The sequence below is a fragment of the Haemaphysalis longicornis genome, unplaced genomic scaffold (assembly GCF_048455015.1).
Source record: "Haemaphysalis longicornis isolate Haplotype H1 unplaced genomic scaffold, Haemaphysalis longicornis Haplotype H1 scaffold_9, whole genome shotgun sequence".
In the NCBI taxonomy this organism is placed as follows: Eukaryota; Metazoa; Arthropoda; class Arachnida; order Ixodida; family Ixodidae; genus Haemaphysalis; species Haemaphysalis longicornis.
This window is the reverse complement of record NW_027526460.1, coordinates 118,291,199-118,536,129: the sequence shown is the minus strand read 5'-3', so window position 1 is coordinate 118,536,129 and position 244,931 is coordinate 118,291,199. Positions and strand designations below refer to the sequence as shown.

At 46.0% G+C, this 244,931-nt stretch overlaps 3 protein-coding genes and 3 long non-coding RNA genes across 8 annotated transcripts; 3 read left to right on the top strand and 3 right to left on the bottom strand.

Moving 5' to 3' along the window:
• The first annotated feature begins 14,027 nt into the window (after positions 1-14,027).
• Positions 14,028-64,937, top strand: LOC144153387 (sodium/iodide cotransporter-like). Its single transcript, XM_077685037.1, has 9 exons — positions 14,028-14,346; positions 15,706-16,124; positions 20,870-20,935; positions 27,101-27,152; positions 28,103-28,170; positions 35,040-35,197; positions 50,188-50,328; positions 57,285-57,414; positions 64,845-64,937. Exons 2-9 carry the CDS (start codon positions 15,783-15,785, stop codon positions 64,935-64,937), a joined length of 1,050 nt encoding a protein of 349 aa, XP_077541163.1. The 5' UTR covers positions 14,028-14,346; positions 15,706-15,782.
• On the bottom strand, positions 58,125-61,060 carry LOC144151824 (uncharacterized). The gene is made up of 2 exons (XR_013318982.1): positions 60,719-61,060; positions 58,125-58,221 (listed from the first exon to the last, which is right to left on the bottom strand). It is a non-coding gene; the product is annotated as an uncharacterized LOC144151824 (long non-coding RNA).
• Positions 64,938-66,524: 1,587 nt separating the features above from the next.
• On the top strand, positions 66,525-68,587 carry LOC144151624 (uncharacterized). Its single transcript, XR_013318920.1, has 3 exons — positions 66,525-66,637; positions 67,859-67,926; positions 68,462-68,587. It is a non-coding gene; the product is annotated as an uncharacterized LOC144151624 (long non-coding RNA).
• A 5,611-nt stretch (positions 68,588-74,198) lies between these two features.
• On the top strand, positions 74,199-77,143 carry LOC144151623 (uncharacterized). Of its 2 annotated transcripts, none has more exons than XR_013318919.1 (3): positions 74,199-74,390; positions 76,810-76,910; positions 76,978-77,143. It is a non-coding gene; the product is annotated as an uncharacterized LOC144151623 (long non-coding RNA). The 2 variants fall into 2 exon arrangements; XR_013318918.1 differs by lacking the exon at positions 74,199-74,390 and adding an exon at positions 74,864-74,966.
• Positions 77,144-92,113: 14,970 nt separating this feature from the next.
• On the bottom strand, positions 92,114-153,616 carry LOC144151828 (sodium-coupled monocarboxylate transporter 2-like). Of its 2 annotated transcripts, XM_077682973.1 has the most exons (16): positions 153,429-153,615; positions 151,512-151,921; positions 149,704-149,769; positions 131,554-131,605; positions 128,196-128,263; positions 126,818-126,975; positions 118,600-118,740; positions 115,780-115,909; positions 112,854-112,942; positions 104,829-104,938; positions 100,441-100,508; positions 99,692-99,778; positions 95,558-95,739; positions 94,967-95,070; positions 92,379-92,479; positions 92,114-92,311 (listed from the first exon to the last, which is right to left on the bottom strand). In XM_077682973.1, the coding sequence occupies exons 2-16, from the start codon at positions 151,851-151,853 to the stop codon at positions 92,219-92,221; spliced, it is 1,791 nt and encodes a 596-aa protein (XP_077539099.1). In that variant the 5' UTR covers positions 151,854-151,921; positions 153,429-153,615; the 3' UTR covers positions 92,114-92,218. The 2 variants fall into 2 exon arrangements, with proteins under 2 accessions (XP_077539099.1, XP_077539100.1); XM_077682974.1 differs by lacking the exon at positions 118,600-118,740 and having other exon boundaries at positions 153,429-153,616.
• Positions 153,617-175,617: 22,001 nt separating this feature from the next.
• Positions 175,618-240,528, bottom strand: LOC144151827 (sodium-coupled monocarboxylate transporter 2-like). The gene is made up of 16 exons (XM_077682972.1): positions 240,354-240,528; positions 227,403-227,812; positions 219,958-220,023; positions 216,111-216,162; positions 209,100-209,167; positions 198,136-198,293; positions 196,877-197,017; positions 191,520-191,649; positions 186,237-186,325; positions 184,297-184,406; positions 183,345-183,412; positions 182,203-182,289; positions 180,286-180,467; positions 179,687-179,790; positions 175,878-175,978; positions 175,618-175,810 (listed from the first exon to the last, which is right to left on the bottom strand). Exons 2-16 carry the CDS (start codon positions 227,742-227,744, stop codon positions 175,718-175,720), a joined length of 1,791 nt encoding a protein of 596 aa, XP_077539098.1. The 5' UTR covers positions 227,745-227,812; positions 240,354-240,528; the 3' UTR covers positions 175,618-175,717.
• Between the last annotated feature and the right edge of the window lie 4,403 nt (positions 240,529-244,931).

Genomic DNA, 244,931 nt, shown 5'->3' with positions numbered 1-244,931 from the left:
GCTCATGTAGACATCAGTACATGTCTCTATCAGTACATGTCTATCTATCAGAAGCGACCTTCTGCACTTCTAAGCCGAAGGTCGCCAAGCATTGTCTAGGTCTACCTTTATACTCTCCCCTGACACTGGACATGTCCACGTTGGCATTGCCAAGCAAAGCTCAAATTTGATGACGATGATGATGATGATGGTTGGGTTTTTATGGCGCAAGGCCGACTAAGGGCAAAGAGCGCTAGAGAAAAGGTTATTTAATGAAGTGAAGTGGTTACCACAAAAAGGTAGGTAAAAAAATGCGTCAACCGAACATAGTAAAATCAGTTAAAGATAATGGTGATGGCTGGTGTATGGGGCCAGATTTGATTATGCGTGATAGGAAATGAGGTTTAAAAACTGAACGTCTGACAAATACACAAACACACGTTTCACGGAAACCATGGCATCGTCACCAAGAAACAGCGATGGATGCAGGGGGATATGTTGTCTGTAGAGTTCTCTGAAGTGTTTGTGTCGTGTTGTGTAAAGTGCCTTGCATGTGATTAGTGTGTGCACTACGGATAGGGCCTCTCCGCACCTGCTGCACTGGGGTCTAGAAGATCCTGTCAGCAGATACGAGTGCGTTGCATGGGTGTGCCCTATCCGCAGCCTACCCAAGGCGACTTCCGTGTGTCTGTTGCGTGAGTCAGCTGTGTACCGTCCCAAGTGTGGCTTTATTACATGTAGTTTGTTGTCTGTCTGTTCATCCCAGTGTGTTTGCCATGTTCTGCGCAGGTGTTGTCTTATGTGTGGCTTGAAGTCTGTATTTGGTACAGTTATGTCCACAGTGTTCCTGAGTGCAGCAGCAGCGGCCCTCTCGTCTGCCAACTCGTTCCCAGCGATCCCAGCGTGTCCTGGGACCCAGCTGAGGACCAGCGGATGCTTGTGTGCATACACAGACATGATGGTGTTGAATACAAGATTAACTATGTGGTTTTTCGGGGGCTTGTGCGATGACAGTGCGCGAACAACACTCAAAGAATCTGTATAGATAACGGAATTGGGAATTTGATTTTCAAGAATGTGTCGTACAATCAGTAAAATTCCATATGCTTCTGCTGAAAAAATTGTTGTGTGCACACTCATAGTTCCGGCTGCATTGAAATTTGGACCATGAGCAGCGCACGACACCATCGTGGAGGTTTTAGAAGCGTCACTATAAAATTCTGGACATGTGTATTTAAACTGCAAAGACAGAAAGTGCTGCAGTATTGCAGCTCGTGGTAGCCGATTTTTGTCAAGTTTTATAAAAGAAAGGTCGCACGACACAGGAAGAACTTGCCAAGGAGGTAAAATGTTTGAAAAGGATGACCTGTACACATCTAAAAACGAAGCACTCAGATCCGAGGCGAGCTCTGTCACTCTAAGTGAAAAGGGCAGAGGAACGGATGGGCGATTTACAAAGAGCAGAGATGTTGATGTATCGTTAAAAACAGGATAAAAAGATGGTTATTCAGTGATAAAATCTTAAAAGCATAAAGCAAATTCATGTACGTTCGTCGATTCTGAAGACTCCACTTATTACACTCTACATACAGACTCTCAACAGGGCTAGTGCGAAAAGCACCCCAGGCGAGACGAAGCCCCAAGTGTAGCACTGGGTCAAGAATTCGCAACGCTGTTTTACTCGCCGACCCATATACCACACTGCCATAGTCCAAACGAGACCCAACCAAAGCAGTATAGAGCCGTAGTAGGAGTTCTTTGTCGGAACCATACGATTGGTGGGAGAGAACCTTCAGAATATTCATTGTTTTCAGACGTTTACGTTTACGTTCCTTGATGTATGGAATGAATGTGAGTTTCTGGTCAAACACCACACCTAAAAACTTGTGCTCCTTGTTCACAGGAAGCGACACGCCATTAAGAGTAATGTCTGGGTCCATATGGACCTCGCGCTTCCTGGAGAACACAACGCAAGAGCTTTTTACAGGATTCAATTTAAAACCATTCTTGTCTGCCCAGCCGGCAAGTTTTTTGACGCCGAGGTGGACTTGACGTTCGCATATTGACATATTACATGATTTTAAAGATAGTTGCACGTCGTCTACATACATAGAATAAGAGATTGTTGGTGGCAGTGCCTTCCAAGAGAGTTCATCGTTACTATGAAGACAGTGGAACTCAACGCGCCACCTTGCGGCACGCCATTTTCTTGGACGTGAACCTTTGAAAGTGCACAACCAACTCTTACTCTGAACGTTCTCTCTGACAAATAACTAACAAGGATATTCAACATGTTACCCGAAACACCGAATGATTTGTGGTCACTTAGGATCCCATAACGCCAAGCGGTGTCGTAGGCCTTCTCGAGGTCGAAAAAGAGAGTTAAACACTACTGCTTATGCACGAAGGCATCCTTGATGTATGAGTCAAGTGCAACCAGTAGATCGTACGTCGATCGCCCCACCCTAAAGCCTGCCTGTCAGCTCTCGAGAAGACCATTGTACTCGAGGAAGTACATGAGCCTGCGATTGATTATCTTCTCGAAGAGCTTGCACAGGCAATCGTCAGGGCTATTGGACGGTAACTTGAGGGGGACGATGGGTCCTTTCCCTCCTTCAAGAAAGCCACTACAATGGCCTCCCTCCAAGAGTGTGGAATGTGCCCCGAAAGCCATATTTTATTATATAGATGTAGAAGTGTTTCAAGTGTCTGCGTGTAAGTGTTGTAACATTGTATATGTGATGTTGTCTGGGACTGGAGCTGAGGGTTTACACGTACTTAAAGCAGCCCTCAGCTCATGTAGTGAAAGCAGGGAGTTGTAAAAAGTCTGTGATTTGTTGTTGTCGCGTATGGACTTCTTTTCACAAGAGGCTTTATGTTTCAAGAAAGTGTTTGTGTAGTGTGGAGAGCTGGACACGTGTTGGAAGTGTTGTGCCAGTGTGTCAGCCTGGTCTTCCAGTGTGTCCCCTGTTGTACTGACCAGGGGCAGGCTGTGTGTCTGTTGTTCTTTGAGTTTGCGTATACGTGTCCATACCTTGCGTGTGTCTGTGTATGAGTTTAGAGATGTCATGAATGAGCGCCAACTATCTCTTTTTGCCTCACGGCGCACACGTTTTCCGTATGCCTTGGCCCGTTTGAACAAGAGGAGGTTTTCCGACGTGGGGTACCGACGGAGGATACCCCACGCCTTGTTCTGAGCCTCTCGCGCCCGCCTACAGTCCTAAAGATTGAATTTAGCTGGAAGGTTCGTCACTACGCGCCTAATTGGTACTTGTGAAAGTAGCGTGCTAAAATATACATGTCAAAGCAGGAGGACGAGGAAACACACGTATCTAACGTGCGTATTGAAGTCGGAGGCCACAACGCCTCCACTTGGTTTACCTGCTTCAGCCAGCGATGTTCACCGAGCAGGGGTGGTGTCGGGGTGCAATACTTTTGAGCAGGATAACTTGCGTTTTAGGTATTGTTACCGCCAACCTGTCACCCTCGACTCACTTGGTATTGACCGAAATTCACATGATTTGGTAACTTTCGGCCCCCATCTATCCTAATACACATGTCGACATATACTCTCTCAACAGCTACGCTCCGTTTATTATAGCTAAATTCGAATTAAAAAGCGACCTCACACGAGTGATGTATCGTGCTACGGCCTACTAAGCACGTCGAATTGTATGTCATATCGGGATCGTCGCAGGTCTACAACAAATCCTGTGAAGGCCGATAATTCCCTCCCCAACAATAAGACCTCAACCTACTTCCCCCTCTCCCGTCTTCCCCATATGGCGCAGATGCACCGTGTTTGTGACTAATTTGTAAATGAAGGTCTTACAAAAAATTCAGGGAAGCTTGCATTCATGCGCAAGAAGTGAATGCCGGAACTGTTGTAGGTGACAATTGCCGGACGCATAGTTAAGTTTCAAAACATTGTTTATTTGCATAGATGCGGTGCCAGTAATCGTCGTCATATGCATAGAAAAGATCGTCGTCGCCTTTTTACCGGCGAGTGGTGGATGTAAAGTCACCCCCAGCATTGTAGCCTTCCACAAGCTCTTCGTTATCGACTCGAGGCAGCGGTGGCGGGATCTGCAAGTCGTCTCGGGAAGAGCTGGAACACTCGTACCATGTCTCCGGTTATCCACAATGGCTTCTAGAAAATGCGGTGGCCGCGGGGACCTCTGGAAAGCAAGGTGTCTTTTTATCCTTAGCATTAGGGCTGCAGCTTGTTGTACATGCGAGGTAACACTTGACAACAGCGCTGGAGCTTTTTTGTTAAAGCAACTGCGTGATCCGGGGACTCGGCGGTCGCCTCGAGGCACGAGCTCATGAGCGGTCGCAATTTTCTCGCTCTTCGAGGTTTTTGCCAGTTTTTTCTACTACAGCCACTGCGCGTACCGAGGACGCTCGGCTGGGCAGTCGCCGGCTGGCCCCGAGGCACGCGCTCATGATCGCTCGGCATTTTCTTGGTATTTTTCCTCCAACAGCGCACTTACGGCTTGTACAAAAAACTTTCTCCCTATTTACTCAGCGGATATCCGTCGCAACTCCTGAAACCCGCGACGCATTCACAATCACCTCTTGATCGGGCTCTCTCGTCTCTTTGACCTGCCAAAATCTAGTATGAAGAGCTTTTCGGCGGAAACGGCATTGCAAGGTAGGTGATCAGGTTTTCTTGAACCTAGATGGAAAATGATACCAGTAGTAGTCGAAGATACGCTGTTACTGCCTTTAATATTACTGATGCTTCTGTATCAGTTGCAGGTGCAGAGGTTTGTACAGATTTACGCAAAGTTAGCACTCCATTCAGTGAACCAACATAGGTGCAAATGACGTTCTGGTAAAGCCTTCTGGCACCTACATGTTCACGTTTCGGTTGGTGGCATTTGGCATCACGTCTAGTCCGCAGTCCTCTTCCCCTGCGCTCATGGTATTATTGTAGAATGGCACTTAGTTTGCTTGCCGCATGCTTCAAAACCTGCAATCAACCGCTAATTCACATGTAAGCCACACTGTACTCAACCGTTGAGGAGACACCGCAACCTCACTTTGCTACCAGTGTTGATGCTCTCATCGTCCCAGGACAAGCTAAAATCTTCGCGGTTCGTAGCGACACCACCTGTGAAGGGGATGTTCTCACCAGTCCTTTCGCCAGCTTTCTTCTCAAGATGGTCATCACCCCGATCTGCCTGGTCCGCTGTTTCTCGCACCGGAGTGTGCTACTGGATGCAACGAACAGTACTGCCGAGGCCATCCTGATACCCAAAGGTGCCATTGAAGCAACTGCGGCAGACGCGGCCGCTGCCTCTTTTGTCTCAGACTCCAGTGTACCGCCTGTTAATTGTTCTAATAATTGGGCATCCCCTCTCGATGCACTTGCAGTCACAACCAGCACAGATGTATCACCTGGTGGAAAAAGTTATTCCTTGGTTTGTTGAGCAAGCATGGATCATGATTGGATTGCGATTACACCGGACTGGGAAATTGGACTTATGCCACGACCGACCAAAAAGAAACGAATGGAAGCCGTGTGTCTCGCCGTCATCCTTACCGCAGATAACGTGGCTACACAACGCCAATTTATCAGCGAATGGGTTGGGGACATGCCTACGCGCAATAAAATCTGGTTATAATATAGTCTATGGTGTTCAATTGTCACCTTAGTGCGAAAAAAAGCTAGTCAGAGCGTTCCTTTGTGTAGTGCAAAGCGCTGAGTACGAAAACCCGTAAAGAAGTCTACCCATGCCCCTCACTGAGGACGATTTGGACATTTTTCCAGGAGAGAAGTATTTTTGCAGCAAAGATTTCCGCGGCGTGTATTGGCAAATTACAATGCACGAAGAGGACAAAGAGAAGACAGCATTTGCAATACCTCATCGTAAGTTCTGAGCTTGAGCACCACTGGGATTCCTGGCAGGTGCGGGAGTATTCAGCCACAGGCTCACCCTCCAGGCTACACAGCCTTAGCTGCGGGCTTCTTTTTGCGGGATCTCAATAGAATGGCGCCCACAGTTACATCACATGTTACGAGGACGCGCTGTACAACGAAGCTTTGGGAAACACGCCACCCAGCTTGCATCCACTGACCGCGAACCCACCGGGATATTGCCCGCAAAAAAGCGTCCACAGAAGCTAATCATGCGTTCAATCACCTTCCATACGTTTGATAGCGAGCGTACATTAGAAAGAATAAATCACAAAAATTATTGTTCGTGTTTTGTTCTATATCTTGAATCAGACAAAATAAAAAAAGAAGCACTTGGCGTGCGCTGTTTTACCGTGCGCTGTTTTACATTGGCTTACCGTGCGTTATCGGGTGAGTATAACAAAAAACATAAAAATGAGCCCGCAGTCTTGGTGGTGGCTTTTGTGGAGATAGTGTCGCAGCAGCATAGATAGTAGTTCTGGAAAAAGTTGCTGCAGCGAGTCTGATGTTAAGGCTGTAGGCAACTGTGGACATCGGGAGAAGCTCGGCGACAAATCTAGCCAAAAGCAACTCTTTCGCGAAAAAATGTAGTCAAGATAATGTGCAAATTTTTGCATCGCACCGTCCATGAACATGTAGCACGCAATGGTATATTGTTGCGCACAGCAGAGCAAGACCGGAAGCAGCACGGTTAAGACAATTTATTTTCACCAGATTTCCATCGCTTCGGCACGGTGGCAGTAGCTTGAAAAATATCCCCAAGATAACTTCGGTTCTTACCGCTGGCATTGACCGGGATGGCTGTCGTACCCAACTTTGCCATTTGTTGGGCTCGTAAACCACCCCGAGGAAGCTATAACTAGGGTGACTCAGTTATAGCGAGAAAGCCGCAGCCGTTGAAGAAGTTGGTGTCGATTAGTGCTTTTTTCGCTGGAAAAACATACTGTTTTCGTGTTAGAATGACAACGCTTCAACGAATAAAATGGTCCTGTTGGAGCTGCTTGAAGCAAATTTAATCCTTTCCTGTCAACGTTTGTATGTGCAAAGACAGGCTTAACGTGAAAGCAAGACGTTAAGAGGAGGTAGATAAAGTTTTGGACTGTTGGAATGAACATTCGAAAACTTTATCTTCGAAAGAATGCTAGACCAGCACGCCGGTATGGTACTGATGTGTTTTACTACTGTACATTGAAGTTTCAAGCTTAGAAGCGGGATGATCGGAGTATCACATAGGGGCACAAAACGATCTTCCTGGTTCAGGGAGGAAACTAGGGTGCATGAAATCACAGTTGTAACAGAGTAAAAAAAATGGACCTTGGCCGGCCATGAAGTTAGACGACACAACCAGTGGACCACCAGGGAACTAGAGGGGATACCGAGGTACGAATCTATAGGAAGGAGAAGGCAAGCAACTAGATGGATGAAAGAAATAAGGAACTTGGGGGCAAAGAGTGGACTCGAACAGCGCAGGACAGGATTGGTTGGAGGTCAATGGGAGCCGCCTTCGCCCTGCAGTTTACCTAGCTATTCTGATGATGATGATGACAATGACGGTAATAACGGTGGTAAGCCTGTATTAGAGGTACTAATCGGTTCGGTGCAATCTGTTTTGATTGGTACGACTGCGACACTTTATGCGAGCAGTGGCAGGTGGCATTGCGAATGAATCTGCGCTGGCGAGGTTGGCGATTGAATTTAGCAGAACCCACCCGCCGCGGTGGCTCAGTGGCTAAGGCGTTGCGCTGCTGAGCACGAGGTCGCGGGTTCGATTCCCGGCTGATTTTGGCCGTCACCCGTGCTAGCCGCCAGGTGGCCGCGCCGGACTTGCCTCTGAAATCTGCCCGTGTCTTTAGTCACGGCCCGTCCGATCACTCCCGCTCGCTCCGCACCCTGTCTTCGTGTTTTATTTCTTTACATAGTTGGACGAATCTCCTCCCTTGTTTCGTTTCTTTTTTATTATTGTCAATTTTGTGGTTTTTTAAGTACTTTATTGTGCCAATTCTTGTATTCTGGCTGTTTATTTTTGTTGGTTTTGTTTGTCTTCTCAGTTATTTTCTTGAAGGCCTAAGTTAAACAAATTCTTGATATAGGTTTCTGCAAATTCTGACCACGGAGTTTCTCGGTGAGCCTTCAATGGCCAATCCCCGTGAGAGGGTATGAGCCATTCTTTTGACACCACCAATGCCACCTGGTCGTCTGCATAAATTCAATGTAATGCACTTAGGGCTGCTTAATGCTCCTGTCCCGTTCGAGCGAGCGATGGACAGCGCCTTCCGTGGTCTCAAATATTGAGATGCTTGTGAAACCCGACGGCATTGCCATTTTTTCTTGCAGTTTTCTGGACACCTGCAGTGCCTCGACCAAGTCCATTATATCTTGCTATGACGAGCCTGCAGCTAAACACGAACAAATGCGGTTTCACTTGCAGAAGTATGGAAGTTTTAGGGCCCCTTGTAAAGACGTACAGTATGCGGCTCGACCCAGACAAGACTGCTGCGGGTAACTACCATCGCCGTTTAAATTCGAAGGACCTACCAAGTTAAAGTGGTTTGTTGAGTTTAAAAAAATTTTGCATAACGCCGATATGCAGACGATGGTCCCAAAGCCACAATGCTCAAAAGGGACCCTCGGTCGTTTATAACTTAAGTATAATTCAATCGCAGAGAAAATAGAACAATAGAAAATAGAAATAGAAAAATAAATCCGCCACTTCAAGAATAGGCAATTTGAAAAATTCAGTTTGACAAATCTATGAAGTTAATGTACAATACCTTTGACACCTTAACAACTACTATAAACCATTTTATTATTCCAGCATAAGTATTGTATCGTGTATTTTTTACTTTACACCAAAGGACAAAGTTCGAGCAAATACACAGGTTAGAAATAATAACAAAAACACCTAAGTTGGCCCAAGAGAAATACCTGTAGTGCTGTTTTAAGTTCAAATAACCATATCGATGATTTTGGTTCAACTAACCATATCGACGAGGCTGTTCCAGAGTGGAATAGTGGTGAAACGGGTACATTTTTTCCCATAATTTATAAGAACAATCGGAAGTCCAAAATTATTACGAGAGGAAAAACTTGCGGGGTTCATATTGCGCGCAGAATGAACACCTATGAACTGAAAAGAATGTTGATTGTTTAGAAGCCTAAATAACATTATTGCAAGACTGTACCTAAATAAGTGATCAATTGATAAGACGCCTCACTGGGGACGTAGTAACAAAATATCACTACTAAAATGTCTGATGGTAAGGATACATATCGCTTGGTGTCGAAAGTGTTGAACAGATTTTAGGGGCATTTATAAGTGTTTCACCACGAGATGTTGCCTTAGTATTGTGACTCTGTATAAAAGAGAACTAGAGGGATAACAGTGCGGCAGACGAAACGAAATGCCGGGCTTTCATGAGCGTGCGCATTCCAAACGCAATTGTTTTCTTTAGCTGGCTAATATGACGAAGGAACTTACGGTGAGGATCAAGATGTACACACGCAAATGTTGCGGAAGCGGAAGCAGATATTGATTGTTCACCAAATATTAAGGAATGAAGCTGGGGTACGAAATCCTGACTAACTGAAAATAATGATATTAGATTTGTCAGGATTTATTACCAGTTAGTGGTTTTTGGACCAATCTAAAACATTACAGAGAGCGAGATGAAGTTTTGATGTTAAAGAGAATGTCCACCTGTCGGATGTTGAGGTAGTGATGTCATCCGCATACAAGACGCAAATGACTGACTGCAAGGTGTGGGAAAGGTCATTTATATAATTCAAGACTAGTAGGGGGCCTAAATCGACCCATGGGGCACCCTTGTTAATTTGCCATAGTTTCTTCGGTTTGCTTTATTATAAAACGTGTTTGGTCGAAATTCGCACTAAAGTGGCATGGCGTATTGTGACGCGGAAAAAGTTTGGTTTAGAGGGAAGTTAAGAGTTTCTTTGACAGTCCCTTTTATTTGAAATGTAAACATGGTTTTTCTGAGATGATAACAGTAAGGCGGGAAAGGTGCCAGGGGCCTCAAAACCTGCCCCTTGCCCGAGCCAGGGGAGTGGGGGTTGCGGCATGCATAAAAGAACCCGCAGTACTACGCACGTTCCTAAGTAGTTGTAGGCTGACACACCAAAACAACATTAGTTATAAAATCTACTCTTCTTGAGGTACATTTAAAGGCGATAACTTTTAATCATTGGTTCATAAGCTAAGAACAAGTCACGTAAAATATCTTTTGAGCAAGCAGCGCAAGGACGCGGACGACAGAATGGAAAAAAGACAGTACAAGCGCCGAACTTACTGGGAAATGCACATTAAAGGATTGGTGTATCGGGCACCGTTCCTCTGTTCCGTCTTCCCAATCCTCCAATGTGCATCTTGAAGTTAGTTCAGCGCTTGTACTGTCTTTTCTCCGTACTGTCGTCCGCGTCCTTGCGTTGTTTGTTCAAACAATGTAAAGCCCGCTAGCCCAAGCCCAAGCCTAAATAAATTCACGTCAAATATGCTAAGAATAATGTGAGCCGGAAATATATGTTTGATTGTCATGTTTGCAGCTTTACACATCATAGGCAGTGCGAACAAACATTACAAATAGAACTTGAATGGCCCAAAATATAGAAATTGTTATTTTAAATCAATATTAGAAGCTAAAGAAGCAAAGCCAAGGAGTAGCACAAGACAAACAGGTGCCTACAATGTGCAATTGAATTTAAATAGATTTTAAATGAAGAAATGAAGAGAATGAAGCGATTTTAAATATTCAGGGAAATCTCCACTGCGAGGGCTATTCGGCACAAATGTAGTAAGCTAACATGAAATAAAGTTCTTTTTTGAAAAGCAGGGAGCCTTTCAAAACACACACCCTTATGCATCGAAGCAGTACTTTGTAGTAGATAACTCCAGTCTAGAGCACCTTCAAGGAACACGTAGCCACGCAGTGGTACCCGAATATTGAACATGCATCAAAAATTTACATGCACGTCTCCACAAGTCTTTGACAGTCCGCAAAGGGCACATGGGGGACACTGTACATAGATGGACTGTAGATAAAATTTTTGCAAGCACTGTCTGACAAGCACCATTTCCTGGGCCTATTCAGCCACAATTTAACCACTCAAGTAATTACATGATGAGAAGTGTAACTATCAATTTTATAGCGGGTACGCCTGCAAAGTCTGCCAGTAATTAAAAAAAAACTGCGATGCCTAATATATGTAAAATGAATGCACAGTTTTTCTGTTCAACATGCGTAATTGCGACAGACCGGTAGCTTCAGAATCGATAAGGAAGAATTGGTGTATGTAATTGAAAAAAAAAACACTTGACGTAATGCACTTATTAGTATTTAATAAAGAGCCTGGAACTTTACGTTTTGCTGTCACACTGCTTATATTTCCCCTCGTAAGGTGTCTTCCAAGCAAAAAATTTGTGATTAGCCAAGACGACTTTACAGGGGCCCGCCGCGCCAGCCACTTGTCTGATGGAGACGAAAAGCGAAAACGCACTTGTGTTAAAGATTTTGGCGCACGTTAAAGATCCCCAGGCGGTCGAAATTAATGCGGAGCCCTCCACAACGGCGCACCTCGTCGCTTGTGTTGCGTCGGCGCGTTAAAACGCGTAATAAATCAAACTACAGGGGCTTGATTTAAAGGGATCATGTTGATAAAACACAAGTTTCGCTCATTTGAAAGATTGTCTTGTTAGAATAATACTGACACCACTTTTAGGGTAAACTTCGCTCGAATTAGCGATATAATTAAGAAGAAAAGGAATGGCCATGCGACTGCCTAGCTCATTTCCAGCACTAGAACCTACGGCGTAATATGCACCGCTGTGCGATTGAATGAGGCCGGAAAAAGCAAACGCAAGTTAGACTGCGCTTATAAGTTTGGAGAACGAGCTATTTTCGTGTGTACGCAATGCAGATTCTTTTTATAGCAGTAAGAATGGTAAGCTAAACAACGGAAGTTACGAATGCACCCGTACACACGGTGCGTACGCTGTTGGTACGTGGGCACTATGCTAGTTACATCTGCACAACAGTCTGGTGCTTTGGGGTTGTCTCAAACGACACAGGCCGGTTGCAGTAAGCGATATTGTCCTACGTGACCCTGTTTGTCGAGCATACCGCATGCTTCCCGAAATGATGACTACGTATCGTAACAAGAACAATCCAGGTGCAAATACAGCCGGAAACACAGCAAAAGCAGACAAATGCCCTGCGCAGCATGGGGGCGCCATCTAGGAGGACTAACGGTAAAAAAAGCGTTCCGGAGTACCCCGCGGAGTAAACAACGCACTAACATCCGCCTAAAGACCTGTCCTTGTTACGTAATCACAGATGAAACGAAACACACAATTGGGGGGGAATCGAAATTTTAACTTAACTTCATCATTTCTTAGAGAATAAAGCATTGTTTTCTGCCTGACAAGTTCTGGGGCACTATAAAACACCAGGCCCTTGAATAAAACGAACCTGTATTTTGTCTCCATGGCTCCTTTACATCGCTTCACTGCGATGTAACGAACAACAGAACAACTGTTTTACGTAGTTGCTTATCCATAAAATAAAATCAGCGAAGCTCATTGGGCTAGCCCAGATACAGAAACCGGAAATTAATATTAGTCAATAGCTCAATTAAGGTCCACTGTCCACATGCTGACCTTTTGGGTACAGCTCAGAGCAACTCCATCACGAAAGCACTGCAGCTGCTCACGCGGGCCCGTCTTCGTCCAGAATAGTCAACGTCACGCACGGGAACGCTCACTTCACACCTCTACCCTATAAAAAAAGCATTTCCAGAAGCTAACAATGTAGCGCACAAATTTTGAGGAGTCACGAAGCACTGATCAGTATTTGGCTTTTCAAAACTGTCATTTACATAATAGATGCTCACCCATCAGCAGTAATTTGGCACAGCTTTGACGTTACATTAAAATTCGCCGACAGCTTGGTACACAGTTACAAAACAGCAACACAAGACATCTGAAGCAACAAACATTAGAACGGCGCAGCAGACACCACCGCAGCCATGCCACCGCAGCCGAAAGCATTGTAGATGGCATGTTAACAAACGCAAGCCGGCGTTCCGTAAAAAAACAAAGGCATGTTATTAGAAACTCTAAGCAATATAACAAAAGCACAAAACCACCTTCACGACTAGAAAATTGTAAAAGGTATTTAAAATAAACAAGTTTGTTACAGGAATATACAGAAAAGCCGGCGCTTGCAAAATCTCTTACTTTAGACAGGAGGGCAAACCTACGCGGTATTTGCAGTCCTCAGGGTATTGTAAAAGGCGTTATTGAACGTATTTAATGATAACATAATCAGTGTTAACCTAGTACGCTTGATTAGCTTGAGATGAAAAGCCTTTATTGTTGCTTGCAGTGCGGATACAAGAACACAGTGCCGAGGCAAACACCAACAGATAACCGGCGATGCGTTTGGGCAAACAAAACTAGTTCTCTCAGGTGTCGAAAACACGGTAATATATAAATAAAAATTAAAAAAGAAGTTTGGAAACTTTGGCTGGGAATGTCGCACGCTTCATCAGCACCTCTCACAATGGTAGCAACGGCTAATGAAGCACAATGCGCAATTTCGTCACAGTCACCACCACCCACCGAACCCAGCGAGTAGTTATGGGCTTTCGCGGTTGCACGGCTCGGAGAAGAAGCTCTAGAGCAGAGCTGGTAAACTGCGGGGCATTTTTCTTCGCCCAGCGCATGGAGGATCGGCTAGGATAGAGCGTGAATCGCAATGGATGCTGGCTCGAGCTAGAAATATTTCGACGCCTAACAAAATTGACTCCACAGCACGTACTTCACTGAGGATTAATTTGAAGTTGTAGAGGTAACTTACAAAGTTTATTTGGGACAGCCCCGTTGCTGCCACTGCTACTGAAAAGCCTGAAGCAGATGTCACAGCAGCGCAACGTAGATGTCAGAGACGTCAGAGGCCCCGAAGGCGATGTCCCCGTTGTGGAGGATACGAAAGGATATAACGCGGCTGGGTACCACCTGTTTTTCTGTGATACTGGCACGTGTTCCTCTCTGCGCTGCGCTCCGGGAGGCTTTTGTTTTCTTTTGTTCGGGATTGTAAATGGGAAATTCCAACCAACGAGAGTACTACAGCTTTTCTCTGCAAACAAAGTATAATTTAGCCGAGCACGATTGTACAGATAGTACGGCGCAAATAGAGGTACGTGAAGGTGCAGACACACAAATATTTTTTACTTTGCATTTTTCTACCTTTGTGTACAACTTGGTCCGCAAAATGGAAAGAAGTTGGTGTAAAAGTTCGTTATTGGTGAAGGAATAACTGCTGTTACTGTTATTCATTCTTGCTTTCACATATACGGTGACAACATTCAGTGGAATTGCTGCGACCTGAAAATGCGCCAAACCGGATAGACAACGAATATTAGGCACTTTTAAGGTAAGTCCTACTCTTTCTCATTGAGTGCTACTTAAACTTGGAAGTCACTGAACTTTTTATGATCACTAAACGAAGCGAAAGTTTGGTTGCAACTGAACGAGTACGTCACTTGCGTACTTGCGAAGAGTTTGAAAAAGTGTACCTACCTTTTGAGAATGCAACTGTTCTAGCATTTGTGTCCTTTGTAGTATTCTAGAATTTCTGGTGGACGTAGGCTATACCATAACACGCGGTTTAAAAGAAGTGGTTATTTACCTTGCCAGGTTCGTGTTCTGCTCTGGGCTCTATGCACCCCAATCGCTATTGCAGCATTTTAAACAGGACAGCCCATATGCTTCCGTTGTGCGAGGACCCGAAAGGATGGCCCCTTTGCTGTGTTTATAATTGTTAACTTTTTATATGGACTTTTAACGCTTAAGGAGATGTATTTGTTGTGTATACACAGTGAGTGAGTGAGTCAGTGAGTGAATTGTTGGCAGAGGGACGGATCTTGCCTCACTAAGCGTACCGGCAATTGCTTCGTCCGAGTGGCATTTTTTAAAACTATTCGCGGCCAATTTGGAGCATCCCCGAATGTTTACGATTCCGGGAAAAATTTCAGGACAAGCCGCAAGATGTCTAGGCGGGTGATCCAGTGTATTTACGGGATAGTATCTCCTCAAAAAAGAATGCGCGTGACTCTTCTTCGAAGTTCTTTAAATAAAGCTGAGCGCATCGTCGCCGTCACATGCAGAGGGAAGCCGATGAAAATATGTCTGACGTCCCCAAGCGCAACACACGTTGGACAAAGCGGCAAGGAGGTGACATCCAGCTTGTAAAGCCAGGTGTTCGGGCTGCATTTGCCCAGATGCGGAACACTAACGACAAAGTTGCCGTTTTTAATCTTTCAGTAATACATGGTCGGTACCGTGGGCTCCGAAAGAATTTGAAAATGTTCGGTAATCGCCTGTCGTACAATGAGCCCTTGCTCTTGTAGCACTCTCAACGATCAAATATATTAAAGAGTTTCCCGGGCAACCTTATCAGTAGCTTTGTTTTCTCGCACACCTAGGTGAGAGCGGAGGAATTGAATGGGAACACTAAGGCTATTTTCCACGGGCTAGTGGACAAGACTTAAGGACCGTTGGCATGTTTTGTCTAAGCGAACTTCAGGCATAAAAATTTGTGGGGCTACTTTAGAGTGTGCCCATTTCACTTTTAATGAATCGCCGAAATTAGCTGGGCTGGACTATTTACCAACTCGTGTGTGTACTTACTGGAGGTCCCGGCCTCCTTTCGTATATTCACCTATTTTATTAATATCTGTACATAAACCATATTCTTATTCTTATTTTTATTCTTTCCTTCCTCCCATATCAGCGCAATACTGCTGACACAGACACACTGCGCTAGTAAACAACTGCACCGCCGTAAGCGTGACCAACCTGTCAATCAGGATGGTAGAAGCCATGGAGTACGTGGTCTTCGGGATTGCGGTGGTCGCCAATCTGTCTTTAGGCCTGTACTTTTCTTTCCGGAGGGTTTCTCTTTCTACCGGCACCGTGTCGACGGAGGTGGAAGTGTTTCTTAGTAGCCGAGCACTGAGGGTCTTGCCATTGGCCGCTTCTTCTGTGGCATCATTGCTGTCATCGACGGGACTCATCGCCTTCCCAGCTCACTTCTACGCCTACGGAATGCACATAGCATGGACGTGGCTGACGCCAGTATTATATCTACCACTGGTGACGCACGTGGTTGTTCCTGTCATATACAAGGTTCGCGTCACATCAATATTTGAGGTGGGTGAGAAGGATGTACTGCCGTCACCTTTGTGGCACGGCGCTTGGCAACTTAGGGACTGAAAGCAACGTCTGTTATAATTTAAACATCTATTATCGTAATGCATGCGCTATCACTTCGAAGGCCGAGCACTTGTTCCTTTGAGTGAGTGCTTTGCCGTGTCAGTGATCTTTGTTAATTTCTTACACGTTTTTTTACGGTCCCACTTTAGGCAGCGAGATATAATTTGCTCCTTGTGTAACATATACTACTCTGTAATACGTCATCACTAGCGCAGTTTGCAACCGAAGACCCATTTTTGCAAAGGCAGAATGTTTACCTCTAAAATGCTCACGTACACATATTTCTGAACATCTGTGCGTTGGTAGTCTTGGCGTTTGTTTTTGGCGCTGCTGTGCAGCTGGTTTGTTAAATACAAGAAAGCGAATGAATTCAGGTGTGATACTTTAGTGCGAGTCATCGGCGGCTGTACACTGGGCAGCTAACTGTAGTGTGCATTAAAACGGCTGGAGATGTCAATATATTGCGTACAAGTGGCGGTCAGTAGGACAGTCATGTCGGACGGGAGCCATTTACCGGTATTCTGGTAGCAAGTAAAAATACATATAAAATGGTCTACGGCTGAAATTCAGTACGAACCCCTTCATTTTCCTCTAATGCATTTACCTCTTCCAAAGCCTTACCCTGCAAAGTCGGGGATTTTTGGGTTATACAACAGGGGAAACTAAGCTGTCGAGACAAGAGCCAAAGGACGGATCAAGCTTTACGTAAACACCAAGAAATCGACAACAGCACAGTCGGGGAGTACACTAAGGCGGTTGGCGTGTGTTTTCACTTATGCGGTTCATCTCTGTTTAATGTCGGCTTTTATGACACAATGAGTGTTCTTCACTCTCCATATCCGCAGTTGTTTACAGTAGTAATGCCACATTAAAGTTACCGAAGCGTTAAGCACATCCCCCACCCCTGCTGAAGTAACACTCACATCCTTTGTCATTCGTAGAGGCTTGAAAACACGGCTGCCGAATAAAAATAAAGGTTCCTGAAAGGCTGCTAGTAAAGCCCACAACTGATAGTAAAGTCGAGAACATCAATCCTAAAAATATGTGGTACCGTTAGTTCCCGCTTCGGGCACCGGCCGCAGCTGATTCCATTGGGGCTACGTAAGTTATGTATCATAATGTATTTGGGGTTATTGATTTATAAAAATGTTTTTGCCTTTTCTGTTTGCACACTCAAAGTAACTGTTGCTGCGGCGCCAATGTCACTTGTTATTGTCTATTTTGTCCACAAAACCTTAAGGACCTGTGGCTAATTTCCAGTGAATAACAACGATATCATCTGTAAAGTCCCGTACCGAAGTGGTCCATATGCTTTCGACTGTAGAGGTGTGGGTGGCGACTGCTGTATCAAACGGTAATAAGCCTTCTGATTTGAGGAGGCGCATTAGCGATCCGTAAGAAAGAGAATGAGGATGTAAGAGACACTACACATATCCTGATATCACGTGTATGAAGCAGTTGAACCATATCTCCGAAGTCCTGCATGCTCGGTTTGCCTTTTAAGAACATTGCTGCTGATTTACTTGGCGCCGCGCACGCATCACCGCGTAGTCTCTAGCTTAGCGATGGCACAGCTCCTTTTAAATCAACTGAAAGAGATTTCGCTGTGTATTGTGCATTCAAAAATAACTCATAGTACACCTTGAAAATACAACTTGTCTCCATCAAATGCCCGGCGAGTACAGGTTACTCCATCATAGATTTCGGAGCTCAACATTTTATTGTATAGAAAGACCCGTATCACTCGCAAAAGAGCGGGTATGTCTTGTGGACTTTTGTTCCACAACCTAAATGCACCAGTTAGGGGTAGAGTGGTTGGAGGAAAAGATAAGTTGAAAAAACAAAAAACAAAACACCAGTATCGAGCGTCAGGTTTCTAGCGACAGTTCTGCAGGTTGGTGAGAGTTTTGTAGAAAATGCCTGAAACACCCTTTCCGAATATCTGTTTCACAAAGCTCGTATGGTCAAATATTGTTTCGCGTAAATATCAGAAACGTTGATGTCTAAATGAAGCAGGTAGCTGGAACTGGAAGTGGAAATTGTGATTTCATAAATACAATGAGCATTTGAAGGATTCTGCGGCACACCGAGAACGCTGAGCATCAGGGACAAAAGTTTCTCCAGTGGATAACAGATAGCATATTACTCTATATTGCACCTAGAAGCGTTTGCCCGCAATCACCACTATGTAGAGGAAAACGAAAGAAGACATTTTTGCTGTTTTGGCTTAAAGGGACATCCCCATCCCCAGAAAACGAATATATTAGTCTCTGAGGCTGTACCCTCAAAATAATCTCGGAAATATTAAAAAAATGAAGCTATCGGTGGCCCAGCAGGGATGACGTGAACGGCGACTGAACGAACGTTCCAAGAGTCAGTGGACGAACAACAGAACGAGAAGCATGCACACAAGCTCTCTAAGAAGCACGTAAAATCTGTGTCTGTACGTGAAGTCTCATAAGTCATAAACAAGTATTATTGTACATGTATAATTAAAGCTGCGCCGACATTCGCAAGTTGCCAAGCCGCGGCACCGGTTGCGGTTGCGATGGTAATTGCAGGTGCGGGGTAGTCACATGCTTGTTATCTCCATGTTTACGTCACGGCGGCAAGTATCGCGTCGGTCTTCCACGGTTTCGGTTTCTTGTGGACAGTAATCCGTGTCTGATAGAACAAGTTCTCGGTCCGTCGCGTAGCGCTCTCTGCTCGAACGAAGTTTTGCAGCCAGGCTGGCGGCCGAAGCTGTGTGCGTGTCGTCGTCGCGTTCGCTTCGCGATGAAAGCGGCGACGTGCTCCTGCGGGTGGACTGTGCCTACTATGTTAGAGTTATCACTAGCGACACTTAAACCCCGCACCGGGTACGTAGAGTGGGCACGATTTTTAAAAACCTTCTTGGCTAGCGCCGGAGTGCAATAACTTCTTTGCTCCCGTAAATCACAAGAAGCGAGTGCTACGCTTACGAAGGCAGCAATCAATCGCCTGTTAAGTTTTCGCTCTTCAGCCTCAAAGGGCATGCCGTGACGATGTGTTTGTTCGACACCCTTCTTTATTGTCCTAAAGTTTAATAAAATGTGTGCGTCAAACTGGGTGTTTTGAGTCACGGCGTGGTGTGCTGCTATGCTTCGACTACGGTGGACACTTAAGGAAAATTGATATTGGTATTATGTTATGCCCGTTTTGCATTCCATACTGGAACCAAGGGTTTTTTAGTGGTTGTTTTGGGCGCTCGCAAAAGCCCTGGGCACATTTCTGGCAGATGGGCTAATAGGCACCTTTTTTCGCGTAACATTGAAAAACTGGCGCCACAAGCGTTGCCTTACCTGTACGGAACACTGACGAAACGTTCTACCACAACTCACGTAGCAGTGCCGACGTAGCGGGCCGTAAAACGTTAGCGTTGCACGCTGTTACAAGTTGAACAGATGGCGGCGCGTTATTAGGCCAAGGGCATCGAAGCGACTAAAACCCGACTATTCATACCGAGAATGCAAACCAAAAGAGCGCCCCTCTCGCCATTCTACTGTGATTATTCTGTCTGCTATACGTTTTGTACGTAAGCTTAAAAGCCGCGGGGCACATTCACATTGTTTAACCACCATCTCACATCCCATAAAGCACGAAGATTGACGCACACGAACTGGCAGGTAATAAACGTGTACGGCGCCCATGTTGTTTCGTCGTATCCGCCCAATGCGTTACCAGTGGCTTCTGCGGCCGCGATGGTTCGTGCAGTAGGTTTTAGTTTTCCTGCTATACCACATCGATGTCTTACTTGCTGGCGGCATTCGTTTACCGTAATTAAATATCGCGACGGATGAAATGCGTTTTTAAATTGCTAATTTTCCCGCAATTAAGGCATCTTTCACCGAAGAATAAACGCTGAAGGGGTTCTGACAGTGGAAGTTTCATCTGAGCCCAACTTGCTAGTTTGGTTCAGCGTCCCTTTAAGATTTGGCCGCAAGGGTGTACAGTTGAGGGGTGTTGCTGAATTTGTGCGAGAATGGGAGTTTTATTGCTGTTCTGTAGGTTATATTATGCTTCACAAATATAGACCGAAAAAAACCAAGACATGAAGAGATATTTTCAGGATTATTTGGCATTGCAATGGGAACGATGCATGAACCAAGGAGCAACCTTTAAATGTTTGACGCTTTCTCAAATCTTGTAGGAATTGAAGGACGTGATTATCAACAGGTGTATCACTACTTACACGTCATTACGCCTACAAAATAGAATAACCATCTGGCCGTACATCACGCTAATGTGTTCAGGCTTGTGGTTAGTTTTTGTGCCGTGATATTTAGACATGACGTAAGTACGGTATCGTGTTTTTCCCGATAATAGAACATGCTTGTTGACTTCTGCGTCAATGTTATGCCTTATGACGCAGTAGAGGCGTAATAAACCTACACGAGAATTCCCTAGAAAATACCTTCGTGCTTTGCAAATACCTTGTTTTCAAAAACGAGATCGTGCCGTTTTACTAAAACCTCTTCAGAATATGTGCAATTTATTACATCGTCGCTCAGATCCGAAAGGAAACAGCTCGAAGGGGCTACATATTTCGAAAAAGAAAATTAATATTATATGAACATTTTAGGAACATAGTAATTTCCTGTAATGAGCGACTTTTTGATTAGGTTTTTATTTACATAATTTCTATTTTTGCGTCTTATTTACAGTACCTTCGACTGCGTTTCAACAGTGCCATTTCCTTAACGGCTTGCGCAATATACATCTTGCTAACCGTAAGTAAACAATGAAATGCATCTTGTTCTGTTTTCGAGAGCCTATATAAAAGGGCCATAAAGAGAAAATGTAAGTTTGTTTATCGGAAAGATTTGGTGTTTTGTAGCGCCCACGGAGCTTTTCCGGCAGCATAGGATGCCTTATTCACTGAAGAATTAGAAAATGAAACCGAAATTGTAATTCTGCCACTGCACAGTGTGTTTTGTGACATCAGCGATAACGTATCCGTGGTATGCACCTAAAGCTAATGTTAGTGTGTTGACTAAGGCTCAGCGAACGGCGAAATGGCGGATGGTGCTAGTATACCGCTGAGGACTGCTGTCTGCACTCGCTTTGTTTTTGACAGGATCTGTACGTGCCTTATTTTTGCAACGGTCGATGGTCATCGTTTCGTAAAATATTGAGTATGCTCTACAAACCGGGTCAAGAAAGATAAGGTCGCTTATGCCAATTTACCAGTACCGTGTCAGGCAAGCCCAACGGGCCGGACGGCTGGGCAGCTATGGTCGGCACTGTGCCCGCAATGCGAACTGGTGCTTCTACGTTTCGGTGTTCGTTCGCAGCTTCCAATGTTTACCCTACCATTCTTATAGCTATAAAGAGAATGTGTAATAAATTTAACCGGAAATTGCGCATTCTGCGAGAATAGAATTTTTGTTTATTTAACTTGGATTATGTCAGCCTCACGCAATCGCAACAAGCTGCCCATAAGACACCATAAGTTTAGTGCGGGAAAGTTGGTAGGGTGTAGCATTCTTATCCTCTGCTTTTTAATCATACAGCTTATCTGAGCAAAGTTTGCTGCGTTGAAACTGGTGTCAGTGGTATTCTAACGAGTCATTCTTTCGTATGAACAAAGCTTGGATTGATGTCGTCATGGCCCCTCTAAGGGTTGATTCACAGTATACGGAATCCTGGTTAGTTTTTGAAGCGACGCCTTCTACCTGCACCCCCTAAGGGTTCTGTTGCGACTGCTGGTGTCAACAAAAAGCTCCCGCGAACAAATAAAAGAAGTTACTGGCACCATTAGGAATCGAACCTGGAACAAATAGAGAAACGGAGCCAGAGCCCGTTGTCTTACCGATTGAGCTACGAGCCCACGCAGAGACGGGGGAGACAGACGGTGCACTCCCCGAGCACTTCTGCGGGTTTATCCCCTGCGTTCTGGCTGAATGACACGTGATAGCGTCGCCCGAACTCTCGCGCCGCTGTGCGCTCCACCCAGGGCATGTGTAGCGGTGGTGTGCGCGCCTTGTGGATGTGGTAGTAGTTAGTAACAATTAATTGAAGCTGACACAAATGCATGGCATCTCACGTCTCCTCCGCTTTGCCGCCAATCTCGTCGCCACCGTCGGTGCCGGCAGAGGGGGAGGAGAAGTGAGATCGTCTAACGCCGAATGCTTCCTTTGCGTTTACAAAAAAATAGTTACCATTCATGTGCTTCCCCAATACAACCCAACGAACCTCCATTCGTGGATCATGCAATGATGTGACCTTACAAATGAATGTTTCTTTGACGTAATAAAGGGCGTGGTTAAGTGTATTTCACTTGACTTTAGTTTCACTCTTTATAGAGCCACGTGTACGAATTGAAGTCACTTCGCATGGATAATCGTTGCGGGTATAGTTCACAGCTTTGGTTTCCAACCTCATTCACAGGGTGAATTGGCGCGCCTTGTTTTACAAGCCTGAACGTTTTGCAAATGTCGAGGTAAATAAAAGCCCTTAAAAATGATTGGGCTTTATTACGCGATACTACAAAATGCTCGCATTCAGATACTACTGCTCGAATTCAGCTTATAACCAGGAAAAGATTCTATTTGTTACAAACAAATGCAGTAGGTACGTTTGTCTTTTTCCTGGATCGTATTTAAGCCCGGCACATGGACACACTTTATATAAAAATGCATACGTAAAATTAAAAGAAAAACACGCCGGCGTAAAAAAGCTATTTGTAATTTTATCCGCAGATACTATTCCGCTATAGATTAATGTGTATTTATGTCTACGTTGTGATTCACCAATAGTTTGTTATAACAAGGCACGGGCACTATTTAATGGATGCCGCACACATGCAGCACAGTTTGTGAACAAGTAACGACAATAAAAGTACTGAAAATGATTAAAAAAGCGAATACATAAAAATTTTTTGGGAGTTTCAGAGAACGTTTCTTTATTTGGTAACAATTTTTAGCCTTGATAAATGTGCGTGTTCTATAAGAATGATCCTGCAGTGGTGTGAGCATGAATGCGAAACTAAAACGCTGGCTACCTGAAGATCGCACAATGATTCATCATTTGCAAAGGCCTGTTAAACGCAAAATTTCGCATTCAGCTTTTTACCTCAAAATTTCGACTGCAGAGGCGCTAAATACATTAACTGGAGAAAAACTATCTTTCGTGTTCTGCAAGGAGGTGACTGAAATATGAACGTCATAAAAATAATTTTATGAAACGTAAATAGTTTTTGTATAAGCCGCTTTCATTTATTTATGGCAGTTTGCATACCTGGGAAACATGGTAAGGTAATATGCTAAACTTAGAACTCGCCACAAAAAAACATCTGGCCATGAATATTACGTTGGAAAAATTATTTGAGTTTCGCGAAATAACTACAAATTAATTATTTCTGAGACAACGGCGAGGAAGAGGAAAGCTGGATACAGCCCAGACTTTAAAGACGGCCGCTGAACAAAAGCGTCGCAGTGTTGTCGGTGCAGAAATTACGAAAAAATGACCCGCGGAAACGATAGTAAAATTATTCACGCAATGGATATTTTCTTCCCTGTATTTTGGAATGCATGCCTGTGAAAGTTTCTCACTAAGTTCAAATTGTTTGTTCATTAAATTTGCAGAGTCTCTTGACAAAAAGGTTGCAGCTTTGGCCGTCGTTAAGTACGCGTTCTGGCAAAGTTCTTTAGGGCAGCCAACAGAGATTGCATGGCTGGAGTCAGAAAACTTTGCAATGTGAACATTGCATGGCAACTACATCAATGTCAGCACAACTGCTCAACTAGGCTAATATTTACCAAATCTGCAAACTTTTACAAATTTAAACTGTTATTCGAAGCTTGTAATGCAATGTATGTGTTGGTAACTCTGCCTGGTGCAGTGTAGTTCAGATGCTTCATAGGCTACATTTCTGCTTAAAACTTGTCAGGCGTCACTCCCACATGACCCTGTTTTTTAGAGCCAGGAAAAGAGTCTAGTAATTTTTTTCTGTTTTCCTTTGTGGGAGGCAGGTGGCCTGTTTCCGCCGAGGCGCCTATCTGTCGAACATGTTTCCTAGCACGTAAAAAATACCCTTAGAGCAACTGGAAAAAATAGGGTACTATCATCATACCTAGAAATACGAACAACGGAGTGCGTGGCTTTTGGTACATGCCGCTAATCATGGTGACGGGCCGCGTATGCGCAGCAGAAACAAGTTACAAGAGTTATTGTCCAAAATTGTTATGAAAGAACGTAGTTCGTCGTGTGAGCATTTTGGTTTGTCTTCCCGCCACGCTGGGTGACCGCTCACGCGAGCATTATCTAACTTCATCGCTGCGTTGAGTGAAAAAGGCGCATGCAGCTATGTGTCGTTATTTTTTATTTCGTACTTAGTGCTCAACAGACAACGGAAAGGCCATGGTCTTTGCATAAGAAGGTTGGTCACGAACTATCGTAACTTGTTCGCACTGCGCATACGCGGCCCGTCGCCAAGATTCGCGGCATGTACTGAAACCCACGGGCTCCATTGTTTGCGGATTTCAATTTCTCACGATAGTACTTCTCAGTCAAGGCAGAAATTGAGGATCCCATAAAGCTCGTGGCCTGTCGAGCACTGATCCATTGAATTTTATTTACGTGCATGATGGAGGGGCTTGGTTTTTCTTTCCCTTACCTAAAAACAGCCCAACGCGAATTCTTAAATAAAGAAACGCGTGTACGCTTGCCTGCATACTTACGTTTTGCCTGAATCGTGGCTGAGGTGTTCGTTCTTTACACTGTACTAGGTAGACTTGTGCGATCGATGCCAGCAGTTTTAAGAGCTTCAAACGGTCCTGCCTATGTATGCAGTGCGGTCGAGTATTCTTTTGCTTTGGGCCTGCCTTGAACGTAGTAAAACACAGACCAAAAGGTGGACACAAGAACGAAACGTTTTGTGTTCAGTTACCTCACGAAGGACAATCGCCTTAAAAGCGGGTTCGTAATGGCAACAAATACGATAGAATGAAAAGTAAGCACGCCCCCCCCCCCTCCTCTCCGTCCGAAATGAGGACACAAGGCGTAAACACGACATGGAGCCCCAGATGTTTTAAAGTGGTCAAGATTACCACGTTGTGTCAAGCCACGGCTTCGCCACCACGGGAGTCGGCATGATTGGCGGAACTTTGAAATAACACTCGTGCCATCTCTAAGATAGCGGGCAGGTTTTGGAGCCCAGCTATTGAGCGCCTGGTGCTGTGGTTTCACAGCGTCCCTCGCCGTAAGCCCTTGCTGTAACGGATAGAACCAGGAGGGCACCGAAGACATAGCGAGGAATAAAGCGGAGAGGAGTATGCGAAAGTGTGAGGAGGAAAGCGATATGCCGAGGGTGCCGCGCTAGACATGCCCCGTTACTGCGACCCGCAAGGTGAGATACCACCAAAGTAGCGCGCGCAGCCGTGTATTCGCCGAGGACGTGATCACTTCCTGAAACAAAGGAAGTGCTCCATCTGCCGCCGCAGCTAAACGAGCTGCCCGAGCAGAGGCGCAGCGCCGGCGACGCCTAAGTTCACAGGTGCGGGCCGCCTAAGCAGCAGCTGTGCGCTGTCGCTAAAGACTCTGCAATTCGCGCCGCCGACGGAGAGGACTATGGTCGCCGCCCATACTTAAATAACTTTCAGAATTTCTCCGCCTCGACACATTTTGCGAAGTCGGAGCTGCACTCAAATTTCGCATTAGGGAATAATGAAATTGTCAGGCAATTTTTACAGCGAAGGTTTTCACCTCTACCCCCAAAGGGTTCTGTCGCGACCGTTGGTGCAAAAGACAACTCCCGCGTACAAAGAACAGAAGTTACTGGCACCACCAGTAATAAAACCTCGAGTGAATAGAGAAACAGCGATAACCTGTCGCCTTACTGATTGAGCTACAAGCCCACGCGGAGACGGGGAGACAGACGGTGTGCTCACCGAGCAGATCTGCGGGTTTACCCCCAGCGTTCTCTCTGAATGCCAGGTGAAAGTGTCATGCGACCTCTCGCGCTACTGTGCGCTCCACCAAGGGCACGTGCAGCGGCCGTGTGCGCACCTTTAGAGTTATAAAAATTAAAGGAAGTTCACACCAATGCATGGCATCTGACTTACCCTGCGTCTCTGCCGGCGGTCTCGTCGCCTCCGTGGGCGGCAGCAGAGACGGAGGAGAAGTGAGATCGTCGAGCACCAGGTTTGAGCTTCCTTTATTTTTATAAAAAGAGTGTACACTCATGTGCTTCACCAACACAACTCAAGCGACCACCGTTCGTGAATCACGCAATAATTTAACCTTAGCGAGAATATCTCTTTGAAGTAATAAATGCTGTGATTAAGTGCATTTCACTTGTCTTGGCTTCCACTCTTTGTAGGTAGAGCCACGTGTGTGACTTCAAGTGACGTCTTATGGGCAATAGTTGGGGGTGTCGTTTAAAGCTTCGCTCTCAAACAACCTTCAAAAGATGGATTGGCGCCATTTTTTTGTGTTAGTAGAATAAAAATAAAGCAGGTGTGATGTAAATAAAACTCCTTACGGAGTATTTTGCTTGTCGGTGATTCTGCAGACCTGCAAGCAAAAAAAGGAACAGCCTAAAAAGAAAGGCGACGAAGTCGAACAAACTATGAGTGTTCTGGTCTATATTGGCAAGTAGTAGAAAACGACGCAAGGTTTATTTAGTAATAAAGTTTGATTAAAGTAAACTAGACCTTCAGACCAAACTAGACCAAACTGACTAAACTAGACCAAACTGACAATTGCAAAACCGGCATCAAGGTCTTGTGCATTTTGTATGAAGTACGTCAAAAAGGTGAGGCAACTGAGTTCTTAATGCTGTAATTTTAAATATCCAGATGGGATGACCGAACAATACATATCCAGATCATCAAGTACTCTGCTCACAATACCCTCTTGTGAATTCTCAAAACTTTTTCCTTTGTTCTTTGCAGCAAAGCATTGGGGCAATTTCTATCTTTGCAGCATCACTTACACTTTTCACTGGTATGGCAAAAATCATTTCATTTGCTATATGTATGGTTTCTGAAATATACAGACAGTTTTTTAGTACTCAAAAAAGCGGTGGTGTGAGTACAGCGAAATGGACAACGTGAAATATTGCGACAAGTCTTGGAACCTAATCATAAGCAAAGCAAGTGCGACACAGCTAAAAGGTAATATATTATAGTACGATAGCAGATTCAGGCAGACTTGGAGGAGGTGGCGTAGGTTAAGGGTTAAAAGTAATAGGGTTGAAGTATTATGCTGGTATCATTTTCAACAACCTCCTCGTCATGGTTGACGATGAGCCGTGGCAGTGGCTGTTGCTACATGTAAGTGGCCGGACGGATAATCTTCCAACTGAATGTAGCAAAACGTAGCTTCGAAAGTTTCTAAGGCGTTGCGCTGCTGAGCACGAGGTCGCGGGTTCGATTCCCGGCCGCGGCGGCCGCTTTTCTGATGGAGGCGAAAAGCAAAAACGCCCGTGTGTTCGAGATTTCGGCGCACGTTAAAGATCCCCAGGTGGTCAAAATTAATCCGGAGCCCTCCACTACGGCGCGCCTCATCGCCAGCGTTGCATCGGCGCGTTAAACCCTACAATCAATCAAATCAATCAAAGCTTCGAAAGTTTGTTCCTCGCTTTTCTGATGGAGGCGAAAAGCAAAAACGCCCGTGTGTACGAGATTTCGGCGCATGTTAAAGATCCCCAGGTGGTCAAAATTAATCCGGAGCCCTCCACTACGGCGCGCCTCATCGCCTGCGTTGCGTCGGCGCGTTAAACCCTACAATCAATCAATCAAAGTTTGTTCCCCATAAGCATACATTTTGTCCGTGGTACTTGTATTTTGAGACGGCTGTGTGTTTCCTTTCCTGTATTTTTGTGAACATAATATACTTCCTGCTTTATTTTGTAATTGTAACCACATCATTTACGTCTTCTCACACCCGTGCAGTGTTTAAAACGCCCGTTTTTTGGTGCAACTTGTGCATCGGATTATGCGGAACCTTCTACACAGCATTGGTGAGTGTGGTGAGCTTTGCCGATAACGCTTACTTAAAACACACGCACAAGCTACTTGTATTCTGGGTTTGTTAAAGTGCCTTCAACTTATTTGCTTATTTTGAGGTTGCTTCTATGTTTATTTATGCCGATGTATCTTAAGCTTTCTGTGATCAGCTTATTTTTAAACCAACCACTAAACCCAAATGCTACGGAAGGTCTAGTGATAACGTAACATAGAAGCTTTTACAGTGAAGTCTACACGACCCAAAATATACTTTGGTAAAAACGCACTGTCGGTAAATAATTTTGTTGCTAGTAAATAAACAATAAACATTCGGATAAGCAAATTGACAGGTGTTTCTACGAACAATTGTATTCCAAGAATGGAGCTTTTGAAACATGTTTATTCAAACTTCTGGAATATCAGTCCAAGCATACATCAAATTAAATGTAATTAACGCGGCGCCCAATGCGCGGAGTACTTCGTTCGGTATGTAAGTACTATTGCGAAAGGAAATACAAATGCTGGAGCGGCAGCCCTTCCAATGTAGGCTAAGAAAAAACTGAGTATTTCTGCATACTGTGTTCGACGGCAAAAAATTAGGGCTGATGCCAAAGTTTGCCTTTGTTAGCGGCGCACAATTAACTCAGCTAACATCATGAAGGAACGATCAGCAACGAAAGATAGCTGGTGAGTGTGGTGCATGTGCCTGCTTCATTAGTCTGAATGAACGTGTGTAGTCGGTCACTTCCTGGACAGGAACAACTCACCTCGCCAAATACGCTTCAGAGACTACAGCGCGGGCACCGCCAAATCAAACCTTGCCTACAATCTAACACCGACCTGTGTGGCCTGCCCTGTAGCAAGATAGCGTTTATACAGTCAGTTGTCTAAGCAGGCACCAGCGAAAAGGTTATGTTTTAGCAAGGGAGTATAAATGCATGCCAACTTCTGCTTCAGGGGCAAGGACATCTTACGGACTCCTCTGTGCTTCATGCCCCGCGCCTCTTTTAGATGCGGAGCATCTTATAGCGGTGGCCTGTCCCGCGTCGGCGTCGGCGTCGTCGGCGTCCGCACTCACACTGCGCATGCGCAACTCTCCTCCTTACACCCACAGCTCCGCGATACTACACTATAAAAAAAAAAGAAATAGTTAGCGGCGCCCGGTTTCGATCACACGACTCTCTGGCCGCAACGGGAGGTACGCGGTGCTCTTCCCACTACGCTACAAATCCGGGGCAGGAGCAAGTGCTACGAACGCCCCTTATGTCCTTGACTCATTCAAACCAAGTCAAGAAGCAACTGATACAACGAAGGCACGCGAAGCTGAACGTCAACGGAAACGACGAACTGAAAACTTTAGAGGAGGATGTTAATTTCCCGCGGGAAAGCTGTGGCGGGAAGCACCACGCGCCTTGCAGCTCCCCCAGCCCCGTCCGCAGCGCCTCTGATGCTGATTGTGGCAGGATGCCTCTAGGGATTGGCCAACCAAAGAATCCATCACGAGATATGTTCGCGTTCAACCACCGTCGTCATCTTCCCGTAGGGGAACCACCGAAGAAGAAGAAGGAGAAGACAAAGCTGCGAAGAAAAGGGCGTGTACATTGCTCTCAGCCGGTGCACCAATGTCAACAACCTTTACCTCACCAACGCTGACGGAGACTACCGATTCTACCACAGAGACAACATCGACAAGAACATGATGGACGAGTTTCGGCGCCTCGAGAACCACCGCCTACTCACCGTAACACAACAGTACTTGCGTGCCTTTGCCACCGGTGTGGACCCAGACGCGGAATTCCTTCTGGCGCTAGTAAAAACCAGATCAATCAACATAACGGCAACACAATGGAACCACACGGAACCGCCACGATGCTTCGCATCCTCATCAGGGTTCCCCACGGGAAGTTGGTGTAATTTTATGAAAGATGGCGTCCGCCGCACGGCAAAACGCAATACAGAGAAGCCAAGTTTACACAAACGCCTCAAGAAAAATACGCGTCCCGTTGTCGGAGTCGAACCTGGGTTTACCGCGTTATGCAGCCCACGTATATCCTACTAGCGGTACTACCCGGCGCTGCCCGGGTGGGCCATTGTATTAAGGACAGCAATTGGTATTTGTAAGTCGCCATATTAGGCTACTTCATTGGGAAGTGTCAGTACATAGGCTCCTACTGCAGGCGCGTCGTGGTAATGTGAAACGACTGGTACTCATGTCTTACTCGAACTCTCGCTAAACAAATTGCACCAAGATGGCGCGTTTGAGCGAATGAGTCAGTGAGTGAAAAAGGTTTTATTGAGCCGGCGAAGTGGGAGTGGTTCCCAATTTCAGAAAGCCATGTGATGTGTGGGCAGCCTTCGCTGTGGAGGAAGTATTGTCTGGACATACAAATCCCTGTTAGTCACCAGGTTCTCCCACATCTCAAGGTTTGGAAAAGTGGATGGAAGAAGGAGGAGCTTGGTTTGCTTGCACTCTTAATATGTTATGAGGATTGAGGAAGAGTGCCAGGTTGCAACCACAACTTGAATTCGGCAGGAGATTGCGCTGGGAACACATGATGGAGGCAGGCTGGGTGAGGGGTATTCTTGCTCGTAGGAAGTGCTATTTCAGAAGATATGAACGATGCTCATCGGTACAGTTATATCATAAGTAACATGGGCTCCCTACGGGAGGCGCGAGGTTGCAGGAAGTCCCAGCAGATGCCGAGGGCTAACCTTTGCGCTTTTTACTGGTACATCTCTCTTACATTTATGATATATGACACCTGCTCCTACGGGAGACGCATAGTTGCCGAAGGTGTCAGCAGAAGGCGATCGCTAAGCGATCGCCGGAAAACTCAACTGAATTTTACGTCCAAAAAGATGCAGAATAAAAAATCTCGCTGGCCTTCTAATCCGCATGTTAGGAAAAAATCCTGAAAGTGGTTTTCGGGCAATTAAATGGGCAGCATTTTCAAGAAAAAACGAATGGAAGATATCAACTGGCTAGGTGGTTATTTGCGAAAGTGTAAAAACTTAGTGTTTTCCCGAAATCCCGTTTGCCTCTATTGGGAGGCTGTCATTGAAAAATGTTGTATAACAGTGTTGAGATAAGTGAGTAAGTTGTCTATCTCAACAAAAACTAGTTCGATATCTCAGATGGCGGGCGGTAAAAAAATTAATATGTGAAAAACAATTTTACCGCTTTTCACTCTCTGCATGGTGGAATTTTAAAAATTTTAAGAAATATTGACCTCCAACACCGTAATCAGAACGTGCCCTTGCAATCTGTAGCCGTTTGAAAGAGCAGTTTGGCTACACGTGTACATAACCTGTCAGGCCTTTGTGGCACATCAGCCGTGTCATTTGTAAAACAATTTGACCCTTTTAGCGGCGTCGCAGAGCGAAATCCTTAAAAACGGTTCTGTGAATTTGTATGAGTAACCTATTCTAGCAAAAATCAGCTGGATTACTGAATCGGTGAAAGATTTATTTGAGAATCTTTAGGAACACCATTTTAGTTCCGGAATGCGGAATCACGTCGCTGGTGTAGGTTAGGGCAAAATCCAGAAACTACTTTTTTGGTATTCTTAAGGGCTACTTATATCAGCAAAAAGCGCTTCGATATGTGAATGGGTGACCGAGAAAATCACGAATTCGTGAAACTACAATTTCGCCCTTTACTTCGGTTAGGAGAGCAATTTCTGAAAAACCCGCCTTAGTGAGCACCTACTCAATGACGCAAATAAACTCGCGAAATTTCAAGTCCCTTGGTCTAACAGTTTTCGCTGGGCTTTGATGAGTCAGTCAGTCAGTCAGTCGGGCATTTCTTTTTATAGGCATAGATTGCGCCAGTCCAACACAGTCGAAGCAGTTTGTATTTGAGTCATGTTGATTAGGAGAAGGCTTCGTGTTTTAATTTTCTTTCTTAAGAAAGAGGCTTTGATATTTACCAGTCCTCTAGTTCGGCCAGAACAGATAAAAAGCCGCATGAATCTGGCACATCCCACAAATTCTGGCGTCTGATTTTGTAGCAAATTAGCCCTGCGCATTTAATTATCATTTTGGAGTGTTGCCTGGACTGATAAAGGCTTAGTGGGAGTTAGAAAATATGCTTCATGGTTGAGATTTGCATGTGTGTATTGTTTGGCTGTGCGTCAGAGAAGCTCACCGCTGAAATTACTTGTGAATTGGTAATGCGACGAGCGACGCAGGTGAACTTTTTGATTTCGCAAAGTACTGCTGAGAAACGCTCAGCCTCCATACCATGCGCTTCATCTACGCATTGTGAGCCACCGGAGTGACATTTGCATTATGCTTGTTTTTCGTCGGTCAAATCCTTGGTTGTCAAACTGTGTAGACAACCTGGGGCAGAATGTGGCAAACTTGGCAAGACAAAGATAAGAGCACACGAAAACAGAAATCGGTCGTAACGAATGGTACTGTGAGCGTCGGTCCAAGGACAATGAATTAGTAAACAAATTCATTAAAAGGGAGCGTGCTACGGCATTGCGCCTAAAGAATTGCTGTTAATTTAGGGGGAAGAATTGGGTAGAGGGCTTTCCGGCTGAAAGGGTTCCTGGTGCACAATGCAGAAAATAACACTGAGGCATCCGTCATAAAATACGGCGCCCTTTAGTTTAGCAGGTAAAGTTCTGCTCATAAATGTCTACAGTGTTAACAGAAAACATTTGACGTCTCTTTTATCTGTAATCCTGTCTAGCTAGACAACCTTTAGGCGGTTTGTAGCGCTGTGTCAGCGCCTAGAATCTCGTCACGTCCCTGTGGAGCTGTCATGAATTCAGTTCGTCGTTCTCACACAGTATGTATAGCGTTGGTGGAGGGGTTTTTCGATGCTACTACCTAGAAGTATCTCGCTGAAGAATGGGTACCACGGCTGCTCATCCTGCAAGGATTGTGTGACAGCCTAGACAGCTCGTGAGCCAAGCAATTTCGCCATTTCCTCTCTGAGTGTGGTGGCTCAAACAAGCTGGTTACTTCAGTTTTTGATGAGGTGCTCGGAAGAGCCTTCCTTCACTGCAAAGAGCTATCATGATGGCACCTATTCTATTAGTCATTCAAAATGATTAGTACGTTTGCTTCATTTGTCAGCCACCGCAGTTTACCTCGTTTGTACTAAGAATTTATGTGAAGACTACTTGTTTCCTGTTGTGGCTTGGCTAAAAGGAACTCAGGCAATGGCGCTCAGTACATGGAAGTATGCCCTGCATTGCCTTATCATTTCATAATATAGAGTAGTTTCCACCAACACACCGTCCTGCCAAAAACAAAATAAATATTGATTTTCTGTATATTTTTATATTATTTTTCCTTTTTTGTATTAAAATATGTTGGTTTGCTGAACTTGATATTTTCAGCAAATGTATGCAACGTCGCCATTTCGTTTGAGACCAGCTGCCTTTGTTTGCATTCCATATTTGCATCAGAACACATATTTGCATCTATTGCACCTGCATATATTTGCGTGATAACGCAATCGCAGCTGCTAATGTATGGGTTCCTGAAGTCCCGCATGAAGGCAACGAATAATACATAACGTTGTTGTTTCCATAAGACTATCCTTCATTACAAGTACAATGTCAGTTCTCTGTACATTAAAAAAACTGGAAGGGTGCGTAATCACTTTGTGTGACCTGGTGAATGCGACGGCAACAGTGCGTCCCCTGTTCACATCCAATTGCAGCAGAAGTGAGCGCCAAGCCCGCAGGGAATGCGGTGGTGGACCACGCTGAAACCCTTTCTCGCCCATAACTGTTGCGCCTTTAGATGAGTTAGCAACGCGAGTTTCACGTTAATTTAGGCGGTACGTGATATGCAAACATGACGCGGGGGCTTCTGTTCCTGACGCACCAGTAATGAAAGACGTCACAGGAAATTGACTGTATACTTTTCTTTGCGTTGTTTCGGATGGAAGCGGGACAAAACAGGCCCACTGCCAATAGTATCTATTTTTTTTAGAGACGATAGTCTTTCTTGGTCTACTTAAACCCCAAAATATTGGTCTGTCTGTCTGTCTGTCTGTCTGTCTGTCTGTCTGTCTGTCTGTCTGTCTGTCTGTCTGCCTGTCTGTCTGTCTGTCTGTCTGTCTGTCTGTGTCTGTCTGTCTGTCTGTCTGTCAATTGATTCAGCCATCCGACAGACTACTTGGTTGAGCAGTTAATGCAGGCAAAACGTTTCGAAAGCACTAAATCTGGAGACACACTTCACACTTGCCAGCACTGTTTAGGAGAAAGGAAAGCACCCGGCATGTTGGGGGCAAAACACCAATACATAAAGGGGAATGGCAGTGTTCTTATAATTAAAAATTGATCTATGCTTGATATTCGTGATAGCAAATAGAAATATGCTTAGAAAACATTGTTTCGTCCTAAAAATACGCAAACCGCTCTCGCAAAAGCGTGGAACTCGTGGTTGCATTAAAAATACAACGGCAGTGTGACGTTGCATTAGATGAGGCCCAAGCAGTAGAACACGAGGAAATTGAATGATTTGAGAAAACCTCAAATGTACTTGTTTTTGTGAGCGAGACGGTAGCAGAAGGGCATAAAGATGCTCGCTGGGGAGAGAAGTATTTACACGTGAAGGGCTATCGTCTTTCGATCAGCGAAGTGAGGAGATACGCAGCCAATTTTTAAAAAAATTTCTGAGGCCAGCGCGCACGTAACGTATCCTATCCAATAAGAATTTATTTCTTGCGTTTCTTGGACGCCGGTGTTTTTGCTCAATGAGGCACCCAATGGTTTCGCTAGAATAGGATGATCCCTTTTTGTGTTGAAACTAGCTGCACTGAAACAAGCAAGCGTAATGAGTGCTATATTTGCAGTAATATATGGAAAGTGTGCTAGGCGTCATCAGGCGTCATCATAAAAAATGTTTTTCTCGACAGGGCGGCCTGCGAGGTGTTGTCTGGATGGACTGCATGCAATTGATAATCATTTTATTCGCCCCAACGGTACTGGTAGTAAACATCCTGGTGGATTCTTTATTTGAAAGCTCGAGAATAGAACCACTGACTCTTTACGACGTCAAGAAATACATTGGCAAGTAAGTATAATAATCGAATCGGCTTCTTGCTACCCAGTTTATGACGCAATGACAAAAATTTGGTATTTTCTCTGCTCGATACAGGCTACGCCTAAATCTTTTTGAAATATAGAATAATTTAGTTAGAATAGAACACAGTAGTTGATTAGCACTGAAGCGTGGTATTTAAGATGGATGTTCGAAGGTTGAACAAGCCCACATTGGCGGGTAATAAATATTCGGTCGGCCTAACATTTACCATGTATTATGCACTTGTAATAGCGGACCTCTCACTCGGTTGGGGTGGGGGGGATACGGGAAGGTAACTCGAAGAGGCGGCTCACGAAGCATTAAAAATATTACGGGATAAACCAAGCACAAAAAACGTACTTTAATCCAACAAAATGTTCCTCTCTGCTGACTTCAAAGGAGAACGCGGAGCAACACGACAACCTACAGTGAAGCTTCTTGGTCCCTCATTGCATTATGGACCTGAACTTTGGAACCAAAACTTTGTATTGTTTTGGAGAATGATTTAACATTTGTCACACACACGAACTATCTTAGAATCGTCCTCGAAAACCTTGCGGCGTCAATAATGCGCATCAGCCGCATGCAGGCCACCGTAAACCGAGGGCAGCTTCCCTTGTGTTGCCAGACATTTGCAGCTCCAGCGTGGTGGTACACAGGACTTCTTATGCATAATTTAAAGGTACGTTCTCTTCCCTTTATGTCCATCGCAGTCACAGGGGTACTAAAGTGAACAACTGCTGCTTTACAGGTAATAGACAATAACTTATCTCTGGACATACATATGGGCATTCAACTCAATATCTTCACCTTTTTACTGTGCGACGATCCACCTTGTCCAACTCTATGTAGGCCTTCCTGTTGACACAATCGCTACCGCAGGAACAGTGTTTCGAAATTGACTTGAAAGGCTCATTTAAAGATGAGTCGCGTACCCCTAGATGAGTTGCGCAGGTGCAGCTGGTTTTCTTTTCGTGTCTGCTACTAATTCCATTACAATTCCCATTGCTACGCTACGCGTTCCTCGCCCAAATTTCTTCATTTAACGCGGAGGCAATAGCTCCGGTCAGACTACTGCAGTTCTTACTTGACGACTGACTTTCTCCGGTTCATATTTACAGCGACAGCCTCTCCATTCTAAGATCTCTCTATAACCCGTTAAATCAATACTAATTAGTCAAGCAACTGAAACTCAACGTCGTTCCGCTTGCAAACAGCGTACCTGTTCATCTATATCATGTTTACCAGAACGCTAATGGGTTTAGGGAACGAGGTGACAAATATGATAGCGAGGAGTGCGGCTACGAGAGGGAGAGATTCTCATGGCGAGGTATCCAAGCGCATGATAAGATCGAGGTTAACGACAGGGTCATCTGCAATGGCAACGAAGATGGTCTAGGGATAATACAAAGGCAGAACTTTACAAATAGGCGGAAAATATATTGAATATACCCTCCTTCTTTCCCCCACGAAAAAATAATCATTTCATTACTAGGCATGGCCGTTTCGGCATTGTTTCTGAAGAAAGCTGACGACAATATGCCATTACATCTGTGGCCGGAACGCAACCCAATTTCTCACTACTCACGAGATTGTACAAAAACATATGCTTGTATTCGTCGAATTCACACGCAAATAACGCAATCTCTGGAAATGCCGCACCTACGGGTCATATTGAATAACAGCATGACCCTTAAAATACTGACTCAACTCGCAGACTACCTCGAAGACAATGCCTGGAGTGTGACATTAAATCAGCACATGCCGCCCCAGAGCTGTATTACTTGGTGTGTTGCGTCTATACACGTTTTCTCGTGGATTCTGGTAATATGTTTATTGCGTAACTGTTTGTGTGAGCAGTTTTTATTCACAGTAGGCAGGGAAGTAGATTGCGGAAGTAGATTGCGGAGTGTACAGTGTGCGGTGCGACAGAACCCTAGGATGAGCACACAGTTGTGACTAAGTACGACGGAGTTGCAATTCCTTATGGCGTATACAAGGGGAGCTTGCTGGGATTTTGTTACGCGGAATTCAGGCTTGCAGAGGTATGTTGCTACTACTTGTGTCTCAGACACTGCGTAACGGTTCCAAAAATGAATCAGAGCTAGCATAACTGTTGAACTGCGAAAAAAGTGTAATTCTGCCGTGTTGTCGCTTCGGTATGCCGTGCGCGGAGCATCCTTAGTTAGCCCGAAAATACTCATTTGTGTTTTTTTTGCAGTGTGCCTTTTACTATTGATATTTATTTTTCTGCTAGTAATCGGCTCTACACATGTTCTCCATCACCATGCTTCCCCAGATGTACAAAGTTGAGTGAGGTTGTTTCATTTTTATATACAAATTAGTTTTTTTTTGCAAAAATACATTTGTGCTCCTGCCCCATTTTATCTATGTTATGTCGGCTTTACACCTACCACGCCTGAACTGGAGCAGGTTTTGTTCCCCATTTTAAGTGCAATGCACTTCTTAAGCGACCCTGAACCTGCGTCCACCGGCGATGTCCGCGCACATGGAGATGGGCGCGCGCAGCCTGGCCGCTGACATAGCACATACTCACGTGGGGGATTGGCCAGGAATCTCCTCATCTTCCTTGGCAACGGGGGGAGATGGGCGCGCGCTGCCTGGCCGCTGACATGGCACATACCAACGTGGGGGATTGGCCAAGAATAGGGCGTGAGAAGGGCTAATGCACCTGCTTAAAGGAGTACTGACACGAAATTTCAAAGCTGAGATCCGCTCTAGCAATCAAGTACAACGACAACACAAATAGGTGTCTGTGAATAAATGCATCTTTCTTTCTTTGTAGTTGTGTGTGTGTGTGTGTGATCTCTCTTTCGCGAACATTACCGAACCGCGCAAATTCAACTCGTGCATTCGCACTTTCACATTCTTCCCCTCGGGGAAATGCGGGGAATTTTTTTACATGTCCACGGAGAACACGAAATAAATAAAGAAGTAAAGGCTGCACCTACATTTTTTTAGAATGCACAATAATGTAGATAGGATAAGAACACAGCAGTTGAATAACACGGAAACGTGGTATTCGGCATGCATTTTCGGGATAACGGGTCACTGACTCGGGTGGAAGTGCCTTAGTCGCAAAATTGCTGCGCTCCGAGCAAGAGTACTGGGGATGAGGTCGCCGTCGCGGCAGCCGTTTTTTTATCAGGTGGAGGAACTGCGCAGCGATACTTACAAAGTAGTGATTGCGAAAAGATTAGTGTCAACTTGTCGAACATATATGGCGCCATTCCGCTCTTGGGCCGTCGGTGACAACTGCGGTTCTGGGAGAGGGAAGCGAATTGAGGGGTACTTTCCCCCCCATGAATGGGAGCACTTCCTGAACTCACTTGTTCTCTCACGATAAATTATCACCTTGGCTATTTCCCCCTCCCGTCACTATTACTGGTAACCTTGGAATCCTACTCGTATATTAAATTTCACATTGATGCGTTAGAAAAAAATCAGGAAAGGGCAGTTCGTTTCTTTTATTCTCTCAATGAGCCAGTAGCTCTGTCACTAACATTATGCTGTCTAATTGTATTAAAACTTTGCAGTCACGACGCAGAGTCTTGCGCCTAAAGGTTTCGTACCTGCTTTTAAACCGCAAGCTTGCTCTGAGCCCGGACCCCTACTTCACACCAATAAGAACACGTCAAACCCGGCATTCACACGCACTCTCTTTAACAGCGTATTTGGCTCGTACTAACTTCTTTAATTGGCGTATTCATGGGAGGTTGTGGCCGTTACTACACCAAGGTGGCCAATCCTGCTCTAGTGAGGGAGTGCATTACCAGCAATGGCCGCACCCCAAGCCCCCTTGTGCAATTCCATCAATACGCGGATTTTTTTTAATTCGGTGGAAATTGTCCGGCACCGGGATTTGAACCACGGTCCTTGTGCACGCGAGGTGGATGCTCTACCTCTACGCCATCGCTGGTCAATAAGGGTAACAGAATGGATCCCTAGAGAAGGCAAGTGTTGCGGGGGGCGGCAGAAAGTTAGATGGGCAGATGAGATCAAGAATTTTGCGGGGATAAATTGGTCACAGTTGGCACAGGACCGAGGTAATTGGAGAATAATGGTAGAGGCCTTTGCCCTGCAGTGGGCGTAGATAGGCTGGTGATGATGATGATAATGAGCTTCTTCAAATTTTCTTTTTTCCCTCACACCATAGCGTGGGACAGTTTGCCTGCTAGCAGTTGACAATCTACTGAGCTCATTCACGCGGAAATGTGAAATTGGGTTCTAACTTTTACAACTATTGCGTGTTTCCCTCCCCAATCTTTCCTCTCGTTGCTTTTGTATGACATTGTTCCCCTTTCCGCTTTTTTTCTTTCGTTGCTGCTGTTTCAAAATGTTGTGTATGGCAGCTGTATTTTGTGTCCCTCCTGCTTCAGCCTCTGCCCAGCAGTATGTGTAAATAATAAATAAATAAGTAGATAAATAAAATTAAAGCCATATGCCTAGCATGCCTAGTAACGCCGAGCTAGCAAAGCGAATTTAAGAACTTGAAAATGATTTTAACGAGAGAGTAACCAAAGTGGTTGACGATATTTTAGTAAACCTGAAATTGAAACTTGAAGCGGACTCTGCCTGTGACAAAGAAAACAGCTGATGATGAACTGAATGAACTCCGACGCAGCCTTACTTTCCTGAATGAAACGATAGAAGAAATGACAACAGAGCGGGAACAGCTCAAAGCAGCAAACAAAACCTTGGTCGCACGTAACCAGGAACTGGAGAGTAGGGTTGCTGACATGGAGCAGTACTCGAGAAAGAACAACGTTGAGAATAAAGGCGTTCCAACAACTAAAGGTGAAGACTGCGTGAAAATTATGCAAGCCATTGGAAACAAGATCGAATGCCCGGTGTCAGAGTCCGATTTTGATGTTGTACATCGTGTACCATCCAAAGGAAACACAAAGAATTTGATTGCTCGTTTTCTTTCGCGCGCAAAAAAGAATGAGTTTGTGAAGAAGGCACGAAAGGCCCGCCTAGAAGCAAAAGAGATTGGGTTCCATGGAATGGAAACAAAAACAACTTTACGTCAATGATCACTTGACTGTGAGCAACAAAAACTGTTTGCAAAGGCCTTGGAACTCAAAAATGAAAAAGAATGGAAATTTCTGTGGACAGTGGACTGCTAGATTTTGGCCAGAAAAACTGATAGCCGAGCAATCCGCATCAAGGACGAGTCTGACCTTTCTATCTTTCGCTAACTGGTCTTGAGCTGTTTTAGAAATCGTAATAATGGCGTACATCAAAGCTAAATACGTACAATCATTCTTCACTGGTTCCTATCACTCTGTGGTTCACTTCAACTCCCGCAGCCTTATAAAACACTATGGTGAATTTCAAGCTTTCGTATCGTTAGCAAAACATCCTTTTTCGATCATCTGTGTCTCAGAAACCTGGCTAGGCGATGCCGATAAGAATCTATACTGTTTTCCCTCATACAGTTCAGAGTACTCCCATCGTATGACGTCGAGTCATGGTGGCGCAGCCATATTTCTTTTATCCTGCATCAACTACCGACGGCGATCTGATCTACGCCTGAACGTAGTTGACTGTGAATCAGTGTGGATTGAAGTTACTGACCCCGATTTTGCTATTGACAGTAAAAATGTTATCATTGGTACCATTTACCGATCCCCTAATTCAGCGGTTGGTAACTTTTGCCTGGAACTTGAGAATTTATTACATTCCCGCTCTCACGAAAACAAATCTGTTATTATAGTTGGAGACGTCAACATTAACCTTTTAGCTCACGGGACCTCCCAGCATACCGATTACACCAATTGCTTCCATGGCTATGGTTTTGAATCTTTGCTTCATCTACCTACCCGTTGCCCTACTACTGATTCAGGCACTTTAATTGATTATGTTTTAATGAATGCGCTGATCCCACCGGAAGCCTTTATCATTCAGGTTGACATCACCGACCACTTCCCAATTGCCCTCCGCTTTCCCTGCCCCAACCCCAAACGCTTATCGCATCATACCAAATCTACTTTCAACAAAGCGAAATTTATTAATTTAGCGAGCAATTCAGATTGGTCCAGAGTCACATCTCTAAAAGATGCCAGTCATGTTACACTGAATTCGCAACCATTATAAATCACTGCATACTATCTTCAACATCGGTTATGTCTTGCCAACAAAAGCAATCGTCTCCGCAAAAACGATGGCTAACAGTTGGTCTGCTCAAAAGTCTACGAAAAAAGGATAACCTTTATCGGAAGACTAAAAAGCAGCCATTCAACAGCGCACTAAAGCAACGGTACAAGAAATATTGTACTGTACTTACGTCAATACTAAAGAAAGCGAAAAGAGTTTACTACGAAAACCAAATCTCTGTGTCTGGCAGCAACATCTGAAAGCAATGGCGTTTGTTGAATGAGTTTATGCATAACAACATAGGCCGGAATCTGATAGCGGAAATAAATCATGATGGCAATACCCTCACCCTGCCCGATGATATAGCAAATGCTTTCAGTATCTTTTTTTCTGCCCCACCGAGCTCAGCTGACCCGCCTACTTTAGATTGTCCGCGACTCGTGCCCCAGTCATTTTTTTTATTACCTACTACTCCCAGTGAAGTACGTTCCACGATTCTTAATCTTAAAAATACGAGTGCGGGCCTTGATAATATGCATGCAAGCTACATTAAAGCCATTGTCGACATCATTTCTGATACTTTTGCGCATATCGTTAACCTTATATTTGAGACGGGCATTTTCCCAAAGGAACTGAAAAAAAGCAAAATAATCCCTGTGTTTAAAAAGGGTGACAGAACCTTGATTTCAAACTACCGACCGATCTCAATTCTTCCATTTTTCAGTAAAGTTGTTGAAAAATTATTCGAACAGCGTTTATCTAATTACCTTGAACAAAAGAATATAGTAACTAAAAGGCAATTCGGTTTTCGTCATGGCTTATCAACCAACCTTGCTCTAATAGCCGTAACTGACAAATTTAAAAAAGAAATCGACCAGGGAAAAATTGTAGGGTCTGTGTTCATAGACTTTACCAAAGCCTTTGACACGATTACCCATAACATACTTTTCCGTAAGCTTGCTTCATATGGAATAATTGGGCCCCCCCTTAAACTGATTTAAAGCTATCTACTTAACCGTGAACAAATTGTCTCTTTATCTGATGTGCTGTCAGATACAAAAATAATTAATATTGGGGTTCCTCAGGGTTCCATTCTTGGGCCGATTTTATTCTTGTTATATATTAACGATCTACCGCACTACCTTAGCCGGGAAATGGAATGCCTATTGTATGCTGATGACACCACAATTTTTACGTCCCATACAAGTACTGAAGCCATAACTGAGAGATTAAACTCTCACCTCCGAAACCTTAACTTGTGGTGTCAAAAAAAATAATTTAAAAATTAATCCGGCGAAAACTCAATTTATGATATTTGGCTCCAGGGTCCAGCACACTGATAGTATTACTATTATGATTAACTCGCACCCCATAACAAGTACTGCTCAGAGCTCTTTCCTTGGTGTTCAACTAGACAGGCACCTCAAGTTTAATTTACGTATTTCTTCCTTAGTAAAAAAAACAGCCTGTGGAATTCGGGTACTGGTGAAAGCTCGGCGTTGTTTCAGCTTGCCCACGTTAATTACTCTTTATAATGCTTTCATCCACAGTCACATAAATTACTGCATAACATCTTGGGGGAACACTTACCCGTCTCACCTTGCGTCACTGCAGCATATTCAAAACCAAGCAGCCCGAATAATCACCTTTAGCCCTAGATACACCCATGTAAGCCCTCTTTTGCGATCACTCAACCTTCTCCCAATCAGTGAGCTCGTTTTGTACAACTTAGGAATTACCACTTATAACTTACTCAGCCACTCTCACCTTCTTTATGTAATAGGACGAACAAGTATTACCAACAACAACACGCGTTTTGCAATGCGAAATAATATCTTGCTTCCTCCAGTCCGCGCGAACTACGGGAAACAGTCGGTTAATTCAACATGATAAAATTGTGGAACAACCTGCCGGTAGCCTTAAAAAGTCGAAAGCCATTATCATCCTTTAAGAGATCACTTAAATGTTTTGTTTCTAAATAGTCCTTCATTCACTCTCACCCTATAAATCGAAGGAAAGCGTATATAATCCGGGAAAATGTATGTCTCCAGTTCACTGACGTTGATTTCTGTGTTGCAATTTTTTTTAATCCACCCCAATGAAAGCATGTTGCCTGATTGATCCCCGTAATGCGTTTATTGTGTAATATTATTTTACAATAATTCTGTTTTCATGCTCTGTTTTATTTGTGAAGGCTGAACAAATCAGCCTAGGCTGTTTTGTCACAATTAAACTGTTTTGTTCTATATTTCGACACTCGATGTCCAGTGAAGCGTCATTTTTTTTTACCTCCGCTCTGAAATTTTGGCCTAATCAGTAATGAACGATCATCGCAATTGTTCACTATACCGTTATACCGTGTCCATTTGGTTTGTGTATAAATCTACATTATATTTCTGCTGATCTCTTCTGACTGCTCTTGTTTTACCGTTTTTTATGTATTTTTTAACAAGAGGTCCCCCCACAGTGATAAACTATGGGACCTCTTTCTGTATTCTTTACCAATGTAGGTACTGTATTATATGCAGTCTTCCTAATAAACGTCCTAATAATAATAATGTAGACCAGAATTTAGGTTTCTGTAATGTTGAACCGAAGGACGGGCAAGACAACTTCAAGTGCAATGAACATGAAGGTGCAGCTACGAGTGGATGACCTTAAAGTGGAATTATTTAAAGTTTTGCCAATGGTCTTGCCGGCGACACCCCTGTTGGAATTGCCATAAAAGGGATGCGTACATCAGCTCCGGTTCTTTCTTGCCACCAATCGCGACATTTTTTGCTTCGACTGCCGGCCCTTAGGTCAGACGTGTGTTGTGAGGCATTGCATAAACGCCGGCGATGCCAGTCCTATACACCGACGCCCATATCGCGTGTCTCAGACCAAGAAAGGAGTCATTCAGCGGGAAGTCAACGAAATGCTCAGAAGGGATGTTATTGAACCCTCCTCTAGCCCTTGGGCATCACCGATTGTTTTGGTGAAAAAGAAGGATGGCTCATGGCGCGTTTGTGTTGACTACAGGCACTTGAACAAAATTACCAAGAAAGATGTATACCCGCACCCTCGAATTGATGACGCCCTCGACTGCCTACATGGTGCCTCCTACTTTTCATCCATTGATTTGCCGTCCGGATACTGGCAAATAGCTGTTGACGGAAAAGATAGAGAAAAAACCGCTTTCGTAACACCTAGCGGTTTGTTCCAATCCAAAGTCATGCCATTCGGACTTTGTAACGCGCCTGCCACATTCGAAATGATGATGGACTCTCTTCATCGCGGATTCAAGTGGACAACTTGTCTTGGTTACCTGGACGACGTCATTGTCTATTCACCCACAATTGAGACTCATCTGGAACGTCTCTCGGACATTCTGAATGTTTTTCGCAGAGCCGGTCTGCAACTGAACTTCAAAAAATGTCATTTTGTATGCCGCCAAATCAAGATTCTCGGTCACCTAGTCGACTCCACCGGTGTTCAACCCGATCACGAGAAGATACGCGTCGTCAAAGACTTCCCCATTCCGCGTTAGGTGCAGGATGTGCGCAAATTTATGGGGCTGTGTTCGTACTTCCGGCATTTTGTCAAGGATTTCTCTGCCACTGCTGGCCCCCTCACTGATCTTCTTAAGAAAGATATAGCGTTCTCTTGGTGCCAAGCGCAAGCTTCGGCTTTTTCCGCGCTCATCGGCCACCTATGGAACCGGCGAATCCTGCCTCACTTTGACAGCTCTGCTCCAACAGAAATCCGTTCAGACGCCAGCGGCCATGAAATAGGAGGGGTGATGGCCCAAACACAGGCAGGCCTCGACCGGTAACAACTACTCAAGCCGTCTTTTGTCCCCACCTGAGCGCAACTACTCTATAACCGAGCGCGAATGCGTTGCTCTGTTGTGGGCCGTAGGTACATGTAGACCATATCTGTACGGCAGGCAGTTTACCGTTATAATTGACCACCACGCCTTATGCTGGCTTTCTTCTATGAATGATCCCACAGGTCGGCTCGCTCGCTGGGCTCTATACCTCCAAGACTATATATGATTATTCGGTTGTCTACAAGTCGGGTAAACTGCACAGCGATGCCGACTGTTTATCTCGTAATCCCGTCGAAGAGCCTCACACTGATGAGCACGAAAACGATATTTGTGTCTTTTGGTTCTCTGAGTTCAAAGACATCGGTGACCGCTAGCGCCTTAATCTGACGTTTCGGCCTATCATCGACCGTCTCCACTCAGAGCCAACGGACCCTTCTCTGAATGCGTTTGTGCTGCGGGATGGAATCGTATACGGCCGCAACTTCGGGGCTCATAGACGTGACCTGCTTCTGGCGGTGCCCTAGAAACTTCGCTCGGATGACCTCCGCCACTCACGACGTGCCAATGGCTGGCTACCTTGGCGCCGCTCGCACTTACGACCGCTTCCAACGGCGATTTTACTAGCCAGGGATCTACCAGACTGTGCGTCGCTATGTCACGGCATGCGATCCTTGCCAACGTCAAAAAACGCCCCCATTACGTCCCGCCAGCCAGTTACAACCTTTGGGCATTCCCACCGAACCGTTTTATCGTGTTGGCTTAGATCTTTAGGCCCCTTTCTGTTGTCCTCGTCCGGAAATTGTTGGATAGCGGTAGCCACAGAATATGCTACCCGCTACGCTATCACTCGTGCGCTCCCGACGAGTTGTGCTACATATGTCGCCGATTTTCTTCTGGAGGACGTCATCGTGCGTCATGGTGCTCCGCGCCAGTTGCTCACCGACCGTGGCTGGTACTTTTTGTCACAGGTTGTCGAGGACCTTCTTCGCGCTTGTGAAACAAAGCACAAACTGAGGACTGCATAGCATCCTCAAACAAATGGCCTTACTGAGCGGCTCAACAAAGCGCTCACCGACATGCGTGCAATTTACGTCCCCAAAGATAATCGGGATTGGGACGTTACACTACCTCATGTCAAATTTGCATATAATTTCTCTCGGCACGACACTGCTGGATATTCTCCTTTCTTCTTTCTATTTGGCCCTGAGCCTACTTTATCGTCCGACACCACTCTACTGACTTCAAGTGAGCCGACCACTGCATATGCTCGTGACATTATCACCCACGCCAGAGTCCTTCAATGCTTTACTGGTCACGAAACTTCAGCGCTCGTTTCATATAGGGACTGCGCGCGCCAGTACAGGCGCCAGCGCCGCACGAAGGTCATCCAGCCGCCGCGCGTGCGGCGTATTTATTTATTTTATTTATTTTATTTCCTCAAGGGTCCCTAGGCGGGACATTACATGAGGGGTGGGGATACAAATGTTTGAGTATAACAAAAAGAGACGTGTAAAAAACAGTGAAAACAGCAAACAAACGTCTGTGTAAACGAAGACACAAAAATGTGTGAATACTTCTCGTAACACAGGCCTAATTCATTACACGGTTCGGGGGGATATAATCGCAGTGGCAAACATCATTAGCAAAGGCCAGCAAAGGCCAGCTCTTGGCGAAGCAAAGGCAAGCTCTTGGCGTGCAAACGCTTGCTGCTTTTGGTTACTGCGCGCTGATTAAGTTTTGTTTCGTAGTAGTTAGCGATGAATAGTCCAGTGATTGTGCATATCACCTGCCTTCAATGGGGTTTTATTTTTCGAAGTAAACTGCCGTAGACTTCGGTCGCGAACGGCAACGGCTTCTGTGTGCTCTGGCACAAACGCTGCGGCGTCGTGTTTACGGATTTTTAAATCTATATTGCTTCTTTTCTTGAAGCAAAGTTGTAATTACCACATATACGGTAGCTGTGTAGTCACGGACTGCTGCTGGCCTATCAATCATACAATAAAAAAACTAAAAAAAACCAAGTACGCGTCGTTCAGACTACGCTTAATGAATCCGTTGATTGCTCTGGAATGCACAGAACGCTAAAAGAGATAGCCCAATAGTATTGTCGTTTCGATGAGTGGGTACATACTTGAGAGCATCTAAAAACGCTGCAGAAACGCGAAGGGTCAAAACACGAAGAGATATATGTTGCACCATGTGTCTTCCTGCATCCACGCTTTGCAATACTTGCAAAAACAGGATGCGAAAAAAGAACAATAAAACTGATTTTATCACATGCAACAAAAAATTTCAATGTTACCAAGGGAGACAAAAGAGCGTGGTCCAGCGTACAAAAATTCCCCGCATTTCCCCGAGGGGAAGAATGTGAAAGTGCGAATGCACGAGTTGAATTTGCGCGGTTCGGTAATATTCGCGAAAGAGAGATCACACACACACACACAACTACAAAGAAAGAAAGATGCATTTGTTCACAGACACCTATTTGTGTTGTCGTTGTACTTGATTGGTAGAGCGGATCTCAGCTTTGAAATTTCGTGTCAGTACTCCTTTACGCGGGTGCATTAGCCCTTCTCACGCCCGATTCTTGGCCAATCCCCCACGTGGGTATATGCCATGTCAGCGGCCAGGCAGCGCGCGCCCATCTCCCCCCGTTGCCAAGGAAGACGAGGAGCGCGCGCACCCGCAGCTGTTTCTATGCGGACGGCGGCGGACGCTTCAGGCTCGCTTAAGAAGTGCATTCGCACTTAAAAATTTATTTTTTCGCACTGCGTTCTGCAGCACACGGAGAAAACAGAATATTTCCACGTATCCAAGAACGAAGCAAAGCTTTTCTGAACGCAACGAGCTAGCGAGCTCCTGCACTACAAAAGACTGGAATGAAACACAAACGTCGAAGAAGCAGTCCGCAGTATGACGTGCACAAATGAAAGTCGATAAAGTGAGTTGCGCGGTGTTTGTATGCATGCATCACTCTCGGAACGTTATTAAATCCAGATCCATGGAAATAGCATCGAGAACGAAACAAAAAATCAAGTTCGCGACAAAGTGGGACCCTTTCCATATCAAGCAATATTGCCCGACAGTCCCGTACGACAAACAGAGCAAATGGGCGCTCCGGGCGAAACGCCAGATAAGAAACCGGAATCGGCCACGCGTGGTTACAAAACAAACAAAACGAACCCTAAGGGATAATTCGCGGAAATATGAAAAGTAAAAGCACAAGGACGTCCCAAAGCTTTTTTTACACGCGATCCTGAGCGCAAGGTAATACAAGTTTGCAAACAGGTAATGAAGCACCGCTACATTGATTGATTGATTGTAGGGTTTAACACGCCGACGCAACGCAGGCGATGGAGCGCGCCGTAGTGGAGGGCTCCGGATTAATTTTGACCACCTGGGGATCTTTAACGTGCGCCGAAATCTCGTACACACGGGCGTTTTTGGTTTCCGCCTCCATCAGAAGAAGCACCGCTACAACGTGACTGATATGACAAAAAAAAAATCCGGCTTTAAGTTACCATTGTACAATTCTAGGTACACGATGCTGTCAAAATGGTACATTGCTTTTTCCATTCTCACACACAGTGCATTTCCACACACTGTCGTACACTTATAATCTAAGCTGAAATCTCCCGTTGCTTGCTTTGAATGGCACTCTTCCAATTCTCACGCAGCTGCCCGTCGCTCGGCCAACAGAACAAGGAAACATTTTCTGTGGTATCGCTGTACAAGGAACGACATCCCGGGACGCAACACATGTTCGGCATCGTCGTTGCACTACTTAAGTCGCATCACGAGAGCGTGATATGCACGTTACATTTTTTCCCGCACAAAACAAACACAACTCGCCGCGGCTCCGCCGTTCGAGCCAGCGCAACGCCGCCCGAGGAGTGACCTCAGTGAGAGGGTGGTGCCACCGCGCGGCGGACAAACGCAGCATATGAAGCTCTCCCATTGAGTTACGGAGCAGTTTCATAATCAGTAAAGCATTGAAGGACTCTGCCCACGCTGAACTGGTACGTCAGGTTTCCCGAGATCGACTCTTGGCATCACAAGCATCCCTGAAGTGTCAATATGGCGAGAGCCACCGCCCTGCACACTTTGCTCCTGGCTCCTTGGTTCTTTTGTGGACCCCTTCTCGCCGAGTTGGTCTGTCTGAGAAGCTCATGTCCCCCTTCACTGGCCCATACCGCGTCGAGCGTGCCGTCACTGCCGCCACCTACGAAATTGTACCCCTCTTGCCTCTGACATTGTCTGGGCACTCAGCACCTCAGCTGGTTCATGTGAGCCGCCTCAAGCCGTACCACCAGCGGTATCTACCTACTACTGCTCCTCCTTCCTAACAGGCACCGAGACAGTGCATCTTCGGAGGGGAAGTTGTGTCGCAGACTTAAGCCAGCTTCCCGAGAAACTTACACGAAGCATAAACGCATATCCATGTGGCCAATCTCTCCCTACCTGGTTATGTGCTCCGGTGGAAAGACGCTGGTCGACGACCAACGGAATGAAGAGAAGGCAGACGAAGTCCGAGTTTCCGCTGGACTGGGTTGGCGCCATCAACCGGCTGTGTGCCGGTGACTACGGTGTCTTTTGTAAATATACCTTCTTCCCGACAACCTATCTCTGCGTTGTCATGGTACACTATCATAACTGCCAATGAGTGAACGCAATCACAATAAGCTTCAAGCATTGGTGAATTACATTATTGTTTATAAACGTCCTCCTCCTCCGACCGACCCGTCACCTCCCTTCAGCCTTCTCGACCCTCTGTGCGGTGACTTTTCCGCAAGGCTTCACATAATTTATTATTGTTCATTTAAGAACATACCGCAGGCCAGGGAGGCCCAAGCAGAGAGGCATAAGGCGGTAACAATATCAATGATACTAAAATACAAAGAGTAAATAGCAAAAACAGCAATGACACGGGTGTGGGGTTTTTAAGTGATACTTGTAAGGCATCCACCAAAAACTATACAGTTTCTTGGGAACTACGCACGCTGTTACATTCTAAGCTCCCTTCTACATTTCTGCGTGGTTTATTTAACAGCTTCAGCTTGGACGTAACCAGCGATGAAAATGCCTGGTCCTGCCTATTTGGAGCTTCAGCCACATCCTTGTACCGACTATGTTTTGATCAAGTTGTTGTCCAGAGACAGCTGGCCTGCCGAACACTTCAAGAAGCCAAAAGGTATGAGAAAATACAGCAGGCTTCATGGTGGAACATAATCGCTAAAAGTTAGCCCCAAATTGTTTTAACCGTAAAAAAAAAATAAATACTTGTTCTAAACGCACTTGGGTACGTTGTAACGATTGACGAAGCTACTCAATAGGACGTACAGTTTCTGCAATGTACTGCTTATTAGAAAAATGAATACCGAATTGGAGTGCTTTTGAACCCAGTAAACAGAAAAGAGCTAAAATAAAGCGGGAGCGCGTAAAATGAACAGTTTCTTTTGATAAAATATATCACAGGTGCTCAAATCTGACGTCTTCTTCAGCCGACATTGTGTCATCACTGGATGATGGGTCTCCTAGATGTTTCCTACCACTGGCTATAGACTGCGAACATCATCATCAATTACGTGGTGCGGTTTCTTTCATTGAGGTGTCTATTAGAAGTTGCTGTATGAAGTTCTACAACTTCCAGCAATGACTTTCCACATTCGCTTTCACACAGTGACTCCACGTCTTGTACTGTGAATGTCTCGTTTTCCCTGGAAGCGAAACTTTTCACGTTCATCCACGCGAGCTCTCTGGATTCCGTTGGCATGGCTAAATCAGCGAGCGCACATTGAGGTGCCAAGCTGCTGCAGAGGTTCGATGCCCTGGGCATCGGTCCCACCGTGCTGGCATTTTCAACGAGTTTTATGAATTGATCATTCACCGCATTGCTGGCATACACAAAATCTTTCGCGAAAACCCTGTCCGGGGTTTCCTTTTTGATGCTGCTAACGTGCGTAATATTACAGTGTCTCACGTATTTAAGGGATACATTTCGCATAACGGTAGAAATTTTAGGTCGCAAAAAAGACCGTAATTTCCCAGTGAGCCCCTTTTTGCAATTTTCTCCATTCATCACATGACGATAGTTGCATGAACTCTCTCCTTTGTTTTTCTGTGTGCTCAAAAAAAGCATTTGCCAGTGGGTATTTGTGGACATTTGGGTCCATTCTTTGGACATAAACAATAAAAAAGCAGCGCCGCTGAGAACGTAACCAAAAAAAGGGTTCATTTAATGCGAGCGGGTGGGATTTGTTTGCGTCTCAGCTGCGCTCGTTTTAGAGCTAAGCTGTTTAGGATTATGGCTTTGTGCGTTTTTCGTGTGCGTATGCTAAACCTCAGGTTCAGCGACGTGCAATGCCTGGCTTGAGGCAAAATCACGAGCCATATTCGCGAAGAAAGCCAATCTTCCGATATGTGCGCTATAAGCACTGAAGTTTTATTAGTGTCGCACGCCGTGAAAAACATAATTGCAACCTGGGGATTTTGTTTGTCTTATCACCTGGATATCCAATTCGATTTGAATGGTTGTCAATACGCATAACCTTTAAGACCGGTACACTCTCAGGTAGACTATAAACGTCTCTCAAAATGTTGGCGTCGACCATGTGTACGTTCGTACCACCCTCCTTTTGGCGGCGTACCAAGCACCTGCTGGTGTAGTTTTCTTCTGCTCCTCCTCTTTCTCCTGCTCCTCAGGACGCCGATCATGCGGTCAAGATAAGTCACAAAGCTACATATCAAATTTTATTTCTCGTCGGTAATCGTAAATGGAATGCACGTTTATTCAGGAATTCAGCTTCGCTGGTTTACCCTTTTCACAGAGAGAAAGTCGGAAGAAGTTTTGTTGTATTGATTTTATACTAAGGCCTTTTGGAGGCCAATCCGAATTTCTTATCGGCGAGCCTAATGCAGGTGATTTACTTTCTTCTTAAAGCAATGTTGAATACTTGTGTTTCTAGCGGTGGCAAACGCTTTGTAACTGTAAGAAGTCTACTTAACCAAGCGTCGTAACCACGCACTCTGGCACAGGTAGAAGTGCTGTGACCGCCCAGGGTGCGGCATTTTAATAAGCAGCACTTACTGACACCGGGCTTTGTCTCCGAAGCAAACTTTTTTTTAACATCCAGGGAACAGTTTGGCCAATCATAATGGCGACACCAGGGCTACTGTTAAGTAGAAAAAAACGGGGTGCCAAACATTCTGAAGGCTCTTAGGTCAACGTCATTCACATTGGTGTACCTCCCACGATATCGTCTGCTATAATTTTTCTTCAGCGTAAAAACAATTAACGTTGTTTTTCTGACGCCCGCTGGTGCAGCGTCCGATCGCTCACCTTGGGGAATTCTGCCGTCCTTTTGATAAGAAATGCATGATGGGGCCCATCCTGCACTGCTGAACCAATAATAAGACACCATAGCCAGCGTCTGAACCACTATCTGGAAGCCTTGCAATTTAAACAATCGGCATGCATGAAGCGCCACGGCTTCGGCAAACAGCATTCCTGACAATAACGACGCGATATTTCGCACAAAGCATTCACTTCGTCTTGTTTGTGTTTGCTTCGTGCATTCATTTTAATCCATGCAAAATAGACCTCAGTACGTTTTTACACCTGGGGTAAAATAATGGAGACCCAGCAGAATGAATGTGGGGAGTAGAATGTTTGTAATGAACTTGGGGGAAAGTAAAAAAAAATTCCCCGCATTTCCCCGAGGGGAAGAATGTGAAAGTGCGAATGCATGAGTTGAATTTGCGCGGTTCGGTAATGTTCGCGAAAGAGAGATCACACACACACACACAACTACAAAGAAAGAAAGATGCATTTATTCACAGACACCTATTTTTGTTTGAGATTACCGCTATCGCCTTCAGAACCTAAGAATCGCTTATGCGTCATTAATACTTGTGTTAGTTACGATCGTCGGTGATTCTAAACTGGACGTAGCGGGGCAGAAAAAAAGTGGTGTACACGCACACAGTCGGACACATTTCGCTTGCGATGCCACACCGATGCGGATCAACCGACCACGCAGTGGTACATGTGCGGGCGTCAATTTCAAAATATCTAAGAATGCACCTGCACCTGTAAGTATGCTCATGAGTGCGCACCAAGCTAGAACAAGGCGATATTGACCAACCATACCCACGACAATAATTTAACGCTCAAGGGTTAATCCACATTCGAAAGGCATAAATGACCTTGAATTTTTGCTTTATTTCAGGGTTTACTTTCGAAATTCTCTTTGACTAACCCAACATTAGCCGGGGGGACTGGCGCTTGGTTATAACTGGTGTGCCTTCATTGCGGGGAGTATTTTACTCTTTTGGAAATACCATACTTGTAAGGTACCCGCCGCGGTGGCTGATGGGCTGAGGCGTTGTGCTGCTGAGCCTAGAGACGTGGGCTCGATCCCCGGGAGCGGCAGCCGCTTTTCTGATGGAAGAGAAACGCGCAGACACCTGTCTGTTCGAGATTTCGGGGCACGTTAAAGATCTCAACGCGGTCAAAATTAACACGGAGCCCTCAACTACAACGCGCCCCGTCGCCTGTGGACCATCGGTGCGTTAAGCCTCATAATCAATATTCACACTTGCGCGGTAAAGAAAATACTAAAAGAACGTGAGGTTCAACCGAAAACTTATCAATGACTGATGCTTGGAAGCTGGTGAAAAAGTCGCATTTGTAATACTCATATTCATCCGAGAATATTGTATGCTAGGGTTCTGTATTCGTACACACGGTTTCTACTCACCAAAATACGCACTGCGCGAGCGCATGTACGGCTGTGTGTTGCGCCGTAGTGTTTACTGGTAAAGCCCTAATAGGCATCTTTTTGACGATGTTTGCTTGTGTATAAAAATTGAAGAGTTCCGCTGCTGAGCACGACGACGCGGGTTCTATTCCCGGCCGCGGCGGCCGCTTTTCTCATGGTAAAAGTAAAAACGACCGTGTGTATGAGATTTGGGCACACGTTAAAGATCCCCAGGTGCTCAAAACTAATACGGAGCCCTTCACTACGGCACTCCTCATCGCCTGAGTTGTGTCGGCGCGTTAAACCCTACAATCAATCAAATCAATCAAAATTGAAGAGTGCCTCAACTCGAAAGGAACTACAACAAATATCTTCTTGTGCATCTTCTGCCTATTCGCGTGTATGAAGTTCTAAAACGCTGGCAAATTGACCTGTCAGGCTTTGTTCGTTGATGAACAAAAAGAGAAACGTCCAGAAGGTGCCAGTCGTAACAATTGCACATGTGCTATTGCTCGTGTGCTATTATCAATGCACGTGTGCTATTGCCTTCTGAAATGTGTGTCGTTTACGAGATACCGCTGTCTCGTAAAAAACTGTACGTGGGGACGAGTGGGTGCTGCTTAGAATATGGGTATGAGAGCACTCAGGGTCGATAAAAAATCGCGCGTATTCAAATGTACCTGCACATTGTGAAAAGTGTGAATGCAACCCCTTTTTCGTTGATACGCAGGTGCTCTTCTAGAGTAGAAATGAATGGTTAGGGAGATTGTAGAAGCTTTCTACATTCTTCTTTATAAAGGTGACTGCGTAACTTAAACATCGATATCGCTTGACAAAAAAGAAGCTAAGCTTATTAGCCATACCTTTACGTGACTTGCCAGCTCGTAGGCGAACCCCTTTTCTTGCGTTTTTTGTCCTTTTGTGCATTATTGTATGTGGAGCCATGTCAGTCCTTGCTTGTTGCTCTACACATGTGTGTTATAGTGCATAATATTCCTTCCGCTTCCTAGAAAAACGCTAGTTCATAGTCAGTGCTAGCGTTGGGCCTTTTTCCTATTGTTCGGTTTGCTTGCGCACTGTTTTTCTCTAGGTGATATACCAACTTGGCCGACTTTGAATCTTGCTGGTTAGAAATGTAAGCTATCCTATGTTCACCGTACATGGCAAGCCTTCACTGGGAGCTGGGTCACTGCTAAAAAGTAGTATTTTCATGTTGGCGGTCTTGATTGGCAATATACAGTGGTCGTTTGTTACGTTACTCGAGCACCCAATGTAGAAAACCTTAAGCAATGTTGTTTATTGCGGCTTGCACCTGAAATCAGATGAGCTCATTTTTGATCTGTTGTCTCATCTCGAGAAACTTTGGTCTGTGTTCAATGGGGAGGTCCGCTTGAAGGCCCAGTAAAAGCAAGACTTTTAACAGTCAATTTCCCCGCTATTGGGCATACACGCCACTGTAACACACAACAGAATTTATCACGTACCAAAAGATAGGCAAAACGAATTTGTTCGGTAATGTGGAGATCAATGGAAGAGGCCTTCATGCTACAGAAAAACTAAACAGGCTGTTAATCATGACAATGATGAAGATGTGTCATTTCCTGTTTGTCCAAGGAGTAGCCGGAAGCTATGAGTCCATTATAGTACCAATAAGAGAATGAGTTGCTTGCACCGGTGGTATTCTTGGAATCAAAACGGTGGGCAAAGGAAATATATCACATTATTTGCAGCATTGGCTCAGAAGTGATCCTGTACCATTTGGGAAACCGAACGCTCGATCTTGTAAGACTCTAGAGTGGTCATGTGTGCCGGGCGTGATATTTGTGCTGTAATATGTTTATGCGCTTATTTACGGTATATCGTATTTCCTCGCTTAATGATCGCACTCGCGTAATGATCGCACCCCTGAAGTTCGTCGTCAAAATAAGATTTTTCTTATTTCCCGCGCCATGATCGCACCCTGAACTTGCCGCAGCCATATGCCGTGTGGGTGCCAAGTCCAGTTGACGATGGTCGTGCTTACCTGTGTTTCCTTCTCTTTCAAAGCGGACATGGCTACGTCATTGCCGCAGACTTGCCGATATTAGCGATATCGGCAAGCATGAGTTTATTATTGGTGCGGAAGAAACTCGCACTAAGTGCAGATAATGTACTCACAAGACAAAGAAGAAAACGCGTTCAGCTTGCTGCGTCGGCAGCCGTGTCCCGCACTGTGACAGCAGCAGTCACTTATTGGTCGACCTGTTCTCACCTCGCAGCAAACTCGTTCGAGCACGCTTCGTACTTCTTGAAAACACTACATTTTAAGTCACTTTGCAACGCGGCTTTCGGTGGTCCATGAAGTTTTTATTATGTTTTTCTTGATTACGTTTATTATGTTCATGAGACCTACCGTAAACATTCTGACCTCCAACGTGCTTGCGTTTTCTGCGATGAAACTTTTTTCGCAAAAAAATTTACCTCGCGTAATGATCGCACCCCTAAATTCGCATCATATTGCCGCGAACCATACATTGGATTTGTTTATTTGTGTTTTGCTTTTACCGCCCGGCTGCGCCGGTCTGCGTTATCTCTGCGCCAAGGGAAGCGCGTGTTCCATTCTTTCTTTCTGTGCCGCATGTGTTATCTGTTGTGATAGGGAGAGCATTCCGATCTAACGTGAACAGCCCAGAATAATCTTCTTGGATCTACTATGTTCTCGATGCGAATCGACGTTTCGAGAACCACGCGCGCCGAAAGATAAAAAGCCTGCAGTGCGGACTCCGGGGCATTCGATTCGACGACACTCGCCTGTGCAAGTCACTTTGTTGACCGCTGCTTCGCCGCCTCTGTATTCTTTTGAGTTGTTAGGGGAGCACAAGTTCGCTCCAATAAACGTATTTCTCATTCAAGACAACTGCTTCGTCCTTGTCTTCGCGACAATATTTCTGGAAAAAAAGTGCGATCATTACGCGAGTAAATACGGTACATCGAAAGTCACTCCTTGAGACAGCATTGCGGAATACCGGTACATGCTAGCAGAAGGGAACCTACATGTGTAAACATAGAAGTTGTCAAAATATTATCATATCCCTACTGAGATCCTCTAAGAACTGGCTATGGTGCTGAGTGCTTCTACGTAGTAGAGACGGAAACGCCTTAATGTCTTTGTACTTCAGGCGCTTGGAACTATATTGTACCTTATGCGGGAAGACCAGTCAGATATTCTTGCGACGCCAAGACGCATGGACATATCTGAAAAAAAATTGCAAACAGCGGTGATGCAGCAAGAATGCATTCAAAGTTCATTTTTCGTCAGTGGGACGATATATGTCCTTTCGTCGTTCTTTAAGTAGAACTATGTGTCATTACAGTGGAGTTTTCTTAACAGCTAAACTATTCTATACAGAACCGCCATGACTGGCACAGCCCTGCTAATTACGGCATATCTGTTAACTCTTGCGATGGGTTTCGGTCTTGTCGTCTGGTTCCGTGGCTGTGACCCAGGATTACTTGGGGACATAAAAAGCATCGATCAGGTAAGAAGATTGTTTCTGTGGTTGTTTCAGATACTCATTGATTTTTTTTTTTGCAAAATCTAAGTACAAATTAGTCGGCAAAGGTGTACTTAGTCCTCAATAATTTCTCGCATTATTAAGTTTGGGCAAGCAGATGAACAGAACGTGGCAGTGAGGGAAGTTAACCCTTACAAAAATGGTTATTGAGATTGAATTGAAAGTCAATTGACTTTACTCAGTACAATGTGTTGAGAGTCAATTGACTTTGAATAGAAATTTTGTATTGAGTTCTCGTTGAAAATTGGCCGCCGTGTTTCAATTGAAACTCAACGCTCTGTTTCAATTGAAAGTCTATTGACTATAGTCAACATGTCCGTTGATTTCCAATTCACTTTCAGTTGACTCTCAATACACTTTTCCTGTTGAGTTCCTGTTGTGATGTATCAATTGAAAGTCTATTGAGAAAACTCGGTGGAGTTCCAGTTGAGTCTGTGTTGACTATCTATTGTCTCTCCTGTTGAATTCCTGTTGAGAAATGTCAAATGAAAACCTATTGAGCATATTCAAGACAGCCCGTTTGATTTTTCAAGTCTTTTGATTTGATTTTATCAAGTCTTTTATCAAGTTATTTCACCAATTGCCTCGTAAAGTTCAGTTGACTGTACTAAATATATAGTGAGTCTGCTTCAATAATGCAAAAAATCAAGGTGCGCATTGAGCAGGTGAAATAGTGAGGTGTTTCATGGCAACGCTTGCTTTATTGCTCACGAAAGCAGCACGGGAGGACTGGAGCCTTGCAGGGTCCACTTGGCTACTTGACTGTGTAGCCTGCAAAATACAACAAGAAACAGACTTGTTTGTTTCCACCAGTACAGTACGAAATGATTGCGTCCCTTCTTATTAAGCATGCTGGTCTAAGTAGCTTGCTATTTTATATGTTAGATGGTTTGTAATTTCGGAAAGCAAGGCAAGGAGACAGCAGTTCAACAAATGTATAAGCTTGTCTCAGGTTTTAATGCATCAAGGCAAGCTAACCACATCAATTAATTCTACAATGGGTAGGGAGTGGAACGCCTTTACTTGAATGCCTTCCGCATTAAAGCACCTGCAATCTAGAGGAATGACTATGTCCGCAGGGAGCCACAAAATCACCCGCATGGGCTAGTTATCGTGTCTTCCACATCTTTGAGGCCCAAAAGAAATCTGCTTAGGCCTATCAAGACTGGGTGAGCCACTACCAAACCTGTCCAAAAGCATACCTGTGAACCTGTGGATTTTGTTTTGTGAAATTTCAATGCTGGAAATGTCAAAAGAAAATTAGATAACTGTCAACTTGCATGAGCTGGTTTACAAAATTGTAGCCTTGAGTAAAAAAAACTAGTGTCAGATGGTACTGTAAACTAAAGTTACTACAGCAGGCAATCATTGCAAATGGCTTTATGAATGAATGAGCGCATAATACTTTGTGCTTACCGACTAGTGGAAAAAAATTACATGAACCGTGAAAGAAAAAAAAACTTGCCAGAAAGAACGTGACAGAAAAAAATATGTAAGTTGAATTTCGCAGTCTTTCACACTCTTGTAACGCTGAAGCATGGTGTGTGCCTTGCAGTACGTATAACAAACAAGTAGTACTAAGCAGCAGCTTGAAGGGATCATATGAGATATGGGTATATCCACATTTTTGCCTTAATCGTAACAATGCCAGAGGAGTGTCCCAGTATAACAAGGTCGTGATGCCAGTTTACACACAACGAGAACACGAAACATTTTTGTTTGGTGAGAGGAAAAAACAGCAGAGTTGCTGTAAATGAGAAAAAATATAGAAGCTTTTTTTCCCTTTGCTTGGCGAGATTTTCTATACAGCAGCAGCACTAAAACAGTACAGTGATACCGTGCCGACCAATCATTTGGGTAATTCCTAGAGGCAGAACATTTGTCACAACAGATCGACTAAGCCCTCGCACCATGCCGGTGTAGCATCAGTCAGTGGCACGTCTGACGCCACGTTCAGACAAAATGTTATTCAGTGATTTTGCTATTACTCACACCACACTCAGCCCAACTTATTGAAAACTGCTCCGAGAAAGGCAATCAGAAGGTTGTGATTATAAGCAATGGCAAATTTCAATTTATGCTAGCAAGTCGAGCAAGTGCTTAATCAAAACCGGTATTCATCAGTTTGAAAGTTTGACTCCTGTACATGTTCTAGTGCAAACTGCCTAGCACCTGAGACAAAAACTGGCAAATGAGAAATTCCCAGAAAGATACGTGGAGAGAATTGGCACTTTGTGGTAAAAGACTAATATATAACAGTGTGCAGTCTGTTTCCAACTACTCCTTACGCAGCACATTTTTTTCTTCATTGGTTTTAAAACCAAAGTGTCTGCTTGCCTTTAGGGTGTCAAGGTAATGCATCAGACTTGTGTAAAGATGCTTTGGGTTGAAACCCTAGCTTCTGCGGATACACAGTCTCTATTTCCCAAAAGCAATAAATGAATTTGTTATATTCTTGGGCATTATTTCTTTAGCTGGAATGAAGTACGTTTTAGGCCACGTTTGTCTTTAGGTCACGTTTAGGCCACGTTTGGAGAAAGAGCTACGCTCTTTCTCCAAACAATCGTTCAAATTAGGAAGCAAATATATTGCCGGCAGCCAGCACTTTAGCTTGTAAGTATATTTTACCGCCATGTCTCCTAACTGGTTGAACACACTATACTGTTTGTGACTGGTAGATCTGCCTCTCAGCCTAGCGCTGTCAGGTGTGTTTGCATAGCGCAGTATTCGTGCGTCTGTTATTGATCCGACAGGCACTTGTTCGATTCGACCTCCTTCATTTTTTTTCATTTTCGTTAACTTCGTTCGTCAAACATTTTATTTACCTTAATCATGGTGTTCTTTCTTTTTTTAGGACACTTCGTATCAGGCAATACAGGGCTGCTGCTCCGTTCTGTAGCAGCACTGCGTCTAGAATTTTATTCATTCGTCACTTGCCTTCAAAGGTTTTGTTAGACCTTTAGCTTAAGATACATACAAATATACTACACGCGAAAGCAATACAGCAGCGCGGAAGACAGTAAAACTACCGATTGATGTCAAAATGTGTGCCGGTACAATAGCCCCTTCAATTTGTTACACTTACGTACAGTATTTTTGAAAAGCTGAAGTGAAATCGTACCCTTTAGGTCGATCTCGAGACGGCATGCATAAAAACACTGTTTATATAGCGACAAATAACCAAGTCGTGAGTATAGCCATTCAGGTAGGTCTGCACAACGTTAGTCACGATGAAATGTACAGGAGCGCTCGGAAAGAATGAACTTACCTTATAACAACGTCGCTCCCAGCGGGGCTCCCAGCGTGGTGAAATTGACGGGTTCCAAAGCGTGGCTAACAGGGATGGTAACACCTCACTTCGCAAGCTTCTTCACCGTACGATCACAGCGCACAAACACAACACGACACACAAAGGATGTTCACCGGCGGTAGAAGAGCGCATACGATGGCTTTTCCTTCAATAAATTCGATGTATCGCCAGCTGCACTGCAATGTCTGACCTTCGATGCTGGTTGAAAAGATTCGCACACGGCACATAAATCGCCAACAACACGAGGAAAGCTATAAATTTGCACAGAACCGCGAGAACGACCGCACGACCGCACCACGCCAGACCACAGAACAGGGAGGATTTTGCCAGACCCCGCACATCCGGGATTGCGACCAAGCGACATCGGCTTGGCTTCAAGTCGGTTTGCGATGGCTATGCCACAGCTACGCATTCTTGTGAAAACTGAGCGTGAAAACATTGACACGAGATATCAAAAAAACCTATGGCGGCTCGTGAGTCCTATGTTAATATTTACAATATTTTTTTATAGAATTATTACCAACCCCTCTAGCAGCAGTAATAATATTATATTGCAGATAACCGAACTCCGCCGAGGTCGCAATGTTGGCTGTCAGCGCCACTGGCGGCAGTGGCAACGCCGCGTACTAGACATTCGTGACAGCGCGGTCACTTTAGCTTAGCGTGGGAGGGTGCAAGAGGAACCAAAAGAACTGGTTATCGCCGGGTGTGGAGGTGAATGGCACGTCTTTTGTGTCCGGGCGCCCGCTTCGGCGAACTGCAGCAGGAGAGAGGACGGAAGAATTCTGGAAAGTCCAATCTTTGAAAACAGCTTCAAAGTTCTTGATCTGCTTGCGGGCGCAGGATATTTGCGAGGCGCTTGTGTTTGAGAAACGTAGTCCGCGGACGTGTTGACATCGTTAGCGAGAGAGCGGTTCGGAGTGTAACAAGCGGCACGTCAGCCCACTAAAGGCCCAACCACATGCACGCGTAAAACCGGCGTACTCGCGCAACGACGTAAACCGGCGTACGCGCGTAAGGAGCCGGCGTACTCCGGCGTACGCCGAATGCATTGGTACGCGCCTTTTACGCCCAAGTCAGAACCCGCCAGATATCGACGTAAACTTTCAAGCGTACGGTGTTGACGTACACCTCTGGCGGTGATGTTATCGGCAGTCAGGTCGCATAACAAGACAGTGAATTGATAAATAAGCTAACTTCACTATTTATTATGCGATAAAACGAAGTAATTTGTAAAATACGGTGACCAAACAACCGGACAAAACACGCGAAGCAACGAGCAACTATGGGAGCAAGGCAGTTTTACGCCAAATGTAGCGGAAGGGATTCGTTGGTTTTGTGCCTGCCAAGTATGCATACTAATCCTTAACGTTTTTTAATGTCCCGAGAACTGTTTTAGTTGTTTCTGTATTAAATATACGTATATTTGTGAGAATAGGCATTATTTGCTTTATTTGAGTTAAAATGTAGTTGAACTGGTCGCCACAAAGCTGAGTCCGAAGTAGTCGAGCCACCCTGCGCGGCGCATTGGTTTACGCGCGCGTTGCGGCGATATGTGGTTACTCGCCCTCTCCGACGTCGTCGGCCGGCGTAAAGGCAGCGGCGTATGCCGCCGCAGGCGTACGTCGTTGCGCGAGTACGTCGATTTTACGCGTGCATGTGGTTGGGCCTTAATTTGTTCGGTTTCTCTTTTTTTTTTTTTTTTTGTAGTGGCGTGAAGCAGTGTCAGGCTCGTTCTTTCTTTTTGTGACCCTGTGCAGTAAAGATGAGTTGTTAATCAGCGCTTCAGTTTGTCTTTCTTCATTTTTTTTCTTCGTTTGTTCGTTCGTTCAGTTCGTGTGAGCGGCGGCGCCTTGGACTGGCGTGCGGAGTTCTTTTGCAGTGAAAGAACTGTTTTCACCTGTTTTAATAGAGCGTAGATGCGCGTTTGCTCCTTGTGGGATTATCTGCATTCCACATTGCTGTTCTACTGTTGTTATCATAGACAGTTCACGGTATCCTCAAGGAAAGTTATGTATGACGGGGAATAGAACTCGCGTCCTTGGGCTCAGACCACGGCGGGGTGCGCGAGTGATAACTGGAGTAATGAAGTTCACGAGTGAACGACGATGAGGCCAAGCCTGCGTTCGCTTGATTTGAACGCTTGTTTTAAAAGTTCGCTGTGTACAAAAATTTAATTGTTCATTTTTCGACGTTTAGGGATTTACACCAAAGTTTTGCTGTTTTTTTTCTGAGTATTTATAGGCACAATTTCGTCACTGGAATATTCTTGTGCGTTTGGGTTTGTGAGATAAGTATTCATTTCTGCAAAACAGCGCTGTTAGTATCGTGCCTCCACAGAAAAACACTGAATCATCGCACTAGGATGCGATCTCGCATATGCCTTTTGCAGATGTAGCAGATTGAATCGCGTTTTAAATGTACCTCCTCCCCACCTACCTTCCCGGAACACAAGGTATCACAGCATTGTATGTGCGAAAAGAGGTAGGGGGAGTGACGACTTTTTTTTGTCCCCAGAACTGGGACCCGACATGTGTAGCCTCCCCCCCCCCCCTCCTGCCTTTCCGTTTTTTCCCGGCCGAGATATGCATGCTTCATGATTCCGCTCCAACTTTCCCGGAAGACTGACTTCGAATATGTCCACTGCCGCTAAAGCGGAAGCTTAGCAGCAGTAGTGGAGATTGCACACTCATTATGTCAATGCGTGCTAAGGTATAAAGAAGAAAATCCGCTGCTATAGCAAGGAAACGATTCCGCGGGAGTCACGTGCCAGAAGAGATGAGTCACTAGAGTTGTCAATGTTTATTTCTTCCATTGTTTTGTGCAAAGCATGTTGCGGCAGTATTTGAGGAAATGCAGTCAAAAATTGTCCAATATAATTGATTTCCCCACTTAGCAGGTATAATTATTATTTGGGCGAAGATGCTGCTGGTAAAGGCTACTGGCCTAAGGAGTTTTATCAGCTTTGAAAATTAAGCTCGAACCATAAAACATGGACAAAAAAGAAGGACACTGGTATATATTTCAACGCGTAGCACCAACTAGCTCGACTCTCAATTTTACTTGATTTTTGTCAGTAGAAACTCTATTGAGTTTCAATTAAACGAAGTCATTTGATATTCTGTTGAGTTTTGTTCATTGAAAGCTTGTTGACTTTTTATTGACTGCACTCAATAGAAATGTCAATGTTTAATAAAAAAAACATGAAAGTAACCTAGTAGTCTTAATTCAGCAGACACAGTGGGCAGCGCTGAAAAAAATAGCCCTTCAAAGTGTATGTTTCAGCCTGATGAGTTTTGTCAATTGGTTCTCCAAAGAGTTTCAATAGACTGGTGTCAATTGCTTTTGTATTGCGTTTTCTCAATACAAATCCTTTTGAGTTTCTACTGACACATCTCAATAGCCAATTGAGTTTGAATTAGGTTTCTGTTGACTCAATAAAAACTCAACTGGAACTGAATTGAAACTCAAAATCCATTTTTGTAAGGGAAGTGTTCAAAGTCTAATAATTCTATGTACGTCATTTGAATCAAGAGGCAGGAATAATATTCCGAGTCAACGTAGTTTTACACATTGCTGCTGGTTGCGTGTACATGGCAAAGACATTTTAATTTTGCGTAGGTTTGGTTACTCGTAAAGCAAAGTTTTCACGTGATTTAAGCAGAACTCATGCGTGATATGAAGTCACTTTTTTTTCTTTTAAATATGTAAGTTCTCATCTCAGCTCTCAGTCATTTGCCAATATTCCCTGCCTATGTAGTACTCCCACCCCTCCGTATCAAGTACCCCTTCCCTTGATGGAAATATATTCATACGAAAAATGGTATAACCTGTCTTACTAGGATTATTTTTTGTAGCTAATACCTGGGTGTCTTCATTTACTTCGCTGGTGTCGGCTGTATGCACTCGCGACAGTGGCAAGTGATGTTTGATTAAGTTTTTTTCCGAGATCATACATTTTGAGGGGCAATTCAGGGCTGGAAGAATTGCAGCTTTTTGGAATAGTTCATTCGCTTCGATGTGTTCAAATGCAATGAAGGTTTTGCGATGAAGCTCGAAATGCACATTTTTGTGTCCTTTTCAGATTGTGCCCTATTATATTAATAAATACTTGGTTCGGATACCAGGAATTTCTGGGCTATTCCTTGCCGGAGTTGTTTGTGCTTCAACGAGGTAACAACTTAGCTGCGGTTGCGTGCTTCTCCATACAGAAATGTTACATATCGGTCCACTGCCGTCACTACGACAGCATATAAGAAATTAAGTGGCAGAAGACCTGGACGGGTAGTTTGGGACAGAAGGAAGACAGCGAAGACCACACAGCGGCATGGTGTACATCATGCGACTCTTTTAGTTCATCCAATGTGTATCTTCATGTGCAGGCGTATGGCGGTTGAAATTGCCGGGGGAAGACCTTACGCTATTTTGTGTGCTTGTCTAGCGATAATGTTGAGTTTTCGACGTTCGCTAATTTGTAGTGCTAGGTAGGGTGTGCTGAATGTGACGCAGCTTACGAGTAGTAGTGCATCTATGAGGCGGACTACCTCGATTTTTTAAGACCTCCGCGGCGGTTGGTGATGCGGCAGACGAAATGTGTAATCTGCGGGAGTGTCATTACTCATTAGCAGTGGACGGGTAGTTTGTATACTTGTCTCGTCTCACTGGAAGGCTGGGCCTCATACAAGGAAAGTTTGGTTGCTGGGGATGAGGAGGCCCTGTAGCGGGACTTCGGGGGGTCCGGGACGGGGCTGCAAGTCGGGAATACATTAGTTTTATCAACAGTAGATGTTTTATTTTCCGGCCGCACAGCTGAGACCATGGGGGCGTGGGTATGTGTCCGTGATGGTAATGGCCTCTGGACGGTCATTCTGCTCAGACCCTTTAGACCTTCTACTTGTGAAAATAGTGAGATCGTCTACGTATGGCCCCTGCGCAATTGCGGGATGGTCTGTAGAAGTGCGGGAAGTTGGAGCATTGTTATGGTAAAAAGCAGCGGAGAAACCACATGGCATTGCGTTGTACTGCGACGTAGGGAAATTTTAGACAGTTTTAGTTTCATGCGCGTGCAGACTTTACGTACGCAAACGAGTAAAGAATACGTAGCCCCCACGCAAGTATTTTGAAACACTTGCAGTTACACGTACGGACGGTCCACGCGCGAAGGGCGCCTGGGTGCACGCACTCTCCACCCATAGCCGCGCGTTATTCCTAGCGCCTTCTACTAACAGACACACGCACGGCTGTTGGTGCTCGGGATCTCACGAGCCCGTTGCTATGGCGGTGGCAAACGCCACTCCATCAGGCTTAACAGGCGAAAAATCGCCCTTCCATCTGAAAAACAAAAGCTGTTTTTCAATTGAAACTTTGGATCAGGGTAATAACGGCCAAACTGCAGGCGAAATCAACATTTTAGAACACTAAATCGCACCTAGGGATTTGTGACGAAGCTGTTATCACGACGAAGCGGGAGGGCAGGCCGCCGCCATGTTGGTCAACTCTACGTACGGAAGCAACCGAAAGGCCGGAACGTAAAACTTCAAATATGGCGTAAGTCTGTAGGACCCACGGCGACCCTTGGCGTTCTGCGAATGAGCACTCGTAATCCGCGAAAGCTTAACTTACGTGAAGTTTCTACGTACGTGAAAATAAAACTGTTTTGTAACACTACATTTCCCCCATATTGTCACATCGGGGCAACGTATACTTGGATGTCAAGGGGGGAACATTCAGGAATCTTTTAACGGTGCCGAATGGTTTCTTTTTTCAGTACAGTGTCGTCTGCAATTAATTCCCAAGCCGCCATTATGTATGTGGATGTCATCGCTCCGCGATACAAAAAGGCGGAACAACGTGTGTTGCTGATTACACGAAGCCTTGGTGAGACGTGACTTGCACTGTTTATACACAAATTCGTGGGCTTAAACCGGAAAGAGTTACTTTTATTCTGAAGTCCAAGAGTATGAATAAAGTGATTGCTTCAAAGCAACGACTACTTTAAGGAAAGCAGCCTTGAAACTAATACATTATGTAAGAAAGGTCTAAAGAGAGTAAATACTAACCCATAAAAACCGCATTACAAGAATAAGCATTTAAAGAACTTCTGTTCGGCTAGAGTTCCTATTAGATGCAGTGTTTCTTTGCGCATACACAAAGGAACACCTCAATATGTTTTCTGAAGACTCCGGGGAAACAAGATTCGCGAATGTTATGTTTTAGTGGCCATCGTACGCTCCAAATATAACTTAGTCGGAAATAATTGTGGAGAACATAGCGAGCTTAGTATGCATGTGCAGCGGTAAGGGAGAAGCCACTAAGGCTTTTGCAATCCTGTATTTTTTATGGTGAATTCCGTAATGTTTTATGGAACGCGAAGTGCGACCACTGTGGTCAAAACGATGGCACTAAAACAGCCACGGCAGGCTGCATGCGTTAGAAAATGAGCGTACAGGTGTGTGTACTATTAGAGTGAGGTTAGCTCCGAAGTGGCGCCCCGTTTAAAACGTGACCACGAAGAGATGTGATTCCTAAGAGGACTGCGCGCCAGGAAAGCAATAGAGTAGGGCAGGAGGAAGGTGCAAAACATTACCGCTCCTGCCATACAAGCCGCCTTGGGGGGGGGGGGGGGGGGGGCGAGGGTGCTGTCCAGGAGGCGGGTTGAGTAGGGACGGGCGCAGCCGCAAATATCAACGTCACATTGCTTGCAGGCGGTCCAATTACGCTTCCTTCTTCACTTCCTGAGAACGTTTTAGGCATTCCCCGTAGTTCTCTTTTCTTATAAACGTTGCACAATATGACAAGCGTCTCCTTATCTATTTTCCGTGAGATAGTAGCAACATGTTAATACGAGAAAAAAACATTAGCATAGCCCAGTTGAAGGATGTAACGGTTGAATAATTTTTTGCGTCCTTGCTGTATCATAATGAACTAAAGAGATCAAACTTGCATGACCTACTTGTAAGTTTATTGGTAGTTGTTCGGAGTTCCACTCGATTTAAAGCAAACGGATTTGTCTGTAATATTTAAGAAGAATCTGTTTTGTAGAGGTTGCAGTGTTTGTGGGCTGAATCAGTTTTTAACGCCTTTTTCATTTTCTCCAAGCTTTCGTGATAGGCATCATCATGACCGTTTGCAGCACCATTTGTGCGTACCTGGGATCTTTAACACAGGTAATATTTGCCTGCAATTGTTTCGCAAAAAGAGTTTAGGTAAGACTGTATTGAAGTGTCTACAGCGCTGTCCCGACAAGTTTAAGAGAGAAAGCAGCGCGCCAACGGCTCCTGCACGGAAGTGGGGCATACACCTTAGCTTGGCGCACACAAACGCACATACGCATTACTATTGACGTTAACTATATTTTTTATTATCTCTTGATAGCATTAGCCTGTACTGTACCGTGGCTGTGTAGTTCATTCTGATCAAAAGCTGTTGTTTTCTTAGTTAAGACTACTCGTTACCAAAGATATTATGCTTTAAAAGGTTGATCATAATTACATGTCAGGGAAAATCATCATATCTAATGCAAAACAATATCGGAGAAGTGTTGTGCTAGCGAAAATGGATTACAAAGGTGTGCTAACCAGAAGTAACAAATATTTCTTACGGCTTTAGGGTTTCAATAGCTGTTCCTGTATACCTTCACGTAGTGCCTGCCACATTTGGACCATAGGGCCAGTGTTTTCCTCAAACGATTTGGTTTTGCAGGTCTTTATGATGGCCAATTCCGCCTTGGCGGCGCCTTACGTTGGCTTGTGTCTTCTGGCTGTTCTGTTCCCGTTCGTGCACTCTAAGGTATGTGCCCTAGGAAGGCCTCTTTTTGTAGTGTGTATATTTAGTGTTGTAATTATTATGTTTAATCATTATCTCATAGATTAAGTGGAATGGGAAAGCTAAAAGACAACTTGTAGAAGACTGATTGATGTCCAATCCGACTCCACTTTCAGAGCCAGAGTACATGGTGGAGTCATTAGCCTGCCAGTCTGTGGCTGTGACTGGCCTTCCGGGCCCTCCTTACCAGGTCGCACTCGGGGCAGGGTTAAGATCTGGACAGCTGTGCTCGTCCCTGTTCATGAAGGGTACGGGTGAGGATTAGGAGGGAGGCAAGCTGTGTGGGAGCACCCCCAAACTATGTGGTACAGAGTACCTCGTTTTGGGGCCTAAATTGCCCATTGTGAATAGCTACAAGGGAGAAAGGGGAAGTGTGAGGTGTGTTGTGAGGGAAGGCCGTGTTTGAAGTTGACCCACAGTAATTTCATCAACCTTGGGTAGAGTGGGGTGAGGTGAATGGAAGGTGCGGCGAGATAGCTTGCAATATGGGATATTGTCGTTGTATTAGAGTGTGGCTGGAGTTTCAATATGGTGCGTACGTAGAGGTTGGGTCCAAGGGGGGAGGAGGGCGTCGGGATTTATTAGCGGGTGTATTGCTTCTCGCGTCGTGTCGTGGACTGCTTCATTGCCGGCCGAACTGCAACCACCAGGAGTCCATAAGATGTAGCACTCCTGTGGCAGGTGAGTCGAGTGCTAGATGATGCGTAGGTCAGTGGGTCAGTGACAGAAAGCAGACCTCGTTTGAGACGTCGGCAGTCTTTTTGCGAATACAAGAGAACTGTGAGCTAGTCGTTACTAGTATAGGTTAGGAAAAGTGTGATAGCTAGTTCCTCTGCTTCAATTTGTGCTGATGCAGGCGTGGATGCCATGGGGGCGCGGCGTGCGTGCTATCTGCCGTGATGACGGCACAGGTAGAGGGATCAATCGGCGAGAAGAGCGTACGCAAGATATTGGTAATGGGTACGCATGTAGTTAGGGGGGGGGGGCGACTCGAGGAACATCGCGCAGACATGTGTGCATGTGCCGGATAGGGGGGCGAATTTATTGCGGCCGCAAACTAGGCAATGGTGAAGGCTTGGGCGAGTTGGTGCATAATTACAAAGAGGGGAACAGCGCAACACAGACGAAACGCAATAAGAAAGTGACAACCACGAGCGCCTAATTACAACTGAAATTTATTTTTCGGCATGTCACTTATATACGCTGGCAGACATGAAATAGAAGAAAGCAGAAATAACATGAATGCTGGTGACAGCCTAGGCAATCGTCACACTACACTAACGCCATGTGCCACAAGACGTGCTGAACTATCTGTGGGACCGAAACTTAATCTCTTTTTGGAAGAGGGACAACGAGGATCCGCTCACACAGTTTTCTTTTCGGCGCTGTATTTCAGATATGTGCACGGGCTCGGGCTTACCCGAAAGCCCGGGCCCGACCCGGCCCACGGGCCGGGCTCAGACCACCCGATTTACTTATCACCTGGGCCCGGGCCGGACTCGGGCCGAAATGTAAATGCTTCAAACGGGCCGGGCCGTCCTGACGGCCCGGGCTGGCCCGGCATAGTGAATCAATACTTAGGTTTTCTATGATATCACAGAAACTACATGTTGCTGACGCGGTAAAAGCACGGGTCAGGTTTCTTTTTACATTCCATGGGACTAATCGTTAGGCATTGAGGCAAGTGTGTGCGTATGACAAGGCTGTAAGTGTGAGAGATCTGCAACTGCACGTCTTGGGATGAGCTGAGCAACACATGCGGCTCAGCGACACACCGCCTAGGGAAGTACAACGAATGAAAATTCAGCGCGACTAGTTTCCACCTGTAAGATCTGGCAGAAACCATTTTTCAAGATGGAACACTTTGAACTGGAAACACTGCCAGAGAAACCTGCGTCTCCATGTGTTTTCTGTGGCAGTGCCCAATTCAGAGTTGCGTTTCCTTCTCTGAGCCAACAAAAGTGAAGTTGTCAAAGGCTGAGGGGACAATTAAATTTTAGTTTTGCTGTTTGTTTCGGCGGGAAAACTTCGTGGCGAGCGTAGCTGGTGGTAGGAGGTGGCCTGTGCTCTCGGGCGTCGTGGCCGGCAGACGAAAACGAAGGGAAAAGCGCAACAGGGGAGTAGGGTGGTTTAATGTGCCAACAGCCGCCTAAACAGTAACACTTATTATGATTGAAACTTTATAGATAAGCGATATGAGTCGGTATAGAACGTAGTGAAGCGGCAACGATAAAATGTGCATAAATGCACGCGTGTGCTTTGCTTCTCGGCTTCTCGATAAAAAGAAGGGACCGAGTCCGACAGCCCTATAAACGTTTAAGAAAAGGGAACGTATACGGACGAAACAACAAAGAAAGTACACACCCTGTTTAAACAAACACGCACCGGCTGGTCCCCCATCATACAAGTTCCATTTCTAGATAGCAATCGCAAGAATCAGGTTCAAATGCCCAAGGTGCCATTCTATTTTTAATTGCTTGTTTTAATTAATTTATGACACATCTTGAAATTCTACACAAAATGCCGGGTGGTTTTGTTCCCTTTAGGTGAGTTCCAGCTATTTTATTTTTTCTTTGCAGTGGTTTGGGTCATTTCGGTTTCGGCTACTTTTCTTGAATATTTTTCAATATTACCATGAATTTGTCCGTCGTTGGGGGATTTTCGGTTCATCTTTTTTAGTTGGGTGGTTCGGTCACCTTTATGTCGGTTTCAATTCTTTCGTATATAGCTGAGCGAAGGACAGCTGCTTTAGGGATATTTGCATGATTTTTATGTTTAATTGGGGTTGTTTTGCCCGTTTAGTGTTAGTTTCGCCTGTTATCATTTCGCTTAAGATGCATTTTACCGCCTTTAAGCAGTTTTCGCTTCCAAACGTGCCCCAATCAGGCGCGGGCCCCTACGGTATTTGGCTTGGAAACACATAGCCGGGCCGGGCCGGGCTCGGGCCATAAAGTTAAGGTCTCGGGCGAGGCCGGGCCTACAGCGATACGCACCGGGCCCGGGTTGGGCTCGGGCCCAAATTTTCGGCCTGTGAACAGCTGTAATTTCTGCAGCCTCAATTGTTTCTCTAATTATTTTATCTTTGCGTTTCGCTATGAACTGTGTTGTGTGAAAGATAGGGGCGAAGCCTGGGTAACCTCTGCAGTGGACGCCTAAGTGGCCACTTAGGTGTCCACCCGCGTTCATGAAAAGCTCAGTAGAGATGCGGGTGGGGCACATCGTCTTCGTAGAAATTACCAGGGTGAGTCCAACCCAGCCGGCACTTTTACTTCTTTGTAATGCGATGCCCCTGTGTTGCCAAGCTGCACTCATGCACGACATATGGTGTGTAGCGCTTACTACAAGTGCAATACCATGATTCTGACGATAAAACAGGTAGACAGAAGAGTGTTTTAGGAATGGGTACCCTTTCGGACGTGTAATAGATGTAACGAGGCTGATAAAAGTTTGCAATTTCTCGTTACATGCTGGTTTTGGTGACATGTAGGTTTCGATTTAAGGCTCGCGCGAATGGAGCTGAGACGAAACCAAAATGCTGGAATCAGTGAAGGTGACTCCCTCACCCTTTGCGCGTGCTGCTTTCGCAAGAGCTTAGGCACTGAACGGCGCTTCAAAGAGACAAGGTTCCTTACCCTCGCATTCAAAATCGTAACGCAAGTATAACTTTTGCCGTATGCTGAAAGGGCGCTATTTCGGGAACCTGATGCTCTTTTCCGCGCTGGAAATCGTTGAGAGGGTGCTAGCTAAGATACTGTACCAACTAGAGACTGCATTTAGGATTGTCAACTTGTCCCGAAAAAGGCAAAACGTTTAGTCTCCTGGCAGCAGAACTCAATACCGACGATGTGATGCCACAGACAACAGTAGATACTCACGAGTACACTCGAAGAGGCAGGCCTAGCCCCTCAAAACCTAACTCTTGAACCGGCACCGCGCTCACACATGTAACGCACGGCAGTTTGCGGTGCGGGCAGCAAAAATAAGTGTAGTTACTCTTGCTACCTGTTGCGGTATCAAGTTACACAATCAAAACAAGAAGTGGCTGCTACGTCAACCAGGAGACAACACTAGCCGCTCCTTTTGCTGATCATCATCATCATCATCATGACAAAGTTCGTTTTTAGGCGATTCTAAATGTTTTCGCAGCTTCTGACTCCACATAGTAGAGTTAATATTCCCTAAATTAGTGCCTTTTACCTACCAGTGTTTCAGTAAAAGTGATTAAAACAATGGCTGATGAGCTTCCCGGCTTCGCTACATCAAGGATAACCACCGCAACCCCTCGTTACATAGAGGTCGCAAACACATGGGGTTCAATGAGGGTGGCAATGGGGAATGAGAAACCTTCGTTAAATGCACAAAGTCGTTAGATAGAGTTTCGTTATTCTAGGTTTACCTGTGTACAACCCGACGTAGTTTAAATGGGATTGTATTCTGTAGGTTGGATTTTCTGTGTTATAGTGCGTTAAAAAAACGATCATTGGCGTAGTGGCGCGTTCTTGAAGCCGTATGTTTTATGCTTATCCCGAAAAAGTAAACTTCGAAGTCAAGGCGTTAGCTTCAAATAGAATAAAATAGGGGTTACAAACAACAGGAGCGAAAATGTAAATTGGGCAGCTATAACTAGCTAGGAGCAACGTTTCTTTACCGTGGGTGTAATAGAATCCCCAAAATAACATCGGCACTTTTTGATTTCTATTAATTGAAACCTACGACAGCAGAACCTGTGCCCGCAGCATTTGAGAGAGTATGCAAATAAGTATCAATGTATCAGTCAATTCAGTATTCAACAATGTGACAGCGCAGACGAGAATCTAGTGGCAAACATGAGTACATGTTTTTGGTCGATCATGTGTAAACAGTGGGTACGATGAGATAGGCATAATGTCTTCATACGACGCAAGTGAAGAAAATTTTGCTGAATCTAGCAGGTCTCAAAAGAGGCTTTATTTTATTAACCGCTGTTTTTTATCATGCGCACAACAAACACGGACGCTTTAACGAATCCACAAATTTCAACTTGGTGGAAAGTACGCTTTGGAGTATAAGCTAGTTTGCCCAGCAGTTTTTCAATGGGAACACTTTAGTGGCTGTTCATTAGGGTGTCATCAAGTCGTGTCTTAACTGGTATGGTGCCCTAGAAGGGTGTCGCCGAGTGGTTCCACTTCTCCCTTGTTCGAGTTATGTGCCTAGACGAAGGAGACTGGAAAGAGGAACGTAATTAAGAGCGTGATTACGTCGTACATGCATCCCGCTTGGTACATGTACGACGAGTGTTATTATATGACGTCCGGTTCTGGAGCCACACACCTTTATTTCTTTATTATTTTTTGTTTCTTTCGAAATCAAGTTTTACTCACTCGCTCATTACAGAAATGATGAAGGCCGCCCCTTGGGTTTTATTGTTTACAGCTTTCGATGTGTTAAGTACAGGCACAAACGATTTGACGGCTTAATACGCAAAAGTGCCCTCGCAAGTAATGCATTTCAATGCTTCCAGGATCTTCAGAGCTACAAGCAGCGTGACTGAACCTAAATGTGCTCACTGGGTTACTCAATAGCTGCACATTATTTTTGGTTCGCGTGTTAAATCTGTGCACAAGATCTGAAGGCCTGTTTTCCAGGGTGCCGGTACCGCAGCGCTACTGGTGGCTGGGTATCAGATTGCCCATATGTTTCAAACAATCAAAAGTGGAAGGAGGCCACCCAGAATGGAAGTCTCTTTGGAATATTGCCACACAAACGGCACTGCCGCCCTTTCAGCGACAAACTTCAGCAAGCCGGGTCCCCCCGAATTGATAACCGAGTATGACTGCCTTTATTCCTGCGTCAGCACGCATTTTCCTGAAAACTAGGGGGAGTACTGGATAATCATTCACCTTAGTATGTTGGTTTGCCCGAATCGCTTTCAGGTTAAGCGTCGACTCATGGGCAAATTGTATTGTAATGCCTCTGAACTCTCTTGCGGCATTTTTTTTTTACGTGCCGAAAGATTTTATCGTGTTGGTAGTGACTAAATAACTTGGAAATATTGCGACCTTCACAAAAGAGTTTACAAATGGCAGGACTTCACGAAAAGTCTTACGTCCCATTTATAAATTGCTCTTCAGGTTTCATGTGCAGTATTTGCCTCCGATTTGTCAGTATGCGGTCAATCTTCAGTTTCGCTCTTTCCAGCTGTAATTTGTACCTGAAATGACTGTGGGGGCTATAACAGTGAAATGATAAATCTAGCGTTGCTTCCCAGAATTCAAAATGCATATTTTTATTATTTCCAGACCTCAAGAAGCACTCTTTCTCTTTCGGCTATCATTCTTTTGGAACAGCTTCTTTGCAATTTTGGTCACCATATTAGGTGGAATACTTTTGAGCGCTGTCACAGGTAACATTTCACAGTATGGTGTAGTCGTTGCACTTTCATAATGTCAGTCATTCGAGGATTACAGGCTGGTTCTAAATTTTATGTAAAATCTCCCCAAAGATATAAAGCTAAACAAATAAGGAGCTCGGGGCACGCTTCTCTGAAACAAATGGGGAAATAAACAACAAAACCACAAAAAAAGCGGGGAAACTTAGCGCTTCTGATAATTCGCGTTCGTAGAAGGGAGGGATTAGCATTAGTGTTTTTTTGGACAGACAGAGAGAGGGGTTCCTTTCACTTGAAACAACGACATTCGGGGTTGCCATTTAACTCTCGTGTTCTCCGTCAAGTGGAAAAATTCCGGTGTTGCATGGACAAAAGATGGCAACCCGCGCTATGCCTCCGCTTTAGAATACATTCTGCATTTAATCCTGGAGAAGGGAAGGGCATGCGATTGACATCGCCATGCCATGCGCATGTCGGTCTTGGTGAATTGCACGACGTTCCTTTCAGGTGTTCAACTTCTCCTAAAAGTGCAATGATAAAATATATACATTTGCTCGTATAATAATTTCCTCGTGAGAATAACAATTGCTGAGACGCTAGTGTAAGCAAAGAAGAGATGAAATGTTCCCAACGTACTGTCTACTTTCTGGCATTTTCTTCCCGACGGCACACGCCATAGTTGGCGGAATTCGCGGCCATAGAGAAGAAACAAATTGGCTAAGCTTGCGCTAGTGGTGTGACGCTCGAAAAACAGCAAAGCTCGGGTCGAGCTAGCTTCTACCGGTCTTCCTAAGTTCTGCTAGGGTTTTCTAGGCTTTGCTAAGTTTCGTTGGGTTGGGAAATTGTTTTGTTGCGATGTTGCGATAATTTGCGATGTCAGCTTGCTTTGCTGCAATGTTTGTGCTGGGCTACGCTAAGTGCTGTAGGGTGGGGCCAAGTTTAGCCGGATTTTACCAGGCGTTTCCGGCCTGTCTTCCACACTGACAGCGAATCCTAGGGTTGAGAAAGCTGAATTGACCCCCAGCTCCACTGGTTATCCAGCCTTGCACCACTGGTGCACGCTGCGCCATTTGTTGTGTTTTAGTAGCCAAAAAAATACATCACCTTCAAAATGGTATAGTAAGGAGTGCGCATGCGCCTATGGCTCTTGTGCTCACACTCTAGCGGGTGCGAAAGCAAGCTTCCCTGTTATAGTACGCTATCTGCGGTGCTGCACGTTTTACAAGCAGTACAGTTCTTCTTTCTTGGCATTGTTTTGCTAACGCCGCCAGACCAAGCTCAAGCTTTAACAGCTCCGATTTAGAAAAAAACTTTTCTAAATAATAATATCCCAATGCAAACAGCCCCCACCCACGTTTTATCGTGCCGAGTTACAGATAGAGCTAAAGGCCGAAGTAATTACGATTTTTCGAACCACCGCTATGATGGGGCTCTTAATGTTGCGTACATTAGATGCTAGAAATAGATTATAGTAACAAGTTCTGTGGTGACAGCAATGGGCTTCGGTCCGTAAAAGCCCTTACTACGTAGTCGAGGGCTAGTTGTTTCGACAAATCCGGATTTACATTTTCTTTATTGTCTTTTTGTGGAAAGGGGGATAAATACTCTTTGGTCAAGTGAGGTCTTAATGGAGATAAAACTACCATTTCGCGGCAAAATGAGGGGTGAGCATGTTGATATTAGTAAAGAACAGAATTTCAATATTTCGCTGCGTACCACGTAGGTACGCAATTATGTTGGGTTACAAACAGGTGTTCATCGCTTAAACGAACAGTTCTATTGACGTTTGAGATTCTGATCGCTCATAGTTACAGCGAAGTTCTTATGGGAGATGGTGTTGAAGAAACATTTGCTGCAGGGGAAATGCGAAGTGAACCTGCTCAGCCCCAACTAACAAGCGATATTCTCATGCGAGTATGGCGGAAATGCCGGTGGCCACCAGTTCGGGAAAACCACGAGGTAAATTTGCAAAACGTGAAAAATGCGTCCCCCTGCAAAGTAAGAACACATTATTTGCTGATTTCAGATGTACCACCAAGAAATATCCAATCAAAAATTCCCAGAGAAGATAGCTGAAACCAAGACCCTGATGACGCCTGATTCGGAGCACCGAGTATAAGCGAATGCATTTTGGAATTTATGATGCATGAAATTCAGTAACTCCAAAATAGAGCCATCACTTGCATTGAAAAGGGCGAGCAGTTTTGAATTTGTTTTTAATAAAAACTCTTCATTCTACTGTGCACTTCTTCCATATCCCCTGCGGCTTTCATTCCGACTAGTAAATATAATTTTGAACTTGTACATATTGGCTCGTTATAAAATGCTGAAGATATGAGGTTGTGAGGATTTGGACCACTGTATCCAAAATACCATGTTTCCTAAAACAGCCACCGAACACAATTGATAAAGCTAATGTGCCCTCTCAGATTTGTGGAGCTTGTAGATTTGAATTTGTTTTTAACAACTTGGTGCAGCTATTGTTTGGCGACTTTTGCCAGGCGCGGAGGTTCCTTAACAAAAGCGTTATGGGGATGTAATAGGGAGTTTTAGCACATCATTACCATGTTCGCGTTACTGTTTACTATGATTGCACTGATCGACTATGCATGCGCGAGCATTTACCGTAGAGGTAACTTACGGGGTCATGTTTCACCGCCGCCGCCATACGGCCAGTGTCCATGAAGTATAGCCTCGAGTTGTGATCATCACAAAAACACTGCTCTCGGCGCCTAATGCTTGGTACAATGTATAAAATTCATCCTCGTCGATCTTAATAAGCGATGGTTGTTAAATGATCCGGAGGAGAGCGTCACAAGGCGATATTTATAAGGTGGGTGAGAGGTATGGCACCCGCAACTCGTGCTAAGCCTTGTGCTCCTTAAGTACTTTGGAGATATCATTGAGCTCTCAAAGCGTTTTTAAGCCTGCAAAGTCGGGCGGGCAATGTGACGTAGCTTATTGCGCAATTATTATAACATATTTCGCCCATAATGTTCTCAAATAATTAGCTTATGCGTGAATTCGTGTTTACATTATTTGACGCTAATTGCGCCTAACAAATGGGGGCATGGACGTTATGTTTTCTTTACAGTGCCGTACGGGAGGTTTCTGCAACTATTTTAAAAAAAAAATGTGTCGTGGGCAAATGCCGCGATAAAACATGTCCCATCGTTTTCAGCGGTCAACGGAAACCCATTTTCCGGTAACACGTAAAGGGTAACGTAAGCACAATAATGGTATGATAACATTTCCTAATTGCGCTAGACGAACATGACCGGCAGCCGTGCTCCTATAGATGGATTGATTACGGGGTTTGACGCAGCGACGCTACACAAGCAATGAAGCGCGCCGTAGTGGTGGTCTCAGGCTTAGTTATGACCACCCGGGAAGCTTTAACGCGCGCCTAAATTTCGAACACACGGGTGGCTCACTTTTTGCCTCCATAAAAAAAGTGGACGCCGCGGCAGCGACAAATGCAGCAACTGCCGGGTACGAACTGGATGTAAGGCGTACCCTTTAGTTTTGAGGTGTTGCGCTGTGAACCGCTTCACGCAGCTTGACGTAGAAAGATATTCACATCGCGATACTCCGTTGGTCTTAATATTCAAGCTACCAATCATAAAGCGGAAGCGGTGACAAGAACAGAAACGGCCGGACACGATAAACAGGTCAGTCGTACCAGTTGGCTTTAGCGTGCTACGTCGCCAACACATACCCCTGCTTGCTGTACCAATAGCGTTCGCGTAAACACAGGCCTAACAAGAACACTTTTCCTAGTCTTTCAGTCACAGCAATACAGAGAAGAAGGAGACACAGAAGATATAGTAAAAAATTACTAAAAGTTGCAAGGTTAAACAGCCGCATGCCGGGTAAGTGTCGGGTGCTACACGGCGCTGCGTTGTTGAAGTAGGCCGTCAGCAGCTGATAATCCCAGCTAAATTTACGGGGAGTTCGACATTGCTTCGAATCCAATTACGGGGTTCGTGAAGGCCACCAAATACTGCTTATTTATTTATTTATTTTGAAATGCCCACAAACCGCACTAGGCATTCTAAGTTGGTGCACTATAAGAGTATAGAAGACAGACAGGCCATTTAAGGAAATATGGGCACTATTTGCGCAGTTCACTCAATCAAGAATTGTAGTCTAGCACGACACACACATGCGCGCACGCACACGGACAGGCACACGGGCAAACATACCCACTCATATACACATACATACAAACTTTCTTGTGCGAAAGATTGCCCTACGGCAAGAGAAAATATTCTCATATGTACAACACTGCACCCGTAGCGCGCAAAAATTCAAGAGACCGGTGCTGGGGCCCCCATATCCAGCGCTTTAGATCTGGGGGTCTGCCAGGATGGAGCCCTGTGCCTCGGAGCTGTTTCGTTCGGGCGTCTCTAAGGCCTGGCAAGTCCATAGCAAATGTTCAACGTCAGCTTCTGACGCAGGAAGAACACAGAAGGGGCATGTGTCCGCAAACGGCGCGTGATAGCGGCCAGGCCAAGCGTGTGTAACTGGTGAGGATAACGCCACCCCAACCCGAAGCCTCCGCAGCACGACCTCCTCCCAACAAGCGAGCCCTCTGGGGAGGTCAGTTCTACGCGGTGGAAGTAAAGGACGCGTGGCGCCACGGCGCATTTCCTTTTCCACAAGCAGTTCTTGTATCGTAGATACAGGAAGAAGTGCTAGTGGCCGTGGGAGGTCCCTGTGACAGGCTCGATACGCTGCTGTGTGGGCAGGAAGCATGTACCGGGGAATCCAGGAAGCGCAGACAGGGCATGGATAAGTGTCCATAATCTCGTGAATGCGTGCGGCCAGGCTTGTACAATGCGCAAGGCGACGCAAATCTCGAATCGCTGCCGTTGAGTCCGTGCAAAGTTCCAGCTTGTCCACAGTAGTCAAAGTCGATGCAAGCGCCTGCAAGCCATCCCTAATGGCCGTAAGTTCTGATACCAGGCTTGGGAATGCGCGGAGTGACTCGTACGCGCAGCTTTTATTTAGGGCAGGGTAGAAGGGACACGTCAATGCCGTGATGACGAAGCAGCCGTATCACCCGGCGTCCACAAAGTCAGGGACATGAAGGACGGAATCTGGAGGCTGGTGAAGGCCCGAGGTACTTACGTGTAGCCTTGTCAAAGGCTTGTCGTCCTTCACCTGATGGAACAGACAGGGCGGCCTTGCGGAAGAAAAGGCTACTCTTACAGATCAGTTGAACCACTTTTGAAAGCTCGATTATCTCACCTAGGCACATAGGCACGCCCAGATCACCCTCATTCCGAATCCATTTTGTCATTTGGCAGCAGCGGCGACAGCGTACGCATCGTTCTAATCGTGACACTTATCCAGGTTTCTGGCTTCATGGACGCTGCTCGACCTTCATGACAAGCTGATCGCTTGTCGCCCGGACCACATCATAGCACGTGCGTGATCATCGGGAGCCACCCACGTGGTACACCACAGTCACGCCTGCGCATCGGAACCTGCAATTGGCTGCCTCACGGACCCTCCGTCTACAAAAAGCTGACCCGGCCGCCGCCCCGGCTTCATTTGGCAGCAGCGGCGACAGCGTACGCATCGTTCTAATCGTGACACTTATCCAGGTTTCTGGCTTCATGGACGCTGCTCGACCTTCATGACAAGCTGATCGCTTGTCGCCCGGACCACATCATAGCACGTGCGTGATCATCGGGAGCCACCCACGTGGTACACCACAGTCACGCCTGCGCATCGGAACCTGCAATTGGCTGCCTCACGGACCCTCCGTCTACAAAAAGCTGACCCGGCCGCCGCCCCGGCTTCATTTGGCAGCAGCGGCGACAGCGTACGCATCGTTCTAATCGTGACACTTATCCAGGTTGGTGCTCTGGTCTATTGCTGGTGTGTTTGCCTTGTACCTTTTTTCTTTTTTTTTTGTTGCCGCTGCTGCCAAGCGAAAGTGCACCCAAAGTCAAAGTGATGGATGATGTTGCTAAGGCACTAAAGGGGTTCAGACAGGAATTGCGGGACATAAAAGCCAGCATAGTAAAAGAACTTAGGGAGGAATGCAACGAATTGAAGAAGTCTGTCGAGTTCATGAGTAAACAGTTTGATGCCATGTCTGAGCGGTGTAAGAACATTGATAAAGAAAACGCCGAACTGAAAAAGGCGAATGCGGCCTTATCCGCGGAATGTGACGTGCTGAAGCAACAAGCTAGACATTTCGAGAACAGAGTGACCGACCTTGAGCAGTACTCAAGAAACAAAAACATCGAAATAAAAGGCCTCACAGAAACAGAGCACGAAAAGCTGCCCGAGATGATAAAAAAACTCGGTGACGTCACCAATGTACCGATAGCCGAAAAAGACATGGAAGTCTGTCACCGGGTGCCGAGAAAGGTTGGAGAATGCCCGAACGTTGTAGTGCAATTCACCACACGCACTAAGCGTGATGCAGTACTCGAGGCTGCGCGTAAGCGGCGTGTGAACACCGCTGATTTCGGGCTAAATGGCCGCTCTCCAGTGTACATAAACGAGCACCTTTGTCTATCTGTTAAGAGGTTGCTTGGACAGGTCACTGCGCGGAAGAACGAAAAGCACTGGAAGTACGCATGGACGAAGCAGGGGAAAATATTCGCCAGAAAAACAGACGAGTCGCGTGTGCTGAGGGTGAGGTGCGCTGACGATCTGGAAAAGATAGAATAGACCGTGGCTATGCTCACTGCTGGCCTTGTCCTTATTGCACTTCGCCTAAAATGTCTGTCGATGTAGTATCCCCTAGCTATGTAAAGCAATGCTGTAGCACCACTAGACATGGCCTATCTTTTTTCCATTTAAATGCGCAATCTTGTTGTGCTAAGGACGATGCCTTACATGCGCTCTTCGCCTCCTTTGATTTTTGTTTTGACATAATCATGTTAACCGAAACATGGTATCAGAGTGACCATGATGTGTTGGAAATTTCCGGATATAGCTCTTACTTTCTTAATCGCCGTTCCAGAAGAGGTGGAGGAGTACTGGTACTGGCAAAAAATTTCCTAAAATGTGATATGGTCGCAGACTTTACACAAATGAGTGACGACTTTGAAGCTTTGACTGTCACATGTGATCGCAACGTTTTCGCTGTTGTATATCGCCCCCCAAGGGGAAACACGTCTGCTTTTTTTTCATTTCTTGATGCTTTATTGGGCTGGGTAAACAATAGCGGCTACAACGTGTTCATTGGTGGCGATGTAAATATAGACATGCTCAATTCATCACCTGCAAACCGTGAACTCTCAAACCTTCTTAAAACGAACTTTTGCGTTAACACAATTATTTCACCCACTCGAATTCAACGCAGTTCTGCAACTCTGCTTGATGTGTTTATCACAAACATTAATCACGATAACCTACACTCTGGAGTTATTGGCGCCGACATAAGCGACCATTTACCAATTTTCTTAATTTATGATAAAAATATTTCAGACGGCTCGTCCAAGAAAGCTAGTGCAGTGACTTTTCAAGATGTCAACCCGAGAACGTTAGAACAGTTCCACAATAAATTACTACAAATAGACTGGGAAGATGTGTTTTGCTTAAATGACCCAGATACGGCCTATGAAACTTTTCTATCAATATTTAAAAAGGTGTACACTAGCACGTTTCTGCAAAAGGCTTCTACAACTAAAAAATCTCGCAAACCCTGGGTAACAACTGCTGCACTAAAACTTATAAAACAAAAAAACTTTCTTTACAGGCGCTTCTTAAAAACCAGGGATTTAAGCGATCTCAGCGCTTTTAAGGCTTTCCGAAACAAGGCCAATAAATTTCTTAAACAAGCAAAAACAAACTATCTTCATGATTTATTCAATGCAGAAGTAATGAAACGTAGCGATATTGTGTGGCGGCGGCTAAATACTGTTCTTGGACGTGGACAGCGCAGGGAACGCTTCCAGGAATTGACAATAAATGGCAATGCCGTGTCTGGCGAAGCCTTAGCTAACTCTTTCAACAACTTCTTTGTCTCCCTGAATATAGCCACTCACGACCCCCAATGCATGCAGTACATAAGGCAAAGAAATAGCCAAAGTGCATTTTTAACTCCTACAAGCCGGGAGGAAATCCACAGCACATTTCGGTCTTTCTCCAATAGCAGATCTTGCGATACAGATAATCTTCAAATTCGCCCAATAAAATACGTTATAGACATAGTATCCCCCGTCCTCGAGCACGTCTTTAACCTCGTACTTGCGCATGGTAGGTTCCCAAAACGTATGCAGACAGCAAAAGTAACTGTTATACACAAAGGCGGTGATAGGGATGACTTGTCTAACTACAGACCCATTTCAATCTTACCCATTTTTTCAAAATGCCTGGAAAAAATAATCAATGAAAGAATGTCAAACTTCTGCGAAAAACATGACATATTAATCCCAAATCAATTTGGCTTCAGGAAGGGCTACTCCACAGAGTCAGCCCTCCTCAGGCAAAAAGAGCTCATTCTACAAGGAATCGAACAGAAACTTTTCACGCTAGGAATTTTTATCGATTTCTCCAAGGCGTTTGACCGCATTAACCACCACACATTATTAAAAAAATTAGAAGCCTACGGCTTTAGAGGAATATTTCTAACACTGATAGAGTCATACCTGAAATATCGCCAACAACAAGTCATTATAAACGATAAAACGTCCAGTTTAAAACATATTTCATGTGGGGTACCACAGGGAAGCATCCTGGGACCACTTCTTTTCAACATTTATATAAACGACATTATTAACATAGATGACATTCCAAAATACATTATTTATGCAGATGACACGAGCTTGTTTTTTACATCCAAAGATACTACACATCTAATAGGTCTAGCTAACTCTGTTCTAGATAAATTAAGTACTTGGAGTAAAGTAAATGCATTGGCTATCAATACGTCCAAAACCAAGGCTGTGCTCTTCAGGGCGAAAAACCGAATCATAAATGTCACTGACTCCCTTCGTATTGGGAATTCCTCCATTGAAATTGTCTCCACAGTTAAAAGTCTTGGAGTCACATTTCACGAACACATGACGTGGAATGATCATGTCGAAAAGGTCACTAACAAGGTTTCGCATGTAGTTGGCATTCTAAGAAGGCTCCGAACTTTCCTACCGACAAAAATAAAACTTATGATATACAACGCACTTTTTCTTTCACAGATTAGCTACTGCCACCTAATCTGGGGAAACACCACTATTTCAAACATAAACAAGCTACTCCTACTGCAGAAAAAAGCTCTGCGTGCAATTTCTAACGCACCATTCAATGCCCACACCGAACCACTTTTCACAAAGCTTGGAATTCTTAAAGTTGGATACATTTACAATCACATTTTACTTAAGCGCTATCATGCAGGACAAAAGAAGAAGGCAAACTTTATCGCACAGTTATCTAACCTAACCCCAAATAATTCCAGCTATCACACGCGCCATAAAGAACACTGGAAAATACCTCGCGCTCGCACAAATTATGGTGTTCAAATGCTCGCGCATGCATTGCCATCCTTACTAAATTCATTAGATCTGTAACTTCAGATCGGGCGTCTTTTGTGGGTGTGCGTATTTGTACTCATGTGTCTGACTTTTGCCCTAAATAACATGTTAATAACTTTTTTATAGGGTATCTATTGCAACAACGTGCAAGAATGTAAATCGGATGAAAGGTTGTGCCGGTTATTTACTGTATAAATTTTGGATTCTCTTTTTTGCTTCTGTTCTCGTTTTTTTTTCCATTGTGTAATGTTTGTGTAATATTTGTTTCCATTGTTTAATGTTTTCCATTGTGTAATGTTTGTTTCCATTGTGTAATGTTGTTTCCATTGTGTAATTGTTTCCATTGTGTAATGATGTACCGCTGTCTCCGCTGCTGCACAGTCAACTTTGGTTGACTTTATAGGACTGTCAGCTTCCTGAGGGGGTGCGGACCCAGTCAAGCCGATCCTGCAAAGGCTTTTTGTCCGTGCTCCCAACATCTTGGTGAAAGATGTTGAATAAATATGATATGATATGATATGATATGAAGAATCCAAGGGAGCCTCTTACCATCAATCACCTCAGACCCATGTCAGTCACCTCATGCAGAGGTAAAATCATGAAGCACATCACCCTCTCTCACCTGACGCACCACCTTACATCTACTGATGCTCTTCTGCATTCAATGATTGGCTTCAGGACCTGGTTATCCACCCAAGGCGCCCTGCTCCAATTGTCACGATGCGTAATAACACCTACTACCCAGCACGACACAGCAGCAATATAAGCTCTGGACCTCACAAAAGCCTTCGATCGGATCTCTGACGCCACCATCATGCACGGCCTAGAATCGATGGCCCCTGGGAAACAAATTTACGATTACGAAGTATCACTGCGAGCCGGCCTAGTTGGAACTGATTCATATTGAAGGTTACCGAAGAAGCAGAAGTAACCTACGAAGGACGCCTTCTAGTGCTACGGGACGTAACGGTGCACGTGAGCCAGCAAGAAGTCCTGAGGCTGGGACCGAAATACTGCGTTGAGCCACAACTCGACGTAGTCGACAGGCTGGCACTTACAAGAGACGTCGCACGGTATGTACCTGAAAAAGAAAGGTACAGATGTGTGGTGGAATGTGTCGACGTTGTGGAAAAAGCTTCAATGCGGGCTAGGACTGGGCTCAGCGTTGGTAAGGCTGCTAGGTATTTGGTTGACAACAACCTACATGTTGTTCAGGCAGACAAAGAAGGGATGTTGGTAGTTCTACCTGATAGCATGTATTTAGAAAAGGCTTCTTGGCACTCGAAAAATGCTTAAGCAAAACTGAAATCAGTTAGGAAAGTTTGAAAAAACTGGCGGTAGAGTTGTTGAAACGAAGTAACGAAGAAAAACTAGCATCAGAGGTTTGAAGCTTGATGCGTTTTCCTCTACAAAGGCACATAAGCAGGGTGTTCTGTTTAGACCAAATGTTACTGAGCGGGGTTCACGGCAAATGCTTGTTTCTGGTTTTTTACAGAAGGTGTTGAATTCTTTGAGCATGCATGATTCCTTTTTATTGGCTAATTCTGAGGTTCTAGTTAAGTTTGTGACGTCTGGCTGAGAAGATAACAGCTGGGGCTTTAGCACTGACGTTCAGGATTTATATTACTCACTGCCACATGACGCTTTAATGTTCAGCGTCGACGAATATTTAAAAAAGAATAATGATGAAGTAGCTTTTCGCAACACATGTGGAATGACCGCAGAATATTTTCTAATCTTATACATTTCTACACGAACATCACACATGTCGCGTAGGTGACAAGGCATTTATACACACTACAGGTGTTTGCAATGGTTCGAAGGTGGCCCCTGTTATAAGCACAATTTTTATAAGTAGTGTGGACCGCGAGCTGGCCAAAGATTTTGATGGCGTTGTTACGAAGGTGTTCAGATACGTGGATGAATACTTAGTTGTGGGATCAAACGTCGACAACGAAGTGTTCACGAAGCGGGTGCTAGACGCGTTTAAGTTACAGAACAAGGGGTTGATGTTCACTTCAGAAGTACCCACTAATAATATGCTGCATTAACTAGATACAAAATTGGCCTTTCAATCGTTTCATGTATGTTGGTCGTATTCTCGGCGTGCTGGAAGGCCTCTGCTTAGCTATGCCTCAAACCGTTAGAAGTTGGCCAAGAATGGGATTGCTGAGGCGTGCTTAAGATCTGCCTGGTTTAAGTCGTGTTGTCACGCAATGAACGACGCATTCGAACAACAAATACGCTGTTTGCGGGAACCTGGACATCCGAAAATGTTTTGCTGGCATCGTACGGCCGGTTGCTCCGAAAGTTAATACATGAACAACAAGCAGCATAACACCTTAGCCACTGAGCCACTGCGGTGTGTTTGTATCAAAGATGCCGTGTATCGGATACCTAAGACATGCGGTCAAGTATACGTCGGGCAGACCTGCACGTGTATAAATATAAGACTGAGAGCAGTTGTCTAGCTTAATGGAGTACTGACATGAAATTTTGACACCTGAATAATGATACAATTAGCTTCATTAGTTTGTAGAAATGCCTGACAGAAATTTTTACAGCGATCCGAGGCCGGAGTCACATCGCAAATCGATTTTAATTTTCCCGGTCGCGAGCTACCACAGATCGGCAAAACTATCGAAATCGCTATCGTCTTGACGACACATTGTCCGGCGTGTCTGGCCGGTTCATGGTGACGTCATATAGTCGTTTTCGGAACCGGAAACGATGGCCTGAGCTGCTGTTGTCGGTGGTCTTCGTTTTGGCAGGTGGCGTGGGCACACCTCTGTGAGCAATGCTTGTACACTTTGCGCACTTTGCGTGTTCGGCGTCTTTGCTCTTCAGTTCGTGGCCGTCACATGGTTTTCCTTTGCACTGGTTCCGAAAACTGCTAGGTAACTTATCTGAGCGGCCTGTGCGCATCAGCGAGTTCGCCAAAGTTCTGCTATGGCAAGCTTGCGGAATGCGAAGTACTGCTCAGTGGAAGCCTGTCCGAGCCAATCGACGACGACGCCAAGACGCATTATTTTCCGCGTGACGATGTGCAGCGCGAAACGTGAACTGAGTTCGTGCGTGGCGGCGGCCACAAGAACTGTCGCCAGCGAGCAGAATTTGCTCGTTGCACTTCTCGGCTGCTACCTGCAGAGCCCGAAGGTGACGGAGAAGCTGCAGTAAAAGCGGAGTGGAAGCGATAAGGCAGTTTTAAAATACGGCAAGGCGGCGTTGGGGGCCCCCAAGAAGTTGGGGGAACCAAAACACAACGCGCTCGCACGCGGAGATTTTCAGAAGAGGGCGTCCCCACCAGCCCCGCAACGCTTGCATTGCTCGGGTAAGCTTGGGTGTTGGGAACTTTAGGCTTAGCATCGTGGCGAATATTTGATCCCCGCTATCTGTACAACTGCGACTGACCATTCCTTACACAATTTTTCACCACACTATCCTCCCCTGTTTCGCATGTGGAACTTTATTTTGGTGATAATTGGTGTTTGAGCGATCGGTGTCCAAGGCATCTGCCGTGGCATGTTTTTATTCTATCCCGCAGGTGGCGACACCTTTCAACCGCTCGCCGCACCGCGGTGCCGACAGTGCCGGGTCGCGTACAGGCCTTTCCTAGTCAGCACAGCCAAGCGACGCATGGCGCCATCTAGGGGCATGTTTGAAACTATGTACACATGCATGTGACCTTAATTTAATCGCTCAGAACCGCAGGGTCTCACAGTGTAATAATTGCGATCCTGCGAAGCAAACATTATAACCGAGTTCAAATCTAGTTTTAACGCTTTTTTTTATTTTTAAAGGTTTACCGGGTCAGCCCACCGAACCGAACCTCTGCTGCCGGTCAGCGCTGGCTTACCATCGCGGCAAATATCTCATCGCCGCTTTTAAATTCAGCGCTGATAAGAATCCCTAGCACAATTTTCCACCACACTAACATCTGCTTTCTCGCATGTGGAACTTCTTTTCGGCGATCAGATTGATTGGAAGAGTGGCGACACGCTAATGCTATCACGGTCCTCGCCGGTTCGAGCCGCAGCGATATTAAATAAAAAATGGGCCCATCTCCCCGCGAGGGGGACTCGAGTAAATGAGTCGCATAGGAGGTGGGTGTATTGCGTTAACGTTTAGTGTTTGGGGGGTGGTGCTATCGCGTGTACACCACGCAGCTATCACGCCGCTAGCACGCCGCTGAGTCGCCAACGCACGCCGCTGACGACGTAGTTTGAATGAGTCAAGGATATAAGGCGCATTCGTAGTCTTTGATTCTGTGTCGCTTTTGTGGCGCAGTGGGTAGAGCACCATGTACCTTGCGTTCCGCCCGCAGGGTCATGGGATCGAAACCAGGCGCCGGTAACTGTTACTTCTTTTTATAGCGTAGGGGGAGGCTGGCTGCTGCGGACGCCGACGCACGGGTGACATCGTGAGTTATACAAATGCTCTGCGTTTAAAACGAACGACGGCGAAGACGTCGCTGGCCTAATTGCCTCATGTGTGGCCAAATAAAGTTATGTCTGTCTGTCTGTCTGTCGGGTGGCAGCGACTCATCCGAGTATGACTATTCAGACGACATGTCGGCTGCGCGGGCGAGTACGAATCTTGTGCAATCGTAGCAGACGATGCGGCAAACGTCACTGACGTCACGGAATCCTTGATGTCACATTCTCCGTTCTGCAGTTGAATGGCAATTTGGCGCGCGACGACCGAATGTGAAACTGATTGGATTAAATGCGTTATAATTAATTCCACGCTGGCGGTTGACCGCTTTTGGTTCGATGTTTGTAATTACTGGACCAATAGGTATTCTTTACAGCATAAAAACCAGAAGCGAGAAATTTTGTGTCAAACCCGCCGCAGTGGCTCAGTGGCTAAGGCGTTGCGCTGCTGAGCACGAGGTCGCGGCTTCGATTCCTGGCCGCGGCGGCCGCTTTTCTGATGGAGGCGAAAAGCAAAAATGCCCGTGTGTACGAGATTTCGGCGCACGTTAAAGATCCCCAGGTGGTCAAAATTAATCCGGAGCCCTCCACTACGGCGTGCCTCATCGCCTGCGTTGCGTCGGCGCGTTAAACCCCGCAATCAATCAAATTTTGTGTCAGTACTCCTTTAAAAAGACACCCGTGCACACATTTGGCCTTACATTGCAAAACGTGGGGATGTACACCCTGCTTTGACAACACTCATCATCTTTTGAAGCCCCACAATAAAACATCGAAAGAAATCGTTGAGGCATTTCAAATTTTCCATCCAAAATGAGATTGTGTAAGCCAACTCTCGGTAACATTGTTAGATAAGCAACTTTCGCTACAATCCTCGTTGGTGTGAATAGTTGAGTGTTCACGTTTTTGCTATGTGCGCCGTCGATGGGTTCCTGCACTGGTGTGCGCAGTGTTGTAGTGTAGAAAAGTCTCTGTTTTTCGATTAAATCACTCAATTGATAGGAGACACTTGTCCATGTGTTCTTGTCTTTGTCCCCGTTTATGTGCGCTAAACCTTCAATATGAATTATAATTATGTGCGAGCGTTCCTCACGGCGCGCACGGCGTTTCTCCAAGTAAAAGATCTCAAGTCGAAAATTCTCTCTTCGTTCTATTGGTACCCCGCAAGGGGCAGTATTAAAACCCCTATAGTTCGTCCATTCCTAATATTGCCACACGCCTAGATGTAATTCCCCACCTTCACTACAGTCTGTATATAGACGATATAACGCTAAGGGTAACCGCCGGTAGCGACGCACAAATTGAGGACACCTTGAAGAAAGGGGCCCAAGTTGTTGCCGAAGAAGCACTCCTGGAAGGCCTTGCGTGCTCAGCCGCCAAGTCCGAACTCCTCCTCCTACCATCCAAATTCGGATCGCGAAGCCCCTGAACATCGTAGTTTTCACAGATGATCATAGATGAAGTTACACTAAAAAATTTCTTTGAAATCCGAATACGTACTCTTCGAACTTCAAGCTTCGGGCTGTTTATGTGCAGTTTATGCAGCTAAAGATTGTACTGCTGCAAGCAGCCCGCGTGTGTGATCTTTGCTGTTGTTTTCGTGGCAAACACTCTTATTTCTTGCCTGAATGGCGGGCCGAGCACTGAGAACGGCTTTAAAGGCTCCGCTGTACTACCGCATTAATAACCGACGGCAAACTGCAACTTCTCGTTCCGTAATTATTGTCATCACCTGTTCAATATAACCGGTTAGCTAAGTAGTCACAGGTCTCACGGAAAATTTCATACGTGCACTATCAATCGTGTTTTCACGATTGGGGTACACGGCGACAAGTATGAGCTCAAATGCGTGGTTTCACACCGCGTATAGGGTAGGTCTTTCAATACATAAGGAACTGCTGTTTTTTCTTGCTACGTGGGTCTGAACACCGAGTTAAATCTAGAAACGTTTAACTTTTCCGAGATGACTTTTTTTTTTAAACGCTATCACATCGCACACTCCAGATGGTAGAATTAAGACCGCCCTTTTCGCAGGACACAACGTACGGTCATCACGAAATTATTATTTCGTGTCGAAGTGTGGTATAAATATAGTAGTGCCGTAATATCACTAGTAATCGTCCGTCCCCGAATTGTCGCCCTCCCTCCACATTAGGGATAATATCAGTCCCGCCTTAATTCAGCTTATTCCACCTCAATCTAACTTTACTATTTATATTAAAAAGTCCTGCTCAATCATTATTTAATTCCACATTTTTCTTCCACGACCAATGCGCATTATTCCACAATAATGCATCCTAATGCAATTTTATCCCATCCTACTAATTATTACCTTCAATCACTAATCATTCACTAAATTTGGTAATCAGTATTAATTTCTGATACACCGCTAGCAGGCTTTCGTTTGCTTCTGTTGTTGCTTCAGTCATATGAGTCTCTGAATCATTCCTTTCGACTCCAGGGACACGAATGTCAGCTTTCAATTAGGCATAAAGCTTTCACCCCAATAAGCTAGTCCTGCTCACGTTGGTATGTTATGTGATCGCACGGCCACGCATGCAATTTGCCGTCAGTGTGACTCACGAGTCAATAAAAAAAATTGCACCTTGGTTATAACTTTGATGTCACAAAGAATTAAAGAAAGCACTTTAAATATCACAGGGAGTGCATAACGGTGAAGTTGTATTAACATTAGGAAGTTTTAAAAGATTTCAGACTGCTTGTTAAACAACGTACTTTACGGAGTACGAATTATTGCCTTCTTCAAAATGATATTGCCATGTATGCGATTGAACCAAACAATCAAAGAGCGTGTTAGCACCTCCGAATGTTGTGTTCGACTGTTCGAATATCCGTTTAACCGGATATTGAAACCGGATATACTGATTATCTGTGGTTGAACATCCGTATATCCGAATAACCGGCTTTTAAGGCAGCAGTTCTTCCGCACCGGTTTAGCCGGATAACCGGTTTGACGGATGTTTGAAAGATGTAGCCCAGAGAAAAACATTCATAGCACCCTCTGGTGTATCACTCGCCTCCCCAACACCGTGGTCAGGTCCTTTACAGGTGCTTAGGATGGAGGGCTAAGAGTTTCTTTGCTCAACCTGGGGATTGAGCTAAGCAACTTTTTGGTGTTATTATTTGCTTCTAACTTTTTGTGGGTCAGAAGTAAATGCCAAAGTGAGCAAGCAAGAATTTCCCAGTGGAAGGGCCAGTTTTATTGAAAACGAAGTCGTAGTTGCTTGTTTTCTTTTCTCCTTTCATTCACTGAAGATGACAGTGCCGTTTAGGTTGCCTTCCATTATTTGACCCTCACTTTCGACGATGAATTTGATCATACTCGTGTCTCCGAATCGTTGGTGAGCAGGGTATTGGTTTCAGCTTGATTCGCAGGACACGTTTGAGTGGATGTTTCTCGGGGCGGTGTCTGAAATCATGAAGTAACATGTTTTTGCTTCGCACCGTGACCTATTTGTTACTATGGGACATTTTACCTGATCATCACCGCGGAAGAGTGTCCTCCGGCATCGCCGCCATAGTCGAGTAAGAATATCGCTGGTTAGATGAGGCTGCACCCCTTCACTTCGCATTTCGCCTGAAAAAAACGTGAGTAAAACACGATGCCGTCCGAAACCGGCGGGTCTTACGAGAACAAACAACCAAAATCATCTACCTTAATTAGTTTGACTAAAGGTCATGTATCCCTGCGACGTATTCACCGAGGCTCATCATCGAATCTATGTCTATATCATCATCTTCATATTACACACCACTACACACCACTATTTTGCATGAAGCGCAGTAGGCTGTAAACTACGTTGTAGTCGACAAACTACCAGAACGAATCCTCTCTTACGTCAAGAACGCACGAGAGGTTATTTTAACAAAATGAATAACATTGTCCTATTGTCCAATAATATACTGCCAAACATCAGCAAAATATCATGCATTTTTCGGCTACACCCAAGCGCCCGGTATTTAAAACCCGATGCAAGTGTGTAATTCATTATTAATGTTTATGGGCAATAGATTTGGTTGCCGGCCGCCAGTCCCATGTACTGCTTGTGAGGTGAAGAAAATGAGACCAACTAGACGGCAAGTCACCTCTAATCTTTCAGGGGCAAAGCACCTTAATGGCTCGGGCTGTCGGTGTCTTCGGTCGCTGTTTCATGTCACCATAAATCAAGTTTTCAAAAGATGGTGACAAACAAGTGTATAATGTACAACACCGGTTTAAAATAAGCCAAAATGATCAAGCCTATTTAAAATACAGGAAAAATTACGATTTAATTGCGTTATCAAAAAAATTCTTAAATTCTTTCTTTAAATTGATTTCAAACGCTGGGTTTTCTTCTGTAGAGCATACTTCTCAGAATGCTGGGGCGTGTGACACTAAGACAACTTAGGGCTAGTCTGTCTCTAATTTAATTGCTTTAATCAGGTTCACCGCAAAAGAGAGACGCACTGCCTCGGCAAGCGCGTGATTGCTCCTTCCACCGGCGCTTCTCCAGCGCCCAGTCAGCGCGCGCCGTGGGGAAGAGAGCCTTATAATCTTGGAATACACGTATACACTGCATGCTTCGCTCCTCCTCAGGTTTCACGTTGGCGAAGATGGGCCAGGATATTTTTCTTATTTTGTACCCCACTTGAATAAGGCTTGCATTCACATTTCAATGTTTGGTATCTGTACTGGAATTTTTTTCAGATAACTCAAGCTGCATGTTGATTTGGTGATGTATTGAATGAGGACCGAGAGTCCTCGGGGTCTGCGTTGCCTGCACCCGTATATCAGCAGACGGCACAGTGATATGGCACATCGTTGAGACTCTCCAGGAGAATGTTGTATTTTTTTTATTTCGAAATACCTCTAAAAGGCGTGCCTTGGACGGCATATCCCAAGTTGCGGGATACGTTAAAAAAGAACAGTGCAAACAAAGCAACGAAGAGGTTATAGGTCGGAGAAGTAAATACATTGTCAATTGGTACTAAGCCAAAATAAACGTACAGCAAAAAAAAAAGAATGTCCCGAAAACAATAAATTTTACATAAATGTGTACCGCTGTGGGCTTTAAAAGAACATGAACGACAGGGTTATGATTCCTCTCCAGAGGGTCAATGTTTTTTTCATTTGCTTTACCCCAAGAAGGAGGGGAGACTAGTCTCTGGATTGGCGGAGCACCAGTCACCGTACAATTGCCGTTGTCTTTGAAAGATAAACAAACGCGATTGTACCTTCTCCTAATACAAAAAGTCACCTAAGGGGAACAAGCAGACACATTTAAAATGACGCATTGAATGATATCTGGAGTTTTACATATGGATCATCACAAGGGACGCCTGGCGTCAGCAAAATTGTATCGCTCATACTAGTCTGTTTTATATGGCAAAAATATGTCACGGCACAATGAACACCTAAGGCGTTGACTGTGTTCAGCCCGTCATGATTGTGCACCATAAGCTAAGCCTTCAGTTACCTAACTTAAAGAAAAATTTCGCGTTGGTATTCTTCTAAACTACCTCCAAATGCAACTACCTTGCTGCATCAATTGTCCCAATTTTTGATATACCTAACATAAAGTCGGCTGTCAACGGCGTTTTGCTGCTACTTCGTTTATTTAAGTGCTGTAATTAATTTTTTTGGACAAAATTATTCCTGCTTGTAATGCCTTACAGCCCGGAGAGTGAATAAATGAAAGAAATGAAATCAAAGCAGCGCAGTTTAGCAAATTTCGCCGACGCCATTCCGGACCATCAAGATTTGGTGGAGAACAAGTATAGTTTTAGGGCGACCTAGAACGTGCTCGCGTGCTTGTGAAAAAAGATTTCTGTCCATCTCTGAGCAACCAAAACCAACATCATATATTATCCAGTTAAAAGATATGTTAACGACAGCGTTAAGTTCAGTGTGTATTCGGCGCTCGGAGTGCCTAGTTTTTATTCATTTTCAATAAAAAGAACACCAGAATAGAATTTTTTGCGAACGTTCCTTCGAAGTTAGAGGTTCCAAACAATCAACGTACCTGGAACTCTTAACTGGGAAACATAATAAAATACTACGATAGGTTGTACTATAAAATGTTACCTGTAAGAGCACTTAGAAGAATTCCACCAAAAATGGTTGCAAAAATTGCAAAGAAGCTGCTCCAAAGGAATGATAAGCGAAAAAGAAAGAATACTTCTTGTGGCCTGAAAACAATAAAAGACATTTGTAACCTTTATTTGGCAGAATTCATACATTTTTGACGCCACCGATATTGCCGCCTCCGTCGCATCTTGCACAATACGAGTGAGAAAATCACAACCTAATACCGATCTTATCAGCAAGGTCGAACAGAATAAGAGGCTATTTGAGCTTGTTATCATAAAAGTATCTGTAACACAGTCGACGGGAAGCTTCGAGAGAGAAGTTACGATAGCGAGCCTTACGATTTAGAAAGGGAATTCTGGAGCAGATAATGACTTTTCCCTGTGTTTGTCCCTACCTACGAATTATAGGCCTTTGTTAATCGCCAGACTTTAATTTTGCGTTTGCAACCATTGGATAATCTACCTGGCTGCGTTGGGACTTTGATTAACAACGTCCCGGTAGTTTGGATCAATGGCCTAAATAATCGTTCAGCACTAAAAATATCTAAGAAAAATACTGCAGAAACCACAATGTCTATACTCTTACTCTGTTATCAGTTCAGTGGGACCAGGTTCGCTGGAGTTCACTGCTGAAAGGGCTGCCGTGATGTTTGCGGAGCAGTATTCCAGGGACACCTCCATTCTTGGTGGCGTTTTGCCACTTTTGATCACTTGGGTCATGTGGGAAATTTGATATATAGCCACCAGCAGCGTCGACACACCTGCACCCTGGGAAAGCGTGCCATTAAACTTAGGCAGAGATTGAGCATAGCAAGCCAAAGGGCGTGCAGTTGTTCTGATGCTGACAAAACAGTATTGTGAGAAATATCGTGGTTAAAAGTCGTTAGCAGACAGGCACTACTAGCACGCAACGCGTAAAGCAGTACCCACTGTTATTTCCTTCCTTTCATTATCTGTACCGGAAAAAGGCACAAGGAGCCAAAAGGAGAGCGCACTGCTGAATTCAGAAATACTTGCTGTTGCATCTAACAACCGGGTTGACGTAATCCTGCAATTACTTCATGTGAGTCATGCTCTATGCATAATCAATCGTCTAATACCCTTCTCCATTTTCCCTTTACCCAAGTAGATATACTCCTCACTCAAGTGGTAAGTAAGAGAAGACTCGAACGCCTCTTTGAAGGAAAAATATAGACAAAGAGACCATGTACGGCGTGTAATTATTTGCCCATGAGTACCTAGACGTGCATATAGTTATAGCAAACGCTCTGAACTCGTGTTTCACACGACGTTGGGTTTTGGGTGTTATCGACTGGACATGATGAAAGCCCGCCTGATATTAGGCAAGAAGCTTGTTTGTTGCCTGCGTGATTTGCAATAGTGGTGCAGCACGTAACTTAAGAAAGATTCCCCATTTCTGTGACCTTTGATTTTACTGAAACCTAGCGGGCCAGAAACAAGCGGTGTCTTCTCGAACTCCTACGAAGTTGTACGGCATCCTTATGCAGTGGGATTGAATAATTTATCGGTTGTCATTTACATCATCTTCCAAACGTGGTGATAATATGTACGACCATTTTCTAGCACCGAAAGCATGTACATAAAATAGCGAGGTATTCAAAGGACTACTGCGACACAAAAAGTAAATAAAATTAAAAGGTAGTACGTGCCACACATTTTGGTAGCCAGGTTCCCTTTCACCAGAATTCGTACCTCTAAAAGCGACTTAAGAGCCTTTCTGCTTGCTTACATACCATCAGCCAGAAACTACTAGGCTTAATGTAGGTAATAACTCCATTTACACCGATTTCAGAAGTACATTCTAACTAAATAGGTCAGATATGTGGGATACCGCCACTCCCTTTTAAAATATGAATGTCATGTACCATCAAAATTTTAAAACCAGAGTTATCCCGCCGTTCTGGGAGCCCCCATTGAGGTAGCTCCTCGTTCTATGTGCGCTGAAATCGAAATATCCGTAATAATGTTCAGTGTGTGTGCAAAAAAAAAAGACTGATTTGGACAATTTTGGACAAACAGTTTGTGCTGGACAAGAGAGGCCGCTTAGGCATTTTGGTAAGGTTTGCAGAAAGCAAGCGCTATGCAGAGACCGTTTATGTATTAGAGGGACAGAGAACAAATTTTCGTGGAGTGCATGTCGGTTAGCTCATATAAAAGCGAAGGTTTTATAAACCGGGGTAACCGTAAACAATTTCTAAATAAACCGGAGGAAATTTAATTAATTTCGCACTAAAATTTTTGAAGTCTGAAAGGTGGCGACACGTGGTGTCTATACGTGACACTAGGTTACGTGTTCAAACAACTCCGTCGATTTCAACGGTTGATTCAAATGCCGCATGAAGGAATAGAATAAGGGCCCTATTCTCGAGTGCACTAATTGCCGGCATTTCGCCCATGTTTTTTTGCGTAAGCACAACGTAAGCAATCAGTGACGTGCTGCACCTATAGCTATGACGACATGCAGTGTAATTTGACTAGTCACTCATAAAGATCGCTACCAAGGTATCAAATATTGTGCAAGAAAGATTTAAAAACACTTGGCATGTACTATAAAAATTAGGACGGTAGCTGAGGCTGACAAGAAAAACACATTTCTGGAGGTCAAATTTGGAGCCAACACCACAAGGCGATCGAGTAACGTTGATCCAAACGCGAGCGAAAGGCGGATGTCGAGCTAAAGAACATCACACAATTTTTTTACCGTATCTATTTATTTCTTTCAATTGTTTTTATTAACATAGCTGGGCTCTATGCTTCAATGCAAGCTTTGTTGCGTTATCACCTTCCCTGCCGCCACCGCCGCCACGCCATCGTCTGCTGCTAGGTTACAAGTTTATGGCGTTATCACAGAAAAAGACGGCCGCGACCATCGCTTCAATGACACATAAGAGCAGTGAAGCGCTACGCCTGATAACCGCGGAGCGCACCAATGTTGCCGATTCACTCATTCGTCAAGCTGGACTGCTATCAGCGCTGTAATGAACTAAATAGTCACTTTTCATTGTTATTTTTCTCTTGAGTTCGATCATGTGACCCAACAGCTTACTAGGACAAGTATGGACAAATGCCATGCATTGGGTACTCTTTGTCATGGAGAGGCTTGTACTGCCCTCTTATGTTGCGGTTACGCCAAACAAATTAATTTTATTTCATTGCCAAACATAAAAGCAAAATACTGCATGTTATTTGTATGTTCCATGATCGCTGACTTGGAAGCAGTTGAAACTATAATTTGTTTCGGTAGGAAACACGCTTTAAACAGCGCGCATGCGAAACTGCGCCTGCTGCAAATTGCCGCACACTTCGCGGCGCCGTGAGCCGGGGCAATATTGTGCCCTATTTTGCTTGTATTTTGCGACAAAAACAGACGCCATTTTCAAGCTGTTACGTAGCATTACGTCACTTTTACGCAGGCTAAAGTTGCCAATGCATGACGTAATCGTTCCCGCCAACTGTTTAAATTACGTCACGCCTTCTCAGCCAATCACCGAGGGGGTGTGTATTACAAGCAGTAATGTTGTTGAATAGCAAAGACAGGCTTACGTTATCAAGTCCGCTGCATTTAGTCTGGTTTTTCATTGCCGGCCAAGAATTATGCTCCTTTAGTAACGAGAAATAAGGCAAACCTTAGAACTGGTGTCCGTAGACGACATGAAACGTCAAAATGACGACAGCACACACAACCGCTTTGTCAACCGGAAGCACGTGACCCAAATTGAAAGACAGTCAGAAAAGACTTCCGGAAAATTGCCTGAATGGCCGACAATTTGTGCAGTCGAGAATGGGCCCTAAGTTGCACAATATTGCCGCGAACCATTTATGGATTGGTTTATTTATTTTTTGTTTTTACTGCCGGTCCACGCCCGGCTGTGTTATCTCCAAGCAAAGCGCGTTCCAAGCAAAGCGCGTCTTGCATTCTTTATTTTTATGCCGCACGGGCTATCACATTAAGATAAACAGACTGTTTCGCCATAACGTCGCTAGCACAGAATAATCATCTGTGATCTACAATGTTCTGGATGCGAATAGACGGTTCTAGATACACTCGCACTGAAAGATAAAACCCTGCAGAGCAGACGCCGCGGCATTTGGTTCGGTGACACTCGGCTGCGCAAGTCACATTGTTGACCGCTGCTTCGCCGCCTCTGTATTCTTTTGAGTTGTTAGGGAAGCGAAAGTTCGCTCCAATAAACTTGTTTCTCCTGAAATTCAACTGCGTCGTCCTTGGCTTCGTGACAATATTGTTGTTTGCGCCTTTGATAGGTTTTCAATACCTTTTTTTGTATCAAGTGCAGTTAAAAGGGCATTGCCGAAATGCTCACTATCATGGTACCAGCATTTCCTCTGGCGGGAGACGTATAGCTGGTGGCTCTAAAAATTGCTATTTCAACAGTTCTATGGCGCCATCGGAGAAACCGTTGCGGGTTAAGGTGTTTCAAGTGATTCCCTTGAGTTTGGTATAAATGAAATATACGCGACAAAAATCGATTTAAGCCCTTGGCCTAAATAAGCGTACGAAGACCATTTTTGATTCGAGGAGTTATGCCTTGCGTGATAGTCTATTACCGAAGAACCGCAAGGTAGGCAATGAGCTACACACTTGAAAAATGTTCTGCTGCCACCATTTTGTTTCTCGGTAAAAATGCTGCGCAACCATATGTAAAATAAAAAGAACAACCCGTCGCCCTAGGGTACGTACTTTGGAGTGGACGAACGGGAACAGCACCGCCAGAAGACACAAGCCAACGTAAGGCGCAGCGAAGGCCGCACTCGCCATCATAAATATCTAAAAAAAGACAAAACGTCAAAGAAAGAACCTGAATTGATCTCCAACTTAGCATGGCGATTCGCGAAGACATGCAGACACTGCCATTTAAACAAATACGTCACTGGCTCGAACACAGCGGCAGCACATCAGGATTTCCGCGCTTGCCATTGCCTTTTGCCGTTGCTTGCCATTGCACGTGCCATTCTTTGCCCATTACTAGTCTAAAGTCTGCACCTGAGAGTCCAAGGTAAAATGAACAATTAACATATTGCACGTCGGTAGCCAGATCGCTCAACATTGATCTCAAGCGGCTGATGGATAGACACAGCACTCAATGGGGCCCCAACAAATCAGAGACCAAGAAAAAGCGAGTTAGCAAGAGCTGTGTATTTCGTATGTTCATCCTTTGTGAATATTTTGGAAGAACGCTAAATAACTACGATATTTTTAAAGGAAAGAAAGTGCGTCCGGTGTGGCCGAGTACCTGCAAGAGCTAGCAACTAGCAAACACCATGTGTGTGATGGTGTTCGCGGAAGGCTACGAGGTTACTTGAAGCCTGCTACGGCAATCGCTTAGCAGCATTTTTTTTGCCTTCCAACGAGGCGTAAACAGTGCCTGGTTACTCAATATCAAAGTTCTGTAAAGACATTTACAGAAGAAATGAAATAAATATAATTACCCTGGATAATGATCCCAAGTAAACGCAAATGGTGCTGTAAATTGTCATGATGACGCCTATTAGGAAAGCTGCAGAAAAAATGAACCACATGTTAAATACCACTTCCAGCTATGATTTCGCTATGAACTAATCACACGGGATTCTTCGTGAACGTTTAATGTGGAGGAATACTTTGCTGAATTTTTAGTCATGATACCCATAAAAACCTCTCGCAGGAGGGTGTTACATGGGGGGAGGGCAATTAAAGGTACAATACAACTTATTAATAACGAGTCGAACAAACGCACAAAATTAAACCTAGAACACACTATAAACAAAAAAGGCTTAACATCATGGCGTTTAATATATAATTAAAATAGAAAAGATGGAATGCAAGCCAACAAACACACATAGGAGACTCCAGGTTACGCTAATGAAACGCGAACTTTTTACTTATAATGAACCAGAGCATAACAACAACACGTGCAAAGAAGTAATGCATTCACTGCCAGAGTTAGCAACAGCAACCACAAAAATCCCCATGTTTCAGCAAAGCCAAAGAACGTTTTGTCACCAGTTGTAGTATGAAAAAGGTAACAAAAGAGAAGGTGGGTCATAAAGGACTTTGGCACTGCCATTCATATTTTTAGCTTTTAAAATTAGTTTATACCAGTAACTGGTGGCATGCTTGCTAGCAAGTTATTTTACTTGGTTATTGTGCGTGACAAGAATGACCTGCCGTAATTTAGTGTGCGACACGTCAAGCGTTCGACTTTAAAAGGGTGATCACAGCGCGAGGAGGTGGAAGAGGGTGGCTGACAGGTGTACTCGTTAAGGGATGCGTTATGGTATATCTTGTGAAGCAGAGATAAACCAGCAATTTTGTGACCTGAAGACCCTTGCAACTCGGCACGATCTTTCGAAGAAGTAACGCTGGTGGCAGGTGAACAATAGGAAAAATGGAACGCATAGCATGGTTCTGCAGAAATCCGACGTTTTTAGTCATGTAATCTATGTGGGGATTCGGTATACCTAACTCGTATTCTATTCCAATATGGCAATGCTATGACAAGTCGGACTAAAAGTTAAGAGAGAGAGAGAATAAGCTTTGTTAGCACCAAGATATATATGTAAGTTCGTACGTTCGGCTGAACTATTATTAAACAAGAGAAATGATGGAATGCGAGAAACTTTTTAGTAAAAGACATGAATTTATTTTTGGAAGAATTTAGCGGCATTGGCCAGGTCGACCTACACAAAATTAAGCAGTCAAGGTGAAATTGTAGAAATTGACCATCATTACCAAAAGAAGCAGTACAGCAAATTGTCAGCGAACTGCTTAAAACTATATTTAACAGAGGAGAGTAAATCAGTAATATATATTAGAAAAAAGTTGGCTCCAATTCACGCTGTGAAGGTGGCTGAAAAGCAAAGCATTAAACGATGCCCACAACAGCTGCCTATGCGACGTCCTTAGAATTCCCACACGTTGCTCTACAAAGAGTGTAACGAGAAATTCTACCAGCCGTTATCTGGAATTCGCGGGGGTGGCGTCCCGAACGCAGCACCGTCGGCCCGGCCGGGCTAGAGTGGAGTACGGCGCTGCTGTAGCCCGGCCAGGCGCCGGCACAAAGAAAGGAGAGGAGAGTCTCTCGAATGGTAAGAAAGCGGAACCTACCTATCCTGATGTGCTAGCTCGGGGCTACACCACCGCGACACACAAGCACAGACACCGAAACAATTTCGCACGTGACCTCAGTGATTCCCATTTATATCGATTTAAACCAGTTAGTTTACTGGGTTTGAGAATTGCGAGAAAGCTGACGAAACTTACTTAATCGCTGTTTACCGAGGACGCCTTTTGTAATACCTGTTAAAACACAACCGAATTGGTAATCACCAATTTAGAAAACGGAATCCCATTCGTGGGAAGCCGTGCGCAAAAGTTAGCGTTTCCCTAGCGGCCAGATGTCTGTATGTGGTCTCTGCAGTTTGTTTTCCCTCCGTGCGAACCGATCGCTAAGTTACCTTCGTGGTACTGCCCCTTAATTCCGTCGGTCCGGGTTACCAAGAAGGTACTCTCGAACAAGTTAACCAAGCCGTGCGAAGGAAGCGCGCAATGGAAGCGCGAAGCTGCGCCAAAAGAGGCCCAGAACAACCGTACCTTAAACAGCCGACAAAGCCGTCCCGCCGACGCGCCCGCTGGTGTAAGGAGATATCTGCGCACGGGGAACGCTGGGTAACCATTTACCGCGCCACCTACACTGAGCTATGTGCTTGAAAGCTACCCTCTTCCTCCCTTGGCACATTGGGAGTTGTCGAGCACGCCACGAAGGAACCGTTGGCTGGTAGAGGTACAAAGATTTGCTTTAAAAGCAAAGAACGAAGCACAATTCATTGACAAATGCCAGATAAAACCTGAACGTACTATGTTGCATATTGGAAAGACAGGCTCGAGAACCACGCAAGGGCAAGCCGGTGAATATGAAGGTGCCTCAGTTTTAGTAAGATCCGGTGGTGAAGTCTCGAAGGCTATGGGAAGTCGAGGAATATGGCGCCAATTTTCATACCTGTGTCGAATGATGAAGTAATTCGTGAATAAACCCGCCATCTTGTGTTTGGCATGAATGGTCACTGCCGAAACCGTGTGGGCATTTGAAGATTGTATTGTGTTCCTTTAAGTACGTAATTACTTGGAAGCGCACGGTGTACTCTAAAAGGTTACAGATCGTACTAATGATGCGATGAGTCCGCAATTATGCGGCAATGACCGATCGCCAGATTGAAGTGTGTGCGCTTTTTTGCTATTACGCCGTCCTGTGGAATGGTTCCTAAGGATGGTGATCGGGATGAGGAAATTATTCCTGGCAAGCAGCGATTGCTACTCGAAAAATATTTTTTAAGCTGAACTCGGGGCACAAAAACCTAGCCGTAGGGATGATACGTTTGAACTTATATTTTATTATGATAACGCTAAAACACAGAATTACCCTAAGTATTCCCATACTACGCTAAACAAAACTATAGCAAAGTTTAATACGGGCAGTTTTACACAGACACAGTTGTTTCATACAGTTTTATACAGTTGAATACAGCTCTGTTTCATAAAGATGCTTCATGCAGTTTTATACACATTAGTGAGTTAGCTGTCATTTTGCCGGTACATGCTTAGTGGTTCCATGCTATTACGTTTGAAAGGCGTAGTCATAATGAAGTACTATACATTTATTTGTACTGGACCGTTTGGGTGGCTCGATGGGCTGTAGAGTCGAGCCGCGTTTAAGCAAATTGTACCGAGGATGCCTCCTCAAAGGGGCCATGCAGAAGAAACACAAGTCTGGTTTTTTCAAAATATTGCCTCGTTAGAATCATAGTGACATCATTTTCAACGTAAACTTCGCTCATGTAAGCTATATATTAGGAAAAAAGGGTATGGCCATGCGACATACTAGCTCACTTCGCACACCAGAACCTATGACGCCATATGCCACGCTGTGCGAATGGCCGAGGCCGGCAAAAGGAAAGGGGAGTTTGGCGGGGCTTATAAACTTACAAAAGGAGCTTTTTTTTCTTAAAGGTAATGCATATTTATTTAACAGCTGTAACGATTGGGAAGGATGGGTAAACATGAAAGTTGCGAAAGTACACGTAAATATAGAAGCGCCAGAGGGTGCTGTTGTTTGTACTGTGCACACTATTCTTGATATAGCTGCACAGCAGTATGGCGCTGTGGGGTTGTCTGACACGAGGGAGGCGAATTGGCGTAAGCGACATTGTCTTACCCAACCATATTTGCCGAGAATACCCCATGTTTTATGAACGATTACTACCGACCGTAACAAAAGCAAGCCAAGCTGAAATACGGTTATAAACAAAGCAAAGGCTAACACAATTGCGGAGCAGTGCGGTGGCGCCAGCTAGGATGACTGGCGGTAAACTAGGCTCCACAGTAAACGCCCACGCGCCGCAGCTTAGGGAGAGCATAACGGTGCACTAGCTTTCGCTTGAAGACTTGCTCTTCTTACGTCATCGCAGACTACGTCACGAAACAGACAATGTGGCAGGAGAATGGAAACCTGAAGCAAAATTGAATAATTTCTTAGGCAATAAAGTATCGTTTGTTGTCGGACAAACTCTGGGGGTACTGTAAAATACCAAATCGTTAGAATAAAACAAACTGGCATTTTGTCTGTGTTTTGTCTGCGTGACCCGTTTAAAGCTTTAATCGAAGCCCAGCACTTGTGAATTCGATAAACGTTTATTCTCTCTCCCTGTATTATGGTCAACTCTGTATTTTCCGGTCGTAGCAGTGAATTCGTAATGAAAGAGTTGCGAATTGAATTTCCGTTTCTGGGTTTCTGTTTAAGGAAGTTTTATGTCATGCGGAAACAGTGTAAGGCAAGTCTCACCGAGGCTTCGTGTAATCCATAACACGTGTTTCTCCGCCTTTTTGTATCGCGGAGCGATGACATCCACGTACATGATGGCAGCTTGAGAATTAATTGTAGAGGACACTGTACTGAGAAGAAAAGAACAGCTGCACGTCGTTAAAGCAAAACAAAAAATTTCGCTTCTCTTACATCCCAATAGTGTGTTGAGATGACTGGGTTCTGTTAGAATAGGTCTTTTCAGGGAAATCATGACCACATTATTAGCCTAATAATGACGAAAATGATTTGGGAATGAGTGTAAATAAGGGAAGAAATTAGAAGCACTTTTATTTTTTAAAAGCATATCCAGCAGTTTACAAAACGATAACGGTATTTGAAGACACTGGTCACTTCTGCTTTTTTCCAAGTCGAGTTAGTTTAGAGAAGGAGCCGAGTTTCGCCTTTACCCGTCTGTTTCGGCGTTCGTCATAGTTCACGGAAATTGGGCAGGAAGGCATAAATAGGCCACGGGTCTGAGGCCGTCGCTGTAGAGCCTGAGACATGTGGATTGGGGAGCAACCGTTCTTTTGGGACTCATTCCCGTCGCGGCTTCCGTGAACACATGAGGTGCAAAGAAATTTAATTGTCGGCGCGGAGCACAGTTCTCGTCGTGCACTCCATAGAATGGATCCTGACGCAAGGAGGAAAGCTCTGACCATTTAGTCCGAACTCTAAACGTTTGGCAATTCAGTTAGGTGGGTGTTTCCGTTATTTGCGTCCATCGCACAGAACGCGATTGCAGATGCCATTGTCGACATGAGGAAACTGTATAAGAGAGTGGTGATGCATAATAAAATACAGCGGTTGCGAATATTTTTCAGTTTGTCGCATGTTTAAGGGAAACTGCGATGTAAGTTGTTTTAAGGAAGGTGCCCGAGAGCAAGACTCTCGTACATTTTGAAGAACATATTGTCATGGCATGGCCTGTTGCACGCGCCCGGCCACAAAGAACAAACAAAGAAAGGATGCCTCGCGGAGCACCCAACCAATCAACATCGGCCAACCAACTAAGCCACGTGCTGAAGAAGGAGGAGGGGCACACGTGGCGGCGCGAGAGAGAGCTCGGTGGCAGCTGGACTAGGGCGTTCCTTTTAGTGAGACACAAGTTCGCCTTTTAATAGATCTGTTTGTCCTTTTGCCACCAACGTCATTTTCTACGCGAATGTCTTGGCTCGCCCGCAGTTTCACAGGTCAACGGCACCACGTCGACAGCCAGTTGCTGGACCAGGGCCTCGGCCCGAGCCCAGACCCCATCCTCAGGTTCGCAAGACGGACGTGTAGCGTACTGCTGACAACCGGCCGCTGTGTTACCACTGCGGTGAAGCAGATCACGTCTATCGTCGCTGCCGGTACCGAGAAATTGGACTTCCCGGTTTTTCGCCACCTGCTCCCCGCCCCCGCTTTGGAGAACGACCTCCACAAATTGAAGATTATCTTGCGACGAAATCAACTGCCAGGCTTCGGCTGCGTTCGCCGTCACCAGGTCGTGCAAACAGCCCACCAAACGTTTATCGAAGCCGTCAGGACGTGCCCAGGGGAAGGTCTCCAAGTCCTGGGGAACGGGGAAACTAAAAGCGGCAACCTCAGGAGGCAAGGTTGCTAAGGACGACAGCTACCAAGCCCCTCCAATGACCCAGACGAATGATCCGACAAGGTTGACGTGTGAGGAAAGTGGCGGCGACGTGGTGACCTGCGGTCCAACGGCGCTGGCAACCGAAGAAAGCGCCCATGACGTCGTCAGTGCTGAACTGCCTCTTTTTGTCGACGGGCACGAAGTGACTGCTTTGGTCGACACTGGTGCGGACTTTTCTTTAATTAGTGAACGTCTTGTCACGGTCCTGTCTTTTACGCGCAATTTTTTCTACCTTCATGGTCTCGCGGAACGCGTACAAAAAGTTAAAACCCCGTGGACCGGACCTACCCTCCGTTCGGCTGGTGGACATATAATGGAGCCCGTTGGAAAATGCACTGCCAGAGTTCGCATCGACGCTTCAGATTTTGTTACCTCATTCATCATTCTGCCGCAGTGTTGCAAAGACCTCAACTTAGGCATGGACTTCCTGGGGGAACGCAAAGCATTAATAGACCTCCGCGAGCGTTCCGTCACATTTTTGACTTGCTCTGGACCTTCAGAACTCAGACGACCTATGCTCGGCATTGCGGGTTATCGATGACGGGGTTACTTTGCCACCCCGATCATGTGCCCTTGTATCTGCAAAGTGCGACTCGTCACGCTACGGGGATGGCATAGCAGAACCGAATAGCGCTCTTTTTCTAAACCTTGGAGTCGGCATTGCTCGGGGTATATTGCACCTAAATGATGGTTGCACCGCGATCTTACTTACAAACTTTGGACATGAGCGTCAGCAAATCCCGAAAGGTACCGCCGTGGCAAGCTTTCAGAACATCGCTGAGGGCGCAGAATGTCTCGTGTCGCCCACAGAAACATCAGACACTGAGCGCTCGCCCCCCACTCTCAATATTCGTCCAGACCTGCCACCTGAATAACAGCAAGGGCTTCTCCAGTTATTGCTGGAATTTCAAGATTGCTTTTCTTCGACAACGAGGATTCGCCAGACAGCGCTAACAAAGCACCGAATCGTTACCGACGACAACCAAAGGCCCATTCATCAGAATCCTTACCGTTTCTCCCCGAAAAAATGCGATGCCATACATCAGCAGGTGCAACAAATGCTCGAGGACGATGTTATTCAGCCATCTCAAAGCCCGTGGTCGTCACCTGTGGTCCTAGTGCGGAAGAAAGATGGCACTCTACGCTTTTGCGTTGACTACCGAAAGCTGAATGAAGTCACAAAAAAGGATGTGTATCCGCTCCCGCGCATTGACGACTCTCTGGACAGAGTGCGCAATGCGGGCTATTTTTCGTCGATGGACCTAAGAAGTGGTTATTGGCAGACAGAAGTCGATGAGCGGTATCGTGAAAAAACTGCCTTCGTGACGCCAGACGGACTTTATGAGTTTAAAGTTCTCCTCTTTGGATTGTGGTCCGCTCCGGCAACATTTCAGAGTTTTGACCGGCTTGAAATGCAAAACGTGTTTAGTCCACCTCGATGACGTTGTCGTGTTTTCTTAAACCTTTGAGGAGCACTTGAAACAGATGACTTCGGTCCTTCGGGCCATCCATTCCACTGGACTCTCTTTGAAGCCTTAGAAATGCAATTTTGGCTACGAGGAGCTCCGTTTTCTGCGCCATGTTGTTAGCCGCCAAGGGGTCCGACCTGACTCTGACAAAACTGCAGCCGTCGCTGACTTCCCTGTGCCTACAGATAAGAAGTCCGTGCGCCACTTCTTGTGCCTGTGCTCCTACTACCGATGTTTTATACAAGCCTTTTCGCACACTGCTGCCCCACTGACCCAACTAACACGAAATGACTCGAGTTTTGTTTGGGCTGAAGAACAGCAAGCGGCTTTTGGCGAGCTCAAGCAACGCCTACAAGCTCCACCTGTGCTCGTGCATTTTGATGAAAATGCCGACACGATGGTCCACACAGACGCAAGCAACGTCGGACTTGGAGCAATTCTCGTACATCGGCAAGACGGTGCGGAAAGGATTATCGCTTTCGCGAGCAGGGCCCTTTCCCGCGCAGAGTCCAACTACTCCGCCACCAAAAAAGAATGTCTTGCTGTTGTGTGGGCTGTAATGAAGTTCCGCCCTTACCTTTATGGCCGACCATTTCAGGTCATTAGCGACCACCCCTCGCTGTGCTGGTTGACAAACCTCCGGAACCCATCGGGACGTCTTGCACGCTGGAGCTTACAGCTTCAAGTGTTTGGCATGACTATTGTATACAAATCCTTCCGGCTACATTCGGATGCTGACTGTCTTTCCCGGGCACCAGTGGAAGCAGCGGACACTAACTACGAGGACGATGACGTGTTCATCGGGGCCGTAGACATAATTGCAATGTCCGAGAAGCAGCGGCAAGATCCAGAACTGCGCCTATTGATTGACTATCTGGAAGCGCACACATCGGTCGTACCAAACGATTTTGCAAGAAGCTTGCCGTCCTTTTCGTTACGCAGTAGCGTTCTCTACAAGAGGAACTTCGCCTCTAGCGGCAAAGAATACCTGCTGGTAATGCCCACAAGTGTCCGCGACGAAGTACTGCTGGCCTGCAATGATGAGCCAACTGCCGGCCACCTTGGCTACGCCCGAACACTGGCGAGTCAAAGGATAGTATTACTGGCCAAAGCTTTCAGCGGCTGTTAAGCAGTACGTACGGACGTGTCGGAACTGCCAGCGCCGAAAATCGCTTCCTGGGGGCCCTCCCGGCTTGCTACAACCCCTTCAGATTCCAGCCGCACCATTCGAGCAGGTTGGCATGGACCTTTTGGGCCCGTTTCCCATTTCGTCGTCGGGGAACCGATAGATAACGGTAGCAACCGACCACCTCACCCGCTATGCCGAGACGAGAGCTCTACCTCGAGGAACAGCTGTAGAGGTGGCCCACTTGTTTCTGGATGATATATTCCTTCGTCATGGTTCCCCAGCCATCGTCATCACGGATAGGGGAACGGCATTCATGGCCCAACTTGTCCGAACATTAATGACGCTCAGCGGTACTTCTCACAGGAGAACTACTGCTTACCATCCGCAAACTAATGGACTCACCGAGCGGATGAACAAAACAATCGCCGACATGCTGTTCATGTATGTAGACGTCGAGCACAAGACGTGGGACGCCATTTTGCCGTATGTAACGTTCGCATACAATACGGCACCGCAGGAAACGACGCGAATGACTCCATTTCGTGTCCTCTACGGTCGTGACGTAGCCACAATGCTAGACGCGATGTTGCCCTACGTTAAAAATGATGATGACTGTTGTGCCCAACAGATCACGCAGCGCGCTGAAGAGGCAAGACAGCTAGCCCGTGTCCGCATCAGGGACCAACAGCACCGCCGCGACGCAAGCCACTACAATCTGTGCCGCAGGCACACGGAATTCCAGCAAGGTAATGAAGTTAGGGTATGGACACCTGTCAGACGACGTGGGCTCTCCGAAAAGTTGATGAGAAGATACTTCGGACCTTACAAAGTGTTGAGACGAGGTCTTACCATCCAGCGAGGTCTTACCATCCAGCGAGGTCTTACCATGTACGAGGTCTTACCATCCAGCCATGTTTTCCCGGTCCGTCGCCAGGCTCGACCAGAAACGGTTCATGTAGTGCGCATGAAGCCCTACTATACAAGGTAGAATTCTGCAATTACGCCCGAAGGTACGTGACACAAATACTCCCGTTTGCGCATCGGGACGATGCGCCATTAGGGAGGGGGGGGGGGTAATGTCACGGCATGGCCTGTTGCACGCGCCCGGCCACAAAAAACAAACAAAGAAAGGATGCCTCGAGGAGCAACCAACCAATCTACAGCAGCCAACCAACTAAGTCACGTGCTGAAGAAGAAGGAGGGACACGCGCGGCGGCGTGAGACAGAGCTCGGTGGCAGCGGGAAGGGCGTTCCTTTTAGTGAGGCACAAGTTCGCCTTTTAATAAATCTGTTTGTCCTTTTACCACCAACGTCATCCACGCTACAATAAGCAGGCATACTTTATGCATTGTTCCAAAGCAGTGGCTATGTTATGAGATATCTATTTATGACATTTCTGATTTAGCTGTTGTAATAAAAGTGTGCATGGTGGCTATTCGTACCCGGGGAAGAAGGTTATCTGCTTTGCTTGTGTGCTTCCGCATTGCCGCTGACATAATAACTGTTTGAAGGAAAAGCGTCACGGGCAGTCCATGTTTCGCGCTATCTTGCAGGAAACCGCTGGGGTTGTACATCTGGTTTTATGATTTGAGTGCACGCTGCACTTGTGCGTCACGCAGTAGCATAATCCATCCTAGTTATACCCAATCTTTTACGCCGTCAAGAGCAGGGACGGCAAGGTTTGGTTGCCAGCAGCCATCCCGTCTGCCTAGGCATGCCTGGCTATATCCTCCTCGCGGAAGCAAGAGAGCCACCAAGAAATGCCTTGTGAGGGCGGGAGGTGCGCCGAAATGGCTTACTTTGACCAAGTAGCATGACTCGCATGCTGCAGTGCATCGCTATGAACGGTATTAGACGTCGAAGGTTCATGAGGCCATTTTTGGGAATATGCTGTCCCTCCCCTTGTGTCTGAATGACGGCAAACCTTGCTTGCCCCCCTTGGACTGTTCTTTCTAAAATATTGCGCAACAAAATGACAAGGATGACTAAAACGTCAACTATATCTTCACTGATACCGTTGCAGACGAGTCTGCATGAGAAATATGACTACGGTGCGAATATTCACACGCTCATAGACAGTAAAACACTACGTCGTTGTCGTCAGCTTTCACAGTAACCAGCATCTAAAAAGATCAAAGGCTGAAACTTTCGCCCCCCCCCCCACATCACCGTTCTTGCAGAACATTACGCCACGGGCTTTGCAGCGACATTTATTGATAAGTCGACTTTCTGTAACAAATAGGCCATCCTTATCGATTCATCAATGGCTATTTAAGGTATAAATATAATTCTGCCATGCACTCACAACAACGTTTTAATGAGAAGCATATTCGATGGAAATGGAAGCGAAATGGGGACTACGTAGATAATAATATTTGAGTTCATTCCAGGGAACATTGAGATAGGTAGATATTGGTGAGCCACTGTATCGCTGCAACAGGTCATTGAATGCACACATGTAGCAGAATTCTGTTTACGAAACGCGATACGAATATTGATGTGAGAATTGCGAGGGCACAGAACAATTTTATGTGTCGCTCATATCTATTGTACCGAAAGGGCCCATCGCATTTGTATTCATGCACGCGTGACGTCTATCATTCAGTCAACTTTTATTTCGCCTCTGTCTTTGTTTTTTCGGCATCAAAAATATCCCCCGATGGATGGGATTTGCTGACGACACCTGCTGCATTTCTGGACATCATTCTGAAGAGGCCTCTCACGGAACGCCTAATGTCTGGCTTTTGCATCCGAGAGGAAAAAATTAACTGACAAACTCGGCCGGTTGTTTGCGAGACCCACATATACGCGAAAGCAATTGGCCCATGCAATTATCTACAATACAAAAACAAAGCCTTCCGCTTCCTAACGAATTCCTTTCAAGCAACGAATACGTGTGAGCATTACTGCATGCAAGTCCGTTTCCCACACTACAGTGCAAACACACTTTAATGCATTCACAAACGTTCGCTTGTATAAACGAAAGTTCGTGAATTGCATAATAGTTTTATATACATTTTGTATATAGATGTATATAACTCTATTGCATGAACTTTGCATGTTATAGCAAAACTTGCCGATGTATGCAGTATGGAGGTGCATCATGATATTGGCTTACTGCTGCTGTATGGAAATATATATTGTGCATAGTACGCTTTATGCTCAGCGCATGTGGGTTCTTCCAACGGTTGTCATTATTAATGCGATGCCTATTACCTATTTGTTTCTTTCCTCAGCTATTACACATTTTTCGTTATTTCCAGTAGCGCCAGATCTTCTTCCGGTGGGGTTCGATTCTCCAATAAGTTTAAGTTTCTCTCTCTCTCTCTCTCTCTTTCTCTCTCTCTCTCTCTCTCTCTCTCTCTGTCTAAATCTACTATATTTTATAACAGGCAAAACCAATTCATGCGCCACAAAACACCGTGGAAACGGTTGACAAGATGATAAGATTTTTTAACATGTGCCTTAAGTTAACACCTGAAGCTTCTTTAAAGAATGCTCAGCAATCACTGAGAAAAAGTACAAAACAACCTAACTGCAATGAGAAAAAATACAACAATAGCATTAGCTTATTAAATGGAAATCGAAGTTTCACGGACAATTTGGTGGTCCGAACCTCGCATGCACTGTTTCAAAATAGTGATTTACCGTAATTATACGTCCCCGATGATTGTCACACACTTGACGCGACGGATGGTCTTTTCGGTGTTTTCAAAATGCGGCATTTGCAATTTTAACTTGAAACTAGTTTGCCGCAAAAGATGAATCTTTACCTTGTTGCAGCGCAAACCACTCCAGCGAGGAACAACCCAGTCACTCCGGGTATGCCGACTAAGTATTTATTAACGTAATATGGCAAAATCTGGAAATAGAGGAAACATTTGCAATATCAAACGGCGAGGAATATCTAGTATCTCACAGAAAGCAAAATCACGAGTGAAATAGTAGGCTAGGGCAGGAGTGCCATCAAAGGAATCTTGCTCTAGTATCGGTGTGGACTCATATAGGAGCTAATGCTTGCACGCGAAACCGAGTCAAGCCCGTAATCCGTAACGTCTTCTTCGCCGTTGTACGAACCAACGGAGCCAATGTACGTACGCTTGGCAACGTGCTTGTGCTCGCGGAGGATCGCGGACGCCAAGAGGGCGTTGTGGGATTACTCCTGCGCAGAACTGTGCGCGGTGGCCTAGATAATTGTTTGTAGCAGGCGTCCGTGCCTGTCCGGGGTATTTTTTCCTTCCAGAGGTGGCTGGGAACGACTGCACCGGATTCAATACCAGGAGAGCACGAGCCACGCTTGGGGCTTGTGCAAGGACCCCCGGGTCTCAGGAGGTCATCTGTGGCACCGGTCTACCGCCGCACTTGCTGGGCCGTGCCAGCCGCTGTAGATGGCGCCCGTCCTCACGTGCGGTTCCTGACGAGAGCACCGGCGACGGTAGCTGAGGGTAGCCAGCGCCGGCTGTGAACGCGCAGCCCCCTGTACTCGAAAAGGGCCACCCTGGTTCTGAAAAGCGTCCCTGGTGCAAGTCGTCAACCGTCAGGTATCAGTGTTTGTAAGTGTTGCTGAACCACTGCTTCAGCAGAAACACCTTGCTGGTAGAAGCACGGCCGTACTGCTTCAGAAAGAGACCTATAAAATATTTTGAGGCGTATCAGCGGGCCTGTGTTGCTGTAATTCACAAACGTTTATCGAAAAATAGTGTCAGGTCCACGAACGCCATTAGTGGCCTTGTAAATATACACTGAAGTGGGGTTTTCAGGTTACTGTTTTTGTATTTCATAGACACTTCCAAAAAGACAATTTTTTCGTATATTCATTTTTTCAAGCAGAACGCACACCTAAAGCCGGAAAAAATATATTCTGGTCTGTCTGGTGCGGGAACAACTACTCCACTTGCGTAAACTGCGCGAAAGGTTTTTACAATGCTATCAAACGGTCACCAAGCTTTTAAAGCTTATTTGCACGGCTTGCGGCCTTGTCAGTGTTGTTTTTTCGAAGGAAGAACTTGAGGTATATTTGAAACAAGCTTACGTGCTGTAATGCGAACCTTTTTTTTTGCGAAGTGTACATCATCAGTTTCGGGGCTAGAACATGCTTTGCCTGTGATGTTATTTTTGATCGCGTATTGTCGCTACGTCTGGAATCGGTTCAAAAGGGCTTTAGCTGATTCTTAAAATGGGGTGCGTTAGCGTGCCAGTACCTCTAAGGGCGAACAAGTATCCAATTCATCGTTGCGAAATGGTGAGCGGCTGTACGCCCGCTGCGTCATCAGAGGCACCAAACACCGAGGCGTTTTGCCTGCTCTTTCAAAATTAGCCAGTCTGGTTTCTTTTCCATAAAAGGCACTGTTGTGGAAGCAGATTAGGCAGAAGGGGGCGTGCAAACTATCATCATTAGTGAATAAATGAGGTGGAAGTGCGTCTTCCGTACTGCCCTACCCTGGCGTCCTGGGTTCTTGCAGTTCACAACAACTTTGGTGAACCCGGCATCGTCCGGACGAGCCATCGGTCCTGAAAAATGACGATGGACCGTTTGAAGCCCAAGCAAACGGCACGGCGGGCCCTTCGGACGAAACTGGTGAACGAAGCCAACGCTGCTCTTCAATCTACACCTCCAGACTTGGTGAGCTTGCAGACTGTGCTTCAGCGCTTGACGACTTGCGAGGCGGAACTCCGCGCGATCAATGCAGAGATGGAACCTTTGATACCTGCCGAATTACCGGAAGCTGAGCTAGAGGCTGTGCTACAGTACGAAGATGAGGCCCTTAACGCGATATCAAGCCTCAACACAGTCATAGAATCTCTAAAGAGCCCGACTGCGCCAGCTGCAGCATCTGCGACTTTGTTTGACGGCTCGTCACGGGAGACGCTTCATCATTTAGCCGTTCAACTGGACCCAGACTTCCGCAATTGCCGGCTCCTGCTTATTTCTGCCATAAAACAAGTAACAATTGTGGGTATCCCAATTATAGGTCGTTTCAACAAAAAGGGGGCCACCTCTGTCCATTTTACGTGAGAAATGAGATCCTTGGTAAAGTGAGCTCATAAGTATGATTAAAAAGATATAAATCCACCTATCACCCTCTGTTGTCCGTAGACCGCAAAATACTTTTCAAGCCGGAATCGACGCCATGGACAATTTTTTTCAATATATCCAAGTCTAATAACATAGTCGCTGAGCAAGTGCACCCAACAGACACCACATTAGCACTATAAACAGGCACACCCGCATGGAGATTTATTTGAAAGAGTCAGTCCAAAAAGGCTCAACCCAGGTCAGACTCAAACAGCGGCATTTAACTACACCGTGAAAGCACTAAGTCAGGCTGTCTCAACAGATACACAGGGGTATCATAAGATAAAACAACTCATACACCACCTCGCTTAGTTTCGAAACATTCTTCAAGATCGCACCACAACGTACCTAATCGTACGCACGTATTTCAACTACAGAGTCACCAATAATTCATAACAAAGAAATAGTTTATACTAAAGTAACAGCAGTGTTTAAAACCGGGGGGAACAAGGATGTGTATCCAGCGTTTTCACGCCTACAAGAAGTCTGAAGATTTACAGCTGCAAAGTATTTCCAATTCCAATTTTCAGTCTAACAATTGAAGTCTCCGCTCTGTTTTTACGCCTGACACGTGCTAATGTATATCGAACAATATTTCAAGCAAGAAAATACTTTCTGCTCACCTGGTCCATGCCTTTGATATCCCCAAGCAAACCTGGGTCGCAGCCCCGGAACCAGACGATAAGAGCAAAGCCCATTGCATGCGTGAAGACATACATCACCAATAGCAGTGCCGTTCCAGTCACTGCGGTTCTGTGTAGAAATTTTAAGAGTTAAACAAAGGTTTGTTGGTAATATTTTTATTAGATGGTCATACCTACGAAGAGACATCACATGTTCATTACGGTTTTGATTGTAGATTTATTTTAAGATTTTCGTGTCGTTAACGCTACGAAATGCGTTCGACAAATTCCAACGTGATAACAATATGCCCTGTAACTGTTACAGTAGGGACGCATGGAGAACAGATAGCACTAGCACATTTATCCTCGTTTGTCGATTCTGGATGTTTAGCGTTCATTTGAAAAGTAACATAAACCAACTCAACCAAAAAGAGTAGAGAATTTATACTATTCGGCAAGCTGCACACTACAAAGAAAAAGTAAACGAATCTAAAACCCCCTCATCAGTGTGGTGATTTTAGTGCTTGCTCTTCCATGCTTATAAAAACATGCTCATAATAGCTATTGAGGTAGTGCATTCTGCACTTTGCACGATGCTGCCGAAACGGGGGGCTTTTAGATATCAACAGTATATAGTGTAGGAACCGACACTGCTCGTCTGTGCTTGTACACGTGCTTTTCGTTACGCGGAAGTGTCAAAACATCAAGACCGGCCTCTATTTATGATCTCACCCTCCTGAAACGCCTTCCGCAATCAACTGTGCGCACAACGGTACGAAATGATCGGGACAATTACATATGACGTGTCTGGCTGCCCGTCCGGTGGGATATTTCCGAAAGACAGCCGCCGAGGACTACACCGGTCACAACTCCCGCGAAGCAGGAGCTACTGACGGGACCCTACCACGATTGGGGCTTCTGCAGGTCGTCTGTGGCACCGGTCTACCTCCGCACTACCTGAGCCATGTCAGCTGCTGTGACCGGCTCCCGTATTCCAAGCACGGTTACTGACGAGAGCACCACAGACCAGCCTTTGTTGACAGCGCCAGCAGTGAACGCGCCGCCGCTTATATTGGCGCCGGTCTACAACCGCCATGGCCCCATTGCTGTGAGATGAAAATAATCCGCTGTGTTTTGGAACCACTGCTTCACCGTACGCCACTTGTCGGTAGCAGCAATGCCAAATTGCTTCAATACGTAAATCAATAACTTTGGTATCACGAACAGATATGCACACCCTGCCTATGTTACTACTGAATCATTATCGGAGGCACAGCACGGTATCATTCATTTGTAGAATACTGCAGTTTTACAAGTGAGCCACTCCTTGAAATTACGGAAAAATGCTTGTCAGACAGGCGGTTCTCATTTGTGAGAAACCACTAGGGAAAAAACTTGATATTTTCTTCGTTCCATGATATCGAAATATTTTTTGGCTGCTCGTTAAAAAAAAGGGGTACACCACTTTGCTATAGAAGTGAATCATTGCCATTTCGGTACGTCAACTACTCAGCTATTTTAGCTGTGCTGTTATGGGTAAGAAAACAAACTGCCGTGGCCAATCCTCAACGCCCCCCCCCCCCACTCCCCCCAAATATTCCTTTTTGGCTGGTCTCTGCGGACAGATTTTTGATGAAATAACTGGTGCCAAATTTCTCAATATTAAACTAGACCTCCAAGCGTAGGGCGGCTGCTTGGAAGTAGCGGGAACGATAAGAAGTGCAGCACTTCTGAAGCTTGGATGATGAATAATTGCATGCAAGCAAGACCAACAACTAGTGCCCTTGCTGCTGCCGGTATCACATATTTTTTCATTGAGGGCTAAGCATTTATTAGCTGGTAAGGAAACACCATCAAGAGGGGATCTTAAATATCTTTATTAGGGGGATCTAAACGAGTGCCTAAACATAATGACCATGCCATTCCGTCCATGCGGTTGACTAGGGTAGCTGTGTAAAAACTTCAGTGTGCCCTACATACACCAAGAAGTGGTGTAGGGAAGTATTTGGTTTAACACAAAAGATGGACGCAAATTCTTCAGCATGTGCTAATTTTCAGATACCACACCTGGTATGAACAGTTCGTCGGGCCGCATTTACTCGCATAAAGTGTTTTAAGCACACTCTGGTGATTGTCGACTGGGACGTCAATGTCGACAACTTGCATCAAAACAGATAACTGGACGAGTTGGTTTAGATTCATCTGCACTAGGCACAGAAAGACACGGACGAACTACTGAGGTAAACAGATACAGGGCTCCTTGTGTTTGTGTTTACGTCAGTCGTTCGTCTGTGTCTTTCTGCGCCTAATGAAGATGAATGAAGATATCTTCAAACCTGACAAGACGCGATTTATTCAAAAACAAAACGTGTCCCAATTGCTACAGGGAGACTAAAACGATTCCGCCAAACGCAGGGGCAATGTGTGATGTAGAAACAGGGGACGGTTTCCTAATATTTTACTGCAGGTATCTTCACAAACAAAATTTTACATTGAGAACATCGTAAGGAAGCAATTTACCTGAGTAAAATGTAATAAACAGAAATAGGGGGTGCACGACAGTGTTTTAATGTGCGATTTGTTTACCATAAAATAGGCGGTCCTTCCAGGTTAGTTTGGAATAGTTTCGCTTAGAGCATGACGGCATTTTAAACGAGGCGCGTGGAGCCGTCAATTTGTTATGCCAATATCTCGCAATTGTAAGTTTCATTTCAATAGTGGGTGAGAGACCCGGGCTGTACTGCGGCAGTTATTTCACTGAGCATGCCTCGAAACGCCCGAGTTGCTGTTTCTCAAAAAAGCCTGTAAGCTTCGTCATACCTTTTCGCTTCTTTGAGTGTTCGGCACGCCAACTGCCTCTGGACAATGACTTGGTCAAAGCACATTCGGCACAATGTTGAGGCTGATAATCCAAATACATAGGACCAGACATTTTCATCGCGAGTTAAGTCCAGGCTGAAGCTGTTGAAGGAAATGGAGTGTATGAGAATAACTGCGGCCTTATGCAGCAAATCGGCACCGTTATTGAGAGAATTAGTCCTTTCTAGCTTTGTATGTTTGGTGCATTAAACGCACCGGTAACGTCATGGTAGCGTGGGCGAAGCCTTCGGGGAGCTAGATGGACGGGACGTTAGAGTGGTTAGGACGCCGGAATGAGTGGAAGTTTTGTTGTGGGTGAGTAGGACGTTTCATTTGTTAGGGTGGGCTGTTAGTAAATTTAGTTTTTCTACATAAATCTACCGCGACCTAAAAACACCTCGAGGGTGCGTATTAAATTACCATCAACAGCAATCATTGGTAGAAAATCTTAATGAGCGTTTGCCGCAAAAGAGTAAGTATGCATAACTAGAGATATGCTGCAACCAATGTTTGTGTTTAATAAAGGCTGTAGAGAACATGCGGTGTGTCATTGTGAAACATAACATCGCATTCATTGATGACATATCTTCGCTTTATTAATGTTCGGCAATGTCTGGATATGCGAGGGAATATGTTACTGTGCGTGCTTAAGGGTCAGTGACCCGTTAGAGTACTCTGTTAAAACGTCATGTGCTATACATGCGCTTTACCGAAATTCATCGCCAATATTCACCAGAGCTGCGTCATACCACAGGAAAAACCACATAGATATAATGAAATAGGTAGCGTAATTTTAACAAAATAAAAGCATGTTCTCTGTGTGGCGGAAACAATTGAGCAGGTGAGCCCACAATTGCATAAAGCCGCAGGGAACCATGGCGGCTGACTAAAGCAAAATAGGTTCCACCGAGCGCGCTATATCGACATATTCGCTCTATAAAATTAGTAAGGCAGAATCGCTGCAGCGATATGCGATGGCTGATTGGGATATTATCGATGCAGATCCATTTGGCATTACCAGAGAATGTACCTACAGTAGCAAGTATTGCGATCAGTGTATATAGGCCTTTTCAACTTCTTCCTGGGAGCTGCCATTTTATCAGTGGGCTGTACTATCGGCCGTATAGTTAACGCGGTCGACAGGAATATGTAACTGGGCATGCGCAACACAACCCGGGGCATGTCCTGATCTTATGAAAGATTGACGCATGAAAAGGTTTGTTTATAGTGGGGGCAAATAAGGCATTGTGTCCGTAAGTACACAGCGACCGGCAGTAGTGAAATAAAGGCTTTAAGCAAGTTTTTTACCAGGAAGTTTAACAGCTTCGATGGTCGATAATCTTGGCAGGGCCGAGTGGCTTTCAATTTTAATTTCCTACTTTTGCGACTAGGCGGTTTGCAGCGATGCTTGTTTGCTTGATTCTCAATTGAATGTTTTTTTATCGTGGTGTTTAACGCACTCTAGTGGTATGGTGCTACATTTGGCGTTCTTGCTGTCGAGGTGATATTTCTTTGCAACTTGGGCAGAAATATTATTTCAGTTACCTGTGGTTAGATTCACGGTTTTTAGCATGGATATTTAGCCTCATCAGCGTGAGAGGCCGAATTGGGACTCATTATTGTGAGTTGAGTCAACCGTTGTGTTCACTGACTTATTATTGAGACTGAATATATTGTAATATATCTGTGGTGCATCTTTACCTGTTAGAAAATTGATACTACCATTCAAAATGATCTGGCCTGTGAATAGACTAAAAGTATAGTTCCTTTTTTATAATACCAAAGCTAATAATGCCATGCGCCCGTAAACACGCAGTAACCGCATGCGATAGAACTTGAAGAGAGGCGTGTGCGAATTTGAAAGTATGGCAGTACTCATTACGACTTTCAACGCTCACCATTATCCAGACGTTGTTATGGTTATCATCGAAATGTCCCCTCTGGCCAAAAACATCACATACAGTTTCACACCTTGAGGTGTTGAGTACCGTTATCTTGGCGTTGTAATCCTGTTTTTGACTTGTTAAACCTTCTTTGAGGAGCTCTTCAGCGGTGGGGCAGGCTCACTTCCTCGGCGCGTCGACGCGTAGACCAAGAAAACACCACGAAAAACCCGCGGGTAACAGCTTCTGTTGATAACTATAAATTGGAAAGTGCTCCCGTGTATTTAGAAGCTATTCATCGGGGTAAGAGGTGGCATGGTTGTTTTAGCAAATCGTGGAGGCTCCAGCGGTTTGAAACGAAAGCTTGTGTAAGCTTTTAAAAATTGGAAAATTAAAAATTGTTATAATGGAGCAAATTGCGCCCCCGCTCAGATGCTCATAATGTAGGACAAAGAGAAATTGAAGGAGATTGCTCTAGTGATGAAAGTCTGAAAAAATAGCAGAGCTGAGGGTCGACCTTGCTTCTGCTCACCCTGACGGCGGACCTCAGGAGTGAGGGAGCAGAAAGCGCAAGTCTATGCACGTTCTTCGCAGGGTGAGTGCCCAATCAATGCTGTGACCCTCGACATTAACGGCTTCCAAGATGCCACCTCCGCCCACCGACTCAAGCCAGCTTACGCCACTTCCTTTCGAGCCACCCAGGGCTTCCCCGTCTGAACGACCCCGCCCATGAATTCCCAAGCTTAACTGACCGAAAAAAAATTCACCATCTTCCCGTAGGGGAACCCTGAGTATTTTGCGAAGCATCCATTGGGTCGACTCAAGTTCCCATTAGTTTTCAGTTAGATCGCGGCGTTGCGGGAGGAGAATGAGGGCAGCGGAGCGCGCGCGCGCGTCATTTATACCGCGGAGCTACAGTGGCGCCCTAAGCGGAGTATGCAGCGGATACCATCGTGTCTCTAACCCTAAGCTGCTTCGTATTATCGCGTGCGGAGCCGCAGGTGTTGCCATTCGTTGCGGAATCCCGGAGAGGGCGGAGCTTCGGAGAGGAAAGGAGGAATACCCGAGAGGAGAGGAGCTTCAGAGAGGAGAGGAGAAATGCCTCGCATACTACTCAGGGTTCCCTACGGGAAGATGACGGCGGTGGTTGAACGCGAAGCTATCTCATGACAGATTCTTTGGTTGGACAATCCCTAGGGTTGGCGAATTTGGTTGGCCAAGATTCTTTGGTTGGCCAATCATCATCAGAGTTGCCTGGCCAGGCATGCGCAGTGGGGGTGTGGATGCCGCACAACGGCACCCACACAACGGCGGAGGGAACAGGCTCGACCCTAAGCTGCTTCACGTCTAAAACGTCATGTGGGCATGACAACTGCTCCGCATCTACGTGGCGAGCCTTTTTGCGACCGGCGCTCCACTGGTCCGTCGCTCCGGAGACGACGTCGACGAACACGGGAGTTCCTCACGTGGGTATTTTCTCTCCGACATTGAACTGGACTGGTCTTTTTCATTGCGATTACCAAATTTTATCCCCATTTTTTTCCGGAATTTCTTGCTCTACTCCTTGCAATCCTGAAACTTGATCCGGCGAATTCTTCCGCGATGTTATCTCAGCGACTCCTTTTCCGTGTGCATGGCTCTCTCCTCAGAAACTTTACATCCTATTCTCAAAACATTTTATTCCTGCGTCCCCACTCCCGTGCAGGATATTCGGCTCGTTTGGCTGCCCTGCCAACATGGGTGAACCCTCAATGAAACCGCTGAGATATTAGCTAAAACAGCTTTGGCTTTACCAATCGTCAGAGGTTCTTCCTCCGTTTTCTTGCGTGTTGTTGGCACGTTATCACCAATACCTGATCAATCAAGATGCCACCGATCATGGTCAGTGATTCGATGTCTATGAGTGCATGAGAGTGAGTGTTGGGTGACGTGACCACGGGTGGGGACATGTGTGGGATTGATTGGTTCATGTTGCCAATCAATGGCTCATATTAATTATTTTTAAAGGGGTCTTCGCTCCTTATTTTTATTGTTACAGTTCCTTTAGGTACATATGTATATATATTTGCTGTCTTGCTGCCATTTCTTTATGAATCTACCTCACTTCTATGACTGTACTATCGACCATCACCTGCTGTGGAATTTGTGTACTTTTTTTTTTTTTTTTTTTGCGGAAGTTTGCTAATCAGCATAAGGGGAAATTAAATGTATAGATACACGCCGGATTCCCGAAGGAATCGGAGCAGGGGGCCATGATGTGGTCCTTGTATCCACGCCATGAAATCTGGCGGACGTCCGGGGCGCGGGCCGCAGGTGGCGATGTGCACAGCGCGTAGGCTTCGCAGAGCAGGGCAACTCCACACCAGGTGCTCTGCTGTAGCCTGGTCAACTGGAGCGGGGCAAAAGGGGCAGGTGGAGTTGAACGGGGCATGGTATTGAGGAGGCCAGGACCTCGTCACAGCTGGCGTGAGGGCGACTCCCAGGCGAAGACGTCTGAGCAGGACCTCATCTTGGCGAGACAACCCGCCAGGGAGATCTGTACCGCACGGGGGTATGAGAGCGCGCGCGGTGCGCCGTAGACGTTCTTTTGCACTGGCAAGGCGAACACCGTTTGACGAAGGTGCAAGAGGAGCTGGATATTGCACACGCACGGGGTGTGTTCCGGCATCTGCAGCCTGCATTGCGGGGTGGCTATTCCGTTGGCGCCATGACACGCGCACACGACACGGATAAGTGTCCATTATGTCCTGGATTTCTAGAAGAAGTTCGTTGGACGTGAGAGTTTTACGAAGCTCTCGAACAGCTGCCGACGAATCAGTGTAAATTGTACACTGTGGTGAAGCGTGGCTGATTAGCAACGATGTGTGTAGCAGAGCATCCCGCACTGCAAGGAGTTCTGCCTGCGTTGACGGCCACTTCTCAGTTGTTATGTAAGTGCAGGTCACTGGATCGGGAGCCACAGTCGGGCAGAGTAGAGCCGTATGAAGTAAGGTATCGGAAGCACTGGCGTCGACAAACATCAGCGTAGACGAGGGGCTACCAATCTCCATAGAAGGCGGAATCGGAGCACCAACTGTCCGGGGATGAATACGGGCAACAGGTCGTGTATCCGTTAATTGGTGGAATTTCCATGGGGGCCGTATATTGGTGTTTGATAGTGGTGGGGCTGGTGAACCGGTCATGTACGCTGCAAGAGCGGCGGAATCAGGGTCAAGGGCTTGTTTTTGGAGGCGGGCTTGTCGACGCTGATGCACTAGCTCATCAAACGTGTTGAGCTGCGCTTCCTGTTGCAGAATAGGGACGGGGGTGAGGGCTGGAAGACCAGTTATAGCTCGCATAGCCGAGTTGTTTATTGATTCGAGTAGTGCCCAGTCTGACTTTGTAAGAAAGTGGAATTGCGCTTGATAAACTATGCGAGGCTGAAGAATGGCTCGGACAAGCATGCGGGCCATCTTGGAGGCCGCACCACCGGCTTTTTGAGACATGCGACGAAATAGATGCAGCGATTGTGAAGCTTGATGCTTTGCAGAACGAATCCAAGGTTTTGCAGAACCGGTGGCCGTAATATCCAAGCCCAACACCCGCAGGGTAGATGCTGTCGGTATAGGCGTGCCTTGAACCGAAAGACGGATCGGGGAGGTTGCCAACTGCCGACGGCCCCATGCGTTGGCCACGGTGAGAAGGGCTGTTTTGTTAGGCGAAAGCGTGAGGCCAAGATACTTGCACCAAGAATTGGTTTCATCTAGAGCTTGTTGCAGGCGGACACTTTGGACGTGAAGGTCCTGGTGAACAGACCATACCGTGATGTCGTCTGCATAGATGATACTATAGATGTGTGGAACAGCACCAAGTCGCCAGGCAAGAGGTATCATGGCCATGTTAAAAAGCAAGGGGGCCAAGACAGATCCCTGAGGCACACCACGGCGGGGCTGGAAGGAACCTATGGGAGATCCGTTGAGACGTATGGAGAAGGTGCGGTTTCGTAGGTAGTAGGAAATAAAATCACATAGGCGGGATGGCAGGTGAAGGAGATGAAGTACCGCAATGACGGCAGCGTGGCCAAGGTGGTCGTACGCTTTGTGAACGTCCATGCCCAGCACAGAACGAACACGGTGGGATCGGCCGCCAATAAGGATCATCTCGGAGAGGTGGCCCAGACCATCCTCTGCACCAAGGTGGGGGCGAAATCCAATTTGGCATGGGTGGTATAGATGGTGCTCGTCGAGCCACCACTGAAGGCGTGTGGCAATCATCCGTTCCAACAGCTTCCAAATGGTCGCCGTAAGCGCTATTGGTCGGAGGTTGCGGATGTCTGTACTCGGTTTACCGGGTTTCGGGATAGTGATAACATCCGCTTGAAGCCAGGCCGGGGGGATTGTACACGTGAGCCAAACCCGGTTGTACGCCTCTAGGAGTCCCTCCAGAGAAGAATGGTCCAGGTTCTTGAAAGATTCAAATGTTACTCCGTCGGGGCCAGGAGCTTTGCGGAGTGCTGCCGTGTCAATGGCCGCGGTTAGTTCCGCAATTGTAAATGGTGAGAGTATGCCCTCGGTTGCTGCTTCCGATGGCGGCGTACCAGCACCGGAAGGAAGAGTGAACGGAGGGGGCATGATGACTGGGTCCAAGTCAAAATCGGGGTATAAAGTATGGGCCAGCGTATCTGCAAATTGCAAAGAAGTCTGGTTGGACGTGAGGAACGCTGACGCAGCAGGATCTGGGGATCGTGGTGATCGCTCCAAAGAATGAAATATGCGCCATATGGAGCGTAGTCCAGACTGAGGCCCTAGCGAAGCGCACATGTCAAGCCAGCGCTGGCGGGACAGCCGGCGTTCATGGCGACGAGCCGCGGCTGTGAGCTGTTTAAGGCGGATTTGGCAAGTCGGAGAGTTGGGATTGCGACAAGCAGACACTTCTGCCTGGCGGCGCTGCGCCCACAGCTGAAGGAGGCGCAAATCAGGGTTAGGGCGGCTCTCGTCAACCCAGTTTACAGTTGTAGAATCTTCAAGAGCCTTTTGTATGGATGATAAAGGGTCCTCTTTGAATGCTGATATCTGCCTAATCGACGTCCGAAACTCGTCCCACTTGATAATATGGGTCCCTTAAGGCTATAATAAATGATGATAATGAACACTTCTCCTGAACTTGAACACCTCAGGTACCGCTGGAAAAGACGTTTATGCCAAACTCGCTTGTGCGAAGTATTGCTGACTTCTTTTCGTTGTGGTGTGCCGCCACTCAATCGGTATTTATATAGGGCAAATCTGATAACCTCCCTTTGTGCCACTTTTGCAAAGAAATTGAATCCGAAGAGCATTTGTTTCTTTTTTTGCCGCCGATTTTCTAACCATCGGAAAAGGCAGCTGGAGATTCCCCTGCTACGTCTTGGACTGCCTTTGACTGTACCGGTGCTTTTGTCGTTTGGGGGGACTAGTCTGGGCCGATGCCATTAAAACGTGTGCAACGCCATCCACTCCTTCATTGCGTAGACAGCTCGGCTGCAGTGTTGAAAAGATTCCGATTAGGTTGACTTTTACTATAGTTTTCCTACTCTTCTCTCTGTTTTTGTTTCGTGTTTTTTTCTCTCTCTCATTACCCTAGACCAAATTCTTTCTTCTGATTATGGTGCCTCGCATGATTGATTGTAATGAAAACATAACTCTTCTTGGCCAATCCCCCTAAGTGGGTATGCGCCATTTTTCGGGCCACCACCACCAAGCGCAAGCCAGGACGAGGCTGCGAACTTCTGCGAGGCACACGCTTACACGCACTCGGTATGCTTGGCTAAAGCCCCTTCGCGAAGGTTGCGCAGGGTAACTTGCGCCGGGAGAGTTTATTTCTCTGTGTTTTTCTGGTAACTGAAACAGACCAAGGTCAAGCATAAACAGCTCTTTTGTTAAACACGACAACTCGTCATTAGATCCATCGAACAATATGAGGAAGGTGTGTATTTCGTTTACTGATTAGATCAGAAAGACCGTGCCCGCGGCTGGCGTAGAATAGACATTTGTGTGCTCAGCTCCATAGCGTCTTAGCCACGGCACCAGGCCCACTCCCGCCGGTTAGTGATTCAGTAATAAGAGGCTGTAAGTTGCGTGGAAGATAAGTATTGTTCTGTGAATGTACGTTATGTCGGCAGTATCAATTTTCTATTGCGACTGCTTCCTGTATCACATTGAGTAGCCTAGTTTTTTTAGTAAGTTTAAGAAAACCGCAACGTCCAAAAGAAGAATAAAAGAGCGTTTCTTACTGCGCTCAAGCGGTATGCAGAATGAAGCCTACGTGCTTCAAACACTTACTCAGCAAAGTATTTCGAGGCGCTGAAGTCAGTCAACGGCTTTATGCTGGCGCTCTCAGATAATGAGTCGATCGAAATTTTCGCAAGGAGTGCTGCTGGGGCTATTAAAATGATAAGCAGTTGTAAGCAGTCCATCCAGACGACACCTCGAAGCCCTCCCTGAAGAGAAATGGCACAACTGTTGGCCTTTCGCATATCACCAGTTGGAAGATACGTAGAAACAATTCACGGGTGAGGCCTGCGTTGGCTTAACCGTACTGTGCCAAAACCAAAAAACTAAGTTATTTGTAAAATTGTAGGAGCTAACCATTTATATTACAACAAAATGCATTTAGAAACAGACCAAATGAAATCTGAGAGCCTAAGCGTCCAACCGTGTGTGCATGCATACACTCTTAACGCAAATGTATTTTCTTTTTATTCGGATTATATGACACCACGATATAGAAACGGTCTCGCAAAAAAACATTTACGTTGTGCATAATAAAGTGACATCCAGGCTGGAGCAGCAGAATTAGTCGGATTTGATTATAGAACGTTGAATATTCGGCGGTTAAATTCGCAGATAAAACAACAGTTTGCCCTGTCTGACGAAATGATGAAATCCGTTAATTTTATTTTAGGAATAATAGATCGAGAAAGCCATTATAAGCTGTACATGACTGCGCTAATGAGGAAAATTGATGCACCAGTCGCATTCATGTCTTCTCTGCGCTTCATCTGTTCATGATGTTACTTTGCATAAAAGAACCTAGCTAAACAACTTAAACTTAGTAATGGACTAGTATTTGACCTTGTCAACGCAGGTGAACACAGGGAAATTTTGGTTTTGAATATACATTGAAAGTGGAGGTGCCACTGCACAGGTACACTACTGAGGTGTTGTGCTAAATTAAAACCATGCTCAGTACGAAATGAACTGTGGCAATTTAGGTTGGGGGTACGGTGTGCGCTGCATATGGTGGTATGATTCGCTTGAGCTCGCGACACAACATAAGGGTATGGTAACAGCTTCAATAACCGGAGCATAGAAAAAGTTAGTAGAACGTGTAAAAAGAAATCTCGATATTCCTGTAGGAAAGTCATTGTGTTTTTATTACTACTATTAGTTTGTACCGAGAGTTCGGAGTTACCACGTAACTATCATGTCCTGTGAAATTTCGGACAAAATTAGGAAGATGTAGTTCTGGTTGACTCTTCTACACCCTTATATGTTCTAAAGGGTAGCTCAAAAACAGAAGGCGTAAGATAAACCGGCAAAAAAATTGCTAGAAAATACACTTTGGGTTGAAAGTTGCAAGCACCACCAAAAATTGAAAATATAGAAGCTTTTGCGTGTTTTGTCAGCTTCTACGAAGATTTAAAAGAACAACACTCACCAGTGCTGTATAGAAGGTTCCACCTAATCCGATGCATATGTTACACCAAAAAAGGGGTGCTCTAAACACTGCAGTTGGTCGAAAAAAAAGAGCATATCACATGCATAAATTAAAAACAAAGCACTAAAATAAACATAGGTAAAATTTCTCAGTCCAGCATATTGTGCTCACATGCTTCCAAAGTGGTAGCTTCGGGATAGTTAACAAAAATGGTGGTTGATCTCTCTTTCATAGGAATCGGTAACTACGAAAGTGAAAGGGGCCTTCACAGGAGCATTTGAATATTAGAGAAACCTCCTTCACGTGCGAAGAGTTCGCGAGCCTGACCCCGCCAGACGGAGTGACGACGACATGCAAGAATAAAAAAAAATTTACGCCCCCCTCCCCTCGCGGGAACCCTGGTGTGATGCAACGCATCTCATGGGGGGGTTCCATTGGCGTTTTCCATCGTATTGATTACGCTTATAGCAGGGATTCTCACGCAAAGGGGAGGTGGGCGTAATCTTCCATTTTTATCATGCAATGCACATGCAGTACACGTATGCTCAGGTACGGTGTTTATTGCAGACGAGAAAGAGTGCCTTGTGGTCCGTAAAGTGCACAGTTAGGGGCTCGATGATTGCATCAAGCAATCGTCGAGTACTGCGAGAGAGTGCAAGCGTAACGCGGACGACCGTCGACTGAGACCGTCGGAGCGCGGCATGCAGCTTTATATTCACAGCGCCCGAAGGAGAGGAGAGCGCGGAGAGAGAGAACACTGCACATGCGCAGCGCCGAGCGTAGCGCCGCCCACCGGCGCCTAGCAACGGAGTGAGAGCGCACTGCGCCAACCCGCAGCTGTTTGGGAGAGAGTGTTCGCTATCGGAGAGAGGAGAGGAGGAGAGGCGCAGCTGTGCAGACAACGCCGTACAGACACAGGAAGGACAGAGGGGCGAGCATGAGATGCGTTGCATCTAAAAATAACGGTTTTTTTTTCCAGAACAACAAAACTAAAAATGGCATGCACAGTAACAGAAGCTCAAAACACATAGCGGTCATGTGAAGAACGCAACAGCGGAGGCTGGCTTAATTCACGCGCGTCCCCCGTACACGAAGGTGCTGGCATCGAGGCGCGAACTGTCTGTGCTCATTAGCGCCATGATGCGCTACAGCGCTTTGCCTCTCCTAGACGGCACAATCACCTGAATGAGTCACAGGGGAGGACATATGGCGCGTTAATAGAGCTGCTCACATCTCTGTTCATAGCACAGTCGGCAGAGTGCCACATACACCTGCAGTTGTGGCGAGAGGCCCGAGAGTTCGTGGGCTCGGATCCGGAAGCAGCTTCATCAATGGCACCTTTTCTAGGGACGTCACTTACGTGACGAATATGACGTCACTAAGATCTTTGTGTACCCGCACATAAAACACTTTCCTGTTAAAAATTCTTTACTGCTCATCGCATTCGCATCTCCGTCCCCGCTTCCGTTACTGTGTCCATTGTGTGGTTTTACACCGACAAGCTCCTCTACGGCTACTTGGGGTTGGTTTGGATTTCTTGCTTTCGCTTCGTCGTCTGCTGTCACAAACTAATCTAGCGAGAAGTCTTTATTTTTGTTTATTGCCGTTTTGGCTGAAACGGTCGCATTACATAAGGCGTGATACAAGCATAACAAAAAGGGGTAAAATACCAGCCACAAATTTGCTGCAACTGTGGTTTTAAAAACTTTTTAGCATGGCCACATCCTCGAGTACGGGAAACCACTCAGGACGCTCGTTCAAAGCCCTGTACACTTGTATGTAATCATTATTTTCACAACATAATCCATTGCCGGTGGAGTATCCACATCGGCACGTCTGTCCATCATTCAGTCCTCCATAAGGTAACAAGGCTTAGTACCATAAATATGTCGTAGAGCACACTTTCGGTCTTGTGCACGGGTGCCACAATAAGTGACAGCCAAGCCTTCTTCGACTGTCACTGAAGTATGCCCCAGTGAAAGCGCGCATCAGAGAAATCAAGAACAATGTTTTCTGTGGTTTCTGGATTATTACAGATTCTGGGGTTGATATTCCCGGCTACGAATATTCCTTTATTGTCAAGTGACGGTTTCACAGGGAGTGTGCCACTGTAAATTCTGCGCACTGATAACGCAAGCTGCAGCTTCCGACAGGCTTCCTTGCTGCTACACCGGGTTCGCAGTACTGTCTTCGTTTGAGTTTCTTCGTGTTATGGCGCGAAATAAGTCACAACGTGGACTAATACGCGCCAGAGCTTCTACAAAGTCAGAGTTTTGCGCAGCTAGGGAACCCAGTCCTACTTCCATATCCTAAGCTTTGTTACGCCGTTTATATTATGCAGAGGTCGCGCGGTCAATAGAGAGCTTTAGCCACCGTGTGTATCGTATGTTTCGTGTGTACCGCATGTACCGGGACCCGACTGCGCATGCGTGCGCGCGCAATGCGAGGACATTTACCCCTGAGCAGAAAGAATGAGCGGGCACGGCAAGGAAAACCCGCCCGCAAGCCGGAACAAAACGATTCTCCCGGAACGAATGCACACATGCCCACTCGGGTACCGGTACACACTGTACGCATGGTGCGCAGGCAACACACGAAATGCGAAAACTCTCTTATAGCCAGAAATAGAGGTAGCGCCTGGGTAACGCACTCGGTTCTTGCTTGAAAGATACAGGTACAAATCGCATGCAAACTCAAATGTGCATCACTTCTCTTTCCATGTCATTCATTTTTTTGCCTAATAAAAATGGAGTTTTTTGTTCAATCACTCATTTATTTCTTTCCTAGAGAAGTACAGAAGTTGAAATCGTCAGTGAGGTACGGGGTACAAATTCGTCGGGGAAGAATAATTGGGCAGCTGAGCTATTCGCGGTGAGATGCATGAGTATCCAAAAATATACTTTAAATCACACGTTGAGCTAGTGTATGCGATTTGAAGTCTTCTGTTATAATAAAAATTTACGCACACACAAAATCTGGTGCCTAAAGCATCAAAAGGGAACCGAGCGTAAAGAAACAGCAGGGAGAGGGAGCCCGAATGAAGCAGACGACAAATTAGAGAATCCCTAAGCCGACGTCACGGAGGCGCACTTCGCAGCGCCGGCCGCGATCGCGCTCACCGCCAATATCGACTAGTTTGACCCATCGTCTGGCTATCCTTCCGTAATATTTTCACGGTTGCCATACGACCCTAGCATGGTGCTGAGGGAAATGCCACAAGCAGCATTCTATAAGCTTATATGCTCTAGAATTCCCTCCCCCACCTTCTGGACACCTGTCATCTGTGCTAGCCCAGTATTGTACCCAATAACTAGTTCCGTACTTCAATATTATGCGATCAGTTGTTTCGGCGCCTTACCTGTGGCAAGTGTAATCGATGCTGCAAATATAGAGATGGCCGCAACGCTTTGCTGAAAAAATGCAACAGCGAAAATTCTATGACAAATTACGTAAGACTCATGTTTAAACTGCAATACAGGGTAGAAATTGATAAACGAGCATCTTTAAAATTTGTTACCGAGTGAACCACAGCTCCGTTTGTGCTCAATTTTTACAAGAAGGCAAAATTTCGTGGTCCATTTTATGTAACATCCAGACAAAGAAGGTCATTTACGTGTTTATTTAGAAATAAATAAAAACGATTGTCGCTTGTTGGAAACCTGGGGGCTATCTCTTCGATCTCGACCGCCAGTCTAGTGTGGATCCTCCTCGAGTATCGAGATTTTGGTTGATTGTAGGGTTTAACGCGCTGACGCAACGCAGGCGGTGGGGCATGCCGTAGTGAGGGCTCCAGATAAATTTTGACCACCTGGTGATCTTTAAAGGAGCCACGAAGACAAAAAACAAGTTTGCGTTATTCGAAAGATTTCGTGTTTTATAGTGCCCCCAACACTTGCCGCCCTGGACCGTTGCCCCAAACGCAGGAGCGCCCCGGGAATCGATGGGGTGACGTACCAGATGCTGCGCCACCTGGACGTCACCCACCTGGGGCCGCTCCTGCTGCTCTTCAACCGCGACTGGAAGACGGGCATCCTCCCGGCAGCCTGGCTGGTGGGCCTGGTGTCCCCAATCCTGAAGGTGGGCAAGCCGCCTTCGGAGCTAGAGTCCTACCGGCCGGTGTCACTCACTTCCACGGCGGGCAAGGTCTTGGGGCACATGGCCCTGGTGCGCCTGCGGTGGATCGCCGACCAGCGGGCAGTGTTCCGGGAGCAGCAGAGCGGCTTCAGGCGGCACCGCTGCACTGCTGACTCCCTTGACGACGTCGTCTCCATTCTCGAGCAGGCCCAACACGACAAGGAGGTGGCCTACCTCCTGCTGCTCGACATGAAGGCGGCGTTCGACACTGTCCCGCACGGCGCCATCCTGGAGGCGCTGGACGGCATGGGCGTTGTGGGGCACCTCAGGGGCTACGTGCGGGCGTTCCTGGCTGGCCGAACCTTCCGGGTCAAGGTCGGCCGGGCAACCAGCAGCCGACGGAATGTCTGTTCTGGGGTGCCCCAGGTGGGCGTGCTAAGCCCCTTCCTGTTCAACCTGGTGCTGGCCCCGCTTCCAGACTGCATCCCCGATGGCCTCCAGTACCCAGTGGGGATTGCGGTCTATGCTGATGACATCGCCATCTGGACGCACGGGCCCACGGGGGAGAACAGGCGCGTGAGGGCGTGCCTGCAGACTGCGGTGGACTCGGTCGCGGCCTTCCTGGCAAGCCGCGGCCTGGTGCTGTCCGAGGCCAAGACGCAAGCGCTCATGCTGCACCCCAACGGGAAGACCGCCAGCCATAAAACGCCCGAGTTCCTGCTGAACTGCAAGCCCCTCCCATGGCGCCTCCAGGTCACGTACCTGGGCCTGCTCGTGGACTGCCGGCTGTCATGGATCCCGGCCACGCGGGCCTTGCAGAAACGTGCTGCCGGGGTGCTGAACGGAGTGCGGCAGCTGCTCGCCCGTGGCAAGGGGTGCTACCACCAGGTGGCGCTTCGCATCTACAGCAGCATGGCTTCGTCGGCCGTGCTGTATGCACTGCCTCTTGTGAATTTGAAGCGTCGCCAGTGGGGGGAGCTGGAACTGGACCAGCGCCGGGCCATCCGGCTCTGTCTGGGCCTCACAAGGCACTCTCCCGTGGCGGCCACCTACACGGTGGCGGCCACATGGTCCATTGAGATGCGGGCCCTCCAGACGGGTCTGCGGCACATCGAGCGGCTGCAGAAGTCCCTGGACGCTGCTGCCCTGCTGCAGCGGTTCCGTGGCCGGCCCGACTCACAGATGGGCATGCTGCTGCGGATCTACGACGAGAACATCGCAGTCCCGCAGCGGCCCCGTCTGGAGCCACCTCCGCCTGGCACGGGGAAGGCCCTACAGATTTCCACCAGGCTTCCGGGGGTGCGCAGGAAGCGCACCACTCCCCACGCGGCCATCTACCAAGAGGTGGCTGCCCTGCTGCATGAGGACGCCAGCGGCCGCCGCCTACACGTCTTCACGGGCGGCTCGGTGCTGCCCCACACGGGCAACGCGGCAGCCGCCTGCACGGCTCCCGCGGTCGGCGCCAGCCGAACATGCCGACTGCCCTTCCCCGCGTCGTCGACCACGGCGGAGCTGGCCGGCCTGCACCTGGCCGCGGACCTGCTGCTCGAGCGGGCAGGCCAGGACAGCGACGCCCTGGTCCTGACAGACTCCCGGCCAGCTCTGCCACGACTGCGAGAGGCAGACCAGCCGTCAAGCTCCTGCGGGTACGTGGATACGTCGCTGGCGGCTAAACTGCATGAAGTGGCCTCTGGCGGCTGCCATGTCCAACTGCAGTGGCTGCCATTCCACATGGGCATCCCGGGGAACGAGGAGGCTGACGCCCTGGCCAAGGGTGTCCACCAGCAGGACACTCCCGTCTCCCGGGATGTCACAGCATATTGTCACGTAGCCAAGGACGAAGCAGTTGTTTGGAAAAGAAACAAGTTTATTGGAGCGAACTTGTGCTCCCCTAACAACTGAAAAGAATACAGAGGCGGCGAAGCAGTGGTCAACAAAGTGACGTACGTGCGTCGGCGAGCGTCGCAGAATCGAATGCCCCGGCGTCCGCACTGCAGGCTTTTTATCTTTCGGCGCACGTGGTTCTCGAAACGTCGATTCGCATCGAGAACATAGTAGATCCAAGAAGATTATTCTGGGCTGTTCACGTAAGATCGGAATGCTCTCCCTATCACAACAGATAACACATGCGGCACAGAAAGAAAGAATGGAACACGCGCTTCCCTTGGCGCAGAGATAACGCAGACCGGCGCAGCCGGGCGGTAAAAGCAAAACACAAATAAACAAACCCAATGTATGGTTCGCGGCATTACCCCCCCTCTAAGAGTGCATCGACCCGATGCTAACATAAGCGACAGTCCGAACCAATGAAAATAAAAGTTTGTCATCGTCCGTGGAAAGGTTTTAGGCGAACCACGTGGACGACTTCAGGCCGCCTGCGTTGTCGTGATGTGCCGGAGTCACCATCAGGGATCACTTCGTAGGTAAGTTGGCCAACACGTCGTAGAATCTGGTAGGGTCCGAAATAGCGTCGCAGGAGCTTCTCACTGAGTCCGCGTCGTCGGATGGGAGTCCAAACCCACACACGATCCCCTGGTTGGTACTCGGCGTCTCGGCGTCGGAGGTTGTAGCGGCCCGCATCCACCAGCTGCTGGTCCGTTATACGAACTCGAGCGAGCTGGCGGGCCTCCTCCGCACGTTGAAGATATTCGTGGACGTCGGCGTTGAGATCGTCGTCTTCTACGTGCGGAAGCATGGCGTCGAGCATCGTAGTCGGCTTTCTACCGTAGACAAGCTCGAACGGCGTCAGCTGCGTCGTCTCCTGGATAGCCGTGTTGTACGCAAACGTGACATACGGGAGCACTTCGTCCCAAGTCTTATGTTCAACGTCAACGTACATTGACAGCATATCTGCGATTGTCTTGTTCAGACGTTCTGTTAGTCCGTTCGTTTGGGGGTGGTACGCCGTCGTTCTTCGGTGATCCGTGTTGCTGTAGCGTAATACTCCTTGCATCAGCTCCGCAGTAAATGCCGTTCCGCGGTCTGTGATTAGGACTTCCGGGGCTCCATGTCGCAGCACAACTTGGCTTATAAAGAACTTCGCCACTTCTTGTGCAGTCCCCCTCGGAAGAGCGGCGGTCTCTGCGTAGCGCGTCATGTAGTCTGTCGCAACGACAATCCACTTGTTCTGTGATCGTGACGTAGGGAACGGGCCTAAAAGGTCCATTCCAATCTGTTGAAATGGTCTCGATGGGACGGCGATCGGTTGCAGAAGTCCGGCGGGTCTTGTCGGCGGCGTTTTTCGTCGCTGGCAGTCACGGCAGCTCCGGACGTAGTGGGTGACGTCAGAGGTAAGGCCGGGCCAGTAGTACCTCGCCTTGATTTTTCCAATAGTGCGGGCTGTGCCGAGATGTCCGGAAGACGGGTCGTCGTGGCACGCTTCCAAAATTTCGTCACGAAGGTCCGCGGGGATGACGAGAAGGTAATTCGCACTTGTTCCGGGGCTGAAATTCTTCTTCACGAGGACGGAGTTTCTCAGGCTGAATGCTGGTAAGCTGCGCTTGAAGGCCCTAGGAACGGCAACGTTGCATCCCTCGAGGTACTCGATTATGACGCGTAAGTCGGGGTCGGCACGCTGCTGGGCGGCTAGGTCGCTCTCCGTCACGATCCCGAAGAACGCGCTGTCTTCATCAGAGTCTTGTGGTGGTGGGTCGACGGGGGCGCGGGACAGGCAGTCGGCGTCGGAGTGTTTCCTGCCGGATTTATAAACGACTGTAACGTCGAACTCCTGCAGGCGCAAGCTCCACCGCCCAAGACGGCCAGAGGGGTCCTTCAAATTGGCGAGCCAACACAGCGCATGGTGGTCTGTTACAACCTTGAATGGCCTTCCATACACGTATGGGCGAAATTTTGAAATCGCCCATATAATAGCCAGGCACTCTTTCTCAGAGGCAGAATAGTTTTTCTCCTCCTTCGACAAACCACGGCTGGCATAGGCGATTACCCTTTCGCAGCCGCTTTCCTTTTGGACAAGGACGGCACCCAAGCCTATATCACTGGCGTCCGTGTGCATTTCCGTTTCGGCATTTTCGTCGAAATGAGCGAGCACGGGCGGGCTTTGCAGGCGTTTTTGCAGCTCGCAGAATGCTTTTTCTTGGTCGTTTTCCCAGCTGAAAGGGGTGCTGTCTTTCGTCAAGCGCGTGAGTGGCTCTGCAATGCGTGCGAAGTTTGCGACGAAGCGCCGGTAGTATGCGCACAGCCCGAGAAATCTTCGCACGCCCTTCTTGTCTTTCGGCCTAGGGAAGTTCGCGATAGCTGAAGTTTTTGCCGGGTCAGGTAGGACTCCCGCGGCGTTGACGACGTGGCCCAAGAACTTGAGTTCCTCGTATGCAAAACGGCACTTTTCAGGCTTCAGCGTCAACCCCGACGTACGAATGGCCTCGAGTACAGACTCCAACCTTGCAAGGTGTTCGTCGAAAGTCCGGGCGAATACCACTACGTCGTCGAGGTATACGAGGCAGGTGTGCCACTTAAGGCCAGCTAGCACAGTGTCCATGACTCTTTGAAACGTCGCTGGTGCTGTGCACAGCCCAAACGGCATCACCTTGAACTCGTATAGGCCGTCTGGGGTTATAAATGCAGTCTTCTCTCGGTCTCTCTAGTCCACTTCAATTTGCCAGTAGCCGGTCTTCAGGTCCATCGATGAAAAGTACTTCGCGTGGCAGAGGTGGTCGAGGGCGTCGTCAATTCGGGGGAGGGGGTACACGTCCTTTTTCGTGATTTTGTTCAGTCGCCGGTAGTCAACACAAAACCTTAATGTGCCGTCTTTTTTCTTTACGAGTACGACGGGCGCAGCCCAGGGGCTTTTCGATGGCTGTATAATGTCGTCGCTGAGCATGTCGTCGACTTGAGTCCGGATGGCTTCCCGTTCGTGTGAAGAGACGCGGTACGGTGACTGTCGGGTAGGTCGGGCTCCATCTTCGGTTATTATTCGGTGCTTCGCTAGAGGGGTCTGACGTAGTTTTGTGCTCGACGAAAAACATTCGCTATAGCGACGTAGCAAAGCCAATAATTTGTTCCGTTGTTCTTGCGGTAGCGCCGGATTCACGTCGAAGGGCTGCGGGAGCTTGAATGTTTCTACGGGTGTGCGTTCAAAGTCGGCGACTGCGATCACATCACGTGCTTCTTGTGTTTCTTCGAGGAACGCAATTGCAGCTCCCTTGTTTAAATGCTGGTACTCTTCGGTGAAATTAGTGACCAAAACGTGAGATTGGCGTTGCTTAAAGTGCGCAATGCCTCTTGCGACGGAGACACCGCGGTCGAGAAGCAACCTTCGATCACTTTCTACGATAGCGTCGATGTCAGAAGCAGCATCCTCACAGTAGACGGCGATCATCAAGCTTGCGCGGGGTGGCAGGGTGATGTGATCGTCGGCGATCCTGACAGCAGCACGGTGATCGGGGTTCGGCTGCGGCGTCGTGGAATGATTGGAGGAAAATGTTATCGACTTGGTCTGCAGATCAATTATTGCGCCGTTGTCCGTCAAAAAGTCCATTCCGAGAATCACGTCGCGGGAGCAGTTAGGCAGAACGACGAACGCCGCAGGGTACGTTGTGCCGTCTATGGTGACGCGCGATGTGCACGTTCCACTTGGCGTCACGAGGTGGCCTCCTGCTGTGCGTATGTGCGGACCGTCCCATCTGGTCATAACTTTCTTCAGTTTAGACGCAAATGGTCCGCTCATTACCGAATAGTCAGCTCCCGTGTCTACGAGGGCGACTACGTCAAAGCCGTCGATGGACACCTTGACGTCAGATGCAGTCGTCCTCGAGTTCCGGGTTCGTCGGGGCGTCGTATCTCTGCTTGTACGTGTTGATGGTCGGGCACTGTGCATCGTCGTTGTCGTCGTCTTCTCAACGGACGTCTCGGTCAGGTCGGGTACGCGTCGCGCCGTGTAGCTGTCGTCGTGTTCGGGAGTCTCGTCAGGGTTAGGTCGGGTCGTCGGGATGAGGGCATGTCGTGAATCACCGTCTTCAGCGCGTCCTTGCGTCGTTGGAGGGTTTCTAGTTTTTCGCCGTAGAGCAACTTCACCTCCAGAAGTTGCCGCCTTTAGTTTCCCCCGCGTGGGCTGGGGGACCTTCCACGGGCAAAGTCAGCGTTGCTACGGCGGTTCGGCGATTGGTAGGGGTAGGGCGACGGCGAACGGTTGAAACGCGCTGGGCCACGGCTGGTTTCAGATAGATACTCGTCGATCTCACGTGGTCGTTGGCCAGGGAGAGGGCGAGGTGCGTCGACGGAGAAACCACGCAGTCCGAGTCTTTTGTATGGGCAGCGACGGTAAATGTGGTCGGCCTCTCCGCAGTGGTAGCACAGAGGACGATTATCGGGAGTTCGCCATACGTCCGTCTTCCTCGACGTCTGGTTTTGGGCTACCGGGGGTCGGGCGGGTGACAGTGGGCGGCGGTACGGCGGGGCCTCTTGACGGCGTGTTGGGGCAGGGCAGGGTCGACGAACAGCCGCAGAGTAGGTCATAGCTTGTGGCTCTCGGGGTACCTCGGATGGCGTAGAAGTTCCCAACGCTTGTTGCACTTCTTCTCTAATCACGTCGGCGAGGGAAGCGACTTGGGGCTGCGGCGGCGTTGGGAGAAGTTTCCGCAGCTCCTCTCTCACTATTGCGCGGATAGTCTCGCGTAGGTTGTCGGCCGGGATCCGCGTGCTGCCAAAGTCGTTTGCATTGGCCGCGCCAACAAAGTTGCGGTCATACTGCTTAGCACGCATTTCGAGGGCTTTCTCAATGGTGCTGGCTTCGGTCACGAATTCGGCGACGGTTTTGGGCGGATTTCGGACAAGTCCAGCAAACAGTTCCTCCTTCACTCCGCGCATTAAGAAGCGCAACTTCTTTTCTTCCGTCATTTCGGGGTCCGCGCGGCGAAATAGCTGCTTCATCTCCTCAACGAAGATCACGACACCTTCGTTGGGGTGTTGCGTGCGCGTTTCCAACAAAAGGGCGGCTCTTTCTTTCCGCACGACGGTAGTGAAGGTCTTAGTGAACTCGCTTTTGAACTGAGCCCAGTTTGTCAAGGAGCTCTCGTGGTTCTCGAACCAAGTGCGAGCCGAATCTTCTAAGTAAAAGAAAACGTGCCGGAACGTTTCTGCGTCGTCCCACCTGTTGAATTTCCGGACGCGCTCCAGTTTCTCCAGCCATTCTTCTGGGTCTTCTGCGGGGGCTCCTCGGAATGATGGTGGTTCCCGTGGCTGCTGCAGAACGACAGGAGGATTGGCTTGGTTGAGCATGGTGCTGGTTGCGACGTTTTTCTTCTTTGTCTTCTCCGGTAGTAGACCGAACTCGGGTGGTAAATCTTGCACGCGTAGGCTGGCTCTTGTTGGGCTGGCTTGGCGGCTTCCAGAGGTTGTAGTGGGCATGAAGGGTGCGTACCCAGCACCTCCACCAGATGTCACGTAGCCAAGGACGAAGCAGTTGTTTGGAAAAGAAACAAGTTTATTGGAGCGAACTTGTGCTCCCCTAACAACTGAAAAGAATACAGAGGCGGCGAAGCAGTGGTCAACAAAGTGACGTACGTGCGTCGGCGAGCGTCGCAGAATCGAATGCCCCGGCGTCCGCACTGCAGGCTTTTTATCTTTCGGCGCACGTGGTTCTCGAAACGTCGATTCGCATCGAGAACATAGTAGATCCAAGAAGATTATTGTGGGCTGTTCACGTAAGATCGGAATGCTCTCCCTATCACAACAGATAACACATGCGGCACAGAAAGAAAGAATGGAACACGCGCTTCCCTTGGCGCAGAGATAACGCAGACCGGCGCAGCCGGGCGGTAAAAGCAAAACACAAATAAACAAACCCAATGTATGGTTCGCGGCAATATGACGCCGCACGCCAGCAGCTGACCCGGGTGGCCCTTACCATGCATCAAGACCGCCGGGTGGTGAGTGGCCAGGCCCCTCAGGTCCTCCCGGGGCGTCTGAGCAGGGACGACCGCAGCCTGCTGCTCCGACTGCGGCTCAAGTGCTGCGACGTGGCAGCCCGGCTGCACCGCCAAGGCCGCCGCTCCTCCCTCTCCTGTGCCCATTGTCCCGAGCCCGAGACGCTGGAGCACCTGCTTTACTCCTGCCCGGAGTTTGCGGCCCAGCGGAGAGTGCTGCAGACTTCGCTTCAGCGTCTTGGGCTGCCCTACCAGCATCTCGAGAGCCTACTGTTCCCGACGGGCCCCGCCGGAACCCGCGGTGACGTCTTCCGCCACCTGCTCATCTACCTGGAGGCCGCCGGTCTCAACAAGCGCCTGTAGACGGCAGTCTGCCGTCCGCGCCATTGCTGCTGCTGCTTCGCTTAGCTTTAAGTAGAGGCTCCACGTTTTCTTTACCTAGCTTACCCATCTCTTTCACCACCTGTTTCCTCCTGTAATCTTTCATCCCCCTACTCCTCCTCCTCCCCACTGGGTTGTATGCAGGTGAGCCCCCAGCAGGGCTCAATAATATCCCCAGTGCATTTCCTTTCCTTTTCTCCTGAACCACTGTGTAGTAGCAGTAGTAGTAGTACTTCTTGGAATGCAAACAATGCTTTATTCACTGAGAAATATTTTACTTTAAGTTAAAATTTTTATTTTCCCGCTAAATCGTGCGTTTTCGGGGGTCTGCAATGACATCACAGCCCCGTGTTTACCGTTAGGGAACCTAGATGGCACCACCATACCGTGGCAAGCCTTTTTCTGCCTTTTGGTGTGTTTGTGAACGTATTTGTACCTGGGTTGTTCACGGAGACAATTGTTTTGTGAAACAATGCTCGCTCGACAAATACGATTACTGAAGACATCGTCGCTTGCGTCAATCGGCCAGTGTCGTCTGAAACAACCGCAAAGCCCCGCAGTCCTGTGCAGCGAAGCCAACCATAGGGCACGCAGTACCAACAGCAGTACGCATCGGTACTTCGATGTTTACGTGCTTTCGTAACTTCCACTGTTTGTCCCACCATTCTTGGGGCTTTAAGACGAATGTGCCCAAAACGTAAGCGTGAATAGCTCGTTAGGCAAGCTTATAAGCTCTGCCTAATTTGCGTTTGCTTTTGCCGCCCTCCGCCAATTGCAGAGCTGTCTGGTATGGCATCATAGGTTCTGTTGCGGAAAATGAGCTAGTGGGTCGCAAGGCCATTCCCTTTTTTCGTAATTATGTAGATTATTTGAGCGAATTTTCCGTTAAAAGTGGTGTCAGTATGATTCTAACGAGGCAGTCTTTTGAATGAACCAAACTTGTGTGTTCTCTTCATGGCTCCTTTAACGTGCGCCGACATCTCGTACACACAGGCGTTTTGCTTTTCGCCTCCACCAGAAAAGCGTGCGGCGCGGCCGGGAATCAAACCAGCGACCTCGTGTTCCGCAGCGCATCGAGTATCCAGAACAAATAACGGGTTGCTGGATTTCGGGGAATCGTTTTTGTGGTTCTGGATACCCAAGGTGACGCCCCACACAACTGTGGTCGAGATCACCAAGATGGCCACCAGGTTTCCCATAAGCGAAAAACATTTTGTGTTGGCTAAATGCGCCGTCAATTGTCATTGATGTTCAACGCGACCTTCGTGTAAAATTTCACAGTAAAAGAAGCGGAGGTTCCCTTTGGAAATTTTTCAAAGAGGCTTATTTATTCATGCTCTGCATAGTGTATGCGTTACAGAGTACATTTTACTAGCGCAAAAGACCGACCACCAGTGTGACAGAATCACAAGACGAACGCTAAAAATCAACTGAGTTTTTTACAAAATATGCGTACTAACAATGCCAACCGCGCACGCGCCAAAAAAAGGGGAGAGAGAAAAGGAACGCTTACTCATCAACACGTGTGCGGGTTAATCTTTGCTCCAGGAACTTCACTTCTTTAGTGGACAATGCCACAGAAGGGGTGCTTATACACGCGTCGCCTTCTTGATCAATACAAGATGCCTCGTAGATTTCACGTTCGCGTTGGGTGCGTGACCTTTGCAAGACCTGTGTCGGAGCGATGCCCTCTAAGTCTTTCATTCAGTCATCGCCCCGTCTGGCCAATATAACATTTACGGTAGGGCAGCGGAATGCGACAAACTACACCAGCACTGCATGAGACAAAGCGCATTGCATGCTTCTTCAACACTCAGGTGTTTTCGTTTCGCTGTTAACCTTGTGGCACATTTTCGCCAGCTTGCCCGGAGCCGAAAAGACAACGGGCACTTCGCATTTTCCCGCCACCTTTTGGAGGCGATGCGAGAGCTGATGGACGTAAGGAACCATCACTGGTTTCACTCCTTCGGACTGATCATTTCCCTCAGCAATGTGTCTGGCACCTTTTATTTCGGCGACAAGGCTTTCCCCCACAATGGCAGTGGTTTCTGGGGGAAACCTGCACTTTTTACTCGCTTGACCTCTGTCGTGACGCTAGTACCAACCTGGTGTTTACAGTACTTATCTAGCGCAAGGCGCAGACAGTGCTTTGCAGATTCTCCATTTTATAATTTCTGAATTAGCCGAATCTTGACTCAAATTTTTTTTTAGATCGGCGATTGTATTTCCCGCATACGTTTTCACCGTTCATGAAAATGCGTACGTGGAGGTACTGCAGACACCCGTTTTCTGGAATTTAGTACGTGAACTGAAGTCCCTCAGCATTTGCTGTAAAAACACCAAAAACACCGTGAACAACAGAGGCACTTACTAGAGTCTCGACCCCTTTTAAATCTGCCAAGGAGTCATCAGCATATCTAAAAACCGTGACAACAATTTCTGGGTCTAGGCACAGAGCAATACGCTTGTCGAAATAGGCTAAAACCAAGTTCTTTAAATTCGGTGCAATACAAGCATATTACGCATTCCTTCCCTCTGAACAGCGTAGTCATTACCAAAGTGAACCACAGTCGAAGAAATATAAAAACTGATGAATTGTAAAAAATTGCCAAATGACACCCCTACACAATTCTGGAAGGCCGCCCGCTCGAAGTCACCTATGCACTCTCTGACAGCACACGTAATTTCATTCTGAGGCACTGAATAAAAAATATCCTCAACGTACGCTGAAAACGCAAAAAACGATTACTCATTGAAGTGCTGCTCCCAAAAATGTTCCAAAACTTGCTGGGGGTTGCGCGCTAAAGACGGGTCATTGACTGGTAAATTGTTCAGATGGTTCTGGATAAATTTAGACAATGCTCTCTTCCACGAATACTTCTCGGCTACAATTGCTTGCAAAGACCTGTCGATTTTGTGCGTTTTTAGTGATCAATCCAAAAGATTGAGTCCAGGGGTGGTCTCTGACATCCATCACCTGTTGCATCGCCTCAAAAAGATGGCGGGAAAATTCGGAGTGCGAATTGTGTTTTCGGCTCCTCACAAGCTGGCGAAAATGTACCACGAAGTCAACAGCGAACCGAAAAGACCTGAGTGCTCGAAGAAGCACGCCACGCGCTTTGTGCCATGCAGTACTGGTGTAGTTTATCGCATTCCGCTGTCTTGACGTGAACGTTACAATGGCTAGATGGGGCGATGCCTGACTGAAAGATTTAGAGAGCATCGCTCGGCAGTATAGACTATAATGGGAGGGGGGCACTTAGCTCATCATTGTTGCAGGTGCAAATGGACTCAAGCATTCGAAAAAAACAGAGGTCTTGCACAGGTCACGCACCCAACGCGAATGGGAAACCTACGAGGCATATTGTATTGGCCAAGAATGCGTCGCCTGTATCAGCACCCCTTCTGTGGCATTGTCCACTAAAGAAGTAAGGTTCCCTAAGCAAAGATTAACCCGCACACGTGTTGATGAATAAGCGTTCCTTTTCTCTCTCCCCCCTTTTTTTTGGCGCGTGCGCCATTGGCATAATGTGTATGTGTATTTTGTAAAAAAATCGATTGATGTCTAGCGTTCGTCTTGTGATTTTCTTACTCTTGTGGTCCGTCTTTCCTGCGAGTTAAATGTTCCCAGTGTCGTCTAACCAAATAGCCCAGCTATCCGCCATCAATAAGTGTGTGCGCTGTCTGCTTGTCGTGTTTCAGCTTCAAAACATAAATACTTTGCACTCAGTTAGGCTACCTTTTGTCAGTTTTTGAACCCAGGAGGGCTCCAACTTCAACATCGGGTGGGGATATTAGGTTTGATGATTAACTTCCTCATGATCCATTACGCCGGCGCGGACACACCCCGCTAGTGTACAATTTACTCTCAACCTAAAGAAATGTGTAACAAGAGTTACACTTTGTTCTCGGTATTTGTTTTGAGAGGATGGATACTTCTTCACGTGTAGAAGGGTGCTAGAAAAGTGTCATCATAACAGAGCAATTGCACAGCGAAAGCAACATAAGAAAATTCCCCCGCATTTCCCCGAGGGGGAGAATGTGAAAGTGCGAATGCACGGTTGTCGGCCCGCTTTCGGCGCTTGCGCTCGGCCCCCGAGGCCCACCGCCTCGCCGCCTTCTCTTCCATCTCTTCCATCGGGTTTGTAGTATCACGTGTACACCACGCAGTTATCAAGCCGCTATAACGCCGCTGAGTCGCCAACGCACGCCGCTGACGACGTAGTTTGAATGCGTTAAAGATATAAGGCGCGTCACTAACACTGATATCAGCGTCGCGTCCGTGGCTTGGTCGGTAGAGCGTCGCGCTGCGGCCGCATAGTCCTCGGATCGAAACCTGGCGCCGGATGCTGTTTCTTTTTTAAATATAGAGGAGCACTGCGGACGCCGCCGCCGCCGCCGCCGCCGGCGGTGGATGGTTTGGGGTCGCCTATAAAGTGCATTCGCACTTAATATATGCGCTGCTTGCAGAATGTTGCAGAACACGTGGTTCGAGGGGCCGTGCCGTGTCAATGGAGTCATATTTTTGACAGCACTGAACGATAAATTCTCCTATTATTGGTCGTTGTTCGCAATGTCCTGAACGGGCTGTAGTTGTTGAAGCGGCCTTGTGAAACCAGTTTTGAAAACACCTGCGGTTACCTGTTGCTCTTCCAGAGAACAGCGACACAGGAGCGAGAGGCAACTCTGACGCTCTCATTTTCCCCGATTTTCCTGTTTGTGAAACTTGCCTGAGAAAGGGTCCATGCGCAGTAGAAAGTTCGTGCGGTACCGGCTGTTCGATGGTCCTCAACTACGCTTGTCAAGCTTTAAGTCTAACCTTGTCAAATGGTACTCATGCGTGTCTAGACATACAATCAATATTCAGAATGTTGCGATGTATAAAGGCTCAATTTGGAGGTTTCTTTAGGTTAGAGCTAAATATAGTTAGACCTCGCGTCGCGCTTTGAGATTGGAGGTTTTAAACAGGTACCCATTAAAAACTGCTGCTTGCATTTCTATCTGTAGGTAGCGGTTCATGTATTAAAGTCTAAGCGTGAAACGTTATTCCTAGACTCCAGAGCATCGGCTCATAGCAGAAAAGTTGCTGATTTTAAGTTAGAAGTAACACATGCCCACAAAAATGCGCATACCTGCAATGTGTATTGGACAACGCTTGATAAGAAGAAATGTAAACTGCCGGAGCCAGCCTTGCTGGCTGCGGCATGCATAAGCACCAAGAAAATTTATAATAAACAAAATAGTCATTTTCGTTTAGGGCAAGCTGCAGAAAAGTCGAAAATAGCAAAATTTTCCCCTTCTGGGAGTCCTCTATGGCTGTTCTCAAGTCTTGAAAAGTGTAAATACAGACGAATACATACCCGCAATGACGTATTGTAAACAATAAGAAGTAACGTACCTGACTTTCGCAGGTCGTTTATAGTTTGTACAGTCAAATCGCCCATTGAAAGCCTTTATAAAAAATTGTCCGCGTATCTGCTCCTTTCTTTGCAAATTCCGTCAAAAGACGATAGTCATAATCGGCTTTTGCGAAGTAAATGCCTCCCTTCGCTTTCCCGCTCACCTCTCATGTTGTTCCTCTTGCGTCGCGCTCCTCCCAAGGTAAAGACGCCAAAGGTTTGCTTAAACTATTTTAAATTTCCCGCGTTCCACTGCTCCAAACCAGGTGCCTCGATGCGAACGCTGCCGTACGGCGAAGACGCGCGTTAATCGAGGCGCCCTACTTCAACGTTTATAGAACCGCGTTTCCCTACTCCACGTGCGTTGGAAGCAGAACGTGGAACCTATCTAGTGGAACCTTGCGTAACTGTTGCCGGTTGATTTCTTAAAATGGCGCCAGAAGCATTACTGGCGCGGGCGACAGCAGGCGATGGCGAAGTGACTTCTTTTTCTGCAGTTGATGAAGTATTTAATTTCGCAAAAGTCAAGTATGTTTGATTTTTTATAAAGGAACACTGCAAATATCACTTCTGTATTGATTTGTTGGTTCATATTTGCGCAATGTCTTGTTCTTCAACAATGTTGACAAGTATGAACATTACACCGGACATAGACGAGTATATTTAGCTGTGACTATATAAGACTATTGCGCAAGCATTGTTTTGCTTTGGCCGGGTGGCTGAATCGAGCCACAAACAGACAGACCAAAATTTCTGGGTTTAAGTAGCCCGAGAAAGACTATCGTCTTTAAAACAGCTGATAGTTAAAAGCTTCTAGGAACGTACAGACGAGTGCTTCGTGGGCCGTCTTTCTGTTCACCTGCAGTAGTGAAGGTTCTGAACTCCTCGCTCTCGCTAATTGATCAGTCGTATGGAGTGTGTAAGAAAGAGGGCCGGAAAAACGGCGATGCAGAAAAAGAGTACATAGGATTGCGCACTGCTAGTAAATCGGAGCCATGTGGACTGAGCTTCGCTGGTCAGCTCCATCCGAAGCTCTGTCGGAACGCGCGCCATCAACTGGTGCCCGCCGTTTGCCCCTGTCAGTAACTTCTCCTATCAAGGCGGCTGGCTCGGCACGTGGCCTACCCATCTCTCACCCTGCGCCCCGACGCCATTTCCGTTCCTTTCCTTTTTCGGCGCGCCATACCCATCTTCCCCTTTGATTTTTTGTAACGGAGTATTTTCTCTACCTCGGAACGCACGGGCTTAGAGCATAGGCATCTAAGGCGTGTGCATTAAAATTTCGACGCTCTCGGGCGTAACCCACAATAATGTGTTTATAACAGGTTGTTGTATTGTTTTCGCATTAAACAAGTCAGCGCCCAAATGAAAGGTAGGCCAAAGGACACATCATGATTTCGCACTAAATGCAAAGTTATCTCAAGTGCCTGTCAGCGGGTTTTGCAGTGTCTAATCGGTGTCTTCGGTGAACGTAGCTGTAGTTGAAAAAGGTAACACTCGGCATTGTTCTCGCTTCATCCTTGCGTAAGGTCTGAACGCAAACTTCGCTGCACTTCTGCAGGCAGTGACGTTATATGTGAAGCCTTTTCACATTTACATGCCTTCGCATACGAAAAATTAAGCCTTGATAAGGGTAATGTGTGTGCTGAAATTAATTACAGCAATTACAGTGTAACTGGCTGCTGTCTTTCGGGGCCTTACAGAGTCTTTGTGAACATAAATATTGAGAATAAAGCCTCTACTGAAAGAGGTTGCACTTAAGCTTTTGGCAGCTGGGCGTTACTGAGCAACATCCCCCTAATAAAGCGCCTTTGCGAAATTGCCATCAAACATACCATTGTACAATTTTTACAAGCAGTAATGTATGCTGCTTTGGGATAATATTATGTTGTTAGGGCAACCAAACTGTGTATTCAAGGCCATTGGGGAAGCATTAAAAACACGTGCGTGTGAACATGTTGAAGAATTGAAGTTTTAACGCATGATATCTCGCCTGCTTATATTATACCAACATGTGAAGGATACATGCTTCTCCACACATTTCGAAGGATAGCTATTAAGATGTTGCGGAAATCGGGGAAACTCCCATAATCCATTGTCTGCATGCCGCTGCTCGCAAGGTGGCGACGCCTGCAATTACGGGGAGGCGTCCACAGCATCGATTGACTCCACGGCAGTGACATGTTTTCTGCTTTTTGAGGGGCTCCTTTCCTGCTGTGGCGGCCGTGTCGAGTTTTAGTTTTTTAGTTTTGTTATTCGACGTCTTCGGACAGGGCTTTTACCAGACGTTTTTGCAACAAATATTTTGGAAGAACAAGACTGTTTTTCAAAGTTCGAATGGCATATTTTGTTTTTATGCTGGCTATTTTAGAGACACGTATGTGACGTTGGCGGTTTTAGGCTAAACAAAAAACCATTGAAAAAAAAATTGTCTCAACTCCATGCAATGAATGGTGCATTTACTGAAGGGTATGTTGCCGTAGTCGGAGCACGTGTAACATCTGGAACCTTACAGCTGATGGCTTTTTCATTGCGCAAATGGGAAACAATCTTCGACGCTTGAGAGTATTAAGTTATGTATATGTAATACGTTTTGATCGGTCCAGAACGCTAGAGGGGCAGCTAAACGCAAACGACACGCATACTAGACATAGGGATGTTTTTTGGCGGTCACTGGTGTGTTTGTAAGGACACATGCATTGCGAAGGAAAACGGCTGCTCTGCAGGTGTGCTGAGCAGCAAAAGGCGTAAGGTGTTGTGGACGAAGGCCGTTAACTGTGAATAAAAATGTTTCTTTGGTGATGCGCTGTAATGTACCGAACAAAAAGCCCCACCGCAGCTCAAAGTTGCACAATTGAATGCATCCGTGGCCGACTGGGAATTGCCTTCTTGTAATCACCACTAACGGCGATTACATTGAGGTACTTAGTTTTTTTGCAGCTCAAATGGTTTTTTAACCTGAGAGCAGCGACAACCCTTCAGATACTCCGAGTTAGCACAGTTGCTGACTACCATGGGGCAAAAAGGACGAACTCGCCTAATTTGTCCCCGAAAAAAAAACTGCGTCCTGTAGAAGGTACGTGTAAGAATAAAAAACTACCGCAGAAGTTTAGCGCATAAAACTCTTGAAACTTGCAAATGCGACCACAGTTGCTCACTAATAGTTTTCAATAAATGCTTCGTACAAACGGTACAAAAACAATGTATCTGTGATAAATTGCATTGCGGTTGGAGCGAACCACTATGCTTCTGTAGTCTGCTATGCTGTGCTGGTGTACTGGTGTAAAACTGTGCTGGTGCTGGGCTGGTGTGCTGAGCTGCAGGTGTTCTCACCACGTTCGAAAATTTCTGCTTTTTGTTCTAATATAATGCTACCATACCTTACATCAATCATGCCGCAATCATATCGAAGTTTAAAAAAAATATGTAAAATTTTACCAATCTTTTAATGACACCTATGGTTTTCGCTAGTATTTGATTACAAAAAATGTTACCACAATTTTTATATTGTGGCTATCCATAACAGACAAAGGTAAGGCACTTGAATACTTCGTAACTGCTTTTTTTCTTTTTCGAGGTATGGGTACCAGATTAGTAAAGGATCACTGCCTAAATAGTTTGGTCCACTTGTAGTACAATACCATTTATAATATATCGAAATGGAGATATTTTCTTGAATATTCAAACAACTGGCGCTTTTATACAAAGGTAACTACAAGAGTATCGAATTTTCATCGCTCACATATATGTGTCAAACAAATGGAGTTTACTTACAGTTAGGAAAATGTAGATAGAACATGCCGTTAAAGAAATAGCATTGTTGAAGCGGAGCCGGAGGTACTGTAAGTTTGACAGGAAAAAGGAACAAGATTAAATGAGATTCTTTTTATTCATTAAGATAAATTTTTCAAAAAAAGATCTCTTTAGCATTATGTAGAAATGATCGCTGAAAAACGTTGATTCAAAAATACATTTTTTTTAAATAAATGCCGATGCTAGCGCTTTTTTTGTCTACGTACCCGTGCAATACATTCCACAGGTGAGGAAGTGGTGGGTCAGCAACATACTTTCATAGTCCGGCACACAAAAAACAGCAAAGAGAGTACAAAACTGTTTATCATAGAAACCACTACGCCGCATTCACTATGTCCGAAAACCACGCATTAAGGCACGAGTCACGCGGGCCGTTTAGAACACCGCACAATCATTGGAGGCGGAGGGCCCAACCGCCCCTGAAGTGCATGATATGTGCTACGCGCGACTGAATCGAGCCCCTTTTCTGACAAGAAGACTTTATTCGAGAGCCAGTGAATTCATTTTTAGGAAATTTAGCACGTCGAAAAACGGTTCATGTACTAGTCACTAACAGGTGTCATAGAATAACATTTCTTTCAAAAACCTTTTGGGGAAGCCAATGAAGTTTGTACACTGAGATTTGTCGAGAAGAATAAACACTTAATGGTAAAACATTCCTGAGTGTCTTGTTCATCCGCTACTAGTAATAACTTTGAAGCTTAATCAAATCACCAACCGTCTAAAGATGACAGAATATTGAAGAAAAGGCACCTTAAGATTCGCTATTCACGACTTGATTGCCTTATTTGCGGGATGATTTTTTGACACTACCTCCAACCCATTATTCTCAGGTGTCCCCTTCGTCAAGGGCAGCTAAATGTGGAATTATTACTACAGATAAGAAATTTCTTTCAAGTTTCTATAAATACCTACGTCTGGCTAAAAGACTAACGTGTAATTAACAGGTTTGGCGGGTGTTTTCTAGGTACCCTGAAATGGTGCTAATGGTTGCTCGCGGATCCTATATAAGAGTCAGATTTGCTATGCGTCCCTGGAGAGAGTCTGAGGAAAATATTTCCCTGCGGCTGAGCATTCTCAATGTTTAAAAACATCTTTCACAGGCCATTTTATTAGTCAAATAGAAATTGCTTCTTCGCGCTTGGAGTTTGAAAGATCAGCGGTATATATTTTGCTTTTATATCTAATTTATTAGTGGGTGACGCAAACAAATGCTCAAAGATATCATGGCTCAACAATCGCAGGTTTGGGAACAAGAAAGTGAGGACGTCAGTTTGAAAGGGTGGTTTGACTTCGAAACAGGGAAAAATGATTATGACATATAAAATTTCGCGTAAAACTAAAGCAAGCACGGGTATGATACATAAGATAACCCTTGGCTATCACCCTCCTATGTCAGCCTGGGAACACGCATAGAGTCCAGGTGCAAGCTTAGGTAGGCCTTCAGTTCTCTATCGGATAATGGGACGCTGTTGTAGGAGTGGGGTGGGTTTACACTCACGAAAGGATATTACAGTGTATCTACGGACGTTACATTGAAAGCCTACAAAAAGACGTACAATACCAACTGTTGTCAGCGTACTGGAGAAAACACCCCAAACACGAGCTATCACATGAGCTGTTCTCAATGTTGTAAAAATGGGATCCTAGGCTTTAGCTATAATATTATTGATTGTTGATGATTCCTAGGGGTCTATCACAAGTATGCTCAGTCTGTGAGTTATTAAGCCTTGGAATACAAAAACACGACAAAAATTAACCGTTCTCACCTCAAATATTGATGTGACGCCAAGCTTGTATATTAAAGGAACGACCACCTGTGTAGCCAAGGGTAAGCATACCAAAATCGGCACCCAGCTCCAAGTCACGTGCATTCCGTAGGCGTAGTGGTGGGCTGGAAATCCGATGAGCCCGGTCGAAGACAGCAGGGATGCCACAGAAGAGGCCGCCAATGGCAAGACCCTCAATGCTCGGCTGCCCAGGAACACTTCCACTTCCTTCGACACGATTGTGGTGCCAAGCGGCGCTCTCCGGAAAGAGAAGTACAGTCCAAAAAGCAAGTTGGCGACGACTACAGTTCCAAAAGCCGCGTACTCAATGACCTTCACCATCGTCAATGGCAGGGTGTTGGCGACCGTGATCTGGAAGTTTCTTACAAGCCCTGTATACAACAGTCTCGCTGGAAAGGAAAAAAAAAAAAAAAAACAAATATTCATATACAATAAATGCACTTTACTAAGTGCCTAAATTGTACACAAGACTTGAGAACTGTGCAGTTCAGGTTGAGGCTCTGCGTACAGTGAACGCATGGAGACTACCCTGGTTAAAGTTTTGAGAGAATAGCGGTTAAAAACGTCTGGTAAATGCGAAAAGATCAACCTGGAAATTGTGAGTGAATTAGAAAGAAAATATTGTGTCAATAATTTGGTAGACGTGGCCTTCAAAAACCGATTCACGCGCACGAATCTCCAAAAGCGGCTTTTTAAACAACAGAAAATAAGTGTAATTGAAATATTTAAATTTGTTGCTTAAACCATCAGTGGTAGCCAAAGTGGTCAAACATAAAAACAGAGTTATCTCTGTGTTAGCTACAGAGTTGCATTGAAGTGGTAACATTTGAAAAAGTACGAGCCCCGCGAACGGCAGGTGCGTTTCCTTGTGGTAGTTTTCATCAGCAGCTGTCAATCACAGAAGCATGCTCCTGTGATAAGTGAAGGAGCTGACACAAAAGCGGCTTATGAGTTACCAGTGCTTCATCAATTTTCCTTGAGGAGAAGAGAGGGATACCTTTAATGATGAAGAGAAGTCAGCCTGGCAGCGAGCATATCTACCTATCTAATATAAACACATGATGGGTGAAAATGAGAGAAGGAAGCGAAGATACAAAAACTCACATAAACACTAACAAACGCAAATAGGCACACAAAAACCGACAAACGCAGAAACACACACACAGCATACGCACAGTAGTAAAGTTAAAGCAAACATGCACAGGGTTTTGTTCAGGCCGGATTCATGGAGAACTGACACCAAAGCCCTTGTACTCTTGTTGCCGCGGCAGTGGAGTGCCATGAACCGATGACGTCGTAAAGTTTCAGCGGTGAATCGGCACGGAGTCCCAAGTTTATTTTCAAGGTTTGCCATGGGGTGTCACAGCACGGACACACATTCTATGTCCTCACGAACAGTTCAAGCGTGAGAGTATCTTAATCTTAGTTTTTGGGAGTTTGGGTTAAATTTGTGCGATTAATATTAGACCAAAATGGCCTTTTGAAATAAACTTCTTATTTGACTTCGAGGCCATTTCTAGAAAAATATAAATGGTAACTTTCGTGTTTATATTTGGCGGTTTAACATGCGTCTGAACAAAGTTGCGGGAAAACCGGTGGACCTCGCTGCTAGAAGTCTTGCTTTCTGTGAAACAAGCTAAATCTTTCAAGCCGTGCTGATGTATGGGAAATCGGAACTTTTGCAGTGGAAACAGGCACTTTTGTTGCCCTTGGGAACGTTACGATTTGAAAGTATCGCGTGTTTGAGGAAATAAGCGTCTTCAGCAGCAGCGATCACATGGGAAATAGATATAATTCATCGAGTGTCAGGTTTGGGCGCTACGTCACCGAAAAACGTGTCTAGTGAAAGTCGTCATCGCAGATATAACAACTATAAGTAAAAAATGGTATGCTTACGCCTAGTTTGTGTGGCTCTCGTTCCGTGAAGCTTAACGCAGCATGACCTGAAGGTAAGCAGAAGTAATCGCGTGGGGCTGGCCCAGAGACGTGCACAGATTTAGACAGTTCCGCTTCTCTAAGCAGCTGCGTAACAAGTGCGCCCAGCAGCGCACTTGGTATACATAAGAGCACATGATGCGCGCCTACATTGGGCCAAAATAATCCTGTTCCTGCAACTGGAATGTTGGCTTGGTAACAGCCGAGAACCGCCATTCCGTGTTAACAAGTCGCATCCCTCAATGCCAGCTGCATTTGTTATTCTACTGCAGCTGAAATTGAACACAGAAGCTGGTGGCCGTTTCCGGCTATATTTCGCTCATTGTGCACCGAAAACGCGGAAAAGTGGGATTATTTTGTGGAAGCCTATTTTAACAAGAAACCCCTCGAGCATTGATTGATATAAAAACGCGACTAGTACTTTTTTTCGTGACATGTTTAGGTTCGAAAGCCAAAAGTCAGAACCAGGGGCCAATAGTGTGTTTTCGAGCCTCGTCTGTTTTTGAAAAACTCACCTGCTTTACTGTAACGTTCGGTTTAGTGTTCCCAGTATCCGACTGGCCTTCAAAACACCAGCTGTTTTGTGCATGCCAAAATAAACAGCGCAGTGCTCCACTTCAAGCGAGCGATGGCGAATCCCGGAGCACAATTACCGCACTGCGTCTTTACCTGTATATACGGGTCAGCACTAGCCCCTGCGCAAGTGGTTCTGCATCATCTTTGTACATAATCATCATCAGCGTGCGCTTGGGGTTCTCTCGGTGGGCTAGATTGTTACAATAAACGCCGTTCCGGAGCCGCGTCTCTCAAGATGTATATATATATATATATATATATATATATATATATATATATATATATATATATATATATATATATATATATGTATATATAAGTTTATATATATATATATAGCAAGTATATATATATATATATGTATATATATATATATATATATATATATATATATATATATATATATATATATATAGCAAGGAAAGCAAGTTCTCTTTGCTGAAACGTAGGCCACAATCGTGCTTTTACCTTGTTCGAAGTTTTTCTTCTCTTATATATATGTATATATATATATATATATATATAGCATAAGTAAAGAGTCGGATACACAGCAAGAACAATAACAAACAAGGTTTACTTACGTAGCGGCAACGGGACTTGCCTTCATCAGAGTAAAGTTACATGACGCAAAATCATGTACCTGTACAGTCTCCTGTACAGTCTCCTGTACAGAAAGAACGGCTCTTCACAGGCGAATAAAACGCCATGTTGTGTTCGCGTGCGTGTGTGTGCGCTTTGTATGAACCTGTTTTGTTGTTGACGGTTTTGTAATGGGGATGAGGCAGCATTCGCTTTTGGTTGCCAACAAGCCCGATAATGAAGAGGCCGAAGCCCGTGGTCGGGGATATTTTTCCGATGCGTCTTCCTACACGCTTGGCCAGGGGTTCTACATGGACCATGAAAATAACCCTACCTTGCCATATTTGAAAGATCTGCCTTTGGCGGCTCGTTAAACTCCATTAGGGCCGCAAGGACGTTGTTTTCATAAAACGTGATGAGAAGTGATTTCCTAGTAGTGAAAGTAATGTGAAAGTAGGCCCCAGTAAAGTGGGAAAGCACTGGATTCACGCTGATTTGTTTGAAAAAAATGAGGTATAACTTGTACGATTCATTCGTAAAAACTGGCGATTTAAATTATTTCGAATCATCAAAAATGAAAAAATTAAATAAAGGCTGCGATAAAAATACAGAAAATGCAATATAATGAAAACACATTTTCAAAAATTAGTAATGACCAAAAAAAGCATTGGATGAGGTGAAAAAAGCTGACTTCAAAGAAGCATAGTAGCCCTACGCTTATTTTAGGAACACCCACCCCAGTGTTGACAGGTGACACTGCTGCTTCAGCGATGAACAAATATTTTGTGAATAGCGTTAATTACGATGAGACATCTCTTGCTGATGTCGATGCACAAGGACAGAACTTGAACGAGTTTGCGGTTATTAAGTCAGTGGCCCTAACGCCTGTCATGGCGTCTGAAATTGAAACAAGCATCAACAATATAAGAAGTAATGTTGTCGCCCGTTTGGATGAGATAAAATCAATCCCTATTAAATTTGTGTCTGACATCCTATCTCCAATTTCAACCCTCATCATATATGTAACATTTGCAACTTGAATTCTCTTTGACGGTCTTAAAATAGCCATTGTATCTCCCGTCCATAAAAGCTGTAACGTTAATAAATGGTCAAAATATTGACTATTTCTGTCCACCCTGTATTATCGACAGTATTTCAGGGTGGCGTAAAAAGCAGAAAATAGAATGCTTTCAATAAATGCAGTGTAATACGCAATATTCCGTATGGGCTTGAGAAATGGAAATCAAAGGAACAACCGGTGCTGATATCAAACACGGCATTATTCATTATTTTGTGAACAGATTGTACCATTTAGGGCTAACTGTTGACCTGTGCAAATCAATGGCTGATGTGCGCCAGGATGTTCTCTTGAATCTATCCTATAAAATGAAGTGCCCGGCTGACTGACTGACTGACTCATCAACGCCCAGCGAAAACTGCTACAGCAAGAGACTTGAAATTTCGGGAGTACATTTGCGACACGGTGCAGAGGCTCACTAAGAGGAGACTTTTGGAAATTGTACTCCTAACCGAGGGAAAGAAAAAAATTGTGTTTCTTTAAATTTGTGAATACCTCCTTCACCCGGTCACATTTTCCAGCGTTTTTTGCTGATATACGTAGCACTTAAGAATATCTAAAAAGTGGTTGTTAGATTTCGCAGTAACCAGCCTTATCGAGGTGATTCAGCACTTCCGAAAAAAATTTGGATTTTCTGAAGATTCTCAAAAACATCTTTCACCGATTCCTTCATCCAACTGATTTTTGCAAGGATATGTTACTCATACAATATACAAACAACTATTTTTAACGATTTCACCCTGCGACGCCGCTAAAGGGGCCAATTATTTTTTACAAATCACACGGCTGACGAGCCAAAAAGGCCTAACAGGTGATGTACTCGACTAGCCGAACTGCTCTTTCAAACGGTATGAGATTCCATGAGCACATCGTGATTACGGTGTTGGAGATCAATATTGCTGAAAATTTTAAAACATTTTACCTTGGGGATAGTGAAAAGCGGTAAAATTGTTTTTAAGATATTTTTTTTATCACACGCCATTTAAGATATTACTGGTTTTTGTTGAGACAGGTAACCTACTCAGGTATCTAAACACGGTTCGACAACATTTTTCTACGACACCCACCCAAAAGAAGCAAGCAGGATTTCGGGAAAACACTGTGTTTTTACACATTCGTCAATAACCACACAGCCAATTGATATATCCCATTCGTTTTTGCTTGCAAATGCTGCCCATCTAATTGCCAAAAAAATCTATCTCAAGATTTTTTCATAACGTGCGGATAAAAGGGCAAGCGAGGTTTTTTTTTAATTTAAACGCCTATAGACTTAGAATTAAGTTGAATTTTCCCGACTTCACACAGTGCTAGTCATCTGTGCGCACTTTCTGCACCCACGCGCATCGCATATTAGCCTTGTCATCTATACCTATAAACTGAAGTGCCCGACTGACTGATTGACTGACTGACTCATGAATGCCCAGCGAGAACTGCTACAACTAGAGACTTGAAATTTCGGAAGTACATTTGCGACATGGCTTAAAGGCTCACCAATGGGGAACTTTTGGATACTGTACTCCTAACCAAGGAAAAGGGGGAATTTGTGTTTTCCTAAATTAATGATTAGCTCCATTACCCGTTCACATTTTTAAGCATTTTTTGCGGGTCTATGTAGACCTTAAAAATATCTAGAAAGTGGTTTGCGGATTTCGCCCTAACCAACACTGTCCTGGTAATATTGCGTTACGAGAAAAATTGCTGTTCTGAAAGATTCTCAAAGAAATCTTTAACCGATTCATTAATCCAAGGGATTCTTACTACGATGTTAGTCATACAAGTGCTGAGAACCACTTTTACGGTTTTCGCCATGCGACGTTTGTAAAGGGGCCCAATTATTTTTTACAAATCACATGGCTGACAAACCAAAAAGGCCTAACAGGTGATGCCCACGCCTAGCGAAACTGCTCGTTCAAACGGCTTGAGATTTTATGAGCACATTGTGATTACGGTGTTGGAGGTCAATATTGCCTAAATTAAAAATTCCACCATGGGGATAGTGAAAAGCGGTAACAATGTTTTTCAGATATTATTTTTTTATCGCACGCCATTTAAGATATTGGACTGGTTTTTGTTGATATCGGTACCTTACTCAAGTATCTAAACACTGTTCGACAACATTTTTCTGCGACACCCACCCAATAGAGGCAAGCAGGATTTCAGGAAAACACTGTTTTTACACATTCGTCGATAACCACACAGCCAATAGACCCGCCGCGGTGGCTCAGTGGCTAAGGCGTTGCTGCTGAGCACGAGGTCGCGGGTTCGATTCCCGGCCGCGGCGGCCGCTTTTCTGATGGAGGCGAAAAGCAAAAACGCCCGTGTGTACGAGATTTCGGCGCACGTTAAAGATCCCTAGGTGGTCAAAACTAATCCGGAGCCCTCCACTACGGCGCGCCTCATCGCCTGCGTTGCGTCGGCGCGTTAAACCCTACAATCTATCTATCTATCACACAGCCAATAGATATATCCCATTCGTTTTTGCTTGCAAAGACTGCCAATCTTATTGCCCAAAAAGCAATTTCATGATTTTGTCCTAGCATTCGGATAAAAAAACAAGCGGAGTTTTCTCATTTACATCCCTCTGGACGTGGAGGTCAGTTGGATTTTCCCGCGGTCGCATAGCGCTCGCCATGTGTTGGCACATTCTGCAACCACGCGCCTACTGCAGGAGCTGTGTCATTTATCTCAAATCTAAAAGAGTAGACGGACCAGCAAAAAACGCAGAGGTTAGCGCTCGCCATCTGTTGGGAGTTCCTGCAACTCCGCGCCTCCCCTAGGGAGACCATGCTACTTATCGTAAAACTCTACCGATGACGGCGATGAGCACCATTCATATCTGCTGAGATAGCACTTTCCATGAGGCAGAATAACCCTCACGCAGTCCGCCTCGATCGTGTGTTCCCAGCGCAATCTCCAGTCAAATTCTTGTTTGGTTTACAACGTGGCACTCTTCCTAATATCATATTAAGAGTGCAAGCAAAACAACCTTCCCCTTCTTCGATCCACTCTTCCCACCCAGGAACTGTGGGAGCACCTGGGTACTAACAGCGATCTGGATGTCCAGAGAATTCTTCCTCCAAAGCGAAGGATGCCCGGTCACCCCATGGATTTCTAAATTTGGGAACCTCTCCCACTTCACCGACTCAATAAAACGGTTTTCACTCACTGACTCACTCGCTCGAGCGCACCATCTTGGTGCAATTTGTTTAGCGAGAGTTGCAGTGAAACCCGAGTGCCATTCGTTTCAAATTACCCCGATGCTCCTGCGGTTGGCGCCCATGAATTGACAGCAGGCAGAAGTTCCTAAGTGTGCACCACTTTACGATGAACTAGCCAAATATGAAAACTAACAAATAAATGAAGACGTGTTATATCCATTAGTGTCATTAATATAATGGTCCACCCTGGCACCACCGGGTACTAGCGCTAGTAAGTAAATCACATAAATATGGGGTTCGAGGTGTTTTAAAACTAATGGAAAGCCAATTAGCTAACCGCTAACAATTCGTTAAAGTGAACCAAGCATCGTCATCAATGTTAGGCATGCGAAATGGTACCTCAGGGATCCATACTTCGGCCGTAGCTGTTTATTGTCTACAATAACGATCTGTGCCATATTCCTGACTCCCCTAAATATATCAGGCATGCCGATGACATCAGTACATTTTTTACAGCATCTTCGCTTTCCCATGTGCAACATATTCAATGCTTATCTCAAACCGTTATTTGTATGGCTTCACATGAATGAGTTAAAACTGAACGTGATAAGAACAAATACAGTATCTTTGTACTTATTAGTGAATCATTGGATAAAAATGTTGATGTTGTTTTGCTCGGAGCTAAGCTTGATCGTGCAAAAACGGAAAAATTCTGAGACGTGTGGTTCCAAGAAAAGGTCTGTTTGAACACACATGTTGATAAGCTAGCTGTACAGCTGAGTAAATTGATTGGTTGCTTATAAAATTGTCACTACTTATTCCGTTATGGTTCAAGTACGTTTTGTATTACACGCTTCTCTAGCCTAAGTTAAATTATTGCGTGTCAATTTGGGGAACCACGACCTGCAGAAACTGAAACAGACGAACTGTACTGCAGAAAAAGATTTTAGGACTGTTTGAAGGAGATACTGGCCCGCCTAGACTATTGCATACTAGCCCATTGTTTACAAAACACGATTTATTGCGTGCAAACCAAATTTACCATCTCAAGTTATCAGACTACATTATTAGCAACAAATTACAAGTCAGCAACAATAGTGGCGAAAGTCCTCATTATACTTTCCGTAAACTGCAAAAAAAGGTTCCAATCAATAGAACTATGGTAAGCAGTACGTTGACTACAAAGTTTCCACCCTTCTAAAGAAAGTCGGTCACCTCATGAACTTTAGTAATAGTGCAAGATCTTAAAAGAACACTACTTATAAAACATGACATAGGATTGTTAGAATATTTCAGACTGCGTATCTGTAAACAGCGGGCTGGGATCGGTCTTTTTATTTCTGAGCTGCTTCACTATCGGGCAAAATTTGTATTTTTTTCTTTCATGTACCATGATTACATTGTTTGTTTGGTTTTAATTACAGCATGTACGCCTTTTAAAAAAAATGGTGTTTTTATACATGGGTGCCATACTGAAATAATATTTTGGTGTACATAAGGCGGTGTGCTGTGCAACGTTTGCGCAATGTGTTCTTTATATAAATGCAGAGCCGAGGACGACTGCGGTCGAGAAAAAAACTCTGTCAAGCTTCTAGCCTTTTGCTTTTCTCCTGGTCTCTCGGTCATCTCGTCCTGTATGCGGAAAGAAGTCAACTTCAACTTCAACTTCAATTACATTTCGGCCGAGGGACCGGCCCCGCGCTGTGTTCCGGCGAAGAGTTCAATATTTCTCAGTAATTGTTTAAATAAATATGGATGGACAGGTGGGGCCACTGTTGGAGGTCGCACGGTAGCGCGTTTAGCGCTCTGCAGAGTCGCCACCACCGGTTAAGCGTGAAGCACTGTGGAACCGTAGCTGGCGACAACTCCACCTCTGGCGATGATTGCGCACTGCCGAAACATTACCGCGGAGTTAGTCGTGGCACTAGTCGGCACTGTTACCTTTAACAGTGGCCGCGGCAGTACATTCTCTTCATTCTCTTTTTAAAAAGAAGGGGACGACTGCACCTTCGCCATACCTTCATACGGTTAACACTCAGTTCAATTTCGCGGTGAAAAGAAGCGCGGGTAGCGTTGTAGCGGGAGCAACGGACATACCTAGGTATAAAAATATGAATGTGTGCTAATAGGGAGCACTTGTTATCAAAAGAAGTTGAATTTAGGGTGCGTAGGTTAAATACTTGCTTTATTGTTGCGTGGCAATGTCAAGGTTGGTCTAGTGGAGTTGTGGTGAAGCCATGTACGCGCATACACAGGCATTAGCAGTATTCCATTCCGTTATTCCGATCGGTTCTAAAGATTTAAACCTGTAACAACAAAATTCGAAGCTCACACTAACGCGTAAGACTTGAAGGTAGCGAAGTTGCACGCAACCTTGATGACCATAACTAAGTTTTAAGTCCACGATTGCAGCGCCTTTGCTTCTTCTTCGCTGCCGCAACGACCGTTATTTCATCATCCTTGCCATAAGTGTGAGGTTGCGTCATTTTTTCGGAAGTGATAATTATTGGACATCAATTTCGAAGCGCGTACGCATGTCTCGGCCATTCCGGGCAAGTGTTGCCCCTAGTACGGCGAACGCTGGAGTTTTCTCTGCCGATCTTGGCAAATCCCCCAAAGTGGGTATGCTTGGCTTCACAAGCGTTTCTTGGGGACGCTAGGGGGTCATCGCGAGGCACGCGCACACGTGTGCTCGGCATTTTCTTGTTTTTTTTTTACCTGCCGGCCAGACTCCCCAAATTTTGGCCGATGTCCCCAATTGGGTATGCTTGGCTTGACAAACAGGCGCCGGGGACGCTGGGCGGCCGTCGCGAGACATGCACACACTAGCGCTCGGCATTTTCTTGGTTTTGTTAACTGCCGGGTGGTAGCCGCGAGGCACGCTCTCACGAGCACGTGCTCTCGCGCTCGGCAATTTCTTGGTATTTTTAACTGCGGACACGAGAAATTACGATTTTCTAAGCAGCTTCGCTGTTAAAAATCAACCCACGGGTTGCACGGTACGACATAGGGACTTTTTTTAGAGTGCTTCGTGCGTTCCATTTCTCCCATCGCCACCCTCCTCCTCCCCCTTACTTTCAGGGAAACTTTTATGCGGCTTTCTGTTTATCAACTGCTAAACAAGTACATCGTAACTGGTGTTAAGAGCGGTCTCAGAAGAGTAGCGTGACTTTTGTTTGCGGCCGTGCGCACCTGCCGCTTTGTTCGACTGCGCATAAGTTTGTTCAAAACAAATGTTCAAATCTCTGTTTTTCCCCGCATAGCATATTAAGCCTATTCCCCGCATGTCTTATTCCTATCATATTAAGAGTGCAAGCAGAACAACCTTCCCCTTTTGCGATCCACTCTTCCCACTTATGAGCGTTGGGAGTACCTGGTGACTAACAGCGATCTGAATGTGCAGACAATTCTTCCTCCGTAGCGAAGGCTTCCCTCTCATCCCATGACTTTCTAAAATTGGGAACCACTCCCAATTCACCGGCTCTATAAAACATTTTTCACTCACTGACTCACTCGCTCGAGCGCACCATCTCGCTGCAATTTGTTTAGCGAGAGACGGAGTAAAACACGAGAGCCAGTCGTTTCGATTACCCCGACGTGCCTGCGGTTGAAGCCCTGTATTGACAGCTGGCAGGAGTTCCTGATTGTGTAACACTTCACGATGAAAGAGCAAAATATCACAACTAAGGAATAAATGAACAGGTGTTATATCTATACGTTCATTATTATAATGGCCCACCCCAGAACCACCGGGTACTACCGCTACTATATCATGAAACAGTGACCAATGGTAATCGTTCATGTCTGCGTAGATAACATTTCCCATGGGTAAGAATACTTTCCCTCATGCAGTCTGCCTCCATCGTTTGTTCCCAACGAAACCCCTGCCGAATAGAAGTTCTGTTTACAACGCGGAACTCTTCTTTATATCATAATAAAGTGCAAGCAAAACCCCAATCTCCCCCTCTCTTCGAGCCCCCTTCCCGCACCTTAGCTGTGGGAGAACCTGGTGTTTATCGGAGATCTCGATGTCCACACACTTTTGACCTCCAAAGCGAACGCTGCCCGCTCATCACATGGCTGCCTGGAATAGGGAACCACTCCCACTGCAGCGGCTCAATAAAACATTTTTCACTTACTCATTCGCTTGAGCGCACCATCTTGGTACAATTTGTTTAGCGAGAGTTGGAGTAAAACACGAGTTCCAGGTGTTTCCCATGCATTACCACCACACGCCTCTGCTTGGAGACCATGTACTGACAGCAGGCAGGGGTTCTTAACTGTGGACGACTTCACTATCTGCTAGCCAATATGACAACAAAGAAATAACTGAAGACGTGTTATACTTAATAATGTCATTAGTGTCCTAAATATTATCCTAATATATCCTTACTACCGAATGAACTTTCTGTAACTCCTCTTCTGCTCTTAACTGAGCTTATATTTTCTACAAGCGTAGCTGGTCTCACTCGAATATGCAATTTTCAATGCCGGGAAACAAATTGTCGTCAGAGCGATCAGCCAAAAAGAGGGTGGCATTATCGCTACTGTTGAATTCTATTAACTTTATGGACCTTATAATGTTTGTTACACTCTGGAAACTTACAGAAGAGAGCGGCATTCATTACGGCACGAATGTTGTCGGCGCTCAATTGTCACTACTGGCTCGATTTCCAATGACCGCTCGGTCGATCGGCATTCTCAGCGTGTTCAGTCAGCGAGCCAGTCACACCACGCGGACTTTTGATCGGCCGACATGTTCGTGGCGTTTTGTGACTGGGGGGATGTACCTACTCGGAAGTCGGCTTCATCGACGTGTCGTTTTTGTGTCGGCGTAGCCAACGCGCCGTAACGAGAAGCGTAGTAATATAACAAAAAAAGATAAATAAGATAAATATAAACAAACATGATAGCGTTAAGCATGCTGCATGAAGGGCTAATTAATCAAAGGGGCCGCAGTGGCCCGTGGATGCTGAGCAGACGACACTTCTCTTCACCGAAAGTGCTAGAAGAAGCCGCCCGATAGCAATATTTATGCTTCGTGAGCACATGGGAGAATGGATGACGTAGCTCCGCAACGTCGGGGCACAAAAACACCCAGGAAAGGGTGGAAACGCGGGGATACATTTTGCAATGAAAGGTGGAGGAGTGCTTAGCTTTTATTGTCGCAGCAAATCTCTACGTGAAGCGAAGAAGTGGGGAGAAGGTTTGTAGCTTTCTTTGTAGAAGGTTTGTAGAAAGTTTGTAGCTTGGGGCATCTTAAATGCGCGCACTTCGGACCAAAACAGGTGGGCTCCTTGAGAAGGCTGAAGAGACCACGTGGCGTTAGGGGAGCAGGCCGACGACTCCAAACTGCTCTCGCTAGACCACATTTTAGAAAAAAGTGTGCAATTAAAGCCAGCATAAAAAGTTCAAGTGTACGATGGTCGATGTTTATAGAGGATGTGTTTGTAATAGGCTTGAAGGTTCCTAGCGCGCGAATTTTGGACAGTGCCAAATTAGGATCTGGAGATAGGCGGGCGTGGGGGAGGCGCAGAAGGAACCTGGAGGCCCAGAGGCGGAATGTACCATTTACGGAAGGTCTCTGGGGCAAGGCTAGCATTGGCAAATTATTTGTTTATGAAAATGTCGGCTGATTAGCGTGAGTTTTCGCCGGCATGCGAAACATTTGTACTTGGCAGGGACGACGTTGTCCACCCAACCTAACCATTGCGGTTGTTCTTTTTTTGTGCTCAAAACGCCTTTCAGGGCACGTTTAAGAAACATGCAGGTGCAGGAAATGCTTGTCTCACAGTATTGCAATGATCTCCCCTCTTTACACCTGTCAAACAAAATTCGCGTAATCATTCGCTCATCTAGGCCTATAGTACGCATGACGTCGTAACGTCGCATCGTAAGAATTTTCCTGTGCAAACACCGAAACATAAATTATGTGTTAGCGTGAAGTCCGCTCCGTCACCAAAACATCCGGTCAGTGGTTTTGTTGCAGAACGTGGCTTTTCGTTTTTCAAACACTTGGGATTCGCTGATCTCGGGTTGAGTTCAGGAGGAAGGCATTTTTGCCGCTATCATGCATGCGGGTCTCTTTGTTCTCCGTCTTCCGGTGCGATTCACTTCAACCTGCAGATTGATGATGCTTCACACTGCAGCTTTCCAGGATTCTGTGTTTTTTCATGGGTAAGATACAGGTGTTATACTCATGTGCTGCGAAGTTCACCGGTACTGCGCCAGGCACCAGAGTAACGTTTCTTTACCCGATGACAACATCCGGAAGTAGCGCGGGTGTATAGCACTCGGCTCTTGCTCTAAATATCCGGGTTATATTCTTATTAGAACTGCAAGGTGGCTCTAGGCCTGGCCTGTATGGATGTCGTTCAGGTATTTTTATTTACGAGAAAAACAATCCAGACGCTCCGCGTGGCTTGAACCCCAAGGCGATTTATTGCGCAAGGTGCTCAAAACCGAAGGTCCCGGTTTTTGTGGCATTAGCACGCGGTCATCACCCAATTCGCATCCCACTCAAAACAGGATCCGAACCTTAAGCCTGTGCGTCGCATCACTAGGATATTCATATTCAGCAAATCAGTAATAACAGGCACCGTTTGCAAGATCGAGGCGTGGCAAAGACAGCCAAATCATACGTCTCGTAACAGGGATAAGCACTTCGAGAACATAAGTTGTCAAAAAGCACCATATTCAAGATATGTGGATTCGAAATCGAAGTACGGGCGCATATGTTCGTATCATTCTTGGAAATGGCTTCCGTTACGCTTAAGTAAATAAGGTTTGCTCACACCTTTCCCCTAAATTACGTGTCACAACTATGCCGTGTGTTTAAAACTTTCGCTGGTCATCAACCTTTACAGTGTGCAGTAAGTCATCATTCGGTTATTCTAAATATACGCATTTTGCATGTACAATGGTGTTTTTATATGCAACGCGCGAACTTCATCACAGTGCTATATAATTCCCCAATTTCACCTCTCCGTTTCGCAATTTGAAGGACAGGGGAGAAAAGCCTTCGAGGCGGATGTTGAGCTGCCAATTCCTTTGCGGGAAACTTGGTGCCGAATTCGAGCGGTGACAGAGCTGTTGTCTTCAGGCGAAGGCCCCCTCACGTTATAGCTGACACCAGAGAAGAGATCTGAGAATAAAAAATTAAAACGAGGGCAAAGGACGAGGACAAAAAGGGAGGAGCTTTGCGCCGGTTCTCACGGCCTTGAATGCGTAATGTTGCGAAACGGCAATTAAACTTTTCCGTGAGATATCTCGGAGTACGGATGGGCTACAAGAATTCTGCCAAATGAAACAGCGTAGAGATTCCATCTAACTTTCCAATACTGAAATGCCCGCTTACCGCAGCCAGTAAAATGTTAATTATTAATTTTTATTTCATCTGGCCATCGACATCAACAATCACCACATGATTTTATGTTCCCCTTAGTGCATAACCTCACTGTAAAGGTGGTCTTCACGTAGATATAAGCGCTAATTTAAAAAAAACCTGCCGTCTTAACGTTGATCACCCTGTATGTCGTCTAATACAAGTGTCCTCTACATTTAAGCCCTGTAATGTTGCCAACACTGCTGCCATGTCCCTGGGATCATACGCTTTCTTATGTCTATAAATGCATTGTAAAGGCTTTCCGGCGGATTTCTATATTGCTCCATTCGTAACATATGTTCGATTTACACTAATGTATTCTTTTCTAACGCAGCCTCTTCCCGATGTTCTAAAAAATTGAGGCTCCTCGTTATGGGGTTAACTGTAACCTTGGCAAACAGCTCGGATACAACCGCAGGCGGATGAGTTTCTAATTCTTAGCGCGTTTGTATCTTCCTTTTTAAACCGTATTATGTTGGCGTTTTTCGGGCTAAGACCACAATAATGGCAGTAAGCCAACTAAAATTAGCCTAGCCAGCTTTTAGAGTATAGAATCTCCTTCTTCCCTTAAAAGATTCACAGGAATGCCGCCATCGCCTGCCAAATATCTTCGCTTAACGATTGCAAATTCTTTTTATGCTTTCGTCTGTAGTTATTAGTGGAACATTTGTTACGAGGCAGAAGTAAGGAAATACGATGTATTCGCACTATTTACAACGCCGAAAAATGCCAGCGGGGGAGCATTGAGACGGGTAGCTGGAAGCGTTTGTCGTCCTTTTCTAAAATGCAACCCACACAGCACATAGCCGTAGCTGTCCTTATCTTATTTACGTAACTGTCCCGTTACACAACCTCCCGAAGGGAACACGTCGACACGGCGTCTGGTGAGATAACGTGGGGAGGTTGGTGTGGTAGGGCTTAAGCCGGACCACGTGAACAGGGTCCGTGTGAGGCTAGGAAAAGGAGGACGGGTGTGGCGTGATTTCATAAGTGACGTCGGTAATGCGGCACAACACCCGATAGGGGGCGGTGTACGGAGAATCTACTTTTGTTGAGAGTCCTACATGACGATGGGGTGACCACAGTAGCACTACAGTACCCGGGTGGAGCTGGGATACGGGGTGGTGGCGATCATAGAAGGAATTCTGGTGGGCTTGGGGCGGAATGAGGCGTGTTCGACCGGTCTGACGAGCGAGATCAGCCTGGGCGACGGCGTTGCGGGCGCACTGACTATGTGTAGCTGCGGCAGGCGAAACTAGGGTATCCAAGGGTAAAGTGGGTGCCCTGCCAAAGAGCATGAAGTAAGGTGAGTAACTAGCAGCTTTATCGCGGGAGTAATTATAGGAGAAGGTGACAAATGGGAAGGCGGAATCCCGACCCCGGTGGGTAGGGAGAACGTACATAGAAAACATGTTGAGCAGCGTGCTGATTAGGCGTTCTCTGAGGCCGTTCGTTTGCGGGAGGCAAGCCGCAGTCAATTTATTAAAGAAGCCTACAAAGCCGGAATGGCTGGCACAGATTCAGCTTCACAGCGCAAAAAATAACGAATAAAATAACAGCGCTTGTCCGGTGTGTTCCTCCCGTCTGTCCCGTTATATTTTGCGCTGTGAAGATGCGTCAATGTATGCTTAGGGGAAAATGAATGAAGAATGTCGGCCATGGCTGCAGACAGAAAATTGCGGCCCCGAACGGTCAAGAGCTGGACAGGTGCCCCATGATGCGGAATGACGTCATAAATACTTAAGTTAGCCACGACAGTTGCGCAGCTTGTGGATAGGGCCCGCGTTATGTCGCAGCGTGTTGCGTAATCTGAGGCAGCGGCAACCCACTTGTTGCCAGAAGCGAATAACGGAAAAGGTCCCACGAGGTCGAGACGGACGAGAACAAACGGTTCGTGAGGAATAGGAAGTGGCTGAAGGAGTCCAGCGGGATGTTTGCTTGGAACGTTTCGCTGTTGTCACTGATCACAAGCCCGAACATACTTATTGACCGATCGGTACAAGCCAGGCCCAACGAAACGGCGCTGTACGCGGGCATGTGTGCGCTTAACGCCAAGGTGACCAGAAACTGAATAGTTATAGAGTTGTTCAAAGACGAAGGAGCGCAATTGAGGGGGTATGACTGGCAACAGCTCGGCGCTGTCATAATGACTTTTCTGATGGTTAAAAACACCGCCCTGCAGTACAGAGCTCTGGGAGGTTCGATCAGGAGAATCAGGGAGGAGGCGATCGGCTATTGAAAGTAGGAAGGTGTTCCCGTATTGTTCGGCGCCGATCTGCAGCCGTGTTGAGACGAAAAAAATACATACGTATGTGTCATTCAAAGCAACGTCTGGATGATATCCACAGGGTGACGGGATAAACAGTCAGCATCACGGTGCAACCATCGCGATTTGTTCCTGGCTGAATATGAGTGTTCTAGTAAACGCAAAGCCAACGGCGCAAGCTGCCCGTGGGATCTTTTAGTCATTGCAGCCAGCACATGGCGTGGTGATTTGTGACGACAGAAAACCTACGGCCCAGGAGACACGGGCGGAACTTTGTCACAGCTTACACTAAGCAAAGGCACTCGCTGTCGGTGATTGAATAGTCACGCTCGTCGACAGAAGGGAGCCGGCTGCGTACGCAATCACGCGGACTTTGCCAGTCTGGTGCTGTATTAACACCGCTCCTATTGCGTGGCCAATGGCGTTAGTGCCTAGTTCCGTTGTAGAAGAGATGTCAAGTGTGCTCGAATTGTTCTGGTAGTAAGCCTGTCAATAAGCGCGCAAAATGTTTCAGCTTGTGGAGCATCCCAGGTGAACGGAACATGTTTCTTGAGGAGGTCGGTTAAGGGGCGGGCAAAATGGCGGTATTTTGTCAGAAGCTGCAGAAGTAGAGGCACACCCCCGAAAAGCTGCTGACATCTTTTGCGGTTTCCGGCTGAGGAAAGATATTGACTGCGTGTATCTTAGCTGGGGCGGGTTAAAAGCTGCGGGCATCTACAACGTGATCGATAATTTGAAGTTTACTTTGGGCGTATCGGCATTTCGATGAATTCATTTGAATACCTACCTGTCGAAAAACAGAAAGCACCATTGACAGACGATACAAATACGTTTCAAAGATAGGAGAGAAAACGATGACGACATCGAGGTAGCACAAGCAAATGGTCCATTTAAGGCCGCGGAGGAGAGTATCCATCTCTCTTTTGAACCTGGCCGGAGCGTTGCATAGGCCGAAAGGCATTACCTCAAATTGGTAAAGAACAGGCGGTGCAACGGAGGCGGTTTTTTCGGTCCATTTCATCCCGTGGGATTTGCCAATACCCGAAATGTAGGTCGGTGGAAGAAAAATGGTTGGCATCGTGGAGAGAATGAAGTTAGTCGTCTATACAAGGAAAAGGGTACACGCACGTTTTTTTCTCTGGTTCAGGTTTGGATATTCGACACATATTCGCCACGTATTGTCTTTGTTTTTAACCAGTAATACCGCTAATTCCCAAGGACTGGATGAGGGCTCGATGACGTCCTTAGCAGGCATTTTGTCAATTTTTGTTTTGTATAATTTGACGTTCAATGCCGGATACGCGTTATGGCCTGCAGTGGATTTGGCGGGCATCCCCAGTGTGAATACGATGTTTGATCACCCATGTCTGGCCAAAAGGACTATTTCCAAAGTAAAAAAACATGTCAGTGCAGGAGGGCAGGAAGCAAGAAAAGTCCGCAGTATGCTGCTGCGAGGCCTCAGGGGCTATCGTTGCCGTGAATTCATTAATCGGTGAAGGAGAGTTAGAGAGAGCGGGAGCGGATGCGGGCGAGTGAGAAGGTAGGGTCAAACGGTCACACTTGTCCAATGGGTGAGTCATCGAATTGGCCATGCCACCGGCAATAATTTACGAAGAAGAGCCGAATTTAAGGAAAGGGAGAGTAGTGCGGTTGTTGGGAGCACGCACCACGGTGTGCGGAAGGGCCCCGTCTCGGGTGAGTAGAACGTCAGTTAGTGGGGCAAGGAAGTAGGACACCTCCGGTAACAGGTTTCCGATGTATAAAGTAGGGCATTAGTAGCAGCTTGCGGGAAGAGGCGAATAAACTCTGTCGAATATGGGCGACATTTCGCTTCCTCGGCCACGTTTTTGTGGCAAGGTAGCTCAAAGCTGATGGTCCCATCCGAACAGTCGGTAAGCGAAGTATGTTCAGGAAGAAAATCAATCGCAAGAATGCGGTCAAGGGGCCAGGGGGGAAAGACGGCAAACAAAGCGGAAACGGGGTGATCGGCGATGGTTTCGCGAGCGGTCCACATACCAACAACAGCAGGGGAAGTTCCAGCAACATGAAGGACACAGGATGGGGTAGGAGTAAGCAGTATCTTGAGATGGCTGCTTAAGTTAGCCCTTATCACATATACGTTCATTCCGTATCAGCTAGCACCTGGAAAGGGGCTCCATCATCAAGGACATCAAGAACGACTGCGGCGAACTGGACAAGTTGGTGTATGTTCATGGTAAAAACAGCGCGTAAAAGACGAAGACAGAGATAGGTTAAGCACAAACACGGCGCTGACTCGCAAATGAAGATTTTAATGAAGGAAAGCAGCCATAATCATAGTGCACGTAACCTAAAACAGAAGAAAGAAAAGAGATAACGAGTACCATGATGCCAATTTTTGTATCCCAGAGGACGATTAGCAAATATAGGGCACAACCTTAGGCGTGCGCTGGGGCGGTGTGTAAACGAAGGTAATAATCTCAGCCATCGTGAAATCTCCAAACGGAACAGGTCTGTGGTAGTGTTCTATACCAAAAAATTGTGGCGCGGGATACGAAAAGTGGCATCACGGGACGGTGTAAGGGTTGTATTCAGCACTACGATACGGCACAGGAGCATTTGCCCAGTGTTGCAACAGGCAACTGCAACATCAACGAAGAAGCGGGCGCAAAATGGCTGTGGTGCCAAACATGGGTCGAGTTTTTGTAGCGCGGCAAAAATGTGGCGTATGATTTGCTTTGCCCTGTGGCAGGATGTATGTTGGCCAGACAGGAAGGTGCGTGAAGATTGGGTTAAGCGAGCATGAACGGTCCATGGGATACTACACCTCGACGAACTCGGCTGAGCGTACGTTCCCCTGTAGTCTCCCGTGATCCATGGCACAATTCTAACCAAGCATCGAGATAAGTTAACGCGGGCGATTAGTGAAACGTATGCAACGGCCGGTAAATCTATCAGTTGTAAGAGACAACTGGCATATCTTGATCGCGCATGACCGGTGTGTGTATCAGTTACGTAGCAGTGGGTTTTGAGTGGTTTCATCTATTTTCTTACTTGTTTGGGTTTTCCGTGATGTACACTAAAACCATGGCGGTTTTCCTTCATAAAAACTATCAGTTGCAGGTAAGCGCTGTGTTTATGTTTACCTTCTCCCTTTCTTCGTCTTTTATGCAATGTTTTCCCCATTAACGACATCAAGAGAATTGCAAGGTGCAGGTGAAGCGAGCAGAGATATTTGCTTGGGGTCATCAGTGCAGCATAACCGTGAGAGCTGCATGATCTGGTTTTTCGGGAAGAGGCAGGCGGGGCTGGACGGCGACAATGGGGGCAACCTTCGGGCAATAGGGAATGGCGACGGCGCGGTGACGACGATACCTCAGTCTAAAGAGTGAAGCAGTGGCGTCGGAGCTGTGAGTATTTCGGTAGGAGGAAACTTGTCGGTGAGCATTCTTGGGTTGGCGGGAAGTGTACTAAGCAGTACGGGAGGCATAGCATCGTAACAGCGATTGCGGAATAACGGCAAACGTGTCCTATACGATGGCAACATGTCCCATACAATGGGAACAGATGCAAACAAAATGGTCGTCAGTGCTTCACCAGGCAGCCGGATTGCGGAAATGACGAGGTGCCTTATGATAAATAGGGTGGAGCTTTGCAGAATTGAGTGGGTGGACGTACTCACGATTGATGAAGGAAAGCGGGAAAGGCCCAATTCGTCAAGTTATTTGCGGACGAAAGCTTCAATCACAGATTGAAACTGAGAGGGGCTGGTTACATGGCTCCAATTTCTGTACGAATTATTCTAGAGAACGTGTATCAGTAGGGCCAGTTGAGGCGACGTCAACGGACTGGACAAGCATATCTTCGCAGGAAGATGTAGCGGTTGTATTCGGAAGCGGGACGATGTTTTTAGCAACACGGTGGCTTTTGGCTTGCTCCAAGCGTTGGCGCTCTGCAGTGATGTCATACAAATTTGAGCTGTTCTTGAAGGCTAGTGAATTAAAAGCGTTGTCCGCAATGCCTTTTAAGACGCGACCAACAATTGTTCTTCAAGCATTGCCCGCTCAACCTTGACGCACACAGCAAGTACGCCCTGAATATATCCGATGTCGGATTCTGCATTACTCTGGACACCAGACGTGAGGTTGTTCTCGGCGTCAAGTTTATGGTGAATAATGTTTCCACGCGCGGCCAGCAGCTTCTCATTGAAAACGTCCCAACTGGTCAATGCCTCTTCGTTGGTGTAGTACCCGGTCCGTGCCTTGGCTTTCGGGCAAAGCATAGCAGCGAATAACATCATAGCATAATAACATAATAGCAGCGATCCCATCGTTCAAGGCTGCTTACCCGGTCGTACATACGTATCCACTCATCAGCGTCGACTCCTTCGGTGCCAGTAAATGTTCCAGGTTCTCCGGGTGAGACAGGACGACGGGAGGAATGGGAACGCCTTTAACAGGGTCGCTGCTGTTAGGCGTACTGAACGGTGAAATCTGACGGCCGCTGCGCAGTTCGTAGTAGACGGCAAAATCCCGAAAACTCCAACAAAATGTTGTGAGGCAGAAGCAAGGAAAAACAATGTATTCGCACTAAGTACAATGCAGAACAATGCCAGCGGGTAGCTAACAAGTAAGACGATGATGATAAGGAGGATGAAGTCCTGAAAGTTAACTGACACACAGGGCGGGGTTGGCCTGGGCTAACAAACGTGTTGAAATTCGTGAGGACCCCGAATAATAATTCATTTCCGGAAAGACAGAGGCCGGGGAATAAAACTTCGCTATGTGTAAAACCTCAGTTACTCCCTAATTAGTACCCTTCAGCGATTCAAGCAACCTGAAGCAGAAGCAAATGTTTGAATAGAATTTTATATTTTCAGTTTTGCATGCCCCAAGTTTGTTAAATAATAGATAATATAAGTGTAATATATAATAAATAATAGATTGATTATATATTATATAAGCGTAATGAATAAAGTCAGCCTCAAACGCTGAATCGGGTCCGTCAAAAGCAGTTGGCTAGCTGCCGAGAAGCGGCGACAGCCTAGAAAAAAAAATGTTAGATTGTTTTCGGAACCTGGAACCGAACATAGTTGCGTAGGTGAAGGCCCTGTTCTAAACAAATAGAAATTTAGCCTTGGAATCCTGCAGCTCCACTCGGTGAAGGTCACTTGGCATTTCTGAGAACCACAAAAATGAACATTCCACCCGAACCTTAAACGTTGGTATTCTAGCTGAAAGTGTTTGTTGTCCACTCATGAAATTCCACCCAAACAGCATATAACCGTAGCTGTTCACCTCTTCTTTAGTTAACTGCCCCTTGACACATAGGAAGCTACGCTTGTAGCATCAGTAGCTGCGCCTAGTGAAACATATCGGTGGCGCATAGCCTCGTGTAGAATCGTCCCGCTACGGTTACTACGTCCTCAATGCTGTGCGTAGTGTTACCTTATGTGTGAGTGCGCACAATCCACCTTTCCCAATCCGCAGGTTCGTATTATTAGATTTTATGATTCCTCCTCTTTCCTGAGTTTCCTCGATCGCTGTCATGTCGTACGGACCAATAGCGTTTGTTTTACGCCCTTTACTCTACTTCAACAGCTCTGCCAATTCAAGTTCATCTATCCTACTAGAGACTTTCGCAATATGTTTAGCAATAAATTCCTTCGTTTTGTTACGTACGTAGCCGATATCGTTTCAGCAATCTGCTTCTCCTACGGCTGTTGGAGGGTCTTGATTGATTGTAGGGTTTAACGCGCCGACGCAACGCAGGCGATGAGGCGCGCCGTAGTGGAGGGCTCCGGATTAATTTTGAGCACCGGGGTATCTTTAACGTGCGCCGAAATCTCGTACGCACGGGTGGTTTTGCTTTTCGCCTTCATCAGAAAAGCGGCCGCCGCGGCCGGGAATCGAACCCGCGACCTCGTGCTCAGCAGCGCAACGCCTTAGCCACTGAGCCACCGCGGCGGGTGTTGTTGGAGGGTCTGTGAATGCCATTGTTACATTGTCATTTGGCCTGTCAACACTGCCCTTGATCTCACCAGTTAAAAGCGCGAATTTTTTGTGCGGGTTCTTTTACACTCCTGCATCCTGTTTATAACTGAGTCTGTTGGAGAGTTTTTACGTTTTCGCTAGTTTCCCTCTTCGATTTTTCCAGAATCACCTTTACTTTTCCCCGAACCATCTTCTGATAGCTGTCCCGCATCTTGCCAAGTACATGATGGTCCTGTCCAATATTTGGGCTGCAGTTTAAAATGAAGTCAGTTGTAATTTTTTTGTTACGCTGTCATGACCTTTCATGTCTATTTACTCTTCACTTGTATGCGGAGGAATGCGTTCATCGGCTTCAGGTTACTTCTTTGATGCAAATTTATCTAGTGTTCCTCTTTGTAAGAGCCATTCGGGAAAGTTTCTCGCTGAATTTTCTCCTACTCTCTCTTCATGTGATTTTGCGTTAAAGTATCCCATTACGGTCGTGAACTGTGTTGCTTTGTTTATTCATTACTGCTTCCACGGCCTCGTAGAACCTCTTTGCGGCCTCATCGTCCTAGCGAGAAGTTATTGCATTGGCGTGTACTAAGATTAACCTGTTTCGTATGTTTAGCTTCATCACTATGGTTGCGACAGCTTCTGTGTTCTGAAGAACTCTTCCGTGTGTTCTGATATCCCCCTGTGGATGAAGAATACCAACCCGAGCTCTTTCTTCTGTAGAGTTTTTTGGTACCACGCAATATGCCCGTGTGGCAACTCCATGAAGCTTTCTCGTGTGCTTGTAACCTCGCCTAGCCCTATAATATCCCACTAAATCTTCGAGAGATACTGTATTAGCACAGCTAAGCTATCTTCGCTTGGCAGAGTTCGCACGTTGAATGTTTGCAAAGTTGAACTTGCAGAAGCAGCCCGTCCAGACGCGGATATTCTTAGCACCCACTGCTGCATCACTGGCTTGAGCGCCATCGTGGCCAGGTGCTTTACAGTTACTGGGGACTGAGAGCTCAGAGCTCCTTTTGTCAATAATAGGGTTGACCGAAGCAATTTTTCGCTTTGAACATTTGCTTCTCATCGTTTTCCAGCCAGAATAGAATGTCAAGGAGAGTAAGGAAGAAATGGGCAGTACAATGGCCAGTTGAATAGGGAAAGAAGTTTCAGTCAGTTGTTTCTTTTCATTTCTGCATTGAAAATGACAATTGTATTTAGGCTTCTTTTCAGTCCTTGGCTCTTATCAATTTGATCATACTCGGGCCTCGGATACGTGCGCCAGGAGGGTCTTGCTTTCTGCTTGATTCGCGGAGAACTTTTCATTGGATGTGTCTTGGGCTGGCCCCTGAAATCAGGAAGTAAGATGTTTTTATTTTGCACCGCGACGGATTTCGCTATTTCAGGCATTTTACCTTGGCATCCCCGCGGATGAGTGTCCGTTGCAATCGCCGCCATAATCGAATAAGTATGTCGCTGCTTAGATGGGGCTGGACGTCTTCACTTCGCATTTCACCTGAAAAAAGTGTGTGAAGCACGATCCTTCACAAAAATGACTGGTCTTACGAGCATAGACCTAAATGACCTACGTGAATGAAAGTTTCCTTCAAATATTTTGTATCATTACCTCCAAGTATAGTTTCACTCGTCTCACCGTATATAACGAAGCACGTCACAAAATCTCTCTCTCTCTTTACGATTACCTTCATTTAGCGCGGCTTGATTTTGCATGAATAACCATCGCGGGCACATCTCTTGCAAGTGTTTCAAAGAGAAAAAAACTTGTACTAATCCCTTTTTCCACCATTCAGGGCAATGCAGGCAACGTGCTGATTTTATTTAAAAACGACCAGCCTTTTGTACTTCAGTTAATTCAACTCAAGAACCAAGGGCATGATATTTCTTTAAAATAATAACATTGACCCACTCTTGGTCACTAGCCTGCGCAGCGTCGATAAAAGCATACAGGTGTTCGCCGCTGCACTCAAGCATCTCGTTAAAGGCAGGTATTTCAATCCATAATTAGTATAGAGGCGATGGATTTTCTTCTCGGCAGCCAATCCCACGAACTAATGGTTGTGATGTCAAAAAGATAATACAAACAAGTATACGGTTCATCACCATTCATACCTTTCTTCGTATTGCGTACCTTAAGTGAAAATGCTCGCATTTGCGTTTCTATTGTTGTCACCTACATAAGGATTTTTTTACCTATGAGCGTGACTATATGCTGTCTTCGTAAGAAATTCAATACCTAAAATATTCAATTCAATGAACTGCATTCCTTGTTGTCGTGAGATATCAACACACAAATCTATAGAGTAAAAAAATGAACAATCCCCGACAAATCAGCAAGAAGATCAGTCGACAAAACAACGATATCGAACCGCCCTGTCACTCTCCAGTGGTGGTGCCATCACCTGCCCCTTAAAGGAGCCATAAAGAGAAAACAAAAGTTTGTTTTATTCGAAAGATTAGGTGTTTCATAGTACCCTAAGCGCTTTCCCGGAAGCAAATGATGCTTGATTCACTGAGAAATAAGGCAATTTAGGCCAAAATTTTAAATCTCCCGCTACATTGCACATTTCGTGACGTGAACAATGGCGTCATACGAGCCGGTCCATGAAACAGATACTACTTAGTATGTCGACACCATATAGCAGCCACACGCGGGAATCAAACAGGAACCGGAACTCGTGCCGAAACCGAGACGGCGGCCATTTTAAAAACACTAGTAAAACCTAGTGCACCCGCAGCCGTTGTCATGGAATCGCCTGATCCGGAGAACAAAACTCTCGCCGAGACGCTCGGGCTTGCATTTAACAACCTCACACCACTTGAACGCTCAATGCTTCAAGTGCACGAGCGGCAGAAGTTGTGGGATATGCGGATGGACCGGAAAGCGCCCATTCCGCGATAGCCACAACAGACGAACGCCCAGCCGTCGGCAGCGCTGCCTCGTCAGCCCCGTCGCGACGGACGAATACGGACTGGTACGTATGTGCCGTATTTTTTTTACGGTTAATAATAGTTCAATTTCAGTAGCAGTATCGTTTATGCCATTTCGCCGGTGTCGTGAATGGAAAGCCGTTCGCGTGAGCTCTCTGCTTCGACCAGAAAGATACCAGCGTCAATGCGCGGTGTATACGGCATTTTTTCCCCCAAGGTCAGAGCGCTTTGACGGCGATTTGACGAAGTCGGCGACGAGCGCCAGCATGTCCCAGGAGTGAGCTAACGTAAGGGTCCCTGGCGTAATCACTTCCTCGGAAATGAAGCGAGCACAGTCGTACTTCCTTTAGCTCTCTTTCGCCTCCGTTTGCTAAGTTCACAAAATGTAGCCACTTGCTTCGCCGAGGTTCGTCGTTGGGCAGCACGTGAAAGGAGATCTCTTCACCGGCGGGGATGTCGCACTCCCTCGACGATATGCTCGTACTACATGGGCATTTCAAAACGTAACAACGAAATTTCATTGTAAAGTACTCGAACAAACTGAAGTTTTCAGTGGTTGTAAACTGGAAACGAGCTCGTAACAACAGCAGCAAGCCAACACCATTCCGAAAATGCGACGACTGGCACTATCTCGTCGCTGCTTGCTGTTCCTTACTCCCCTCGTTTGTATTTTTACCTTTGCTCGTTGGCGATATGACGGCCAACCTCCTGTGAAGGGATTACGATACCAAGCAAGGTCGCGGCTGTGCGTGCTGGTACGGTTCGTTGGACCCCGAAGAGCCTTGAACCCGAAAATTCGTCTGCGCGACGTTGGCGACGGCGAGATGTCGAGTTTGGCTGGAGGTAGTTTCGTACGCATTGGCGTACACGCTTGCGTGTTTATTCGGAACTTCAACCGTTTACTCCACCGTTATTAGTGTCATAAAAGGAATATGCAGTATGTTTAACGGCCATATAGCTCACTATGCAAACTGGTAAGCCCTGCCTAACTTGCGTTTGCTTTTGCCGGCCTCCGCCAATCGCAGAGCATTCTCGTGTGACATCATAGGTTCTGTTGCGGGAAATGAGCTGGTGGGTCGCATGGTCATTCCCTTTTTTCCTAATTATGTAGCTTGTTTGAGCGAAGTTTGTGTTAAAAGTGGTGTCAGTATGGTTCCAACGAGGCAATCTTTCGAATGAACCAAACTTGTGTTTTTTCTTCATGGCTGCTTTAAATACCTACCTCTATGTGTTGACCAGCAGAATAATGAACAGAATCACGACCTCCTTCTAAATGGTCAAAATTTGTCGGTTTTTCTTAGACCTAAGCGAGGAAAAGACTCCAGTCACAACTGTTTTCGCGTCTATGGATATGCACAAAAACGGTCACCGCAGTATTAAAATGTCCTTCCAAAGTGAAACCAACAAACTAGCACCAAATTTCACAGTAGCTTAACACGTAAAGTACGCCACGGGAGCAGGTGGAGACATTTGAAGTGACACTTTGTGTGTAACGCGTAGTATAACGTATAGCTCGACACAAGGCACCTCTTACAGAAGTGTATCTCTTTCGCTTCGAGCAGTTGGTTTGTATTCTACAAAATATTTTACTAAAATGAACATCTGTAACGGGTACTGTCCTCAGGCCCGTCATATTGTCCTACCACGCCGAATATTAGCTAAAATATGGATTATCTTACTGAAAGAGTAATTTCTATTTGTACTCGTACACCAGCTGCGAATGGAACAGCATTTCTGCTTCCATCGTCCCTATTTCCAATTTACCTAATTTTAAGTCTGCTGTGCGCCAGGTGTTAGTGTTAGATTGTTTATTAAGTATTATTACGTTTCTACATATCACAATTTCACTGCTTCCTGTAATGCCTTGCGGATCCCGTAAGTGAGTAATTGACATAAAGTAGCGCAAGCTCCCATCTTTGGACTGCCGAATACTAAAACTGCACGATGCGGCTGAGCATAAAGATTGTATACGATCCAGAACGCGGTTGTTTTGTTTCTGAAAATTTTTTTCTGTCTCTCTCCAAGCAAAACCAACATTTTAGCTGCCCCAGCTAAGATAATAGGTAAACGTCCGCGTTCAGGCCATTTGGTATTGCGCAGTCGGATTGTAGAGTTGTTTTTTTTTCTTTCCAACAAAAAGAGGCCCACGGATATAAGTTATTTTTTTTGCGAACATTGCTTCGGAGTTAGCAGCTCGAAACATTCAACGTACCGGGCATTCTTCCACAGAGAAGAATAATAAAACACGATGATCTGTCGTACTATAAAATGTTACCTGTGAGAGCACTGAGGAGAATTCCACCGAAAATGGTTGCGAAAATTGCAAAAAAGCTGCTCCAAAGGAATGATAGGCGAAAAAGAAAGAACTGTTCTTGTGGCCTGAAACAAAAAAAAATAATAATGCGTAATGTTTACTTGGTAGGACACATGCATTTCCCCAGCCACCTATATAGTCGCCGCAAAAACATCTAACGCTATATTTGCGGGAAACTCGCAACGCAAGGGAGATCCTATTACTGAAATAGCGGACAATAAGAGGCAACTGTGGTTTTTAGTATGATATAAGTACTGGTAAAAATCCACAGGCGGCATCAAATGAATTGTGCATTTAGCGAGCACCCCGATTTCAAAATTCCAATCTGGCGGTGATAACGACTTCATTCTGTCTTTCTTTCTACCAACAAAATATACGCCTCTTGAAAATCCCCCCAAAAAATGCTTGAGTTTGCAGCTCTTTCGATAGTCTACCTGAGTGAGTTCGCACTTCATTTGACAAAGTTTTGGTAAGACAACTCACTCGTCTAAATATTCGTTCGGCATTTCGAGTATGTGTTAATTGATATAAGGCGGACACAAGAATCTGGATAGGCGTACATTGTTACCCGTTCCATGGCGCCAGGCTGGCTGGAGTTCACTGTTGAGAGTGGAGCGGTGATATTGGTGGAGCAGTATTCCAGGGAGACATCCACTCTTGGTGGCGTTTTTCCACTTGTGATCGCTTGAGACATGTGGGCAATTTGATATACTGCCACAAGGAGCGTCGAAAACCCCGCCCCCTGGGAAAGCATATGTTTAAACTTTGGCAGAGATCGGAGACAGCAAGCCAAAGAGCGAGCAGCTTTGCTGGTGCTGATTGAACTTTTTTGTGGTAAATATCGTTTTGCAAAGTCATCAGCAGACTCGCAGTGTTAACACGCAGTATGTGCAAGCAGTACGCTTGTAATATTTTTATATTATAATGCGTACTGAAAAAATGCATAAGGAGCCAAAGGGCGACTGCACTGCTGTGTTTGGAAATATTATCTCTGGTACCTAGCAGATGCGTTCGCTTAAACCCACTATTAACCATATGAGTCACGCCCTCTGCGCAATAAATAGTTTAATTACGGTCTCCACTTTCTCCTTCACCTAAGTACACACTCTTCACTCAATTCATGAGTGCGACGGCTGGGAGGCCTCTTCTAAGGGCACCATCAGGAAGGAAGGAAGGAAGGAATAAAGGTAAAGGAAAGACATGAATGTCAACCAGGCTGTGTCCTAGTTTGCTATCCTACACGTGGGCAGGAGAACAAGACCAAGTACGATACCTAATAAACTTCTGATGAAATACCAAGATGCACGCCCAGTAAACGCACCCCCGCCTCCTCCCTCTAAACACTGCACAGTTTCTGTTGACGCTAAATTGTATGTTAGGTATCCACTATTGCGTCAGTGTTAACGGATGAATGTGAAATGACGGCTGCTATTAGGGCAAGAGCTTTTATTGGTGCCTGCGAAATTTGGCAAATGTGTAACAGCAGTGTACATATGAAGAACTTGTGGTTCAGGTGACCTTTGCTTTTATTGAAACCAGATTATCTGTAGAAAAGATTAGCTGCACTCGTATGCGGTCGTGTGGTATCCTTGCATTCAGCGACATTAACTGATTCATTGATTCTCATTTACTTTCCGCGCGAAAGGATGCGATGGCATGTACGAATATTTAGTAGCGGCTAATACATGCAGATAAGGTACGACCAAAGTAGTCGGAGTGCCACTCCGGGGTCGGATGAGGACTAACGGAAGTAATTTTTCTTCCTATCTGACTGTTGGTGCCAAATCTGAAGCCTACCATTTGCATTTCCTTAAACCAGAAACCATACCTTTAGTGGTCGCTTTGTTATCTTCTTGGTTACTTACCGCCCATTAGCTAGATGTTATTAGGCGTCCAGTATGCAGTCACTCGGGTTAAACTAGTTTCATAGCTACATTCTTACAAAAAAGGTCATTCATTGAAGGTAGCGTAATATCGCACTCCTGTAAAATATGTCCGCCATTTTGGTCTGGCTTCCAGAGCTGCATATCTTCCGCAAATGTTGGGTTCCCCACTTTCAAAACGTTTCGTTCTATCTGCAGCAGAAACAAAATCACCCTATGACATTCGAATGTGTGCAATCGAAAATGTTCTAGATTCGAGGCCAGGTTTCTTATTCTTGGGTTTCGCAATAAACCGTTGTGCTGAGCTAATGCGAATGCAGTCTGTTTGGTTTCCGTAATAATGCTTACCAAGACAGAGCGTCATGCGCAGACCATTTATAAATTAAGCCCCTGGCCTAAATAGGCGTGCGAAGCCCGATTTCTATTGCCGGAGTTCGTGCCTTGCGGAATCATGTATTATCGAAAAAGAGCACGGCAGGTAATTAGCCGTGTAGTCAGGTAGAAATGTTCTGTTTCCACCGTTTTCCCGCTCCGCGAAATGGCTCGGACAAGATGTAAAATAGGAAGAACCAAAGGTCCCCCTGGGTTACGTACTTTGGAGTGAACGAACGGGAACAGCACCGCCAGGAGACACAAGCCAACGTAAGGCGCCGCGAAGGCAGCACTCGCCATCATGAATACCTGCAAACCAACATGAGAAGGAGAGCACTGCAACTTAAGTACAACTTGGCTGTGCAAGGAACAAATGCATGGAGACATGGTCATTCTACAAAGGCCTCAATGACTTGAGTACAGTGGCAGCATATTAGCATTTCGGCGCAACTTCTCCTTAAGCGGCTCAAGAGACTGAGAGTGCAATGTGTAATGAGTAATTAACATATTGCAAGACCAGAGGGAGCTCGATGAACGCAGATCTTGAGCGGCTGAGTGGAAGGAGACAGCATTGGAGAAGGCCCCACCCAATGAGAGGCCGAGGAAAAGCGCGTTTATAAGAGCCGGGTGGTATATCGTAGGCTCATCCTGGCCGACCTTTTTTTAGAAGAACGCTAAATAACAGGGAGGAAAGTGCGTGCCGTACGGTCGAGTACCCACGAATACTAGCAACCAATAATGATAAGTCATGCCACTAGCATCATTATTAGTATAGAAGTCTGCGAGTGTGTTCGGTAAGCTGAGGGGTTAGTCAGTCTGCTGTAATAATCGCTGAGCCGGAGCTTTTTTCTCTCGAACACGACGTAAACAGTGCGAAGTCAGTTCAATAGGGAGTTTTAGCTGACCGTTTTTCACGCTCCGCTCCGCTCTGATAGCAAGCGCGAGCGCCACTGCGCATGCCTGGTGCGCTCGGTGGCGAACGGCATTGGCTCCGGTTGCGCTGAGCGGGACGCCGCTACCGGAGCGGACCGTCAAAAACGGTCAGCTAAAGCTCTCTGATATCAACTTCCGATCACATGTTAGTCTAAGAGAAATGAAAAATACCCGCCGAGGTGGTTCAGTGGCTAAGGCGTTGCGATGCTGAGCACGAGGTCGCGGGTTCGCTTCCCGTCCGCGGCGTCCGCTTTTCTGATGGAGGCGAAAAGCAAAAACGCCCGTGTGTGCGAGATTTCGGCGCACGTTAAAGAGCCCCAGGTGGTCAAAATTAATCCGCAGCCCTCCACTACGGCGCGCCTCATCGCCTGCGTTGCGTCGGCGCGTTAAACCCCCACAATCAATCAATCAGAAATGAAAAATGTAGTTACCCTTGATAATGATCCCAAGTAAACGCAAATGGTGCTGTAGATTGTCATGATGATGCCAATTACAAACGCTGCAGAAAAAAACGAAACGTGTTAATTCTGATGTTCAAGTATGAATGCGCTAAAACCTGATGACAAGATATTCTTAATTAACATTTAATGTGACCCACTGCTTGGCTGATAATTGAGTAAAAGTCGGGGCCAGCACCAACCCGCTCGTAGCAAATGATACGTTTGAAGTTCTGTTTCTGAATGATAGCCGTAAAACATGTTACTACCGAATTTATCCACTACTGCCCCATAAAAATCCTGGTAATGTTTTATACATGCTTAAACAGTCCATATCGATTGCATTGTTGGCAAGGATAGATTATACTCCTGGTAACCGTGACTCACACTGACCAGAACCCTGATCCTAGAGTAAATTTCTGTGCCATGCATACCGGATCTATGACTCGATAATGCCTATACTGCACGCGTCTCTACGTTTATCGTAATATCACCACCGAATCTCGGCAGTAAGTTGCCCCTGTGAAGCAAAAGGTCGCCAGAAACGTTGTAAATAACAAATTCTCTTTATTCGGTAAAAATGGTAATATCCCTTTTATTTTTAGCGCATATCTCGCATTTTACCCACGGTTTGCATAGCTTTCACTTTGTTCGTACACATTTAGTTGTTGTTTGATACTAGGTGCGCTTTGGCTTGCACAAAGTGCTATCGATTCCGCCCACCCTTAAGGGAACTTGTACTGAAGACACCTCCATGCAAGTTTAATCTAAGCCCATCTCTTACCAATTCAATTAACGTCCATTGTCTGACTCTCTCTCTTCTATTTATATTGTTTATTAAGGTGTATAGCAGAGAGTTAACAATATAAAGTTATGAATTAAATTTGCTCTTTTGTGTACGTATTGACGGCAATTTCATACGTAAAAATCGTATGTCGTGACTCACCGAGGCCTCGTGTAATCCATAACACGTGTTTCTCCGCCTTCTTGTATCGCGGAGCGATGACATCCACGTACATGATGGCAGCTTGAGAATTAATTGTAGAGGACACTGTACTGAGAAAAAAACAGTTCAGCGCCGTTAAACAATTACAACAAGAAACCTCCATCTCACAGCACAAAAGTGTGCTGAAGTGGCAGGCTGTACATAAGATATTTGTTTTTGGCGATAACACAATGCGCACTGACAGCCTGAAACGTCCGAGAATAAACATCTCTTACACGACACCAATGATGAGACTCACATTGAAAGGCGTCTGGTATATATCTTGATTGCTGTTGTTTCATTTTGATACCAATTCTGTTAGGGTTAAGCGTTTCGCCATCGCAAATTCCTTACTTTTCGGGGTTTGTACCAATAATATGCTCGAATAATTAGCGTTTGTACTAATATTGTGCTGCATAAAGCATAAACTTATGCTATACACTTTTAAAAGATTTTATTGTGACATCGACACGCTCAAATAGGAATTCCATTTTCGCCGATTTGCGGCATGCGCTCACAATATAATTTTGACAAGGCGTATGTGTGATGTGGTGGCGGTTGAAGTATGCACCATTATAGAATATTATTTCAGTGTATTCCCTGGTACAACTGAAGAAATAGTATATACTCGGGCCAAGCAATTTACTGCAACAGGTCATTCAATGTGCGCAGTTAGCTTCTTTCCGTTTGCGAAGTGTGACAAGTGAGAGTGAGATCACGATGGAAGCTCGGTTAATCCCTATCCCTTATGGTCCACACACAGGTTATCCCTATTGCACCGAGTGGACCGGTGCCTTTCGTATTCATTGTAGGTAAAGGAACTCCGGTGCGGATTCGGTCCGTTGACGACACCTGCTGTATTCGTGGATATGAGTTTGAAGATGGCGCTAGAAACAACGTCAATTTCCGCAATATGCCATGGAGCGGCGATAACTGTGCAGTAGCCGTTTGTTCTAGACACGCATATCTTTGCGAACATTATTTGGTCCATGCTACGATCAGCTATTCGAAAGTGCAGCCTATAGTTTCCTAAGAAATTTCTGTCAGGAGACGAGGATATGCGAATATTACTGAGTGCACTTAACGTCCCGTGTACGAGTGTCAAACAGATATTGGATACTGGCATTGTTCTGCATGCAGCCGAATGTTTGTATATTTGATTACAGTCTTTCAATGTAGTTTTTGTAAGGATGCATATAGTTTTACCACATGAAGTTGCGCAGTTGTAAGACAGGTTGTATATGTAGACTTTATGAAACTGCATGCATGCTATATGATTATTTTTGCTGTATTTAGGTTAATATTTTTAAGAGCATAATTTACACTTGCTGTGCTGGGAATCTTTCAGCGGTTGTCAGTTCAATGCAATTTCTGTTGCCTAGTGGTTTCTTTACGCTGTCATTGTATTGATTTCTTACTCCGTAGATTGGAGTACAAAGACTTCATTACCGTTTGGAGCTAACCTGTCCACTAAATCAAGGTTTCTTTTCCTGCGTGTATGAGTTTCTATTGCAGCTAAAGCTATCTCGTGTGACGCAACAAGCAGCGAACACGATCGACACGTGAAGGTGAACTGTAACGTTTTTACACTGCTTATTACGTCAGCCGTCAGCGTTTTATGGGGCAATGCAATGCATTGTGATCACTGAGCAGGAGTAGTATAAAACGCTCACACCAATGAAAAAAGTTCCAAATTGGCAGGCATCAACTTGTAGTACGCAAAGCGAAATTTCTCAGAAAGCTGTGCTCCCAAGCATGCGTGTACTGCTCAAAATAGCGAATTAAGGTCCGTGCTCTCGGCGGAACCACAAAACATCGTGAATTCTCTATTCGGCATGACAAAGGCGCAACATTGGCAATTTCAGCGTGGGACTAGTTGGCCGTGACAAGTGAGCCCTTACCTTGTTGCAGCGCAAACCACGCCAGCAAGGAACATCCCAGTAATGCCAGGTATGCCGACTAAATATTTTTTTATATAGTAGGGCACAATCTGAAAATTAACCAAGCATTTGCAAGCCTTGTCTAAGAGTAAAATGTGGGCTCTAAGATCTCGCTTTAGGTTTGAATAAAATATTTCCTAAATATTGCCGAAGAAATGCTCTTAAAATATAAGCATCCCGAGGTGCTTCGGTGAACATTTCTTGAATAAGGCTTGTGCAGTAAGCTTCGCCATAGCTGATCACCAGCGACCGCTTTTCTTGAAGCGGCCGGGAAGGCAAAATGCAACCTTCGTTCAAGTGTGAAAGAACAGTCGTTTGGCCAATCCTTTAGCTATATTTCAATTACTAAAAACAGTTGTAAAAAATAATAAACATAGGGAACAACCTTCAAATTATAAGCGGCACGAGGGCAGCTGTGAAGAAACAGAGAGAAGTACCAGAAACACGTTATAGGTGGGCTCATTGCATTACCTCCAGAATACCGGTCTGGTGCGATCGCACCAGACCGGTATTCTGGAGGTCGTGGGTTCGGATCCCACCCGGCGGGCATTTTTTCACCACTTTCTTTCTGACTCAAAAAATTTTTCATTTCTTTCCATGACATAACACATTCCCCCTTTTGCTTTCCGACGTTTTCTCGACTGCCAACCCTTATTCTGCCTTAATTCACTGAGCCCCTCATTTCACATTTCGGATTCGCTATATATGTATATATATATATATATATATATATATATATATATATATATATATATATATATAACACAGAAATAAGGGTTGGCAGTCGAGAAAACCTCGGAAAGCAAAGGGGAGGATGTGGTAGATCATTGAAACAGATTAAGAATTTGGAAAGAAAGAAAGAAAGCGAAGAAAAAATGCCCGCCAGGTGGGATCCGAACCCACGACCTCCAGAATACCGGTCTGGTGCGATACCGGTCTGGTGCGATCGCACCAGACCGGTATTCTGGAGGTCGTGGGTTCGGATCCCACCTGGCGGGCATTTTGTCTTCGCTTTCTTTCTTTCTTTCCAAATTCTTGATCTGTTTCAATGACCTACCACAACCTCCCCTTTGCTTTCCGAGGTCTTCTTGACTGCCAATCCTTATTTCTATATATATATATATATATATTGTGGTAATCCGGCAATAGTGGCGGGGGACAATCCCACGGGATGGACATGTGCCGGCGGAGGATAAGGAGGTGGCGCGAGAGGAGCGAGGATGGAACATGGCGGACTCGGCTGGGCTACGTGTGTGCAGCCGGATCAGCTGAGCAGTGGACCTTGGCGGAGCGGGACTCCCAGTAAAGGTGTGATCGAGGGGGCTCAGTGTCTTTCTGGGGAACCGCGGCCGGGTGCAAGAACCCCGGTACCACATTTGCGCCAAACACACCTTTAGTCAGCTCTGACCCGAACCCGTCCCGAGACGCCTGATCTTCTCCAAGCCCAGGCACGCACTGCCTCAGTCCCTCGTCAGGCTCCAGCGCGCACACGCTGCGCGTGCCCCGAACAGCGTCTTTCTCCTCGTCTGCGCGCCGTTCCCACAATATATATATATATATATATATATATATATATATATATATATATATCTGGTTTGGAAATGAGGGGCTCGTTAGGAAATACAGAGAGAAATGCCGCAGTCTACAACGCCAAAGAAGGCATAGGGGAATGGTTGCACTATTTGTTTTTACCGGTAGTGACGTTACATTATTATATTTTTTTATTAATTACATCAGAAAAAAAGAAAGAAAAACGCGCCCAGAGTGGGGACCGAACCCACGCCTTTCGATTAGATCTCAAATGCCTTACCAATTCGGCTATCTGGGCGACTGCGTTCTCCTTCACCTTCTGGGGTATTTATATTTACTACAACTGTATCTGACGCTTGAGGGTGGCAGCCAGCGCCACTGAGACTACACGGGGAGAAGGGGACCTTGTTTTCAACACCCGGGGCCTGACGCGAACAGCCTGTAATAAGCGGGTAACTGGCGGGAAACCCTCTTATGGTACCCTGGCATCAAGGCCTCCAGAACCGAGGCCCTCGCTAAGCTTTCGCACGATAATAGGGTTAATAATACCCCAGAACGTGAAGGAGGACACAGTCGCCCAGATAGCGGAATAGGTAAGGCATTCGAGATCTAATCGAAAGGCGTGGGTTCGGTCCCCTCTCTGGGAGCGTTTTTCTTTCTTTCTTTCTGATGTAATTAATAAAAATAATAATAATGTAACGTCACTAACGGTAAAAAAATAGTCCAACCATTCCCCTATGCCTTCTTTGGCGTTGTAGACTGCCGGCATTTCTTTCTGTATTTCCTAACCAGCCCCTCATTTCCAAACCCTATTATCGTGCGAAAGCTTCGCGAGGGCCTCGGTTCTGGCAGCCTTGATGCCAAGGTAGCATAAGAGGGTTTCCCGCCAGTTACCAGCTTATGACAGGCTGTAGACGTTCGCGTCACGCCCCTGGTGTTGAAAAGAAGGTCCCCTTCTCCCCGTGTAGTCTGAGTGGCGCTGGCTACCACCCTCAAGCGTCAGATACAGTTGTAGTAATAATAAATACCCCAGAAGGTGAAGGAGAACACAGGCGCCCAGATAGCCGAATTGGTAAGGCATTCGAGATCTAATCGAACGGCGTGGGTTCGGTCCCCACTCTGGGCACGTTTTTCCTTCTTTCTGATGTATTAATATATATATATATATATATATATATATATATATATATATATATATATATATATATATATAATAACGTTTCGGCTTGGGGCAAGCCTTCGTCATCTGCCGGATGTGGCGAATGATCGCCCATGAATCCATGAATGACCTTTCTTTGAATTATTGCGAAAATGTGAACGTAATACGGAGAGGGAAAGTATTACCATTCAGAAAGGAACCAAATGATCATCAGTATTGCAGTCAGATTCAGTAGGTAAATAGACTAGCCGAGCAGGTGGTGTTGGTATTTAATTGACAATACCGAAAAGACTTTAGCTAAGATGTCTTAGGATGAAACATTAGGTGGTCATTCCGATTAATTTTTATTCTGTTAAAAAGAAGCACCAATTCCTTACTATCGAAATGTTTGTAATTATTAGTGTGACCTACGAAAACGTGTTTCAAAAATTTGAAATATTGCCGAAAACACTGGTAGCCCAAAGAGGCGCCATTTACGTTGTAATAAGACAACCATATCTCGCATACGCTATCAGCAGTCAATACAGCGCACTAAAAGGAACTGGCACGCTGGTTGGGGCCTGTCGATAGTGCATGGCAAACAACGGAAGCGCTAACACGACAAGAAAAAGCGAGTCGACGCACACAAGGCGCCAACGTTTAACCTAGTTGGTTGGATGTTAACGCCTTGTGTGTGTACTCGCTTTTCTTTGTTGTGCTAGCGCTTCCGTTCTTTCCTAAAAAGCACCTTTTTTGGTGTAATAAGCAACACTTTTTCTCGTGTGAATTATGCAATAGAAGGGTTGCACTTTATATGAGCCACGGTTAGTCGATACAAGAAAAGTGGTATTTCTGCACCTAACAAAGCCAATAATTGCGTCTAAGGGGGTGTATAGATGTAATCGTCTGGGCTAGCTAGCAAAGACTAGCGTTTTTTGAAGGTTCACGGTGCTCCCTGCGAAAAGCAAGACAGAAATGTGGAAAAACGAGCCACCACTGTACTGTATCTTTGCCTTTCTTGCGTTTTTTTCTTTTGTCATGCTGTAAATACTAAGAAGCTGTCTTCGAATCACTAAGTTGCTCTGGAGTTTAACTTGTACTTAAGGTGATTCTAAACGCCACGTGTAAAACTACCGACACACTAAAGCGTAAAAACTCGGCAGGCAACGTTGCAGTACTCATACATTTTGATTCTTACAAGCTTACCATATGCTACCTTGTAATACTTGCCCCGCACATTTCAGATTCATTAACTGAGTTTGCGTATAGTATTTCGCAGGTGACTATGTGTGGGGAAAAATATCATGTGCTTAGATAAATCCCCTCTGGTTTTGGTATAACACTGTATTAGGCAAGATTTATTTATTATTATCGTAAATTTTGCTGGGCCAGAGAAGTCGGGACATTTTGGCATTGTGGAAATTCCTGACTAATTGTAGACATCTGGCACCTCCGTCATTACCAAAGTAATGCCTTTGGAAGTCTCATCACGTTACATTTGTCCAATTAACAGTGATTTTTTATAAAGTGCCTCAGGACTCATCTGCACAAGAAGACCTGCAATGTTTGAACTGCGGGCATGCGATGGCCAAAATGAATGTCCCCTGTCACCGCGTCAAATCGCAAGCGAAAATCTGGTCGTCCCTAACAAAACTAAAAAAGCAGTTTTGCCGCATGGTTATAATCTTCAATAGCGGAGTGGCAAGAGCCACATTATGCACGTCAGCGTTCATTTAATCGTTGAAGTATCGCCTCTTTTTCACTTAGTATCAATGTTCAATGGTCTTCGAGAATATTCTACCCTACTCATTTCTGCCATGAACACAACAACATAGCCGGCATGAACATTATATATCGCATTCCACAAACAGGAACCATATCTGTGTTTACGCTTGCGAAGAAATGAGCTCATTTGTAAAAATAGACAGTAATTACGGTTAGAAGAATGTCAAATTGACTTATCGCTCATTTTTTGCTCTTACAAGGACAAAAATATTATTACGACTTGAAGCCGCCCGATAGAACAAAACTTCTTAATACATATATGCAATTGTATCATCATGGTTGCTAAGCAAGTACATGGACGAAGGTTAAATACCACCGTAAATTAACAAACACCAAAGTGTGTGAGAAGGCTTACCAGACGTTATATTAAACACCTGCATTTGAATATGCCGGGAATACTCTACCACAGGCAGTCCTAAAAACATCCGGAAACTGATGATAAATAATTTAGGAAAACTCATTCAAAAACGCAGGTTATCTTGGGAAGGAGCCTCCAAGATAGCACCACAACGTAGGATTGCGAACAACGTTTAACCTCAGAGTCACCAAAAATCCGTAACAAAAACATTCTCTCGAATATAAAATAAAATCCATTGTGTAAAAACAGGGTGACCAAGGACATAATGCCTGCGCTCTTATATCGGCATAAAATTCTGAAGGACTATGAGTATAAATATTTAAGAATCTCAATATGCGTTCTAACTAATCAAGACAGCTTGGTATTTTGCACTTGGCATGTGCCTATATATTTACCAGTACTTATACCTTCAAAAAGTAAATCTTCTGCTTACCTGATCCATGCTCTTTATGTGTCCAAGCAACCCTGGGTCACAGCCCCGGAACCAGACTATCAGTGCAAACCCCATGGTATGTGTTAACAAATACGTCACCAAAAGCAGGAACGAGCCGGTCACGGTGGTCCTGTACAGGAATTGCAACCACGTGATAAAACTTCGGCTGACACAGGATGTTAGATAATACGGCTCACGTACACATAACGCAATGGCGTTAAAGTTTTGCTTCTGGGTTTAGTTTTATTTTTTTAGTTTTATCTAATTATAGTCGTTACGACTATAAAAAGATCATCCAAAAAATATACACATGCTCACAAAAGGTCCTCTAACAGCGACGCGAGTCACAGTTATGTGATTACTCCTAATATGGGGGTCAAAACTGACGAAGGATGCACAAAGAACAGAGAGTACTTGCGCATCTATCCTTCATTTATCCTTTCTCATAATTATGCGTTCAATTGAAAAGTAACATCACCTAACGCGCCCTAGAAAAATTGTTATAATGTACACTATTCGGAATATGCGTACTACACTGAAAGAGTACAGGAGTAGTAAACGTCATCTTCAAGGAACAGTTGTGTAATTTTCGTGACGAAACCAAGAGAAATATTGGCTAATCTTGTAATAGCTATTCGACTGGCAAGTTCAGAACTCCGCGAAATGCTGTCAAAAATGGTGCTTTAATGTACCTATAACACAAAACACTGCAACAAACGCTGCTAGCTTGTGCTTGGGCACGTACGTTTGTTTAAGTGCAAGTGGAAAAAAGCGCGACTGGAATATCTTCACGACAACACAATCCAGTAATAATCTCCGAGATCAACTGGGCACACAAGGGTGCGCCCTTTCGAAACAATTATATCTAACGTGTCTGCATGACAGTTTGGGAAGGAGGGGCTAATTTCTAGAAACAGCCACAGGCGACTGCAACGGACACCCCTTCCGCTACGCAGGAGCTGCGGACGCGACCCTCCCGCGCTTGGGCCATGTGCAAGGACCCCGGGGTCTAGGACGAGGAATGGTAGAAGCTATGGCGAAAGACGATGCTGGAGATGAATGCGCCAGTTTTCTGTCTGTGGCATAGGGGAGCATTGAAAGGGAGATTATACGCAGCTATCTAGGGCAATACTATTATTAGAAGGAAGAAGATGACGTGGAGAAGATCGCAAGGTACGATCTAAGAGGTGGAAGAAGCAGTGAGTCGCACGGAGCCGGTGTCGGTGCTGTCATGACCATGCCCACCTTTATGTAAATACATCGACTCACTATCTGCCATCGTTCGCCTCATTTCTCCTGCCACCACGTAAAAGGTTTGGTGGAAGCTGGGATTGTCAACCCCATTTTAGTCCACCAGCTTCACCCCGTCTCGGTGCCTTCTGGATTGCATCGGCCTGCTTCAGCCCCTGTGAGCCATAAGCGCGCCAATCCCCAGCCCCGTGTCCCCAGCCAATGACATGCAAAGACTAGCCGACGGGGGGCATAGCGCATGATACGATTCAAGAGGGCCAAGAAGCAGTGCGTCGCGCGGAGCCGGCATCGGTGCTGTAATGACCAAGGCCACCATTATGCAAATACAACGCTTCCCTATCAACTATCGCTCGTCTGATATCTCCTGCCGCCAGGCAACAATATCGTAACGAGAAGAGGAAGTGGACATGGCCGCTTAGCGCCATGGTCATCCTCTACCGACAAAGATGAAGACGGTTTGCGCAGAAAATTGCTCGAACTGTCATGGCCGAATTGTAAATAAATCACTTCATCCGCGACCATGGTTGAAGTCATACGTCCGTCCGCCACGTAACATTTTGGTGTAGGTTCTGGGTACATTCCCATCTTGGTCCTCCAGCTTCGCGTCGTGTCGGTTTCCGAAGCGACCACCTCAAGGCTCAAGGATCGCGCAGGCCCGTCACAGCCCTGGTGAGCGAATGACCTGACCGAATTCCCTGACCTGACCTGAGTGAATGACCTGACCGAATTCCCCAGCCCGGTGTCCCCCGTGATCCGCCGAGACCAGTCGACTTGCATTGCCGCGACCCGACCACAAGCCGATAACGTTTTACTGCCCAGTACTCTGGTGTGATTTAAAGGTCTTGGAGGTTCCTTCGTGGCGTCGACGGGCATCGCTGTCCTGGGGCCCATGTACATATTTCCATCATCGTCATCAGCGTCGGCAAGGACATCAATTGTTTATATTCATTTCATCGTCACCATGCTGGTTCATTGACTGACGTCGACCGGGAAGGTCGCCTTCGCGGGGGGAAGTGTAACGAGAAGAGGAAGTGGACAGGGCAGGGTAGCGACATGGTCATCCTCTATCTACAAAGACGAAGGCGGTTGGCGCGGAACCTTGCTCAAGATGCGATGGCTGAATTGTAAATAGATTGCTTCAGCGCCGACCATGGTTCATGTAATCCATCCTGCCGCCACTTAACAATATTAATCCCCTCCCTGAATGATTTTGTGTCTTCTCTGCTATACGTCTGTTTCCTTCTGTAAAACAAATTTCGCACCTTGCACTAATGGTGCAAGGCAGGAGAAACAGCTGAGCAGGCGGCCCCTACCCCTTGGTCGGCTACCCGGCTGTTGCACCTCACATGGAGTTCCGAACTTGCCACTGATAGTTTTCTTTGACTTGCAGGCCCGGATGGCTTCCTCGGCAGCTTTCATATCTCTCCCAAAGTGGACCGCATTAGCACTCGCTGGAAATCAGGGCAACCACCTTCGCGAACTCGGCGTCTGTAGCATGAACTCAGCGTCTATGCTCCCCACTTAGGCGCAAACGCACAGAAGCCGGTTTCATAACGCCAGTGACACAAGAACGATTCTATCCGCGGAATCAGTTTTTCCCCCTGATTCACCCCTTTTGGTATAAGTACCGGCAGTCTTTTTATTGTTTTTTGTTATGCTAAATTGCTAAAAAAAGTTATGCTAACTTTTTCCGTTCTCGTATTAGTTATTTCCAACATCCCCAACCATTGTGGCCATTTGCCTTCTCGTCTCGTAGTCAGGCGGCCTGGGTAGGCGAGATGGAATGGTTTTTGCATAATATGGGCACCTAAATTGGTTAGGTTTATTAATTTTTTCGGTTTAGAAATTAACCCATTTCCTGCAAAAGTTGTGAAAATTCATATTTGGCCTTTTTGCTTCTAGGTGTTGCGCACTGCGTGCACGCATAACCATTTTTTCCCATTGGCTGCCGCACCTAACCTCGTACCCGTGAGGCCTTAGGGGTGGCCCTGGGGTTAGGTTGCCGATTTCACGGCGCAAAGGTGGCGGGTTCGTTTTCGGGACTTCGCTAACAATATTTTTTTCTTAAGCCGCGCCCTCACAACCCTTGCTCGCGGGCTTCATGCCTCTTCGCCACGTTCCCTTAGACTTCTAGGGCTAGAATTTTCACCCTGTCTGCTTCGCTGATAATGACGTCCTTCTGGTAGCGCTCCATGGCGGATCTAAAAGCGTAAACAGCGTTGCTGTTTAAAATCAGTTGCTAGTCAGTGGTGTTTCGTGTATTTCCTGTGCTTGTCTTCATCTAGATGCAAGCTGATTCCAACCCAACCAGTCCTAGGAGGTCGTCTGGGGTAGCCGTCTACCGCCGCACGTGATCACCCGTGGGAGCCGTTGTGAGCCGCAACCAAAGCATAGTTCCTGAAAACAGTACCGACGGCCGCAGCCGAGGACAGCCAGCGCAGGCCACGAACGCATCGCCGCCGATACCAGGAAAGGACCACACGGTGTTCGAAGATCGTCCTGATGCCGGTCTTCACCTGTCAGGCCTAAACTGCTGTAAGGAGCAAATAGACCGCTCTGTTGTTGAACCACTGTTTAAAAGCACGCTCCTTGCCGGTAGCAGCCAGGCCAATTAGGTTCAATACTTAAATCAACAACTCCGATATCGCGAACAGGTTGCACACACCATTTTAACGACAACTGTAGGATATTCGATTGAAAATCACAGTGCCGTTATTTTCCAGAATAGTGCAGTGTCACAACTGAGCCGTTCCTCGAAATACAGAAATGTTTGTGGCAGGCCGGCGAGTTTTATTTTCCAGAAACCGCAAGGGGAAACAGTTGATATACCCATTGCTTCCAGGAGATATCAATATTTTCCCGCTGCCGTTCAGACAACGTGGCCACACCGCTTTGATGTAAAAATGGGTGACGTGTCCATTTTAGTGCGTTACCAATTCGGTATGATGTCTTCGCTTGTATGTGGAACAATGCAAACTCCAGCGGCCAATCGTAAACATTGAAAAAACATTCTTTTTGTCTCCAGAGACAAACGTTCGATAGAAAAGCTGCTTTCATAATCTCCCGACACTTAACTAGATTTCGACACTAAATGATACTGCTTAAAAGCAACTACGACTGTGCTGCACTTCTTCTGTTTGGACGATCAACGACTGTATGCAAAGAATTTGAACAAGTATTGCGCTTACTACTGCCAGTATCACTCAATTCCTTGCTATTCTTTGCTCCGTCCTCAGCATCGGCTGCGGAAATACCATTAGGGTATTGTTTTAGAATATCCTTACTCGGGGGATCTAACTGCGCGCTGAAAATATTGCCCATGCCACTTTGTCAGGGGGGGGGGGTGGACCCGGAGGCTGTACAAAAACCAAAAGAAAGAAGCTGGCGCAGGCCTTTAATTCGGGTAGCCTAACACACATCTTCAAGAAGTGTGTGAAGGTATACTGCGTAACACCAAAGATGGAAGAAAATTACACCGCATACTAATTTCCAGATAAAGGAAAAGCTGGCATGAACAACTTCGTCCGCACTAGTTTTACTTGGATGAAGTGTTATGTACACACTCGAGTCACTGACGACGGGGACGTCAATGTAGAGGTCTGCAAACCAGGCAAGAAGCGGCTGATTGAAATGGTATCCAATTGCTGCAGATAGGCGAAAAGAATGCCCCAAACTCAGCGGCAAGCTACAATTTAGAAATAACATGCGGGATCCTAATAATTACACGGGAGGTGTCTTCACAGGCAACCAAAATGGGATATTGAGAACATCGCACGCACTTATTTTACCTGAGCAAAATGTAATAGACATACATCGGTGATACACGTCAGTGACTCTAATGTGCACATTTTCTTACCAGACAAGAGATGGTCCTTCCAGGTTAGCTTGGAAGCGTTTTGTCTAAAAGATGACCGAATTACTAACGAGGAGCGTGGAAGCCTTAATATTTTTTATACCAATATCCCGCATTTGTATATTTCACTAGTGGGTGTGAGGAGCACGGGCTCTTCTGCGCATACATCACTCTGCATGCCTTCAACTATGAGGAGAAGTAGTTCATCGAGTTCATGTTCCCAGCAATAGCGTAAAAGCTGAAAGCGTCATACCATTTCGCTTCTTTGATTGTTCGGCACGCCAGCTGCCTTTGAACAACGACTTGGTCGAAGCATAGTCGGCACAATGTTGAGGCGGATGCTCCAAAGGTATAGGACCACACATTTTCATCGCTGGTTAAGTCCAGGCGGAAGCTGTTGAAGGAAATAATGTATGAAAAAATTTACGGCCACAGAGAGTAACAGGGTACAGTTTTCTCATAAATTAGTTTATTTGATGGCCGTGTGTTTGGTGCCATTTGCGTAAAACCCACAGGGGACGTCATTGTTGTGTGTCTGAAGCCGTGGCGGGAATGGACAGGAAGTTAGGGCGGTTAGGACGCTGCAAGGGGTGGTGGCTTAGTTGTGGGAGAGGAAGATATTGGGGTGTTGGAGTGTGCTACTGGTAAATTCACTTTTTACACCTACATTTACCGCGTAACTAAAATCACGCCGCCGGTGAAGACCCAACCACGGGGAACAGTAATAATTGTCACCAAATCTTGATGATCGTTTTGTGCTAAGGAGTAAGTATGAATAACATAAAATGCAGGCACATTTGGAGCATGACGAAAAAAAAGCAGGTAACATCTTCTATTTATAATAACGAATCGGGAGAGGGGGTACTCACAAGTGGAAATGTAACAAGTCGTTGCGACCACAATGCTTTAAAACGAAAGCATTAAAACGTTAGCATTAAAGCATTAAAGCTTTAAAGCTTTAAAGCATTAAAGCTTTAAAACGAAACGAAAACAAAAGCCTTTCAGAATAGGGAAATTGAAGGTTCGAATTGGGCAAATTAAGCCACATTCAGAGATGCTGATGATGTAAAATAAACAGAAAACGACAGCAACATACCACTGGATACATCGAGGAACATAGGGAATCTGCGGAATTTTGTTTTCGCTTCTGTCAGAAGAACCGTACCGCGACTGGGGTCGAATCTATAACTATGTGCTCAGCTTCATAGCGTCGTAGCCACTGAGCTACCGCCCCTCCCGCGCGTGAGTGACTGAACATTAAAGGGGTGCAAGTTGGCCCCAAAGGTAGACGTCCGAAGTGTACCTTCGGCGCGAACTTACATCTAACGCTTTCATGAATGTATCTGAAGTCTTGAGCATCACGTTTTTATTGTGACTGCTTCCTATCTCAGGTTGAGTATTTCGGTTTTGGAGCCATTAAAAGAACTGGACTGTCGAAGAGAAGAATGAGAAGCGTTCCTAATTGTGCTCAAGTAGTAGGTAGCGTGAGGCTGAAAGGCTTGATACACTTACTCAGCAATATATTGCGTGAGGTTGAAGTCAGTGAGTGGCTTTATGATGGAGTTTTCAGATAGTGAGTCGACCAGAATTTTTGCAAGGAGTGCTGCTGGTGCGACTAAAATGATAAGCAGCTGCAAGCAGTCCATCCAGACGACACCTCTCAGCCCTCCCTGAAAAATAAAAATGGCACACCTGATGGCATTTTTCATATGACCAGTTGAAATACGGAAACAATACACGGGATAGGCCTGCCTCAGTTTAAGCCCATTGTTTCAAAACCACACACTCACCCTTATTTCAGTATTGCGGGAACTGACGCTTTCCAAAACGATAAAACCTTGGCAATTCAAAAGCGAGAATAAAAAATAGCGGTGGTGGTGGTCTTTACTAGATGTAACTGACCCTTTCTTAAGAAAAACATGGTTAAAAGCAAGGGTTTCTTTATGCAAACTGAGTCAACTGAAAGTCTAAATGACACCCTCCTAAAGAGCGAAATCAAAACTGCCCAACGCCGACGCCAAAGTCCAATTCAACTCAGTCAAACTTCAAAGCAAACATCTGCGCAACGAACCCGACGAAAATAATGAACGCCCCGAATGCGATGACAGCGAAATCGAATAGACACCGGTTTCACAACGCGAGGGACCCAGGTTCCATTGCGGCAACGGGAAGCTTTTAAAGTAAAGCTACTACTTTCGCACACCGGTTTCGCGAAGGGTACGCAAGTTAACCTTTTGACGGGAGACACACCCCCGGCGACGCACGCCTCGATGCGCATCGCGTGATTCGCGCGGCCGCTTTCGGCGCTGCGCACAAGACCTCATTTTCAGACGTTCTGCTCACATGAGTGGCGGCCGCCGCCGCGGTAGCGTCGATCAGCTGATCGGCAGCCGACCACCCCCGCAGCCTCCCATGAATGCGTCGCTCGGTTGTCTCGGGCTACGTGACTCGTCTCGCGCCCGGCGAAGAGGAACGGCTCGTTCGCCGGGCCTCCTCCTGTGAGCGTTGCACGGGACCGAACGGCTTTGAGCCGTGTTCGGCAATACAGCTACATCAAAGTTTAGCCATGCGAAACCAAGACTCAACCAGACTACGCCAAGCTTTTGCTTTGCATATCCAGAGTTAGCAGAGCTAAGCCGCAGCCATTTTTTGTTTCCTCATGCGCATGCTCCCACACCTGCTCGGCGGCTCTTTGCTTCCCTGCTACTCTCCCTCAAACTCTTAGCTTAGCGTTTACCTCCTCGCCCCTTTGCTGCACCGAGCTTCGAGCCACGGCTTTATTTCAGAGAATAGACGGCTTTATTTCGCAGAAAAAAACAACTTTATTGTGTGCCTCACGAAATTATGCAGTTAATTTTATGTTAAGAATGGCAGACTCACGAACCCATATTAATTTTACTTGAGTGTACTGAGCTGCAATTGCAATGCTTAACGGCTCAAGCAACGGAAAATGAAACAATTGGCAGATACGCCTTGCTAATACCAATGACGTGAACTATGGCAGTGGAAAAATAAAAACAGAAATGACGACTCCCAAACGCTAAGACTTCCTTATGCCAAATCCATGTGGTTAAAGAGGACTATGCTTGGCGCCACACTCAGGAGAAAGAAGCTAAGCAGGGGTTAGTCATTACCGGCGCAGCCGATAAAGTGAACCCACAGAAAGCACAAACCGTCCCAGGTCGCTATCTTCGTAGGTTGAATGAGGCCAAAAAGTGATGTGAAATTGGTGCTGCTAACAATTTTGAACTTTGGACCCACCTTTGCAAAACCGCGCTCATCACACTCAGGCGACGTTTGGGAAATGGATACCTTGGGGTACATTTTTTGTATCCTTTAAGAGGGTTGAGTCGGCGAGAGAGCGTCACTCTATTTATGGTGTCCCCTCCCACTATATGGGCACTATTTGTACCACAAAGATGCAATTTGCCGTTTTATTTCAATTATTTCATTATTTATTATGATAGCATGCTGCCATGTTATCCTAAGGCTATCCTCTAGAGTTTTTTTCCTCGTCGTCTTTCTACATTCGATGTTTAAGATACGCCAGGCTTGGCGAAATTCGTCACACAGTGTGACCAAATTGGGCTTATTTCATTTATAGATTTAGCAAGCAGAAATGAACAAGCTCCAATGGTCTAACACTGATTACTGCGGCTGATATGTCACTACGGGACTGCAGCAGTAACAATTTTTTACGTGGCTGTCCGTTAAACGCCGGAGTTGATGCCGAGGGTATAGATGCTGGTGAGATATTATAAGTAATACTTTTCACGATAGAAAACTTAGGCTGTAGGGCATTCAGCTGCATGTGCTCATAAATACTTTAACACGGCCGCCCATTAAAGTGCACATAAATATAAGAATGGCTGGTTTCATGTGGCAGTGCATTCTCCGAGCTTTCGCAGATATCCGAAAACACCCGGCAGAGATGAAGAATACACGCCATTTTCATTTGGTAGATTCGAACGCTGAACCACAAGGATGCGTTTGATACATATGATTTCAGCTTTCTAAAGCTTGCGATGCATGAAGAAGGGAGAAATAAAAGTACACGGGGCAGGCATGACGAGTTTGTAACGGGGTTAATGGGGTTGTATATTGTTCGGGACTCGTTCGGGACTCGTTCGGGACTGTATATTGCCAGTGGAACCTTCTCGCTCAGCCTAACCGTATGTAGAGGCTCTCTGTGGCAGTGCGCTCTCTTCGGTGACTGGACGGATAAACGTGGCCTTGACAACGAGTTGGCTACATCCTTAACCGCAGGGTTGTGAGAACGATTGGGTAAGCTCACGTTTTCTTTTTAAACTGGGAAACAGCGCTTTAAACGAGGACAGCGAAGAAGGAGACACAGACACTAGCGCTGACTATCAACTGAGCAATATTTTATTGCTTGCGGAAATATAAAGGAAGAATACAATGACGTCACATGCGTGAAAAAGAAAAAGAAAAAGAAAACACAAACAAACTACAGGCGCATCTGCTATGCCAAGATAACTCGAAATTACGTGTTCAAGTACACAAGTTCCTTCTGATACAGAGCTACGGAAGGGGTGCTCACGCATTCTTCGCCACGCTGGGCGATCTGCCACGCCTCGTAGATTTCGCGTGCGCGTGTGTCGGGAACCTCTTGAGTATCTTAGTTTCTTCCAAACGCGGGGAGCACTTACAGGCTTTGCAGGCCTTGCATTGCGTTGCCAAGTTGCTTCCTGTGCCGGTTTTAAGGGAGTACGCATGCTCCTTTAGGCGCTCGTTTAGGCAACGCCCGGTCTGCCCCACATACACACGACCACATGCTAGGGGCACCTCGTACACGACGCTGTCGCGGCAAGCCACGAAGCGCTTCGCGTGCTTTGTCATGCATCGCACATTTTTGCGCCCTGGCGAGTTCACCTTAGCACACAAACTTCCAAGATTTCTCGGGGCCGAGAACACTGTCCGCACACCTGCTTTTTCAGCGACCTTTTTGATCCGGTGGGATACCTTGTGGATGTACGGTATGACGCTTAGGGGCTTTTTTCGCTTGTCTTCTTGGGTCTCGTGGGTCGAGCGGATGCTGGGTCGAGCGGATACTGCTCGATGCTGTCACTGATGCCATAGATAATTTCGGCAATGTGAAGTTCCAGACTGAGTGCGGCATCAGCGTGGACAAGTTCCTGGACGCCTTGGTGTTTTACCTGGACTCCACGTTCGTGGACTACAATGATCAACTGTACCTGCAAAAGACCGGCGTTTGCATTGGCTCCTCCTTGGCACCGGTCCTCAGTGATCTGCTCCTCGCCGCGTTTGACAGGACACTTCAGGCATCTCTACGTGACTTGGGTGTGGTGCAAGTCTTCCGCTACGTGGACGATTTCCCTGTCCTTTTTGAGGCTGCGCCAAATACTACGTCCGAGCGCGTGGATGATCTGTTTAGTGTGTTTGTGTCCGCCCTCAAACCCCTGGAGCTCACCAAGGAGGTTCCCGAAGAAGGCTCTATGCGTTTTCTTGACCTGATACTGTCTTGCCAATTTCGTCACATATGCTGGAGGTACGCCCCTAGAAGCAAAAAAGGGGTGCTGCCATATTCCTCGGCCCATTCCAAGCTTACGAAGCGTGGAATAGCCCACTCCGCACTGTTGAACGCATTGGTTCGGTCGTGTCATCATGGAATGGAGTGCAGCCTGGACACGCAAGTGGAGCGGTTGAGGTCGGCAGGCTACCCACAGGCCTTGGTCCTTGGAATTGCGGAAGCGCTCCTGAAGAAAGTCCGCTCGACCCACGAGACCCAAGAAGACAAGCGAAAAAAGCCCCTAAGCGTCATACCGTACATCAACAAGGTATCCCACCGGATCAAAAAGGTCGCTGAAAAAGCAGGTGTGCGGACAGTGTTCTCGGCCCCGAGAAAACTTGGAAGTTTGTGTGCTAAGGTGAACTCGCCAGGGCGCAAAAATGTGCGATGCATGACAAAGCACGCGAAGCGCTTCGTGGCTTGCCGCGACAGCGTCGTGTACGAGGTGCCCCTAGCATGTGGTCGTGTGTATGTGGGGCAGACCGGGCGTTGCCTAAACGAGCGCCTAAAGGAGCATGCGTACTCCCTTAAAACCGGCACAGGAAGCAACTTGGCAACGCAATGCAAGGCCTGCAAAGCCTGTAAGTGCTCCCCGCGTTTGGAAGAAACTAAGATACTCAAGAGGTTCCGCGACACACGCGCACGCGAAATCTACGAGGCGTGGCAGATCGCCCAGCGTGGCGAAGAATGCGTGAGCACCCCTTCCGTAGCTCTGTATCAGAAGGAACTTGTGTACTTGAACACGTAATTTCGAGTTATCTTGGCATAGCAGATGCGCCTGTAGTTTGTTTGTGTTTTCTTTTTCTTTTTCTTTTTCTTTTTCACGCATGTGACGTCATTGTATTCTTCCTTTATATTTCCGCAAGCAATAAAATATTGCTCAGTTGATAGTCAGCGCTAGTGTCTGTGTCTCCTTCTTCGCTGTCCTCGTTTAAAGCGCTGTTTCCCAGTTTAAATATGAACCAACTAGCCCAAACCCAAACTTTAGTTAGATTACGTTTTCTTTGTTGTGCAAGGCGTCTGACGCGCTTCGGCCTAATAAAAAAATTACACCATCTTCCCACGTGGGAACTCTGAGGGGATGCAAAGCCGTGCAATCTGGATCAGCTACTCGCCGCTGGTGTTTCAATGCGGCTTCTCGTTCTCGAAGCGAGCAATTCGCTGCTCGACGCTGGCGTTTACGTTCAGCGTCCCGAGCTCTTATCTGTGCAGCCTTGTCTTCGGAGGTGCTCGTGGTTCTGACAGTGTGCTGGCTGGCGCTAGTTGAAGGTGTGCCAGCCAGTTCGCTGACGGAATCGTTGGTGTCCATTTCCAGTCATTGGACGGCGCAGTACCGAAGAAGCAACTGAGCGGAGCGTGGACCGGGTTTATTTGCAGAGCAGAGGGAGTGGAGAGGAGGAGCAGCGCGCATGCGTGTGATTGAGCAGCTGGTGTGGAGAAGGGAGAGGAGGAGCAGCGCGCGTAGCGCACAGGTGGTGTGGAGGGGAGCAGCAGCGCGCGCTAACGCACAGGTGGTGTGGAGAGGAGGAGAGGAGAGAGTGGTGTTATCACAGGTGGTGCAGAGAGGAGGAGAGCTGCGGACGCTGGACACCGGACCACGGAGGGTCGACTAAGAGATGATTTGCATCTAAAAACAAAATAATGGAGCCGAATTCGTCCTCCGAAAGTGGATGTCCGGCGCAGCTGTTGTCAACCGCTACGCATGGTGATTGCATTGGGTATGGAATGTTCATCGTTGTCTCGGCGGGCCTGTGGCTACACTCGGCTTCTCTGGCGCCAAATGCTGGGTTTTGACGCATGCGATCGGCGCCTTGGGCAAAAACTGCCTAGCCTGACGCAGGAGCTAGCTTTCGAATGACGTCAACTCCTCTACCCTATCAAGAGCAGCTGCAAACCTAATCTTCACCAGAACGCAAGGGGAGCGGGCATTTGTATTGTTCACCCGGGCCTTATCATTTATCATCCGGTTTTGGTGCTTGTTTTGTGATTTTTTGGTAACAGGAAAATTGAGCTCTATGCTGCACTCCTGATTAGCCTGACGCATTGGCTCAGCGTCTTGCCTGTGTTTTTTGTTTACGGCTCGAAGTTTCGCGACATACGAGAAACTAACAGCTTGGCTGTAAAAAAACGCGTATACTACACAAAGGAATTTAGGCTAGCGAGGAAAATTGATGCACCAGTCTGTATGATGGGAATTTTCACCTTCTCCGCGCTGCCTATCTTGACAACCTAACCTAATGAAAGGGCTACCAGTGGTCCCTGTTTACGCCGGCAGCTAGACGGCAATTTTTGTTAACCTATATGGAAAAAAGAGGCGCTGCTGCCAACATACACATAGGCGGAATTGTGCTAAAATAATGTTCATCAAGAAAGGCACTCGATAACTCAGTTCGCTAGGATAGTTTGTTGTGCATTGTTGTATGATTTTCGTCGGCTCACGAGACAACATAGGTGTATGCTGACAACGCATTTCACCAGCGAAAAAGGTGGAGGACAAAGACATAACACAGAGGAAGTTCGCTAGACTTCAATTAAGGTTTTAACACGAAAGTGTTTTATTCTGGGGTACACAAACCTCGCCGACGTCACAACCGTCACGGAAATGACATCACCAGAAAATGTTCAATTGACGCGGCGGGGCCAGGATTCGAGCCCACGATCACCCTAACCGCTACTGGAGGTTAGAATTCTCTGCCAGCTGGGCCATGAAGTGAAGCTCGGATATCTGTACGAACGCGCCTGATGTCCTTTCCTCAAACCTTCTTCATTGAGATGGTGCTGCCGTCTAGGAGAGGTGAAGCGAAGCAGTGCGTCATGACGCTCATGAGCGCCGATAGTTAGCGCCTCGACAGGGCACTGTATTGCAGCGTAAGGTGCTGTGCTTATCTGTTCACCACCTATGCTGCGGGGACGATGGCCCCGTGCGCGGTGGAGGAATAACTTATTCCAACACCGTTGAATAATCCACCATGGCCCCCTGTAGGAAAAGTGATTCACTAAGACAGGAAGGCAACGACGCCGACTGGCGAGTATCGTTCTCCTGACTGCTTTGGTGCGACAAGATACACACCAGCGGCAAGCGGGGCACGTTCACGCATTCACAATTAAAATAAACTACGAACGCTGCCTGTCGCGTTCCACAAGCTAAGCTTGTCGCAACGCAAGCGTCTGCCATACACGCCACGGAGAACGACCGAAGTGGTCGGACGTTTGCCGAAGCGACAAGCCAGCAGGACGTCCCTAACAAGACTGATGCCGACCCGCAAATCATGCTCCTTTAGCTGTAGCAGACCGGGACTTCACCAAACAATTCGCGTACAACCCGTTCTGTTTCGTTCGCACGGTTCGCGAACGCCTGGGGTTTCAGTCTGATTTGCGCAATTCTCTGGCGCCTGTAATACAGTTGATGCATCTAGCGGTGCCATACCGACGAAATATAAATAGTGATTTGCAAGTTCATGTCGATGCGAAATAAACATCCAACGGCTCCTGTGAAGGCACATATAACTTTCATGTTTTACCGATTCCTTCGAAACCACATTTTTTTTTATCCGCCATGGTGGCTCGTTGGAGAAGGCGTCGTGCTGGGGAGCACAAGGACGCGGGTTACATTCTGTGCTTCGCCGGTCGCTTTTCTGATGCAGGGAAAAGCGAAAACGCCCATGTGCTCGATATTTCGGTGCGCGGTAAAGATCCCCAGCTGGTCAAAATTAACCCGGAGCCCTCCAATACTGCACGCGTCATCGCCTTGGTAGCGTCGGTGCGTTAAGCCTCATAATCAAGCGAGCCATCTAAACTTTACTCATAACACGCGAAACATAGACTGGTGACACAAACAAGGTTGTTTCTTCAAAGCTATGCAGAACCCAAAACACGCCAAGATAGGTATTCCGCATGCACGCGTGTAAGATGCAGAATTCTTTTACTGCTAAAGTAATCGAAGGCACGCTTACACTCTCATCTTTCGTGTAGGTACGATAGGCCGCGAAAATTTCGCCACAGGTTTGGCGTGTTCAGAACCTAACAGACGTGTGGCATCATACACTGCGTCGCCCCCACAACTCTTCCAGTTGTCGGCGCAGTGGCCGGCAAAGGTAAGCGACGTCATCGCGTCTCGGTAATCCACAACACTATCATTAGTATACCTCTCCATCGGTCTAACATAGCATTTGCCACAGGACAGTGTGATTTAATGGAAATGGGATCACCTGAGAAATGTATTGAAGTAATAACAAACTTGCCCAACCTGCTGCCTTTACTGTGCGTTAACATCATCGAAAAGCTGCAGGTGAACATGACAATCGTTAGTGGATTTACGACAAGATATATGAACATTCACATTTGGGTTGCCATCGTTTCTTTAGTACTACCGCCCGTTTTTAACGGTAATTTGCAAGTAACAAGTACTGTTGAGGTGGCGTTGAATTTCTCGCGACGCAATACCGTTGTAGTATGATTAAAACGTCTACACAATTACTTTCAATAGAGAAGGGCAACCAAACAACCAAAGGCTGAACATAAAAGGAAAAGAAATAAGACAAACAATTGTGGCTGATTCCTCTGTCATACGAATTGATTGATTAATTGATTGTAGGGTTTAACGCGCCGACGCAACGCAGGCGATGAGGCGCGCCGTAGTGGAGGGCTCCGGATTCATTTTGACCGCCCGGGGATCTTTAACGTGCGCCGAAATCTCGTACACACGGGCGTTTTTGCTTTTCGCCTCCATCAGAACTGTCATACGAATTGGTAAAATACAAAAGTTACATGTGCTGTGAAATGTGCAGCTTATCATGATTTCTGGGTCGGGGGCTGTCTTGTGGGTGTGCTTGGTGAGTGATGTCCTGATGGCGGGTCTCTTCAGCAAAGGTGTACTGGCGTCATTTCTGTGACGGATATGACACCAGTGAAACCTCAGTGTATTCCGGCAAAAACACTTTCGTGTGAAAATATAAAACCAAAAAATGAACAACCCTAAAGATAACGTACTGATGATGATGATGATTGCTATTGTTTCCTTTTTGTAGCGAGGTGATGACATGTCATCTTACCAAAAAGATCTTATTTCTGTTTTATACTCTTGGTTTATTACTAGCGCTTCCTAGGGCAGGCAAAAAAGCTTCATCATCATCATCATAATCATCACCAGCCTATCTACGCCCACTGCAGGGCAAAGACATCTCCCATAAATTTCCAATTACCCCGGTCCTGTACTAACTGCGACCAATTTATCCCCGCAAACGCCTTGATCTCATCTACCCATCTAAGTTTCTGCCGCCCCCTTCAACGCTTGCCTTCTCTAGGGATCCACTTTTTTACCCTTAATGACCAAACAAAAAGCTTATTACGCACAAAAAAAAAAACTTTTTTTCTGTTACATGTGGTAACTGTCTTAGGCAATATTCCCCTGTCTACTTTTCGTCCACGAGCATTCTAATCTTCTTTTCGTCGCCTCGACAGCCATGAAGTTAACTTCCTCTGTGCTATCCTTAAACCCTAGAGCTTCTGAAAGACGAATATTTCCCTCATGTCGATTTGGATGGATATCCTCAAATTCTAAATCTGTGTCGCATAGTTTCTGCTTCTTTTCCGCAGACCACGCATGCCCCATGATTTTGTGAATACTTGCGTACAAAGCTCTTAGTTCGTAAGCAAACTGCTCTAGCCTCAAGCAGCAAAGCACTGCCCTGAGAATTATCCCAGAACATTTCCTTTCTGACGTTTAATTTCTCAGCCCTGTACATCTCTAACGAAGTTTTACCTTTTATTTTTCTGTCCATTTGTTTGTTTCAATCTGCCGTGCCTCTTTTTTGGTCACCTTGGCTGTTTTGGATTCTCCACTGTTCGTTCCATATTTCATCGTTAGCCTTCTAGCCTTCCATAACCACTGCGTGTCCACGCTTTTCAAGTATAAGTACCTAGAAACCTTAGCTGCCCACCTTCGTTGGTCCATTGCTCTCAAGCTCATCTAAAACATATTTTACTCTTTGCTTCTCGAGCTTCAAACGACGCCCAGCCCATATCTCCCTGCACTGCTTCGTTAGTTGTTTTTCCATGCGCGCCTAAGGCCAAACGGCCTCCCGTTCTCTGGTTGAGTGATTGATTGTAGGGTTTAACGCGCCGACGCAACGCGGGCGATGAGGCGCGCCGTAGTGGAAGGCTCCGGATTAATTTTGACCACCTGGGGATTTTCATCGTGCGGCGAAATCTCGTACACACGGGCGTTTTTGCTTTTCGCCTCCATCAGAAAAGCGACCGCCGCGGCCTGGAATCGAACCCGCGACCTCGTGCTCAGCAGCGAAACGCCTTAGCCACTGAGCCACCGCGGCGGGTTCCCGTTCTCTGGTTCACTTCAAGGTCTGTTAGAACGTCTGATTTTAAGCAGAGTACAGCATTCGCAAATGCGAGACCCAGAACCACTACTCCTTTCTACATTACTATCACTACTTCATATTTGCTATGCCCCCAGAGAGCTCTATGCCTTATTATAGTTGCGTTTCGCTTCCCCTTACCCTTAAGTTGGCTTCTCGTGAGTTCTTAAGTAGTTGCCCCCTTCGTTTATCCACACGCCCAAACATTTATATTCTTTCACTCTGGGTAATTCGCCTTGCTGGGTAGACACTGCCTCATTGTCTATCAGTGTCAGTCTCAGTGTCTCTTTGGACCTAAAGTTTGCTTCTCCGCAAGAAGACCCTATGTGCAGGGGTGCATCCTTTACAGGCCGCTTGCTTCGTTGTACTGGCGTGACTTTCGTGCCGGATATGGCGTCAGTCATATGTTTGCGTATCCCTGAATAAAACGCCTTCGTGTTAAAAGTACCAATTAGCAGAGAAAATTGCAGAAACCATAAACAGCTCGATAAAAGAAGTAGCACTTATGTGTATCTTCACGAGGATCAGAAGACATGAAAGTCCAACACACTTACCAATGCTGTGTAGAAGGTTCCACCTAGTCCGATGCATACGTTGCACCAAAGAAGAGGTGCTTTAAACACTGCAGGTGTGCGACAAGAACACAGCATATTAGTTGTACAAATTAATTACCAAAGCATTAAAATCGAGTATACTAAAAAACTCATTGTAGCCCCAAATTGTGCTGACGCGCTTAAAATCGAAACCGGAGGACACTTAGCAAAATTTGTTTTGCTGTTCATTTTATTTACGTCTGTTTCTTCGCTTTCGTTTCGTCTTCTTTAAGCGCGAAATAATTGAGCAAACATATCGAAAACACACGCAAAAGCTTCCACTGGGTCTCTGTGCTGCTGCATTCTGGTTACGTTGCTGTCTTTGCTTTGATTTACTTTCCTTCTATTCTTGCACGAAATACTTCGACATGATAAATCGTAAAACACACCACAACTTCTCCAGTATCAAAGTTCTGCGCGGCCTGCTGTGCCCCTGTTCTATTCAAGGGCTGTCGCGTTCCTGTGTGACGCGGCTTGCACTGTTTTAACCTTAGTTGCACGACTGTCAATCTGCGAAGGGAGGGCGGTCTATAAAGAAAAAAATAGGTGGTAGCACAGTGGTATTGATCTTGGCTCGTACTCTGTATCCCAACATCATTCTCAGTAAAAACACAATGTGTTTTTTGTTATTTGTCTTTACAGCGGCGTATGTTTCATGCGTCGGACAGCAACAACGATAGAAGTTTTTTTCCAGAATCACTTGCTTAACCTACACTGAAGTGTTTTTTAGGCATTGTGGGATAACATGCCAAGATTGCAGTCTGGAGTACCTATGCTATGAAAACCGGCAAAATCAACTGATAAGAGCTATCCTCCGCTCTGCATCTTCCTTGCCGTTATCAAATGACGTTTCGTCTGACGCTTACTCGAGATGGCTCAGCTTGACTGCTCTAACGCGCGGCTAGCCGATTATACGGCAGAGTCAGTAGGCCTGCCGTCGGCCGGCTGTCGGCCGTCCAGCGGCTGACCGTCGTAGTTCATTCGCTCACTTGAAACTAAGCCAAAACCCGATTTGTGCTTGGAATAGTGTGCTTTTGGTTTGTTAGTTTGTAGACTGTATCAAGCGTGGTAAAGTCTATGGAGTCAATGTAGATCCACACTATCTCCCATGGTACGTTTCGCAGACTGGTGCGGTAGTAGAATATCTAAGGCACATAAATGCGGGAGAAGTGTCAGCGACGTTATTATAGGTAGAATTAAAAAAAACCGGGCTGTCTCGCCTAACGTGAAACCTGACAAGGGGCGAATCATTCAGTGCATAGGTGTATTAAAAAATTGTAAGTCTCCCTCTTGCAACACGGCGCTCGCCGATATACGCGCAATGAGCAAGAATATATAGGAGGCGAAACGGCCCATCGCGATAAGCGCGGGCGAATGACCCATTAATGTCACAACGAAAACCAAAGCGGACGGCAAAGCTTCGTCCCTGTGACGATGAAGCAGAAGGTAGCGGCACCTGATGGACGAAATGATAGCAGCCGCACTTCTTTCCGTGGCTGTGCAGTTCAATGCCGAAAGCGGCAACCCTGCAGTTTCTTCACCCGCATCAGATGCCGCTAGCTTAACGTATGGTGAGCGCTTGTGACATTATCTGGCCGCGTTAAGAAGCCTATTGTCCCCTCCTATATTGTCCTTGCTCCGTGTATACGCGACATCCAAACCACTAAGGCGGAGAAGTGAAAGTCGAAACGGAGAACTGCGAACACGGAGCGAAATAGAATCCAGTAAGCAAAAGCGAACGAAAAACAAGTGTCCCGGTGTGTTATTTTAGTACGCTTTGCACTCTAGCGAGAGGCGTGGGAAACTTGTGTCTCGATGATTCAATACCGTGACCACATAAGAATACACGGACAGCACTAGCCCATAAAGTGCTTCACCGCTAAAAAAAATCAACCCCAACTTTTGTTGTAACGCGTGAAATCAAGGTACGAGAACCAATTTTACACTGTGTGAACTAGCACAGCGGTCTGCAGCGCGACCACACAATTGCAATTGCTTTTGCTACCTAAGGAATGCAGCCACCAGAGATAAGATACAGTGTAGACCACTTATAAAAATATCCAAGTGCCAAGGAAATCCGATCGTCATAACCGATGATTGTAAATAGGGGTTGCTAAATAAAAAGAAGGAGCAGCGCTCAAAACCATTTATTTGCATGCAAGCGACGTTGTACTGCTACCTATTTGTGGAAAAGAAGCCATACTCGGTCAGCTTTGTTTGCTGCAAACGAAGCTGGCGCACATCTTTTTAAAGAGCATAATATATTGGTGCTTCACCTAGATGAGCGAAGGGTCCTTTGTGGAAACGAAGTCTCTGAGGGACTATCATGCGTTGGGCCTCCTGCGAAGGTGCTACACCAGTAGGCTGTGCAACCGCTTCGTCAGAGTTCTCACTACCACCGCTGTTCGCAGCACGTCTCTGGGCAAAGATCACCTCTTCAGTGAGGCCCTCAGGCGTTTCCAAAACTTCGGCCCTGACATCTGATCCACGGAAAAACGGAACTAGACGAAGAGGCACCCAGTCAAATTCAAAGCAGGAGGCATGGAAACGGGGCCAAAGCGGCGGCATCGGGAGGGGTGTTTGGAAGGAAAACTATGCCCGTCCTCCTCTCGCGTCCTCGTAAGCGGCGCCGTTGACTCGTTTTCTGAGGGGTGAATGGGATGCGAGGCGCATCGCGGCGCATAGTGTCGGCGTGGTTAGCGCGGAGAGGCGGCGGCATCTCGCATTTTCGGTGCTTGCTGTAACCGGATTCAATCGTTATATCCGATATCGCGGCACTGGAGATTGTAATAAGCGGTTTAATTTCTCATGGAAAGCATACAAAAGCGGACGGGTCATAGCTCTTCATCGTTATATCCGATATATTGTTATAAACGGTATCGTCATAGGTGAACTCGACTGTAGTCGCAAGAATTTTGGTCACGCTTACTGTAGAAGCCTTATTCAAGAAACAGGCATTTAGGCTGCTGAGAATGCTATAGAAATGATAATCAGGTTATACTATATGAAGTGTTTTATTTCCAAGCCCGGCAGTGTTGTGGCTATGGCCGAAGGGTCTGTAGCACCGGCTGCGGTGTTTCTATTAAGCAAGTTGGAATCGCCGCTCAAAACTATTTTAGGTGAATTTTTGTACCTATTCATGTTTGCTGTATTAAATTCATCATTTTGCGCTGAACCTTCATTGTTCCACGAACGAGTTCGCAGACTGCGTGCAGATTGATAAGAGGCCCTGGAGAGTTCCCTTTGGCATGGCATGGACATAAACACCGACTACTTGCGGGCACAGTGGCGAACCAGCTGAGTGTCGGTGTTGTGAGAACATTGCTTTTACGACACACGGACAAGCAAGGGAATCTCCACAGATCGGAGTGAAGTGTCTCGCAGTTGAGCGTCTTGGTGACGCGGAGTGTGTCGGGCCGCTTCCTACACCTCGTCTTGTGAACGTTAGGATTCTAAGTAGCGCTGGCCGGCTTATCTGACGCATTCAACAGCCGACGAAATGACAGAAGCGCGGCACACCAATTGCTAGGATATCTAGAATGCGCAACCAACAAAAACGTTGCATGTCCTGCATGTTGTTGCATCGAGCGGAAATCGAAACTTATTGGAATTTGAATCCTGGGCATCATCCATTCACATCGCAGCTGCGATACGCTTCACTCCTGCTTGTTGCGGCCGCCACAAATGTAGCATGGTATTTTTTATTCTTTCAGGATTTGTAAATTAAATACTGCCGTACTGACTCAATGAACGACTGAAAGTGTGTTTAAATTGAGCCAGCCTCTACAATGTAAACAAAACCAGAAGTTCAAAAAAAAAAAAAAACAAGTCAGCCCTCCATGTTCTCCGAGCCCGCACACGCGGCCGCCCCCGCACAACCCACCCCGGACCCACAAGTGACCATCCACGGCACGCCCAATCCCCAAGTCACCACCCTTCGGGTTCTCAGAGTTCCTTTTCACTACGACGGCTCCGGCGCCATTCTTCTTCCACAGCTCCACAAAACAATCCCCCTACTTACGCACCTCATTCGGCGCATCCGCGGCTCCACCTAAGGCCTCAAAGAATCCGACACCTGCAAACTCGTTCAAGCCCTCATCATCAGTCGCCTTACATACAGCTGCCCTTTTGTCAACCTCAAGACACAGGAAGCTAACAATCTGGACACTCTGATCCGCAAGACCTACAAAGCAGGCTTAGGCCTACCTACTTACACCTCTAACACATGCCTCCTCCAGCTTGGCCTCCTCAATCCCTCACAGAAATCTTGGACGCCCAACGCACCTCCCGCCTGCACCGACTCTCCCTCACAACGGCTGGTAGACTGGTACTTCAGGTCATCGAATGCACGGCCCCTGCCACCCCACACGCGCCCCAACGTAATCCCCTTTCCATTCGTCAATGCATCACCGTCCCTCCAGTCCCCAAGGATATGCACCCACCCCTTCTACAACCAAGGCCGCCGCAACGCCCGCGTCCAATTCCTCAAAAACGCTACGGCACGGATCCAAACACCCACTATACCGACATAGCTCAGTCTCCACCAACCACAGCACCACCATCGCAGTCCTCAACAACGAGGGCCGCCTCCCCACCGTGGCCTCCTACCGCTACATCCCCACGCTCACCGCCCAGTACCTCGTCATCGCCCACGCTGCCCTGACCCACTGCCACCAACCCTACCTGACCATAATAACCGACTCGCAGCAAGCATGCCACCTCTACCAAGCCGGCCTCGCCCCGCCAGCAGCCATTCACCTGCTTGAACGCCTCCCTGAAGAAATTGACCTCTTCATTGTCTGGAGCCCCGGCCACTCCGGCCTGGCATAGAATGAGGCGGCCCAAGCCGCAGCCCGTGCACTCATTACCCGGGCACTTCCCTCGCTTAGCCTGGACCAAATAACTCCCCCATCCCTGACCCAGAAGCCCTGACACCTCTCGACCCCACGTACAACTCCATCCTCTCCCACCACACTAACTTCCGAAGGTGATACCCGCCTCCCTCCCTCACCCTTCTCTCACCGCCCAAGAGGCCTACATCCTCCGCCGACTACATACCGAAACCTACTTAACCACATCATTCTATTCCTCATTTCCCCTTCTCTCTTTCCACCCGACTGCCCACAATGTCACATCCCTCTCTACACCTACCACCTCGTCTTCTCCTGCCTCCAACACCAACATCCCCAGCCCTACCCTCTCCCTGAACAGCCAGAGTCCGAGCTGACCAGCTCCGCACCGGAGCGCCAGGTCGCCCTGGTGCGGCGCTCACTGAATGCAGCCCGGAAAAGAGGCCTCGTGGACTTAGGAGGCTAACCACGCCCTTCTACCCCTTCCCCTTGGCTCATTAAACATTTTGCCACCCCCACCTTTCCGTGGGGAGCCATGAGGAGGATGCGAAGCATCATGGAGGTTCCGCGTAGGTTCCATTGTGTTGCCGTTATGTTGTTTCATTTATCGGAGCACGACTGGGAACGTAGTGTGAACCCCCATGTAGAGACAGAGAAATGTAGAGAAATGTAGAGACAGCGAAGAGGCCGACACCCGCGTTATCTGATCGAACATCTCCTCGTTCTCGTCTTTTTTTATTGCGTGCTCACGCTCCTACCCCGCTGCCCGCCCTCTTCATACTCTTCCATGGTTTAGCTGCAAGGCACGTGGCGCTTCCAACCACAGCTTTCCCGCAGGAAATTCAACATCCTCCTCTAAAGTTTTCAGTTCGTCGTTTCCGTTGACGTTCAGCTTCGCGTGCCTTCGTTGTATCAGTAGCTTCTTGACGTAGTTTGAATGAGTCAAGGACATAAGGCGCGTTCGTAGCACATGTTCCCGTCTCGGTTTAGAGCGCAGCGGGGCGAGCGCCACGTACCTCCCTTTGCAGCCAGAGAATCGCGGGATCAAAACCGGGCGACGCCTGACTATTTCCTTTTACAGTGGACTGCGCTGACGTCAGGCCAAACGCTGACGGTGCTGAAGAGACGCGCTTGCGCAGCAGAGTGCGGACGGCGGACAGCAACAAGGCAGGGAGGGACACAGTCCCGAACATGAGAGGCTTCGCATCTAAAAATTCACTGCGGTGTCCTTTACCTTCAAGGCTTTCATCTCTCTATAGAAGTAACACAACACAATCCGCCAGTTAGACACAGCATATTAATTTAGAAAGAAAGAAATCCCGTGATAAATAGAAATATAGACTCGGTTTAACAATTGTCTGGCTATCTTGCGATAACATTTACAAGGTTGGTATTCACCCATGGCTTTGAGTCTCTCCCAAAGTTCCAAGCAGCATCCTGCAACATTATTGTTTCTCCCTCTCCGGCGATACTTTGTTTATATCTGCCCGATTCTGCTAACTTCTTTGTCTTTGAGACGTCTGTATATTTTCTGAGCTTTGTAAAGCGACAGTTTTCTTTGTTGGACCAATGGATTCCTGTATAAAACTAATGTATCTCTCCACATTTTCTTTGGTAGACCGAAAAGCTTTGATAATGTTTCCGGAACCCGAATTCTTAAAAACCGCGAAAAATAAACGGTTATAGATAAGAGAATACATGCATGAATCATGACGAAGACGCACAATATCAAAGATTTGTATTATAATTCAGGTGTCGGCATACATTAGACCATTCATAGATGCGGCTACATAGTACCCGAAAAATTGCCGCATGCTTTGGTTCTTTGTTTGCGATTAAAGTGCTTGAAGGTTTACGATCGATTGAACGCACTTTTAGCGAAGTTTGCACACACTTGTTGTGAATTTTTCGATGCCATTTTGATTTAGGTTTGATGTTTGAAAGCTTCCCCACTTCTCTCAACTTTCTTTCGAAAGGGGTGGTAAACGTTTTACATATGTTGCTACAGGCGGTACAGTATTGCATATCTTTCACCATCTTCCCCCACGACAACGCCATTTTGGGGGCACAATGTTTAGTTTTATGTTCCAAAAATCGGCTAGGAACTGTTTGCGTGTCATACCTGTTGCAAGCGTGATCGATGCTGCAAATATGGAGATGGCGGCAACGCTTTGCTGAAAAATGCAATATAAAAACAACTTTATTCATCAGGTTCAAAACTATATTCATTTATCATTTCTGCAGTCTGGCCCCGAAAATGCCAAGACTACATTGTGCTGCTAAGCCCGAGGATACGGGTTTGATTCCCTGCCGCGGGGCCGACGTTTCTGAAGGAGGCGGAAAGTGAGCACGCCCGTGTGTTCGAGATTTCGGCGCACGTTAAAGATCTCCGCGTGGTCTAAATTATTCCGGAGCACTACGGAGCATCAAATCAAAATGCGGATACTTCGCAGTCAGCTGCGCGAACGTTAGGGCGCATTTGTTGCAAGAAGAATTGATGGATGGATTGATTGATTGATTGATTGTTCTATTGATTGATTGATTGATTGATTGTAGGGTTTAACCCCCCACGCAACGCAGGCGATGAGGCTCGCCGTACTGGAGGGCTCCGGATTAATTTTGACCACCTCAGGATCTTTAACATGCACCGAAATCTGCGCTTTCACATGCGGCTTCCGAAATATCCGAAACATGCGCCTTCACCAGAAAATTGCCGGGAATCGAACCCTTAACCTCGTGCTCAGCAGCGCAACACCTTAGCCACTGAGCCACCGCGGCGGGTGATGCAGGCAGGTGGCAGCGCATAATGATACCGGATAAGTGGCGCTAAATACGAATTCCCGAAATTACCGTGACTGATTTAAATGTTGGTAATTCTGCAGACTTCTGTCAATACATTCGGCTGTCAAGAATTCGGGCGAAGCTTAAATAAGGAAATGCGAGGCATGCTTACACTAGTTCCCCCAACCCCTGCGCCAGAACATGAGTGCACGTCACACGGAGAGCATTTCTAAAAACTTGTTCTTCCACCACTATTTTTCAGAGTGCAATCGTCACAAAAACAAAATCAAATAGTCAGTGATGACGCGTAGCTGAATTTCCCATGGCCGAACAGCTGGTTCGAGGGCCCGGTGCATCCGGTTGACTGCGGCCTGCGCATTGGCACCATTAAAAGGTAATTTTCTCTTATTATAGTTCGTGCTTCACAACACTTTGAACGTGCTATAGTTGCTGACAAGGCGTGGTGCTCCGCTTTCAAGCATACGATGCGAAGAAACCACCTGTGGCTGCATGCGAAAACACTGAAAACACCTGAATCTGAAAACACCACTGGAGCAGGGGCGAGATGGAACTGTGGTGCTCTCATTTTCCTGTAATTTTCTGTTTGTATAATTTGAGTGGGAAAACGTCCATTCGCTGTTGAGGGTTGCTGCGCTACTGGCCAAAAATAATACCTAACATGAAGCTTTGAGGTCTAAACTTGTCTAGACGTTCAATAAATGTGGAGTTGCTTTCGATGTCGCGAGGCTCTTTTTGAAGGTCTCTTAACGTTAGGGCGAAACTTAGAATGTTATACCTCCAGTCGTCCTTTGAGGATTAAATCAAAAACCAGTCCCCACTGAAAAAAACTACCCGCTCTATTTATACTTGCGGGTCGCGGTTTACGTCTTAAGATCTAAAATCAAAACAATATGTCTAGGCTCCAACGCATTCGAACCTATGAGGCTGTTGCTGCTGCTAAGTTGGCAAGTGATTCACGCGCGCAATTGTGCCCATACCTGTTGGCTGTACTCGAGAACGCTTTATAAGCGGCAACAAAAACTGGTATAGCGCCCTTTGATAAGTTCACTGCTGAAGCATGCGCTCGCACCAAACAATCAATAAGCAAATAAGCAAGTTACGTTCATCCTAAGAAGTTGAAGCGTCGACCAGAAGAAAACCCTTCCTGAACCGCACGTTCTGTGCGCATAGTCTGAAGCTAAGCAAAGGGTTCCACAGACAAAAATACTACCGGATTTATAAAAGTGCTATAAAATGCATTTATCAAAGCCTTTATGAAAGCCTTTGCTACCAGCAGCGGCGATGCCTGCAATGACGTAGAAATGTCGGTAGCCTTGCTACCTCTACGCCAGTGATGTTTTATCCTTTTTTCAAGGACTGCTTTCCCGCTCTGGCGGGGCTGATGAGTTTATCTTCATCGTTTTTTTAGTGCAGCTCTCCCCGGAGGTAACTTTGCAGACTTTGGTCTGAACAACCAATCTCGTACGCATCTTTTATTAAAACACACGGCGAGGCTCACTCTGTGCTTGTGTTTCGGGTATCGTGTGGTTAACGGTGCCTCCGAACTACGAAATGCTGAAGTGCATCCGGTGCGTCAGTGGCAGTGCTCGGGAAAAAAAAATTTTCCAAAGCAGTTTCGACCCTCATGCTCGCTGTTCCAAAGATGTGAAGCCGGTGGTTTTTCGCAGCATAAAATCGGCAGAGAAAGTCTTGCTCTGAACGGTGGCCGAAGAATTGGAAGCGCTGCTGAAGGCTAGGTTGCTGTTGTGGGGGCACGTATCATATCTCCAACCTCATAGCTAATGGATTGTTTCAATGCGTGCCTTGAGAAAAAAACTCTTGGGTACTGGGAAGTACCAAATTGCCCATCGGCAATCAAGATATCACGTCCGGGCCAGATCGCAACATAGGGGGACTGAAACGCTAACACTACCGGCATGGAATGGGGCGCTGTCGTCAAGTCTTCGGTATGTTCATCAGGCCACATGAATTGAAAAGGAAAGCAACTTCGTTCCAGACGTGCTGAAGAGCAGGACAAGTAAGGGGATGTGGAAGGATGCAGCAAATTTAGACTGAGAAAATTTATGTTAGGCTGTATCCTGGGATGTTCATCACAACAAGCTCCTGCGCAGTGTATAGCTGGAAAACGGCATTGGTGCGTAACTGGCCATCACCCTGCGGCATCCACCACTGACTCGAATGATTTGGAAGTGCCTTTTTATTGGCACTTGAAAACTTGTTTTATTTATTTTAAAATTCCCGAAATATGATTCCGTACACCACAATAATAATTTTGGGGAAAAAAAGACATTGTGTGACACCCTTGAATTATCGCCGCTAGATGAATAGATAGAGAGAAGCAACTTTATTTATTCGCCTGCAGAGCGATACCACGATTAAATGGCGCCGCGACGCGGGCCTTGACGTCTTCTCAGCGGGTGGTGTTTACTCGACTACGGCGTGTGCTGCTTCCGCGTTCGGTCGCCCTTGGGGGTAACGTCCCGTAGGTTTCGCTCGGAGATATTTTTACGTGCATTCTTTTTTTACTGGCCATTATCCTTCTGCAACCAGCAGTGACTAAAATTATTTTAGAGTGGTTCGTTTCCTGCGGCATAAAATTTTCAATATTTCTTTTGCAATTTCTAGACGTATTAATATCCCGAAATACAGGTTTTCAGAAAAAAAAACGTTTCGTGAAACCTAAATTATCACGGCTAGAAACATTCTTATGTACATATTCAAGTACTTGTATACTGCGGAGCAGCAGGTATTGTGCCTTCGTTTAGTAATGTGGGGCTTTTTATTTTTTGCAATCGTGGTTAAGCGTAACCTACAGAACAGTTGTAAAGTCTAAGCTTAAATATGCACTAACGCTTCCATGAATGATTTTCTAGCGCTTATAGGTTTCTACAGTTACTAAATATAAGAAAGGTATCTACATTTCATTTCAATACTATATACCATGTATAAAATGTTCCCAGTTTCGCAGTTTCTGGCAGTTGTTATCGTTTCCTTGATTGGATAGCTCGGTTCATTTCTATTGCTATCATTTTTAATTTGCTAAAGAGCACTTTTTCCCCAGTAATTCAAAATATTTCTGGCGTGTAAGACGCCAACCAGGAGGGTATTTATTTTTATCCCACACAAAATAGGTGTACGAAAAAAATATTATTTAAATATTTACTTACGGTTAGGAAAATGTAGATCGCACAAGCCGTTAACGAAATAGCATTGTTGAAGCGTAGCCGAAGGTACTGTAAATTTCGCCGGCAAAGGAAACAGGAGCGAATCAAATCTCCCGAATTCATTCGGATAAGTGATTAAAAGGAAGGTTTCATAGAACGTTTTACAACTACACGTAAGACGACTAGTTGTAAAACCTTAATTAAGAAATAATTTTTATTAAAGTTCTTCCTCCTCCCAGCGCTTATCTGCGGCGTATGTTCCTGTTGAATATATATTGCGCAGATGGAGACGTGGATGGTAAACAACGTATTCTAAAGAAATTTCAACACAGAAGAATTTGCAAATCAAGTACAAAGGTATCTTCCCGAGCGTCAACTAAGGCTCGTGTACTGAATCCAAAATGCGTCCTCCCTCCGCACCCCCCCCCCGGCAGGGGCGCGCCGGCGGTGCGGAACACACAGAAAACTCCTGATACGGGGTCCCAACAATCCTTGTAATGTATATTATGTGATAAGCATCACTGCACAAAGAATAACTACTGCTAAGAATGCTTTGTGTGAACACCGAACAATTAGTTCATAAGCTTCTTTATTATGTGAAACTGTACATGTCCTAGAGTTGCACCATGGCATTCTCCCTCCTCTCAGTGGAGTGTCATGGGTGCGTTATTTGGCTATCTTGAGTCCATTGTGGTCGCTGAGACACTATAGCCCCCCTTATGCGGACACTCCTCGCCACATCCAATGCCCATATATATGACGCTATCTCTTTTTTTGTTCCTTTCCTCTACTACACCTCTTTTTACTAATCATCTCATCTGTTTGCCTGTTCGCTTCCTGCAGAGTAGCAATCCGACGTACGCATGGTGGCAAACCTCTCTGTATTTCATTCTTCAATAAAAAACTTTTCTATTTCACTTCATGCAAAAACCTTAACGAAGCCGCGAACTTTTAAGCTCCCCATTTTGCTTTGGCAATAGCTGGTACAGCAACAGAGAATTCATGCTGAAAAAATCCCTTGGTCTTGTTTTTTGACCGTTGGTATGAAGTTCGAAGTGTAATAAAATGACCGACAACATTTGCGTGTCAGAACATTGCAGAAAATGCATCCTCAGCTTTTTTATAATACTAATGAATTTCCCGATTCGCTTCCAGATTTTTGGACAGTACGTGAAAGCCAAATGTGGGCAGAGTCGGCTGAGGAAACTGTACATCCACTTTGAGTCATTGGTGCAGGCCCGAACTATCCATTCATTATCATCAGCACCAGCCTATCTACGCCCACTGCAAGGCAAAGGTATCTCCCAATAATCTCCAATTATTGTGGTCCTGCGCTAAATCCGCCCAATGTATCCCCGCGAACTATTCATTATTTTGATAGAAAGGACGACGGTCCTCAGTTTCAAGTGCACAAGGGGGTATGTTTGCGACGGGAGTAGCGTGAAATCACCAGATTAGACGTGTGTTCCTCAAACACTTCGAGATTAGTGTTGACGGTTGCCGGCTGCTGTATCAGGAGCAGCTTCCCTAATAGTTGCCTAAAGATTTCCCGAAGAAAACTATTTCCCTCTGGCTTAACATTCTCGACATTCGACAGCATTTTTACGATGCAGACTTCTTTTATCAACTAACAATTTCTGCTCCAAGCGGCCGGTTTGATAATGTCTATTGCAAGACTCGGACACGGGAGACTCGAAGGACGCGTTTAATGACGACGCAACCTCGCCGAGAGGACGTTGCGAAAAGCGATGGTCAAGAAGGCGCGAGGATGAAAGATGAAAAAGATGGTGTGGTGCTCGCGTGAGCCACACTGATGATGAGTTGCTAGGTGGGATTGACCATTCGACTAACAGTTATGAGAGAACGAATACTGCTGTGCTCACAACATTTCCCCCCCGACGGAAGCGGCCCCCTCGGGGCGCTAAAGAGACGAGGGGTGCCGGTGAAATGGCTTTATGCGCGAGACATGGACTATTTCAGTTCCGCGGCGCCGACGGTCGGACGTGGGGCAACTAGGAGCCACTCGATAGTTGACTGCAGAAGTCTGCTCCAGAGCGGTGTAAGGACCGATGAAACCTGGAATGAACTTTTCGCATAATCCCACTGCACGCATTGGAGTCGTAAGTAACACTTCATCACCTGGTTGAAAGGAAACCGTCCGATGCGTCGCATCAAGACGAGACTTGCGGTCTTCTTGACAGGCCTGGGTGTTCAACTGTGCGAGACGGCGGCAGTGTTCAAGGCGAGAGACAAACTCTCCTGGGACATCCGCTTGCGGAGAGGCAGGTGCAGAAAAGAAAGCAGCATCGAGGACGGAAGAAAAAAGGGCGAAAAGCCAGTAGTTCGTTGTGTTGTGGTGTTGTACGCATACGTGACGAAGGGTAAAACGGTGTCCCAATTCGTGGGGTCAGGGCTTATAGAAAACGAAACCATATCGGAGAGGGTGCGGTGAAATCGCTCAGTAAGCCCATTTGTTTGGGGACGGTAGCTCGATGTGGTTTTGTGGACGGTACCAGCAGCGCGAAGAACTTCATTCAGCAGTGTTGAGAGGAAGGTTTTCCCGCGGTCACTGAGAAGAATGCAGGGAGGGCCATGTCGCAAGATTATGTCGTTTAGAAAGAAATGAGCCACCTCCGAAGCGCAGCCGGTACGAAGCGGGGCAGTTTCGGCTTATCTGGTTAAATGGTCTACCGCAGTGGCGATTCAACGGTTACCTGCTGTCGTCAATGGCAAGGGCCTGTACAAGTCAATTCCCACCACGTGGAAAGGAGCGGACGGACACGGCATGGGTTGTAACTGTCCCTCATGTACCGTGGATTTATGTGTTCGGAGCTGGCAAGCAGCGCAAGATGCAACATACTTGGCGACACTGGTGGTGAGGCCAGGCCAGAAGAACCGGCTCTTGACGCGGCCGTACGTTTTGCGAAACGCCAGATGGCCAGCGGTGGCGGCATCGTGGACCACTTGAAATATCTCTTTTCGAAGCGATCGGGGAATCACAGGAACCCATCTGTCGCCGGTAGGATGGTAATTGTAGTGGTACAGAGCGCTATTCAAAAGTCGAAATTTGTCCAGCTGGCGAAGCGAGCGACTGTTAGAAGACTGCGCAAAGCCGCCGAGGTGATTGATGAGGTCTCGGCAGTACGTGTCGGCCCGCTGCAGAAAGATCAGGTTATCAGGCAAATTGTAGGCATCGTAATGTGCAGGTGCAATCGGCAAAATTAGGGAGTTAACACCAGGATGCTCATCATCTGACTGAGGCGACAACGGGCAGCGGGAAAGAGCGTCCGCATCCATGTGTTTCTTCCCTGATTTATAGGTCACTGTAAAATCATATTCCTGTAAACGGAGAATCCAACGACCGAGGCGGCCCGACAAATTTTTCAGTGACGACAACCAGCAGAGCGCGTGATGGTCAGTCACAACCGAGAAATGACGCCAGTACAAGTACGGTCTAAATTTTTGGACGGACCAAACAACGGCAAGGCATTCCTTTTCCGTTATAGTGTAGTTTTGCTCCGCAGGTGTTAAAGTCCAGCTTGCATAGGCAACAACTTGCTCTACTGATGATGAGTTGCGTTGTTGGAGGACCGCGCCGATACCGTGTCGACTGGCCTCCGTGTGGAGTACAGTGGGAGCCCCATCATCAAAGTGGCAGAGGACCGGTCCAGAAGTCAAGGCATCCTTGAGTGTATGAAATGCTGCTTCGCAGTCACCAGACCAGGTAAAAGGGGTCGCAGATGCTAGTAGTTTGTTCAGTGGCGACGCTATTTGGGCAAAATTACGGATGAACCGACGAAAGTAGGATGCCAGGCCGAAAAAACTTCGCAGGTCTTTTTGATGAAGAGGTCGCGGAAAATTCACTAAGGTGTTGATTTTGTCGGGATCGGGGCGAATTCCATCACTGCTGACGACATGCCCCAGAACTTTGATTGATTTTCTCGCAAAGCGACTCTTTTTGGTGTTTATTTGCAAGCCAGAATTGGCGAGGCTCGTTGAAACAACGTCTAGACGGTGAATGTGTTCGTCAAAGGTAGAAGGAAAGATAACAATGTGAAGGAAAGTTTGACATCCACCTAAATGCAGCCATACGGCTACAAAGGAAAGCTATACAGCTTTCTCAGAAACTTCGCAGTTGAAGAAAAATTCGTCCTGGTCCAGGATTCGAACCCGGGACCACTGCTTAACCGGAGCAGTCGCACTACCAACTGAGCTAACCAGGAGGCTAGTCGTTAGTAGCGCGAAAGCGAATTGATCAACAACTCGAACTGAAGGACACTTGTTAATCGACCAGATTTAGGGGAAATCCCCAAGGTGGAGTAAGTTTCTGTGAAGGAAAGTTTGACATCCACCTAAATGCAGCCATACGGCTACAAAGGAAAGCAATGGTTGACATCCACCTAAATGCAGCCATACGGCTACAAAGGAAAGCAATGGTTGACATCCACCTAAATGCAGCCATACGGCTACAAAGGAAAGCAATGGAAAGCTTTCCTTTGTAGCCGTATGGCTGCATTTAGGTGGATGTCAAACTTTCCTTCACAGAAACTTACTCCACCTTGGGGATTTCCCCTAAATCTGGTCGATTAACAAGTGTCCTTCACTTCGAGTTGTTGATCAATTCGCTTTCGCGCTACTAACGACTAGCCTCCTGGTTAGCTCAGTTGGTAGTGCGACTGCTCCGGTTAAGCAGTGGTCCCGGGTTCGAATCCTGGACCAGGACGAATTTTTCTTCAACTGCGAAGTTTCGGAGAAAGCTGTATAGCTTTCCTTTGTAGCCGTATGGCTGCATTTAGGTGGATGTCAAACTTTCCTTCACAGAAACTTACTCCACCTTGGGGATTTCTCCTAAATCTGGTCGATTAACGAAAGATAACAATGTCGTCAAAGTAGCAGAGGCACGTCTTCAACTTTAAGCCACGAAGAACATTGTCAATCATGCGCTCAAAGGTTGCAGGCGCGTTGCACAACCCGAAGGGCATAACGTTAAACTCAAACAGACCATCTGGTGTGGGGAAGGCGGTTTTTTCATTGTCGGCCTCATCCATAGGAATTTGCCAGTATCCTGACCGAAGGTCAAGGATGGAGAAAAATTGTGCACCTTGCAAGGTATCTAGAGCGTCGTCGATACGCGGCATCGGGTATACATCTTTACGAGTTATCTTGTTCAGGGCTCGGTAATCGACACAAAATCGCACGCTTCCGTCTTACTTCCGAACTAGTACAACGGGTGATGACCAACAGCTCGATGAGGGCCGAATGATGTCCCGCATCAGCATATCATCCACGTTTTCCTCAATAATTTTTTTTTTCTGACGGAGACACACGATATGGGCGGTGACGGACGATGCAGGAGTTGTCCGTTTCGATTCGATGGGTTGCGGCAGACGTCTGGCCAAGGACGGAAGAGTAGCAGTCAAATGATCCTTGGTGCTTAGTCAACAACTTGAGCAATGCTTCTCTTTGATCCGAGGTGAGGTCAGAACTGATGATACTAGCAAAAAAGGAGGGCGATGGCTTTGATGCGTGTCTCGGTTGGTCCGAAGAAAGCGAGGAGACCGGAAGAACAATTACGGCATCGTCGCGGGGCACAGAAGCAACAGTAGCGCCTTGGACTTAAGGTAGGACTTGGGGTAGGTAGGTAAGAAGCAACAGTAGGACTTAACCAGTCAGTTAAGTCCTCCTTGTTATTCAGCTACCATGTCTTAGCGACTTCTCTTAGATGAAAACTGACGCTGGCGAGCTTGAGCTTATCGTCCCACCGATTGAACTCGCTCACCTGGTTATAATCGTCGAGCCAATCCTCTACGTCGTCTCCAGGGGTCGTGAAAACTTCTAAGGATCTCGCTGCGGGCTGGTGATCATCCACGCTGGGGCAAGCGGGCTTGCGGGTGGTGGGCCATCGGCAGGGTTGGTCTGATCGCCGTCTGGCATGCTGTGAGTGGGAAGATGGACACGCCGACCTCAGCGAAGCTCCACGGAGAAGCCGGGGAGAGCGTACGTGGATCGAGGTGCACCTCCACCATGTGCAAGACTCAGACACGGGAGACTCGAAGGACGCGTTTAATGACGACGCAACCTCGTCGAGAGGCCGTTGCGAAAAGCGATGGTCAAGAAGGCGCGAGGATGAAAGATGAAGAAGATGGTGTGGTGCTCGCGTGCGCCACACTGATGAGGAGTTGCTAGGTGGGATTGGCCATTCGACTAACAGTTATGAGAGAACGATGACTCCTGTGCTCACAATATATATATATATATATATATATATATATATGGAGGCATGTATACTATTTATCAATCAAATTTGTTACGAATGTTACGCAAAAAACTCCTAAAATATTTTGGTTTAATATTTGTAAGTTTGTGATAACGACAGTGACGGCGTCTGTTCAAAAGGGAGGATTGACTTTGGAGCAAGGGGAAGGAACAGTGATCTTGTAATTAGGTTAACCCTAAAGTATCAGCTTTATCACATCTGCCTGAAACTCTTTTGTAAAGTTCAGGTTCAAGCCTAGGCTGACCTCTTTTCAGTCAACAGAATGTAGAACACTCCACTGTGCCTGTTCTGCGTTTCTACACATTAACAGACATTGCATTACATTTACGGACATTACATCACATGTTTACATTACCAGACTACCGAATTGTGGTTCGTATGGTATGCTCAAGCATAGATCACAAACAAATGCAGCACGTGAGCAGTTCTTGCCTTTAAAGAGTAAGAGGCAAAAAATTGCCGGAGCTTGCACTAGCCGTGCACGGCTGGTGAAATAGCAGAGCTGGCGGCGCCTCTCTCTCCCTGCGTCGGAGACCTGGCTGTTGCCCCTCACATGGATTCCTGGAGTTACCACTGAAAAGTACCCATGACTGGCAGGCCCGAATCGCTTTGTCCGCCGGAATTCGCATCTCTCCCAAAGTGTGCCTTGTTAGAACGCACTAGAACCATAGGCAACCGGCTTCGCGAACTCGTCATCTCTAGCGCGAGAGTTTCTGTCCTTCCCACTTGAGGCGCGAACACTCGTGAATTGGTGAGGAGAAGAACATCTGAGAGATCACGGAGTGAACGCTGGGCAGAGGGTTCTGGAAGGTGGAGCTGCACGACGCTGAGCCCTTCTCACGAGGCGCTCGCTCACGTGGGATCGATATTTTTTCTCGGTAGTTTTTTCTGAGCTCCTTACGTGCACTGCTAGCCTCTGCGCAAGCCTAGACAATGCTGGGGGCTCCGTACGAGCAGCACGCTCACGTGAGCTGGGTACGTTTTGTATATTCTTGGAACGGCACCTGCCAAAGCTTTAGCTTAAACGGCCCAGTGTTAAAAGGATCCTTCGTCTTAGCAGCAATATATTGCTTGCTGACTGGTTGGGTGAGCTAGTAGAAGCGGTTTTGGTTTATAAATTCTTGAGCGTTGCAATTATTAAATGCGACACAAGATTGTCCTCCGCACATACCTCAAATATTGATGTAACCCCGAGCTTGTATATTAAAGGGACGACCACGTGCGTAGCCAATGGTAGGTATACCAAAAGCGCCACGGTACTCCAAGTCACGTGCATTCCATAGGTATAGTGGTGGGCTGGGAATCCGATGAGTCCGGTCGATGACATCAGTGATGCCACAGAAGACGCCGCCAGTGGCAAGACCTTCAGTGTTCGGCTGCCCAGGAACACTTCAACTTCTTTCGACACGGTATCGGTGCCAAGTGGAGTTTTCCGAAAAGAGAAGTACAGCCCAAAAAATAGGTTGGCGACGACCACAGTTCCAAAGACCGCGTACTCCAAGACTTCCACCATCGCCAATGGTAGGGTGTTGACGTTTATAATCTCGCAGTTGCTAACCAGCGGAGTACGAAAGTGTCTCCCTGAAATGGTAGACAGCGTAGAACAATGCTGATAACCAATGAATACACCTCACGAAGCGCTTGATGAGCACACAAATCTTGAAAACTTGGAAGACCGGAATGTGGCTAATACCCTGCCTAAAAGTCTGTAATAATAGCGGTTAGAAGCGTCTAGATAATTAAAAAAGATGAACCTAGCAATGCTAAACAAGTTATGAAGGCAAAATACGTCTTTAATTTGAAACATGTATGCTTTAAAAACTGTGAGCTACACCCAGCTTCAAACACCAGCTTTTGAAAGAACAAAAAGATTAGCATTATTGAATATATAATTTTTGCACTTTAACATGTCAGTGGTAACAAAAAGGATGAAAATATAACGAGCAATATTTCTGTGTCAGTTAAGAATAGCATCGAAGTGGTCCTACCAAACGAAAATACAAGCCCCGGCAATCGTTCTCACGTTTCATGGTGGTGGGCTTGTTCGGCGGCCGCCTATCGCAGAAGCGTGTTCCTGTGGTACCATGAGGACCTGACGCAGAAGCGGCTAGTGGAGCGCACAAAGACGATGACACACAAGGAACAGCTGAAAGGACAATCAGCGCTTGTCCTATCATCCCTTCATTTTGTGTCGTCGTCTTTGTGCGCTGTTAACCCCTTTATGATGCTACACCAACTAGCCCACCAAGCCATAGATTGATTGATTGATTGTAGGGTTTAACGCGCCGACGCAACGCAGGCGATGAGGCGCGCCGTAGTGGAGGGCTCCGGATTAATTTTGACCACCTGGGGATCTTTAACGTGCGCCGAAATCTCGTACACACGGGCGTTTTTGCTTTTCGCTTCCATCACAAAAGCGGCCGCCGTGGCTGGGAATCGAACCCGCGACCTCGTGCTCAGCAGCGCAACGCCTTAACCACTGAGCCACCACGGCGGGTGCCCACCAAGCCATTCCCGCTGCTTCATCGCTTTTTGTAATGTTAGCCTAGTTTTTGGACAGTGGGTTATAAGTAGCATGATTGTTATTGCATGAAAACGGTCTTTTGAAATATACAAATCATAAAGTTTCACACTAATTTATACTAGAGGAAAATCTGGCTCCACTATCTAGCGGAGCCGCGCTTCAGCGAGCATCCCGTCATGTACGGGGATGCACGCTCTACTTGTCCTTGGCATGGCACATGAACAGGCTGAAAAGTTTTCTCTGTCTACCAAAAAGCAACCATGTTGCTGTAGAAGGTTCATGAAAATTGTTTTGTTAATATGAAATTGAAACTCCAAAAGGATTAATTTGTAGGTAAGCGTTGAGAAGCTTCCTGTACGATAAACGCGAAAAAAGTGTTACCCTTTTTTTCGATTTCGGCTTCGACACAAAAAAGAAGCCCTATGGCTAGCTAAGCCAAGTAGGCCATGAACTTCGCTAGCGGCAGTGGCGCCGGCCACGGTAGCCCGCGACGCGATAGATTTCCCTGTAGTATATATAAGTATAAAACTCTATCAATCAAACCTCTATAGGATTTCTCGCTGAATGTAATCCAAACGCAAGTGAATATAATCCCCGCGCTAGTGAATATAATCCAGGTGCCAACCAATATAATGCAGGCGCCAACCAATATTATCCAGGACCGTCGCAATGCAGAACACCCGCCAGCGCTTCGTAATTTAGTAGGCCGCCAATACAAATCTAGGCGCAGTGTATTTTCATTCAAGTTGGATAAACCAGGCAACGTGACCAATTCAAGCAGACTCTGACTTAAGAACTGCGCAATTAAACAGTCACGTAACTATCCAGCTCTCTTGCCTAATCCTCATGCAGAATCCGAGGATGGTGTCATGTGTATGAATTATCGAATTTAAATAGCTCACTTACTCGAAATTTTAGGGGAAACTGCCAGAAGTGTTTGCTCTCGAAACCCAATAGGTGCCCGAACGTGAGCCCGGTGGCGCTGCTGGCGCCGCTCAACAGCGCCACCCGCGGAAGAAAATCGCAAAAATGGTCGGGACATGCCCTGGCGTGTACTTGTGGAGAACGCGTGTTTCCGTGTTGTTTAAGAGTGCAACCGCTCGTTACCGTGATAATGTTAGTCATATGACACGCACATTTTTTGCAAAAAATTAGGTCCCGGCGACGCGCGTTCATTTTAAGTAATTACCTAATTTAAGGTAATTATTATTCATCAGTCATTGTTTGGATTAAAAGTTAAATTGATGTCACTTGGGCTTTTGAGGTATCAAATTAAAGGTCTCGATAAAGGGAATCATGCGGAACAAATTAAGAGTTGCTTCTTGGTTATAGTTATCAGATAGTCACGTGAGCGATATTGGGTTAATAGTCAAATTGATGCCACCAGGGCTTGTAAGGTGTCAAATTAAAGTTGTCAATAACAGAAATCACGTGGGAAAAATTAGAAATTGCTTCACTGGTTATAGTCATGAGATAGTCACGTGAGTCATAGATTGGGTTTGAAGTCATACTAATGCCACTAGGGCTTGTGAGAAATCGAATTAAAGGTCTCGAAGAGGGCAATCACGTGAGACGAATGAAAAAATTACTTCCTGGTTATAGTCATGAGATAGCCACGTTAGTCATAAATAGGCTTAAAAATCAAAATGATGCTGCAATGGCTTGTGAGGCATCAAATTAAAGGTCTTCATAAGGTGGACTTCGTGGGAAAAATTACAGATCTTTCCCTGTTATAATAATGACATAGTCATGTGAGTTATAGATTGCGTTAAATGTCAAAGTAATGTCACTAAGGCGTGTTAAGTATCAAATTGAAGGTTCTCCATAAGGGGAATCACCTGGGACCAACTAAAAATTTCTTCCTGGTTATAATCATGAGATAGTCAGGTGAGTCATCGATTTGGGATAAATGTCAAACTAATGTCACTAGGGCTTGTGAGGTATCAAATTAGAGGTCTCGATAAGTAGAATCACGTGGGAGAAATTAATAATCGCTTCTCGGCTATAGTCACGAGATAGGCACGTCAGTCATCGATTAGGTTAAATGTCAAAGTAATGCCACTTGGGCTTCTAAGGTATCATATTAAAGTTCTCGATGAGGGGAATTACGTTGTGCAAATTAGGAATCGCTTCGTGGTTATAGTCGTGGGACAGTCATGTCAGTCATAAATTAGCTTAAAAATCAAAACGATGCTGCTAGGGCTTGTTAGGTATCAAATATAAAGGTCTCTATGAGGGGAACCACGTGGGACAAATGAAACTCTCTCCTTTTTACAGTAATGACATCGTCACGCGAGTCATAGATATGGTTGAATGTCAAAGTGACACCACTAGGCCATGTGAGGTGTCAAATTGAAGATCTCGATGAGGGGAATCACGTGGGACAGTTAAGTATTGCTTCCGGGTAATAGCCATGAGATAGTCACCCGAGTCATACGTTGGGTAAATGTGAATTTAATGTCACTCGGGCTTGTAAAGTATCAACCTAAATGTCTCGATAAGGGGAGTCACGTGGGACAAATTAAAAATCGCTTCCCTGGTTATACATACGAGACAGTGACGCGAGTTATAAATTGGAATAAAAATCAAAATGATGCTGCTAGGGCTTGGAGGTATCACATAAAGGTCTCGATGAGGGGAACCACGTGGGACAGATTGAAGATCTTTCTTGTTACAGTAATGACATAGTCACGTGAGTCATAGATTGGGGTAAATGCCTAAGTGACGCTACAAGGGCGTGTGAGGTATCATATTGAAGGTATCGATGAGAAGAATCCCGTTTGCAAATTAGAAATTGCTTCCTAATTATAGTCATAAGATAGTCACATCAGTCATACATGGAAATAAATGTCAAAGTGATGCCACTAGGGCTTATGAGGTATCATATTAGAGGCCCCGATGAGTAGAAACTTTGGAAAAATTAAAAATGTCTTCCTGGTTATAGTCATGGGATAGACATGTAAGTAGTAAATTCGCTTAAAAGTCAAAATGATGCAAACAGTGCTTCTGAGGAATCAAATTAAAGGTCTTGGTGAGGGAAATCACATGGCACAAATTAGAAAGTGCTTTCTGGGTATAGTCATGAGATAGTCACGTGAGTCATAGATTGAGTTCAATGTCAAATATTGCGCCTAGGGCTTGCAAGGTATCGAATTAAGTGTCTCGATGAGCGAAATCACGTGGAACAAATTAAAAACCGCTTCTAGGTTGTAAGTTTGAGATAGCCCCGTAAGTCGTACATTGGGTTAAATGTCAAAGTAATGCCAGTAGCGCTTGTGAGGTATTAAATAAAGATCTCGATGAGGGGAGTCACACGAGAGAAAAAAAATCGGTTCCTGGTTACAGTTATGAGATAGTGACGTGAGTCATTAATTTGGTAGATGTCAAAGTGATGCCACTAGGCATCGTTAGGTATCAAATTAAATTATCGATGAGCGAAATTACATGGGACAAATTAAAAATTGCTTCCTCGTTATAGTCATGAAATAGTCACGTGACTTATAAATTGGGTTAAATGTAAATTAAAACCACTAGGGCCTGTGAGGTATCAATTTAAATGTCTCGATGAGGCGAATCACGTGGGACAAATTAAAAATTTCTTCCTGGTTTTAGTCATGAGATAGCCACGCGAGTCATATATTAGGTTAGAAGTCGAAATGATGACCCTAGACCTCATGATGTATCAAATTAATGGTCTCGATGAGGAGAATCATCTAGGACAAATTATAATTGGCTTCCTGGTTATAGTGATTATGGTCACGTGCGTCATAGATTGTGTAAAAGTCAATGTGATGCCACTAGGGCTTGTGAGGTATCAAATTAAAGGTCTCGATGAGTGGAATCACGTGGAACATAATAAATATCGCTTCCTGGTTATAGTCTTGCGATAGTGACATCCATCATAGATGAGGTTAAAATTCAAACTGATGTCACTAGGACTTGTCAGGTATCAAATAAACGTCTCGATGAAGAGAATCACGTGGAACAAATTAGAGATTGCTTCTTGGTTATATTCATGAGATAGTCACGGGAGTCATATATTGGGTTAAAAGTCAAAATTATGGCTTAGGGGTTGTTACCACCAGCCGGAATGTAAAAACGAAGTTGCACCTGCGAGAAAGGGGCTGGTGGTGTGTTGAAAAATTGTGCTAGGAATGTGTGATCGCACTAGTTGTGGAAGCGACGATGCAATATCTGCACAAGATTCCTACACGCGGAAATCCAAAGTCGGCTATGGGTCGTTCGGGGAAAACTCGTTTTTAAAGCTAGCCGGGAGCAGACTTGTTCAGTTTACGCATTCTTCAAGCTCAGCTATTCTAATGAAAGATTTTATGCATCTTCCATTTTCCTGGGGATGTTCTGTCCTGTATCTGAATGACAACGGAATGAGCTCTTCAGGCCGAGGGGTCACCGCAGCTCCGGGGATTCCAAATAAGACGTTATTATTCACCTGCCTGATTATGAAAGGCAGCCAGGGCTCTGACCACACCCCGGCCGGAGTCATTTGCTTTAACGTAAAATTGCGTTTGGGGTGTATTTTCACACTTAATAGATATATTTGCCGAATGCAGCGTAAAAAAACCATAAATGAATGCCCCGACACTTTTCTGAAAAGGTCTCAAGCAGACCTTTAGAGCATGCCGAGTTTTTGATGTTTGGAATTGTTTTTTTAATATTTTCAATATATTTTTTAAAAACATAAAAACGTTTTTAACGCCCTTCACAATTTTATGGAAAGTTACATTTCTACTCAGGTGGCCTCTCCGTGAAATTCGAAATAATGCTTTTCCTTTATATATAAAATCAAATTGATTCATTTGTTTTGCCTATTTATTCCTACTTTGTTACTCGTCTGTGATACGCCATGTGGAGCAACACTCCCCAACAAATAAATCTACGTGGATGGTAAATATATCTATGGAGTTTTACGTTTTCAGGGTAGTAAACAAATATACACATGACGAACCAGCGCGCTTTGAAAGCAGCTGTAAATCACCGATCACCCTTACGGCAGTCGCTGAAAATACCACCCGCTGCAGTGTCTCAGTTATGCTGCTGAGCCCAAAGACGTGCGTTCGATACTGGCCAGAATGGCCGCTTTTCAATGGAGGAGAAAAAAAAAGACCATGGTATGTCGAGATTTTGCTGCGCGTTAAAGATCGCCAGATGGTCAAAAGTAATCCAGAGCCCTCGAGGCCCAGGGGCACAGCCTCGGCGCTTTTAACCCCCATAATTTGAATTTCGAGCTGAAATAATAAAATAATTCAACTTATCTGCTTGCTTTGCAGCAAACGTCATCGAAAGACAGTAGTCTTCTTTCACCCGTGTTTGTAACAACCCTTTCTCTCTCACCCCACCGCTGGTCCCCTCCGGTACCCGTCCCCATCATGGATGTAGTCGAAGTGTGCTCAATTCGATCCAATTTTCCTGCGTTCCCTCCATTTGTTAAGAGCTCTTTTTTCTATGGCTATTTTCCGCGAATTAACAACAGGCCGAAAAAAAAGCAACACACAGCGTCTCAAGAAAGCAAGGCGTGCTTGCTCCAAAGTAGCGCATAGGGAGCGTCGTGCTGCTTGGAGGAAAATAAACTCGAGCCATCGCCGGGAAAAGAGAGTTTTTAATCACGAAGCACACGAATTTTAAAGGCAGGGGAGGTAAAAATTTAACGTTTTCCAGCAGTCCCATGACAACACCTGATTGCAGTGCCAGACTTTACTGTAGTGAAATTTGGTATAAATGACTTCATGCTCTAAAGATTATGTTGCATGTCGCCAACGAAACTAGTGACGTCACAGTCACGTGATGCGCCGTCCAGGATGACTGTCACCAAGAATACTCGTGTCAACGTGGCCCTTTTCTTAGGAAATAGGCGGCGCAACAGCGCTGTGATGTACCCTTCAAGACGCCTCGCAGGGTTGCTCTTTTATGGTAACAGCACTACACGTTATTTCTGCTCTTTACTAGTGTAATGAATAAATCGACATACGCGTATCTCAATATTGACATACCTGTTTGTGTCGTCTCGGTAGAAGTATTCACCACTATCTGATTACTGGCGCCATCTTTGTAACCTATTCCACCATGATGATAAGGAAAGTTTAGGAGATGCTGTGACCACCTCTTTCGTGCAACCGGTAATGCCATTGTTGTTCACTTTTTGTTGTATTTCGAGCCCATCCTCCCTTTGGTACTACCTAAGTCGTTTCTCGTTTCGTCTTCAACAGTGCCTCTGTGGACACTGTGGACCCGTGGGCACTGGTTGGAATTGCTATGACATAGGTCTTCAATTGGTCGGTGCTTCCCCACACCACCATTACCACAACACTGCTACTAGCCACGCCCGAGGGCGTGAAAAAAAACCCGAATATCTGCACATTTCTAGGAACACGCCGGATGGATGAGAGCTCTCCTAAGCGTTTCTCGATTATATTTTAAGAGCCTATAGTACGTTCTGCATGGCGCCAATTTACTTGCGAATTCGCATTTGCGGCACTGCTCGAGCGGCAATATGACCTAATTTGTAGCTTCGGCAGCAACGAAAATCGATCGTTTCGATTGTGCTATCTTGTGCAGCCAAACGACATATTGCCACACTAGCGACGCCACAGCTGCGAATTCGCAAGCAAATTCGCACCATGTAGAGCGGGCTTATGGCTTATTATGCAACGGTAATAGATCAATTATTGCCGCATGTGCGGTTCCCGAACACGATTACTTAATCCGATACCGTATGAATTCAAGGCGTAGACAAAGAATAGGGTATGATTATCATCGTGACGATCGTTTTTATGCAGCTCATTAGCTAGGCATCTGGTATCTCAACAGATGACTTAGTTTTGGGGCTGACTTCATTCGACCATAGCAGTATATAAATTCAAACCCGACTTTCTTTCTTTGCAGTTGCTGAGAAAATATCAGCCTGTTTTTAGAAATAACCTCGTATAAATATTTTCTGTTGTAGACGGAGAGAAACACATGTCAGGCTCTCACTGTGTTATCGCCTCGCACTTGTGTTACCTTACCATTGCGCCCCACGTGGGCCAACTACATCATGTAAGAGGCCAGCGCGAACGTTGTTCCAGCCATGTATTGGCACGGGGTGCTCTGACAAGGCCGCATTACATTGTGTTCACAAGCGGCTGCCCCAGAAACACCTGATCCTTATTATTTTTTTTTGCGAGCAACAGTATTAGAGTACGATCAAAACTGCGTAGCATATGTGATACGACTCTCATACGGCAGATCAAATGATATTTAAATTAATGACATTTGCTCTAAAAGTCAAATATTCAGCACTACGTGACAACACCAACGGACATTTTAGGCGAGTGACATTTTGCTGCTCAGTGAGGTTCGGGAGCTCATTCAGCAGCGAAATGAGTTGCCTCGACAGCAGTGGGGCATCAAGGGGAAATAAAGTACAGTAATAAACCAAAATATATGGTTTCTAAAAAGTGTCAGCCAACATATTTTCCCTCTCATGTTGTTTTTAAAATAAACACAAACAAGTACTAGAAAAAAATCTCGTCCACAATGCGCTCTACCCTAATATGGTTTTTTTCGGGCTTGTCTCGGTTTGTGATGTTTACTTATGTAACCTAAGCCGGTGATTTTTTTATTTTATGTTAAAAATATTCCTTTGTTATCTTTTCAAAAAATAGTCTGCATGAAAACATTCCAGATCGAGACATTTAATTTGATCTCCGCCCAAGCCCTGGTGGCATCACCTCGACTTTTAACGCAATATATGAGACACGTGACTGTTTCATGTCTATAACCAGAAAGCAATTTTTAGTTTTTCCCGCATGATTTCCCTTATTGAGACATTTAATTTGATATCTCAGATGTCCACGTGGCATTATTTCGATATTTAACCCGATCTAGGGCTCACGGAACTATCTCATGACTAAAAAAAATTCCCCCGCATTTCCCCGAAGGGGAGTATGAGGAAGTGCGAAGCACGGGGTGATGCTATGAGGGGGAGTTTGTTGATGTTCGGTGGCATTTTGCCCGTTAGTTACATTAACACCCCCTCGTGATCACGTTCGGCTTAACACGCCTCGTTTGTCCCTCTGCGGAAATCTTGGTGAATTAACGTGTATGGTCGAGAGGAGGAGCGCACCGCACCGCAGCGCACCGCAGCTGCGAAGCGCCGACCGGAGTGAAGGGAGAGGAGGCGCAGTCACGTGAGAGGATGCAGAACTAGCGGGTTTGTAGTATCACGTGTACACCACGCAGTTATCAAGCCGCTATAACGCCGCTGAGTCGCCAACGCACGCCGCTGACGACGTAGTTTGAATGCGTTAAAGATACAAGGCGCGTTACTAACACTGATATCAACGTCGCGTAAAAGGCACAATGGGCAATTGCGGCCCTCGACGGGGATGAGGCAGACTCCGAGCTACGCGACGCACTGGATCGGGGAACGCGAGCACTCATGGATTTCAAGTCACAACAGCAGAGGAGATGGGACGCAATTTGAGGGCTAGCCCCGGGTAACGCTGGTGCCCAGTTATACCAAGAAATGGCTTTACCCAAGAGCTCTATTTTCTCCCTTCCCTCTATCCCGTTCACTTCAAACTTTGTGCAATGACGCAGTAGCCCTGTTGGCAATCTCTCTTGCTTAAGTTTCACAAACGCTCTGTGACTTCGCGGGCAATACTCCCCGATTGGCTTACAGTTACTTGGCAAAGCATTCTGACCCTCTCCTCGCATGATAGCCGATCGCCTCATTTTTATGTTTAAGTGAAGCCATGTTCTGATGTGCTCGGAAACCACTGTAATCACTGCATACGGCTCTGTATATATTTGTAAATAAAGTTATTGTTAAAAAAAAAAAAAAAGTCGCGTCCGTGGCTTAGTCGGTAGAGCGTCGCGCTGCGGCCGCAAAGTCCGCAGATCGAAACCTGGCGCCGGATGCTGTTTTTCTTTTATATAGTGTAGTGGCCTGGCTGGCGCGCCGAGAGAGGGTGTTGCGAGCTGGAGAGTAGTAAAGGGGCTTTAGGAGAGTAGGCGAGGGGGAAGAGGAGGCGCTATGCGAGCGCGACAATTCAGGCTCGCTTAAGAAGTGCATTCGCACTTATTCCTGGCCAATCTCCCACGTGGGTATGTGCCATGTCAGCGGCCAGGCAGCGCGCGCCCATCTCCCCCCGTTGCTAAGGAAGACGAAAAGCGCGCACCCGCAGCTGTTGCTATGCGGACGGCGGAAGGTTCGGGGTCGCTTATAAAGTGCATTCGCACTTATAACAGAAAGCGATTTTTAGTTTGTCTCACGTGATTCCCCTCACCGAGACCTTTAATTGAGTACCTCGCAAGCCCTTTTTGCATCACTTTGACTTTTAACGCAATCTATGCCAACTTGACTATCTCATGACAACTACATCGCAGTAATTTTCAGTTTTTCCCCTGTGATTCCCTTCATCGAGACCTTCATTTTCATACCTCACCAGCCTTAATGACATCACTGATTTCTTACCCAATTTATGGCTCACGTGACTATCTCACGTCTATAACAAGCATGCCATCTTTATTTTTGTCGTAGGTGATTCCCCTCACCCAGATTTAATTTGGTACCTCAGAAGCTCCAGTGGGATGACTTAGAGTTTTAACCCAATGTATGACTCACGTGGCTATATCATGACTATAAGCGGGAAGCGATTTTTCATTTCCCTCATGTGATTCCGACCATGGAGACCTTTAATTTGATGCCTCACAAGCCCTAGTGGCAACCCTTTTACATTTAACCCAATTAATGACTCACGTGACCATCTTATGACTATAACCAGGAAGCGATTTTTAATTGTCCCACGTGACTTCCCTCATCGAGACCTCTAATTTGATACCTCTGAAGCCCTAGTGGCATCAGTTTGAAATTTTACCTATTAATGGCTGACGTGACTATCCCAAGACTATAACCAGGAAGCGATCTTTAATTTGTTCCACGTGCTTCCCTTCATCGAGAATTTTATTTGATACCTCATGAGCCCTAGTGACATTACTTTGATATTTAACCCAAATCTTTGACTCACGTGACTATCTCATGACTAAACCATAAGCAACATTTGTTTGTCCTAGGTGATTCCCCTCACCGAGACCTTCAATTTGATACCACACACGCCCTATCGGCATTACTTTGACATTTAACACAACCTATGACTCACGTGACTATGTCATTACAATAACAAGAAAAAAATCTTGAATGTGTCCCACGTGGCTCCCCTAATCAAAACCTTTAATTTGATACCTCACAAGCCCTAGCAGCACCATATTGATTTTTAAACCAATTTATGACTCACGTGACCATCTCATGACTATAACCAGGATGTCATTTTTCATTAGTCCCACGTGATTTCCCTCATCGAGAACTTCAATTTGATACCTCACAAGCATTGGTGGCATCAGTATGACTTTTAACCCAATCTGATACACGTGACTATCTGATTTTTATAACCAGGAAGCAAATTTTAATTTGTCGCAAGTGATTCCCTCTAGCGAGACCTTTAATTTGATACCTCAGAAGCACTGGTGACATCAATTTGACTTTTAACGCAATCAATTATCAATGAATAATAATCAACCAAAATTAGGTAATTAGGTAAAATGAACGTGCGTCGCTGGGACGTAAATTCTTGCAAAAAAATGTGCGTGCCGTATGACTAACATTATCACGGTAACGAGAGGTTGCACTTTTAAACAACAAGGAAACACACGTATCTCCACACGTACACGCCAGGCGATGTCACTACCATTTTTGCGATTTTCTTCCGCAGGTGGCGCTTTTGACCGCGCCAGCAGCGCCACCTGTCCCACGTTCGGGCCCCAATGGTGTTTCGAGAGTTAGGCATTCTGGCAGTCTCCCCTAAAATTTGGAGTAAGTGAGCAATTTAAATGCGATAATTGATACCCATGACACCACCGTCGGATTCAGTATAGTAATTACGCGAGAGTGCTGGAGAGTCACGTGACTGTTTTAGTGCGCTGTTCTTAAGTCGTCTGCTTAAATTGGTCACGTAACCTCTTTCATCCATCTTGGAAGGAAATACACTCCACCGGGATTTGTATTGGTTGCCAACTAAATTACGAAGCGCTGGCATGTGTTCTGCACTGCGTGGTTCCTGGATTATATTGGTTGGCGCCTGGATTATATTGGTTGACACCTGGATTATATTCACTAGCACGTGGATCATATTCACTCGCGTTTGGTTTATATGGAGCGGGAAATCCTGTAGTTTTTGTCAAGTCCCTTTATATAAACTGCGACTTTTGTTATTTTGCGGTTTTTTATACGTCTGAAAAGTAGAGGAAGAACAGTGGTCATCGCTCCTAGAATTCCAAATTTCCACAAAATAAGCTATTTTTTTAAATTACTTTAAAATATGCAAATCTGCTTGTGCCATAGCAACAAAAGCTTCGGTTCTTTGTAAATTAGGATTATAATGCATTTCGTCTTTAAGGACATCAGCGTTGACAAGGGTAGCACTCACGCTGTAAATGAATATTATTGATCGCCTGTCAGGTTTTGGCGCTATGTGAGCGAGAAGTATCTGTGCTGATATGACCATGCATATATAGCAACAAGAATAAAAAACTTATGCTTACACCTAGTGTGCTCGGCCGGTGTTCCGTGCAGTAGGACGCAACATGATCTGAAGGGCAGCAGTACTTATCGCTTGGTGCTGGCACATAGACGTACTCAGTTTTAGACACTTCCCCTTCTCTGAGCATCAGCGTTACAAGTGCGTTCAACAGTGTCGTTTATCTAGATGAGAGCGCATGCTGTGAGCGTATATCGGGACAAAAAAACTTGGGCATGCAGCTGGAATGTTGGCTTGCTTTCAGCCGACTACCTGTACTCCGTGTTAAAAGGACGCATCTCCAAACGCCAGCTGCATTTGTGATTTCGCGGCAGATGAACCGCAAAACAGAAGCTGGGGGATCTCTCCGGCCTTACGGAGCCTGCTGTGCACAGAAAACGCGAGAAAGTACCCGTGTTTCCGGAAGGCTATTTTAAGAACAACCCAAATATGTAGACACTGTTTTTTACACAAAAACTCGGCGAGTATTTTTGAGATATCAGGTGACACGGTGAGGTTCAGGAGCCAATAATCAAAACCAGGAGCCAAAAGTATGTTTTCGAGCCTCCTCTGTTTACGAAAAAACTCAGACGCCTAATTTCAACTTTCGTAGTTGCGTTCGCAGTTTACGACTGGCCTTCAGAACACCAGCTGGTGTGCGCATTCTGAAGTAAACAGGGCAGTAAGTCACGGAAATCAAGCGCGTGTGCGAGCAATATTCTACCCTAGATGGGGAATGAACGAATCGGCGCTACGGGTAACTAGCCTAATATCAATACATTTAGAGCGCTCCGTCCTTAGAGAACTGCGGCGTGGTCGTAGCGAACAGGTTCTGTTGATCAAAATATGACGTCAAGGCTTGGGACACTAGAGCGATCACATACCGTCCCTCTATCGGATTACAGGTGGCAGCTCTGGCAGCATAGCGCAATCATGTATTCTCGACGCATGTAAATACATGTGTATGTATGGCGCGCACGCAGACACAAACACACACACACCCGCACACCAACAAATACAGAAACAAACACGAAACAAAACTTTGGACAAACTAGCCGCCATCAGCCGCTGGCCTCAGGAACGAGTCCGAGGCTCCTTGCTTGTATAAAATTTGGTTCATGTTGGCACACAATCGTCAAAGTGCTATTTGTTATCTCTCGTTCTCAAATAAATATTTATATATATATATATATAGCGAATCAGAATAGGAAATGAGGGGCTCGTTGAAAATAACACAGAAATAAGGGTTGGCAGTCGAGAAAACCTCGGAAAGCAAAGGGGAGGATGTGGTAGATCATTGAAACAGATTAAGAATTTGGAAAGAAAGAAAGAAAGTGAAGAAAAAATGCCCGCCAGGTGGGATCCGAACCCACGACCTCCAGAATACCGGTCTGGTGCGATAACCACTACGCTACCGGCGGGGCGATTTTCCCATTCACTTTCTGGGGTATTTATGTTAGGTATGTTTGTTTCCTGTGCTTGGGGGTGGTAGCCAGCGCCATTCGGACTAATCGGGGTGAAGGGGACCTTCTTTTCAACCCCCGGGTCGTGACTCGAGTGTCTACGACATGTCCAGAGTGGTCGACCAGCTTTGAACCCTCTTAAGCTCCCTTTGGCAACAAGACTGCCAGAACAGAGGCCCTCGCTATGCATGTAGCGAATCAGAATAGGAAATGAGGGGCTCGTTGAAAATAACACAGAAATAAGGGTTGGCAGTCGAGAAAACCTCGGAAAGCAAAGGGGAGGATGTGGTAGATCATTGAAACAGATTAAGAATTTGGAAAGAAAGAAAGAAAGTGAAGAAAAAATGCCCGCCAGGTGGGATCCGAACCCACGGGGTGAAATGCCCACCTGGCGGGCATTTTTTCTTCACTTTCTTTCTTTCTTTCCAAATTCTTAATCTGTTTCAATGATCTACCACATCCTCCCCTTTGCTTTCCGAGGTTTTCTCGACTGCCAACCCTTATTTCTGTGTTATTTTCAACGAGCCCCTCATTTCCTATTCTGATTCGCTACATGCATAGCGAGGGCCTCTGTTCTGGCAGTCTTGTTGCCAAAGGGAGCTTAAGAGGGTTCAAAGCTGGTCGACCACTCTGGACATGTCGTAGACACTCGAGTCACGACCCGGGGGTTAAAAAGAAGGTCCCCTTCACCCCGATTAGTCCGAATGGCGCTGGCTACCACCCCCAAGCACAGGAAACAAACATACCTAACATAAATACCCCAGAAAGTGAATGGGAAAATCGCCCCGCCGGTAGCGTAGTGGTTATCGCACCAGACCGGTATTCTGGAGGTCGTGGGTTCGGATCCCACCTGGCGGGCATTTTTTCTTCACTTTCTTTCTTTCTTTCCAAATTCTTAATCTGTTTCAATGATCTACCACATCCTCCCCTTTGCTTTCCGAGGTTTTCTCGACTGCCAACCCTTATTTCTGTGTTATATATATATATATATATATATATATATATATATATATATATATATATATAGCGAATCAGAAAATGGGAAATGAGGGGCAATAAGGGTTGGCCGTCAAGAAAACTTTGGAAAGCAAAGGGGAGGTTGTGGTGGGTCACAGAAAGAGATGAAGAATTTTTTGAGTCGGAAAGAAAGTGGTGAAAAAATGCCCGCCGGCTGGGTTCCGAACACACGACCTCCAGAATACCGGTCTGGTGCGATAACCACTATGCTACCGGCGAGGCTGTTTCCCCAGCACTTTCTCGGGTGTTTATATTAAGTTATTTTTGTTTCCTGCACTTGGGGGTGGTAGCCAGCGCCACTCGAACTACTCGGGGTGAAGGGGACCTTCTTTTTAAACGGCGGGCCGTGACTCGAGTGTCTACGACATGTCGAGAGTGGTCGACCAGCGTTGAACCCTCTTAAGCTCTCTTTGGCAACAAGACTGCCAGAACAGAGGCCCTCGCTAAGCATGTAGCGAATCAGAAAATGGGAAATGAGGGGCTCCGTGAAATAAGACTGAAAATAAGAGTTCGCAGTGAAGAAAACCTCGGAAAGCAAGGGGGAGGTTGTGGTGGGTCACAGAAAGAGATGAAGAATTTTAAGAGCGAATGCTCTTTATAAGCGACCCCAAACCATCCACCGCCGGCGTCGGCGGCGGCGTCCGCAGTGCTCTTTAAAGAAAAAACAGCATCCGGCGCCAGGTTTCGATCCGAGGACTTTGCGGGCCGCAGCGCGACGCGCTACCGACCAAGCCACAGACGCGACGGTGATATCAGTGTTAGACGCGCCTTATATCTTTAACGCATTCAAACTACGTCGTCAGCGGCGTGCGTTGGCGACTCAGCGGCGTTATAGCGGCTTGATAACTGCGTGGTGTACACGTGATACTACAAACCCGATGGAAGAGATGGAAGAGAAGGCGGCGAGGGGGTGGGCTGCGGGGGCCGAGCGCAAGCGCCGCAAGCGGGCCGACAACCGTGCATTCGCACTTTCACATTCTCCCCCTCGGGGAAATGCGGGGGAATTTTTTTGAGTCGAAAAGAAAGTGGTGAAAAAATTTTTTCACCACTTTTTTTTTTTTTTCAAATTTCACCAATTTTTTCACCACTTTCCACCAATTTTTTCAAATGAACACAGAACTAAAATGGACTGAAAAGTCCAAATGAAGTCAGAACTCAAATGGACTCACAGCTTTCTCGTGCTAGGAATTTACTCGGGCTCAGATGGACTGTGATTTCATTAGAATTCAGAGCTTTAAAATTCACGCGTGGTAAAAATATTACGGGTGCCAATTCGTGAGCTCAAACTCTTGCATTCGGTACGACATGGCACCGTAACTCCTGTGAGGTCGCAAACAATTTTCGTTGCAGATTTAATACAGGTATACCTCCTGGTCATGATTATTACGCTGGTTGCAAGCAATTGCGCGTATATATTTGATACCAAATTCTTGATGTAGGCTCCGTGTTCGTTTTCATGACAGAGGCAGTCCAGAGTCGATGGTGTGCTGGGTCCCTGGAACGAAACAAACAGGATTGGGCGAAGGGACGTGCGCTCACTGCTTAGTTAATTTACGTCGAAGCTGTTTAGGGTTACGGTTCCGTGCATTCTTGCGCTGCATCCTGAAAAAAACGCTTTCTGTCAAAGAGAACTGTCCCCGCGAATCTCTGAATCACGAGGCGTTCATGGATATGCCTTTGCTTTTTAATGCGTAGCATTCTTTGCCGAGTACCCCCATCCTTCCTTCCCCGGCCAGAATCGTGTAACGCACTGCATTTCCACAAAAATGCAGATATCACAGAAGTTCAACATGTAATAATTATAAACCGTAACTGTAGATAATTGATCAAACCAAGTTAAAAAAAACTAAAAAAAGAAACAATAAGAATATCGAAAATGGCGAACCGTGTAACATGGGAGTTATGGATAGTGATCGATTGGGTTAAAATTTAAAGTGATGTGGCGCTAGGGCATGTGGGGTATCAAATTGAAGGTCTCGAGGAGGAAAATCACGTTGGACAAACCAAAAATGCTTGGTGGTGATAATCATAACTTATTTATCGTGAGTCATAATAAAAGTTTGACTTCACAATGATGACCCGTAGGCGTAAAGGGTCTCAAAATAAATGTTTCTAATAGGGAA

Excerpts from the sequence above, each read along its gene's own strand:
- LOC144151828 (XM_077682973.1), bottom strand. The coding sequence starts at position 151,853 with ATGGTGAAGGTCATTGAGTACGCGGCTTTTGGAACTGTAGTCGTCGCC. Across the intron at positions 95,740-99,691 it reads TCCCGTTCGTCCACTCCAAA|GGTGCAGGTGTGTCGACGCT; the intron begins GTACGTACCCTA and ends ACGCTTTCCCAG. Across the intron at positions 95,071-95,557 it reads CCCACTGAACTGATAACAGA|GCCACAAGAAGTATTCTTTC; the intron begins GTAAGAGTATAG and ends TATTGTTTTCAG.
- LOC144151827 (XM_077682972.1), bottom strand. The coding sequence starts at position 227,744 with ATGGTGGAAGTCTTGGAGTACGCGGTCTTTGGAACTGTGGTCGTCGCC. Across the intron at positions 180,468-182,202 it reads TCCCGTTCGTTCACTCCAAA|GGGGCGGGGTTTTCGACGCT; the intron begins GTACGTAACCCA and ends ATGCTTTCCCAG. Across the intron at positions 175,979-179,686 it reads TCTCCTCAGTGCTCTCACAG|GTGAAATGCGAAGTGAAGAC; the intron begins GTAACATTTTAT and ends CACTTTTTTCAG.
- LOC144153387 (XM_077685037.1), top strand. The coding sequence starts at position 15,783 with ATGGTAGAAGCCATGGAGTACGTGGTCTTCGGGATTGCGGTGGTCGCC. Across the intron at positions 16,125-20,869 it reads GCGTCACATCAATATTTGAG|TACCTTCGACTGCGTTTCAA; the intron begins GTGGGTGAGAAG and ends TCTTATTTACAG. Across the intron at positions 57,415-64,844 it reads ACATAAAAAGCATCGATCAG|ATTGTGCCCTATTATATTAA; the intron begins GTAAGAAGATTG and ends TGTCCTTTTCAG.